This window comes from Cupressus sempervirens, chromosome 2, assembly GCF_028749045.1.
Source record: "Cupressus sempervirens isolate cs-2001-9-10 chromosome 2, ASM2874904v1, whole genome shotgun sequence".
In the NCBI taxonomy this organism is placed as follows: domain Eukaryota; kingdom Viridiplantae; phylum Streptophyta; class Pinopsida; order Cupressales; family Cupressaceae; genus Cupressus; species Cupressus sempervirens.
Genome location: NC_143119.1, coordinates 91,979,509 through 92,215,826, shown reverse-complemented (window position 1 = coordinate 92,215,826; position 236,318 = coordinate 91,979,509). Strand labels below are relative to the sequence as shown.

Here is a 236,318-nt window from a genome sequence, read left to right as displayed (position 1 = left end):
ACTTAGTGGGAACATGGGAGAAACACATATGACAACTCAAGATTCGAATTGATGGAAGAATGCATGGGTAAAGGAGCCCTCTAGACTGTCTAGGCACTCACACAGTCAAAATTAGGTCCCTAACTTGATATACTATCATATGGGTGACTTATTTTAACATAAAAGACATCTTGGGTCCACCAAATGGCCCCTCAAAACCCTAACCAAGTCCAAATTCCAATTTCTTATGATTGAGACCCATCCTTCCCCTTGTTAAGTGGGTTTACTTTCTTATTAATAGGGTAATTAGTTTTAAGGTAAATAGCCACCATGTTCAAAACCCTAAATGACATGTCAATTACACACAAAGTTCACAAGTGTCAAGTGATGACATGCTCCTAATCCATCTTTATGATTAAAAATTTCCACAAGAAAGCAACCTTACATTTATGAAGAAAAATACTTTCACAATGAGATTTTTTAATCTTCCAAATATTCGCCTTGGTTAAACTATGTTCACAAAGTTTGGAACTTGTTTCTCCCAAGAATTTCCATGGTTCCACTTCCTGCACATTAAACTCAAGCATTAGTAGTCCAAGGAGGTTGTATAAAATACATATAACATAAATGCATATAATTTCATAATTCTAATTCAATTTCCTTCCCTTGTTATTTTAATAGTTAATTCGAAACATTAGAATATCAACATCTGCATATCATAAGTCATCATAATCACATTAACATTTATCTGCATATCATAACCATTCATCTATATATCATGAATCATCAAAATAAAATTAACATATATGTGTACATCATGAATCATCATAATTAAATTAACTTTTCACATCACATCAAAATCGAATAGGATCATGTCATAAAAGTGCATCCATATGTGTTTAATCATTTCATACACAATATTAGCTTCTTAGTGCATATGATAATGTAAAACACTACTGTAGTATCAAAATCAATAGATAAAATAATCCACTGTCCATCTAAGTCTCAAATATTAAAATGTAAATCAAATGTCTATGCTATGATGGGTCAATGTGAGGCCCACATATTTAAGCTGACTTGACAATGTGTAATTTATAAATATAAGGTCAAGTTGAGGATTGAATGTGTGGAACATAATAAAAAGATTTTATGATGCTTAGAGGAAGAAAATTAGAAGGATAACCATAATATCCTTGTTGAGTTACAAAGATATATTCAATCAAGAAGGATTAAGTATTCAAGCTAGAATTGAGATTTGTAATTAGCAACTTAGTTGCATTAGAAATTAAGTCATCTTATTGTTACTTTTTAACCATTTTAGTAGTGATTTAAATCTCTTAATAGAGTTGTCTTAACAACTATTTTTAAATCCTCTAACAAGGTGGCATTCCTAGATTGAAGTGTCTAAAGATCTCTAACAAGGCCACTCCTAACAGGGTGATTAAATCCTTTAATAGGGTCACACCTAACAATGTGTTTTTTAACATTTAACAAGGTTGCCTCCTAATAGAGCTCACTTCAGAAGAGTGAAAATTAGTAACTGGTTGCAATTGGTGGTTTTCTCCAAATTGGGTTGCCACATTAAATCTTGGTGTCACTTATGTTCATGCTATTTCTTTTATGTGTATGCAACTAAGTTATTCTTAAGGTTAATCACATTAAGATTAGTATATTTAATCATTTTCAAGTTATAATATTTGCTAGAGTAAACCACACGCATGTGTGTTTGCCAAGTCACAAGAAAATATAGTTTAATCAGAGTTTTGATTTGTATTTATATCTAACGGATCTAGGATTTATTTTATAGTAACTGATTCATCCCTCCCCTCTTAGTTACTCCTCTTATATTTCTGACAATTGGTATCACAGCTTTTGATGCTTAGAGAAAAGGTTTTAAAGACCTAAGCTAAAGATTAGGATGTCTTATAAAAGGGAGATCCCAAAGTTGAACAATGATAACTTCAAGGCATGGCAAGAACTCATGAGGCTACACTTGGAAACCATTGGAGATTAAGGGTTAAAGAATCTTTATGCCAAATACAAGGCTCCTACTAGAATTGTGACCATTGAAGAAATTGCAGAGAAGAAGAGTCATAATATCATGATGATTCATATTGCTTCATCTCTCAATTATGTTGAATTTGATGAGGTCAAAGATTGTGAAACTTCTTATGAAATGTGGATCAAGCTAAAAGACATCTATGGAGGAGATGACAATGTAAGAAGAGAAAAAGCTAAAAGTCTTAGAGGATAGTTTAATCAAATGAAAATGAGAGAGGATGAAAACATTGCAAAATATGTTGAAAGAATCAAAGTCAGTGTCAATGCTATCAAATTCTTTGGAGGAAATATTGAAGATGTAATAGTGGTAGAAAGGGTACTTAGAACCCTTCTTTCTATCTATGCAATTAGAGTGTCTACTATTCAAGAGATGAGATGTGATCCAAATAACAATATAACTTTGGATGCTCTAGTGATGGGGTGGATGGATTGGAATGACAATGATAATTAAACACAAAATACACACTACATGCACTTATCAAAATTATGAAATCATTTCATTGCTTGTTTGATAAAAAACTATTACATTGTGCCTCTTTTATAAAGGTCTTTGATTGTTTTTGAAAACATCTAAATTAGCCGACATAGAACAAATAGACTTTTCTAGAATTATCTAAACATAAATAACTTCTAGAACTTTATAGAACTAAATATTAATTCTACCTAACCCTATTCGATAATCTAGCTAGAGTTTCTAGAATCCTCTAGTATTATTTTACATTTCATTCTAGGGGAAATTACACATTCCAACACTCCCCCCTAATTTCAACCTCAAATGTTATTGCATACAAATCCAAATCCTTTCTTCTCCCTGATGCCAAAAAGTTATTTTACAATAATCTTCATATCTATTAATACCTTCATGAATAGTTTCTTCCAAGGCTACGACCTTTAATTTCTACAAGCATTTTGTAATCAATTGGCTGAATCATTTACCAATGATTTCCTCTTTTCATAGGATCCACTAATAATCTTGACTCATCTGTCACAAATGTCAATGAAAGGGTTTACTAATAAACTTTTACCTCTTTGATTCCTTTCTCTAATTTGTTTCCTAATGCTACCACATTCCTTCTTACACTTGAAGATTTGTACCTGAATAAACCTCCGATCATTCTTGCAATTCTTTACCAATTTGATTCATAACTCTATCCACAATCCATTTTGATGCAACCTGCCATAAAATCCTTATTGCACTCTCTATTCCAACATGTCTTATAACAATGATTTTTCAAGCCACAAATATTACAAGGATGTATATCCAAACATCTCTCCTCTGTATGTCCTTTCCTATTATAGTGTGAACATTGCATAATCTTTATGCTTTCAATTGATTCTCTTGAACCTTTATTCATCTTTCCACTGCCTACATCATATCCAAGACCTACATATTTTGACCTAACTGTAGTCTCAATTGGATTCCTTAATCCCTATTTATCCTTTCCTAGACCTTTACCTTTAAAACCCATTCTTTCCATAATCTTTAAACCAAAATTTTCATTATAATAGCTAAAAGTTCTATCAATACAATTTTCATGTTCATCATTACACTCCCTTTTGAAAACAACTTCAGTAAAATCACATTTCTCAATCCCATTATCACTCAAATAATTTGTGTCATAAGATACATCACATACAAATGGTTTCACATTCAAACATTCTTTCTCTTGTTTCATAGTAGACAATTCTTTCTTTAACATACTATTTTCCTCTTCCAATTTCTTCACATTTTCTTCTACAACTTTTTTCTTTTTCTTAGCATCATCAAACAACTTTAACTTTTATTTTAATTATTTATTTTTCTCTCTAAGCTTGCATGTTTCCTTCACCTACCAATTATGTACTTCTTCAACAAATTTTAGTCTATCCTCTAGCTCTTCCATTCTTTCTTTATATTCACCAATTTCATTTAAAAGTCTACATTTTTCTTTTGACCTCTCTCTAATCATTACAATTTCTAGAATTCTCTATTATGCTCTGATACCAAACTGATGGAGGTGGACCAAGATCTTAAATCTGCTCTAATACCAATCTGATGGGGGTGGATGGATTGGATCCACAATGATAATTAAACACAAAATACACACTATTGGAACTTATAGAAATTATAAAATCATTTCATTGCCTAATTGATAAAAAAACATTACATTGTGCCTCTTTTATAGAGGTCTTTGATTGTTTCCAAAAACATCTAAATTAGTCAACATAGAACACATGAACTTTTTTAGAAGTATCTAAGCATAAATGACTTCTAGAACTATATAGAACTAAATATTAATTTTACCTAACCCTATTCAGTAATCCAACTGTAGTTTCTAGAATCCTCTAGTATTGTTTTACATTTCATTTGAGGGGAAATTGCACATTCCAACATCTAGTTGGAAGATTGATAACATTTGAACTAGATAACTATGAGAATTATACTCCTAGTTCTAGCAATCTTGAGTTTGCATTTGAGCCCAATGTATCACTCAAGAAGAAAGCTAAAAGATCTAAAAGAAAACAATTTGAAAGTGAAGCGGAAGACATGTTTGAAAATGATCTTGAAGCCATTGAAGCATTTCTTGCAAGAAGGTATCCCAAAGGAAAAGGAAAGTATAAAGGTAAGCTTCCTCTAATCTGCTTCTCTTGTGAAGAAGTTGGACACATTGCTGCAAGGTGCCCAAACAGAGAAGACAAAGATGAAAAGAAGCACAAGTACAAAGGCAAGATGGATTTTAAGAATTTCAAGGACTACAAGGAAATATGTAAGAAATCTTTTTTTATGGCTAAAGATTTAGATAATAGTGAAGATGAGTGAAATGATTTATATTGTTATAAAAGATGAATATGATGATGAAGGAGATAAAATGGCACTTATCTCTCCTGTTAGCAAAAATGATACATGGATTATTGATAGTGGCTACTCACATCATATGATCAATGATAAAACAAAATTTAGACACATGGAATATTATGACGTGGTAGTGTGATATTTGGAACAATGAAGCTTGTTGCATAAATGGGAATGATTGTGTCTCACTAACCAATGAACTTAGATGTGACAATGCTTATTGGGTTGAAGGACTAAAACATAATCTACTAAGTGTGGCACAATTGAATAACAGTGGATTCAAGGTGGAATTCATGAATGGGAAGGCCAAGTTGGGTTTGGCAAACAAACAAAAGGTAACCTATTCTACCTAGATTTTAGTGAAATTTCATATTTTATTGCTCAAGTAGAAGAAAATTGGTTATGGCATAAAAGGTTGTGTCATGTGAACTTTGATAATCTTGTGAAGATAAGAAAAAATAGAAGAGTAAGAGGTATTCCTAGTTTAAGCAAATCTAATATGGGTCTATGCAAAAATTGTCAAATTGGTAAGATGGGCAAGACAAGTTTCAAAAGCAAAGACTATTGTTCAGAAGAAGTCTTGGAGCTAGTTCATACAGATTTATGTGGACCTATTAGAATAGAGAGCTATAGTGGAGATAAGTATTTTATTCTATTTTTTGATGATTATTCTATAATAATGACTATAATGTATCTATAAAAAAAAAATTGAAGTTTTTCTAAAGTTTAAGTGGTATCTAACAAGAGTAGAGAAAGAAACTAGAAAGAAGCTAAAATGTTTGAGATCAGACAAAGGAGATGAATTCATTTTCAATGATTTCAATGAATTCTACATTGAAAAAGGAATTACGATACAAGTATTAGCCCCTAGTACACCTCAGCGGAATGATATAGCTGAAAGAAGAAATAGATCCATCATAGATTGTGCAAGAACTTTACTAATAGAAAAGAGTATTCCAATCAAATATTGGAATTAATCAAAAAGCACTGCAGTGCATACCTTGAATAGAGTATATTTGAAGAAAAACTCAAATCAAAATCTTTATGAAATATGGTATGGCTACAAACCTAATATAAGTTACTTGAAAGTATTTGGCAGCAAATGTTATATCTTGAAAGAATTTAGAAAAGGTAAATTTGATGTCAAAGATGATGAAGACATATTCCTAGGATACACTTGTAGAAGTAAAGCATACAAGTGTTTGAATCTAACTAGTCATAAGATCATAGAAAGTGCACATGTGAAAATTAATGAATTTGTAGAAAGAGTGAAGAGAAGAGCAATAAAGAACCTGAGGATTACAGAAGGTTTGTTTATTATAAATCTAATACTTTTACAAATCTATTTGGAAGTTAGGAGGCATCACCTCCTGAGTCCCCAAAATCTCCAAAGGCTACCAAGTTGTAACCAGTGCAACCTAAATCATAGTTTGAAAGATCTGAATCATAGTTAGAAGCTATCAAGCTAAATCCAGAACAAACTAAGTTAGATGGACCCGAGTCATAGATAGTGGGACCTGAGCTTGATATAGAAGATTATGAAGAGGTTAGTGGAACATATTCTAAATCCAAAGTACCGTTGTTAGCAAGATATGTCAGAAAGCACCATGCACCTAATCAGATCATTGGAGACAAGTTAGATGGAACAATGAAAAGAAAAAAATTGAAAGGTACATGTTTGCTTGCTACATTTGAACCTTAAAAAGTTAAAGATGCTTTGCATAATGAAAATTGGATTAAAGCTATGAATGAATAAATAGAACATATAGAGAAGAATAAGACTTGGACTCTTGTTCCTAGACCCAAGGATAAAAATGTAAATGGCACAAAGTCGGTATTCAAAAATAAGCTAAAGGAAGATGGAAAAGTTTCAGGAAACAAAGAAAGGTTAGTTTGTAAAGGTTATTCTCAAGAAAAAGGTATTGATTATGGTGAAATTTTTGCTCCTGTTGCAAGATTATAAGGTGTTATAACTTTAATAGCATATGAAGCACACATAGAATTTAAAGTTTATCAAATAGATGTAAAATCTAAATTCTTGAATGAAATTCTTGATGAGGAAGTCTACATAGAACAACTTGAAGGTTTTGTAGATCCTAGCAAAAGAGATATTGTCTATAAATTGCACAAAGCATTGTATGGTCTCAAGAAAGCTCCCAGAGCTTGATATGAAATACTTCATAACTACTTGATAAAGATGGGTATTTAAAGAAAAAATGATAACAACAGTATGCATATCAAGGAAGGAGTAGACAAGAAGATTGTGTTGGTAGAAATATTTGTGGATGACACTTTATTTGCAGGAAATGATGACTTATGCAAGGCATTTTGAGAAGAGATGAGTACAGAATTTGAGACATCCATGTTTGGAGAGATAAAATCATTTGTTGGATTGCAGATCCAACAAAAGAAAGATGTCATGTATATTACTCAATCCAAATATATCAAGGAGATACTAAAAATTTTTTGAATGGAAGACTCAAGACTAGTTGGAACACCTATGTCTACTAAGCATACGCTTTCCAAAAATGATGATTCCAATGAGGTAGATCAAACCACATATAGATCAATGAGGAAAATTGCAATATGGAGTGCACATATGGCTTGATGTTGCATTAGCAGTTGGTATGGTGGCAACATTCTCAACAAATCTCAAAGAAAATCACATGAAGGCAATCAAGAGAATCATGAGATATCTGAAAGGTACTAAAGACTATGGATTATGACCTACAAAAATGGAAGCAATTTGTATTTGAAAGAATTCATAGATATTGATTGGGCATGAAGTGTTGATGATAGAAAGAGCACAAGTGGTGGAGCATTCTTTCTTGGTAAAAGACTAGTATCTTGGACAAGCAAGAAGCATAATTATATTTCTTAGTCCACAACAAAAGCAAAATATGTGACACTAGTAGTTAATTGTTCCAATGTTGTTTGGTTCAAGCAACTGTTGGCAGGTATGAAGATAGAGATCAAGGATCTAGTGGTTATCTTTTGTGACAACATGAGTGTAATTAATATATCCAAGAATCCTACGATGTATACCAAAACCAAGCACATTGCTATAAAATATCATTTTTTGAGAGAATTGGTACAAGATAAAGAGGTAAGATTGGAATATGTGAATACTAAATAGAAAATTGTAGATATATTCACTAAGTCATTACCTAAGGATGCATTTTTGTATCTAAGAGGTTAGGGGTCATTCCCCTATTTGAAACTCACTAAATGCAGTTTAGTGATGCATCAACCAAAGCATGTTGAAGATCAGACAATTGATGCAGTATTGTCAAGGCACATTACAAATGAATCAGGACATGAGGTACATTGATATTCATTAAATATTTTCTTTGGCATGAGATGTCAAAGAGGGAGAATTTTTTTGTCATACTCACATAAATTTTATTACTTCAAAGATGTCAAAGAAGGAAAACTTGGTTTGATATCAAAGAAGGAAGTTTTCTATCAAAAGAAGATGTTGAAGATAGAGTTTTTTTGAAAGAGGGAGAAACTAAAGGTAGAGGGAGTTCACATTGATAGAGGGAGCTCTCATGGATGAGAATCAGAATGAAACTAAGGATATGTTCCTTATTTATTCTTAATCCAAAAATTTCATTGTGTTATGATATGGTGTGTTGTCATCAATGCTAAAGAGGGAGATTTTTGAAAATAATTGATTAATTGTGTATTATATTTAATGTTACAAAAAATCTCATATTATTTCTAGTCAGTGTATGCCAAGATCACTCAGGTGATGAAGATAGTTTCTTGTGTTTGATGAGCATTCTAGAGTTTGCCAAGTTCAGAAGATAGTGTCTACCTAGTTCACTTGGTCGTCAAAGGAAAGTTTGTATAAGTTGAGTGTTAGCTGAGCTCACTTGGTTCATGAAGAAAATGTTGGATGGAACCAGTGTTAACCCAGCTCACTTAGTTACCAAAGAAATTTTGTGAATATGCAATGTTAACCAAGTTCACTTGGTTAACATAGGAAAATCATTTATGAGTATTATCTACCAAGCATGGCTAGCTAACAAAGGATTTTCTTGTTTTGTCATATTAAGTTCAATTGATTTAATTGTTGGTTCCAGCCAATGAAGGAGATGAATATTAAGTATTCTAAGTTGTATTCAAGCTAACTTGACAATTTGTAAGATCTAAATATAAGGTCAAGTTGAGGATTGAATGTGTTGAACATAATAGAAGATTTGATGATGCTTAAAGGAAGTGAATTAGAAGGATAAGTAAAATATCCTTGTTGAGTTGCAAAGATACATTCAATTAGGAAGGATCAAGTATTCAAGCCAAAATTGAGATTTGTAATCAAAAATTTAGTTGCATCAAAAATTAGGTCATCTCATTGTTACTTTCTAACCATTGTAGCAGTGATCTAAATCTCTTAACATAGTTGGTTTAATAGCTATTTGTAAATCCTTTAACAAGGTGGCATTTCTAGATTGAAGTGTCTAAAAATATCTAAAAAGGCCACTCCTAATAGGTTGATTAAATCCTCTAATAGGGTCACACCTATCCATGTGTTTTGTAACCTTTAACAAATTTGGGTCCTAACAGGGCTCACTTTAGAAGAGTAAAAATTAGTAACTAGTTGCAATTGGTGGTTTTTTCAAAATTGGGTTTTCACATTAAATCTTGGTATCACTTGTGTTCATGCTATTTCTTTTATGTGTATTCAACTAAGTTAATCTTAAGATTAATCACATTAAGACCAATATATTCAGTCATTGCCAAGTTACAGTATTCACTAGAATAAATCGAATGTATGTGTCTTTGCCAAGTTATAGCAGAATACTGTTTAATTAGAGTTTTGATTTGTATTGACATTTAAAAAATTTAAGATTTATTTTTGTAGTAACTGATTCACCCCTCCCTTTTAGTTATTCCTCTTATATTTCTAATAATCTCCCTCTTTGTCAACAATGCCAAAGACTTGTAATCTCAACATGCAAATATGAACAATTTTAGTTTCTTCCTCTGTCACCTTATTTGTGACTGATCTTCTTTTTAATTCCTTCATTACTTTAGGTAGCTCCTAAAGTAATATATACTACATCAATTTGTAAGATACACCATTCAACTCTAGTTGATGTAGGGCACTTCTTATGCTTCTCAAGTATCTTTGGATAGGGGTATCACCCCTAGTTTACCTCTTAGATACTCATGAGCATCTTTAGGTAATGCTTTTATGAAGATATCATCTATCTATTCTTTTGTATTCACATATTCTATCTTCACCTCTTTATCTTGAACTAAATCTCTCAAGTAATGATACTTGATTGCAATATGCTTAGTCTTTGTGTGCATGAGGGGGTTCTTTGATATATTTATGGCACTTGTATTACCCCAATAAATTATTATGGGCTTAGTGATTTCTTCCTTCATACCTTTGAGTATTTTTTTCATCCATACAATGTTTATAAAATTTACTACAATAGCCACATATTCAGCTTCATCAATAGATTGAGATATGCAATTGGTGCAGGAGAACCTAAAGTACAAGAACATGAGAAGATTAAGACTCCTTATTTGAGATATTTAAATATATTTGAGTCATTTATGTTGTATTTGTGTCAATTTTTAAATGCTATAAAGCCATTTTTTCATAAATTGTAAATGTTGTCAATTTGCCCTAGTTGTCCTAGTAAGGTCATGAATTGGTCAGGAGGTCAAAATTTGTTTGTAAACCCAAGGAAGGGTAAAATTATTGTAAATTATTATTAATATTCAATTATGAATTTTTTTAAAGATTGGAACAAATTTGTGAGGTCAAAATTTCTAAAATGTAAAAGTTGCTTAAATGTTGCAAATTTAAAACTTTGCAAAAAGTGCAAAAAAATAGTTAAAGAATGTAACAAGTTGGTTCAAAAGTTGGTTGGGAAGTTCTCAACTATCAAAAATATTATAAAAGAATTTTAATAGTCATTACAAATCAATTTTAATGATAATAAGGAGAAGAAAGAATCATTTTGGAGAATTTTTAGTGTTTCCAACTATTGCTATTTTGATTGGATTTTTGGGATTCATGTTGGTTCTAGGTCTTGTATGACCATGAATATCCTGGAAGCCATATATAATCTATATATTTTGATAGTGGCATGAATTATCTTTCTTCTCTCTTTGGTTTGGAGTAATTTAATTCATTTTTTAGGAAGTTATGATCATTTTGGTGAAAGTTATTATTTTCAGATTTGAGAACTCTTTTAAACAGTCATGTTGCAGCATTTGGTATGGAAACATATGGATGGTTAAAGAACTCTAAATGGATTCATTGGAAATATATGTGAATTAGCTTCCATTTCTTTCTTTTTTTGAACTTTTTTATGCAGAATTGTGAAAGTTATGAAGATTTGAGTGAAAACTAGTTTTTAAATGCCTTCATTGGTGTTGCGGGCAAAGATTTGTGCTCATACAATGATTTATGGATTGAAAAAATTAATGGCTTATAGATTTAAAAACTAGACTCACAAATGGATAATTTGGAATTGATTTTGTGTTATTTTAATTTGTTTCTGAAATATATTTGATGCCCTAGGTAGGGTTACATGCTTTACTTTTAGTTTATGACAAAGAAAATGGTTCTCAGTGCAAACAACATAATTTATAATTGGTATAGTATATTGTAATCAAACTTGGATATGTTTTAATAGGTATAATTTTTAAAAATTTCAACAATTTTTTTTTCTAGAAGACATTTATAACAAAAGTTATGAATAATGGAATCAGATATAGAAATCAGGATATGCAAATGGAGAAGGGTTGATATTTTTGTATTAAAACATGTTTTGTTTTGCCTCATGAGATGCTTCTATATAATAAAATTATTTCATAGATTCTAAAGGGATCAAAATGTATCCCACTTATTGGATGATTTGTAAGATGCTTTGCATTAGCAATTTTGTTTCTTGCTGGTCTAGGTAACCAACCTCTTTCCTATGAAAAATGCCCCTCCACTAGTGTTCTTTCTATCATCAATTTTTTTAGCCCAATCAGCATCAGGGTGGGCTCTTAATTCAAACTTCTCATTTTTCTTGTAGTATAGAACATAGTCTTTTGTTCCTTTCAAATATCTCATTAATCTCTTAATAGCCATTAAATGATTCTCCTTAGTATTAGTCGAGAATCTTGCAACTATCCTTACAAATAATGCAATATCAAGTCTGCTATGTACTACATATTGTAATTTTTCAATCATAGACATGTTTAATATTTTTTTCACATCAACTAAATCATCATTCTTTAAAAACTTATATCCTATCACCATAGGTGTGCTAACTAGTTTTGAATCTTCCAATCCAAAAAAATTTAATATCTCCTTTACATATTTAGACTGAGTGATATATATACCATATTTCATCTAATATACTTGCAAGCCAACAAAGAGCTTGATCTCTCTAAACATAAACATCTCAAATTTTTTATTCATTTCATTTCCAACTACCTTATATAATCCATCTTTACCTCTAAATATGATATCATTAACAAAAATTTCACCTAGTAATATACCTTTACCTCCTTCTGCCTTCAAGGACATGTTGTTGTTATCATTAGTTCTTTCAAACCCAATTCTCACAAGATAATTGTGAAGCTTTTTGTACCATGTTCTTGGTGCTTGCTTCAAACCATATAAAATTTTGTGTAGTCTACTTACCATGTTCTTGATGTTAGAATCAAAAAATCCTTCTGGTTATTCTATATAGGCCTCTTCTTCTAATATGTCATTCAAAAATGTAGATTTCACATCCATAGGATAAAATTTGAAACCTTTGTATGTAGAGTAAGCAAGCAGAGTTCTTACTCCTTCCAATCTTGCAATAAGGTAAAATATTTCTCCAGAGTCTATCTCTTCTTCTTGTGCATACCCCTTGCAAACTAATCTTTTCTTATTTATTGTGACTTCACCATTCTCATCTAAATTTTTTCTATACACCCACTTGGTTCCAATCACATTTTTGTCTTTTGTTCTAAGAACTAGAGTTCGTGTCTTGTTTTCTCAATCTGTTCAATCTCTTCTTTCATGGCTTTACTCCAGCCCACATTTTCTAAGGTGTATTTCATAGTTTTATGTCCATTCATGCTCAACAAACATGTATCACTTCTTAGCTTGTTCCTTTTCATTGGTCTAACATTTATGTCTCCAATTTTTTTTTTCAGTAGGGTGATGTCTCATGACATACTTTGACAATCTTGGTTCTACTCTACTTTCCTCATTAGGTCTATCAACTTCTGAATCACTATGGACTTTTGTATTAGGTAATTCAACATTTCTTTCATGTACACTAATTTCAAAATTAGAATATGTCTTAGCTTTAGTCTGCAACTCGACATTTGACTGCAGCTCAATATTCATTGTATGTGACTCAATAGTCATTGAAACTTGTTTTTTATTTGCAACTTGATTTAAAAAAATTTCATCAGTAGACATACCTTCATAAAAGTATACAAAAGATTCATATTCCTCTGGTTCCTTCATAGGTTTAGCCTCGTGTGCCTTTGTATATTCATTAAACTTCACATTTGGATTTTCCACAAATTTGTTAGTGTTAGTATTTAAACACTTATAAGCTTTACTTCATGTAGAATAGTCAAAGAATATACCTTCTTCACTTTTAGCATCTAATTTACCATTCCTAAAATCTTTAAGAATATAGCACTTGCTTCCAAATATCTTAAAATATTTTACATTGGGTGAGTATCCATACCATAATTCAAAAGGTGTTGAATTGGTACCTTTCTTGACTTGCACACGGTTCAACATATAGAAAACTATACTCACAACCTCTCTCCAGTATTTTAAAGCAACATTCTTCTCCATCACGAGTGTTCTCGCACAGTCTATTATAGATCTATCCCTCCTTTTAGCAATTCCATTTTGTGGAGGGGTCCTAGGTGCAAATGTCTCTCTTTTGATTCCTCTATCATTACAAAACATCTCAAACTCATTTGATGTAAATTCTCCTGCTCTGTTAGATCTTAGATATTTCATGTTTTTACCTATTTTCTTCTCAACTCTTGCTAAGTACCACTTAAACATTTGAAAAATATCAGATTTCTATCTCAAATCATAATTGTCATCATTCTAGAATAATCATTGACAAATAGCATAATGTACTTGTCATCTTTGTAGATTTGCACATTAATTAGTCCACACAATTTAGTATGAACAATCTCCAAATTTCCTTTTGGGTATGTGAGTCTTACTCTTAAAACTAGATTTTGTCATCTTGCCTAACTGACATTGTTTGCAAATTATATCATCAAGTTTCTTCAATTTAGGAAACCTCTGATTCTTCTCATGTTACTGAAATTTACCAAGTTATCAAAATTAACATGACATAACCTCTTGTGCCATAACCACACAATATCAAATTCTACAACAAGACAAGAAGCATCATCCATATCAAGATAAAATAGATTACCTCTAGTTTGATCACCTTTCCCAATTAGTTTCCCATCAATGTCATATATCTTAGTGATCTTGTTCTCAAACTCAACATTGTAACCTGAACTATTCAGTTGTGACACACTTAATAAATTATAATTAATTCCTTCAACATAATAAGCATTGTCACATTAAAAAAATTTATGTGAGTTTGATAGATCCTTTTCCTTTTATTAAATAGGGTGCATCATTACCAAATCTCACACTATTTTCATCATAATAATTAAGGGTAATGAACTTACTTTTATCTCCAGTCATGTGATGTGAACACCCACTATCAATGATCCATCTATCATTTTTGTTCACACAAGACACTAGTGCATTTGTCTCATCCTCATCAAATTCATCATTCATTGCAACATACACCACTTCGTCATCATGATCATCATATCCATCTTTGGTTTCCTCTTTAGCAATGTAGCAAGACTTCTTGCCTTTGTATTTATAATCTTTGTTATCCTCATCTCTTCTACCTCTATATTTGTCACCACTTTATTGTTTTTCTTCTCTGGACATCTAGCAACAATATGACCAACCTCATTGCAATTAAAACACACGATAGGCAACTTTCCCTTAAATTCTCCTTTGCCTCTATGAAATCTCCTTGCTAGTACCACTTCATGTTGTTCTACATCCTCCTCATCTATATCACTATCACTAGAAACATATTTGAATTTTTTCTTCTTCTCTTTAGGTTCTTTTAATGACAACTTAGCTTTGAAAGTAGATTCAACATTGTTTGAAATTATCAAAAATAGAGAACTCAAAGGTAGCAAGCCTACCTACCAAACCTTCAAGAGTCATATTAGAACCTGGTATACATTTTAGTTCTTGTATGATAGAAACTCTAATAGAATAGATGGGTAGTAGTGTTCTCACTACTTTACTCAATATAGTATCATCATCAATAATACGAGTAGCTCCTCTTATAGCATTAACATATTTTAATCTAGAGCAATATTGAGCAACATTTTCACCTTCCATTCTCATATCATCAAACATACCTCTAAGACTTTCAGGTTTGGCTCTCAAAACATTTGTGTCTCCTCCATAAATGGTGTGAAGCACATCCGGCATATTATTTGCACTATCACAACCCTTGATATTATTAAACTTGGAATAACTTAGGATAGAGGAAATCTCCAACATTGCCTAATTGTGTTCTCTCTTTTTTTCAAATCTTTAGCAACTAGGCCTCCAACAAGATTGACATGCTCAATGATGATGGTTGATTGTACATGATCTCCAAGACCTACTAGGTGTAGCTTCATCAGACTTTACCATGTAGAAAAGTTGTCCTTGTTAAGCTTGGGTACCTCTCTTTTTGACATCTTGATCTTTTTCTTCTGGTACCTTCAAACTAGTCCTCTTAAGCAGATGGCTCTGATACCAATTATTGGAACTCTTTAGAATAAATGAGACGGGGGTGAATCAATTATCCAAGGTCTAGATGTGCAAATAAAAAATTTCACAACTTAGTGAACTCATATCCATAAAAACTTATTATGCATGCATCCATTAGATCATACAATGCTTAAACTTTGTAGGTTATTGTCCTAGGTCAAAATCCCTTCACAGAAATGTAAACGTGAAACATAATAGATTCAATAACATATTTGACATATGGATTTTATGTGAAAACCCAATATGAGAAAAACTACTAGTAACATGCTACGAATTCTCACTCTTCTGAAGTGATGCCTTGTGAAAGGCCAACCCTATTAAAGATTACAATACACACTGTTAAATATGACATAGTTAGAGGATTTCAATCAACCTTTTAGGAGTGAGATTTTTTAGAGGACTTTAGATCATTCAATTGGAATATCACTTGATTAAAGGATTTACAAATGCTTGTTAGGTCAATCTTAATCCAAAGGATTTACCCTAGACTGGTACAATGATTAGAAAGTAACAATAAGGCTTGATCTGATAAAAAATTACAACTCACTTGCAAATTATAGATCTTTGTTTTAGTCCTCCATTATGCTTGGCTTTCACACATTTCAACTCTGATAGCTTGTTCATCCTTCAAGTATCCATACTTAAGCCTTCTTGCTTTTCTTGCCAATAACAATTTCTTCTGTTCAGCCACTGAATGAAGCAATATTCTAGACTCCTTGTCCCCCTTAGGTTCTTGCACATGACAACCTTTACTTTTGACCAACTCTCTCTATAAATAGATATTTAATATCTTTTTTCATTCAATTTCAATCATTCATTTTAGGGTTAGGTGGGATTGGGTAGAATACAGTGAATCTACCCACTTTTCCATTTGGTTCCTCTAGAAACTTCTCATTCAATCCTCTTTGAATTTGCCTCAAAATAGTTTACCTTGAATTCTATGCCACCAATACATCATAGTTATCTTCCACACTCTTCACACAATTCAAGAAAACAAAATAGTCAGCTCAGATTTGTCAATTCTACAATTTAACATGAATATTGGCACTCGACATCAATATGTTGTTACTTAGCTTCCATATTGTTCTTCCACTCATTTTCAACTAGATAACTCAACAAACATAAAGTTTACTAGTTCTTAGCATCAACTAAACTTTACTTGGCTTATACTAAGTTCACTTTACTCAGCTCTAACTGATTTTCTATTCAGCTTGCACCAACTTTGCTTGACACCTATTGCCCACTCGGTTAAGCTTGGAAGACTAAATTTTCTTACTTTTTCTTCTGGACTTAATCAATGTATCTATCCTTTGTGGCCTTAAGTAGATAAATAATACACTATGACTATCTTAACTAAGCTTTGTACTCCTTTTACATATCATAACTCAACCTTTCCTCTAGGTTCTCTTATTAACATATTTGATCAAAACTCCCTTATCAATGAAACAAATGATAGTACCCAAATCATCAAAGCAATTGTCTTACTAGAAAGTAGTAGGTTTGAGATCAGTGACAAAATAATGATTGATACATCACATGTTATTCACTTCAAAACAATCTCATATCAACAATAAATCTTTAAAATGGTGATCCCAAAAGGTCTTGCACCACAAAAAACCTTAGTCCTTATCCATTTGATAAGAAAATATTCATGACATATTTTTTGGACAACTTTGAGACACCGAAATTTTACAGGTACAAGAAAAAGGGTGATTCTTTTGACCACATATAAAAGTTTCTCATGAGTTGCATTGAAGTATCCCATGATGACAAATATCTTATGAGACTTTTTCCATGTAGTCTTAGTGGGTCATCCATGGAATGGTTCTCAAGACTCCCTCCTAGGATAAGGTCATGAAATGAACTAGCTGAAAAGTTCATATCACATTATTCATAATTTTCATGAAAGTAACATTGATGGATCTTTGTGCCCCCTAGAAAAAGAATGGGGAAAGCTTTCTCACATTTATAAAACATTGGATAAATGTTTTCTTCAAGGAATCTTTCTATATAACCACAAAAGAAAATATCCACATGTTTAAAAAGAATTATCAATTGGACATGATGTATGAATTAAACTATTGGCACATTGAGTCCTTAAGGGAGCTAGTTGAACAAGGGCTAAAGGAAGAAAGGTTCCTCGCCTTGAAGGGAGTACTCAAGAAAGATATGATTAATTCAACACCCTATGCCACATCTAAATATTGGACAAGAAATAAGACTATGATAAATGACGACATTGTTGACACTAAAATTGCATAACCAGTCCTAAATATACAAGTGTCATCAATTGTCCAACAAACCCAACCATCACGGAATGTCAAAAATGTTAACAACACTTCTCTTAGGGATAATCACCTACCAATCCAGACATTCATAAATGTCTTTCAATAAAGTTTAGATAAAAGGAATTGTTGGAATAATTTCCAATGTTCTCCTTTAGGATTTTTGGCATGGCTTAATCACCTCATGTGCTCATTAAGTCTAGTGTTTGCACTAGGCATTAATAGGTTGATCTTCTACTGGAACAATAATCCTAGCTTTTAACAAGAGGTATTAGAGCTTGGTTATGGGTTCAATTATCATCATTAACACTAAGAGGGGGATTGTTGGACTAATCTCTAACATTCTCCTATGGTATTTGTGACATGGCTTAACCACCTCTTGTGTCTTATAAACATAGTGGTTATATCAAGCATATACAAGTAAATATTTTGTTGCAACAAGAACCCTAGCTTGTAAAAAGAATCCCCTCCATGTCGATACTTCATTTGTGTTGCACAACCTCTAGAGAATATTTTGAAGAAATTAATAGTTTGATTTAATCACTCTACCTGAGATAAGAGATTATGATGGTCCCAATAGACTACCATGGTGGAATGATGAAAAATTATATGATTATAAAAAAAACTAAAGGAGTATGTAATTGATAACACATCGTCCAAGCTTTCATCAAACATGGTAAAATCAAAGTTTTCACCAATCTTGGCACCACCAATGAAGACCATAAAATCTTCAAAAATATATTGATGGATCATGGAAAAGATAATTCCTTCACATTTAATCAAGATAATAAGGTTAACCTTACATATACAGGAACAAACCCCAATTTGACTATTAACATGATCACTAGTCAAGGTCTAGACACAAATTGTGTTGTTATGACTAGTCATTCCAAAATAAAAGTACGAGATGCCTTGTCAAACTGATGTACCAAATAAGTCATCCACTTTGTCATCAAGTTAGCATAACTTGTAGACTATCTCAAGAAGATCCCAACCCAAATCTCTATCTTCAAACCACTCTACATCTTGCAAAACTATAATGAAGTTATTGATAAAGCCCTATAGAAGTTATCTTTATCAAAAGATAGATATCGATGACTTACAAAACATGGTTAGATATCTTTAAACTCCACATCATGTCTCCATTTACAAAAATTGATTTACCATCCCACAAACAATCTCATAATGATACATTACACCCAAAAGCCTTTGTCTACCTTCATAAAATAAAATGAGTCTTGATAAATGGAGGAGTGAGCCTTAATATATGTACACTTAAATACCCTCCTTTCACATAAGTCACTAAAAAGAAAAAGACAAAAACCTTTGATAAACCATCTATATCATGTGGACAAAGGTCCACTTCTGAAAAGGATGGTGAAATCCTAGAGTGCTTTGATAGATTAGAAAAGAACCTAGAAAAAACATCTAAAGTTTATAAATGACTTTGCACCTAGAAAGTTAGAATGTAAGGGTCTTATAGATGAGGAATATCTAGAAAAAAAATGTTGTAAGAGAATGGTATAATAAATTAAGGGAAATAAAATGTTATCTATCTACAAGAAGTTCACTAGATACAAAGCTTTCACCACCCTTAACTTCATGTAGAATAAAGTCAAATTTATTGTCTTTAAACATGATAAAGGTAAAGTAGGAGTTTGTATCCTAGTTGGGCCCTCTTGGTTTGACTTTGTGATCAAATCTAAGATATCTGGAGCCTTATAAAAGAGAGTTTTGGATCAAAATGTACTATAAAGAAAAGATATTTGGCATTTGCAATATTCATCTCTCGAATGACTATAAAGGGATATGATGTGGGGATGGTTCACCTCTTCCCTCCCGAAGGAACATCAAATCCTCATCGATGACTTCAACATGATTTAGCATAGAGAAGATAAGGGTGAAATTAGACATGATTGGAAAGGTAATGAGCAATTCTTTTGGGAAAAATGTAAGAGATTCTTAAATCTTATTGATCCTTTGGAGAAGAGGAAATGTGTATTCAAAGGAATATGGTACAATAATAAAAGGATTTATTGTAGACTAGATAGAGTATATGTAGGTATTCCATTTTTCTATTTTGATGTTGTTAATGTTAATAGCCCTATTTATGTCATTCTTTCTACTATATCAAATCACTCCCTCAATCTCAGCAACTATAATTGTTGGTGGTACTTCTCAATCTACAAATAGGGGTAGAGGTATAATATTATTCAAACTAAAAACTTCCCTTCTAAAGAATGAGGGTAACATTTCTACTTTTACCATATCCACTTGCCTTGAAAATTTTTGCAATCATGGTAAGTTCTCCGTGGAAAAATGGGAGTGTCTTTGCTACTACGTGGAAGAAAATACTTCATCTCTTTCAAGAAAAGGAATCTAAAGATGTATGTAAATTAGAAGAGGCTCTATAGGCTAAGCTTAAAAATGTTGAATGTATTCTTCAAAATAATAATCTGAGTGACTCACCAAAGGTGGGATTGATCAAAACTCAAGTTGATCTGACAAATATTAAAAATTAAAAATTAAAGGCCAAACTATAAGGGCCAAGAAGAACTAGATCTAACAAGGTAAAAGCATAGTTTTTTTTGCAATCTTATCAAGAACAAATAGATAAGAGCAAGGATTGATGATATCAATCTAGATAAGTGTATAACCACTAATCCATAGGATATTTATAGAGAATTTTTTTACTTATATCCTAATTTGTTCACTTCAAAATTTACATTAGAAAACAATGGTGTTTTATAATAGTGCCAATAATTGACCCTTAAGAATCTATATGATAAAAATATCTATCAATTGTCAAGAGAAATCATAGTAGTTGAAATTAAAACCATTATCTAATTCTTAGAAAATGGTAAGGCTCCAAGATTGGATGGGCCTCTTGTCAAATTCTACATGTCTAGCTTAGACTCAATCTCATTTGAGCTCCATAAATTATATAATGAAGCCTTTAATGAAAGATATTTAGAAGTACATATTAATAAAGGAATGATCAAAATTTACCCAAGTAGTGCAAAAAGAGGGAAATGAAAAATTGGGGGCCTATTACATTGTTAAATGTCTCCTACAAAATCACTGCAAAAAAATTGGCTAATAGGATCTTTGGTCTGCTTAGGAATATTTTTTCAATGACCCAAAGTAGTTTCATATAGTGGATATATGTTCCTAAAAACCTAATTGCAATTTGGGAAGTTATGCATTGGGATAAAGAAGATGGGCAATCAAAATTAATAATCCTCTTGGATTTTGAAAAGGCCTATGACAAAGTAGAGTGACCATTTATAACTGGAATATAAAATCCCTTAATTTTACTCCATTTTGTGTAGGTGAGTTGACATTCTATTTAAGGACTTATTCACTATTATTGATGTCAATGGAAAATTTTTCAAGTCAAATGTGTTGGAAAGAGATATTAGACAAGGTTTTCCTATTTCCCCTTCTTTCTTTCTCCTAGTTGTGAATGCATTGTATTATATTTTGAGATCTATTGCCTTAGCTCAACTATTTAGAGGTATTATATTCCCTAATGAGGATAATCCAATCAATGCTCAATTTGTTGATGAGATTTCTCTATTGAATGAATTAGATGAGGAAACTTTTGATCATACTATTGATGTGATCCTTTTTTTTACAAAGCATCATGGGCTAAGATTGCTCCCTATATTTTTTTTTGTGATAGCATGGACCGATTCACCTTCTAGGTGGTTTTCTTCTTAATATTGGGGATGGGCAGATGTACAAACTATCAATAGCTACATAGGGATTTCCCTTAGTCCCTCCACAAAATATATGTGGAATCAACTATTTACCAAGATAGAAAAGAAACAATAGAAATGGAAGACTAATTTGACATCTTTGGATGGAAGTTGTCAAGTTGTATACAAATTTATCTCCTTACATGCTATTTATTTTAAATTTACATGGATCTTCTCTAACTACCAAGTTAATATATTAGAAAATATTCTTAGGGATTTTCTTTGGTTAGATGGTTAAGGTAACCAAAAAAGACACAATATTTCTTGGGATTGGTGTTGTGTCTTGAAGCAAATGGGTGGGCTTGATCTAAGATATTCCTAAGCGTATGGGGCCTGATAATGAATATATGAGGCTATTTCTAGGAATAGATTATGGAAAATACTTGTTAGAAATAATATATACTTATCAAAATATAAGAAAGGTATATATTTGATATGTAACATGTTGATGGGAAACTTAGAGGACAAAATGTTTTAGTCTCAAATTTTTGCATCACTCTAGAGAGCTTGGGTAAAGGTAATAGATTTATTGGATCATATAGATGCCATTGAGCATAATCCCACTTACTCTCTCTTTGTGATGTAGGAGCATCCTAGCCATCATGTTATCTCACTGATTCTATTGGTTGTTGCCAAGTTACAGAAATTGTCGAGTGCTAGTAAATTTTTAGTCATTGTTGAGTTGAAGTTTTCCACTGTCATGTTAACATACTAGTTAGCATGTTATCCCATTTATTTTGCCAATATCAACTAAGCGATCCTTCAAGTGTTGAGTTGGTCGGTTGCAGTGTTAGCTAAGCATGCATTTTTTGTCGAGTTGCAATGTTTGTCGAGTTATCTAGTATTGGCCAAGTGTTCCTATTGGTGCTGAGTGATCTTGTATGTGTCGAGTGCCATGATTTGTTTTCTGTGTCTAGTTCTAGTTTAGGTTGACCTGGCACGTATTTAATTTCATGATACATATTTAATATTTGTTGAGAGTCAACTTGTGGCTTGTAATGCATTTAATGTAAAGGTTTATTTAGTTTTTAATTTGTAATAGGCCAACTTGTAGCCATACAAGTATTTAAATGGGTCTTGGGTAGAGTCTTAGTCATTATTGTGCAAGCATAGAGATGTAGACAGAACCATGAAGAAGTCATTTTAGTTGAGGAGTCTTGGCATGGAGTAGCTTGAAGATAGAAGTTTGCATTTTAATCTAGAGATATGTTCTTTTGAAAGATGTATTCTTCTTTGTAATGGTCATAACCTGGAAGGCCATACAGTCAGGCATGTTGGATGTAAACTTCTTGATTTGAATATATGAATTATTGTCTCTCTAGATTTGAATCTCGTTCCTCTTGTTCATTTTTTGATGTGTGTTTGTTTGCTAGTTTCTAGATCACCTCATTTTGGGGTACATCTAGATTAGCACTGCATCAATTTGACATGTCAATTTGGTGGAGGCAATTCTCAATGACAAGCCCCTTGCACTTACATAGTGTTTCTCAATTAAAGCATGACACTTTTTGGGCATTATTTTAGTTGGTGATATTATGGTGAACAACCAAATTTGTTTTGGGAGGATTTGTGCTTTAAATATGATATCCCTCATTCTCACAAGAAAACTTATTCTTTTATTTTCAAGGTTGTTGATGAAGACAAACAACATACCTAAACAAAAGGTTGATCCTTACTGGGAAAGACAATTTTCTCTAGATATTCGACAACCATCGAGTACATTTCAAATAGATCAAGTTGAAAAAAAATAACAACATTAAAGGGGCATGGGATTAACAATGAGAAAATATTTCTTTTTATCTTGTTAAGATTAATAACTCGTTATTTTTAAGTTTTGATGTGATGTAATATGTATAGTTCTACTATAGTTATTTAAACTCTAATGGGACAGCTCATAGATTAAATTTTGTTTAGTACTAATGAATTGCTATACAATTGGACAACATGATGTAATTTGTGAACTATTCTTAATAGAAAATATACATATACTTTAATTGATACAAGCCCCACACTAATTGGAGAGTTGTGGTAATATATCTGTGACAATAAGATCTTAATTAGGGCTTGTTATGATGTAAAACCTCTTTCTAAGAGCATAATAATATTTCCTCTTAGACTAGGTCTAGTGACACAATAACTTGCATTCAAAGTATTGGACCTAGAGTTGGTCTATAATGCTCTTGTGAGGAGTGGGTGATGTAGAGCTATCAACACTAGAACTCCCCTTAAGGAACTAAACACTTAAGGGACTAAATAGTGGATTCATCTCTACATACTTTTGAACAAAGTCATTTCCAAATCTGCATATTGAACATTATGTTCTCTCATTGAAATGAAAAGGTAGAGGAAAATTTTATTAGTTTTATAGATCTCTAATAGATAAAACTATTACAACAAATATGAATAAGTACTCTTACTTATATAACTGCAGAATCAATTTGATCCTCAAATGGTGACTGTTCTATGATTGCTAATATGACAATGATCTTCAATGCCATTTGCTAATAACCCTTACTGTAGAGTGCAAATGATATTTATCTTTCAGCTAGTGTGGAGGAGAGAGATTAGAATAATCCTATGATGATAGTGCAGATTGTTGGGACTTATTATGTCATATATTGATATTGTCCTACAACAATCTTAGTATCCAAATTTATATAGTAGTGAAGGGTCATGACCCCCATAGAGTCATAGCTCTGCATGGCCTTTGGCCATGAATATTCATGCCTCTACGATGGCATGACCAATAACTACTTGTTAATAGAATGCAACATAAACACAAGGTAGTTAGTGTTTATAACCAATACTACTACTTCTTGCAATGTTCGATAATATCACATTGACAATATAATAACCTCCACTGATATATAATATAGTCTATAGATGTTGATAATGTCATAGTCTTTAAATTAATCCAAACAATACACACACACACACACACATGAGTAATGACAATGAAAATTTATTTGAGAATTTAAATATAGATTAGTATATCAGACAAGCATCATTACTTGTACTGGTGCTACACATTAACACTCTTTCTTAGCAAGGGAGAAGTAATACACCATTAGATTTTAGAATAAAATATATGTTCAGTTTATCCAATCTTAACACTTAAGAAGCAATGACTAGTTAGATAATAAAAAAATTATCAAGTTATGAACACTATCATAATGTATATTATGATTTCTAATTGTCTGAAACAATATCTAGAGTAATCATAATGTAAATGTTTTCTATGATCTCTAATTTTCAAAAATAATATCTAGAGATGTCCTTAGTAATAACATAAAATTTGTTACCCATGTTCTCTAATTGTCTGAAACAACATCTAGAGATGTCCATGGTAACAAATGAGTTCATTATCTATGATCTCTAACTGCTTGAAGCAAGAGATGTCCATGATAATAGGCCTATCATTTGCAAGATCGTCACCTTACAAACAATTACCTTCTAAATAAATATGTCCATGAAATATTGTCACCTTTCATTACATTTCTAATGCAACTAAACAAAAATAGAAGCATAAACTCACATGAATTGAAAAAAAAAAAATTTAATTCAATATTCAATATTACAAATTAATCATACCAAGTTTTTCTTTCAAGTATTTCAAGTTCATTTTAGCAAGAGGTTTGGTAAAGATATCAATTGTTTTCTCATTAGTACAGATGAATGATTCCTTGATTCGCCATATCTTGAATGTAGTGGCATGAAATTTCAATATGTTTGGAGTGATTGTGGAAAACTAGATTGTTTGGAAGCTTGATGCAACTTTGATTATCACAATGAAACACAGTGGGCTTCAAAGGTCTTTTGAACAAATCTGCTAACAACTTTTTTAGCCATACCACTTCTCTAGCACCCAAAGAAGATGCAATGTATTTTTCTTCTATGGAACTTAATGCAATTGAAATCTATTTTCTGTTGGACCAAGAAACCATACCAGATCCTAGACTGAAGAAATATCCAGAAATACTCTTACATTCAGAAGGACTACCTGCCCAATCAAAATAAAAATATCCATGAAGTTCAATGTTGACTTTATCCTATCTGATTCCCATTCCAATAGTACCCTTTAGACATCTCAAAATTTATTTAGCTACACGTAGATGTATCTTCTTTGGTGCACACATTAACTAACTCAAGGTGTTAGTAGCATAGCATATGTCAGGATGAGTATTCATCAAATACATTATAGATCCAATAATCTACCTGTAGTAAGTAGAATCTATAGGTTCTGACTTGATCATATCATCCTTCAACTTGGGTAGATTTACTTCCATAGGAGTAGCAGTTGGTTTACATTCCATCATTCCAAATTTTTTTAAAATGTTGACTATATATTTTCCTTGATTTAGAAGAATGTAGTTATCCCATTTGCCAGACTTCTAATCCAAGAAAGTAGTGAATTATACCTAAGTCTTTCATTTCAAACTCTATTGTGAGTTCTTGTTTGCATTTTTTATGAGATGTTCATCACCTATTATCAACAAATCATCAACATATAACACAAGAATAATCATATCATCACCATCTATTTTAAAATATAAGTTAGGATCAACTTCATTTTTAGAATATCCTAACTTCATTAGATAGTTGTCTATCCTTTTGTACCACACTCTGGGAGCCTATTTGAGACCATAAAGGGCTTTCTTTAATTTACAAACATGAGTGTTGAATCCTTCTAGTTTTTTGATATAAACTTCTTTAATTTTTCCATTAAGGAACACTATTTTGACATCCATTTGATGAACCTTCCATCCCTTGGATGCTGCAATAGCAAGGATGGTTCTGACAGAAGTATATTTGTCAACTGGAGCAAATGATCCTTCATAATTAATGCCTTCTTTCTGTGAGAAACCCTGTGCTACAAACTTGGCTTTATAATTTTCAATACTACCATCAGATCTATGCTTAATTTTAAACAACCATTTTGAAGAAATAACTGATTTGTTCTTAGGTGTTGGTACAACATCTCATACATCATTTTTTAATATAGAGTTATATTCTTCAATCATTTCTTCTTTCCAAGGCTGATTTGAAAGTGTTTCTATAACATTAGAAGGTTTAGTTTTTATAAGTTTAGTTAGTAATGCAACATAACATGATTGATTTCTTGTTCTTTTGCTTTCTCAAATCACTTCATTAGGTTCAACCTAATTTTTTTCTATCATTTTCCTAGCCCAAAGTGGCCTCTTTTTATTGTTGACATTTTCAAAATCTTCATGATTAGACAATGTGGAAGAGGATGGTTCAATATCATTCTCCCTTTCAATTTATGCTTGTTGATTTTCATCAACTTTATGAATAGATTCAATAATGGATTCATCACTCTTTCTAAAGATATTAAAGGTGATATCTTCTTCAAATTTCACATCTCTACTAATCTTAATTATTCTTTAACATAGAATGAAGTCCCTGTATCCTTTTGTTATTTCACTATATCCAATAAGTATCCCCTTCTTTTCGGAAGGTTCTAGTTTTGTTCTTTTCTCTTTAAGAATGTGGATATAAACAAGACATCCAAATATTCTTAGATGGCTTAGATCAGGTTTAATGCCCATGAATACTTCTTCTGAGTGGTGTTCTCTAATACTAAGTGTGGACATCTATTTTGAATGTAGATTTTAGTATTAGATGCTTCAACCTAGAAGCAAGTATGAAGGTTTTGATCGTGCATCATTGCTCTAGCAAATTCAATAATTGATCTATTTTTATGTTCAACAACTCCATTCTATTGGGGATTATATGGTACAAAAAACTCCCTCTTAATCCCAATAGCAATGCAATAATTCTTAAAAATATCATAGATGTGTTCACCTCCATTATCTGACCTTAGAGTTTTTATTTTCTATCCTAGTTGATTTTAAACTAAGGCTTTGAACTCTTTGAATTTTGATAAAACTTCAGTTGATTCTTTCTATTTTAGAAAATAGATCCAAGTTTTTCTAGAGTAATCATCAAGAAAAATTACAAAGAAGAAGCACCCATTAAGAGAAGGTATTGACATAGGACCACAAAGATCAATGTGGATCAGTTCAAGAATGGATTTTGATTTGTGAACACTTTTAGGAAATGATTGCTTAGTATTTTTACCTAAAGTACATCCTTTACAAATACTTGAGTAATCAATTTTTAGGCTAGGTAAACCTTTTACAAATTTTCCTATCGATGATAATGCATGATAGTGAAGGTGACCTAGCCTCCTATGCCAAATTTTGGTGGAATTTGAAGTTTCATGACCAAGAGCTAGGTTTTGATTATTATAAAGTTTATACAGACTTCCATCTCTAAATCTGATGGAAATGGCTTTCTCAATATTAGAGTTCTTGGGCCATTAAGATAGAACTTTTTCCTTTTGGAATGTGATTTTGAATCCTTGATCAACAAAACCAGAAATAGAGAATAGGTTTCTCTTTATTACTGGTACATATAAAATATTTTTTATTTTTAGGGTAATTCTTGAATTTAGGAAAATTGAATAGAAACCAATTGCTTTGATCAGATGAGTAGAGTTATCTCCAATGGTAAATTCTTCTAAGGATTGTTCAAAGAAGGTTTCAAATCTATCTTTAAAATTTGTGATGTGCCTAGATGCTCCACTGTCTATGATCCAAGTGTTATGGTTTGAGTTTAATTCACTTGAAAGGGCTAAGTAAAAAGCATAGTTTTCTCTTTCTTCTTTCTCTACATCCTCTCCTTTGATTTCTGCTAAGGCTGCTTGAATTTTCTTCTTTTCAGGGAAGAAGTTATGGGAGTGACCAATTTTATCACATTTGAAATATCTAACTTTGGACCAATCATGTTGCTTATATGATTTTTTAGATTCCCTTTTGTTGAATTTGAATTTTTTTTTCTTGTTTGATTTTACATGCAATTCTTGAATGTCTCCCTCTTGATGTGTACTTAGTCCTCTTGAGACTAATCTCCATTCTTCTTTTGTGCATTCATTCTTTAATAAATCAAATTTAAGGAGTTTGGGTCAAGAGCTTAAACCTTGAATAAATTTTTTCCATGATAGTGGAAGACCTCTTAGTGCTATCATGTTGAGTTCCTTGTCTTTAACTCAGTTATCCATTGTTGCAAGTTGATCTTTTAATTCAAAAATCCTCAAAAAGTAGGAAGTGATGGAATCTCCATTTTTCATCTTTATATATGGTAGATCTTGTTTTAGAGTTAATAATCAACAAGTATTGTTGATTTCAAATGTATCTCGTATAGTGGAAAACATCTCAAATGTAGTCTTGAGATTGGATATGGATGGAAGAATATGATCTTTTACATAACCTATTATAATTTTCATTTCTTTATTATTATGTCTTTTCCATGTTACTTTCTCTAGTTCATTTTTAGGCATGGATATGTTTGTTTCAATATATTTCTCTAATTTCATTTCTCTTAATATTATCATTACTCTAATTTTCCATGATGAGAAATTAGATGCACCCTCAAGCCTATCTTCTAGTCTCATGTGATTCACCATTGTAATAATATAATTTAGCTTTTAAAAAATTTGAGATTTTAGATTTTAATTCTAAGTATTAGTTTTTCTTATCAGAATGGCTCTAATACCATGTTAGTTTTATAGATTTTTGATAGATAAAACTATTACAACAAATATGAATAAGTACTCTTACTTGTATAACTATAGAATCGATTTGATCCTCAAATGGTGACTATTTTGTGATTGCTAAAATGATAATTGTTAGATTGTGGTGACTAATTAGGAAAGTACTGTACATACTTCATAAAAAAATTTGGCCTTATTTTATCAAAATTTTGGGCCGACATGTAATTATTAATTATAATCCTAAAGCAGTAAAAATACTTGTATAAAGGGCTTAGGGTTAGAGATTTTTTTATAGTGGTGATGTGAAAATTGGTTCTTGTGCCGATATTGAGATATAAGGGATTACAGATTATAATCAGGTTATAATCACTGGATCATAATAATATTAGACTTTTTGTTTGGTGGATGTAGCCCATGGATTAGGTGAACCATGTTAAATCTTGGTGTCTTGTGTTCTCTTCTATGTGATCTATTATTTTCTAATATTGGTTATATTTGCATGTAATTAATATTTATGTCTATGGTTTAATCCTAACAACAATGATCTTCAATGGAATTTGCTAATAACCTTTAGTGTAGAGTGCAAATGATATTTATCTTTCAACAAAAAATGTGGAGGAGAGAGATTAGAATAATCCTGTGATGATAGTGCATATCGCTGGGACTTATTATGTCATATATTAATATTGTCCTACATCGATCTGACTATCCAAATATATATAGTAGTGAGGGGTCATGACCCCCGTAGAGTCATGGATCTATGTGACATTTGGCCATGAAGAGTCATGCCTCTATGATGGCATGACCAATAACTACTTGTTAATATAATGCAACATAAACACAAGGTAGTTGGTGTTTATAACCAATACTATCATTGCTTGCAATGTTGAATAATATCATATTGAGAATACAATAACTTTCGCTGATATAGAATATAGTCTATAGATGTCAATAATGTCATAGTCTTTAAATTAATCCAAACAATATAAGAATACATACATACATATATATATATGAGTAATGACAATGAACATTTATCTAAGAATTAAATACAGATTATAGTATCAGACAAGCATCATTACTTCTATTGATGTTATACATTAACAAACGTTACACCATTGCATAATCTTTCATATATAAACAAGCATTCCTATGATTAGTCATTCACATTCCTATAGCATACTCATAAAGCCAAAGAATCCAAAATTTGTATTACAAATCTTTCATTAAAACTTCATTCAGAGCATTATATAGCAACACAAAATTTGCATCTTAAAACTGCCATTTTAAATATCATTTCAGCCTTTCATTCAACATCCTCTTCAATCTTAAAATAACTTGAAATAAGCACATACTTTGTAAGAGGAAACAATATCTTTTAAATAATCTCAACACTCAATTATGTAGAAGAGGTCCTCCTACACCAATAGAGGTGTAGAGGCCCTCCTGCACCAAGGATGGGGGCATGTATTCATGCCATGTAGGAAATTCTATCCACAAGTTATCAATGTCTTAAATTTCCCCATGGTAGAGTCAATATTACCATGTGAGGTGATATATATCCTTTATTATAATGCACCAACTCAAAAGGATTCATTTCCAACAAAGTCCCTAACAATCAAGAAGCACCTAATGCTTCCTTGTCATCATACATAGATTTCACCAATGTTACCAAGTCAATAAAGGAGCCCACATCTTAACTAAAGATATAAATCAAAGAAAAAGGTGTGGAAAACATAGCTATACAGACTACTATATAGGAAATTTACCTATCTCACCCAGTTCTTATTATGAAAATTAGATAACCACTTCAAAGAAAGAAAAAAATTCACAATTATTTATCAAATAATTATTTTTGTTTGATGGGGTGATAAACCTAAAAATATCATTGAAGATAATATATCTTCCTAGTTTTATATAGATGAAGAGCCCCATGGGGTTGTAATACTAGTTCACAAATATGGACAAGGGTATACCAAATTCCAAAAGCAAGGGCATAATGGACATGTATGCCTAAGAAAGAATGAATAAGGGATTATGGAACATATTGCATGAACCCAAAATCCAAAATGTTGTGGCTTAGGCTACAGACCACGTGCAAAAGTCATTTTAAATATTTTGTAACCCATTGGCATCAATGTTTTTGTTTGCAATGAAATTGAGACATTTGAATAGTCTCATTTAGACACTAACTTGAATGAATATGTTTTGGATTCTTCATAAACCAAAAGTACCCTCCATCTTTAACACTTCCATAGACTAATTATTTTTACAAGATAAAACCACAAATCAAAAAGCATGGATTGAAGAAATTCATAACATATTTGAATCATCATCCTTATCCTCATCAAAGATCCACAAATCACTATTTGATTCATACATCAACACCTTAATTGACCTTCACATTTCATCCTTTCAAACCAAGGATACCATAGTCTTGGTTCATTTTGAACTTATTGATTGGAACTAGCAAAGTCTACCAACCATAGATGTCTTTTACAAAAATGAAGTGTTGGGTGCTCATTTTGCACAAGGTCAACGGTAGGAATCCATAGTGTAATTCCTCTCTTGAAAAGAAAATCTTTTTAAGGATCGACTCCAAGGTTTAGTGATTGTCTTGTAACATACCAAAATTCGCTCAGTAGAAGATAAATGTGAATGTTCACAAGGAGGCTTTTTCTGGTTCTAAAAACCCTTTTATCTTGGAATTCAAGTAAAATCTATTCGTTGTCTCAAAATATCACACCAAAAGAACAATATATTTTCTATTTTTTTCAATGAATGCAATTCTAACAATGCAGCTACTATGAGGTCCTATTCTAAGAAGGGGTTAGCAAAGCAAATAACAAAACTAAAAGAAAATAACATAAAATCAAATGACTTGAAATTGGAATTCCTAAATGGACATAAGCTATAGAACACAACACGCTACGAAATAAACCTTCGAAGAAATTGATAGGAAACCAATGAAAATAGGAGCAACGCTTCCTAGAATCCACTGATGCAATTATTGGTGAGAATCTTTAACAAATCAAATGATGTTTCACTCTTCATCAAATCACAAGGCCACGGAAAGTGCGCTCATGCGAGACAAAAAGATATGTAGACACAATAGGGTGATCTCTTCTCAAGCTCGTTACATCAATGAAATTCATATATCTATAACAAACACTAGAACTAAAAGATTGCACAACCAAAATCAACACAATAAACCTTTGGCTCAATCACAATCTCATGAATAAAATACACAAAACAATGACACATCCAGGCAAGAATAACTACACTCCGAATGCTAGCACCAAAAGCATAACTTTATTGCATAATAATGGCAGCCCTTTTTTACATTTTATAATGGGGTATTTATAATAAATCCTCTCCTCAATTTGTGTTGAGAGTGAGAGATATCTTGATGCAATAAAAATGCTTTTAAAACATTAAAACAAACTAAATATATACAAACTAACAATCTAACTGGTCCTTTAGAGGGTCTTTGTCCATATTTTACTTGTTATTTGGATGCATGAGCCCTTTACATATCAAAAATAATGAAAGCATGAGAGAGAAAGTAAGAGGAAGCCACCAATCAAAGTAAAAGTGCATGAAGGCATCAAAAATAGAAATTGGCCCTTCACTAGACGTGTGTTAGAGTTAACTTGCCATTAGAATGTGCTCCCAATGCATGGAAAGTGCTATTTTTGGAACTAGTAGTCAATTTTTAGTGCACCTCTAAATTGTGGAGGTACATGAAAATGCAAAGCTATGGACCTGTGGAGTTGCAGACCTACGGACCTCGGAAGCTCAATTCGCCAAAAAATTGAAGTTCTCAATTTTGAAAATAGTTTTTGGGTTTTTCTCAAATGAGGTTTTAGATCACTTTTTGTATATGTTCCATGCCCCTTTCTGATGATTTACACCCTCTTTATAGCCAATTACTTTCATAAACTTGCACTCCCTCCACTTCTTCAATTGAAAATCTCAAGGCACCTACGTTGAATCTTGTCCCCAATAGCTACATAAGATGAGGAACCTGATTTGCTTTATGTGTCCAACCTCTGTATCTTTGACCTTTGTCTTCTCTCCACCTATCTAATCCTTCTCGGTGAGAAACCAAGTGATCCAGATTATCCAAGACAATCAAATGTTTGCAACCTTTTCATATTTTTTCGCAAATTTTTCTAGGCATTTTTAAATGACCTTTTTGGAGGTCTTTTGCTCAAAATTTTAAGTCAGAACCTTTGTTGGTCCCTAAAATTGGGCAACCAAAGGCTCACTATTTTAGGGACCGAAATTAGATTTTCAGTTCTTCTTTCCAAAAATGTAAACAGTTTTGATTTTCGAACTATAGGTCAAAAGTTATGACCTCGACAAGTTGAGGGTATCATTTTTACCTACAAAAGAAGCAAACATTAGTCTGTAGAGTTAACAATGCATAGTAAAGACACACTAGCTACTCAAAAAAAACTACAGGTGAATCCTAAAATCTGGCTGAGTCTAAAATCTTGAAGCCCTAAAATTTGGCTAAGTCTGGATTTATGAAGCCCTAAAATTTCTTAGAATCTTTACCCTATCTCGGGGAGGTCTGAAACCTATCTCAAAAGATTCGTCGCATATATTAAAATATATCTTAAGTATAAGGTCCTTATACTTAAATGATATATTTTAAACCCCTTTTATTTCATTTATCTGGACATGCGCACCAGGATGCACATGCAACACACCTTCATAGAGGGTGCGGGTGATGCCTCCAGGGAGGACGCGTGTGTGCGGTGCTGCATGGCACCTCCACAAGAGGTGCGCGATACGCACCTTCCATGGAGATGCGCGTGGTGTACTCTCCATGAGAGGCGTGCATGCGACACCAAATTTTTAATAATTAATTTTTTATTTTTTTATTTTTTTTTTAAATTTGACTCTAAAATTCTAACTTCTAACCAAATTTTCTTCTCCTGACTCCTGAACTACGAGCCCAGAAGTCAAAAAAAGTAGGGGGTCCCCATTCCTCACTATGAATGGGGTCTGTGTTGTGGACACCACAACATTTTTAAGCAATGATAAAATTCTTGGGATTAAGATAGATCACACTGATAGGAAAACAAAAATAAGATTTTAGTATCAGCTTGAACAGAATGAAATATTTTAGGGAGTTATATAAATCTTCTAGTAAAATAATTTAAAAATAAATGATAGGCACTTATATAAAAACTAAAAGGTGTCTTCTAGCTAAAATAATAATAAAAACAAAAGACTCAATTGAGGGTGAAAACCTCCCTAAGGTTCCTCAAGATGGAGAGAATAATATACTCCTTATTACTTAAGATTAGTCACCACTTATGGAAAATAAGGCATAAATTGGAAATATAGGCACTAAGGAAACAAAAGTATTGATTTAATTGGTAGATTTTTAGTATACGAAGAGATAGAAGAATTCATATGGTTTTTCAAAGATACACAAATTAACTTTCCTTGGTCATACTTTGACATGCTCAAATTAGATCTAAAGCTAGTGCCTTATCATCTACTACTAAAATTGAGGACAAAGTTGTACAAGCATGTGCAAAAGCATCACAAAATACATCCTGAGATAACACTACTCAATATATCTAAGAGAAATGATAACTATCTTTCATGATATGATGCACATCACAATATCTATAATGATGAAATACTAGCAAAATCATAAGAAAGGAATTTTTACATATGTATATAAGAGTTGATCCCTAACTGAGTTCAAGAATACAAGGTTAGATTGAATCTAAAAATTGCATCTTTGATATCACTTCAAGAAAGCTATTGGGATTCATACTCTCTCATAGAGGAACATATTGGTCCTAAAAATGTCCAAGCCATGATATAAATTCCTCCACCAACAATAATGAAGAATTTGAGAAGTCTACAAGGAATATTACAATCAATCTAAAGGTTAATATCACAACTAGTAAACAATTACCTAAAGGTTCATTGGTGTATCTACTTCATAAGGGATCCATTCCAAGATAGTCATTACTATTGTACATATCATCTACATAGAACTCACTAGGGGCACTACTATCACAACATAGTTTAGAAGGAAAGGAAGGGGCCATTTACTACTTTAGTTAGACACTTGTTGCTTATGAGCTAATTTTTTGTGTTATTAAAAGAGCATGTGTGGTTGTAGTTTTTTTGGATTTTAAATTAACCCATTTAATATATCTACCTTGAAAGGCAACATTAACAAGGTACCAAGGCAAATGGGTCATGATTTTTAGCTTGTTAAACATTGAATATGTAAACAAAAAAACTATAAATGGTAAAGCTATTGTTGAACAACTAGCAAACACACCCTTACCTTCAAATCATCCAATGTTGATAGAATTTCTTAATGAAGGTGTCTTTCTTATATAATAACATAAAATAGTGGAAGTTGTACTTTGATGGATCTTACACACAAAAAGGCCCGGGTGCTAGAATTTGTCTTTACCACACTATAGGTGATATATATATCTTGATCTTATAGGTTGAGTATTTATTACACCAACAACATAGCCAACTATAAAGCACTAATCATAGGTATCAAGATAGTTGTCTAGTGGATGATCCAACAACTATCGGTATACATGGATTCTCAATTAATTATCAATCACTTCCATTATCACTTCAATGGAAGTACAACACCAATGATGACAAAAAAGTGTTCTATAAGGCTTTGACTAAATATTACAATAGATACTTTGAGAAAATCCTCAAAATCATGAGGCAAGCATTTCATGCCATGGATATTGTAAGATCTTTTCTAGACACGTTTCCAAAGGTGACACATTGTAAATTCTTTTTTCAATATTCTGTCATCCCTTCTTTTTAAGTCTTTAAGTCTGAGGTTTTGTGTGAAATTTTTGGTCCTAATTCCCCATGGTACCAACAAATTTATGCTTTCCTAACTAGGAAAGTAATTCACCCAAATTTTCTTGCAACCCTAAAAAAGTCCTTAGTAACGCAAGCCTCTAGGTACATTATTATTTCCAACACCAGTTATAAAAAAAGTGATGATGGAACACTCCTAAGATGTCTCAACTCTAAAGAAGCACAAGCAACATTATTAGAAGTACATGAGGCTATTTGTGGTGTCCATTCAAATGAATGAGCCTTAGTCAAAAAGATTTTAAGGATTGGGTACAATTGGCCCATAATGGAAACATATGCCTACATGTTTGTACAAAAGTATAAAAAATATAATATTCATGGAAACCTCATCCATGTGCCAATTTGAGAGTTATTTCCACTCACCTCACCAAGGTTTTTCTCGTAGTGGGATTTTGACTCTGTTGGAAGGATCCATCCATTATCCACAAATAATCATAAATCCACAATCACAACCACTAAGTACTTTACAAAGTGGGACGAAGCCATTCCAATGGCCTACAACATCAATAAACAGATTTCCAAGTTATGTTTCAATTGTATCATAAGTCGCTACAAATTTCCATAGACGATTATCACAACTAATGGTTCTCCCCTTAAAAATAGACAAGTTTAAAGGCTTTGTAAAAAAATAATATATATCATAACTTTTCCTCACAATATTTTCCCCAAGATAATAGTTAGGTCAAAACTATGAAGAAAAATCTTATAAAAATCTTATAAAAGATTATCAATTAAGTTGGTTGAGATTGAAACCTTCAACTCAGCCTCACCCTATAGGCCCATTGCACCAATTTTTGTACTTTTATGGGAATGTCACCCCAAACATCTAGCCCATGAAGGTTAACACCCATCATTGTGAGTATCCCTTCAACACATCATTTAAAATGAGAAATATTGTGTATCACAATTGTAGGAGCTAGAGTCACTTGATGAAAAAATAAAGCTACACTAACACATTTGCAAGCATATCAAAAAAGTCTTGGGAGAGGTTTCAATGAAAATATCATATACCAATATTTTGAAGTTAGTGAGTTGGTTCCAATGGAAAAACACAAAATCAAAAGGAAAGAGACAAATCAAGGAACTTCAAACCAAATTGGTTGAGTCCCTACATCATCATGGTAGAATATGGATTTGGAGTATATGAGATATCTATATCAAAGGATAACCCTTTATTGGATCACATCAATAGATTACAACTGTGCTAGTGCTATACATAACTTTTAGAGTAGCCCTATTTCAAAAATGTCAAAAAAATGGTTTTTTTTAATGTTAAAATTGCAAAAACAAAAAAAATGAACTTGGTGAAAACATGGAAACTAGGAATCATTAATAGCACAAGAGTATAAATAAAATTTTCCTATGGTAAAAACTATTTCGTTAGTACCTTAGACAAGTACCATTGTGAAAACCAGACAATCTAGCACCATATGTAGATATTGTAGCTCCATCATCACTCATTGCTCCAACCTAATATCACTTTCCACACTACCTTACAATCCATAATATAATTATTGGTCATATATAGTTGTGGCTTAAAATTTGTGGGTTGACCTTTTCTTGTCACTACCCTTTCATGTCTCACACCAAATCTGCCCATCATGTTGAATCTATAATAGATTGTCCATCTTGTCTTACCAGGGTCAACCTAATGACATGATCCATTAATATTATGATAAAACCAAAAAACATTAGAATAAAATACCTCTAAAAAAACTCAATAACATTGAAAAATATCCCATGAATTTTTATTTTTTTTAAATTACAAGAGGTCCAAAAAAATTGTCAAAAATAGACAAGAATTTTTTTTTAAAAAACTAAAAATTATGAAATAAACTTCTCTGTACATAAACCCTTTTTTAAAATTTTAATAGACATTAAAAAACATTATACAAAAAGTCTTAGCTTCAATAGAACCAAGTTAAAACTTTCAAGTAGTCAATAACTCCTCAATCAATCAAGTCAAATATCAAGTCTTTTATCAAAACATCTTCTTGTCTTAGACAAGGGAGGATACATTGTAAAAAAAACAAGTTAGTCTTACATGGATTATCTTATCCTTGAAACAAGACAATGTTGACAAAATGTCATTGTCCAAACTGCCACAAAAATATAGTCACATAATCAATATGGTTATAGCTTGTTGAGTCAAGCCAGTCTTATTATGTCTTTATTTTTGCAAATCATGTTCTCATGCATCTTTGCGACATCCATGCACAATAATAGATGCCAATATGGTTCATGACTTATTTTTCTTTATCTATTGTCTATGGGGTGTTTAAGATCATTCACATCTACATACAATATCCAATTATAAAATTGTAATAGATACTTCAATTGTGATACATTATACTTACCTTGGCTCAAAATGCATGACCTAGATGGATTGGACCCCATTGATTTTCTACTATAAGTTCATTTTAAAGTACAAAATATTATCATACCTTTAACACTCATATCACAGTAGGATGGTATTCATTCTTTTTTCTATTATAGAGTGCTTTAATAATGAAATGTAAATTTCTCAAATAAGTTGGAATTTGAATGTGATTAGTAGAATTGAAAGGTTTCAATGAGAAATCATTTTAATTCTCTCATCTTTTAATTTTCTTTAATAAAAAATTTATCTGTTAGTCCTAACAAATCCTTGAGATAGAGTATCATTCATCCTCATTCTCTCATATTTTGACTTTCTTTATTAACTTTTTTATTAATTATCCCTAAGAAATCCTTGATATAAAGTGTCATGATACCAAAAAAATATGACATTATGCTTCTATCAACATGTTATAAATATCACTATAGCATTCAAAGCCTTTTTTTGACAAACAATTGTTGAAACTATGATGGATAGGTGTCAAGCATGTGATGAAAATATGACCTAATTTACATTGTTATAATTGTGTTTAAGACTTCAATGACTACTATGTCGACAAAATTTTGATACGTATTTTTATTAAAAGTCTAAATCGTCATCAATGCTTAAATGTGTCAGACTTCTTATTATGCTTGTCATTAGGCATGAAGACAACATCGATGTCTAAAAGGTGTTGGAACATCAATGAACACCACAATGGAGATGTTTCTTGTAGATACAACATGCACATTAAAACTTCTAGGTGGGTCATTTGAATTTTGATGGTTATACAACATCAAAAAATTAATGGTGTCATTTTTCTACCATAAGGCTCAGATAAAAATCTAGTACTTGTGATTGAAAAAAAATCACACATACAACATACTAATAAAATCTTGTTGGACATCTTATGGAATTTTTTACTAAATATACATTGGAGATTTCAAGGCTAAAGAGACTAAATTAATTGCTACCAAGATTCTATTCATTTAACCACAAAAACCATTTACACTTCTGCAACATGTAGGCTAATGGGGGAGATACTTCTTCATCACAACCTTATAGTCCACATAGATTTCCTTAAAATCATAAAAAATAGAATTTAAGAAGTGTGTTGAGCTTACCCAAATTTATCTATTTCACTCTCTTCTTAAATTTTATTTTTTTAGGCATGCCTTATGGACTACGAGGACAATGATCAAGCATCCCCTCCTTTGGCCTTCATTCTTCTTACATGAACAAGGTACAATAGTGTAAACCTTTTTGGAAGTTGAAGACTCAAAGAAATTATTTTGGTCTCTTGAGCATTGAAATATCCCTTTGTACAAACTTTATAGAGATAGTAATATTACACTTTTGAGAGCAAGAACAATCCTTATGTCCAAGTTGGTCAAAGATTAGTGTGGTTATTGGTATGGCATTCAAGGGAATAGGATATGACTTAAGACTTTTTGAACACACTTCTCAATTAGTCAAAGGAAGGAGACAAAGGATATCAAAACTAGAGCTACTAAGAAAATCATAACTAAAAAGACCAACTATACAGAAAGAGAGGGGGTTCCCATTTGTAATGGAGGAATGTGTGAAAAGGTCACAACATGTCTATTAATATAATTAGTATTGAGATAGATATGTAGTAGAAGAGTGAATGACATAAAAGAAGGAACCAATCTCGTACCCAATCCAAAATTTGCATAATTTCAGGAACAAGGAAACAAGGAGTCATAGTGGTGAGAAACTAGGTGATGCATGTAGCATGAAAGATCCCATAGCCATATGTTAACAATACCTTCATGGAACATACCTTTTCCATCTTTATAAAAGGTCAATTTTGGATTGTTTTGTAACAACACTCACCTTTCAACCTTTAAATGAGACATCAAAGCTTGCAATTAGGCCTTTCAAGGAACTCTAACATCCAAGTTAACTAGTCAATTTACCACAAATGAGTTATAGGAAGAAAGGAATCAACCAAGTCATCTTCTCAATTAGATTCACCAAACTAAATACATAAGGAAACCATATCTTCAACATATTCATAATTAATAAATAAGGTGGGAAAATTCCATAGTCATAACATCTCACAATCTTTGTCAATAGTGTATTTCAACTACTTTCATGTGTACTCTTAACTCATATCACAAAGTCAAGTAGCAAGGCACATTAGGCATTGGAAACAAATGAAAAGGCCCTTCTCCAATTAGTATTTACAATAACCTTTGTAACTTATAAATTACCTTTCATATTGAAGAACCCTTTATGTTGGTGTAAATAATTGTTCACTATTTACACTTTACTTAAGTTTACTTAGGTCAATGCATTACTTTATTATTTATTAGTTTGACACCTAGGATTTTGCATACTCTTATTATTTGTCATGTTGACAACACTAGAGTAAGCAACTCTAATTCAGCACATGGTGTCTACAATACTGGAGTTTACATAATTAACTAAGTTATCATGTAGACAACACAGTTATTCGCACTCCTATTTTAGTACATGGTGTCTACAACATAATTTTATGTGCAACACCTTTGTAGGCTTATCCTCTCATCATCACACTTACTCCTATGCTTAATGGAGGATAATCCACTCCTAGTGGACATGTGTTTGGTTGTAAGACATATCAGTGTGCTAACTCCTAGGCATTCTAGAAGTATTATAGAGGCCTTCATATTCAAGCACTCCTAGCATGTATATGACAGAACATTGAATGACAATAAATCAATTTTGGATATTGTTATTCTAATCATACCTTGTTGGTCTATTCCTATGCTTGTGCTTGAGTTCCTTGATCTTGGGTGATTTTTTCCTAAGACAAATTCTTACATGGTATTAGAGCTATACCAAATTCTTACATGGTATTAGCACTGAGGAAAATTCTCTTCAAATAGCCATTGAGAGTGTCTAGAGATAGAGCGAACCTTGCCATTGCATTCAAAACATCAATTCGGTGAAATTTGACTATAAATTTGCCTACCCTAGGCCATAGTCAAATTTGAGGCAAACAAATTTGCAAACTGACACCTAAAGACTAGATTTGCAGAATTGGTATGATCATTTCAGATCTCTAAATTTAATTTTTAGATTTGCATATTTAATTATTTTATTATCTCCAATTTCTCTACATTATTTTTCGAATCTACGTATTTTGTCTAGAAAATTTTGGCCATTAGGCCAGTAGGGGAGAATTTTTGTAGGTAAAGATTGGAGCTTGCTAGTGCTAATCAAATATTGGCATCATATTTAGAAGGTCAAAAAACTTCCAAATAAACTTTTGTTTCACAAAAATAGAACATCTGAGGTGAAATTTAGGGTCATTTGATTTTTGGAGGCACGGTGGCAGTAATTCAAAAAAAATAATTATAGAGGCTATTTTCAAACAATGATATCTTCCTCATACAGACTCTTTTTTTTGAGCAATTTGTTTTGTTTTGGGGTAGAATTTCATAATCTACACATTGGTGCAGGATGTTTGAGATCCCTAATCCTAATTTTTTTTGCAAATCACAAATCTAATTTTTGCAACCTTAAAGGCTTAGTACGGGCTCATCTAGACACATAAGCAGGTTCCATTTTTTTTTTAAAGTGCATTTTTTTTGTCTACTTTCCAAATCTGTAATCAAATTATAGGCTTGTGTGGATATAAACACTACTTTTAGAATTAGGTTCTTTTCTGCATTATATTGCTTTGATTACTTTTCAAAATTGTTGTACATATGAGCTATAGTGTTTAGTGACAGATTTGAACCTCATAAGGTAGTTGTAAACATCAAAACGAGAAGTCCACTTTGTACATTTTGACAAGTGGCCTATTGTACATGCACTGCATATAAAGTGCCAAATCATATTTTAGGGGGGGTTGATTTTTTTTTTTTTGCATTTTGGGGGATACATTGATTAGTACATCATGGATGAGGAAGATTTAATTACCTTGACAACACAAAACTATAAGTAGTGGATTCAATTTTTTCTCACTTATCTTAGTCAGCATAATGCATTGCCATATGCGAAAGGACTTTCATACAATGGTGACATTGGTTCCATCATTTATCGTGCCCTCTTTCTACATATGGATATGGAGGTTATGGATTCACTTGATGACATGAAGTCAAATAATTTATATGATATTTGGATCTATCTTTGGGAGATGTATGTAGATCCACATATTCCTTCATTCCCAAAAGATCTTTTACCTCCAGTTGTAGTTGAATCCTCTCTTGATGAGATCACACCTCCTAATGCTTTTGTTGCTACTACTAATCTAGTTCTAGCCACAAATGCTTTTGAATCAATGCAACAGGAAACACCATGTCTTCCTACTTAACCTTTATGGGACGACTTCCTTCTAGCCATTGCAGGGTTGTTTATGGAGTCTCACATTAAAGATGTGGGAGACATCATCAATGATATTTGTCTTCTCTTTGTTGAGGCAAATACTTCATCCATTGCCACAGTGATAGGTTCATGTACTTTAGCACAACAAGGTACATATTGTCTTCCAGCTCTAACATTAGTGGATGACTTCTTGATAGATATTTTAGATTTGTTCATGAAGTCATACATAGTAGATTTGGGAGACAACATTGATGATATATATCTTCTCTTTGCTGAAGAAGATCCTTCTCCAATTTTTGTGAGGGCTCACTTTGACCCTCCTATTCATTCTCTACATGATTAGTCTTCACAGGTTGATATTATTATGGATCCTTATGTACAATAGTTACAAGAGGTCTCTTTATCATTTGAGGAGATAGTTGGTTCTTAGGGATAGGTTCTACATCCATCCTTGCTAGATCTACACTTATTATTTTCAGCAAGATTGGAAGGGGCAATCGTCAGTATCAACACAGGGACAGTTGAGCAAGTTTCAAGGACACCATTCATCTTTGGGATTCTTTCTACACATAGGGGAAGCATCTCATTTGTACCTATGATCTTGTTTCCTCTAAAGGGGAGGAACATTATTCAATAGTCAAGGATTAGCTTCTACATTGGAGCAGCTATCATTGATTGGCACTCTACGTTTGTGGGGGGGGGGGGGGGGGGGCGGCGGGGGGCGCAGGGGTGGGGGGGGGGTGGGTACCTTGTCTCCTTTCTTGTTCTCTTTTATGGGGGGACTTTTTCCTGTTAGGGTTTTGCCCTTCTTCTACTTCTCTTTTGTATATACTTGATGTATGTTGTAATGGGGGGGTCTTGATTACTCCATCCATCCATGCATCTTGTTTTTTTCATCTCTCTTTTTGGGGGAGAGTTTTTTCCATGAGGTTTTCCCTCTTTCTCTACTTTATGAGAGATTGCATTGCATTTTGTACATGGGTACCTAACGCGGCCTAGTAGTAGGGACCCATCATGCATTTTCATCCTAGCTTTCATAAGCTTAAGTGCATTCCCCTAAGTTGCACTTAAGGGGGGTGTTGGTGTAAATAATTATTCACTATTTACACTTTGTTGGCGCTCAAAATCGCAGCCCTGATTTTGAGCACCATAGTAGATTTGAGCCCTATAAACGCTTTTATATGCCTATGTACCTGGCTGTCAGTATGAGGCCTAAGAGGTGTTTAATGTTTCTAACACCTTCCATTCAGCCTGTCTACCTGTTCCATATGGTCAAATCATCATTCTGAGCTATTTGGCGAAGTCCTATTTTAAACAATTGTCAATCTTGCTTTTTCACCCAAGTGTCAGACAACGATAAGAGGCCTTGTTGGTGAGTGAATATCTCGCACCCAGAAATGTGTAATGACTTGCCACTTTGAGATTATCTAGTGTCCATATCCAAGAACATATGTTTCAGATTTTGAGTCATTTCAAGTTTGTCTGACTAGGTTTTGAATCCCTCGAAGTTGGTTAGTTACTGTTTTCATGCTTTTGCACTTTGCACCTAATTCTAGAAAGCCCTGTTTGACGAGTAATAACTTTTGACCAGTTGATCCAAGTGTTGAAATTCATGTTGCATTACATTGTAGGCCTCAGAGACTTCTTATGTTTCAAATTTCATATCATGATGAATCTATTTGACTAGTTTTCAAACGCGATTCCAAATGCAATTTCTATCCTTTGACTGGTGTTAGCATTTGCAGATTGTTTGGTACCCCTGTTTGGGATGTCAAATCTTGAGATCTGTGATTGGTAAGATTGAATGGATTTTACCACCATGTTTTACTCCAAAAATACTTTAAGTGTGTCAGTTTGCAAGTCATGACGAATCTGTCTGCACACTTTTCTAGGTCGTTTCCATTTGTAAAAAATCATTTCTGTCATTGTCTCCAATCTACTAATTCCAAGTAGCCTACTGTGACTGATCGCCATTTGTGCCCTATTATTCATCATGAGCCCAAATCACAGATCCATATTCACCTCGTGACAGTGAACCAATGCCCCAATTTTCATTTCCCCATGTGCTCATTTGCCCAGTTTTTTGAGCCAAATCCGAACCCAGTTTACTACTTTCTAACGTGTTTACTTGCAGGCGGTTCTAAAAGGTCAACTTTGATGATGAATATCTTCTGACTGGGAATTCTTCATAAGATGAAATCTGACAGGGTGAAAGTGTGTAGAGCAAAGAGTCAATATGCCAGTTTTCAGAGCCCGATCAGGTGTTCTGGTCAGTTTTTAAGGCCAGTCAATAGACCTTCTGGCACTAATTTGACAGTTTGTAGATCAGTGATAAAGTGAGTTTGAATTCATGGTTCAATGCTCAATTTTGTTTCCAATCAGTCTGAGAAGGTCATTGGATTAGTTTGAGGATTCAACTCTCCGAGAACCAAAAAAAAAAAATTAGCCAGACCCACTCTGGGGCCTGGCTAAATGCATCAGAATTGTGACAATCACAGATCTATATGGTTATAAAATGATGGGTGGAGATAAAAGTGAGGACTACCAATGAAAATAGGTTTAATTGCTATCCAAATTGCATAAAGGATAAAATCAAATAAAATAAATGCCTTGGCAGAGTAGGAGGGGCTCAAATAAATTTTGTCCTTGAAGCCAATCAAAAGCTTTAAAAAATGAAAAGCCAATCAAGGTGCATTAAAGCAAAGAATCCACCATAGTCAACGCCTTCCAAGAGGGAGATGCCAAACATGAAAGAATTAATGCATAATAGAGCAAGACCACGCCATTGAAGCAGGAAAATGCTTCACACTGAGCTGTAAACAGGGGAGAATCTGTGCAATAAAGAGGAAGCCGCCCAAGATGGAGAGAGAGCAACATTTTTGAAACAAGCAAACAACGTAGCTAGTCTCTCAAGATTTCCACGCTCCAAAATAGAGACCCGTGCAAATAAGAAGATGCTCAATGTATGAAAAATAATAAAGGCAGCTCGCCTGTTATGTCAAACAAAACCATATGCATCATAAAGGAGTGCGTACACATTCATAAATCCGCTAGTATTCAATGGAACTCACGCATAGTGAAATGAGCATGGGATTTTCGTGTTACAGCTAAAAATCAATGCAATTGGAGAAGCAGCACAAGCCACTGTCAAAGGATTAGAAAGCCACCAATGAGCAGAAATGGAGTTCCCCACGTGCGGCATTTAGACAAAGAAACACCCGCAAATCCATGCATGAGAAATCCACAGTGAGAAGAAGTCACGCATAAAAGAGGAGGCGACATTTATATAAAGCAAAGCCATGCCAATGAGAGGCATCCACAGCGGCTTAAAGAAAAGGAGATTCACGCAAAACCAAAGCTCGACCCATGAGCAAGCTTGTAGAGAACAAGAAAAACCGCCAAGTTTTGTAGTAGTCAAAACATTCAGCATGCACATCAAATAGTTTCTCACGCAAACAAGGGAGCTCCCCACACCTTCTAAAAGGAAGCTTGCAGTAGCTTAAAGCAAGGAACTTCATGCCTGTACAGATCAAGAGGCAAAGTGAGCCAAAAGGATGAACAGGTATAAAACATGATTAATCCCAAATTGGGGACATGACGCCTTCCCAAATGTTTTAAATACAACTTTAAACATATTAAGTTGTGTCTGAAAGACTCGCGACTTTTGGAAAGCCAAGTGTTAATTGTGGGACCTGACCCTGTTGGAGGTTGAGATGTATAATTTTAAACGAAAAAGCATGCCTAGATGATGATGTCATCAATTTGAAGCCCGTCAGAAAAGTAAAAATTCGGCTAGTCGCTATGGTGCTAGCCAGAAAATTTAAGAAATTTTGGCTAGCGACATAGCGACTGGCTGAAAAATTCATGCAGGAGCAATAGCGAATTGGATGGTGACAAGTGGTAGCAACAGAGTGACTGGGTAATGATGTGGCGAGCGAATGTTAGGAGCACACCAGATTGCGGCATGTGGCACAATCAACGATCCTCGTTACCTCGCTAAGGTGAACTTGCTCACCGATTAATATAGCGAAGTAGTGAGTGTGACATGGCATCCATGTACTGTGCTGATGTGGCACCGACCGTGATGAGGTGGCATGTTGATGAGGCAAAATAGAGGGCCAATGAGATGATGCCACGTGGCAGTCAGTCAACCTTGAGTTGACCACAGATTAAAAGGGTTAGGTAAATATTGAAAAGTTAAAAATAATAATATTTTATTATTATTTTCTAAAGTTTATACTTTAGATTTTTTCAAATTTTATAAAAAATCAAATGGCAGACATGAGTTTCTAGCAGAGGACTATTTTTCAAACAGACTTTCAGGAGGTTTCCAAGAGGCCAGATAGGCGATGTTATATATTGCCGAAATTGGGAGAAGACGAAATTTTCAATTTTGGAGTCAGTTTTTGCACAAGTATCAGTCTGTTTAAGCTACAAGAGGATTTGTCTTAGGTACCTGAATTGCAACCATTTTCAGATATCGAAGTCCAGAATTATTTTCCAATGTGGTAATGACTTGAATATCAGTAGCATATAGTGAAAATGCAGTTGGGGTCACATTTAAGTTAGTTATTTGGGGAGTTCACTAGCTTTTCATAAGGTAAATTAGATATTTTAGTGACTCAGCAAGTTTTCATCATTCAGAAATAGACATTTGCAAATCAGTTGTAGATAATGATGAAACAAAATTAGATCAGATGGGATGAAAGAAGAAAGAGGTTACTCAGTTGCACAGGATTGAATTTCAAGTGGACACTTGTCATCTTCAGAACAGATCCGAGAATTCTTTCTCTTCTATATCTTTCTTTCTTTCTATCTTTGTAAGGGTTCCAGTTCCAGTTTTTTGTTACTGGGAGACCATTGTTGGTAGGAAAGTTGCAGTCATTCTGTGAGACCATTTCTTTGGATCCAAAACTGTAATTCAACCTTCATTCTTCAGCAAATTTCTCTGTTGTATTGAGCAGCATGTATGTTTTATGAAAATAGTTCTTTTCTATTAGGTGATCTATGAGTTGTTTTCTGTATGTCTTTCATGTATTTGTTTTCAAGGAGAATGAATAAAATACAACAAAGATTTCCAAATTCAATTTGAGTCTTGTCTCATGTTTATGGATCTTTTATTTCTTCTAATTTGTGATCAAAGAGCATGAATTAGGTTGCATTTCATTTTGAAATGTATGTGGTTAAAATGTCTTGCATATGGATCAAAGAGCCATGTAATTGCTTGGTATTTATCACAGGGTTTGCAGATTTCATGGTGGGACATTTTGAGTATGAGATTCAAATCTGAAGCAGATGTCTATTCACAAGGTGAAGGATAGATCAGGGATCTGGATGTAGTAATGTGTCTCAGATTTTATAAAATATGTATGGTTATAATTCATTTAATTGCCCAATAGATAAGGCATTGATCAGAAATAGGATCACTAGATTTTGTTGCTCATATTTGGGTCTTGCTGATATCAACATTATTAATCAAACGCTTTTCCCCTTTCATGTTGAAGAGCTATAATAGAATGCCCTCACTCAGCTTATGAGGTTCCTAGATCTGCATTTAGCTACTGTAGATTGATGTTACTTCATGAGTTATCAGGAGAAATAAGGGTTTTATCTTTTTCATAATAGATTTAGTGTATGCTTTAACAACTGGTACCATATAAGGAATCTATAAGTTCACCCACCTAGGTTTTGCAAAGCCTAAAGTGCAGAAGGAGTATAGCCTTATAGTTGGCCTGGTGTCTGAATGGATGAGTTGAAAATGGGAGTTAGCTGCCCCTAAATGCATCTTGTTCTCATCAGGGTAATTGGAAATGGGTAACATTTTCAAACACCAACACACTTTACTTAAGTTTACTTAGGTCAATGCATTATTTTATAATTTATTAGTTTGACACCTAGGATTTTGCATACTCTTATGAGTTTTCATGTTGACAACACTAGAGTAAGCAACTCTAATTCAGCACATGGTGTCTGTAATACCCCAAAATTGGTTCATTGCCATGATCACCAATTCTGGTCTATTTTCAATCAATCCTAAGTCTTATGTCACTAGGAAATTCTAGTTCTGATTATCGCTACTTGACTTAATTGTCAAATGCAAAAAACCCTAATCTGCATTAATCATGCTATTTAGTTAATTCTTAAAGTATTGACTCATATTAGTCACACTAAACCTATTGATTAAGATTTAATTTAACCTAAAGTATTTACACTTTAATTAAATTAAATTATCTCCTAAGGCTAATGTACTAAGGAATTAAAAATATTTAATTTAATAACTATGCTTATTTTAATTAATTGAATGTAATTATTCAATTAAATAGAAAAGGCATTTATGAGGTCATATCTCATTTTGTTAAATTGAATATCTTTCCCAAATTCTATTTCTCAGTTCAAAATGGAAATTCTCAGTTAACTACTTCTTGAATTAGAAGTAACTTAATTCACTCACTCTCACACTAAAGTGAATCTAAGTTAACTATTTCTTGCACTCAAGATCTGAGTCAGTTAATTGCATCTATATTGGGAACCTTCCACTTTGACTAAATCTTGGCTTCAATCCTGACCGTCGATCTGGGTTTATCTCAATCATTGATGGATTCTAGGAATTCTATTTAAGGGACTCATAATTCTTCATTACAGAGGTTGAATTGAATTTGCATCAAATCTCTGCTGAATTATGCACTCACTAACTCATTATTAGCATAAGCTTTCCATTTCTTAGATTTAAATATCATATAGTTTTAATATGCATACATATACTCTAATTTGTTTTATAGATTGTTAGATTAATTGCATATCACATAGACTAAAATGCATTCAAAACCCTTAATTCTAGAATGTTTTAGTTGCCTACATCTCAACTCTGAGAGCATAAATAGGCAAAATCCTTCTAGATAGAAGGCAATAGGTCACACTATCGGACCTCTTGGATGAACTATCTTATGTTCATTCTAGGATGAATCCGCAAGTAAGGACCATGTTGAAAAGTGTGTGTGATGTCTAAAGCCACATTCCACATATACATTTTTAGCGCCCACCATGGGGCTGAGAAAAATAGTTTTCTAGCCTCATTTTTTTCATTTTTTGTCATTTTTATTATTCTATCTGTACTGTTCTGTACAAATTCCCAAATTTTTGTGCGATAAATTTCATTTTCATGTGAAGATTTGAAGGGTTTAGCATGTGTCTATAAGAATTCTCATGCAAAAAAGTGCTCAATTGCACAAGTCTTTGCGTGACACCTCATTTTCTCATGCGGGTTGGTGAAAGATCCTACGCAAGATTTTGCGCAAATTTTTGAAACAGCAAGGTTAATTTTGTTATTTTTCAACATGATGTTCATTATCTTTTTTACTAATGTGTTTTTCTCTGAAACATTAATATTCTATTTTTCTAGTTTTTTGTAGCTTAATGGTTGTTTGCAAGACATTTGACGAAGATTCCTTATACAAACCATTCAAACATGAACTAACTATTTGTTTGTAGGATGATTGTCGAACATACGTTCATCAAAGAAAACATTAAAACCCACAAAACAATGTGTCTTCTTTCCTATTTTATAAACATAGTCTAAATAGGGCTTGTGAACTTCTTAGGGTGCAAGATAGAATAAAAAGGGATTATGCTCTTCACCACTTGGAGGTCATGACCAAGGTTGAATCAAAAACCCATATGCTTCTAAACGATGACATTCTGACAGAGGCAAGCAACTTAGTGGTTCTTTAGTGGTGATCCTTTTCTATGATGAGATGATGATTTCCTTTGAGGGAATCAAAATCTTTAGGAAGGATGAGTCTAGATTGATTAAGCTAAGTCGATAATTAACTTATTCTACTTGTTTGGGTGAGAAAGTAAGGTAGAGGAGTATGCTCTTTCCCCTTGAGGGAAATTAGAAACTTTGAGCCTTGCATTCGAACCACCAGCTTGAATCAATCCTTTGGAGGGCCTATCAAAGTGATCCAACCTTTGGGAATGGCCCAAGTGAGCACACTCCTTTCACCAAATATTCCAACTCACTATAATCAAGATGCTTTGTAGAGTGAAAGACTCCAAAGATGGATTAATTTCTTTCCCTTGATTCTTGATATCGCTTATCAAGGGGAAGCTATGTCTGTTGCACTGGCCAACACTAGCCCCAGTCTGGCTAAGCAAGTGTGTGCACTCTTAGATGTTGGTGTAGCCTGTTGGTCTCAACTCCACTTGCAGAGCCATTGAGGATTAATACAAATAGAAGCCAAGTAAAAACCTCTTAGTTAGAAGCTACCTGGTTCACCTCTGAAAGGAGGCATAATCTTTGTGCAAGGAAGGGGAAGAATCTCTCTTTTAGAACTCACCATAGGCATGCTACTAGATGTTTGAAGGTGGTATACATGCTTTTCCCCTACTGCAAGGGCACTTATTTAGCTGATTCTATTGAGTCCTCTGAATACACCAAAAACATGGGCACCCTCTAGGGGGTGACACGGCTGTGTGAGGTGCACACATGTGCATAATTTGTGGGACAAAGGTTTGGCCTTCTCTACCATTTCCTATTTCTAGGGATAAAGTGTGTTTGTTATTGAGTCCTAAACATGTCCAAACCTACTTAAACAAACTGAAATTCAAGACTCCCTTGTCCCTCTAAGTTGCTTTGCCCTCAGTCGGATTGTATTTGAATACTGCTTGCTTCCTGCATTCTATTAAAAACACTTTGTCTTGCTTGAAACCCAACATCACTTTCACAAATTTGGAAATCAACCCTGCAATCTATCTGTTATCAGTCAAACAAACCTACAACCTATCCAGAAACATCCAAAACTATTGAAAATCTCTTTGAAAATCCAACTCTATTGTTAGTTTGGACCTAAATTTTGTGCACAATCTTGCATTTCTTCACATGAGCCTATCCAGATTCTTGCACAAAGACTTCCATAGATCTGCATGAGATCTTTCTGTTGTCTTTTGCCAAACTGGTCATTTCTTTGCATGGCCTTGAGCACATCCTCGTGTGAGGTTATATTGTTGTTTTGAGATTTTGCATTCCCCAGTGTACTTTCTCACACGCCTCATAGAGAATCTTCGCATGAGACCTTGTTCTAAAACTGTCAAATTAGCTTATTCAAGCAATCTATAATCTATGTCTACTCAGTTTCCTACATTGAGTTGTCCCTTCTCTATCTATAAACAATCTCAAATAGTGGCATTTAGCTTAACTAAAGATTTGTGGTCTACACTTTGGCTAGTCTCGTCTCTCATTATCTTGTTTGTGTTTCTTAGTGTTTTTTATACTCTGTGTTGTGATAGTCATAACCCAAGGCTATTCTAGCCTTCACTCAGACTACTCATACCTTAGTATACAACACTCTTCCTTTTTGAGACTATGTTTAGTATGATTCCTATATTGGTTCTTGCTTCTTGTCCTTGTCTATGATTGTCGCAACAAGAAGTGGCAACGTATTTTATCCTCTTAGACTTAGGCAAGGTCATGTTAGGGGTTGTAATCATGGCAGAGATTGCATTTGTTTTGTTACACAGTCTACATCCAGTTCTTCTAGTGAGGCATCTTCATGATCTCCCTTACCTGTCAGGTCACCTCGAGTCTAGCAAACATTCTCCATAAATTTGTGACAAACTAGGAACCCTTTGTATCAAGACAATCTTGAGACTAGTAGAGGTCCCTTATCTCTGAATGAAATGTCAAACTTCCTTTTTAAAGGACCTTTTGAATCACAACATACTAAAATTGAACACATTCCTACAAGGACGGATCACGAACCTAAACATGGTAGTCATAGCAAACATCAATAACAACCTAGGAATGACAAAGAGAAAGACCATGACACCGATGAGGAACAGGAAGAGGTGGAAATACTTCCTAAACACATAGCAAAATGCCAAAAAGACAAAAAAATTCAAAAGGTCATGGAAATTCTACTCAGCAAAGAGAAAGAAAAGTACTTTCTCAAACTTTCTCAAGAGGGAGCTAAGCTACCCTCTCATTTTGATGTGGAAACCATAGTCACACCTGAAGAGGAAATTGGGACCTCCAAACTCCAAAAACAACTAAAAATCATGCAAGACTAACTGGCTCAGATGATGTATGAGAAAGAGAAACCTGCTAAGACATTCACCTTAGATGCTCTTTGTCCATTTCCATTTGACAAGAACATAGACATGCCTCCTTTCCCAAGAGGAGTAGAACTACCTAAGTATGACAAATACTTTGGAACCACCAATCCCCAAGATCACTTGTGAGAATTTGGTATCTTGTCTATGGAATTTATGCATTACCAAACATATCTCATGAATTTATTCCCCAGAAGTCTAGGTGGATAGGCTTTGGTGTGGTTCTCACACTTGCCTCCCAGTATCAAGATGTTTGATGAAATTGCCAACTTGTTTGTCTATCACTATTCCCATAACATTCAAAACCCTGTCAATATTCAAGATCTATGTAACCTTAAGAAGAAAGTTGGGGAGCCCTTCCTCACATTCCTCTAGCAGTGGAGACAACTATACACTAAATATTTACGCAAGATTCCAAAGACAGAAAAGCATGATATCTTCATTGACAATCTCCTACCTGATTTCGAGTATAGAGTCCAACTTCAAGGTCTGTGTACCTTTGAAGACATGATCACACAGGCCATCCACATAGAGGAATTTATGGTCAAAAAGGGTGAAATCACACTACAGAAGGACATAAAACAAGGCTACACCTCAAACAAGGACAAAACTAAGTATGTCAACAAGAACTGAGAAATTGTGCATGATGGGGTTGTTGACAATGTCACTCCTAAACTTACTAAGGCAACCTTTAATCTCACAGATGGCCTCAATGTGGCCAAAAATGTTGAGAAACCTATGCTTGACAATAAGACATATGTAAACAAATTGAGAAACTCATGGGCCACACGTCCTGAGCGAGATTATACACCCCTGGAAAAACCTTTGGATGTGGTTTACAAAAAATTGTTACAAAACAAGCTTATTTAACCACTGGACAACTCTCACCCTTATGATCTACAACCACGTCCACCATGGTGGAGTGAAATTGCATTCTATGAGTACCACTAGAATAAAGGGAACAAAACTAACAACTGCATGAACTTATGCCACAAAGTCCAGGACATGATACACACTGGTGACATTGTGGTAGATGGACATAACAAAAACTTGGATCACAAGGCATTCAAAGAGCCCTTCTCAGCCTACGAAAAGGGGGAAAGTTCAAAACCAAAACCTAACAATAAGGTCAACTATGCATACTCTAATGATGACAATGTGGTAAACATGGTTGAACCTATGGAATTTGAATATTGTGATGTCATTACCATCAAGGGCAAGCAAGATAATGATAAACCCAAGGCACCATTTTTCTTGAGGGTCCCTACTTCCAACATAACAAACAACACACCTTTACAAAATTGTGTTAATACTATCATCTGCTCTCATGTCAAGTTGGTGCTTAAAGGTCCTACACCTTCTACTCCCAATCCTCAACAACATAAAGACAAAACCCTTGCTGGTCCATCTGGCAAAGGTGAAAACTCGTGACAAATTTAGTAGCCACCAACTATAGTGTTCTCGATTAGTTGAAATGAACTAATTCTCAAATCTCCATCTTTGAGCTGCTTAAAATCTCACCTACTCACAAGAAGATTCTGGACAAAGCCCTCATTGAGGCAAATGTTCCTCAAGATCTTGATCTTGAGTGATTTCAATCCATGGTAGGTCACTTGACCTCACCTTATTTTATGTACTTCTCTAAGGAGGATGATAACTCACTAAGTCACCCACACAATCAACCTCTACACATCGAGATCATGATACATCAGACATGTTTTTGTAGGGTACTCATTGATAATGACACTGGCCTAAACATTGTCTTTGCTTCTTTGCTTAGACAATTGAATTATTCTGAGGACTCTATTGATCCTCAATGCATTATCACTATCAAAGTTTATGATGAAGTTGAATGAAAGTATCTAGGTCTTATGGTCTTACCCATTTGCATCAGTCCTGTAGAAAGGGATGTCACCTATCAAGTGCTTGACATTCCCTTCGCTTATAACATTCTACTAGGATTTCCCTAGATACATGAGATGTGCCATCCACATATCACCAATGCGTCAAATTCCCATTTCATGGCTCCAAAGTTACTATTCTTGCCACTACTTGCTATACCTACAATATGCTCAAAGCTACTGAAAATTTTGTCCTTGCTAATAAGGAATAAACTGATTATCATGACAACAAGCTAAAACAAATCGAGCAATCATTCAAACAAAAAGAAACTAGCATAGAGGAGTACCATATTGAACTAGTGTTGTCATTAACATCTCTTCCAAAGTTTCCTCATCGTTATGGGAGACCCTCAGAGGCAAAGAAGTCATTTGTGTTGACGCCTCAAACCAAGTATAATGGCACTTTTGTCAAGGCTACATTTCCCCTAGAGGATGAAAGTGAAAATAGAGCCATTTTTGCATGGGTTTACAGAGAGGAGACTCCAATAGATCTAACAGAGCAAGCTCGAGAGATCACTCTTGAGAAATATGGGTTTGGTCTTAGAGTCATGATGCATTTTGGCTACAAGAGAACTAGCCCTATTGGGTGCAATAATAATGGCCTAATTGATTCTATCAAGGCAATAGCTCAAAGAAATAGTGATACAACTGGTCTAGGTGTTGAGAAGGTTCCATTCCATTTGGGAGCTAATAAGTTCATATCAGAACCCAAGAGTTCATCTGAAAATGAGTCACAAGCTGAGTCCAATACTCAAGATGATCAATCTAATGAGGAGGATACCTATCCTTATCCTATTCCTCATGATCTTGCTAAATTCTTTGCTGAGCCAGATGACTTTGTGCCACATGCCAACACTGTGGATGATACTAGTGATTCTTCTAAGGACAATACTGGTCAACCCAAAGCTCATTCAGAAAAGGGAGAATCTAATCAATCATTGTGTATTGAGTACTTGTGTAAGAACCTAGATGATGAAGGAAATTATGTCCCTATCATTATTAGGGAGTTCTACAGTCTCTCGCCATGTAGCATCGATTCTAAGGAATATGAGTTTGACTCTCTTTCAAAAGCAACTACTGATAAAGATATTGACCAAGTTCATGTCTATGAAAACCAAATCGAAGTGGGTGAAATGTCTAGGGTTAGGTCAAATGGGTCTAATCCAACTAGTATCCTAGAGTCATCAATTGCTAATGTTAGTACTTAGAGGCATTTAAACACACTTGTGAATGAAGTCGTCATAGGTCTTGAATTGCTGATCCAAGCACTTAATGATTATACCATGAATGCAATCGAACCTGTTACTACTCTTTCACTCACACATCCTGAGCTTATAGACTAGAACCTTAATGCATCTAGTGAAGTCCCCATGTTCCAAAATGACTATGCTCTTGCCTACTACCTAAACATTGTCAAACTTGTAACATCTTCCACCAGTGAGCACAGTGTCAACATGACTGAAGCTGACATCAAATATCTGTCATACAATTAAAAAGAAAAAATGCAAAAGGTCTGATGGTGAAAACCACATTGTGGTAGTGTCGGAACCCAAAAAATTTAAAACAAAATATGTATCCAAGAGTGAAAACTTCTCTGAGGTGCCTGCAGATGAGATATTTGGTGCACTTTCGAGTCACTTCCATGAAAGATCATTAGTGTTGATAGAGCCAACATAGCCGATTAACCTGGGCATAGAAGAACATCCTCATATGATACATCTGGCATAGTCATTTTCTCATGAAGAAAGGGAGGAATTCATTTCCTTCTTCTGAGAGAAGAAGATAAATTTTTCTTGGACATATTCTGACATGCCAGGACTAGATCCTAATATTATTATGCATCATTTTTCCATTGCACTAGGCATCAAACCAGTTAAACAAAAACTTCAAAAAATGCAGCCTTATGTTGCATTGCTCATCAAAGCAGAACTAGAGAAACTTCTGAAAGTAGGATTCATTTGTGCAATTGATTATGCTAAGTGGATATCCAACATTGTCCCAGTCTCCAAGCACGATAAATCTATCAGAGTTTGTAATGACTTCCATAATCTCAACTTAGCATGTCCAAAGGATGATTTTCCACTTCCAAACATTGAAATGATAGTGGATATGACAGTAGGATATGAGATGCACTCACTCATGGATGGGTTTTCTTATTATAATCAGATAAATATTGTGACAGAAGATCAGGAGAAGAGTACTTTTACATGTACATGGGGAACTTTCTGCTAGAATGTAATGCCATTTGGCTTGAAAAATGCTGGGGCAACCTATCAAAGATCAGTTTCTACAATTTTCCATGACATGATGCATAAGACCATGGAGGTCTACATGGATGATACCTTGGTCAAAAGTGCAAAATGCAATACTCATCTGCAAGATTTGGGACCCATCCTAGACCGCATGGAAAAATTTAGTCTTCAGCTCAATCCTAAGAAATGTGCATTTGGCATCACATTAGAAAGTTACTAGGATACATCATGTCTACAAAGGAATTGAGGTGGATCTGAAGAAAGTTCAAGAAATTATGGATATGCCTTCACCTCAAAACATCAACCTGATGAGAGGTCTACAAGGAAGACTCCAATCTATTTGCAGGTTCATCTCACAGTTGGCAAATAGATCACAACCCTTCACAAAGACTTTACATAAGGGTGTCAAATTCAACTAGATTCAGGATTGTGACCAAAGCTTAACATAGATCAAACAACATCTTGCCAATCCACTAATCCTAATGCCTCCTATCTATGGGAAGCCTTTGATTTTATATATTTCAGCAATTGAAACATCTGTAGGTATCTTATGAGCTCAAGAGGACAATGACAACAAGGAGAGAGCTATTTTCTACTTAAGTTGTACATTGATCTCTTATGAGAGGAACTATAGCATCATTGAGAAAGCTTGCTTGATAGTTGTCTTTGCTTCCCAGAAGTTGAGACACTACATGCTTGCTCACACTATGTGGCTAGTAGCTAAAATAGATCAACTGAAGTACTTTCTAAGTAAGGCAGCTCTTATAGGAAGATTGGCTAAGTGGGTTATGATACTCAGCAAGTTTAACATTCAATATGTTGAATGCAAAGCTATCAAGGGATAGGAAATTGCGGATCAGCTAGCAGATGTACCTATGCAGAGTCTCCTACCAATGAACATTGATTTCCCTAATGAGTCAATTCTGACACTCACACACCAAACATGGGTCATGTTCTTCAATGGTTCCTTCACACAATAAGGATCTAGTGTTGGATTACTCTTCATAACACCATAGAGATATTCATTTCCCAAAGAATACAAGATTATGTTTCCTTTTACAAACAACATTGCTGAATATGAGGCTTTGATCAATGGCATGAAGATCACTGCTGAATGGAGAGAGGATCAATTAGATATCTTTAGAGACTCTTAGCTTATAATCAACTAGGTTAATGATGTGTGTCAAACAAAGGATGAGAAATTAGTTCCTTACAAACACATGGTTGATGACTTAAAGAATTATTTTGCACACATCACCTTCCAGGAAATTCCTCATGCAGACAATAAAGAAGCTGATGCAATGGCTACTTTGGCCTCCTTGCTATAGATGCCTAAAAATGATCATCGACATGAGTTCTTGGTGGAAACATTACACTACCCAACCTATGACACCCCTAATTTTAGGATGATCTATTCTATTGTAAGAGAAGACTCATCCCGCTACCATCACATCTATTCTTACCTCTATAATCAAACCATTCTGGAAGGTCTAACCTGGAATGAGAAACATTATCTAATCTACAATGCTTCATGATATGTCATTATTATTGATGATCTTTTTAGGAGAGGCCTTGATGGAACACTCCTTAGGTGTTTAGAACTTGAAGAGTCCAAACACGCATCAATTGACATTCACGAGAGCATTTGCAAATCCCACTCAAATGGCTTGACACTAGCTCGCAAACTCATTAGAGTTGGTTACTATTGGCCTAAAATAGAGCAAGAAACTATCGAGTACACTAAATCCTGCAAGCAGTGCCAACTCCATGTGAATCTAATCCACCTTCTAGCTAGGGAGCTGATTCCATCTACTACAACATGGCCATTTCAACAATGGGCCTTTGACTTGGTGGGTGAAATTCACCCAACCTCTTCTAATGGACATAAGTTCATTATCATAGCTACAGACTACTTCATGAAGTGGATAGAGGCAGTACCTCTCACAATAGCAAATGGAAAAATTGTAGCTCTTTTTATTACAAACTACATCATCTATAGGTATGGTGTACCGTCCTCAATCATTACTAACAATGGAGGATAGCTCAAAAATAAAGACCTCAAGGAACTATGCAAGAAATTCAAAATCACACAACATTAGTCTTCTATTTATTACCCCTAGGGTAATGGCTAGGCTAAGGCATCCAATAAGGTGATTCTTAAGATCCTTCATCACACAGTCAGCAAATCTAGGAGAAACTAGCACCTCCAGATTAATCCAGCCTTGTGGGTATATAGAACAAGCATTAGGAATCCAATGGGTATGACGCCCTTTGCTTTGGTTTATGGATTAGATGTTGTGCTTCCAATAGAGGTTGAGATTCCTACCTTGAGAATCTCTATGAAAGGCCTTATTACTGATGAAGATTATAGGATAGCGCAGCTTCAAGAGCTAGTGCTACTAGATGAATGTCGATAAGTGGTGTGTGATCATCTATGAGCTTATCAATAGTGAATGTCAAGAAGCTACAATCGGAAAGTCAGGCCATCTGACTTCCAACTTGGTGATCTTGTCCTTAGAGAGAACCCTAAGAATCAACAACAATGAGTCCAAAAAAGAAAAGTTTGAACCAAACTAGCTTGGTCCCTACATCATTATTGCAGTGTATGGATCTGGTGCTTACCAGCTTTCCACAGCTGAGGGAGAAATGCTTAAGGAACCAGTTAACACTCTCTACTTGAAGTGGTTTTACAGTTGATCTGATCTCGTCAGCTCTTTGTACATATCTAAATATCCTAAAAAATTCTTAAAAATCAGAAAAAGTCTTGAAAAAAATTGTTACCCTAGTGAAAACCTAGCAATAGGTACCTTGGTAACACCAAAAAAATTGAAAAATCCAAAAAAAAAACTAAAGCTCTACCAAGAAGGTAAAAACCTAGTAAATAGGCACCTCTTGTTCCCAATGCACCATCTTGCAATGCATCTTCTAGCTATTTGTATAGTTACTTTATTGCTTTTCCCACTTTCCACTCATGTATCCATGGATTGATCTTGTCACAACTTGGGGGCATTCCCCTTCAATGTCATAAAATCTCTTTTGCGATAGTCGCCAATGGTCCTCACTGCGTCTACCTACTGTCACTAGTGTCACTATTTTTTAGATTCTCCTCACAGAATCTCTTTCACGATAGTCACCAGTAGTCTTCACTGTGTTTTCCTACTATCACTAGTGTCACTCTTTTTGAGATTCTCCTCACAGAATATCTTGCACGATAGTCAGCAGTGGTCCTCACTACATCTACCTATTGTTGCTAGTGTCACTTTTTCTCAAGATTCTCCTCATAGAATATCTTTCACAACAGTCACAAGTTGTTTTAGCTGTGTCTACCTACTATTTCTCAAGTTAAATTTTGAGATTCCTTTATGGAAGATCTCTCTTACATAAATCACCAGTCATTCTAGTTGTGTCTATCTACTATTGCTCAGTTCTCTTTAAGTTCTTCATCTTGAAGATACCTCCTTGACCTCAATCACTAGTCATTCTAATTGCATCTATCTACTATTTTCACCCTACTAAAGAGATTTCTTTCATCCATGTTCTGAACACTAACACTTGACATCAATCCTATAACACAAAAATGAACTCAAAATGATGAACTTGTTTGCGTATGCTGAGCATTTTTCTTTGGTTTTTTCCTTTTGCTTTTATCATGTCTCCCTTAGCAACTAGATGATCTCATTTCGGACTAGAAAAGTGATGACTGGGGGCATGGTCTTTTCTTTGTTTTGTGTTTGCGGTTTAGTTCCAATAAGTTGACATATTCCTATAAGAGGGGTGTCCACTATAAGAGCCTCCATATTGTATTGGATGGCCGGGTGTAACTTGACTCCTTTTATACAAATACATCAATAATGTTGGTTCTTCTCCTTGTCTATTGGAGTGAACTCTTCATGCTATAGTATATTTTGATACTCATCTTGCTAAGTGAACGTATGGGTCACTACACATATATCTAGCACACTTTTGTCCCAGGTTACGAATGCAAGGGTCATTGTGGACAGAATAAATACTAAGTACTTAGCATAAGATGGATCTCTTGTGTGTTTGGTGTGTCTGCCATGCAAGCAACATTCTAGTCATCCTAACATTTATGCTCTGATGCTTATGTTAACTTGCTACATCAAAAGGGATGAATGTTTTGGTCATTCTTGCTTCTTCTGCCTCGAATTCTTACATTTAATCCCAACAAACTTATAATATATGTCCTATTCATATTCCCATGATTGCAATGTCAGTGGGAATTGTATGACATAGAGGATTTTTTCCTATGGTTAGTGATGATAAATTCTCAAGGCTTGGTAACCAGACCTAGGGTTGCATTTAGCATAGTCTTGCATTATCATGTGATTCAATTGAAACTCTGTTTCCATCCTTTGTGATGGGGGATTGTGGATCTCTTCAACCATATTAGGATTCTCCATAGCTACACAAGCATTTGGTTCTTTGGTTCATATTCACGCGCTCCTCGAGGGGATACCTGTCACTATCAAACAAAAATATGAACACTTCATGAGATGTCAGTTCATTTCCATATGCATTACATCCATACACTCATGTCATTTACATTACATAATCAAATCACATCACATCAAATATGCATCCATTACATCACATTTTGCATCTCATAATCATCATATAAACATCTCATGTACATCAAAGGAAAAGATAGACAATGACAATAACATGTACACAATACTACTCCACTCAAAATCTCATATATATATCAATGATTATCTGTTAGTACAAAAAATGAGTGCTACTCAAGCACTATCAATCAAAAATGATACAAAATGGTGCTACCACACTAATCCATACATAGCTAGAATCAAAATTAGAGGTAAGAATATCATATATCTAGCTGTGGCCTACACCATCACCTCCTGAAGGAGGAGGAGGAGGAGGCAGCATGTCTAGTCTCACTAGCGAGCGTGCACCTCCAAAATCTCATGCATACTATGAGAAGCGAGGCACTTGTTGAGCCTCATCTGGCAGAACTGCAGGGTAAGATGCAAAGTAATAGGCCACTCATGCCATCTATAATCTCACCTCATCTAGGAGTATCTCTGCCCTTCGCTCACCTGCCTAAACCCACTCTCACAATCTCTAGATCTCCTAATCCCGCTTGATGATTCGTGCATCTCTCATTGCCACCTATATCTGCAACTCTCTAATCTGCCAAGAGGCCTAGTGTATCCACTCTCTCTATCACTGTAGTGCATCCTAAGGTCCTATAACAGGCTTCTCCTTTATCTCCTTGTCTAGCATCTCAGGTGCCTGCTCTACATGTGCCTACTCCTCCATCCTTGGCCTTTGTCGTCGGCTTTGCTCCCCACCGCTACTACTGGCACTTGGATCCAACTCCATCTAATGTGGGAGAATCTACACCTATCTGAGCCTTTATCACACCTATGGTAGTGGACCCTGTGGGGCCTACTGGGGAGTCTGTGCTGCTATCCCTAGGGGATCTATGAAATGTGGAAAGGGGTGAGTAATGAAATACACCTGATATGCTGATGTCACCCCTACATCTAATACCTCAGGGGGGTAATCCCACTATGCTACAACAAGGTTGTGCACATCAATCATGGATCGCCCAGGATCTAATCTCGTTGGTCATCCTCATGTTAGGTCTCGAGCTATCCTCGCATAGGCACAATACTCCTAGGAGACATCCTATGGCCACCCATACTGCCTCCACACCCGTGTGATAGCAAACCTTTCAATAATTTGTGTGGTCCTGCCCACCAGTGGCTACAAGAAGAACATCTAACCTAGCTCTCTAGGAGTGTCATCCCAATCTGCTATCTCTTGCCAAGGCCTCCATACAATGGAGACTAGGTCATCAAGATAGGTCCTCCAATGATCTATCTTCCCCAGGCCTGCCTAGGTAATCTGTCCCCTGTATCTGCATATATACGACTCCATAGGCTCACAAGCATCCTCAAAAATGGGCCTCGTCACTGGCAGGTGCTCCCATACCTAGATTTGCAAAACATAAACTCTAGCGGCCATGCTCTTCTGCTCATGATATACAATCTTGTGCATCTCATAGAACATGTGTGCCAGTATGCATTGGCCCCATCCAAATCACTCGAGAGAATCAAGCATATGTTGTAGCATGATCCCCCATCTACACTCTAGCCCATGTTATCCTCTGTCCAACACCAAGAAGTAGCTGATGAATATAGCCAAAACTGAAGCCAACTTTTTCGTCTGCCCATATGTATGGACGAGCTCATCCCAGGTGATGACTCGCCCTATTGCTAGCTCTCTTTGAAAAATAGCCCATAGCGCCTCTGTCCCTGCTTGAGACACTGTGTCGTAGACTACTCTTGGCCCATGGAAGGGGATCTACAGTATCCTGTATATGTCCTCAGGAGTAATCATCATCTCTCCCTACGACAAGTGAAATGTGTTCGTTTTCGAATGGAAATGCTCAACCAAGGTAGTCAGCAAGTCATGATTCACCAGCACTATTGGGATCCGACATAGAGAGGTGAGACCCAATTTTTCAATATGGGCCATGTCTGCAAGATCAAGGCTCCACAACAGAGCTCCATATAGTGGATAATGATATCTAAACGCAACATCACCGAAGACCTCCTGCACACACAAACAACAACAATGCGCAAATAGTCAGTACTCACTCAAAAAGTCAAAACGACGAAAAAATAAATAAAAAATTGAAGCTAAAACATAAAAAATACAAGTTTTAATTCACATGTGTCAGATTTTCGTGCAAAGATGTATTTCCTAGCATGAGAATTCATTTCTTTATACAAGATTGTGCACCTTCGCACAAGAAATGAAGTCCTCACATAAAGAAACAAGATCTCATGCGAGAAGCGACAACAACATAAGTGACAAGCACCCAAATTCCACACATCTCACATCAGAGGTGGGTATCTCTCGTGCGAGGATCCCCACTGGCACGCATGAAGAAACACCGAGTTGGTGGATCTTCGCGCAAAGAGAGATTGGCTTCGTGCGAGAAAGGATAGACTCACACGAAAATTGATTGATGACCTCCTAAAACATGCTAAAAACACACTAAAATAACCTTGAAATGCATGAAAATGAAAGTATGAAGTAAGGTTATCAACCACTCACCGGTGGTCCATAGTTTGTTGGCCGACTGTGTCATCAGGAGTACTCAAAACAATGAAATCTCACATTGACTACCATCTTCCTCTCAGAGCTCCTATTTACTAAAGACAAAATTCACAAATGATTTGAAAATGACCCTTGGGGCCCTTATATAGGTTTTGACCTCATTTTTCAAAGTGCTCTAATTTGCGCAAAAATCACCCCCACGACTAATTTGACCATTTTGAATCCATTTTTTGGATTGATTTTGAAATCTGACACACTTAAGTGGCTAAAACATGCATTTTAAAATTTTGGGACCGACACGATTGAATGCTTGTGTAGTCCAAAATTTTTTGATACTTTGTGCTTCTTGAAATCTTTTCAACTCAAAGTTCTTTATGTTTTCAAAATTTATTTTAGAAAAAGTCAACTCAATTCAATTATGGTCAATTTAGGTCAACTCTTGGTCAAACTAGGTCTTTTGGACATCGAAATCATGTTGAATTGACTTTGACTTTTCTTCTAATCATTCTAATCTCTTCTACACTCTGCTACATCTCATATTTCTTCTACATCTCTCAACATAATGCTTTATATCATATTTCTGGTGTGTCGTCTTTCAATTCACTCTCGAGGGGGCAGGATGATTACATCATTGAACTTGAATTTCAAATCAATCTGAATCTTTATTGCTCGAGGCATTTTGTTCCCATCTTATGTCCTCATTACTTGGGACATCTCATCACTCGGGGCTTCTTATTCCCTTCTTTTCTGGCATCTTTTCCATCTATCACATCTTATAAAGAGTTCGATGGATAGGTATAAGGACAATCTAAACCCCAACTCCTGAGGATCAAGCCTCATTTTGGGGATGATTCTATGACTCATAATTTGATCTGGCTATCTTTTATCAATTTCAGGTATCTAGATGTTCTATCTGGATCCTTAAAGGTTAAGCTCTGTTCTAGAGATAATCTTTTAAATGCTATCAATTTCAGGTATCTAGATGTTCTATCTGGATCCTTAAAGGTTAAGCTCTGTTTTGGAGATAATCTTTTAAATGCTATCAATTTTAGGTATCTAGGTGTTCTATCTGAATCCTTAAAGATTAAGCTCCATTCTAGAGATAATCTTTTAAAAGCTTATTGATTTAGGTATCTAGGTTTTCTACTTGGATTCCTTAGGATTAAGCTCTATTATGGAGATGGTCCTTAAAAGCTTATCAATTGGTCTCTGTGACATCAACTTCAAAATCTTATTTATTGATCTTCGCATCATGCTTTCTAATTTTCTTTGAATCGAACGTGTTGATCGCACATTCATTCAAAGAGGGGCAAAATGTAATACCCCAAAATTAGCTCATTGCCATGATCACCAATTTTGGTCTATTTTCAATCAATCCTAAGTCCTATGTCACTAGGCAATTTTAGTTTTGATTATAGCTACTTGACTTAATTGTCAAATGCAGAAAACCCTAATCTGCATTAATCATGCTATTTAGTTAATTCCTAAAGTATTGACTCATATTAGTCACACTAAACCTATTGTTTAAGATTTAATTTAACTTAAAGTATTTACACTTTAATTAAATTAAATTATCTCCTAAGGCTAATGTACTAAGGAATTAAAAATATTTAATTTAATAACTATGATTATTTTAATTAATTGAATGTAATTATTCAATTAAATAGAAAAGGCATTCATGAGGTCATATCTCATTTTGTTAAATTGAATATCTTTCCCAAATTCTATTTCACAGTTCAAAATGGAAATTCAAAGTTGACTACTTCTTGAATTAGAAGTAACTTAATTCACTCACTCTCACACTAAAGTGAATCTGAGTTAACTATTTATTGCACTTAGGATCTAAGTCAGTTAACTGCGTCTATATTAGGAACCTTCCATTTTTACTAAATCTTGGCTTCAATCCTGACCATCGATCTGAATTGATCTCAACCGTTGATGGATTCCAGGAATTCTATTTAAGACACTCATAATTCTTCATTACAAAGGTTGAATTGAATTTGCATCAAATCTTTGCTGAATTATGCACTCGCTCACTCATTAGCATAAGCTTTCCATTTCTTAGATTTAAATATCATAATATACATACATATAGTCTAATTTGTTTTAAAGGTTGTTAGATTAATTGCATCTTTCATATAGACTAATTGCATATCACATAGACTTAATTGCATTCAAAATCCTTCATTCTAGAATGGTCTGGTTGCCTGCATCTCAATTCTGAGAGCATAAATAGGAAAAATCCTTCTAGATAGAAGGCAATGGGTAGCACTATCGGACCTCTTGGATGAACTATCTCATGTTCATTCCAAGATGAATCCACAAGTAAGGACCATGTTGAAATGTGTGTGTGAAGTCTGAGGCCACATTCCACATATAAATTGTCTACAACACTAGAGTTTGCATAATTAACTGAGTTGTCATGTAGAAAACACAATTATTCACACTCCTATTTTAGCACATGGTGTCTACAATATAATTTTACATGTAACATCTTTGTAGGCTTATCCTCTCATCATCGCACTTACTCCTGTGCTTAATGGAGGATAATCCACTCCTGATGGACATGTACTTGGTTGTAACACTTATCAGTGTGTTGACTCTTAGATATTCTAGAAGCATTCTAGAGGCCTCTATATTCAGGCACTCCTAGTTTGTATATGACAGAACATTGAATGACAAAAAATCAATTTTGAATATTGTCATTCTGATCATACCTTGTTGGTCTATTCTCTTGCTTGTACTTGAGTTCCTTAATCTTGGGTGATTTTTTCTAAGGAAAATTCTTACATGGTATCAAAGCTATACCAAATTCTTACACTTTATTTGGATCATTTCATCATAACTCCTCAATTGCCTTGCATGTAATTCATGTAGAGAAAAATTACTATCCACGTTCATAATTAGTATGGACAATACTAACATTGGTCATAATCCAATCAACAATACTAAACCAAGCAAGTAACCTCCATTTTGGTGCAAAAGAACCTAGTACCACAGGTACACTAGGAGGTCAAAGGATAATGTCATGCTTAGTTTGTTGATATTTGGGTAAATGATTGTCTTAAGGTTGTTTGGGTGTATTTCAAATAATAATAAGTCTCCGTGTGAGGCTATGCAAGCCATTTTGTATCAAGTTGTTCAAAGTGTCCCTTAAGGTCCTAGTAGGTCAATTGGGTCAACATGGTCAAAGTAAGCGACTATGTTCAAGGAAGTGAAATAATGTCATAAAAGGTTGTTTTTAGTTAGGTTTAATATGTTTAAAGTGTTAATGCAAAGTTATTAGTTAGTCATGTCAAAAATAGTTTTAAAACCCTCATTCAAAAGGTTTAATAATTATTTTATTCATTTAGCTTCTTTAAACCATCCAAACTCTCTCTTTTTGTTTGATCAATAAATAGTTGAAGCCTTTGAAGTATATATAAATAAATTGGGAAAATTACAAAAGCTGAGTATCTTCATTAAAATAGGCATTGGTAGGAAAGAACAAAGAAGAAAACCTTCAATCTTTCCCATAACCATAGTCCTATACATGATGCAAGGAGGAATAGGGAAAACTAGGGCCAATGGCACACCTAGCTCTCTGAACCACCCTGCAAGAGTTAACACAGCGAAAATCAAACACATAGAAACAAAAACCAAAGGAGGAAGAAAAAACACTTTCATTGATTCTTCAAATATTCAACATACCTTCCCAGCTATAAGGCCTTCTAGGTTATGGCTAGATACAAATACATTCATGATCTGAGATCCAACTTCAAATTTGCACTTTTCAATTTTGCTCTCTAATCATCTCTTAAAAACTTCCTTAGCTATAAGCCTAAACATTCTATTTATACTATCTAAAATGACTTATATATCATTATAAAACATAGAGAAGCCACAAGTCAAATCTCAGCAAATATTAAATGAAAATAAACCTAACATTGAATTTTTGAAGAGCCACACAGCCTGCATCAGCAATCAAATGTTCACAAATTGATGTCTGAGAAAAATTGTGATATCTCCTAGCTCTGATTGAATTATAACTTGCACTTTGAACTGTGGGTATGATTTTAGTTCCTCTACAACCCCTTAAGTGCACAAAGGTTGATTCACCAAGGAAAAGTGTGCATCCAACTTGAAAGTCAAGCACATAAAACTATTGTGCAGAACTGCTAGAAATTGATACTCCGATAAAATTTCCATATCTCCTAACTTATAAGGAGTTAGAACTTGTTCATTGGACCATAGATAGTAATCTAGGCCCTCTTCAATACTTAAAGTATGAATTCTCTAATTCATTATGAAAAATTACTTACACAGTCTATAATAGGCACCCAAAAACCAGAAAACATAGTTTCAGCAGAACACAATTTCAATAGCAAGATAAAAATTGAAAACATGTAGGATATTAGAGCAACCCAGGATGCTCCTACATCATAAAACTAGGGTTGGAAGAAATGATTCTCCTGAATCATTAAGATGTCACAACCTGAGCTAAATCCAACTCAAATTGAGAAATCCATGAAGCATCTATCATAGGTCTATTCTTCCACTTCACCAAATATTCATAATAATCTTTTCCTCTCGAGCTCTTACCAATTCTCTAATTTAGTATCTATTCAACTTCTTCAATCTTCTTCTTAGGATAGTTCTCTAATACAATAACTTCATCATTTTACTCTTGATACTTGTATAAGTCAAAAACAATGAATATAGGAGATATATCCATATCATCAGATAACTCAATTTCATAAGTGTTTCCACTATCAAATTTCTTCAACATCTGACAAGGTCCAAACTTCTTCATCTTTAACTTACTATATGTTCCAATAGGAAATCTTCATTTATTCAGATGAACCATCACCTCATCACCAACTTGAAAATCATGATGTCTCCTAGACTAATCAGCATTCTCCTTATACTTCTTATTACTTTATTTTATCCTCAACTTCACTTCCTTATATAAAGACTCTATATAATCAGTAAATTCTTCTCCTACAACACTTCTCTTTTCTTCACCAGCAATATCTCTCAAAACTGATACTCCTCTAGGCCTCATTCCAGTAACTATCTCAAAAAGTGTCTTCCCTATACTCCTATTCACAAAATTATTATATGCAAATTCAGCTTGTGCCAATACCATTTCCCAATTACTTGGCTTATTCCCAACTAAACATCTCAACAAATTACCCAAGATTCTATTCACAACCTCTATCTTTCCATCTATTTGCAAATGGAATGTAAAACTAAACTTCAACTCAGTACCCATCTTCTTCCACAAAGTCTTCAAAAAATAAATAACAAACTTACTATCTCTATTAGAAATAATACTTCTTGGTAATCCATCCAATCTTACAAAATCTTTAAAGAAAATTTTATCAACATGCTTAGCATCTAATGTCTTCTTACATGGTATGAAATGAGCCATCTTAGAAAATTTTTCCACAACAACAAATATAGAATCATACCCTTTCACTCTTTTAGAAAATTCAAAAACAAAATCCATACTAATGTCACTCCAAGGTTTCTCAAGAACAATAATAGGTGTATACAAACTAGTATTTTGACTTACTCCTTTTACAACTTGACAAACTCCACAACTCTTTACAAATTTATGAACATCCTTATACATTTGTGGCCAATAGTATTTCTCTTTCAGCAAACTCAATGTCTTATCAATTCCAAAATATCCAACCAATCCACCACTATGCTTTTCCTTAATCAAATTCAACATCACAGAGCTTATAGGAATACACAACTAAATACCTTTGAAAAACATACATTCTTGATTGAAATACTCATCATACTTATTGATGTGATCTATCAGATTTGGTGCTCTACATTGTCTCCATGTCTTATAAAAATCAGGATCAATATCGTACAACTCTTTCATTTCATCAAAACCAAGAACTTCAACTTTCATTATAGTCAACAAAGAATGTCTTCTACTCAATGTATCAACAACTCTGTTATTAACTCCACTCTTGTGCTTAATGACAAATGTAAAATTTTGTAAATACTCAACCCACTTCATATGTATCTAATTCAATTTATGTTGACTTCCCAAGTATTGTAAAGCTTTATGACTAGTATACAACACAAACTCCTTGGAATCAAATAATGTCTCCAGTTCTTAAAAGCTTGAACAATAGCATAAAACTCTTGATCATACACAAAATACTTCATTTTAGCATCATTCAACTTCTCACTAAAGAAAGTAATAGGTTTACCTTCTTGACTTAATACAACTCCTATTGAATTACCACGCGCATCACATTCAACTTGAAATACTTTGTTGAAGTCAAGTAAAGCCAATACATGTAATTCAACAACCTTTTGTTTTAAAGTCTCAAAACTCTTATCAGCTCCATGTGTCCACTTGAATTCTTTTTATCTCCCCTCATTGTCTTAGTCATAGTATTACAAACAACACTAAAATATTTTATAAACTTTCTATAAAAACTAGCCAAACCATGAAATGATCTTACCTCACCCACATTCTCAGGTGTAGGCCACTCCAATATTGCTTTAACCTTCTTTGGATCCATTTTCAAACCATCACCTAAAATAACAAATCCCAAATGCACAATCTCCTCTTGCATAAAAGAACACTTTTTTAGATTAATCAACAACTTTTCCTCTTTCAACTTGTTGGCGCTCAAAATTGCCTTCCTGATTTTGAGCACCATTGAGAAATTTCAAGCCTATAAATGCCTTATGAAGCTTATGTACCCCTCTATTGAGTTAATGCATAAATGGCGTTTAATGTTTCTAACACCTTTCATTTAGTGTGTCTATGTGTTCTATGAAGTTAAACTGACATTTTGAACCATTTTGCGAAGTCTCATTTTGAGCTAGTGTCAAAATTTGCAATTCTGCCCTAGTGTCAAATAGTGACCAGAGGTCCAGTTTGCATTTGAATATCTTTTACCCAGGAATGTTTCATGACCTACCACTTTGGAGATGTTTAGTGTTCATAATAGAGAACCTATGTTTCAGTTTTCAAGTCATTTCAAATCCGTTTGACTAGGTTTTGCACCCCACAAAGTTGGTCATTTATTATTTTGTGCATTTGACTAGTTCACAATTCTGGAAGCCCTGTTCGACCAATCATATTTTTGACCCAGTTGACCCAAATGAAAAAATTATTTTTGCATTGTTTTCTAGTGGTAAGACACTTCATATGTTCCAATTTTGAGATCATGTCGAATCCATTTGATCAGTTTGCTAACATGATTAAAAACCCAATTTGCATTGTTTTGTTACAGCTAAGGTATCCAGATTGATTCGGAACTCGTGTTCGAGATGATATAACTCCTAATCTGTAACTGGTGAGATTGAATAGATTATACCCCTGTGTCGTCTACTAAAAACACTTCAAGTGTGTCAGTTTGCAAGTCTTGATGAATCCATATGCACACTTTTCCAAGTCGATTCCAGAGCCATTTTGTTGTTTCCTGACGTGTTTGCTTGTAGGTAATTCTGAGAAGGCAACTTTGACGGTCAATATCTTTTGACCTGGAATTCGTCATGAGATGAGATCTGACAAGGTGAAAGTATGCAGAACAAAGAATCAGTGGTCCAGTTTTTAGAGCATGGTCAAAGGTTTGGGATAGTTTTTAAGGGCAGTCAATAGACCTCTTGACACCAGTTTCACAGTCGCAGAAAAGAGGTGAAATGAGTTTAAAAAGGTTTAAAAAAAATGATGCAAACTGATTGATTCTTCGTCAAGTCAGTATCAAATGTTGAATGAGTCAGTTTTACAGTTCAGTTGTTCGAAAGCGAAAAAAATTTAGTCAGACTAGGGCCCGACTCGTATCAGACTGATAAGGACATTGGGATTTTAAAATGTTTAAAATGGAAGGAGAATATTATTACAGTAAGGTTTCTTGTGCCATCAAACCAAATAGGCTGCTTCTTGGGTAAAGGTGGTAATATTATCTCAAAATGGGGAAGAGAACAAGAGCAAACATTTGCATAATGTCGAAAGACAATCTTTCTAAATATGCCACTGAAAATGATGAGCTTGTTTAGATTGTTGGAGAATTTCATGTTGTAAGAGAAGCTTTAGTTCATATTGCGTCTAGGTTAAAGGGGCAACATTTTAAAGATAATTACAGTGGAGCATGCGTCAGTTTTGTTGTTCTTGGGTCTTTATCATTTCTTAAACGTGCCTAGTGGAGCTCCTACTTCTGGTTTAGGAGGGGCGGCTTGTGAAAGAAGAGTGTTCCATGTTGAAATATTAGATTTGATTGTTTCTAATGTTGAAACATCCCCATGTTTAAAAGAAGGACCTGAACCAACCTAAGGAGCAGCTGGCTAGCAAAGAAAGTTCAGAACAGAATCATACTTTTAAAGAGGGAAGAGCAGATATGGGAGGAAGCTACGCCATTAAAAGGATGAACCTGCAGTTTTTAAAGGAAGATGCCATTTTCAAAAGAGAAAACCTTCTAGCAATGTCAAAGCATGCAAAGAGTCATCTCATGTCAAGAACAAGGGACACCATCAAGCATCCATGTGCACATCAGGAAAATGGAAAGCGTGTGGGTTTTGGGAAGACCACAATGTGGGATCTTGAGTTTTTAATAATTTATATTATGTTTGAACTCTCTATCGTCTATTTTTAAGCTGCAAAGTACAAGAAAGAATGGACACAAAGTACACCCCAAGGATCTTAACGTTCATCTACATTAGTGTTCTTTCTTCGTTCATTGGAGGCGCCTTATCTTGAGGGGCATGGCAATTAAGAGGAAAGCGCTACATTAATAAAAGAAGACCCACCTGTGCAAGGAGCCAGCACTGCAGCAAAGGTAGAGGAATGCACATAAAAAGGTGAAGAACATGCAACTCCAGCAAATCAAGAACACTCACACAAGAAAGATCCACATTGTGTTAATGAGGTCCAAGTCACATCTTGGAGGGATGAGATCACAGTCAAAGAAAGAGTCATCGCATTAGGAAAAAGACACCTCCAGTCAAACAATTAATCCCACATTCGCAGTAGGGATGGAGTCTTTTGTTTTTAAATAGTAAAGCATGATCCATGTAAAGTGAATTGAAGGAAGGGCCTTTTAAAAGGAAAGGGCGCATAACAAGGTGGGTCTGACCTGAACATTGGAGGTTTAATTTTGAACAGTCACGCAAGTCAAAGCCGATGACATTAGTGGAATAAGGTGATCAGAAACTCAAAATTCTGACTAGTCGCCACTTCGCTAGCCAGAAAAATTTGGAAACTCCGGTTGGCGAAGTGGCGAGGTCACCGGAGAACTCAAAAATTCAGCGATGACGAACAAGATCCAATGGGTTTCGCTACTTCGCTAAAGCAGAAGAGGCATGAGAATCAACATGGCAAAGTAGCAAGAGGATGACACATGGCACATCCAGAGGTTCTCGTTATCTCGCTAACCAAAGTTGCTTATTGGTTAAGCATGGCGAAGTAGCAAGGAGACGACATGTGGTGGATGATGCAAATCAGGTGTCCAATCATGGAGCGCCATGTGGCACTGGTCAAACATAGAGTTGACCACAGTTTCAAAAGGCAGTGAAATTAAAGAATAAAAAATAATAATATTTTATTATTATTTTTATAAAACATGCACATTCAATCATCCAAGAGATATTTTTTCTAAAGTTTTGACTTTAGAATTTTTTAAATTTTTCAAATTTAAAGAAAAAAATCAAATGTGCAGACATGAGTTTCTAGCGAAGGGGACTGTTTTTCAAACAAAGATTTCAGGCATTTCCCAGAGGCTAGATATGCCTTATCATATACCGTTGGAATTGTGAGAATTCAAATTTTCCATTTCTGAAGTCAGTTTTTGCACAGGTGCTTCCTAGTTTGAGCTATAGCCAGAAATGTGAATTTTGGTGCTTCCTCAATGGAATGGGTAAAAATTTGAAAATCCAGTTAGGGGATTAGTAAAACTTGGTAAGAATGCAGTTGGAGTTCAAGTTTCTCACATTCACTCAATTTAACCCAATTTTGCCAAACATTTCAATGGGTAAATCAGATATTGTGGTGACTCAGCAATGTTTCATCATTTCATCAGAGATATTGTGCAAATCAGTTGCAGATAATGATGAAACAAGATCATATCAGAATGGAGATGGAAGAAAGAAGTTTTTCAGTTATAGAGGATTGCATTTCAAATGGACACTTGTCACGTGAAGATTAGATCCGAGATTCTTTCCTTTGCTATATCTTTCTATCTTTCATTGTTTCAAGGGTTCCAGTTTTTGGGGGGTTCCAGTCTTTGGAGAAAAAGCAGTCACTACTGAGATACCAGATTTTGGATCCAGTTTTGATCTATTCCCATACTGTGATACCACATATTTCTTCAGCAATTTCTCTCATGTGAGCAGCAGTAGGAAGATAAACACAGATAGTTCATATCTGTTAGGTTGTTTCATGTCTTTCATTTCATGCATATGATTGTATATTTTCAAGGAAATAATGCAAAGAGCAGTAGATAATTAAGTTTCAGTTCAATCTTGTCTCCATTCTCATTGAATTTCAATGTTTTACGATCTTTGAACAAAGAGTTTAGGTCGTAGTTGCAGTCCCCTAAGACTGTATGTTGTTTCATTGTTGCTGATAGTTCAAGGAATTGTGTAAATGCTTCATAGAAATCAACAGCGTTGCAGATTTATTGAGGAGGATATCAGGTAAGAATGAGATTTTAAACTAAACATAGATGTCTATTTACAAGTTAAATAGATAGATCTATATCTGAAGATACACACATGTCTCAGATATTCATATGTATGTTTGTGATCCATGAATTTGCCCAATGGACTAGGCACTAATCAGCTACAGGGTCATTACTTTCTCACTGCTGCATATCTGAGGGTTGTTGAAATCAACATCAAAAATCAAATGCTTTTCCTCTTTCATGTTGAAGAGCTATCATAGAATACCCTCACTTAGCTTATGAGGTTCCCAAATCTGCATTTAGCTACTGTAGATTGATGTTATTTCATGAGTTATCAGGAGAAATAAGGGTTTTATCTGCTTCATAATAGATTCAGTGTATGCTTTGACAACTGGTACCATATAAAGAATCTATAGGTCTACCTGCCTAGGTTTTGCAGAGCCTGAAGAAGAAGAAGGGTCATGCCTTATAGTTGGCCTATTGTCTGAATGGATGTGTTGATAACGGGAGTTAGCTGCCCCTAGATGCATCTTGTTTCTCATCAAGGTAATTGGAAATTGGTAACATTTTCAACACCAACACAACCTCTACAATACTTTTCTAATATGCTCAAGATGTTCTTCCTTAGTCTTATTGAATATCAGAATTTCATCCAAATAAACAATCACAAACTTACCCAAGAATCTTTTCAAAACTTCATTCATCAACCTCATGAATGTACTAGGTGCATTTGTCAAACCAAAAGTCATAACCAACCATTCATACAAACTATCTTTTGTCTTGAAAGCAATCTTCCATTCATCACCTTCTTTGATTCTAATCTGATGATAGCCACTCTTCAAATCAATCTTGGTAAAATACTTTTCTCCACTCAAACAATCCATTATGTCATCCATCCTCGACATAGGAAACCTATATTTCATTGTGATCTTATTAATAGCTCTAGAATCAGTACACATTCTTCAATCTCCATTCTTCTTAGGTGTTAATACAACAGGTACAACACATGGACTCAAATTTTCTCTGATCAAACATTTTTGCAACAATACATGCACTCGTCTATTAAGTTCTTCATTCTCTGGAGGTGCAATCTATATGGTGTTTTGTTTGGAAAACTAGCTCCAGGAATCAGATCCATTCAATGACTTATGCTTCTTACTAAAGGTAAACCATCAAGAATATCATCAACAACAATATCTTTATACTCATTCAAAAAAAATTTAATTTATGTTGTCACTCTGTCATTACCAACTTCTGTTGCTTGATCATTACTACCAACACTCTATCCTCTAGGAACTATAGAAAAACAAACTTGATTCTTCTTTACTTCCTTTTCAAATTGCTTTCCATTAACCATGCAAACTTTTATTGTAGTACAACTGACCTCATCTAGATTTTCAATCAAAGGCAATAATGTTTGTTTCTTCCCATTTACCCAAAGAGTATATTGATTCAATTTTCAATCATGTACAACATATCTATAATATTGCAAAGGTCTACCCAATAAAACATGACAACAATCCATGGGCATAATATCACACCAAACTTCATCAATGTAATGTCCAACTTTGAACTTCACAATCCATTGCTCACTTACCAATATCTCATGCTCATCTTTGATCCATGAAACATGATAAGGTTTGGGATGTTTCAGCCTCTACAACTATAAGTTTGGAACCAGCTCTTTTGATGCCAAATTTGTTGAACTTCCACTATCAATGATCACCTTGTAGCATTTTCAATCATTTTACATCCGGTCTTGAAAAGACTTCTTCTAAGGACAAGTTCCTCATTACTTCCTTTATTACATAAGGTTCTTCTCACCATCATATTTTCTCTAGCCTTAGGTCCACTTGGTGAACTCTTAATGTCTCCTTGAATCACAACATTTCTATTATTGTACCCACTTTTAGAAGATCTATGTCCTTCTTTACCAAATCTGAAACAATTACCATGGAAACCACCTCTAGGATAAGAATTACCTCTTCCTTGGTAAGATCTAGTACCTCCTTGGTATGAACTACCACCTTTCCACTTGTTCTTGTCTTTGTCATCATTTTTTCATTCAATTTTTCCTTTATCCTGCACAAAATTGTTAGATCTACCACCTTCACCATAAGATTTACCTCTGCCTTTTTGAAATCTACCACCTCTACCTATTTGTCTTTGTTCATTCTTCTTTGTCAAGACCTCCTTAGCTTTCAAGGCATATTGATATGCTTCTTCCACACTTTTCAACTTCGCAAAAATTATTTCATCTTGAATTCTAGATCTCAATCCATTTATGTACCTTGCAATTTTCTCAACATCATCATCCACATGTCCAGATCTAATGTCCAATCTATAGAATTCCTCAATATACTCTTTCACAGTCATGTCCTTTTGTCTCAAATTTTGCATCTTTCTCAACAAGCTATCTTGGTAATCAGCAGGAAGGAATTTGTTCTTCACCTTGTTTATCATCTTCAACCAAGTTTTGATTTTCTCCTTTCCTCTCCTTTGTCTATCAATTTGCAAATGCTCCCACCATAGTGAAGCATAACCTTTTAACCTAGTAACTATAATCTTCACCCTTCTATTATGAGGAGTGTTTTCATACTCAAAGAACTTCTCCATATCTGAGATCTAATCCAACATAGCATTGGTATCCAATTTTCCATCATAAGGAACAACTTCTATAGCAGGCTTTAAATTTTCCCTAGATAATACTCAACAATCTTTCCTCATCTTGATCTTCTTCAGGTTTCTAATTATGGTTTGGTGTTGCTGCTTTATTCTGACTATCTCCTCTGGGCTATCTCCACAGCATTTATTCTAACTACAATTTGTCTCAATTGATCCAATATAGCATTATCAACATTTCCTCTACCATGAACCATCTATACAAATTAGGTTCCTACAAGATTGTAACCCTCTACAAGTCATAGGTCAAATTCATAGATCTGCAACCCTACAACCAGTATCCAAAATAAGGTTTTACATGATCCAATTACCATAAGGATGAATCACAAGCTCTAATACCACCTGACACAAGGAGGGATAGGGAAAACTAGGGCCAATGACACACCCAACTCTCTGAACCACCCTGCAAGAGTTAACACTGTAGAAATATAACACATAGAAACAACAACCAAAGGAGGAATAGAAAACACTTTCATTGATTCTTCAAATATTCAACATACATGCCCAGCTATAAGGCCTTCTAGGTTATGGCCAGATACAAATATATTCATGATTTGAGATCCAGCTTCAAAATCACATTTTTCAATTCTACTCTCTAATCATCTCTTAAAAATTACCCTAGCTCTAAGCCTAAACACTCTATTTATACTAGCCAAAATGGCTTATATATCATTATAAAACATAAAGAAGCCACAAGTTGGATCTTAGCAAATATTAAATGAAAATAAATCTAACATTAAATTCTTGAAGAGCCACAAGTTGGCCTGCATCAACAATTAAATGTCTAGAAATCGATGTCCGAGCAAAATTGCAATATCTCTTAGATCTAATTGAATTAGAACTTTTGCTTCAAAATATGGGTATTATTTTAGGTCCTCTACAACCACTTAAGTTTGAAAAGGCTGATTCACAACAAAAATTTTGCATCCAACCTAAAAGTCAAGCACAGAAAACTGTCACACACAACTGCCAAAAATTGATACTCTGGGAGAATTGCCATATCTCCCAACTTATAAGGAGTTAGAACTTATGCATTGGACCATAGATATTAGTCTAGGCCCTCTTAACTTTATGAAATAAACAGCCTCTCATGCATTATATAAAATTAGTTACATGGTCTGAAATAGGCACCCAAAAATCAAAAAATACAGTTTCGACAACAAGATAAAAATTGAAAACATGTAGGATAATAGAGCAACCCAAGATGCTCCTGCATCAATAAAAAATAAAAACATTAAAGGGGCATTCCTCAGTTTCTTAATACATTTCTAAGCTCTATATTACTTTATCTATATTTATTCTTTATAATTTGATACATTTGTTACTAGGGAGCCATATTTAAAAATTCTTGATCAAAGCTAGATTCATCCACTCATCTTCAAATATGCTTACTATCTAGGTTAGATTAAATTTGTTGAAGCTCTACAATCACATCCATTACAAACTTGTTTTGGACGTTAGAACAAGATTAAATTTAAATATGGACTTCTAGTAGATACTAAATTTAATTGAAATACAACAAAAACAAGAAGAGGTGAAATGATAGTTTTAGATTTTTAGTTCTAACTACCTATTAAATTAAAATATTAATAGGTTCCTAACAAGGATTAGTTATACTTATTAGATTTCATAATTGATGTGTTTAAAGGGCTTTATTATATTGAATTTAGTTCTACTTAATGATTAGATTGTAAGTTGTGACTGTATTGAATACAATTTAACTTAAAAGAAGCCTATTGCAATTAATATTTATACGTATTGAAGTTTTTCTTTATTGTGATATGAAATTCTACTAACTTAACCTGTATTTATCTTAAATTCATATCTATTCAAAATCAAAATGAAACTTGAAATAACTCTTAATTCAATACAACTAACCTTCCTAAATCCTATGGGCATGCTCTCAACTCTCCATACCAAGGACACAAGAGGAAAAATAAAATAAAAGAAGAACCAAGGAAAAATGACCAAACCAAACTAAGTGACCAAGCCTTAATAAATAAACATGAAAACAACCACCCAGAGAACAAAAGATGGAAAAGGATAGAGAAAGGGGAGACCGAGTAAAAGAAATGGGAGCAGAAGAACAAGGCATGAAGGGTTCAAACCATACCCTTAGATCAAAAAAAAACTTAAGAACATAATAAATAGTAGAAAAAAATTCTAGACCTAATCTAAATACAAAGGGCTGGAAGGACTAAAATACATCCCATTCTAGCAATCTAAATATTTATGTGATCTTTGTAACTATAATTGTCTTACTTCCCTATAGAGTAAAATATCATTTTGACAATATAATTACTAAGATATTGATTATTTATTATTAATTCCAAAACTTTAAATGTAGGCAATAAAGGGATGATAGCTACAAAAATCATAGAAAACTAGATTTCAAGCTGAAACAATGAGTCAACACTATATGAGAACCAAGATTTGAACAACAATAAGCACCAAAAGACATATTATTTATGATTATATATATATATATATACACACACACATAGGTATCTATATGTAAGAAAGTAAAACCACCAAAAATCAAACCAATTATATCACTAAGGAAAGACCAAAAGGATCTACAAAAGGCAACCAAAACATCATAGATGGAGATAGATGAAACCCTAAAGCAGATAGAGAAAACCTAGTTGAACACAAAAACATAGAGCCTCCAATAGAAGATGAGGGCTAAACCTCCTCTGCTTTTTTTTCTAGAAAACCATTATGATGTCTGTAGTTTTATCCAAATCATCTACCTTAGATCCTAGAGGAAACACATATGCCAGTTGCTCTTTGTTGGATTTAATCATATTGGGAAAAATGAACTCTAGATTGTCAAGATCATCAAAAGACACTCCAGGCTCAATGTAGGCCTCAAACACCTAGAGAAAATGGACTAACCATTCCTTACCATAGTCTTCTATAATTCCCCTCCAATGAAGTAGGAAATTAATGCTAGACTCCATTTTTGGCCAAGTTGAGAAGAATTGGACGTTATCTTGAATATACAAAGAACTCCTAACCAAAATGGCAAGCCTGAGACTACTCAAAGGATGAGCCATATAAACTTCTAGAAGCAAGATTTTAAGATTTTGATCAATGTTGAGCACTACATTCTCTAGGCCTTCTAACCAAGTCGAGTCAAAAATATTATGACAGAGTTGAATAATCTCCCCACTGCCTATGTTTTCCCTGGCAAGAAAACATATCAAGGAGTCAATAATAGAATATTGGTGTGCCATGTGAAATTCTAGTTGAAAGCCTTTTCTCTTATGACCTAGCTAATCGTAAACCTCAACAAATTGTGAAGAGGGTTGAGAATCCTATGCCATCTTTCAGGCTTAATAGACCCCCTAAAATCCATGGTTGTGACATCCATCAGATGAAGTAGTGAAATAGTTGACTCCATCAAAACTCAAAAGGGAAGCTAAAGAAAAGACAAAGACACCACTACAACAAAGCCAAAGAGACCCTTATAAATAGACATCAAAGCTGTAGAAGGATCTAGAGACAAAATAGAGGGGAAGGGTTAAGCATGCCTCCCAACAAATAATCATGACCTGGTGAAATAGTAAGCTTAACAACTCATAATTACCGAGTCACTAGTTAATAATTATTATAGTACTTCAAAGTTAGGGAGCTCCTTGTAATGTTAATTCATTAAATAATTAAAAGTTTTATTAGGAAAGATAAAACAACTGATAAGTAGAAGGATACAAAAAAAGATAAAGCCACCCAAAGAAAACCTAGGATCTTATAATGAAGATTGGAGGATAAAATCCTCACCTTCAACTCCTTTATTTTCTAACTTATTTGCCTCAGTATTCTCGATATATATGTTGAAATTTGGTTTCTTCAAATTGGTCTATTAATCTAAGAATATATTCAAATTTAGAGTTCATCACCCAATTCAGAGTTTGACGTTTTCAAATAGCATTAATAATAATTTGGAAGTGTCCTTCTATAATTAGTCTTGTTATCTTGTTTTTTAAACTTAATTGTAGTCCTTCCCGAAGTGCTTTTAATTCTACTATGTTATTTTGTAGCAATACCTAGAGGTTTGGATCTTTTGATAATTCACTCTCCAGTTTCTCACCTAATTATACATCCTATTCATAGTTTTCCTGGATTACCTCTTGATGCTCCGTCGAAGTTTAGTTTCATCCATCCTATTGGTGGTGCTTCCCATTTACATTGTTTCCTATCTTTTTTATCTTTTTTCTCATACATTAGCAAGGGGTTAATGAAATAAGCCCAATTATTTTTCAACACCCATCCCATTCAAAGAAAGTTCGTTCAGTTCTAACTATTTTCCTTAAATAGTTGTTCATAACTTGTGTAATAAATGCTTCAACCTTGTTTAAAAGAGAGTTCATTCTTAGTTCTATATTACTAAAGATACATATATTTATCTCTTTCCAAATTTCCCACATTAGTATGGTTGGATATGTTCCATGGTTTATCATATATATGAAATTTGTTCTTATAAGAAAACCTAGTAGGTGACTAGATAAATCCTTAGGGAGAGGAGAAGACCATATGAATTTATGTCAAAGCCAATTCCAACATTCTTGAGTGACTGAACAATCATAAAGGAGGTGTTCCATATTCCCAGAGTTTTCTTTACAGAGGCAACATCTTGATAGTTCTTCAAATCTCATTTTTGTGAATCTATCCATTATTAGGATTCTATTTTGAATCGCATCCCATAGGAAGATGCTTGCCTTGGGTAAGCATGTTGCATCCCAACATAACTTCAAAGTGAGGTTAATATTTTCCCATCTTTGTGAGTTAATAATTAGATTATATCCTAGCTTAACTTTGTATGTTCCATATTTGGAAGCTCCCCATATAAGTTTCTCTTCCCTACTTTTATGATTCACCTGTCGATCCTTGAGGATGTTTTCAAAAAAAAATTTGTCTATAGGATAAATGTCTACATTCTCTAGGGTTTTCCAAGCCCAAATATTTACACTTTTTAGGTGATTGTAGTCTGAGAACTTTGAACCCCATTAATTAACTAGCACATTCTTGACATCTTTAGAGATATTAGTATTAGTCAAAAGGGGTTGTAAATCCAAGGAACCTTCCCAGAAGAGAGCCTCATCTCCTCTTCCAAGGTCCCATGTGACAAATTTTCTAATCATTGATCAACATCTTACCATGAAATTCCAAGTTTTTGACCCTACTGGTGGGTTCCTAATTTTGAATAAAGATGTTGGATCATTCAAATTTAAATATTTATTATACAAAATTTTAGTCCATTTTTGTTCCCTTTCTTGATACATTCTCTATACTAGTTTTTCTCCCAACGCCTCATTTCTCCAGCTAAAGTTCTTAATACCTAATCCCCTTTGATCTTTTGGATGACATATTTTCCCATGTTATTAATGCTAGTTTCTTTTCATCTTTGGTACCACTCCAAAAGAAATTTCTAAGTTTTCCTTCCAATTTTTTGTTTTCCTTCTTAGGCAAACGAAGGTAGGACAATTGATAAGTAGGGATTGTTGATAGAACCAATTTAATTTTAGTTGCTCTACCTACTTTTTTTAGTCATTTTCCTTTCCATGTATCTGTTTGTTTATCAATTTTGTCTGAGATATTATCCCATCCATTATTCTTCCTTACACCTTTCTTTAAATGAATCTCAAGGTATTTGTAGGGGAAAGTGCCTTTCATATATCACATTTGACTACATATATGCCCTTCCATTTCTCCTAATGTGTTTAGGAAGAAAATTTTGGATTTCTTCGCATTTACTTTTTGTCTAGAGGTTACAGTATATTCTAGTATGATTTGTTTGAAGATTTGTGTTTCTTCATTAGTAATGACACCGGGAAAAATGGTATCATCTACAAATTATTGATGAGTTATCTTTGGAATGTTATCTACCACTGTGATTCCTCCAGTTTTACCTTCTTCTTAAGCCTTTTTTATTGATCTCCCAAAGGCTTCAGCCATGATTATGAAGAGGAAGGGCAAAATTGGATCACCTTGTCAGATACCCCTTGAAATACTAAAGTATCCTTCTGGGGTTCCATTGATTAAAAGAGAAATCTTGGATGTTGATATGCAATTGAAAATTATATTAATCCAATGGTGAGAAAAACCAAAAGCTTCTAGAGAATTACATAGGAATCTCCAATCCACTACATCATATGCTTTCTGGATATTTAGTTTCATGAACATGCATGCTTCCTTGTTGCTAACTACTAAATGAATGGTTTCCTAAATTATTGATATCTCATCCATGATGGATCTTCCTGGCACAAAACTAGTTTGTTCTTCGAAGATCATTCTTGGAAGAATAGTTTTAGTCTAATTTGCTAATGTTTTTCAATAGATTTTATAGATACTGTTACATAGTGCAATAGGTCTAAAGTCACATGGTGAATCTGCTACTAATTTTTTGGGGATCAAAGCAAGAAAAGTATGATAGATTTCAGTTAACATTGATCCTCCATTTCTGGAAGCCTCAATTTCCCTCCATAGTTCTTCTCTTAGAATATCCCCACATTTTTGAAAGAAAAGGCCTAAAACCCATCTAGCCCCAAAGATTTTTCTGAGTTAAGATTAAAGAGGGCTAACCTAATTTCCTATTTTGTGAAGGTTTTATTAAGTACTATGTTGTTAGCTTCTATTACCATTTTGGGGATAGCCCTTAGCACCTTTTCCTGAATAGTTTGATTGGAGAAATCAAAACTATTCACTAAGTTTTCATAATAAGTTACAAATATTTTTGCTATTTTTGAAGTGTTATCTTCCATATTTCCATCCCCATCTTTGGTTTTAGTTATTGTGTTGATAGTTTTTTTATATATAGTGCTATTATGAAAAAAATTGGTATTTCATCTCCTTCTGCAAGCCATTTTTCCCTTGATTTTTGTCGTCAAAATATCTCTTATTTTGTTAATATTTCTTCCTATTTAGCTAGCAGTTATTTTTCTTTGATGAATTTTCCATTGTCCATACCATTTTTAATGACTTCTTCATTTAGGTTTTCGAGTTCTTCAATTTTCAATTTTTCTTTGAAAATGTTATTGAAGTGTTTTTTGTTCCATTTTAATATTTTTTCTTTGATCATTTTCAATTTTGAAATAAAGCAATACATCTTTGATCCTATAAAATGTTATGCCCAAAATTCAACAAGGTAAAAAGCACAACTATTTTTTTTTTTGAAATGTAAAAAATTGAAGGTAAGAAACTTAATCTATCCTTAAACTAGGAGGTGATGAAGTTAGAAGGTGGAATGAAGTTTGCTCCAATCAAAATCTAGATCTCGAGTTCACTATGAGGAGGTCACCTAGTTGCTAGTTACTTAAGACAAAGCTACATTAAGATGATATGGTTATGAACCCTCATTCTTCTACACCCAATATGAGACACCCTAATGTGCAAGTGAGATTTAATTTGTGTTATTGTAGTGGTAAGAGTTCTAAGGTTGTAACAAGAAGGAGCTTTATCAATTTATCATTTTATTTCTATTAATATTAGGTTTACCCTTATTTTTAATATTTTCATTTTTATTATTATTCAATTACTATTATAATTATTATTTGAAAACACCTATACTTCTATTTTAATATACATCTTTTATTTTTGTTTCTAACATTATTATTATTTAATACTAAACTAAAATTATTACATTGCAAATAATGTCCAATTAATTATCAGGTAAAAACTACCATCTAACCCTATACTATCTTTATCAATAATCTAAATTATATATATATATATATATATATAACACTTCTAAAATATCTATAATCAAATATACTAAAATCAATATCTTAAGTTTTATATATATATATATATATATATATATATATATATATATATATATATATATATAATCCTTTAAATTTATGTAATATACTATAATCAAGATATAATTAAACAACTATGACCATGATTATACAAATCCCTGAACTCAAATTATAATAAAAATGAATTTAAACCAAAATATATACAATCCCTTTATATATATATATAATACACTAATCTTTACATCTTAAAACAAAATAAAATACACAAATTCTTATATTTAAAAAAAAAAAAAATACACTAATCTTTACATTTTAAAACAAAATACAATACTCTAATCTTTACATTTTAAACAAAATAAAATATACTAATCTTTACATTTAAAAATAAAATAAAATATACTAATCTTTAAATTTTAAAACAAATTAAAATGTACTAATCTTTACATTTTAAAACAAATTAAAGACATATCAAAATATACTTAACTTTACATTTTAAAACAAATTAAAAACAAATCAAAATATACTAAACTTTACATTATAAAACTAATTAAAAACAAATCAAAATATACTAAACTTTACATTTTAAAACTAATTAAAAACAAATCAAAATATACTAAACTTTACATTTTAAAACTAATTAAAAACAAATCAAAACATACTAAACTTTACATTTTAAAGCAAATTAAAAACAAATCAAAATATACTAAACTTTACATTTTAAAGCAAATTAAAAACAAATCAAAATGTACCAAACTTTACACCCTACCCCATCTACCCCACCAATTTAATTTACACCCCCCTTCACCATAACCGCCGCCCCCCTTTTCTCTCTCTCCCCATGTGAGAAGGAGGAGAGGCGGGCGGCCTACCAACTTCGGTGTCCATTTTAAATTTAACGCCCACCTTGCTTAATAAAGCCACCATGTATAGAAGGAAGGTTTGGGGGGGTGGGGTTTGACTTTAACCCCAAACTTGTTTTTTTTTTTTTCTTTTGATTTCCAACATATAGGATGGATGTCAAGTCATCCTCCATGATGGGGGACTTAAGTACTTTTTTTATTTATTCTTGTAATTATTTTATTATTATTTGATTTGCTTAGTACATCCTGCAACCTTATAGCATTTAAATTTTTTTTTTTTGTGTTCTCTCTTGGATAGCTATCATAACGATGTTAGTTGACATTTATTTATTTATTTATTTTATTTTGCTAGGGCTAAATATGTGTATTTTATTATGATATCAATATTTTAATGACTGTATCTTGGGAGAGGTCTTTTTTTTCATTGTCATACATTTTCCAGCAAGCAAATTTGCACCTACAGGTTACTTATGAAGTTAAATTTTTTTTTGGCTAGTTTTCTTCATGGATTCCTATATTTGGTTCAAGATCAACATGAAATAGTAGAACAATTCTTCCTACCAATGTTTTTTTTTTTCATTGAACATATTGAAATATAATTGCATGGAAACCTCAAAGAACATCATTTATGTTAAATCCATTATCACAACACAATATGGTTCTCATTCTTAATTCTCTCATTACTTCCATACAACAATCTTCACAAGAATGAACATAGGGTGGTGGATTCCCCATTTGAACTACACCTGGAGAAACTTGCTACAACACATAAGTAACTTTTTCTTACAATATGGTATACAACACAATAGTGATCTTTCCACCACTCAAACATACATGAATACAAGAAGGGGATTACTTTCTTCATCACATCACAAAATAACATATTGTCTTCTTCTTCAATGCAAGCAAGGTTCTATTAGCTCCATGAATCCAAGAGCACAACCTGAAATAAAAATGACAAAGAATCATGGAAGCTCACCTCCCAACCTAGGCCTCAAGGAGGCCACCCACTGAGCTTGGGGAAACAAGGCACAAACTGTTTCATACTACACATTCACATATCATGCATGATCACAACAATATAGCAACCACTACACAATGCATTACAAGACAACCCAACCCAAGACTTGCACAAAGATTCAACAATTGAATCAAGCTATAGGCTAAAGGTGGGCTCTCTCCATGACAAGGATTTCCAAACTATGATCCAGAAATATGCACATATTCTCATCATCAACATGCTCTTTCAAGGCTTAAAATAACTTCCCTTTTCACATACCTCCTTCTACCTCCCAAAATGCAAGTAAACAAGAAGTTCCATATTCCATTGAACACATAAAAATCATCTCCACACATGGGAGAGTTTCTCAAGTACATGAGTGAGCCCAACTAACCCCTTCACCCAAGCATCTCTTCCCTCCAAAGGGTGAGTGATGCTTCACACCCATTAAAAAACACACCACATGCAACAAAACAAGATTCAATGAGGAAAATCACATAAACTTCTCACATGAAACACTCAAACAAAAGATCTTTTTTCACAAACCACATCTACAATACACCAAATTTACCATGAAATGAAGACAACATATCAATCCTACATGCAAATGAAGAACACCATGGATCATGGATACCAACCTCACTCCAAGCAATAGCAAATGAAAAGTTGTAGTAGAGCTCCTTATCTTCTTCCTCTAAACCCTAATTGTCTCTAAAGATAGAGAGTGGCCAAGTGAGTTTCTAATTTGGCCATGCCCCTATATATCACTCTCAGTTTCGGATTAATAAAAAATACATTATTTTTGGGGTCTCCTAGGTCTTCTAGGCACCCTAGTGGTCATTATTAGCCTCTTAACTTAAAGTACTAACATGGATAGGGTTTAATTTTGTCACAAATTCACCTTAGAGTTACTTTATGGCCCTCACAATGCTAGATAAGTTTAAATTCCAAATTTCCCATGGTGGTAATCTTGTTATCTTTACTAATTTAAGGCAATAAGTCAAATTTCTCAATTAAAGGTATTTAACTCAGAATAAGGTGGCCACATGATCCATCATCGAAGAACATGTCATTTTCACATAACGAGTACAAGTGTCAAGTGACACAAATTCACTATATATCACACATGGCATGTTCATAATCAACACATGAAATACATACTACACACATACATCTCATGTTTACAAAATAAACACATCACAATGAGGTTTACAAATATTATAAAGATTCACCTTGGTAGTGTCATATTAACATGTGTTTATACCTTGTTTTCCCATTTGTTTCCATGGTTCCTTTCTTACACACTCAATTCGAGCATCAGTAGTCCAATGAAAAGCCACATATAAAATACATATGAAAGTAAAAGTACATGTTAACTTCATTATTCTACCATTCACATACAACACATTCTATAATTAACTTCCTATTCTCCATCAATTACATATTAAGCATTTAATCACTAACCTTCAAAAACAAGTTGCATATTACTAACTTTCCTAACAAGATCAAATTAAGCATTGAATCAAATCATAATTCCATTCCTTATCATAATAGTGAAATATTGAATAAATATCCATTAATTCATCGACTAAGCCAATCAAGTCCTAATCCATACCATAATGAAAGATCACAAGGTAAATATCATCAGTTAAGTAGCAAAATTTATTGTCCATCAAGTATCAATTATATATGTCAAGATATCCAGTCCTAAATAACAAAATAGAAATATTGTATCTATGCTATGATGGGTCTGGGTGAGGCCTCACATAAAATTACCTTCTTGCCACCATTATTTGATGTTATCCATGATTTTTTTATCTAGAAACCACATTTTTTCGCACTTACAAGGATCCTTATTTGGTTTTTTAGGTTCTTTAAATTCTATTCTTACTGGATAATGATCAAAACCCACTATAGGGTGTATGTTTGTTGTGTCTGTTTAATATAGCTTTTCTAAATCTCTTTTAAAGAAAAATCTGTCTAGTTTCTCTAATATGTAATTGAAATATTTCCTTCTATTGTTCCAAGTAAAAACTCTATTACTGGTTGGGATTTCTCATAGGTTATTGTCCCCAACCCAGTTCCTTAAATCCATAGTTACTTTAGAGATCATTAAAGTTCCTCTATATTTTTTCATCAAGGCCCGGAATGGCATTAAAATCTCCTCGAATGACTATGTTTTCATTGGAGTACTTTTCCATAAATGTGTTGATTTAATCCCATAAGTTTTTCTGATCTGTTATTTGTATAGGTCCATATACATTAATTATTACTAATTGGAGATTATGTTTGTAGCTGAAAACTCTACTTCCCATCCAATTGTTATTGGACTCTATAGTTTTGATGTCTACTATTTGCATGTTCCAAATGATTCCCAATCCTCCTGAAGCCCCATTTGATTCTCTGATTTATGTTTTACATCTGCCTAGTCTCTTTCCTAATTTGTTTCCTTTATTCAATTTAGTTTCTTGTATTAATATTATATTTGATTCGAATAAATTTAGATTGCATTTTAGCAACCATTTCTTTCTAGGAGAATTTAGGCCCCTAGCATTCCATGTTGTAATCCTCATTAATCACTAGGAAGGCTCTTCCACTTCCCTGCATTTAGGACTTCAAAAATCTAGTTCTACTTCTTTGCTTGTCCATCTACCTCTCTTAGTTCTTTTAGTGATTTTCTTCCTCTATTCAATTTTTGTTTGCCACATTTCAAATTTCTAAAACCTTCCTAGTTTATAGATATTCCTAGATTATCCATTAAATATTGATTGTTATTTGTATCTATTTATTCTTTCTTGTCTTCACCCTCATCTATTAAATCTTTGATTATCCGCTCTTCTAATACCTTATCTTCTACATTATTCATTTGTTTCTCTACTTCATTGACCTTCTTTATTTCCTTTGATCTATGTATATCATCTAGTACCCCAAATTCTTCCCATTTTTGGCTATACCCAATGTTCTTTGCTTCTATGTTGTCCTCCTCATGTGTCAATATGTTTTTCAGTTCTTGTACCTCTATGAATGTTGCTACTTCTGAGGGAATTAAATATTCCTCTGTATTGATTTGTTCTTTGCTTTTTTCTCCTTCAAAGATATATTTCCCATCTATCAATGTCTGCCAGAATTTGTAACTCTTTTTCTTTGCTTTTTTTTGAATAGTTATGTTGCTTCATTAGGTTGAGGCAATTGATGGGATTGAGCTTCCATATTTTTTATTCTCTCTTATCTCTTCCATTCTTGTGAAGTCTTTAGTTCTAGTTTCTGACACTATGTTTTGATCAATAAAATGATCTTGATTAGTTCCTATTGTACCTTGTTTTAATATAATTTCTCCTTCACTTGAATTCCCTTTATTTATTACTTCCTGAATCTAGGTTTCTTCTATTCTAATTTCTTCTGATGCTTCTTCTCTGATATTGTTCCCTAGTTTCCTCCCCTTTAATTTTGTGTCGATAGATTCTTTCTTTTTTCCTTTCTTCTCATCTTGTTGTTATATGTACCCATGTTCAATGTGAAAGTGTTCTCCTATTATAATTTAATCTTCAATATCATTTTGTAGTAAAAGGATATCATGAGTCATTCTATTTAACTCTTGTAGACTCCTCCTTGTCTCCTCCAGTGTTCTATTCTCCTTTTGAAAAAACTTACATTCCTTAATGACATTCAAATTGAGATGACTCTCATGAAATTCGTCTACTCTATTTTATGAATCCCCCTTTCTTCCTAATTCTATTTGTACTATACTTTGTCCTTATGTTACTCTTTCTTTTGATTGACTTTTTTGACATGTGACTTCCCTTTCTGGTGTTTTCCCATCTTATTCTTTTTATCCTTACTTTCCTCTACTTTCTTTTCCTTCCAATTTATTGATTCCTTTGTTCTTTCCTTCCTTTTCTTATTACTTATGTTGATAAGTGCTTCTTTTATGTTTGATATATTATAATCTATGTTCAAATTAGGTTTAATGATTCCTTTAATTTCTCCTTCATACTTTGTAAAGTCAAGTTTATATATGGATTTGTTTGTAATTAGCTTTTTAGTATTCAATTCTTTCTGACCTATGTCTATTTCTATTAAAATTTGGATATTGCTAGATTGATAAACCATCCAAAGCTTTTGAAACTCAATAATCTATTAGCATTTAGTAAGCTATTTCTATAAATTTCAACCTTAACTTTAAAGGTTTTGTCTATCAAGAGAAACAAGAAGTCCTAAGTATACTTCCATGGATTTTTCGATAACTGTAACATCAAATTCAAATGATTTGACCGATTTTGCTTAAGTTTGAGGATCCTAAGTGTTGGAAGGGGTGAAATAAAGATTATTTAGTGTTGTGTATGTGTGATAAAATTATTTTGTCAAATGGTGGGTACCAATAAAGCCTTGAGTGTCTATGAGGTTTAAGAAAGGTGCATTGGGGACCTAGTAACTCATTCTAATCAATCCTAAATGAATATGATTGGCTTATTCTTGTTTGGAAGGGATATAGATCTGACCGTTAGACTATGAAAATAAATTGGAATGGGTAAATGATTACCTTGGTAGCCTCGAAGCATTGAAAGTTGAAGAGGGAGAATGTAACAATGAGTATGGAATTCTTAAATGGCAAGGAAGTGGGAATTTAGTACCATTAATTCCTATTATTGAAGGTAATTATTATACTACCCAAGAATATTTTTACTTGCAATCACAATTCATTAAGGTTGAAGCTTGGGTTCATGTTATTTTGTAGTCATTGTGTTGACCTTGAAAGGTATTTAGTAGTATCCCCAACCAATGGTAAACGATATATAGTGATCTTAAATCTTGATCACATAGTCATTGGTAATTATTAGGACCATGGTAGTGACAGTTGGGATTGTAAAAATGATAGTCTAAAAACACTCTCTATTTAAATTCCATTTTCTATCATTTTTGTTTATTTTGAGGCCAAAAAGTATCATGGTTGAAGAGGAAAAGTAATTTTCTTCACTAGAGTGCCCCAAGAGAATGTGTCTTGCCCTTATATCAGTCAAAAGGAGTATTGATTAGAAAGTGGTTTATGAGAATAAAAAATTGAGGCTAGGTCTCTTGTTATGGTTGGAGTTTATTTTATGTTTTTGTCAATGAAAGTCTTGAAATAAATTGTGTATAAACCAATGCAAAACAGAGTTGTAATGGTTTGTTCATGGTAGGAAGAATGGTTGATGTAATGGCATTGTCAAATTTGGTGTGAATAGTCATTGTGTCATGCCCAAAATATAGGAGCAAAAAAAACATTATATATATATATATATATAATTATTATTTTTATAATAATGATTAAATTCCCTAAGTTTGATAAGTTTCTTTCATAGCTAAACCATAGGTACACCATAAGATGGATACAAGATCTCCTATCAATATTTTAAGATTACAACTTAGTTTTAAAAACATCATGTAGGAATAGATTGTTAAGCTTAAACATTCATTATTAAATTTATTAATTAAATTAATTAAACTAAATTCAATTAATTAAGAGACCTAACACTCTATTATTTTTAATTACCCTTAAAATATTACATCATTAGAACAATCGTACTAAGCTTACTAGTAGACATATTTTACAATTAATTTAAATCATATTAACATTAATCAATAAAATATCTATTAAGCAAAATATCAATAACTAATTGATTCGAATGTCCATTTAAATAATATAAATCTAATTATTCAAAAGCATTAAATAAAAGAAACTCACTAACTAAAATAATGTCTCACCTATAAGTAAATAAACTTTATTCTATTAACAATTTGTTTAAAGCAATAATCTATTTTAAAAAAACATTTCTAATATATATATATATAAAACTAAAATTAAATTAAATAAATAATTAAGTAAAAACATTAACACCACTGACTCAAATAATAATCTACTATAATTAATAACTAAACTTTTAACTATCTATACTTTTTCTAATCTAAAGACAATTACTCATTACAATATTAAAACAATATAATCATTTAATAATAAAATATACTAATACTAAAACATATATATATATATATATATATATATATATATATATATATATATATATATATATATATATATATATATATATATATATATATATATATATATATATATATATATATGTATATAACTAAAATTAAATTAAATAAATAATTAAGTAAAAACATTAACACCACTGACTCAAATAATAATCTACTATAATTAATAACTAAACTTTTAACTATCTGTACTTGTTCTAATCTAAAGACAATTACTCATTACAATATTAAAACAATATAATCATTTAATAATAAAATATACTAATACTAAAACATATTAATTAAGTTTCTAAGAAATTAAAACTAACACACACCTAGAATTATCACACTAATTTCAATTAAAGCTAAATTCTAAACAACAAATTTATTAACTTAAAACATCAATTACTAACCCAAAAGTAAATTTACCTAACCATCCTACTTTCTAACCCCCCTACACCTACTAACATTCTAACCTAACCCCTTAACCACCTATCTCATCCACTAACTCCCAACCCACATGGCACAAGGCGCAACATAGCCCCCTCACACTGCCAAAGATTGCCATACACAGTAAAGAAGAAAGCTAGAGGCCAAAACAAAAAGGGGAGGCAAGGTAAAAAGGTTTTAAACTTTCAAACTTTAATAAATTTTTAGCCCCCGCCCCCCCATCAACTTATTTCCAAGGACAAAACAGACTGACCAAAGGGCACATGATCTCAAGCCACCCCAAAAATTTTGTTGGGCAGAAACATTCGCATGGGAGTAGGGAAAAATTAAGATTAGACCCCTGTCAAATCAAGGGATGATAGCAAGGTTTAGCTTTGCAAAGTCATTTTGACTTTAAAACTTGTAAACTTTTCCCCCATCCACTTGCATGCTACACCCAGGATGAAGGGCAGGGGGGTGACATCAACCACATCATAGGTGGCTTTCTTTCTAATCGCTACACCTAGGGTAGAGGCATGATGTGAGTGGAGTGTTTTAGATAGGATTTAGGGTATTTATTACAAAAGTTTTATTGTTGAGACTAGGATATTAGGAATGTATTTAGGTTATTTAGATTTATTAATAAGTATTTTCTTTCTCTATTTTTTTTTTTTGAATTTAAATTTTAAGATAAAGAATCCATAGAGAATATTCTATGTTACAACATGGAAGAATAAATCATTTTGCCCATATAAAATCTAGAGGGATTTTTACTCCTAGGAAGCAATTTTTTTCTAAGTGTTTTTTTTTTTGTCTAAGTATGGAAATTTTCAAATTTATAAATTAGTCAAGGGGGGGTATTTTTTTTTTCTCTAAATGGGTTTATAACTTAGAGTTCAATAGTTTGTCTTCACAATAATGTAAGATAACTTTTATCTCCTAATAAGCATGAAATTGAATTGACATTTCAACCAAGAAATTTTTTTTAAAAATTCCTTACCATTATTGAACTCAAAATTGCATAACTTGCATGTCATCATTTTATTTATTTTTCCATATACACATGCAGAAACTAAAATACTATAAGACTCAAATGCAAGAATATTTCTCAACCTCTTTTTCTATTAAACCACCTGATTCAAAGGCTCCACCGGGAAAGAACCAGTAAAAAACTCGACATTGTTGCCACTTCAACAATAAGTTTAAATGTATCATTTTTACACAGGATATTATCCCGAGGGAAAACTCCCAACATTATTTAAATCCAATACAATTTTGAATTTCCTTCCTGGCCCTCAACAAGGGATCCATTCTGAATTCTGCAATACATCACGGTGATCATGGAGAGAACGAAAATTGATTGGGAGACAACTAATCATAACATGAAGACAAAAGTAGACATGCATTCCCATTCTGGGTTTACACAATAGGTTCAATATTTGAACCAGACTAGGGAGAAGGTGGATTTTTTCAACAGAAGACGTCAGACACAACACCATAACAAGTGCCCTTTCGGAGCTAAAACTCAAGAACTTTTGTTCTTCCATTCTTACATACCAAAACTCAAACGTGGTTTGTGTTGACTTGTAGGGGCCCATAACACCCTACCCTCTCTCCCTCTTCTCATCCTGAGAAGAGAATCTACATTTTTGGAGTCCAACTAAAGACCTTCCCCAGTACATGGCCACTTTTTCCCTATCTGAAGGTGAGTAATGCCAATACGCCCATACAATCCTTTCGAAAATTCAAAACAAAATACAAGAAAACTAGTTTCCCATCTCTCCCAAACATACTCAACACACACAACATACATACATATGTAATAAAATTGAAACATGAAATACAACATGAACAAAATGAGGTGAAGTATTCCTACCTTCAAAATTGGGTTATGGCAATTGAACAAGTTTGAGATGAGCATTCCCTTCCTTCTCCTTCTCTTTCAATCCTGATTTTCACTCTAAAACTAGAGGTTGGGTGAACACTCAAAACCCTCTCAAAATTGCCTCTAAATAAAATACTAAACTCAACTACTCCAAAAAGAAATAACTTCTCCACCTGCCTAAAGTTCTAGAAGCTTCTAACCCAACTAGACCTAAGGCTAACCTCAAGGTGGAGTTAAAGTTATCCAACTCATGATGAAAATAATCAATTTTCGTAATATAGCAAAAATGGCATTTTTGAGTAACCATAAAAGTCAACAACAGGGGCTAGGGGGGTGGAAAATGCCCCCAACCCATACCCATACCCCTTGGGTACTTAGATTTCATGATTTTAAGCTTTTAAGATTAATTAGGGTCCTATAAAAAGCTAGAAATTTTTAAGACTTTCTAACAACCTTAAAAATGCAGATTAAACACTAATTCGAATTAGGGGTAATTAATCTTGATTACTAATTGATTAGCAAAGAGGTCACTAACCTAGTCTGACTAGATCTTTAGTTACTTTTTTAACCCTAACTATCATGCTAGAATGCATATACAATTCACAAGTGTCAAGCGACACTATAAAAATATTGTTACAAAACATTAACATTTATTGATTACAAAATGATACATTCATTCAACCCACGATACAAATAAAATATGAACAATGGAGTTTGCATCTTTCATTAGATTTAACCCTAGTTTCCATAAATGGTACATAGGGTTCAGTTTCGTTTCTCCGTTAGATTTCTCAGCTAAACTATCCTGCACACTAATTGCACACATCAAGAGCTCAAGAAAATCACATGCATATATGTATATAACGTATCAAGGAAATCACATAAATTAAAACATCCATCTTTCAAATAATTAGTTGTTTATCTCATTGTACTCATATTCTCAATCATTAAAATTGCATAATTAAAGTGTTAATTTTGCATTCACTTACTTCATCAATATACATGTTCATAAAGCATTAAATGATAAAATCAAATATCTGAAAGTAAAACATCACACAACATGAAATAACATAATATGTTCAGTGTATCTGATAGTGTCTCAACATATCGAGTCATGAGTATCAAAATAATAATGTATCAACTATGCTACAATGGGTCGGGGCAAGGTCTCACACATTGAAAGTGATGTTTTAATGTTCTCAATTTTTTTTGAGTTGGTTGAGATAGAAGAAACATGGATAGTCTATGTGATACAAGATAAGACAAAGTCATTGGAGTTTAGTTTGTGGTTATTCCTTGAGTATACTTTCCTTATTTTGTCTGAGGTTTTTGAGAAATTGGATGAATGCTTATCTAGTTTCAAGTTGACAAGATATTTTGGTAAATATTTAGGGTCAATGAGATACCTAAGTGACAAGAATAGTTTCTACTTGAGAGTTTGGATGGACATTGTTACAAAACTAGAATGATAATGGTTAGTTTCCAAGTGGATCTGTAAGAATCCTGCAATAATGGTTAGTATCCAAGTGTTTAGTTACAATAAAAAGTCTTGCCTTCTCTCCCAAAGAAATCACAATGTAATAATTACTAGCCACTACTTCAAAGCATCTTTGTGTCAATTTGAAGGTTTAAAAATGTCATTCAAACTCTTAAATAATGAAACATTATGAAAAGAGAAAGAAAGCCAACTCTTACAACCAATACCCATTCATAAAGAAATCAATAAGCATTACCTTCTATGTTTCAAGAATACTTCACTTCACCAATTCACCATAACACTACAGTACCTTGATTTGTTGTCTATACACAAACCATGAGGTTATTGACAAAATCAATAATCCTTAGTCTGATCTCAATAAGATTATCAACCAAACCATAATATGAATTTGGATTTTAAAAAATCATAATCAAGGACTTTGTCTATGATGGTCTCCACTAAGTAACTTGTAGTGTTGTTCGTGTTGGCTCTATTGGACCATGCAATTAACATTCAATACAAATTATTCAATAAGATTAACAATGAAGAATAATGAGATATTGAAAAATGTGGTAGCTTATTGAGATTCTCAAAGCTAAGATTAATTATTATTATGTGTTCTAATAATTATCAATATTGTTATTATTAAGCTTGAATAGACTTAAACCCAAGACTTCCCAAAGAAAGAGGCTCACAATTTTATCATTGTGTTATAGGCTCTTTCCTTTGATAAGTTGTTTTTATTATGATTACAAGTACTTCATTAATTAAAATAATGTTACATGGGTGTTCTTTACTTTACGAGTCCACGTCAACTTCATGATCATGTCATCTAGCCTCATCCTCAACACATTTGTTAAAAAAAATAAAATCGAAATGAACTAAAAATAAAGAATTATAATTTAATCCAAGAGAGTTTGTGATGAACATATTTATAATACTTCATAAGAGCTTTCCAAGATCAACATAAAGGAGGAGACAATGATTTTGAAAAGGGAAAGCAAAGAAAACCCCTTGTGAATTATATGAATGAGGCAAATGCCTAAGAATGAAGAAAGAGAAAGAAGGAGATAATGTGGAGTCATAGGGCTCATTACATGAACTACATCGTGATTGTGTGTTTACAATGAGAGAGAAGCATCTCTTATAAAGAGATGAGAGAAGGAGTTATTTGTAACTCCCATGTGAATGATTGCCACATTCATAAGTGTGTGCATAAAAAGTGTCATAATCCTCTTAAGGAGGAATAACTATTTTCCTTAATAAAGGAATTACAAAATGGACTTGTCCTTACATGTGGACTAGAGGACAAACAATATAAGGGATACTTTGGTTTATCCCATTTAATAAATACAACCAAGGAAAGATTACCAATTCTAACACCCCCCTTTAATCTTTACTTGGGGAAATTACATCAAAAGGTATTAAACTCAACATTTTACAATGAAATTCTAAATAGCAGCAACTTGATCTTTTAGAATGTCTTCAATTATGCAAAAGGTCTCTTGTGAGTGTATGTGGATCTTCGTAGAGTCAAGAGAGAAGTGGATAGGTCATAATACTATCTTGTATGTGCTTGGAAGAATTACCTAAATAGCATAGACACAAGAATCAAGACAACTATCCACAAAGAGTAATTCATTTTATATTCAAATTAGAAATCCTTTTGAATAAGGATTATAAAATTTTCATAGAGAAATAGAGAGGAAAATAAAACATGTTACCTCAAAGAAATGGAGTTAACCTGATATTATATGCTCAAAATATTATCAACAAGGACAAAAAAGCTCGATTAGTGTTCTCAAGAAAAGTATATTATACTAATGTACTAATGACCACAGACAAGGCCAACTAATGATACGTGCATCAACATTGCATCAATCACGTGGATATAGGCAGTCCACTTAATGAATCATCCCACTGCAAATTAATGGGTGATCAATTCATAACATGCATGATTCATGATCTAAGCATGCAAATCATTATCACATTAATATATGAAAGGAGAGACATGTTGATCAAATTAGTATTATCATGATTTTTGTTAAGATACTAAAAGGAATGGATTATGAGGATTTAACAACATATTGCCTTCAAATTGGATTAAATCATTTGAATTTGGAGGAAAAACTCCAATAATAATATCCTCTTTATTGAGGAACAAAATGGAACAACATGGAGGGAAACTCCATAAATATCAACCTTTCAAAGTAGAGCATATAGAATCAAATGGAGGGAAACTCCATATAAATATCAATTTTTCAAAGTGGAACCAATAAAACCAAATGGAGGGAAACTCCATTAAGATATTATCCTATCAAAGTGGAACAGATAGGATCAAATGGAGGGATACTCCATGGGCCAGATAAGGAAACTATGTATCAGTTATACTGAGGGGACCTACATAGTTAACCTTGAAAAAATGGCTCCCTATGCAACTCAAAAAAAAAAATCATATAAATCATGTAGATCAATGGTATTAAACCATAAAGTTCCAACATGGGCATAGAATGATGCTATAAAAGCATAAAAGTGCAACCAAGTGCATATCAAAATATCACAATGAAGGCAAATGTGTAAGATAACTCATAATCCATTTAAGGTAAATGCAAGTATCCAAGGAAGATCAATGGAAAAATAAACAAAGTATGGATATCATGTATGGTTATATATCAATTTCTGAATCATAAGTCATAAATAAAATTATATATTTATCTGGGTATATATGTGTGCACACATATATAATTAAATAAATATATCATAAGTAACAATATTTATCTTTAAAAAGCATTGATAGGATCCTTCTATAAAAATATATCAAATAGAATGAATATTTTGAATAAAGAGAAAATGTCTTAAATAGTAATTTTTGATAAATTGAAATACCAAAATCTATCACAATCAAAGAAATGCATGATCATTAGGAATGACTACCAAAGCAAATAGTGTAACTTTTTTTTGTTAAAAAATAACATAACCAAAATTTTAAAATGATGAAAGCCAAAAAAGCATATTACATGAACAAAAAAAACCTAATTTTTGTGCATACATGAACAGAGATGTTAAAGAAATGATAGAAGTTTAGCAATTACAAAGGAATATAACTAGAATAGATAGTTGCAAGTAAGACAAAAAGAAATCCCCTAACATGCATTGGGAAGTCAATAGTGTAATCGAATAGAAAAGGGAAAAAACTTATATAAATTGCAAACAAAGAGAATGAAGTTGAGAGAACCATTTAGAGTCTTACTCAAAAACTTTAGTCGAGCTAGTTCTAGGAGAAGGTAAAGCATATGAAAGAAGAGTATGAAAAAGTATCCTTTTTGTCATAAAAAAACTTATATTTCGTATGAATTTTGAATGCAGCTTTTAGAGAGGAAATGGATCACAAAGTGTTGAATCTTTGAGTGATGATTCCCATTTTAACATGGGAATTTCCATTGGATTCAACATACTTGAGGAGAGATTTTGATGAACTATTTTAGGAAATGCCTAGAGAGGTGGAGCATGCAATAAGGAGCATAACAGGAGATGGGGTGTTGAGGCCAAGGGCACCATGAGCTATCTATCAGACTCAAGTATTGTCCATATTGTACTCAAACATATATGATATGTTACCTGAGTACAAAACATTGATGAAGATTCAAGAGATTTGTATTAATCCATCTTTTGTGAATGTAGTTGTATTAGATGAAGTAATCAGCGGTTATATGTTGCATGGTTCAAAGGCGTAGGTGGGAGGAATTATTCCCATCAAGAAGTTTGATGAGGATATGGTACGAATGACCCTTTTGGATACTATGAGGATAGGGTTGCAGCTAAGGAATCCCATGTATTTTGAAAGGGAAATGATTCATATTGCAGGGCTCCTACCAAAAGATATGGTGGCTAGGGCATATGCATTATTTGATGCAATCTTAGTGGTGGTCCAATACTATGAAAGTTGAAGGGTACGTATTCAAATGAGGGCCTCTTCTGGGGATGACAACATAGGGATTATAGTGGAGTTGGTGGGTTCTACTAATCAAGTGTACGGGTTTGGGTCTAAAGGAGAGGGTTACAAAGGTTAGGCATGCAATAGGTTTAGGTTTAATTATGATAGGAGAGAGACAAAAAAGACATTTATGTACTGATTTTATTTCAAATAGACTTACTAAATTCATTTTAACATAGGAAAAAATGTTTTAATGTTGTTAACAACTTTCTTGTTAGCTATGATTTCTCTTTATCTAAGGCAACACTGCCAATGAAAGTATTGGTAATGATAATTATTCTCCCCTTTGAAAGAATCAATCTAGAGTTAAAAAAATGTCAGAGAATAACTTAAAATAGAAGTTGATATAGATGAATAATAATGCAGACCTACAATAAAACGTTAGAGGAATGATTCTTCTACAATGCAAAGAAAAAAAAATTGGTATAGAACAGTTATTATAATTAAGGGATCTGCAAATATCTTTTGAAGGAAACTTTTCTAAAAAAATTAAAAGACTTGAAGTCAGCCATATCTGACTAAGTATGATTTCAAATTCAAATTAAATGAAACTAAGTAGCTAATACTAAAAAACAATTTTATAAGTTATAACATAATACTTTATAACCAAAGTAAATAACCAAACAATAAGTTATAAATTAATTGTATAACTTATAACTGAATTCTATGACTTGTGGGTTTGAAACAATATAAACAAATTAAAATATGAGAATTTAAAATGTAAAGTTATAAATCAATTTTATAACTTACGTTATGATCATTCTAAAGACTTATAAATGAATTATTGATAAAAAGGGTTTGATGAATGACAAACCAAAAATAAAGCTTTATTAATAAAGCAATAATTAAAATGTAATACTAAACCTAGTGTGCTACGCTAAGTGTGCCCTAAGCTAGGATTGACCAAGTTTGACAAATATTAATTCAACAAGTAAAAGATCAAGCAATAGATAGGAACAACTAGATAGAAGTTTTTGATTCTCAGAATGTGATACGTGCACCAAGGAGTGTGTATATTCTACAAATGTTTCGATCAATCACTTCAAACACATTAACATCCTAGATGGTTGTCTACAAGGCTAACAATTAGTTTAGCTAGGGAGTCCTCGATATACCCAAGGTATGTGAGGCCCAAATCCATAGGTGAAACCAAAACAATGTCACACAGCGGAGAGGAGTGGTAACCCACTTCTCCTCTTTCACTTCTCAAGGGTATAAATTTCCTTGAGGCTTAGCCCGAGTGACAAAATTTTGATCCCAAGAGAGGCGTCTTTGGATTCACCTCTCAATATTTATACTCCGTCAGAACACTGGAGTTGAGGTTGTCCCAAGGGGTGATGAAATCCCCAAGTAGGCCTCTTAAAAGCTAAGACAAGATTTTGGATCCTAATCTTATGCACCCAAAATGGCCTCGAAAGACGACAAGGGGAGAGAAAACTTGGATGATCTTGGGCTAAAAGATAGAGTTCTTTTCCAACTGACGCTTAAGTTTTTCAGATCTAGACCTTGCAAACACACATGTTTAGGATGCAAATGTTCAATTCCAACTTGAAGCGTTAACAAAAGTAAAATCGATCGAAGAATGAATACATCAAGAAGATTTAGGGTCAACAAAAGTAAACTTGCCTGCCCAGAGGCCCTCCACGTCAAGTATCAACTGATTTTTATTTAAGGCATTCAAGATTGAGTGTGAGTTTGTTTTAAGCCCAAAATAAAGATGTGTAAAACTCAGTTTCAAGCACGCACCCGAAGGCCCTCCACGTCAAGATTTGTTGAATTTTTATGCCCAAATGAAGTGTTAGCGAGACTAATGTGCATTCAAGAAATTTTCTATCTTAGAAAAACTAATAAAAACTCAAGTGAGTGGAATTTGATTTTTTTGGAGCACTTAACACCTTCTTAGGTAGACCCATCCCCATATATGGCACTGATATTGCAACCAATGGTTAGAATGATGGGTGATTAAAGAGGGTGAGTCCAACAACAAATTCACTCAAAGTGTCTTTATTTGTTTTTATAACTTAGAAAGTTTCTAAAATGTAGATTCTTTTTATGCCTCAAAAGATGAAGTGTGAGATATTGTAATGATTAATTAACCTTTTGCATTCAAGATTGGATTTTTTGTTTTAATCATGCATTCATAAAAAAAATTTAAAAATTGATTTTAATCCATGGCACTCAAGAGTGATTTTAGCAACATGCATTCAAAGACAAGTGATTAAACATTCAAATTTTTTCGCTTGAGCATTCAAGATTGAGATTTTGTGTGTTGTTTTAAGAACTTTGAAGTGTTTTGTTTTAACCTTAGAGCATTCAAGATTGTTTTGGACTCAAAAGTGAAAATGACTCTTTGGACTTTGGTTTTTATTCAAGATTTTGTGTTCTAGTTTGCATATTTTAAGCCCAAAAATGATATTCCTAGATTGTTTTGATGCATGAAAAACTTAAGAAACATTCAAAATTTTGCAACAAGACATTTGTTTGGAACACATAACAAAGCTTTTAGGACAATTTTGGCAACCATTTAGGACTCTTAGTTTTTATGAGATTTTTAAAAGAAATTTAAAATATTTGCAAATGAGGTTCATTTTATCTTTGATTGATGCTTTGAGTTTGATTTAGATTTTAGTGTGCACTTAGTGTTGATTTTGAACCTTTTGAAATGAAAACTTGAAGTTCTTTTTAAATTCTCAAAAATGAAGTGTTCCTAACTTTGCATGAATGCATCTAAAACCTTGATGTTGCAAGGATGCAAATGATTGAATTGGTTTAGTTTCACTTGTTAAAAGATTTTTTTTTTTGCAAATTTTTAGTTTTTAATGGATTTAATTATGATTTGGGGGTTCATTTTAAGCACTTAAAAAAAAGTGTGTATGATTTTGCTTCCTTAAAAAAAAAAGGCCAAGATCCCTCAAGAAGAAGAAGAAGTAGACAGAATAGAAGAAGAATATAGACAAGAAGAGGAAGAAGAATTTCAAGTGCTTTGTCCACCTATAAGCTTGAAAAATTTGCAAACACTATGAGATAGACTATGAGTTCCTTTGTCTTCTTCATGCTCATGTGGACTTACAAAACCAATTTATACAATCCTACCAATCACAAAAATAAGCAAAATTAGCCAAAATCAGCAAATGACATACACAACTTGACTAAAAAAGCTAATAAAGATGACCCATGCGGGATCCCACTAGGCGTGCCAAAATGTATACGAGCAATGTTAGTATGCTAATAGAAACAAAATTTAAGTAAAGTTTCTACAAACTAAACAAAATTCATAAACTTCAAGATAGACTAAGATGAGCTCTCAATTGAGAATATGAGCCATTAATGGGCTCTCTCAATGAGAAGCTCTCTTGTTGAGTGGCTTTGTCTAAATAGATAGGATGTATGCTCAAGCTTATGCTTCAAAAAGGGCTTCAAATGGAGTTGGAATTTGGGTGTGAGTGTATGATTTTGATGTAAAATGACTTCTTAAAATGGAATTATGACTTTACTTAATGGATTGTGTTGTTTTGCAAAGGGGAAGGATCCAATTTATAGGCAAGAGGCTTGAGGGATTGAGGGCTAAGATGCAAGGATGGGAAAAAGCTCATGGAGGGCTCAGATTGCATGAGAGGAGAGCACATGGATTGTGCTTCCTTACAGCCAATCAAGGAGTGACACATGTCATAGGGTGAGAGGATAGAGGAAAGGGGAAGGATGAGTCAAAAAAAGAGGCTCAAGGGATAAAATCTTCATAAAGACCCTCATAATGGCTTCTAAGAGCAATGAAAGGGCTTGGAAGAGTCATTTATGGCCTGGTGGGCTTCATAAAGTTTTATGGTTGGGACATTTTGAGGGAGATGAGAGGAATTTTGACTTGGACTTGATTAGGAAGGTTTTAAGCTTGCTTAGGATTGTGCAAATGATTAGAGGATGGATTAGGATGGTTTAGGATTAGCTTAGGGATAGGCAAGTGGATGGCATTTAATGAGGGTGGGTGAAGGAGGAGATATTTGTTAACTTTGGCTTGGGTTAGTAAGTCTTAACCCATTTTTAGGGAATGTGACAAGGTTAGGAGGGGATTAGGATTAGGTTTAAAGACATCTTCTAGAAGAGTCTAGACATTGGATGAGGATAAAGACTTTCTAGAATAGTCTAGAACTTCTTAGGATGAGGATGAAGACTTTCTAGAAGAGTCTAGAACTTCTTAGGATGAGGATAAATTAGATTTTTAATAAATAAATAAAGTTTTATTTATTTCAAAGGTTTGGGTTGAGGAGATATTTATTTAAATTTTTTTAATAAACATGAGGATTAATATTTAATCTTAATTAAATATTTTGAGTTGGGATTAGGGGTAGGAAATGATGGGATTAGCCTTTAATCAAAATTAAAGAAGGATTAGAAGATTTTGGAAGAGGTTAGTGGTCTTAAGGAAATTGGCCAAGTTTTAGGCAAAAAATAAATTTTTTATTTATTTTGGGTTTTTTGGTCAATTTATTAATTAAATAATTAATAAATAAGGAAATAATGTTTAAATAAGATTTAAACATTTTTGGGAGGGATTTCTTAATTAAATATTTTTAACTAAGATAAAGGGATTTAATGGCATAAAAATAAATTAATTAATGATGATGTCATCAGAAATTTTTTCAGAAAATAAAAATACTTTATTTTCTAAAGGATTTAGGTGTCTACACACACCACATCTCATTTTCGCACCGAATTTGATGCAATTAAATCAAATGCTGATAAATATGGTTGTGAAAATGTTTGGATCACTGAGCATTCTCTGGGTGCCGCCATTGGAATGTTAGCACAACAAAAGCGAAGGGTCATTTTTTGCAAGCCCATTTTTTCAAACCCCTTTTATTTCGGTGCCCCTGGAGAGAATCCATGGTGAGGGCATGATGCAAGAGATGCAGGGAGTAACCTACAATAATGGCTAAACAATAAAATCTTAGAAAAAGAAACTTTTGTGCAAAAGCACTCAACAAATTAAAGCAACGCAGCCACTAAAAATAAAAAAGAACCCCCATTACTGCCTCATTCAAATGGCCAATCCTTGCAACTTATACGACTATGTTTGATAAAAAACCTCAAAAACCTTCAATGGAAAACACAAGCTAGAAAGGCAACAAGAACAGTTGCTACAGAAGGCAACACTATCATGGAAGCAGCGCCTTTGATCAGAGATGGATTGGGCCCCTCTGCTTCAAGGTCATAGCGACCAAACGAGAGCAAACAAAAAAAATTGAAGATCAAGGAAGCATAAAAAAATTGCAAACCAAGAGAACTTAAACTTTATCCTAAAACAAGAACATGAAATTTAAAAAACATGCAATGAAGGAAATTAGCAGTATAAATAGTTGAAAAGAAAGAGAGATAATTCAAGAGATTAAAGGAAAGATTCTAGAAAAAGAGAACATATTAAAGAAATTTCTAAAAAAAATTAGAAAGCCAACAGATCAAATTAGAAATTGTCCATAATTTCTATAAGAACTAGAATATTTGGATTAAATATTTAAAAAAGAGATAAATATTATATTTTTTTTAAATGTAGGGACAATATTATATATAAAAAAAAAACAAAAAACTGAATAGGTGTGACATAGAAATTGAAGTTGAATAAGATTTTAAAATTCATAAGTTCTAAAAAAAATAGGTATAAAATATTACAAAAGAAATAGATGAGAGAAATAAAATATATAATATGAATAGAACTAAATCTAATTGACTATAATGTATAAATAACATTAATTATCATTATTTAAGTAATCCCCAAAATGTTAGGGAAATAATAATGTAACTTTTTATCTTAAATATTTAATAATAAAAATAATAATAAATACTATTGAACTAAAATTGATAAATGCTACTTGTTAAAACAAGAGCAAAAAAAATTAATAATTTTATTAATAGAGAAACCTAGGTAGAGATTATTTAATACAATGTGCTTCCAATGAATGACAACCTTCATCACATAAAACTCAAAACAAGGATTAGTAGCTCTGATACCATGTTAGAAATAATGAAATCAAAATGAACTAAAAATAAAGAATTATAATTTAATCCAAGAGAGTTTGTGATGAAAATATTTATAATACTTCATAAGAGCTTTCCAAGATCAACATAAAGGGGGAGACAATGATTTTGAAAGGGGAAAGCAAAGAAAACCCCTTGTGAATTATATGAATGAGGCAAATGCCTAAGAATGAAGAAAGAGAGAGAGGGAGATAATGTGGAGCCATAGGGCTCATTACATGAACTACATCGTGATTGTGTGTTTACAATGAGAGAGAAGCATCTCTTATAAAGAGATGAGAGAAGGAGTTATTTGTAACTCCCATGTGAATGACTGCCACATTCATAAGTGTGTGCATAACAAGTGTCATAATCCTCTTAAGGAGGAATAACTATTTTCCTTAATAAAGGAATTACAAAATGGACTTGTCCTCACATGTGGACTAGAGGACAAATAATATAAGAGATACTTTTGTTTATCTCATTTAATAAATACAGCTAAGGAAAGATTACCAATTCTAACAACATTGAACACTCTTAGGATCCTTTGGAGCAAAAATATGAAAGCTTACATTAATCAGATACACCAATTGAAATTGAAATTATTTAAAAGAATAACAGTGGTACTCTTTACCTGATAGGGGCACATCATGTTTTTGATGTACTTTTCTATACTAATCATGCTCAACATGTTCATCATGCTCTATATGCTCTAAAGTAAAAATAGCAAATGTTGCATTAATTACTTCACAAACTACAATTAAAGATATACAATTATCTTAATAATTTCATTAAAATAATTATTAAAACCTCCAATAGTGGTATCCCCACCATCCCAATTCATGTCCAAGTCATTATCTACCCTCAAAAGGTTGCATTCCAATGTCATGTACATTATTATCATTGCTTTCCCATAAAACAAACATAGTCACTTTGAGGTGGAAATTAATATCAAATATATTATTGCATATGTATTAAATTTTTAATTATCTTCATTTAGGTTATTTACCTACATGTTGGATGCAATAGAGGCTTGTGCTTTCCCACTCAAAACTCTCAAACATTCAACCGTGACTCCATAGCTTTTTTGGAAGGAAATCTTCATGTCATCTTGTGTGGGAGCTCTATTAAAATTAGAGCCTTACATTTTTGCACAATACTATAATTTTGTTCTAAAATAAAACCATATAACATTGTACATGTCATAATGCATGTATCCATCATATCAATACATCATTAAACTCATTTAGCATAGTCTATCATCTAAACTACATCACATTTTATCACATCACATGAAGTATATGCATAATACATCAACATCACATCACATCATATAGGAAATGTATACATCCATCACATAGAATCATATCATAGCATTTTGCATCTAATAGATATTAAATATATCATCATGAAAAAGTATAATGAAACATATGCATCATTATCAACAAAGTAAGCATCATAAGGATAAATAAGGCAGTTATATATTTGTGTGTGTGTGTGTGTGTGCGCATGTGTGTGGGTGGGTGAGCATGTGTGTGTGTGTGTGTGTGTGTGTGTGTGTGTGTGTGTGTGTGTGTGTGTGTGTGTGTGTGTGTGTGTGTTGCTGTGTGTGTGTGTGTGTGTGTGTGTGTGTGTGTGTGAGAGAGAGAGAGAGAGAGATATAGAATACCATAAGGAGAGCTACGTCTATAATGATCATCTAGTATTACCTCTTCCCTCGTGTATGTGAGGCTTAGGTGGTACAGAAGTTGACAGTCCATTGCTATTCTATCTTTGATATGCATTTGTACTTTCCTTGGATGCTCTAAGAGGTTGTACAATTTACCCACTACTTTGAGATCTATGAGGTCTTTGTGATCTCCATGAATTTGTGTAGCTTGGAACCCTCTTCTCAATAAGCACAACATGCTCATAAGCCACTCACCAATAATTCCTCAATGAGCTCCTTTATTTTTCTTCAAATGATCATTCCAATGATTCTTTAGTTGGTGAATGAATTCTTCAACATTCTTGAGCTTTTCTTTTAGCCTCATAATTTCATCTTTTATTGTGTCAAGATCTTCAAGTGCAATTTCCAAAAGTCTATATATTTTCCATTGAACCATCTCTCCAGATCTTCCTCAAGATGTTAGTCTCAATCTAAGGCACTAGACCTTGATACCAATGGTTAGAATTAATGAACACTAAGGATAGGGTGTGTGTGTTTGAGAGGGGGGAGTGGGGTGCAAGGGGTGAATCAATGTTCTACAGTTTTTTTCTTCAACCAATTGATTATGCCACCATAAACAAACCAAAAAAAAGTGAACAAATAAAGCATCTAACAAGTATTCACAATTGATGCAGAAAAATCAAATTTCAAATTCTACTCCTATGTTTTGTTATGAAGACTTGGCCAAAACAATAGGTATGAAGGTTGAAACCCTATTGAAAACTTTCAATGGTGACTTGTAGCCTTGGTTTTGATCTCCAATCCTCCTAAACACAATGTTCCAATCACTAGATTTCACTTCTCAACTCAAACCACTAGACTTCCTTCATTAAGTGGCCTTTCTCCTAGAAGCCCTGTTTCAACAATTTTCTTCAATTTTCTCTAAAATCTTCCATTGAACCTACCCACCCAATGGGATTTCCAAATACCTGTTTGGGAGTTGTAAAGATCCCCAAGTTTTTCTATTCCACTCAATCAAAGACCTGCCTAAATCTTCACAAGTACAACAACCTAAGAGGCCTAATTTGGCCACATTAATGAAGCAAGCACCATAAATCAAATAGATTTCATCAAAACAATAATTTGACCAGCTAGGGAATCCAAAAAATATCCAAATCCCTAGTATCAACCTATGGCTTATTGTTGCCTACAAGTTGCAAGTGTTTTTATGGTTGTACTCCTTGAAAATAAGAGAAATAAATTGCTTAGGACCTGCTAGCATAAACCTAAATAAATTGTGAAATCCTTAAATATACTCTTTAAAACTCAAATACAATGGTTTTTTGAGTTTGTCTGGTGGCATGAGGAGGAAAATGAATTTCTTTTCAAAACCCTTAATTTAGATGCAATTTCAAACCCCCTTTCAAAGATTTTAGCATTTCTCACCCATATCGGCATCTCAAGACTTCAAACCTAATTCATTTGAAAGCTATTTTGACCCTTTAAACATGAATGAAGGTTTCAGACCTTGCTACTTCCATACATGCATGAGAGAAGACTAGAAAAAAGAGAAAATAATGAAAAATTAAAGTTTCTATTTGTTTTCATATGTCAGTCGACCCAAATCTTATTATAAAATTCTTGATAGTTGTTTACACTACATTTTTACATTATTTTAAACAGTATTAGATGCTTATTATTCCAAGTAAGGCACCAAGTCCATTTATTTTCCATAATGCATATCAAAACTTTCTATTTTACAACTTTGTACAAAATTGTCAAGTTGCACTTTTGCAACTTCAACAATATTTGATACATACAAACAAATATGGCTTCCTATCATTATGACTATCCTAAAAATATTTAAATTCCCTTGAAAATGAATCAAATGAACTAAATACATGCATATAGTCCAACTTGTAAATCTTTGACATGTTGGCTTATAGGTGTACCTTACAAAAATGGATGTTTATTACACTAAATGGAATCAAAAAAACTTGAAAATGTAAACTAACATATCCCAGTATACATGATGGACCTATGTACGTGTGGAAATGACGTGATTATCTTAATGTGGGTGCCCTGCACCATACACCCCATGCAAATTTATTTCAAGTCCACTTGAGATGAGCTCTTGTAGAGGGATATCTTGCTTGTTGATGTCCTCTATCATCCATACAACATCCACATCTGAATATCCTATGATTTTTATCAAATATTGTTTATACTCCTTTCATCTTGTCTTCTTCACAACTTTTTTGTCAAGTATTCTCTCTATTTTGGTTCTGCCTTCAATGGTATATATTTGATGTCTTCCACCTTTGCAATTTTCCATGTATCAACTCCTTCATTGGCTACTTTGAATGGTGTGAGGTTTTCTATAGTGAAGATGGGAGAGATTCCAATATCAGGTGGAAATTGAATCTCATATGCATTAGTTCTAAACTTCTTCACTATTTGGCAATGATGTAGTACTACTCTGCTACCACTAATAAAGGTATGCTCTAATACCATTGATGAAGGACCAACACCACCCTTACAAACTCTCAAGGTGAAGCTCTTCGAATGTAATCTCTTGTAAGAAATCTTGGGAAGTAGAAGTCTTCAAGAAGAAGCTCTTTTGTTGTAAGCTCTTCTAGTTTGAAGCTCTTAGTGAGAAATCTCTCTTATATTGTAAGAATTTGGAGTTTTCCATGTGGAGAATATTGTAATGAATTTCAAGTATTAATGGATGTTTAATGAAGCATTTTTTTCATCTCTTTGTCTCCATCATGTTGCATTTTTTGTTGTGAGGTGGTAGGGTGGTGTTTCCCTTCATCAGTGGTATCAGAGCATACCTTTGTTAGTGATAGTAGAGTGTACCTAGGACCTACTTTTCTCAACATGAGCTTGGTATGTTTATCTTTTGGTATCCTCTCCTTCTTGAGATTAGCCCACACTAAATCTCCAACTTCAAATTCCAAGTGTCTCCATTTCTAATATGCGTGCTTCTTATACTTTTCAGAGGTTTGTGGGAGTTGTGTTTTGACTTCATCATGGGTCTCTTTGATGGTTGTAGAAATCTTATCTCCTTGTACACTAACTTGCTCTTGTGAACTCATGTCTCTCAATTCTAGAATCCCTCTATAATGAATCAGATACACCACTTGAAATGACAAATTTCTTGTACTCCTATTGATGGAGTAATTATATGAAAATGCATATTAGGGTATGATTGCAACCCACTTTTCTCCATGTTTCCTTGGGAGCGACCTTGACAAATTTCCTAATGTTCTATAAAATAACTATGCTTTTCCATTAGTTTGATGGTGATAGGATGATGAGAAGGATAAATTGGTGCCAAGTCTCCTCCACAAAGTCCTCCCAAAGTGTTCCACAAACTTCACATCCCTGTCAAAAACTATGTTGAGAGTTAGCCCATGAATCCTTATCACTTCTTTGAAAAACAAATCTATTATATGTGAAGAATCATTGGTTGATTTTCATCACAAGAAATGAGCCATTATGTTGAACCTATCAACTACAACAAACACACTGTCATGTCCTTTTGGTTTTTTTGGAAGCCCCATCAAAAAATCCATTTTTATGATTTCACATAGCCTAAGATGGTATTGGAAAAGGTTAATATAGCCTTGCATTTGTAATCTTCCCTTTGGCTCTTTGACAAATCATAGATGTTTCCAAAAAGTGTCTAACATTAGTCTAAATTTTAGACCAATAGTAATATCTTCTAACCAACTCTAAGGTCATATCCAAACCAAAGTGTCCACCCATGGTTCCACTATGGTTTTCTTTGATAATATTTGACCTCATAGAACACCTAGGCACACATAGTTGTGCCCCTTTGAAGAGAAATATGTCATGCATCAAAAAATCAAAAAATTCAACATGATATCTATAATAAAATTCCATACATACTTTGTAGATTTCACCAAAATTAGGATTTGTTGCATACATGTCTTTTAATGCTTTGATTCCCACACTTTCTAGTTGAACTTGTAAGACTATCATGTTCCTCCTGCTAAGTACATCAACTACCTTGTTGGCTATGCCTTTCGTTCCTATGATGGTGAAGGTATAGGTCTGCAAGGCCTCCACCCATTTCATATGCCTATGACTTAGCTTGTATTGTCTATTGAGAAAACTAAGTGCTTGGTTGTCCGTACATAGAACAAATTTGTTTAGTAATAAGTAATGTCTCCACCTTAAACCAATGAAGAGTACTTCTTCTTGGACTAATTGTGTTTTTTTACTTGAGAAATCCAATGGTTTGCCTTCTTAACTAAGAACAACCCCTATAGCAACCTTGCTAGCATCACACTCCACTTGGAAAATTTTGTTAAAATAAGGTAAAGAAGGAATTGGTTGCTCACTAATATTTTTCTAAAGAAAATCAAAGGCTTCATTAGTTGATTGAATCCACACAAACTTACACCTCTTTCCACATTTAATAGTTTCTAACATAGGAGCACATAAATGACTAAAATTTCTTATGAATTTCCTATAAAATGAAGCAAGACCATGAAAACTTCTAACATCTCCAATTTTTTTAGGAGGTGGCCAAGATATTATAGAACTTATCATGTCATTATCCATCTTCAAGTTTCCTTAGGAGATCACAAAACCAAGATAGGCTAGCTCCTCTTACATGAATAAGCACTTTTCCAAGTTTATCACCAACTTCTCCTCATGAAGTCTTCTCAAAACCATGTCAATGTATTTGAGGTGTTCCTCCTTTGTCTTGTTGAAAATCAATATGCAATCTAAGTAAACTATGATGAACTTGACATTGAAGTCCTTGAGAACTTCAATCATAAGCCTCATGAAAGTACTAGGGGCATTAGAGTGCCCAAATTTCATTACCTTCAAATCATACAAACCATCATTGGTTTTAAAAGTTGTTTTCCATTCACCTCCAACCCTCATCCTAATTTAATGATAGCCACTCTTCATGTCAATCTTGGAGAAAAACTTTGCATCCCCTAAGAAATCAAGGAAATCTTTAATTCTTGGCATTGGAGACCTGTATCTCATTGTAATCTTGTTAATGATCCTTGAATCAATGCACAACCTCCATGTTCCTTCCTTATTTTGTGCCAAAATAGGAGGTACAACCATAGACTAAACTTGTTGCAATTAGATGAGAATCTAGTAACTCCTTCACTTCTCTAACGGTCTCCTCATTTTTTTGAGGAGTCATCTTGTATGCAGCCTTATTTGGCAAGGTAGCCCAAGGAATGAAGTCAATACAGTGACTAATATCTCTTATAGGTGGTAAATACTTTAGCATACCTTTGGAAATCAAACCTTTATACTTATCCATAAGTAATTTCACCTCACTAGGAATTGCCTTCTTTAGTTTAGCCTTCTTTTCATCTTCAACTACTTCTTGTGCTTGTGGTTTCGGTATCAAAAGAAAACAAGGCTTAAGTTCATCCTTCATGTCTTATAAGAAAACCTGCCTATCAACCATCATGATTTTGGCTTCCCTCTCTTTATTCTCTTCCACTTCTTCATGATCACCAAATGGAATCAATATAATTATCTTTCCATCCTTCTTGATGGTATACACATTAAACATTCCATTATGTTGTGTCTGCAAGTCAAATTTCCAAGGCCTACCAAAAAAAGGTGGCGTGCATCCATATAAACAATATCAAACAATATTTTTTCCTTATATTTTCCAATCTAAAAATCAACCCAACTCATGCTAGGTCATTTAGAAGAGTTTGTTAACCCTTTGTTAGCCATGGAACCTTATAGGTAAAAGCATGAGGTGCTCTTTAACTTCTAAATCATATCAAGAGAAACTAAATTTTCAATAGATCCAGAATCAATAATCACTTTACATACCTTAACTACTTATTTGCAAGTAGACCTAAAGATTATTTTTCTTTGTGTAGGCTACATGATTGTAGGCACCTTCAAAAGTGTTCTCCTTATCATCAAATTTTCTCCTCTTTGAAGAAAACTATCTGAATCGGGTATCTCCTTCTCTTTTGTATTCATCATCTTGTACTAAATGTGTTATTATTTTACCTTGTGATCTTGTGCTAGCTCTATTTGGGCACCTAGATGCATAGTGTTCTTTGTTGAAATTGAAGCATGTCATTGGGTCTGCCCTTCTACCACCAAATATGCCTTTTGAATTACCTCTCCTACCTCTAAAATTACCTAACTTCTTTCATTCTAACAAGTTTCTTGCTTGGCCTTCTTGTTCTCTTCATGGTTGTGTCCTCTTCCTTGGAAATTTCCTCTTCTGCTTTGGTTTCTACCTCATCCCCTATTGTTTTGCTATTGTCTTCTCTTTAATTTAGCTTCCGCCTTCAAGGCTAATTGATAACATTTTTTAGTTGTAACAAGGCACAACAAATTTAGTTCTTCTTGAATGGGAAACCTCAATCCATTGAGGTATCTAGCAACTTCACACTGTCAATTTCACTTTCACTTTGCAATACAACATTTGGGGTCAAATTGCGATGACAATTTGCGACAACGATGTAATTTGTGGTCACCTTCATGTTTTTTTTTGTAGTTGTCCCCAACGTTGTCGCAATATCGACATTTTCATCATAATTGAGATGCACCCTTCAATATAAACCTAAAAAAAACACAACATAAATCATTTCATATTTGTTTTGATTGTGGTGAAGAGATGCACATGAAAGAGGGTGGAGAGCTCCGAACATTCTCCTGCCCTTGTAATTGGTGCATTTCATTGTTGTGATCTATGCATTTCATTTCTGTGCCTTTCTCTGTGATTGTGTTGTTGTGTATCTCTGCATTTCATTGTCATGCCCTTGCTCTACAATTTGGTTGTCATGCCCTTGTGATCTTTGCATTTCATTTGCATTCCCTTGCTTTGCAATTTCATTAATGTGTCCTTTCTCTATGATTTTGTTTCCATGTCATGCCCTTGTAATCTTTGTGCCCTTACTCTTTGATTTCATTTTTGTGCTCTAGCTCTGCGATTTTCTTCAAAGGAGCTATGCAAATGTTCATTTGTTTTCCTTCTAAACAGGTATCTGCTTGTATTTCCTTCTAAACATGTATATTTAGAGATCTTTTTTAAGGTGTTGATTACATCTTACCACAATAGAAAAATTCATCCAATTGTATACATATTCTAGAATCCAAATAATAAAACAATAAAACTCACTCAACCCATGCTAAGTGACTTACCTTAAGATTCTCTACAAAAATAATGCAGACTAGGAAAAATGGGCAAAGTTCACAAGAAATTTTACAAAAACACATCATAGCAAATATTTTTAGAAAGAAACTAGACATAACCCAATTAAATGGGTTTAGTTGGTGATTGGTTGGATTGATTACAAATTCTTGTAGAATTGTCATCAAATTAGGTACAATAAAATGAACAATCAGTTGTTCCCAGCTAGCAGAATCAAATACAGTTTTCCAAGGTGATAAAATTGCATATGCAAGAAATTGAAGAATAACTTCAGTAAAGATTTGAGTGTAAGGAGTTGAAGAAGCAAGTTCTTCTTTTGTGTAAATGTCATAATCATGAAGCTCATTCCCTTGCAAAAAGCCTTTGCCACAATGAATCTACCTCTAAACCATGCATAGGATGTTGAAGTGGTTCCCAAACTTGAAACACTCTTACAAGCATTTGATACTTGGGATCATCACAGGAAGACTGTGCCAATACTTGAAACACTCTTATAAGCATTTGATATTGGACTGTAAATTCTCAAAGACACTTGCAAGTGATTCCAATGTCATAGTACCTACCACAACACTTGTCTGGATTCTATCCAGTGGCTCCCATAATATCCTCTATGTTGTCTAGTCGTTGTTTCTATCATGCAATCTCTTTCTAAAGTCGTTCCTTTTCCTTCACTCCTGTGCCTTACATTTTGATTATCAAACTTCTGAATATCTGCCTCTACCTTATCTAAAGTCAACTTTACATTGTGTTGTAACTCTGGCATAGGTGTTTGATCATCAACAAATTTCATTTCAGCATTCAAGTTTTCAAGATTAGTCAACACCCTCACTTGCAGACCTCTCATGTCAAGCACTTTCTATACTTTTTCAACACCATGTTCTTGCTTCTAATCTAATAGTTCTTTAGGTGCATTTTCTTGTAAAACATTAATTTTGTTGAACAATTATAAACTCTTAGAAAGTGCATTGTTTTTTTCATGTTTGTATGTTTATATAATAATGAATAATAATAATATTTTCATGTATGTCAAAATAATAACTAAATTTACCATTGGATCATATAGTAATTAAGTAATCAACCCAGCTAATCAGCAACTAGACCAATTTAACTAGTGTTTCCAATGTCATAGTACCTATTTCAACACTTTCCTAGATTCTATCCAATGGCTCCCATAACATTCTCTATGTTGTCTACTTGTTTTTCTCATGCAGTTTATTTCTAAAGCTACTCCTCATTCTCTTTGTAAATTTGCTCCTTCTCCTTATCTCTCGTGCCTTAAATTTTTATTATCAAACTTTTTAATATCTACCTCTACCTTATCTAAAATCAACTTCATAGTGCATTGTAACTCTAGCAACTAGACCAATTTAACTGGTGTTTCTAATGTCATAGTACCTACTACAACACTTTCCTGGAATCTATCTAGTGGCTCCCATAATATTCTCTATGTTGTCTACTTTTTTCTGTCATGCAGTCTCTTTCTAAAGCTGCTCTTCCTTCTCTTTCTAAAGCTGCTCCTTCTTCTTCTCTCTTGTGCCTTAAATTTTTATTGTCAAACTTTTGAATATTTTTGTTGTAACTCTAGCATAGGTGTTTGATCATCGATAGTTTTCATTTTAGCATTCAATTTTTCAAGATTGGTCAACACCCTCACTTGTGGACCTCTCATTTCAAGCACTTTTTGTGCTATTTCAACACCATGTTCTTGCTTCTGAGCTAATAGTTCTTCAAGTGCATTATCTTGTAAAATATTAATTTTGTTGAACAATTGTAAACTCTTAGAAAGTGCATTTTTGTTTTCATGTATGTATGTATATATGTATGTATGTGTGTATATATAGAGAGAGATCTTGTGGATTGTGGATTATGGATTATGGATTATGGATTATTAAAAAAAAAAAAAGACAACATTAATCATTCCCCATTTGTTTTGATTGATTGTGGAGAGCTACGCGTGAAAGAGGGTGGAGAGCTCTGAAAAAAAGTGGAGAGCTGTGAATGTTGGTGGAGATTAGTGGAGATCTACGATTTTCTTGTTGTTCCCTTTTGATCATTGCATTTTGTTGTTGTGTTGTGCCCTTATGATCTTCGTGCCCTTGCTTTGCAATTTTCTTCAAGGGGAGAAGAAGTACCTATGTAAATGTTTTTTTTTTCCTTCTAAACATGTATCTCTTGTTCATATATAATAGCTTTGGTTTTCCATATCTCTTGTAACTTTTACATACACACTTGCATAGTACTTGTGCTAAATTAAATTAGTCATTCAATGTCTTGAATTCACACAAGCAATTATCCTTGCATTCAATTGAAACTATTCATACCAAACTAAGTATGTAGAAATCTATAGTTATAGATTATATTATCTCTTGGTGATTGAGTAAAGATCATGTGTATAATATTATCCAGGTAATGTTCGAATGCATTCACATTAAGTCATAATAGGATCAAGTAGATGATCCATTTATGTTACATCGTACTTATTTTATTAAACATTTTGTTTAACATAATCAATAATACTAGAATTATATAACTACAACTAGTACTCTTGTTTGTTTTAATTTAATCATATACATTTAAGACTATTATTTTTCTTAAAATTAGATTGTATATTTTTTATCACTAAAACACAAATATAGATCTCTAATAGTAATCTTTTTCAATTTCAAGATCTTCATGTTTAATGTGAAGAGTTTCCACTACTAGAAAATGGAATAGCCACAATGTGGAGCCACATAGCTCATGGCTTTTTCCACCAAATTACATTTTGGTCTTTCAAAAATATTATAGGTGAATGTTCTTCTAATTTTACATACATTTAATATTTGTTACTTGTCATTTGAGGTAATTTTCTATTTTAAGATAGAGACATCTATCATAAGGATGGACATGCCAATTTTGATCATCTTGTTTTCAAAGTTGATTCCCTTATCAAATTAATGAAACTACTTGCAACTGACACCTATATTTTCTTCAACTTTCCCAATTAGTCATTCACAAAACCATCTTCCTTGTACCCCACCATAGCACGCAACCCTTGTTTGAGGTTTATATCTTAGTCCCTCTTGGGTTTTGAACGTTATTGAACCTATTTCAAAATGGTCCCATTGGTTCAAGGTGGAAGTTCATATATTTGATAAGTTTAGTTTCCTAGGTAGTTTAGTGGTTTCAATGTTCAGAAGGCTCTTGGCTTGGATCAGAGTATTGAGAATCAAAGACTCTGTGATTTATATTGAATGGTTCATATCAATGTGTGCAGATGCTTTTAGATGTCTCCAAGAACATTTAGGTGTATTTTGGTTCATAATAGTCCATGAACCACAAATAAAAATCAAAGCACATTTCAAAGGCCAAAGGTTTTGAACATGAAACTAGTGATTCAAACTATTGGTTCATCAATCTGAATGTACAATTCAATGGTTCAAGTTTGACAATTCCAAGTAGCCCATAGCATTTTAGAAGACCAAGTCAAGTGATTTGTATCTAGCAATTTTATGATATAGAAATTCAATATGGAGGAGGATATATTGGCATCACAAATGAATCATCCCATATCCATGAACAAAATCTAATCTTCTGTAAGACTTTTTCCTCTAAAGACCCAATACATGGAGCCATTATCATCATGAGTAAACTCGCTCTCCTCAAACGAATTCAATTGAAACTATTCATACCAAACTAAGTATACAAAAATCTATACTTACAGATTATATTATCTCTTGGTGATTGAGTAAAGATCAAATAAAATGTTCTAAGGTGATAAAATTGCATATACAGATGTATGTATGTATGTATATATGTATGTATGTATATATATTTATCTCTTCATCTCATTGTCATGCCCTCATGAACTCACATTCCCTTGCAGAAGCCTCTACAACAATGAAATTACCTCTCAACCATGCAAAGGATGTTGAAGTGGTTCCCAACCTTGAAACACTCTTATAAGCAATGGCAAAGAAAATGCAGATGTAATACATATATTACTATTATATGTGTGTGTGTGTGTGTGTATTACTATTGTGTGTGTGTGTGTGTGTGTGTGTGTGTACACAAAGAGATCTTGGAACAACAGAAAATTTGATCCAACTACATACATATTCCAGAATCCAAATAATCGTTGACTTATGATAAAAACTTTTTGCAACACTAAAACTCTCCTTTCTTTCATTTTCGTTATCCATAGTCAATGTCCTATCTTTGAAACCCTTTGTCACACCTTGTAGAACATCTCTGGAGCAGCATATTCAAGAGTTTCACATGTTGTATTTTGTAATAATTTTCTCTTCATTTCTTCTTTTGTTTGTAATTCACATAGGAAAAAGTTAGAGACCTTTAGATTGCCATCACTATCTATTAACAAACTGTCTATTTTCAAGTCTTTGTGAAACACTTCTTTCTTGTGATGGTATTGCAGTGCACAAAGAAATTGTTGGAAATATAATCTTGCTTTATTTTCTTTGAGCCTTCCACCTTCATATTTAAGGAGGTAATATTCAAATTTTGAAAAATGAAACCTATATTTTATACGATTTTCTACTTATATAGGAAATCCAATGACTCAAATCTTTTTTAAACTAATTATTCTAGTTTTCCTGATATAGAAATTGATTTATGTTCTAATATTAATGTATGATTGTAATTGAAAACATAAACACTAAAATGGGGGGAAAAGAGAGAGAATAGAATGATACCTTTAGAATAGAGGAGATCGGTCAATGTACCACCACCTACATATTCCATTGCCCGATAAACATATTTTTAGTGGAGATTGTGTCATGCAAATGCACTATGTTTGGATTCTTCAAACATTGCATGGCTTTTATTTCTTTATCTATACTCTTCGGTATTCCTCTTTTCTTTTTCTCCAAGCACTTTATTGCATAGATTTTATCACTTTTGAAATCACTTGCCCTATATACATTTTCATACACACCTTTCCCTATTAGGATTTTCAATTTATTATCTCCAATCATAGTTGACATTTCCATGGCCACAATATATTTAATATTGATTACAATGTTCATCTAGTCGAGTAATCATAGTAGTAAATATTTCTCTTCCTTGACCGAAGAGGTGCAATAGTGTAGCCAATGGCGATTGGTCATGTCATTTTGATTTTATTTTCAAAAAATAGAGGATGTTTTTTATTATTAACTTATATAAAATAATGTTTTAGAGATTAATTACACTTTTATATTTTATTTCACAATGATATGTTAAGTTTAGACTAACTGTACATACACAGTTTGAATATTTTTTACATAATGCTTTACAGTCTAAATGCAATATAACTTTTAGTCTTACTTTGGTTACATAATATTTTTTTCCTTTATATGTTTCTTTTTAAATAAAGTGTATGAGGAAAAAATAAAAGCTTAATAAGAAATTGCAGATGCAATACATGACAAATTGCACAACTTATAGTCCTCTAGATATTTGGATATATTGCCACAAATTGTCACAAAGTGCATAACACTTTCTTGGATATATTGCCACAGACTCTCTTTCATGCCTTAAAGTCTGATCAAACTTTTGAATACCTATTTCTACCATATCTAAAATTAACTTCACATTTGGTTGTAACTCTAGCATAGGTGTTTGATCCTCAAACTTTCATTTCAGCATTCAAGTTTTCTCTTCATTATATGTTTGGTTTATCAATGATTTCCTCCAGTTTGATTATGGTGCATCTCAACTACCTAATCCAATGATGCAATCACCCATCTATCTCTAGATTTTGCAAGCACTTGTTGTTTTACAGAATCTAGATAGATATTAATAGTTCCAAAGCCATAAACTTGAAGACCATCATGTGTGCATCCCACTTTAGGGAAAAATTGGATGTCATGTTCTTGTGCATATGTTTTGATTGTTAGCATGAATTCTGATGATACTACATTGGGGGAGTATCCTAAGTATTGGAAAGTATTGATTGTTGTATTCATGACTGTATTTGTCATTGATGTCAACATAGCAATAATTTTGTAAAGATTGGAAGAATAGCAGTCAGTAATATTATGATGTGCAAAAGTTGAGGAAGAGTTAGATTATGCACAATCGAGGACATGTTCCTGAGGTTGTCCTTATGACATGGTTAAGAGGACTAAGTTTGAATCAAAGTTTTATGGAAGTTACAATTGATTTACCGAGAGTAACACAAAAATAGAGCATTTGTTTGGTAGTTTCTAATGTTTTCATTATATCTTTTAGCCAAGATATAATGAGGTGATGTGCAGATAGCCAGAGACAAAAGACAGTCAAGTGATGACATCAACAAGTGCGCAACACTTGGAGTCACAGATGTGAAGTTTTGTATAGATAGTGAGATGAAAGTGCTATTGTAATTGTGATTTAATTACTTATCTTATTTTAATTAATTGGGAAAGCCCTAAGGCCCACTCAAGGAATTATTATGAAGATTTGGTATAAAGGAAAGCTATTTTCTTGTTTGTCATGCAACTTGGATTAGAGGACCAAGTGGGATGTGAAGTATCAGTGTGCAGTGCAAGGAGTAGAATGCTTACTAAATTCGTGTAAGAGATCCAAGGGATCATTGGATGCACAGTATGAGATCTAGTTACAAGATCTGAAAAAGTAGAAGTCTGGTTAGTAGGGCAAAGAAAAAGGAAGGAAATACATTTTATTTCTATTATTCTACAAGGAATAATATAGAGATCATTTGGATAGTGGGTTCTTTGATCTTAGCCTTGAAGTTTTTTTGGGCAGTGAGTCCACCTATATTCTTTCACAACTCCTAACAGAGTTGGAATCTCCTAACAAGGATTCAAAGTCTCTTAACAGGAACTCATATGTATTGAATGTTATAAAAAACTCCTAATAAGGTCTATCCTCTAACAAATAATATTTATATTAGTACATCATCTTGTGGGTACCATCCCCACCAGAGTTTTCCCTCTGATCAAGGGTTTCCCTAGTTAACATATCTGGTGTTAATTGTGTATGAGTATCTTGTTGTGGTTTTAGTTAACATTACTCATATGGTTAGGATTATTTAAAGTTAATGATTGTGCAAATAGTTGTATAACTGATTCCCCCCCTATCTTAGTTATATCAGTTGACTATATATTCTAACATCAATCACTTCATTAAAACTACATTGTTGTGCACCCATGGAATTATTCAAGTGAATCCCACTTCCCATGGAAGCTAAGGCTTGCTATTGTGCCTCAAATTGGCATTGCTCAATCACCTTAACATAGCTTACATTCTCTCTAGCCCCAAGTTGTTCCACAGTCATACCCTCTACAGCTTGATTCATCATTTCAAGGAATACATTTAGCTTACTTCTTATCCTCTCATTAGCAAGAAGCTCGGGGAAAAATAGTCCTTTCCACCCTAAAAACTAGTGTGTTACTTGATTAAAATCAGGATTTGAACCAAGCCAATTATACAAAACCTACTACCACTTCGAAAAAAATTGTGCCTCCAACATTGATACCATATTATAAATGGGAACAACAGATGTCCAAGCCATAACCCAATTAAATTGGTCTAGTTGTTGATTATCTGGGTTGACTACAAATTCTTGTAGAACTGTCATCAAATTAGGTACAATAAAATGAACAATCACTTGTTCCTACCTAGCAGGATCAAATACAATTTTGCAAGATGATAAAATTGCATATGCAGATGCATCACTTGAATGCCACATATGAAGCACATTCCCCAACTTATAACAAATGGTTGGATATAAAGGCTCCATATGCTAGCCCAATAATGGAAGCCAAGGATGTAACTATGCATGTATTGGCATGCTCTCCTTGCGAGGATCCCAAGTATCTACTGATGTTGTTAATTTGAGCATCACTATATGATCCAAAATGTTATGAAGTACTAAAGTCAATAGTAACTTCTCCCATGTCTTCAAAAAATGTAGGATAGGTTCAGGGTCCCTTGACTCCCAAGAATTTGTAACAGCTATTCTCATTTTCAGAAGAATAACTTCAGTGAAGAGTTGAGTGTAAGGAGTTGAAGAGACAAGTTATGCATCTATGTAAATGTCATAATCACGAGGCTCATTCCTTTGTAGAAGCCTCTGCCACAATGGCAATACCTCTAAACCATGCAAAGGATGTATGTATGTGTGTGTGTATGTATGTATGTATGTATACAGAGAGATCTTATGGATTGTGGAGATCAATGGAGATCTAGGATTTCATTTTTGTGCCCTTGTATGTATGTATGTATGTATGTAAACAAAGATATTTTGGCACAATAAAAAAACAATAAAGCTCACTCAACACGTAGCATGGCCATAGATGTGATGACAATGCCTATTGGTAAGTATATTCCTATTTTTCTCTCTCATTTTTCATGTGTTTATTTCACTTGAACTATTGTTTCTTAGGGAGTATTTTGTAATATTGGATTCATTCTATGTAGGAGGTAATGAGGACATTCCTAGATGGACCTATCTAGTTTATTTTCTCATTAGCAATGAAGATGGACTTCCCCTGAGAATAGCAGGAGGCGATGAGGACATTTTAGGTACTTTAAAGATTGATCATTTCTTAAATATTTTAGATGTTAACAGGGAATTTAGATGTTGGCAAGCGGGGGGGGGGAATGAGCTTCCACCTTCATGTGGTTAGCCTTGATTAGTAGAGAATATTAAACTATTCTCAAAACCAAGTGAAGCTCAACCTTAACCTATGATTGCATGACAACTAATTGTGTGAATCTCTTGGTTTCACGCAATGCAGAAGAATGGCATAGTTCAATATGCAATCTCAATTCATATGCATATGACATCAAGTGGAGTTGAAAAATGCAACAGGTTTACATATTTGTTAGAGGTTTTTAATTAGGTAATTTAAGTTATAGACCATCACGAACATTGTTCATTATCGTCTATAATTTTAAAAACTTAATAGACCTATTAAATAAATGTAATCGTGTTGTATTTTTTCAGCTTCATATGTTGTCCATGCATTTCAACGCAGTTGCACATGCATTCTTGATTCAGAGTGGCAGAATCTTATTTTGGATTCGACAAATAAATGACATGCACTAGAATATGGGAAAATTATGTCACTTTTGCAAGTATGGAACCTTTTTTTTTACTTTAAATATTCATCCTTTCTTAAAGATTCTAGTTCAATATACAATCTCAATTCATATACATACGACATTAGGTGGAGCTGAAAAAACCCAACAGGTTAGCATAGACCTATTAGATAAATGTAAACATGTTGGGGTTTTTCAGCTCTACCTATTGTCCATGCATACAGAACACAGTTGCACGTGCATTTTTGATTTAGAGTGGCAGAATATTATTTTGGATGTGACAAAAAATGACATGCACCAAAAGATGGGAAAATGATGTCACTTTTGCAGGTCTAGAACCTTTTCTTGTACTTTAAAGATTGATTATTTCTTAAAAATTTTAGATGTTAATGAGGAATTTAGATGTTGTGGGGGCCGGGGGGGGCAAATGAGCTTCCACCTTCATGTGGTTGTTGGCCCTAATTAGTAGAGAATATTACACTATTCTTGAAACCAAGTGAAGCTCAATATTAATCTATGATTGCATGGCAACTAACTCTGTGAATCTACTGTGACCTATGAGAGCATCATAGCTCCCACAAAATTTCTATTACATGCCCATTGCTATGATGATGGATAGTGCCTATGGCTAGCCGTTGCTCCCATGACATTTTTGTCACTTTGACACCTCACGTGCAACGATGGCCCCAATAGTTAGTCGTTGCAATTGTGACGATGTAAGGATGAACTCTTGTTGTGGTCTTGCTCAAAGTCACGACAACTTTATCCATGGCAATTGCAATGAACTCCCCTATCATCACAATTTGTGATAGAAAAAGTCTGACACCCATCTAATGGGAGCTTAATCATGATGGTGTCGCTTGGGTAAAGGGTGGTCGTTGCAATTCAGGCCCAAATGTAGCTGTGTTATTTTTCTCTTAGAACCAATTTCTGAATTCTTCAACATAAGCTGTGACATCTAGCTCCTTTTGTTTTAAACATTGTCTCCTACTATATAGTTCAACTCCATAGTCCTCTAGTACATAAGTTTCACTTACCTTGGCACTCATTTTGCCCCATGAATTTATCATATTCTTACCCTCTTTGACTCTCTCTCCTTGGATGAAATTCCACCAACTTAGAGTTGCTCCTTTCAATTCTAACTTAGAAATGTTTATCTTGTCTTTCTCTTCCACATTCTCACATTCAAAGTATTTTTTTAGGGATTCTATCCATCTACAATAACATCAACATCCATCTTGCTTGAAAAGATGGGTAGGTCACCTTTGGCATCCATTTTCCCTACTCTTTCAAGGGCCTCTATGAAGTATCTCTAGTTTGCAAGTAAGTTCACCACCTCCTTCTCAAGAATATTTTTGTCTTCCCCTTGTTCTGCTTGTGCTACAAAAACCTTAACTCTAGTCTCCATCTAGCCCATCAAGTTTTCAAGTTCACCCATTAACCATTGATAAGTTTTCTCTTGTTATGATATCTTCTTTGCTAGTTCAACATTGGTGACCATGTTTGATGTCTCACCTTCAAACTCTAACCCTAACATAAAATCAAACAATTTCACAAGCTTTCCCCAAGCTCTGATACCAATTATGATGCAAAGGAATCAAATTTCAAACTCTACTCCTATGTTTCCTTATGAAAACCTTTCCAAGTCAATAAGTACAATGGTTGAAAACCTATTACAACATCAAATAAGGACTTGTGGCCTTATTTTTCATCTCAAATCCTCCTAAATACAATGTTCCAATCATTGGATTTCACTTATCAAATCAAACCACTAGATTTCCTTCACTGAGTAGCATTTTTTCCTAGTAACATGTGTTGTAGTTCCACAACACATGCCACATTTTCATCTTCAGAAATGGGGACCCCCTTTTTTTTGGGTCATAGAAGCTCATTCATCAGAATAGGGTATCTTCCAAGGTGTCCCAAGAAGTGGAAATGTTATAGTTTAGGTTTTGGAGTCTAGTCAATGAGCATTTTTTTTCAAAACCCTAGCACTAGTACATTGATGTTTATCTTTTGTGTAGGTCATCATGACATCCTCATCATCTATAACACACAAAAAAAACATGGTATTGCATGTGCATTTTCAAAACAGGTGCCTTGGAATTTCAGATAGAAGAAGTAGAAGGAGTTCAAGTATATGACAATGTTGGGCTATAAAGAGGGCATAAATTATTAGAAATATCAAGAATGAGTACACTAGAGTGCTCCCAGACCCTGTCTGAGAAAAATCCAAAAAAAAATTTCAAAACTGAGAGCTTTGATTTTTAGGTGAATTGAGCACCTTGCACACTTCCCTGAAGGTGTGCAAGTGCACAATTTGAAGATTTGGTGAAGAAATTGTCTCTAGAAGGTGCAGAGGTGTACATGTGTGCAAGTGTGCAATTTGAAGATTTGGTGAATGAATTGTCTCTAAATGTGCATAGGTGCACAGGTGCACTTTTTGAAGGTTGTTTTCTCAAGGTGTGCATGTGTGCATGCGCTTTTCTTAGAGGTGCGTCGATAGTTTTGAAGAAGCAGTGCACCAATAGTTAACTATCACTTGCTATTTAAGAGCATTCCATGCATCAGAAATGCATTTTGATGGTAGTTTAACTCCTAGAAACACGTAGAGAAGGCCAAGCTTGCATTTTTAGAAGTCTCGGTGACTCCCAGATCTTCTCATGGCTTCTATCTTATTATCTTCTCATTATTTTATTGTTTTAAGTTAGGTAAACGCTCATGCACCCATTAATTGATATAAATAAGGGTGGAGACCTACTTAGCACCATTTAGAGAGTTGTTTTGTATATAATTAGATTTGTTTTATTAGTTTTTAGCATGAGTTTTCATTTTAAGAGCTCTCACTCCTACCACAAAGTGAGGAGATGATTTCTTATAAATACATGGATGTATTATGTACTCTAGACCATTATTTTGATGCATTAATATATGTTATTAGTGCTCTCATTCTATTATTTTTGTCGTAGTGTGTTATTTCTGTGAATGCATGTTCATGAATAATAATGGACCCAATGATTTTATTGTATTGTTATGATTGTTCAACCTTTTAGTTCTAGTGCTTGCCTCATGTTAACGAATTCTGCTAACATATCAAGTTGGAGAAAAGGTCACCTATTATTCCTGCATAGCTTATTGTCTCACATGAGTGCACTTTTTGTGGCCTTGTGATTTGATGAGAAGTGAAACATATTTCGATTTATATTGTGATACATTACTCTTATTTTTGTTATCTGCGACTCGAGATGTCGAGACATTATCTGATGCTTAGAACATATTTTATTATTTCATGTTGTGTGATGTTATTTCCAGATATATTTGATGATTGTCATTTAATGATCATGTATATGTATGTTGACGAAATCAGTAAAATTGAGATTTGATTTAAGATATTTCAATGGTTAAGAATTATGTAGGATGAAGAAACTCTTATTTGATGCATATTTTAATTTATGAAAATTTTTGATACATATACGTTTATATACATGTAATTTTTGGGACTACTGATGTGTGTAATGAGTGTGCAGATATTTAGCCGAGAAACCCTATGGAGGAACAAAACTGATCTCCATGTGCTAAAATTTGGAAACCCTATTGTTCGTAATTATGTTCTTTCAATGTCGCTTGACACTCGTAAAATGTTATGTGCTTCGGTATGCTGGTTAGGGTTAATTGTTTAACCTTTGGTTTCAAGTTAGTGTCAATTTTCTATTAGATTCTTAATGAGGGTTAGTCATCCCTAATTCGATTTAGTGCTAGATTGCAAGTTAGAGTTGTTAGATAGACCTATTTTATCTCTAGATTTTTATTTGACTCTAACCTCTTCCCTAAGGCTTTAAAACATTTTTTTATTCTAACCTAAGGGTATGGGTATGGGTTAGGGGTCTTTTCCAACCCCTAAGACCCTAGCTTTGACTTTTGAGGGCACTCAAAAAGTCCCTTTTTGCCTTTGTGCGAAAATTGCAAGTGGTTGTCATGAGTTGTCTTACCCCACCTCCTTTTAGGGTTTAACCAAGGTGTAGGTTGAGTTAGGAGTTTCTAGTGTGGCTAGTGGGTGGAAATAGTTATTTCTCCTTTTGGGTGGTTGAGTTGGAGGCTTATTTAGAGGCCTTCCTTGGTCTAGTGGTGGGGTTACCCAATCTCTACATTTAGAGAATATTTCTTGAAGCTTGAAGGAAGGAGGGATACTCTACTCAAATTTGTTCATTGCCATTACCTCCTTGAGAAGGTAGGAAACTCCCATCTCCCTTATTCAGTTTTTGTGTTTTGTTTCATGTTCTTCTTACCTTGTTGTTGTTTTACTGTTGTATGGTTGTGGGTATGTTGGGAAGATTTGTAAACCTTGTTTCTTTTGGTTGTTTCCTTTCTTGTTTATGTTTGCAATTTTGAGTTCCTTGCATTGGTGTTTTGGTATTACTCACCCTAGGAGAGGGCAGAAGTGACCAATTTTGGGAGAGGTATGTTTAGTTGGACTCCAACCTGTGTAGAGTCTCTTCTCAGGATGAGAAGAGGGATAAAGGGTAGGGTGTTATGGGCCCCTACCCGTCAGCACAAACCTGGTATGAGTATGGCAAGTTTAAATGGAAGAACAGAAGTTCTTGGTGATTGGCCCCAATTGGGCATTTGAATTGGTGTTGTGATTGACTTCTCCAGTTGGAAGAATCCACCTCTCCCTAGTCTTGATTCACTGTGAATCTTATTGTGTAAACCATGTATGACTATGCATGCTTGATGTTCTTTTGGTTCTGCTTGGTTGTCACCCGATCAGTTATTGGTTTCCTCCATGGTTCTTGAAATGAGATTTAGAAGACATTACAAACTCCTTGATTTGGATCATGAAGAAAATTTGATAAAATTATTGAAAATTGGGATTGAGATCCTATTGTAAATTGTATTGTTTAAACCTTATAATATATGGCAACGAAGCCGAGTTTTCTTCCTGATTCTTTCCCAGCTGAGCCTTGAATCAAGTTGATAATAAAATAAGTGATTGAGTAAATTTACTTCTCTTAAAATTTTCGTATTCTATGTTGTCATATGAATGTGTATCAAAGATAAGATGCAACAATGATGTTCAATTATACATGATTCAATTTCTGATGTATGGTGATGCCTCATTTCATATGGGCGGTAGAGAGAGATGTTGCTAATCCATGTAAATGTATGGTGTCTTTATCAAGTTTGAAATGATTTAGTTCATGGTTGATTGTGTTGAAAATAAATTTGCAAGAACATGTAGGAAGAATTATATCAAGAGATCCAAGCTAAAATTGAAACATGATAGAGAAATAATTTTGTGTATTTTGATACTCCTTCCAAAAGGAATGGAGCATTATCATTTTGATCTCTCTTATTTTCTCAAATGCCTTAAGACTAGTTTAGTCATTATGTTGATCCATCAGTTTTATTAGATAGTTAAATGAATACGTAGATGGTTATTTCATGTGATGTGGTATTATTGAAATGCATGGCCATTTGAGGTTCATGGAAATAATGAATTAGAAATTCATAAGAGAATGCATACACCTATTGTGGTAATATAATTGCAAAAGAAAAATATACATTGAGTTTCAAGAGAGAGTAGAGAAATTATCAAATAACCCACCTACAGGATGCTGGAGTTTGTATGAGAGAATGTGATAATCTTTGGTTTGCAACAGAGAATATTCTAAGAATCTATTAGTGTGTAAAAATTAGAAATAAAACAATATATATATATATATATAAATGATATCTAATAAAATGCATAAGTTATTAAACCTTTATAACTTTAATATTTTTTTAAATATCATTTCTTACCATAAAAACTTTATGCCATCAATGCCCAGCTTTCTCTCCTTGGGCGTCAATCTTAGAAATGTATATTTTAAAGGGGTTTCTTAAAAAAAAATTTGGATTGCAAGTCTTGGGTCATCACATGGGATGACATCATTCTGACCTTGTCCCATCCCTCCCCCTCATCATTTGGAAATGGACACAGGTGTTGGGGAAAGGCATTTAAGTTTAGTTGGTTTAGCACGCTAGCAAGCATACCCTCGCTTATGCCCAACCTTGAGCCATGAGTAGTGTTGACCTCCCACTTGGGCCAGACTCAGGCCTGGGACAGTATGTGCCGAGTCAGACTCGGGCAGCGCGCGGCCTGGAGATGTGAGGGCCTCGTGGGGTGGGGCAGGCCTAGGAGTAGGGTGGGCTTAGGGGGGTTGGTAGAGTTAGTAGGTATGTAAGGGGGGGAAAAGCTTAGAATAGGGGGGGGGGGCTAGTTGTAGGTGGTTTCTTATGTAAGTTTTCTTTTAGTGTGTTATTAGTATGTTTAATTAGTTATTAATTATGTTAAGTTGTGTTTTTTTATATTTTATTAAATATGATAGAATGTTAAGAGTATAGTTTAGTTGTAGTTAGATTAGGAGATAGTGTTAGGTTGGTTTTAAACTTCAAGTTTAGTCTTAGATTAGTTAGTTATTTAATTATTGGATCTTAGTTTCATTATTAACATTATTTATATATATATATATATCTAGTTAGTTTAAAATGAAATCTTAATTGTTAAAGAATAATTAGTTGAATTAATAAAGTTTAAGGTTATCTTATGTTTGTCTAAGGGCGTTGTTCGTAATCGTTAATATTTCTGTTGTTACTTAGTTATGTTTAAATACTAATTAGCTAGTTTTAATTTAAATGTACTCCATTTGTTTGACCATTAAGTAGATTAAATTATCGATTAATTGGCTATTTAAATAAATTTTAAGGTAGTTTTGACTGATTTGTTATTGCAAGAAATTTTAGATCCGTATTCATGTACATTGTTATGTAAGTAAATTTGATTGCATATCATTGCAAATTAATGTAAATGTTAAAACCAATAGAAAATGTTGGATTGTTTCCTTTATCCTTTGGTCAAAGTTAAGTGTAACTTACATCTCTAATATCTTTTGATAGGTTTAATTCTTAAAGGGCATAACTTAAGATTGATACCAATCTAGTAACAAAAGTTTCAAAATCTTAACAATATAATTACCGTCATGTTTATAACCTTAAGACGTAAAGTAAAGAACCTGTACTAAAACTAATATCAATCATTTCAAACCTAGGGCATTTTTAATTATTAATTCAAAATAATTGTGTGTGTGTGTTTTTGCCTTCAAGTTTTGGGCATGACATTTTGGTATTAGAGCCAGGTTGTTTCAACACTAGGAACCTTAAACCATTATGCTTCCTAAACTTAACTCAAACTTTTAATGGTGTAGATGCCACCTGTTACTCGCAACCGGCGAGGCAGAGGTCATAAGACTGGGGGTGGTAGAGCGGGACAAGAGGGTGGACCACCTCCACCACCACCTCCCCCACCACTGAACCCTAACCAGGACATAATTGATGCACTCCAAACTTTGATCGGTGTAGTTCAGCAGAGAGTGGTACCTATAGTTTAGCCAGTCCAGCAGATTCTAGTAGTGGAAGCAGAGGGACCCGGAGGCAGCGGGCTCAGAGTCAAAGAGAGGACTAGGAGTCCCCCACTAAGGCAGATAGAGGGTCAGGGTGATCACGAGGAAGAGTCCATACACCAGAGAGAACCCCCTTTTGACAGACCTCCTAGGCATGTAGGGGATGACATCAGGGAATTGATTCGACTCGGACCACCATTGTTTATCGGTACCACTGAGGGTTCAGTAGCAGAGGCATGGTTGCAGAGCTTACAGCGGTGCTTTGGGTTACGCCCTTATGGGAGTAATCTAAAAGCACGACTTGCAGTTCATCAGTTGAGAGGGGATGCCTCCAACTGGTGGCATCAGAAGGAGATCATTGGTGGAGTGAGGATGGACACCCTCACATGGGAATCTTTCCTAGAAAGATTCTGAGAGAGATACTTGTCAGAGCATTTCTGACAGAAGCAGATAGAGGAGTTCCATTCTCTTTATCAGAGAGGCCTTACAGTGGCTCAGTACGAGAGTAGGTTTCTCGAGCTCCTTCCCTATGTGGAATACATGAAGGACGAGAAACTACAGGTGCATCGCTTTATCATGGGTCTGAATTTCTCTCTTCAGGGCCCAGTTAGGATGGCCTTCCCTACCACTTTCAGACAGGCAGTGGAGATAGCACTAGTTGCTGAGGATACTCGAGGGAGGCAGGAGTCACGGGATCGGCCTCAGAACTGAAAATCCTTCTAGCAGAAACCCCCTTGGAAAGGGAATCAGAATTATACAACAGGGTTCTCTAGGGGCCAATAGTCTCAGCAGCCAAAACCCCAGCAGCAACAACAGTAGAAACCTTCTCATGGTTATCAGGGCTCTAGGCCCAAGCAGTGGTAGTCACAGGGTCCTAGGCAGGAGCAGAAAGTACAGGCCCCACAGTCTCAATCAGTGAAGACTCAGCAGTCTTCTAGGGGAGGTTTCAGTAGATCTAGCAGATCAGAAGGCCCACAGCAATCTGGGTCACAGGGTGCACGATCATATTCTCGTGGACCATGCTACACTTGTGGTGGCATGGGTCATATAGCTAGGGAGTGTCCACAGGGACAGGCATCCAGTGGTCAGAGCAGGGCTTTTTCAGAGCCGACAGTTGGTGACATGGGTAGATCCCATAGAGTTTTTGCAGCGGTTGACAACCGCCAGGCTGAGCATCAGGCCACAGTTATCGAGGCTACAGGTATTATATAGGGCCATATGGTTGCAGTTTTATTTGATTCCGGAGCTACTGACTCTTTTATATCTCCATTTGTGGTGGAGCGTTGTGGGCTAGTGGCAGTTAGACAGGATGTTAGTTGGGAGGTAGAGTTAGCCTCAGGAGTTAGAGTGTCAGTTAGTTCCATGGTGCGGAGTTGTCAGATGCAGATTGGAGACATGTCCACTAGGACTGACCTGCGCATTACCCCTCTAGGTTCTTATGATGTTGTCCTTGGCATGGATTGGCTTTGTGCCCACAGCGCCAAGGTGGATTGTCGACAGAAGAGGGTGGAATGTGTGGATAATGATGGTATCTCTAGGGAGATCTTCAGAGTGAAGAGGCCAGTGTCCCTTCGTATGATTTCCGCTATGCAGCTTAGACGGTGCATGCGAAAGGGTTGTCAGTTATTTGCTATCACTATCAGTGACTGATAGGAAGAATCAGAAAGGGAGCCATCCCTTGATTTTCCAATCCTTCAGGAGTTTGCAGATGTGTTTCCCTCAGAGCTTCTTGGTATGCCTCCACCGCGGGCAGTGGATTTCCACATAGACCTAGTGCCAGGAGCTGAGCCAGTTTTGAGAGCACCTTATAGGATGACTACTCATGAGCTTAGTGAGCTAAAGGCTCAGTTAGAAGAACTCTTGGAGAAGGGGCATATACGACCTAGCGTGTCACCTTGGGGTGCACCAATGATTTTCGTCAAGAAGAAGGATGGATCACTAAGGTTGTGTATTGATTATCGACAATTGAACAAGGTGACCATCAAGAACCGATATCCTCTTCCCAGAATTGATGATCTCTTTGACCAGTTATAGGGTACCCGAGTATTTTCAAAGATTGGCCTAAAGTCGGGTTACCATCAGTTGAGGATTGTGGATGGTGATATCCCCAAAATAGCTTTTCGTACTAGGTATGGCCACTATGAGTTCATCGTGGTACCTTTCGGCCTTACGAATGCTCCAGCTGTATTCATGAGCCTCATGAATGGAGTATTTCGTACCTTTTTGGATAAGTTTGTGGTTGTGTTTCTTGATGACATTTTGATTTATTCTCATGATGAGAGAGAGCATGAAGAGCACCTGAGACAGGTATTGCACAGGCTGAGAGAGAATCAGTTGTTTGGCAGCTTGTCAAAGTGTGCATTCTTCAGACCTAAGATACATTATCTGGGTCATGTCATATCAGGTGATGGTGTCTCAGTAGACCCATCAAAGATCAGGGCTATCATGGATTGGCCAGCACCCACCAGTGTTACCGAAGTGAGGAGCTTTATGGGGCTAGCAGGTTACTACCGACGCTTCATTTCAAGATTCTCTAGGTTGGCACACCCCATCACTTCTCTTCAGAGGAAGGGAAAGAAGTACGAGTGGACGGAGAAGTGTGGTAGATCTTCTGAAGAGCTCAAGAGAGCCCTCACGAGTGCACCGATTCTCGTAGTACCAGATCTTGTTGCAGATTTTGTGGTGTGCACCGATGCATCTTTAGATGGTTTAGGAGCAGTCCTTATGCAGGAAGGACGGCCTATTTCCTTTGAGTCTAGGAAGTTGAAGACTCATGAACTCAATTATCCTACTCATGACCTAGAACTAGCAGCAGTGGTTCATGCCTTCGTGAGATGGCGACATTTCCTTCTGGGTCATAGGTTCGAACTTCATTCCGATCACCAGAGCTTGCAGTACATATTTTCTCAGCCGAACCTTAATGCTAGGAAAAGAAGGTGGATGGAGTTCCTTTGTGAGTATGATTTTGATGTTCATTACATCAAGAGAAAGGAGAATGTGGTTGCAGATGCCCTAAGTAGAAGGCGCCATGAACTTTCATCTGTGACTACTTGCACTGACTTGAGAGAGCGGATTTTGCAGCACTTATCAGCTGATGAGCTTTATGCAGAAGTAAGTCAGTTAGAACATTCTCAAAGACCCTTGGAAGGGAAGTTTGTAGAGTATTCCTTGGATTCTGATGGACTTTTGCGACATAGGGGACGTATGTATGTACCTTCCATTGGGGGTTTGCGCGAGCTCATTGTACTTGAGGCTCACAAAGCACCTTATGCAGCACACCCCGGTGTTAAGAAGTTACATGCAAATTTGAGGCAGTTGTATCATTGGCCAGGCATGAGAGTGTAGATTGCTAGCATATTTGCGAGATGCCTCGAGTGCCAGAGGGTGAAGGCGGAGCACCATCATCCTGGCGGGCTTCTCCAACCCCATGAGATTGCAGTGTGGAAATGGGACACTATATCTATGGATTTTATTGTTGGTCTTCCTATGTCATCTCGTCGCCATGATGCCATTTTGGTGATAGTCGACACATTGACCAAGGTTTCCCATTTCTCACCCGTGCGTACTACATTTACAGCACGAGACATAGCTCAGGTGTTCTTGCGGGACATTGTTAGACTTCATGGTGTTCCCCGTAAGATCATATCTGACAGAGACTCCTTGTTCACTTCTTCATTTTGGAGAGAGTTGCAGTTGGCTTTGGGCACTAGGCTCAATTTTAGTACAGCGTACCATCCTCAAACCGATGGCCAGACTAAGCGAGTGAATCAAGTTTTGGAGGACATGCTACGTATGTACGTGATGGACCATCAGGTCAAATTGGAGGAATACCTTCATCTTGTTGAGTTTTCCTATAACAATGGGCATCATTCTTCCATAGGTATGCCGCCGTATGAGGCTTTGTATGGGAGACCGTGCAGGACACCCTTGAGTTGGGATAGGATCGAGGATCGAGTATCCATTGGTCCCCAGTTAGTAAAAGAGATTGAGCAGCAGGTGACCCTGATTAGACAGCGCCTGAAAGAGGCACAGGATAGGCAGAGAAAGTATGCAGATGTGAAGAGGACAGATCGAGAGTATCAGGTTGGTGATCTAGTGTTCTTGAGGGTACGACCACACAAGAGTCCGATTCGTTTCGGAAAGGGCTCTAAGTTGCCACCCCAATTTGTTGGGCCATTCGAGATCCTTGAGAGGATAGGACCTGTTGCATACTGTTTAGCTTTGCCACCTAGCCTGTCACGCATCCACGATGTGTTTCATATTTCAGTACTTAGAGGATACATTTATGATGAGTCTCATATTATTGATTGGAATACTTTACAGGTAGAGTCAGACGGGCAGCTAGCACTGGAGCCTATCTGCATTATTGCTCTACGGACCCTAGCACTTCGAGGCCGAGAGTTGGACCAGGTTAGGGTCCAATGGGATTGTTACGATGAGGTCACAGCTTCATGGGAGGATGCAGTGCAGATGCAATCTCAATACCCGTACCTTTTTGATGAACTCCAGGAAGAAGTTCATGCCTAGTGGGGGAGGATGTGAGGCCTCGCCCCGACCCATCGTAGCATAGTAATACATTACTCTTATTTTTGTTATCCGCGACTTGAGATGTCGAGACATTATCTGATGCTTAGAACATATTTTATTATTTCATGTTGTGTGATGTTATTTCCAGATATATTTGATGATTGTCATTTAATGATCATGTATATGTATGTTGACGAAATCAGTAAAATTGAGATTTGATTTAAGATATTTCAATGGTTAAGAATTATGTAGGATGAAGAAACTCTTATTTGATGCATGTTTTAATTTATGAAAATTTTTGATACATATACGTTTATATACATGTAATTTTTGGGACTACTGATGTGTGCAATGAGTGTGCAGATATTTAGCCGAGAAACCCTACGGAGGAACAAAACTGATCTCCATGTGCTAAAATTTGGAAACCCTATTGTTCGTAATTATGTTCTTTCAGTATCACTTGACACTCGTAAAATGTTATGTGCTTCGGTATGCTGGTTAGGGTTAATTGTTTAACCTTTGGTTTCAAGTTAGTGTCAATTTTCTATTAGATTCTTAATGAGGGTTAGTCATCCCTAATTCGATTTAGTGCTAGATTGCAAGTTAGAGTTGTTAGATAGACCTATTTTATCTCTAGATTTTTATTTGACTCTAACCTCTTCCCTAAGGCTTTAAAACATGTTTTTATTCTAACCTAAGGGTATGGGTATGGGTTAGGGGTCTTTTCCAACCCCTAAGACCCTAGCTTTGACTTTTGAGGGCACTCAAAAAGTCCCTTTTTGCCTTTGTGCGAAAATTGCAAGTGGTTGTCATGAGTTGTCTTACCCCACCTCCTTTTAGGGTTTAACCAAGGTGTAGGTTGAGTTAGGAGTTTCTAGTGTGGCTAGTGGGTGGAAATAGTTATTGCTCCTTTTGGGTGGTTGAGTTGGAGGCTTATTTAGAGGCCTTCCTTGGTCTAGTGGTGGGGTTACCCAATCTCTACATTTAGAGAATATTTCTTGAAGCTTGAAGGAAGGAGGGATACTCTACTCAAATTTGTTCATTGCCATTACCTCCTTGAGAAGGTAGGAAACTCCCATCTCCCTTATTCAGTTTTTGTGTTTTGTTTCATGTTCTTCTTACCTTGTTGTTTTTTTACTGTTGTATGGTTGTGGGTATGTTGGGAAGATTTGTAAACCTTGTTTCTTTTGGTTATTTCCTTTCTTGTTTATGTTTGCAATTTTGAGTTCCTTGCATGGGTGTTTTGGTATTACTCACCCTAGGAGAGGGCAGAAGTGACCAATTTTGGGAGAGGTATGTTTAGTTGGACTCCAACCTGTGTAGAGTCTCTTCTCAGGATGAGAAGAGGGATAAAGGGTAGGGTGTTATGGGCCCCTACCCGTCAGCACAAACCTGGTATGAGTATGGAAAGTTTAAATGGAAGAACGGAAGTTCTTGGTGATTGGCCCCGATTGGGCATTTGAATTGGTGTTGTGCTTGACTTCTCCAGTTGGAAGAATCCACCTCTCCCTAGTCTTGATTCACTGTGAATCTTATTGTGTAAACCATGTATGACTATGCATGCTTGATGTTCTTTTGGTTCTGCTTGGTTGTCACCCGATCAATTATTGGTTTCCTCCATGGTTCTTGAAATGAGATTTAGAAGACATTACAAACTCCTTGATTTGGATCATGAAGAAAATTTGATAAAATTATTGAAAATTGGGATTGAGATCCTATTGTAAATTGTATTGTTTAAACCTTATTATATATGGCAACGAAGCCGAGTTTTCTTCCTGATTCTTTCCCGGCTGAGCCTTGAATCAGGTTGATAATAAAATAAGTGATTGAGTAAATTTACTTCTCTTAAAATTTTCGTATTCTATGTTGTCATATGAATGTGTATCAAAGATAAGATGCAACAATGATGTTCAATTATACATGATTCAATTTGTGATGTATGGTGATGCCTCATTTCATATGGGCGGTAAAGAGAGATGTTGCTAATCCATGTAAATGTATGGTGTCTTTATCAAGTTTGAAATGATTTAGTTCATGGTTGATTGTGTTGAAAATAAATTTGCAAGAACATGTAGGAAGAATTATGTCAAGAGATCCAAGCTAAAATTGAAACACAATAGAGAAATAACTTTGTGTATTTTGATACTCCTTCCAAAAGGAATGGAGCATTATCATTTTGATCTCTCTTATTTTCTCAAATGCCTTAAGACTAGTTTAGTCATTATGTTGATCCATCAGTTTTATTAGATAGTTAAATGAATACGTAGATGGTTATTTCATGTGATGTGGTATTATTGAAATGCATGGCCATTTGAGGTTCATGGAAATAATGAATTAGAAATTCATAAGAGAATGCATACACCTATTGTGGTAATATAATTGCAAAAGAAAAATATACATTGAGTTTCAAGAGAGAGTAGAGAAATTATCAAATAACCCACCTACAGGATGCTGGAGTTTGTATGAGAGAATGTGATAATCTTTGGTTTGCAACAGAGAATATTCTAAGAATCTATTAGTGTGTAAAAATTAGAAATAAAACTATATATATATATATATAAATGATATCTAATAAAATGCATAAGTTATTAAACCTTTATAACTTTAATATTTTTTATAATATCCTTTGTTACCATAAAAACTTTATGCCATCAATGCCCAGCTTTCTCTCCTTGGGCGTCAGTCTTAGAAATGTATATTTTAAAGGGGTTTCTTAAAAAAAAATTTGGATTGCAAGTCTTGGGTCATCACATGGGATGATGTCATTCTGACCTTGTCCCATCCCTCCCCCTCATCATTTGGAAATGGACGCAGGCATTGGGGAAAGGCATTTAAGTTTAGTTGGTTTAGCACGCTAACAAGCATACCCTCGCTTATGTCCAACCTTGAGCCATGAGTAGCGCTGACCTCCCACTTGGGCCAGACTCAGGCCTGGGACAGTACGTGCCGAGTCAGACTCGGGCAGCGCGCGGCCTGGAGATGTGAGGGCCTCGTGGGGTGGGGTAGGCCTAGGAGTAGGGTGGGCTTAGGGGGGTTGGTAGAGTTAGTAGGTATGTAAGGGGGGGGAAAGCTTAGACTAGGGGGGGGGGGCTGGTTGTAGGTGGTTTCTTATGTAAGTTTTCTTTTAGTGTGTTATTAGTATGTTTAATTAGTTATTAATTATGTTAAGTTGTGTTTTTTTATATGTTATTAAATATGATAGAATGTTAAGAGTATAGTTTAGTTGTAGTTAGATTAGGAGATAGTGTTAGGTTAGTTTTAAACTTCAAGTTTAGTCTTAGATTAGTTAGTTATTTAATTATTGGATCTTAGTTTCATTATTAACATTATTTATATATATATATATATATATATATATATATATATATATATATCTAGTTAGTTTAAAATGAAATCTTAATTGTTAAAGAATAATTAGTTGAATTAATAAAGTTTAAGGTTATCTTATGTTTGTCTAAGGGCGTTGTTTGTAATCGTTAATATTTCTTTTGTTACTTAGTTATGTTTGAATACTAATTAGCTAGTTTTAATTTAAATGTTCTCTATTTGTTTGACCATTAAGTAGATTAAATTATCGATTAATTGGCTATTTAAATAAATTTTAAGGTAGTTTTGATTGATTTGTTGTTGCAAGAAATTTTAGATCCGTATTCATGTACATTGTTATGTAAGTAAATTTGATTGCATATCATTGCAAATTAATGTAAATGTTAAAACCAATAGAAAATGTTGGATTGTTTCCTTTTTCCTTTGGTCAAAGTTAAGTGTAACTTACATCTCTAATATCTTTTGATAGGTTTAATTCTTAAAGGGCATAACTTAAGATTGATACCAATCTAGTAACAAAAGTTTCAAAATCTTAACAATATAATCGCCCTCATGTTTATAACCTTAAGATGTAAAGTAAAGAACCTGTACTAAAACTAATATCAATCATTTCAAACCTAGGGCATGTTTAATTATTAATTCAAAAAAATTGTGTGTGTGTGTTTTTGCCTTCAAGTTTTGGGCATGACAACTATCGACATATAAGGTGGAAATACTATAAATTTGGTTGTTTACACCATATATTATTAATATGATTTCTATAAAGACATTACCGAAAACCAACGAAAAAACCAATTCCAAAAACAACACCCCTGGAAAGGCAACAACATTTCTCACCATGACTTTCCCACTTGGTCATCTTCTTCAACATCCTCTGTTGCAAGATTGTCAGAAGCATGAATGTTGATGATATTCCTATGGGGGAGTATAGTAGATATGTTACTATGGTGATATGTTACATTCATGATTGAGTTTTTCAGTGATGTCAACATAGCAATTTTTTGTGGTATCTAACAAAAGAACAATGGAAAGATCAGTTGGTATGGACGACTAGTTGAGTATTCTAACTATCCAAGGTTATGGGAGATACTTCTGAGTATCTAATATATGCAATTCATGTCGGAAGAAGAAATGATAAGTCAGGAAGAAGTTATGTAAGTTTTGGTGATGTCTATTCTGAGATAGAGTTTACAGAGGCATTTTCTAGTAAACTTGTTATATCTCTTAGCAGAATTGTTATTCTAGGAATTGAGGTTTAGGATATGAAGAAGACATATTGGTGATGGCGTGGCTAAGATTGTGCATCATAACATTGGATGTACATAAAGTTATTCAAGTTTCAAAGCAAAAGATTAATGTTATCACTACGTGTAATGTGTTCTTAATGTATTCCTATAATGATTAATTAAGAAGGTCTAACAGATGACTCAAGGAATTATTTTGAGGACTCGATATAAAGGAAGGACATTTTCCTTTATCAAGCATGACATAAATTGTACTGATACGAAGTGATTGTAAGTAGAGAGAGTTGAATAAGAAGTTAAGCAAAGTTGAGCGAAAGTGAAGGAAATTTCATTGCCAAGGTTTTGCTAAGTGATCTGAGGTTTGATATTTAGATCTAAGGTTCGTGACCTGGTCTACAAGGTCTAAGTGATTGGTTCAATTGATAGAACAAAGGAAAGAAGAACATAATAGTAAATTACTTGTTTGAGCAATGAGCTCTTATTGTAGTTGAAATTGCATGTTTGGAAAGTGGGCTCATCTTGCATACATTGTACCTCAACTCCTAATAGGGTTGGAATCTCCTAATAGGGATTCAAAGTCTCCTAACGAGGACTCGATGTACTAAATGTTGTAATAGAATCCTAACAGGGTCCATCCTCTAACAAGGAATATTTATATTAGTACTTCATCTTGTGGGCATCATTCCAACTAGGGTTTCCCCTCTGATCAAGGGTTTCCCTAATCAACAAATTGATGCAGGAGCATCCAGTAGTGTAAGGACAATCCTATATCACCCAAAGATATGTTTAGTGTTAGTTTTTGTTTAAAGTATTTTCATTTTTGGATACCCGTTTGGATCAAATAAAGGTTCCAACTCTCATAGCTCAACTATCAGTTTTTTGGGTTAGAGTTTTTGAGCATCTTGGGATACGTGCCAATGTAGAAAATAGGTTATTTTGTAATTGAGTCATAATTATAATGACTTAGAGGGTGTAATTTGGAGGGATGATTATACTTGTAATTTAAAGCACTCCAGAAAAAGAATCAGTTCAAAAGGCTTTATGGTTTGAAAGTTATTGGAGTTTTAAGTTGCCTGTAGACCTCCTAAGAGCACTTCAAAGTCAAATTTGAGGCACTAAACAGCTTCATTTGGGCTCAAAAAATGGGGATGAGAAAAGCTGGTCCATAAGGCTATAGAGTGCTTGGAGAGCTTTTTGAAATGTAAAAAATTCATTAATCGAAGTCTCGGATTAAAAGTTATGCCTCCCAGAAGTTGGACTACCATTTCTAGATTCTTCTAATTTTACATCGAATTCTGACGTGTTTTCTAGAACCATCTATTTTGGATGTGGATGCCAAATGGCATATTCTAAAATTTATTCCTAACCCTAAACCTAATTTGGTTTACTTAAGGACATTTCTAGCATTGTAAAGGTTGGTTTTGGTGGAGTTTGGGAGAAGGTACTGAAGGAGGGTTTTTCTCTAGGATCATACAACATTGTAAGCCTATAGGGAACATCTTTGGTTCTATTTTCATTGTACTGAATCTAGTAGCAGATCACTTCTGATAATAATATTCCCCTTTTCTTGGTGCATTCATTTTTGTCTTGGGTTGTGTTTTCATCAAGTGGTATCAGTTCGGGTTTTTCTAAGTGTGTAGATAGAGTGCCGACTGAGAGGCAGTTTGCACCAGGACTTTGTGGTTGTCAATTTTGGTACAAGAATATGTCTCCATGAAGGGAGTGTGGTGGAAGGGTTAGAGTTGTTACTCCTCAAGTTAGAGCCCTCCAAAGACAAGTTCAAGCATTGCAAGAGGAGATTCGTAGAGGGATGAAGAGGAAGAAAATGAAGAAGAAAAAAATATTGGGAAGGAAGGTGAAGGATACAGAGAAGTCCTAAACCTGACAGAGGAGAAGCTTTTTAGGGCCATTGCCAAGCTTGGAAAAAGACCTAAAATTGACAGACATGTTTTCAGGAAATCTAAACCTGGATGAGTTGATCGAATAGATCAATGAGCTAGAGGAATATTTTGACTATGAGGATATCAGGGACCCTGATAGGGTTAAGTTTGTGAAGGAAAAAATCAAATGTCATGCCAAAATCTGGTGGCAAGAGATTTAGTTGGAATGAAATAGAAGAGGAAAGGAGAAAATCACAAGATGGGATCACATTGTGCACAAACTAAAGAAGCAGTTCATTCATGTTGATTACGAGCTTGATTTGTTCAAAAAGATGCAAGGATTAAAGCAAGAGGAAAAATCTATCTAGGAATACACAAAGGAATTTTATCGAATCCTTATTAGGGTGGGGCATGCAGAAGCAAACAAGGAGAAGGTTTCCCATTACCTTAGTGGGTTAAGACCTAGCATTAAGGAGGAGTTAAGTCTAATAAGAATGACTAGCATTGAAGAGGCATAACAGTTTTCCTTGTGAGTTGAGGAGAAGTTAAACAAAAAGTTTGATGGAAGGCAAAGAGGGTGTAGTCAAGGAGGAAGAAGTGGTGGTAGGTCATTTCGAGGATGAAATGAGAACTAGAAGAAAAATGAAGATATGGGGTACTAGCCAAAATCAGAGGAACAAGGGTTTCAACCGCTTCCATGATAAAAACTTTGGAGATCAAAGAAGAAGAGGTAGAGGATGTGGACAACATTTAGGAAGAGGAGGCTTCTGTGGTACCTATTTTCATTGTAATGAAGAAGGTCATCATGCCTTCGAATACCCTCAATGCCAAGGAAGGAAAGATAGGAGAGTTAATGGTCAAGAAAGGGTTGCTCATGTGGATAACAATGCACAGTTCTCACATTCAAAGGATGCAAAAGGAGGAGAGGTTCTAGTTAATGAAAGGGTTTTATTGAGTGGTGAGACTAAACCCAGATAAAGGAGGAGTTTATTTCGTACCAGGTGCAAGTACAAGTGCAAGGGTAAATGTTGTGATTTGATTGTTGATGATGGAAGCACCAACAACTTGGTATCAGAGGAGATTGTCTCAAAGCTAAAGCTCAAGAGGGAGAAACACCCCCAACCTTATTGGATTGCTTGGGTGCAGGATGATCATAAGGTCTTGGTTAGTGAGCAATGTTTGGTAAAGTTCAAGATTGGGAGTTACCGTGACGAGGCTTTCTATGACATCATTCCCATGGATGTCTTCAATTTATTGTTGACAAGGTTGTGGCAGTTTGATAGGCATGCTATACATGATGGTCATACAAATACATACTCTCTAACAAAGGATAAAGTTCGCCAGAAATTTAAGCCCTTGATAAAGGAGGGTAAAAAGGTATGCATTAGTGCTAGGGTATGTCTTGTTGATGGAAAAAAAATTTAGATGGCATGAAACATTAGCATATGTGTTATGCTTTAATTCCTAAAAAAGATAAGGAAGGTAGTACTGAAATTCCACTTGAAGTTTCAGGTCTATTAAGTGAGTATGGAGATGACATCTCTAATAATGTTCTAGAAGGGTTTCTTCCAATAAGTAAAATCAATCATCAAATAGATTTACTCCCTAGAGCTAGTTTTCCTAAGGCTACTCATAAGATGACTCCAAATGAGACTGAGGAGCTAAATAGACAAGTTCAGGAGTTGTTTAGGAAATGTTTGATTCAAGAGAGCCTGAGTCCATGTGCAGTGCTTGCAGTATTGGCACCAAAGAAGGATGGAGAGTGGAGAATGCGTACAGACTCTCGAGCCATAAATAGAATAACCATCAAGTATCAGTTTCCTTTTCCAAGAATGGATGATCTTATGGACTGTTTAAGTGGAGCTCAGCACTTCACAAAGATAGATCTCAAGAGTGGTTATCACCAAATACAAATATGAGAGGGAGATGAGTGGAAGACTACATTCAAGACTAAGGATGGTCTATATGAGTGGTTCTTCATGCCTTTTGAACTAACCAATGCACCAAGCACCTTCATGTGCCTTATGAATGAGGTACTAAAGAAATTTTTCGGAAAAATTGTTATTGTCTATCTAGATGATATTTTGATTTTCAGTAAGTCTTTGGATGAACATTTATTTCACATTCATAGTATCCTTGAAAGGTTGAGGGAAAAGAAATTTTTGATTAATTTGAAGAAGTGTAGCTTTGTCAAAAGGGAGTTAGTCTATTTGGGGTTTGTTGTATCAGTTGAGGGTCTCAAAATGGACCCAGGGAAGGTGAAGGTCATCCTGGAATAGCCTACTCCAAGGTTGTCTACCGAGGTGAGGTCATTCCATCATCTAGCTAGATTTTATAGGAAGTTAATTAGAAATTTTAGTAGTATATGTGCACCTCTAACTGAAATAGTGAGGGGGGATAGAAAAGAGTTCAAGTGGACTATAGGAGCTGCAAGGAGTTTTGAGCTGCTAAAGAAGGTGATAGAGCAACCTGTGTTGGCACTTCCTGATTTCAACAAAGTATTCCAGGTGGATTATGATGCTAGTGGCAGTGCTATTAGGGTTGTGTTGAGCCAAGAAGGTAAACCTATTGTCTATTTTAGTGAAAAATTGAATGATACAAAGAAGCATTATGTTAATGATCAGGAGTTTTATGCAATAGTTCAAGCCTTAATGAAATGGAGGCATTATTTGTTACCAAAAGAATTTGTTTTCTGTACTAATCACTAGGCATTGTAATACCTAAATAGCCAAGATAAATTGAATTAGAGATAGTTAAAATGGGAAGAATTCATACAAATCTATACATTTGTATTAAAACATAGAAGTGGAAGGTCTAATAGTGTTATAGATGCATTAAGTAGGAGACAGTTATTGTTAACAGTAATGCAGGTTCAAGTGGTTGGGTTTGATGAACTCAAGAATCTATACCCTGAGGATCCTAACTTTGTAGAGGCTTAGAAGGCTTGTAAAGACCCTGTTACTCTAGAAAGCACCAGGTGGCTAGATTACTTGATTCAAGAGGGTATGCAATTCAAGGGAAGTCAATTGTGTATCCCAAGAAGTTCCATGAGGGAGAACTTGATCAAGGAGAAGCACAATGGAGGGATGGAAGGATACTTTGGTCAAGATAAGACCATTGCTATTATTAGAGAACATTATTTTTGCCCTCAATAGTCACAAGATGTGAAGAAGTTTGCACAGAGTTGTCAAGTATGTCAAACAACCAAAGGATTTAGTCAAAATACTAGACTCTATTAGCCATTGCTTGTTCCATCAAAGCCTTGGGAGGACATAAGTATGGATTTTGTTCATGGATTGCCAAGGACACAAAGGGGTAATGACTCGGTATTGTGGTGCTTGATAGGTTCTCCAAGATGGCACATTTCATTCCATGCCACAAGACTCATGATGCAGTGCATATTGCAGATTTGTTTTTCAGAGAGGTGGTAAGGCTACATGGTCACCCAAAAAGTATTGTTTTTAACAGAGATACTAAATTTGTGAGGAATTTCTAAAAGACTTTGTGGAAGAAGTTTAAGACAGAATTGAAGTTTAGTTCTACACATCATCTGTAGACTGATGGAAAAACAGAAGTAGTAAATAGAAGTCTGGGCAATTTGTCGAGGTGCTTAGTAGGAGATAAACCCAAGGGATTGGATTTGATTCTATCAGAAAAAGAATTTGCTTCCAATAATGTTGTAAATAGGAGTACTAGTAGATCATCATTCCAAATTGTGTATGGGAGTAGTCCAAGGACTGCACCAGAATTGACGAAGATGGAGCAAGGGGAGAGGACAAGTGTTGAGGCAGAAGACTTTGTTGAACATGTCAAGAACCTACATGAGGAGGTGCGAGCACATATTACCAAGATGAACCTACAGTATAAGGCTAGGGTAGATCAAAAGAGGAGACATAAGGAGTTCCAAGTTGGAGATCAAGTTATGGTATATTTGAGGAAGGAACAATTTCTAGTGGGTACCTACAAAAAGCTGGAGATGAAGAAATTTGGCCCTGTCATGCCCAAAATCTAGGGAAAAACATACACACAATTTATTTATTTATTACTAAGATTTAATAAGGTAAAATGGTTGACAAAGACCTAGATGTTTAATCTATGATGGAACTAATTGTTCAAGTAGTTCAAAATTTAGATAGCCATAGGTTCTCCGAGACTAGATGCAAGTTCACCATCGATGATAAAGGTTACAACTCGATTTGAACATTTCGTAAAAAGGATAATTTGAGTGAACTGAAAGTTTCTAGTATGTCAATTAATTAAAGTAGATGACTAATCCATTTAACTAAAGTCCTAATCCATCAATTGTTTTAATGATTCATTAATATATTACCCCCTAATGATGACAAGAGATTAACACAACAACTTATTCAATATGTCAAAATGACCTACTAACTAAAATAACCTCTAACCGTTAATTACATAACTTGCTTAGCATCAACTTAATAATAATCAAAGTACCACTAACTTTATAATGAGCTAATTAACTAGTCCATTTTATTAACTTATTAACTTGATCGATATTACATTTTTTTATCATTTAACATTAAAAGAATTTGGAATTCTAGAAGATCAATTAAATTTAACTATTCTACCATGCTAACTACGCTTACCACATTAATCAAAAATCTAACTAGTCTTTAATAAACATACCATAGAGATAACATTATTATCGATTATACTATCTACATTTTAATTCCAAATTATCTCAAACGTTCTCATAACAATCTAATTAATTACTTTATCGATTACAATTCAAATTGAAGACTAGACTTATTTCAATTAAATCGTTAAGTGAATCTAAACTTTATTCTAGAATATTATAAAATTCAAGTTCAACGTTAAAATGCCAATATTTCAACAAACTTACAAATGTTTAACTCAAAACTATTGATTAATCTAAGAACACTTTTAATGAATTAATACTAACTACAATTTAAAAACAAATATAAATGTTTGCATAAAAAAAATTCCTAATTAACTTCCTAAACATAAAACTTACCTAACTTTAAACAACTAACACATACTACTTACTAATTAACTTAAAACCCCAAACTAAAATAAATACTAATATAAAAAAAAAAAAAAAACCAACTAAATTCATTTAGGGCCCATTTGGTGAGTGGAATAGGAATACGTATTCTAGAATAGAACGTATTCCTGATCTCCATTTGGTTCAGCCAATATTTGATGGGAATTCGCGGACCCAAAAATTTATGTTTTCTAAAATAAAATAAAATGGAATAGGAATACGTATTCCAATAACACCTATTTGGGTGGAATTGCAAAACCACATTTTTGAGCCAAAATTGGAATACGTATTCCTATTTTACTTCGTATTCCAATCCCGTTTTGGTGCATCCAAACAAGGAATTCAAAAATTTTGGAATACGTATTCCTATTCCGCTCACCAAATGGGCCCTTAGTTAAATTAACTAACCCACCCTAAAACCTTTTAAATAACAATACTAAAACTAACTCACAAAACTAATTAAGAACTATCTTATATAATACTAACTTAGCAACACCCACTCACTACTTTCTAATATCTTAAAGAAAATAACTACTGATCTAATCATAAATCAATGCTAATCTTATTTAAACTAACAATGAATCTAATCTCTAATCAAACATCCTCTAAACTAACCTAGACTACCTACTACATCCTAAACCTAACTTATATAACAACCTAGCCAAGTGGTCTTGCCACCACTAGGCTTCCCTACCCCTTAACTCACGCTGCCCCATGTCCTTGCGCTAACACAGGCCTATCAACGCAAACTTGCCCACTTTCCTTTCCATGAGTGATGCTCATGCCCAAAGTCAAGCGCATGGGGGAGAGGAGCATGTTGGTGGAGGGGGGGGGGGGGGTGGGTTTAGTTTTTAGCAAGGGAAAAAAAAAAAAGTTCTAAAACACCCTTCTCCATCCCATCGATAGGACATGGGTCTTCACACAGTCGGGTACAGTATGGGCAGTGGTAGGTGAGAACATAGTTCCAGTGCCAAGAAAGATATATGTGTAGGGTGCGTTGGTCAAGAAGGTGGATTGTAAGTTTTAGAGTAACCAATGAGACTCTTATTTTAATATGGTAGAGACATGCGATAAGGGGTGGTGGCATAAGATATTTATCCTATAAATTACTATTTTTATTGCTTGTTACCCTTTTTGTTTAGCTTACACTCCAACTCTCAAACAAATCAAACGGACACCTAGGAAGATGTAGTCATGAGGAGAGGAGAGTAGAGTGACTAGATACGATATTCTAGGGTAGTTATTACTAAAGTTTTATAGTTGAGGTTTAATATTTGTCATATGTAATCTATTTACTTTTGCAATTAAGTTATTGCATTTGTTTAAAAGAAACAATGATTATTAAAGGGCATCTAGAAGAATATTCTCTATGACTTGGGGGGGGCTAAAAATTTTCCCCATACATTTTTCAGAGAGGCTTTTAACTCCTGGAGGTGTACTTTTTTTTTTTTAAGCCAATTTTGTCAAAGTGATGATATATCTTGTTTTTTGCCATATATATATATATATATATATATATATATATATATATATATATATATATATATATATATATATATATATATATATATATATATATAAAGAGTGAACTCTAACCCATTGACAACATAGATTTTCCTATGAACAATATATTGATACAAGGATTGAATAGGGTTATACTTTTCTTTTCTCCTATAATTTACATTTTATCAATTATCATATAAAAGGTGTATGTTCCTTTATTTCAGTTATGTTCCTTTATTTCAGCATTCAAGGTGATGCATAATTCCTAATCAAATTTGATTGTGTAAATTATGAAATTTAACAAGGAGAGAGATAAGTTTGTGGTCACAATGTAAGATTTTTATTTCATCTTAACACTTAAACATTGAATTGGAAACCTCAACATATCAAATTGTTTTTCATTAACATAATTGGAAACTTGAAAATTCATAATTCAAAGACAGTATCTATCATTCTATTTTCTCACATACATATGCAAAATTTGAAATCACATGAGGGCAATACAAGGAGGTTTTCATAACCTTTTTCTTTCTCTATTATTCATCCTGGTTCAAGGCTCCATTGGGAAAGAACCAATAAGAAAACCTAATGTCTTTGCCAATACATCAAAATTCAAATACATTTTACATAATATTACAATTCAAATGAAATCTCTTCAAAATCCTTCACAAGTGCTCTCTTCCAATACCTTCAAAACTTCAAGGAAATACAAAGAGAAGACAAGAGCTGACCTGGGTGAAACATCACAACATCAAGAACACAACAAGCATACACCCCAACCTAGTTTTACACAATAGATCCAAATATAGGACCTGAATAGGGGAAAGGTGGATTTTTCCAATGGGAGATGTCAATCATCATGCCATAACATAGCCCTTTTGGGGCTAAAACTTCAAGAACTTCCGTTCTTCTACAAGGCCCTTTCAAGGCTAATACCCCAAAGATTTTCATTCCTTTCTATATTCAAGAATTCACAATATCAAACAAGGCATGTGATGACAAGTAGAGGCCCATACACCCTACCCTCTTTCCCTCCTCTCACCATGAGAGGAGACTCTACACCATTGAGGTCCAACTAAGGTCCTTCCCCTGTACATGGCCACTTCTTCCCCATCCAAGGGTGAGTAATGCCAAAACAATCCCCATGAAATCTCTTCAAAACACAAAACATCAAAGCAGGCATGAGAAGAACATCAAAAGAAAAAAAGTTAAGATCCCTCCCAATCAACCCCAACACACAAGCAAGCAATACAAAAATAACAAAATGCCTTATGCATGATTCAAGAAAGATTCAAGCATGAACAAATGAAGAAAACAATTCAAAAAAGTGAAGAACTCCTACCTTCACCAAAAGAGTTATGGCAAAAATGTTGGGTTGAGAAGAGCTTTTCCTTTTCTTCTTTCAATCTTCCAACTTTCTCCAAATCTAGAGATTGGGTAACAACCCCAAAACTACCCTCAAAATCCTCTAAGTATGGTCCTTAACTCAACTAGACTTCAAGAAAACTCAAGATGGAGTTTGAGTCACCAACACATGGAGGAAACAATCAATTTTCGCAATCAACCAAAAATAGGGTTTTTGAGTGACCCTAAAAGTCAAACAAGAAGGCTAAGGGGGTGGAAAGTGCTCCCCACCCACATCCTCACCCCTAGGGTACTTAAATTTAATATTTTTAGGTCTTAAAGACTTAATAGAACCCAAAAAAAGCTAGGAGAATTTTAAGACCAATTACCACCTTCCAAAGAGGACAATGCAAGATAGCACAAAATTAACAAGTGGTTTAGTTTCGTCTTTCTATTGAGTTTTTCAGGCTAAATTCCATGCACACTCATTGCACACATCGGTAGGTTCAAGAAATCACATGCATTATGTAATTTACGTATTAGGAAAATCATATAAATTAAAACATCTATTTTTCTAATAATCAATTGTTTATCTAATTCTACTCATATTTCCGACCATTAGAATTGCATAATCAAGGTGTTAGTTTTGCATTCATTTACTTCATCATTATACATGTTCATAAAGCATTAAATGACGAAATCAAATAACTAAAATAAAGCATCACACCTCGTAAAATAGCATAATAATGTTCAGTGCATCAAATAATGTTCTGATATATCGAGTCATGAGTATCAAGATAATAATGTATCATCGATGCTAAGATGGGTCGAGGTGAGGCCTCATAGGCCCCTACAAAAGTTTGAAGAAACATGATTCAAGGAATGCATGAGGTGGAGTTACCAAATGGGATTCACATTTCTCCTATTTTCAATATTGCAGACTTAATAGAATATCATGATGATAGTGCAGATGAGGAGCTGATGTTGGAGCCATGTCCAATTCCTACTTTTGTGAAGGAAGAAATCAAAGAAATTCTGGATAGTCATGTGGGTTGGAGTACTAGAAATAGGTAGTATGAAGAATACCTAGTGAAGTGAAAAGGATGACCAATAGAAGACTCAACTTGGATATCCACAATGGAGGTTGCCCATTTGGGTTTTCCTCGACCAGCTATAAAGTGGCAGGGTCACTTTTCAATCTACCATGGGTGTCTGATGCATGAGCACCCAGTGGTGTAAGGGCAATCATATATCACCCAAAAATATGCTTAGTATTTATTTATGTTTAAAGTGTTTTCATTTCTGGATACCCATTTAGGTCAACTAAAAGTTCTAACTCTCATAGCTCCACTATTGGTTTTTTGGGTTAGAGTTCTTGAGCACCTTGGGATGCGAATGTTGAAAAAGGATTTATAGATTGAAAGTTATTACAATTTTAAGTTGCTTGGAGACCTCCTAAGAGCACTTCAAAGTCATACTTGAGGCACTAAACGGTCTTGTACGGGACCAAAAAATGGGGGATGAGCGAAGCTGGTCCATAGGGATATAGAGCAATTGGAGAGCTTTCCAAAAATGTAAACAATTCATCAATCGAAGCCCCCAATCAAAACTTGTGCCTCCCAGAAGTTGGATTACCTTTTCTGGATTCTTCTAATTTTACACCGACTCCTGACGTGTTCTCTAAAACCTTCTATTTTGGAGGTGGATGCCAAATGGAATATTCTAAAATGTATTCCTAACCCTAAACTTAATTTGGTTTACTTAAGGACATTTCTAGCATTGTGAAGGCAATTTTTGGTGGAGTTTGGGAGAAAGTACTAGAGGAAGTTTTTCACTAGGATCATTAAATATTGTAAGCCTCTAGGGCATGTCTTTGGGTCTATTTTCATTGTAATGAATGTAGTAGCAGAAAACTTCTGATAATAATATTCACCTTTTCCTGTTGCGTTCATTTTTGTCTTGGGTTGTGTCTCCATCACATATCTAGTGTAATTGTTTATGTGCATCTTTGTATGATTGTTGTTTACTTTGGCTGAATGGTTAAGTTTGTTTAATGAAAATAAATGGTTTAATTTTTGGATAACTAATTCACCACCCCCCACCCCCAGTTATCTTGGTGGACTATTGTTTCTAACAATTGGTATCAGAGCATCAGGTCCTTAAAGATAAAGTTTAACAACTTTACGAGATCTGTGATAAACATGTTCAGGAAAGATAACCTGAAGTTCAATGGAACAAATTATGACAGCTGGAAAGAAAATATAAAAACACATTTGTTATATATGGGTCTAGGATATTGGATCTTGACAAAATCAGTGAAGAAAATCATTGCTGAAAAGGATTTGGAAAATTGTATCGAAGATGAAAGAGATCTTTTTATGTGTGACATGAGAGCTAGAGAAGCAATATTGACTACACTTCCTAAAATTGAATACAATCAGGTAAAATTAGTTGTTACGTCACATTTGATTTGGAAAGCTTTGGAAAATAGTTTTGAAGGTGATGCACATTCTAAGAAGTTGAGGCCACAAACTTGGATTTGTGATGCAGGAGCATCCAGAGGTATAAGGGCAATCCTGTGTCACCCAAAAAAAAATGTACTTAGACTTAGTTTCTGTTTCATGTGTTTTCATTTTTGGATACCCATTTGGGCCAAATAAAAGTTCCAACTCTCACAGTTCCACTATTAGTGAGCTAGAAAATCTTTAAAAAATAGGAGCATGCAATTTGGCCATCATTTTGGTGACCTAGAAGGTGTGAATTGGCCAGATGAATGTAATTGTGATTTAGAGCATTCTAGAAAAAGAATCAGGTCAAAAGGCCCCACGGTTTGAAAGTTATCGCAATTTTTCGAGTTTTGGAGACCTCCTAAGAATGCTTCAAAGCCAGGTTAGGGGCATTAAATGACCTCAAAAAGGGCTAAAAAATGAGGGACAAGCAAAGCTGGTCCATAGGGCTATAGAGCGCTTCGAGATCTTTTCAAAAATGTAAACGGTTTGTCAATCGGAGCTATAGTTCAAAAGTTATGCCTCTCGAAAGTTCGGTTACCGTTTCTGAATTCTTCTAGATTTGCATCGACTTCTAACGCAGCTTTTGGAACCTTCTATTTGGTCGGTGGATGCCTACTAGCACTTTCTAGAATGTACTCCTAGTCCTTAACCCTTCGAGGTCTATTTAAGGAGATTTCTGGCATTGTAAAAGGCAGTTCGGAGTGGAGTTTGAGAGGAGGTACTGAAAGGAGAAATTATCTCCAGATTTATGCTATTGTAAGCCCTTAGGGCATGTTTTGAAGTTTATTTTCTCTGTACTATTTGTACTAGATTATTTTCTCAGTTAATAAAAATTTTCTTTTCTGTTGTGTCCATTCTGTTCTTGGGTTGTGTCCCCATCAAGTGGTATCAGAGCTGGTTTTCCTGAGTGTGTAGAAAGAGTGCCGACTGTGAGGCAGTTTGCACCAGGACTGTGTGGTTGTGGGTTCGAGTTAGAAGATTTCTCCATGAAGAGAGCATGGTGGAAGGGCCATAGCTATTAATTTTGAGGAGGTTAGAGCCCTCCATAGGCAGGTACAGGCATTGCAAGAGGAGCTTCGTAGAGGAGCAAATGTTGTCGCAGGTGACAACAGTGAGGATGAAAATGAAGAAGAAGTAATGGGACCAGAAGAGGAATTTGATGGGGAAGTTCTGAATTATGCAAAGGAAAGGCTTTTTAGAGCCATTACTAAGTTTGAGAAAAGACCCACAATTGAAGTGGGTGTATTTTTAGGAAATCTGAAACCAGATGAGTTGATTGATTGGATCAAAGAACTGGAAGAATACTTTGAGTATGAGGATATTAGGGACCCAGATAGGGTTAAGTTTGCAAAGGCCAAACTGAAAGGCCATGCCAAAATCTGGTGGCAAGAGGTTCAACTGGAAAGAAATAGAAGAGGAAAGGAGAAGATCACAAGATGGGATCGCATGGTGGACAAATTGAAGAAGCAATTCATTCCTGTGGACTATGAGCTTGATTTGTTTAAGAAGATGCATGGGTTAAAGCAAGCAGGAAGATCTGTACAAGAATATACAGAGGAATTTTACCGACTCTTGATTAGAGTGGGACATGCAGAAGCAAATAAGGAGAAGGTTGCTCGTTATATCAGTGGGTTGCGACCTAGCATCCAGGAGGAATTAAGTCTAGTAAGAATGACCAGCGTTGAAGAGGCATACCAGTTTGCCCTACGAGTTGAAGAGAAGTTGAATAAAAGGTTTGAAGGAAGACAAAGAGGGTGCGGTCAAGGAGGTAGGAGAAGCGGTAGATCATCTGGAGGCCGCAATGAAACCCAAAAGAAAAATGAAGACGTGGGTACTAGCAGGAACCAGAGGAATGAGGGTTTCAATCACTCCCATGATCAAGACTTTGGAAATCAAAGAGGAAGAGGTAGAGGACATGGACAAGGAAGAGGAGGCTTTTGTGGTACCTGTTTCTATTGCAATGAAGAAGGTCATCGTGCCTTTGAATGCCCTCAACGACAAGGAAGGACAGATAGGAGAGCTGAGGGTCAAGCTAGGGTTGCTCATGTGGATGAGGATGCACAATCATCACATTCAGAGGATGCAGAAAGAGGAGAGACCTTGGTAAATGAAAGAGTCCTACTAAGTGGTGAGATTGAACCAGGACAACAGAGGAGTTTGTTTCGTACCAGATGCAAGTGTGAGGATAAATGTTGTGACGTGATCATTGATGGTGGTAGCACTGATAACTTGGTATCAGAAGAGATGGTCTCTAAGCTGAAGTTCAAGAGGGAGAAACATCCCCAGCCCTATCGGATTGCTTGGGTAAAAGATGATCATAAGGTCCTGGTAAGTGAACAATGTTTAGTAAAATTCAAAATTGGGAGTTACCATGATGAAGTTCTCTGTGATGTTATTTCGATGGATGTTTGCCATCTATTGTTGGGTAGACCATGGCAGTTTGATAGACATGCAGTGCATGATGGACATGCAAACACATACTCTCTGACAAAGGATGGAGTTCGCCAAAAATTGAAGCCCATGAAAAAGGAAGGTGAAAAGGTATGTAGCAGTGCTAGGATTTGTCTTGTTGATGGAAGGAAGTTTTTAGATGGCATGAAACATCAGCATATGTGTTATGCTTTGATTCCTAGGAAAGATAAAGAAGGTAGTAGTGAAATACCATTTGAAGTTTCAGATTTACTAGGGGAGTTTGGAGATATTATCTCTGATAATGTTCCAGATAGATTGCCACCAGTAAGGCAAATCAGTCATCAGATAGATCTGATTCCAGGAGCTAGTTTTCCTAACAAGGCTGCTCACAAGATGAATCCTACTGAAATAGAGGAGCTAAATAGATAGGTTCAGGAGTTGATTCGAGAGAGCCTGAGTCCATGTGCAGTACCTGCAGTACTTGCACCAAAGAAGGATGGAGAGTGGAGGATGTGTACAGATTCTCGAGCTATAAATAGGATCACCATCAAGTACCGGTTTCCTTTGCCAAGGATGGATGATCTTATGGATTGCTTGAGTGGAGCTCAGTACTTCACAAAGATAGATCTGAAGAGTGGTTATCATCAGATACGGATTCGAGAAGGAGATGAGTGGAAAACAGCCTTCAAGACCAAGGAGGGTCTTTATGAGTGGTTAGTCATGCCCTTTGGATTGACGAACGCCCCAAGCACCTTCATGCGGCTCATAAATGAGGTACTTAAGAAGTTCTTGAGAAAATTTGTTATTGTCTATTTGGATGATATTTTAATTTTCAGCAAGACTTTGGAAGAACATTTATTGAATATTCGTAGTGTCCTTGAAAGGCTAAGGGAAGAGAAACTATTAATTAATCTGAAGAAGTGTAACTTTGCAAAAAGGGAGTTAGTCTATTTGGGGTTTGTTATATCACCTGAAGGTCTCAAAATGGATCCGGAGAAGGTAAATGCCATCTTGGAATGGCCTACTCCAAGGTCTGCTACTGAGGTAAGATCATTTCATTGTCTGGTTAGTTTTTACAGGAAGTTTATTAGGAATTTTAGTGGCATATGTGCACCCCTAACTGATATAATAAGAGGGGATAGAAAAGAGTTCAAATGGACTGCAGCAGCTGCGAGAAGTTTTGAATTGCTGAAGAAGAAGGTAACAGAACAACCTGTGTTGGCACTTCCAGATTTTAGAAAAGTGTTCCAAGTGGATTGTGATGCCAGTGGCAGCGCTATTGGGGTTGTATTAAGCCAAGAAGGTAAGCGTATTGCATATTTTAGTGAAAAATTGAATGATGCAAAGAAGAAGTATTATGTTTATGATCAAGAGTTCTATGCAATAGTTCAGGCCTTAAAGAAATGGAGGCATTATTTATTGCCAAAGAAATTTGTTTTGTATACTGATCATCAGGCATTACAGTACCTAAATAGTCAAGGTAAATTGAATCAGAGGCATATGAAGTGGGTAAAGTTCTTGCAGAGCTATACATTTGTGTTGAAGCATAGAAGTGGAAAATCTAACAGGGTTGTAGATGCACTAAGTAGGAGACAGTTGTTACTTACAGTAATGCAGGTTGAAGTAGTTGGGTTTGATGAACTCAAGAATTTGTACCCCGAGGATCCTGATTTTGCTGAAGCATGGAAAGCTTGTAAAGAGCCTGATGCTGTAGATAGAACCAAGTGGTTAGACTATTTGATTTAGGATGGCATGTTGTTCAAGGGTAGTCAATTGTGCATTCCAAGGAGTTCCATGAGGGAAAATCTTATTAAGGAGAAACATAGTGGAGGGATGGCAGGACATTTTGGTCGAGATAAGACCATTGCCATTCTTAGAGAAGATTATTTTTGGCCTCAAATTTCATAGGATGTGAAGAAGTTCATACAGAGTTGCCAAGTTTGTCAAGTTGCCAAGGGGTTTAGTCACAATACTGGCCTATATCAGCCATTGCCTGTTCCATCAAGGCCATGGGAGGACATAAGTATGGATTTTGTTCTTGGATTGCCAAGGACACAAAGGGGTAATGACTCAGTATCTGTGGTGGTTGATAGGTTCTCCAAAATGGCACATTTCATTCCATGCCACAAAACTCATGATGTTGTCCATATTGCAGACTTTTTTTTCAAAGAGATGGTAAGACTACATGGTCTTCCAAGGAGTATAGTTTATGATAGAGATACTAAGTTTGTGGGGTATTTCTGGAGGACATTGTGGAAAAAGTTGAGAACAGACTTGAAATTCAGTTCCACACATCACCCACAAACCGATGGCCAAACAGAAGTGGTAAATAGAAGTCTGGGCAATTTGCTAAGATGTTTAGTTGGGGATAAGCCCAAGGGATGGGATTTGATTCTACCACAAGCAGAGTTTGCTTACAATAATTCTATAAATAGGAGTACTAGAAAATCACTATTCGAAATTGTATATGGGAATAGCCCAAGGACTGCACCAGAATTGAGGAAGATAGAACAAGGGGAGAGGACAAGTGCTGAAGCTGAGAAATTTGCTGAACATATCAAGCGTCTACATGAGGAGGTTCAAGCACACATTACCAAGATGAATCAAGAGTATAAAGCTAGGGCTGATTAAAGGAGAAGACATAAGGAATTCCAAGTAGGGGATCTAGTCATGGTGCACTTACGAAAAGAAATATTTCCAGCCGGTACTTACAACAAGCTAAAAATGAAGAAATTTGGCCCCTGCAAAATTTTGAAGAAACATGACTCAGGAAATGCATATGAGGTGGAGCTGCTAGATGGTATTCACATTTCTCCCATTTTTAACATTGCAGATTTAACAAAGTATCATGATGATGGTGCAGATGAGGAGCTGGTGTTAGAGCCATGTCCAATTCCTGCTTCTAAGAAGGAGGAGATAGAAGACATTCTAGATCATCGTGTGGGTAGGAGTACCAGAAATAGGTAGTATGAAGAGTAGTTGGTCAAATGGAAAGGACGGCCGATCGAGGACTCAACTTGGATTTCAACAGCTGAGGTTTCCCATTTGGGATTTCTCTACCATCCATAAAGTGATAGGGTCACTTTTCAATCTACCCTGGGTGTCTGATGCAGGAGCATCCAGAGGTATAAGGGCAATCCTGTGTCACCCAAAAAAAAATGTACTTAGACTTAGTTTCTTTTTCATGTGTTTTCATTTTTGGATACCCATTTGGGCCAAATAAAGGTTCCAACTCTCACAGTTCCACTATCAGTGAGCTAGAAAATCCTGAAAAAATAGGAGCATGCAATTTGGCCATCATTTTGGTGACCTAGAAGGTGTGAATTGGCCAGATGAATGTAATTGTGATTTAGAGCATTCCAAAAAAAGAATCAGGTCAAAAGGCCCCACGGTTTGAAAGTTATCGCAGTTTTTCGAGTTTTGGAGACCTCCTAAGAATGCTTCAAAGTCAGGTTAGGGGCATTAAATGACCTCGAAAAGGGCCAAAAAATGGGAGACAAGCTAAGCTTTTCCATAGGGCTATAGAGCGCTTCGAGAGCTTTCTGAAAATGTAAATGGTTCGTCAATCGGAGCTACGGTTCAAAAGTTATGCTTCCTAAGAGTTCGGTTACCATTTTTGGATCCTTCTAGATTTGCACCGACTTCTAACGCAGCTTCTGGAATCTTCTATTTGGTCGGTGGATGCCTACTAGCACTTTCTAGAATATACTCCTAGTCCTTAACCCTCCGGGGTCTATTTAAGGAGATTTCTGGCATTGTAAAAGGCAGTTCGGAGTGGAGTTTGAGAGGAGGTACTGAAAGGAGAAATTATCTCTAGATTTATGCTATTGTAACCCTTTAGGGCATGTTTTGAAGTTTATTTTCTCTGTACTGTTTGTACTAGCTTATTTTCTCATTTAATACAAATTCTCTTTTTTGTTGTGTCCATTCTGTTCTTGGGTTGTGTCCCCATCAATTTGTGCATTTCAAGATGTTAAAATGATGGAAGATGAATCTATAAGAACATATATAGGCAGGATATCAAAAATTACTATAGGTATTAAATCTCAAGGAGGAACCAAAGAAGATGATGAGGTTATATGGAAGATATTGAAGACTTTAATACCACCATTTAAGTCAGTAGTTTAGATGATACAGTTTTTGATATCTTGTACCAAAGATTTCACAAAGGGAAAACTTGAAGCAGTTGAGAATGAGCCTAGACAATCTAGAGAGTTGACTAGAACAGAGACAACTTTCAGTGCCTTGAACATTCGATCTAATTTATCAAGGAGCACAAGTGTTAGAGGAGATTTTGCTAGCAGGAGCAGATCTGAGGAGGACAAAAAGATTGAAAGAGTAGCCCTTCTGGTAAAAAGAGAAAAAGAAGGTAAGAAAATCTTTAAATGTTGGACTTGTAATGAATATGGTCATTATGCATCAGGTGTCCTAAAACAGAGAATAAAGTATAAAGGAAATTGCAAACCTATAAAAGATAGAGAGTGTTTGTATCCAAATGAAGATAATGATTCTGATGAACAAGCAGTAAGTGCTAGTGATGATGAAATTGGATTTGTGGCAATTAAAGAAGAAAGTCCAGAAAAAGTAGCTTTGGTGTCACAGGTTGAGAAGAAATATGATTGGATAATTGATAGTGGTTGTTCACATCATATGACTGGTGATATGAAGAAGTTTGTTGACTTCAAAAGTTAGGATGGAGGCATTGTTAGAGTTGAAAAGAATGTAGCATGCCAAGTTAAAGGTATTGGATCTATAACTCTTGATGGTAAAACTAACACTAAGGATGAATATTTTGTTGATGGTTTAAATCACAATCTTTTAAATGTTGGAAAACTAGTGGAAAAAGGTTATCAGTTGCAGTTCACAAAGAAAACATGCATGACTGGTGATATGAAGAAGTTTGTTGACTTCAAAAGTTAGGATGGAGGCATTGTCAGAGTTGGAAAGAATGCAGCATACCAAGTTAAAGGTATTGGATCTATAACTCTTGATGGTAAAACTAACACTGAGGATATATATTTTGTTGATGATTTAAATCACAATCTTTTAAATGTTGGACAACTAGTGGACAAAGGTTATCAGTTGTAGTTCACAGAGAAAACATGCATGACCAAAGATAAATATGAAAAGGTAATTGCAACAGGAACCAGATCTAGAGGTAATGTATTTCAGTTAAATCCTACTAAAATGAAATGTTTAGTTGCAAAGGTACATGATAGTTGGCTATGGCATAAGAGATTTTGTCATATAAACTTTAATAGTATTGTGAAGACTAGTAGTATGTTTGCAGTTAAAGATTTGCCTAGGATTGTAAAGCCTACTAACACAATTTACAAGGAATGTGTGTTGGTAGAGCATTATAGAACATCTTTTCCTTGCATGAAGTTTACTACTACAACAAAGGTAGAGATTTTACATAAAAATCTTAGTGGTACTACAAAGAATAAAGGATTCTATGGTGAAATGTATTTTATGATTCTAGTTGATGACTTTTCTAGAATGATGTGGGTTGCATTTCCTAAAGAGAAATTAGAAGCATTTGATAAGTTTAAAATATTCAAGAATAGAGTTGAGAATGAATCTAGTATGAAGATTAATAGTGATATGATAATGGTTGTTCACATCATATGACTAGTGATATGAAGAAGTTTGTTGACTTCAAAATTTAGGATGGAGGCATTATCAGAGTTGGAAAGAATGCAACATGCCAAGTTAAAGGTATTGGATCTATAACTCTTGATGGTAAAACTAACACTGAGGATGTATATTTTGTTGATGGTTTAAATCACAATCTTTTAAATGTTGGACAAATAGTGGACAAAGGTTATCAATTGTAGTTCACAGAGAAAACATGCAAGACTAAAGCTAAATATGAAAAGGTAATTGGAACAAGAACCAGATCTAGAGATAATGTATTTTAATTAAATCCTACTAAAATGAAATGTTTAGTTGAAAAGGTACATGATAGTTGGCTATGGCATAAGAGATTTTGTCATATAAACTTTAACAGTATTGTGAAGATTAGTAGTATATTTGCAGTTAAAGATTTGCCTAAGATTGTAAAGCCTACTATCATAATTTGCAATGAATGTGTGTTGGTAAAGCATTATAGAACTTCTTTTCCTTGCACGAAGTTTACTACTACAGCAAAGCTAGAGATTGTACACAAAAATCTTAGTGGTCCTACAAAGAGTAAAGGATTCTATGGTGAAAGGTATTTTATGATTCTAGTTGATGACTTTTCTAGAATGATGTGGGTTGCATTTCTTAAAGAGAAATCAAAAGCATTTGATAAGTTTTTAAAATTATAGAATAGAGTTGAGAATGAATCTGGTATGAAGATTAAATGTTTAAGATCAGATAAAGGAGGAGAATTTACTTCAAATGAGTTTAACATGTTTTGTGAAGAAAATGGAATCAAAAGATAGTTATCAGCTCCGAGAACCCCTAAACAAAATGGTATTGCAAAAAGGAGCATGTCAGTTACAAAAGCTACAAGAGCTATGTTTGTTGAGAATGAGGTATCCAAGACATTTTAGAGAGAAGTTGTGAATACAACAGTCTACACTAAGAATAGAGTACAAGTCAGTAAAGACACAAACAAGACCCCTTATAAACTGTGGTTTGGTCACTCACCTATAGTTAAGTATTTCAGAATTTTGGTTAGTAAGTGTTATATCAAAAGAGATGATGATATTGGTAAGTTTGATGCTAGAAGTGATGAAGGTATGTTTCTTGGTCATTCATTGAAAAGCAAGGCTTGTAGATGTTATAGTCAAAGAAATAAGACTATTATGGAAAGTGCAAATGTAAGAATTGATAAGAAATTCAGAATACAAGAGAGAATAGTTGATTACAATTTAGATGATGATGTTGTTACTAAGCCAATGAATGATGAGGCATTTCTTGACACTAATAATGATTTGCAGAATGAAAGAGAGCCAAGGCAAGAACAAAGCTCGGAACCTTCAATAGAGCCAAGAGTTGAGATAGAAACTCCTACTTCAGGAAAGAACATGATAAAGAATCACCCATCTGAATAGATCATCAAAATCAAAGATAAAGGTGTGATGACAAGAAGTAAATTCAATGAAGAACTATGTTTGATATCTCAAGTTGAACCTAAGAATGTAGATGAAGCATGTAAAGATGATTATTGGAAACAAGCTATGAAAGAGGAATTGTGTCAAATAGTAAAGAATGAGACATAGGAATTGGTCCCCAGACCAGCAGACAAGAATGTGTAGGAACTAAATGGGTATTCAGGAACAAGATGAATGAACAAGGTGAAGTTGTAAGGAACAAAGCTAGATTGGTATGTAAAGGTTACTCACAGTAAGAAGGAATAGACTATATGAGGAGACCTATGCTCTAGTGGCTAGAACAGAAGCAATAAGATTATTTTTAGCCTATGCAGCACAAAAGAAATTCAAAGTGTATCAAATGGATGTTAGGTTAGCATTTTTGAATGGAGAATTTGAAGAAGAAGTGTACATTGAGTAGCTTGGAGGTTATTCTTTGAAAGATGACAAGGACATGGTATGCAAATTGAGGAAAGCATTGTATGACTTGAAGCAAGCACCAAGAACCTGGTATGCAAGGTTGGACAAGCATTTGACAAAGCTTGGATATAGCAAAGGTATGGCAAATAGTCATCTGTATTGGAAATAAACTCATGATGGTTTGATGATTTTAATAATATTTTATCATATTTAGAGGAAATGATGAGGAAAGTAAGAAGTTTGCAGAAGAGATGAAGAAAGAATTTGAAATGAGTATGATAGGAGAGATGAAATATTTTATAGGATTACAAATTGTACAGAATAAAGAAGGAATCTTTATTTCTCAGACTAAGTACTTGAAGGATTTCTCGAAAAGGTATGGTTTGGAAACATGCAAACCTGTTGGAACACCTATGGTAACTAGACACAAGTTATCTAAAAAATATGAGATACCTACTGTTGAGTAGAACAAGTATAGATCTATGATTGGAGGATTACAATATCTGACTCACACAAGGCGAGATATAGCAAATGCAGTTGGAATTGTTGCAAGATTCCAAATTGATCCCAAAGAAGCACATTATGCAGCAATTAAAAGGATATTTAGATATCTGAAGGGAACATCTAAGTTTGGATTGTGGTATGACAGAGAAAATGATTTTACTCTAAGTGCTTGTACTGATGCAAATTGGGCAGGCAGTATGGATGATAGAAAGAGCACCAGTGGTGGAGCCTTCTTTCTTGGAGGAAGATTGGTTTCATAGTTAAGCAAGAAGTAGGACTACACATCACAAAGTATAGCGGAAGCAGAATATGTTGCAGAGCAAACAATTGTAATCAAGTTATTTGGATGAAGAAGATGTTCAAGGATATAAGGATAGAAATCAATGAACCTATTGTTATACATTGTGACAACACAAGCACAGTAAATATGTCTAAGAATCCAGTGTTGCATTAAAGGACAAAGCACATTTCTATTAAGTATCATATGATGAGAGAAAGTTACAAAAAAGGAAATCAAATTGGAGTATGTGACCACTAAAGGGCATATTGCAGATATATTCGCTAAGCCTCTTCCTAAAGAGACTTTTGAGTATTTGCGAGGTATGCTTGGGGTTATGCCCCTTCCTACATCCGAGTAAAAGATGCAGAGTGCATCACTCCAATGTAACAGAGCACCATTGTTGTCTAGACTGGATGTTGATGCTTCTTGTATGGGGGAGTATCGCTAATGGACAGAGTCATCTGGGACTCTTGTTGGATATTGTTTTGAACAGTGTCTTTTGACACTTGAGCTAAGCAAGTATCAGTTGTTGCAAAGTTTGATGTAGTAAAGTTGGTTATTGAAACCTTTGACATTGATGTCAATGGGGAAGAAGTTCGGCATGAAAAACAACATGTAAAGATAGCATGTACATCATGACAGTTAGAGAAGTTCGACATGAGAACAATAAGTTCAAAAGAGGCACAACATGGAATGACAGTTTGGCAGTAAGCACATTGAGGTATATCAATGGGGGAGAATGATTGATGAAGAGAATTTGAAAAATAAGATGAACAGTCATTTTGTTGGTATTCTTGGAACTAGATGTTTTTCATCTATGTTGTCATCAATGCCAAAGGGGGAGATTGTTGAAAGCATGAATGTTGATGATATTCCTATGGGGGAGTATTGTAGATATGTTACTATGATGATATGTTACATTCATGAATGATTTTGTCATTGATGTCCACATAGCAATTTTTTGTGATATCTGACAAAAAAACAATGAAAAGATCAAGTTGATATGGACGGCTAGTTGAGTATTCTAACTATTTGAGGTTATGAGAGATAATTTTGAGTATCTAGCATATGCAGTTATCGTTGAAGAAGAAATGATAAGTCTAGAAGAAGTTATCTAAATTTTGGTGATGTATGTTCTGAGATAGAGTTTATAGAGGCATGTTCTGGTAAACTTGTTATATCTCTTACCAAAATTGTTATTATGAGAATCGAGGTTGAGGATATGAAGAAGAAATATTGGTGATGACGTGGCTAAGATCGCTTGTCATAATATTGTGTGTATAGAAAGTTATTCAAGTTGAAAGGAAGAAGATTAATGTTATCGCTAAGTGTAACGTGTTCTTAATGTGCTCCTATAATGCTTAATTGAGAAGGCCTAACAGGAAGGACATTTTCCTTTATCAAGCATGACATGAATTGTATTGATGCAAAGTGATTGTAAGCAAAGAGAGAGTAGAATGTGAAGTTAAGCAGAGCTAAGCAAAAGTGAAGGAAACTTCATTGCCGAGATTTTGCTGAGTGATCCAAGGTTTGATATTTGGATCCGAGGTTCGTGACCTGGTCTATAAGGTCTAACAGTGATTGGTTTGGTTGACAGAACAAAGGAAAGAAGAATCTAAAAGTAAATTACTTGTTTGAGCAGTGAGCTCTTCTTGTAGTTGAAATTGCATGTTTGGGCAGTGGGCTCATCTTGCATACATTGTACCTCAACTCGTAATAGGGTTTGCACAACACCTAACAGGGTTGGAATCTCCTAACAGGTATTCAAAGCCTCCTAACAAGGGCTCTATGTACTAAATGTTGTAATAGACTCCTAATAAGGTCAATCATCTAACAAGGAATATTTATATTAGTACATCATCTTGTGGGTATCATTCCCACTGGGGTTTTCCCTCTGATCAAGGGTTTTCCTAGTCAAAAAATCTGGTGTAATTGTTTATGTGCATCTTTGTATGGTTGATTTTTACTTTGGTTGAATGGTTAAGTTTGTTTAATGAAGATAAATGGTTTAAATGTTGGATAATTGATTCAACCCCGCGCCCACCCCCCCCCCCCCCCCCCCCCCAGTTATCTTGGTGGACTATTGTTTCTAACATCCTCAACCAACATAAACACCCAATTTCAATCTCGCACCACCAACCCTTCAACATAGCCTTTGAGAAAATTTATCCCTACACTCACTTAAATCCTTTTGGCCGCCCTTATTCACACTACCCACACAACTAGAACTTGTGTTGGGATCTCATCCTCGTTACCGACTTTAGGTTACCTCCAATCATCTCCAAATAGGGTGTGTCTAAGGAACTCTATCTCCAAACAATCCTTGAACCCACATCCACATTTTGACCAAACCAACATTTCCATCAAATTATCTATTATTAACTTTAGTTTTTCAGTGTCTAATAACATCCCTAAGAACATTGCAGAAAATTCCAAATCTACACAACACCACTTGTTTTAGTTCAAGTAATTGTCCCCAAACACCATTCTTACTACATGCAAAATATACTTTTTTCTAATTTTAAACACCTCATTCAACCTATGTCCAAACGTGCCTTCAAAAAAATCTATTTTATGTTTTCTTTCCCTAAGACAAGGGTCAAGTCTATGGTTTGATATACTTGTGATGCAATTAAGGTCAAAGAAAACCACAAAAGGAGATGTCCAATCTTGTCATGCCTCTAAATTTAATACGAAAAAGTACGACTAATAATTTTTTTTATTTTTTTTATTTTTTTTGAACTACTTATGCACTCGCATCAGGGTTTAGTTGATAAGATGTTAGATCTAATCCAGTTTCGCATAAACACTAGGTTTGAATCGTCCACATTGATTAACAGTTGTAACTTAGTGCTCTTGAGTTGTAATCTAGAATTGTGCATTATAAGGCAAATCGAGATTGATCCATAGTTACTTAAGATTCACTACATCTGCTAAGTCTAAATTGAAGAGAAGGAAATCGATAAGGTTCTTTTCACTAGTTTCTATAGGTGCAGTTCGTTCACATTGTTAGATAATTACTAAAGAGAATATGGTTACAGATATTTATTTATTTATTTATTTATCATTATTATTATTTTATAATCAAAAAGGTGAATAGACATTTATGTTTAATGTTTACCCGTGCATTAAATTGAATATGTCTATTAAAATATACACCAATGTTTACATATGATCCCCTTCATTTCGTTTACTAAGCAAACTCAAATGCCACAGTTCTAACTCTAATCTTAATTATTCATTCCTTAAATTTAAATTTAAATAAATAGACTAGACAAAAAAAATTATTTTGCTAATATAAAATTTGTTCCTATATTAAAAACAATAGTCATAGTGATTATCAACCCAAACTACCTATTAAACTTTTGATGGTTATTTAAGCACTATATTTCTTTCTTAAAAATAAATAAAATAAATAAAATATTTAAATATTTTTATCCAAAAATTAGGAAATGCTGCTAATTACTTATCATGACATTAAAATTAAATTACTTGTCAACTTACTTATTCTAAACTTCACAAAAAACCTATTTCATTAATATTCCTATTACCTAAGCCCCCCCCCCCCCAAACCATAACTTAGTATTCAAGGCATCTTTAAAATCTGCAATTTCAAATATTGCTGCTGCATGTAGGGGCCTTCTTTCTTCCATACGTGAGAGGAAAGAGTCAAATATTTAATCTATGCCTTAGGCTAGATGCCTAGAAGGGGGAGCTAGTCTTATCCAAGGGAAAGAGTTTATTAAAGATCTCTCTTTTTTTTTTTTTGCATTAAAAAACTTACAACTTATAGACGTCTGGGGAAGGATGAAGATGGTTGAAAAGACCACCCCTCCACCATATTTATTGCTTCACCAAGTTGGGCGGCTTTAGGCCCAAGGAGGATGCAGATAAAGTGTTAGTTTATTTAATGTTTTAATCCCATCATTGCCTCTTTTTCTACAAGTCGAAGACTAGGGTATCTGGGGGATGTGACTCACCCTCTTGACTAATGAAAATATGTTTATTATTATTATTTTTTAATTCTTGCAATTCTGACACAATATTAATGCACCTGGTCGCCTCTTTAGGAGGAAATATTTAAGTTAATATACATGCAAACAAGTTTGAGTGTCTTATTAAATTTTATGATTGGACCCCTACTTATTTTCATATATTTTTAAAAAAATTATGCTATTCTAATATTAATATCTTATTGACTGTATTTGCAAAAAGCATTACTTGAAGTTCCTCATACATTTTCCAGAGACTAAAATTGCACCTACAGGTCTCATTTTAACTATGAAGCTAACTGTTGTTTTTCTTTTTCTTTTTAGAGAAACCAAATTCAGAATAAAACTCAAGAAGTTGTCAACTAAAATTTCATTGTAGTAAGTGCTCAATTATTTTACTGCAATTCAAGTCCATAAATTGTAACTATCTACATTCATTCTATCAATGCATATCTTGCATCTAATTCATCCTCAATTATAACATAAAACTTCTACCTTGTCATGCAAGAAAGGAGATAAAATAAACCACAAGATGACAATTGCTCCACTCATGCTTGTAGTATACCATGTCAGAAATTCTTTCCTCCAACACGTTCTAATTTTTACATATAAGTAAGACAACATCACTACAACATAACCTTCCTTACATAATCTTTTCTAATTACTTTCCACACCATTCAAGCATGAACTATATCAATCTAAACATAATGAACAGACCATGTATTATATAATTGTGACAACTTCATGCTCTATGGACATATGAAATGGAAGCAACACTACACTTGCAATACAATTTTCTTCTCATAACTAGTGGAGTTTTTCTCTCCATATCAACAAAATAACAATTAATCTCCTCCTTAGCAAGAAATAGACTTCCTGACATCAAGCTTCCAATACTCTTCAAATGATTACCTGCACAAGGAACAAATGGGAAACCATGGAGGCTCACCTCCCAACCTAGGCCTCAAGGAGGCCACCCACCGAGCTCGGGGAAACAAGACATAAACGGTTGCATTCCTCATAGTCCCATGCCATGCAAATACACCACAATAAAATCAGATTTAACACAAGACATCACAACACATCCCTTCCAAGGTTATGCACTAAGATTCAACAAATGAATCAAGAAACAGGTGAAGGTGGGCTCTCATCATGAGGAAGATTGCATAACCTTTCATTCACAATTTGCACATCTTTTCAATATCAAACTGCCCTTTCGAGGCAATCAACATCTTCCCTTCTTCATACCACCTTGTACCTCCCAAGATGCAAGAGAGCTAGATAATTTGCATGCCATAAAACATATTCAATCATCTCCACACAAGGGAGAACTCCTCAACTCATGTGTGAGCCCAACTAACCCCTTCACCCCTGGCATCTCTTCCCTCCCAAGGGTGAGTGATGCCTCACACCCAATTCACAAGAAATATAACATGAAACAACAAATTCAAGAAAGACTCCCACAACACTACCCACATGCAGCATACAACAAGATCTACTCACAAATACACCACAAGACACCACAATCCTATCATGAAATGAAAACACCATTCTAACCTACATGCAAAAAAATGAAGAAACTTCATGGATCATGTTACCAACCTTCCTCCAAGCAAGGCAATGAATACTTGCAGTAGAGCTCCCTTCTCTTTCTTCAACCTTATTAGTCTCTAAAAGTAGAGAGTTGCCAAGTGAGTTTCAATTTAACCATGTCTCTATTTATAACCCTCTTATTTTCGGATTTAATGGAAAATGTCATTTTCATGGGGTCTCCTAGGTCCACTAGACACCATAGAGGTCATAAATAACCCCCTAACCTATAGTACTAACATGGGTAAGGTTAGTTTTAATCACAATTGGCCTTAGAGTTACTTTATGACCCTCCTAAAGCTAGGCAATTCAAATTTCAAATTTCTTTTCCTAAGGTAATAACCTTGTCCCCTTCTAACTAAGACAATAATCAAGTTTCCCAATGGAGGCATATAACACGGAGCAAGGTGGCCACATGATCCATTAATGAACAACATGTCATTTCCCCATAACTAGTACAAGTGTCAAGTGACACACACAAATGCACTAAAACGTTACCCGTAACACATTCAAATCTATGCATGAAGACCATACCACACACACACATCACACATTCACAAAATAAGCACATCATAATGAGGTTTACGAATCTTACAAAAATTCACCTTGGCAGAGTCATTAAACATGTGTCTATGGCTTGTTTCCTCGTAAAATTTCCATGGTTCCACTTCCTGCACATCAAACTTGAGCATCAGCAGTCCAAGGAATCAAATAAGCATATGTAATGTAAATGAAGATAACAATAATATCTATATTAACATAATTCAAATTAAATATCCTTTCCTATCATCATAAGCATCATAATCAAACTAATATTCATCCATACACAAGCATCATAATCAAACTAATATTCATCCATACACTGAAAATTAACATTTTGCCTTGCATCAAAATCTGATAATATTATATCATAGAACTGCTCCCAAAGAGGTCCAAATACTTCCTATATAATAACAGGTTCTTTAAACACATACAATGTACAACACTGCAAAAGTATCAAATCTATAGATAAGGCAAATCCACTATCTATCTAAATCTATCAAAATATCAAAGTCTCGAATTATCAAAATGTACACAAAACATCTAAGCTATAACGGGTCAGGGGGAGGCCTTACAAATCTTGCATCTAGAAACACCACAATAGAATAAACCAACTCAAATACCAAACGAACAAATTGATTGGGATAAAATGATAATCTCATTGACAAAGAAACAAGAATTTAGATCCAACTGGCCTATCGATATGTAGTCTTACATTCCATTCATAGAGGCCTAATTATTTACAAAATCGTATGCTTACTTCAAGTTGTCCTTCTACAACTAGAACTCCTAAAATAACAAAAACTACCCTACCTATATACAAGATTGTCAACCACAAGTTGACTTATCCAATCATAAACAAATCTCAATGAGAAGAAAACATATTACAACCAGATTATAAAGACACCCTCAAATAGATCCATCATGACATGCAAACATACAAGATTGTTGGAAAAATGTATTAGAACATAGAAAAATGCTTCAATTAGATTTGTTCATCATAAAATACCATCATAAGTTGAATCAAGTCAACCTAGTCATTGGAGTAGGAAAATAGGATATAGGACTAAACCAATGTTATGATAACTTCTTCGAGAAGGAATAGAACATGATGTGAAGCTAGAAAAAGATACACCAATATTTCTAGAAAACACCATAAAGACCGCATAAGATAATAATCCCATTGAATCGATCACTACCTAGACCATCAAAATTTGTCCAAATAGAATAGAAAATAGATAAACTAAAAGAAAACATTTTTTGAGTGATGCAATATTGCCAATAACCCAAGATGTTCAACATCAGACACTCAAGGTTGATGAAAAAAGAGAGCCCCTCATTTTGATGATGCAAAAGAATTTCACATCAGATCTCCAATCTCCATTTTGACCTTCAATTTCCAACCCTCGTGGCTAAGAACACAAACTTGCACACCACAACTCTCTGCTTTCTTCAATTTGATTCACACAACCTCTGTATAGAAATAGACCAGACAAAAAATCTATCGACAAGGCCAAATTGATTAGAAACACAATCAAGCACTAGATATGTACTCTACTCCACAAATTCTCTTGATGTCTTCAACCACTTATCATCATTTATGTCAGACAATTTATCATACTTTATAATCAATGCATTCACAAAAATGAACTCATAAGATCCTCTAAATCCACCATTCTGATCCTTTTTATAAATTAATGTCATCAAGGTCACTATCTTTGTCTGGCACTACTACTACAACACTATCTAGTTCTTATTGACCTTCAAAACTTCACTGCTTCAAATCCATCCATCAAACCCTTCTTCAACTCCTCAGGTTCATAAATATGATCACAAGTGTTGACTAAACAATCACGAAATATGCTTACACCAAAAATATGCCTCTAGAATCTAGCCAGATTCTTCTCTAATTGTACACCCTTAGTAACACTCTTAACCACCTTCTGCAAAATACTTTTTATTCCCTAATCTTTAGTCGCTTGATCTTCTAGATGATAGTCCTCAAATCTATATTCATCCTCACTCTCAGGTATGTTCATCCTTATCATCCACACATATCTTTTCCTACCAAAAAATGTTGCTCATATTTCCATACTTACATTAACACACATGTAACAATAATATCTCCCACAAAAGCAACTTGATTAGTACCAACATCAATCAAGTAACAAATATTTTCTCTCACATCTACTAAATGATCCGTACAAAAAATCACTATTCAACTGAAATAAAGCAATCTATAACTCTTTAGCTATAATAGGATCATCATCGTAAGTGAAAATCGTATCCACAACATCCTTGTTCTTATCAAATATTCCATCAACATTCATACTCTCACACTTGCCAATCACAATAATATTTTTTTATTAAGGGTAAAAGTAAGTTTTGAGAGGACATGAAACCCCGTACAAATAGATTTTAAAGAAGATATAGAACTCCACAAATAAGAAATTTTTCCACCAAGTAAACAAACAAAGGTATGGTTGTCCTCTATAGATCGACGAGAAGTGGCAAACAAAGATAGATCAAAGAAAGACCAATTGCAAAAAGGAAAAGAAGTCCTAATCTTCCTTTAGGGAGAGAAACCCTCAACCCACTTAAACAAGGAAAACACTAGGATTTTCCTTTACCTCCCTTCTTATGGCAGCGAGGATTCACTTTGAAGTGAGGAGAGGACTTCTTATGGTATTTTCCAATAACTGAGATCTACCCTTTCTCAACCAACGAGACCGCAACCAGCGAGTCTAGAATAAGAAAATTTGCCTTAGAAGAACTAACAAAAGAGAGATGGGAAGATCCAACAACAATAGTTCTAGCAGAGGGAAAAAGGACAACAAAACTAACACTAATAGGAACCACAACCTGAACAACCAAACGAGCCATCTCACTACCCACAAAAACACAAGTAGCAACAATCATAACAAGAACAAGGGAAGCCTGAGAAAGCTTCTTAGCAATAGTATAATGATCAAAAGAAACCCCCTTCCACCAAGAAGAACCCTTATTAGTTTTTGGCCTTTGAAGACTGCAATGACCTATCAAAGTCCATGTGTTGTAGCATTTTCTACATCCAAACGGAATCCCTTCATAATCTAGTGTTTGAATTCAGTTGTCTCCATTAGGAAGCCCAACTTTATATTTCTACAGTAAACCCTTTGAAATGTTCACCTCAACAAGGATTCCCACATAAGTGGAATGCAAAATATTTGACAAATCTTCATCAACCATCGAGAAGTTACTAATAGCCTCACCTACAGCTTCCAATAGGGAATCAAACCAGAGATGAAGAGGAAGGTTATGGAGGCGAACCCAAATCAGAAACTTAGAAAATGATTTAGTAGCAAGGGAGAAATCGTGATGTCATGGTTTTACCATCAATGGAAATTGATTCGATTGGGTAAAAGAATGGCTACAAAGGATCAAATTTTGATCCCATGTATCATCAAAATTAGCAATGAAGAACCCCTTATCCATGGGGAAAAGGTGCACAAGACTAGATAACATTGGTTCTCATACTCTTAAAATCCAATCATGCAACTTTGCTAGACTCGTCCCAAAACCCTAAAAGTGATAGACCACAACATGATCATAAAGGGTGTCAATATCCTCTTAATATCTTGCACTACGTCCTTCTCTAGCTTGAGAAAGAAAGGGGAACAAACATGACAGGGAACCTTCCCCTATGAGGGAACCGATGACACAATTGCAACCTTAGCAACATAAGAAAGCTTACCAAAAGCTCTAGTGTTGCCCTGAATAGATGTACTTAGACTCACAAGCGCAACAAAAACCACCAAACCCTTGTCTACCTCAATAACCATCATCACAGCTGTAGAGGAAGGAAATAAGGAGGAACTCTTAATCTTGAAGGTACCCTTTAGGATAGAAGCAAAAAATCCATCGATAGCAGCTAGAAAACCAAGGGAGGAAGAAGCATTACCACCCAAAGTAATGCCTCCCATGCTAGCCAGCAATGGAGACACTGCAGCAGGAGCCCTAATGCATCTAGAAATGGTAGGAGACATCATTTGCATGCACATACTAGATGACCCCAAGAATAACTATCATTATCCCTTCAACTAATCTCAATAGTGTTGAACTCTTCAAAGAACCTTACTAGGTTATCATTTCAACCAAAGGAGATTCAATTCCACCCTCAACTAGGTCAACCTCCTCAACATGAGAAATGACATTGCATATATTAATAATAAGACAATCCTCAACTAACTCATTGGATCCAATCAGCTACATTGACATCCATGTTAAGCTCTAAAAATTTTGAGGTCTAAGTATCTACAAGCTTCTTTACCTCAAGAATTTTTACCTCAACCATAGCAACAACCTCAATTTGCATCATTTTCCTTCAGGTCATCCTTCCAATAGACCAAACAAGTTTTTCCTTAACCAGTGAATACCAACTAGACATTTGCAACTTCAACTTCTCCATCATTACTAAACTCCTTTTTAGAAAGTGCATCTGCAATAGCTTCATCTCTTCAACAGGCATTCCTCCCAATGCATCTCTAATTTTATTTCTCACCTTACCTATGGAATCAGACATCATCTACCCTAATTGACTATAGTTCATTCTTTTTTTTAGTGACATCTCTCCTGACCCATAGTGCAATTGTCTAACCTCAATGATCTAGTTGCAAGAATTAAATTGTCCTTCCTTTGATGATATTTTGAACATACCTTCAAGCTACCTCCATTTAGTTATCTATCTACCCATGAGATGCCTACTTAACTCACAAACAAGTTCACAACCTTCAACATCTTTCTTTTAATTTGTTCTTATGAAAATATTCTACACTTGTAGGTCATATCTACCTTCCATCATCCCACAACAAGTCCTCCAAGATTTCCCAACATCAAGAAAAACAATTAGTAACTTAGGTTCATCAACCACAGTTGATAACTCATACAAGCCAACAATTCATTTGTTGTTCTCTTCTGCAAGTCTTTTGCAATTATACACTCTGACACCCCACAACCAATAGATCTAGGGATTCACAATGTCAAAGTTCCAATTGATTAGCTTTCATCAACTTTCACATTCGACATTTGGCAAAAAATCCCTTCTTAACTACCTTGTGAAAGTTATTTGATAATGTAGGTCAAATCCTGATGTAGGAGCATCCTAAGGTACTCAGCAATCCTATATGCAGGAGCATCAAGCATAGATTTTTGGACTTAGGGTTCATACAGTTGAGGATGTTCTCAAGGAACATTTGGGAACCTTTTCCTAAGAGCACATAAAGTTTGGAGTAATTTTCTTGGAGTTAGAGCCTTTTTGGTGGTGGGTGGTAATGTGTTCCTGATTTATTGGCAGACTTTGGATATTCTTTCCATGAGCTTATGTTCGAGGGAGTTGGCATTTGTTCTCTTGGATTTGGACACTTGGATGCGGCGTTGACCTATGCCTAATAGTGTGTATTCTTATTTGGTCATATGAGTTAGTTATGATTGTAAACTTGGGGCATGTCCTAAGCATTTAGTTATTTCAGGTATCTAATGTTTGTTTCCAAGTTGATTGTGGCTTGAAGCTATATTTAATGTGATTGTTTATTTAATATAACTTTCTAGGCTGACTTGTGGCTTGGTTTAGTATAAGTAGGGCGGTCTTGTGAAGTCTAGAGTCATAATTCAACATGGAGACCAACATGGAGTCACTGAAAGGAACGAAGTTTAGCAGAGCTAGTAGTTAAGTGTGGGCTTGAAAAATAAGAAGTTTGTTTGATGGCGTTCTCTACTAGATTGTGGGTCTAGGCTACCGAGAGTTTGGATCTGGCAAGGTCTTTTAAAACTATTATTGTAATTGCATTGTATTTGGCCACAACCCAAAAGCCCTTATAGTCGAACATATTGGATGTAAATCTTATAATTATGTTATAAGAATTATGTTGTTTTGGATCTAAATCTCTATTATTGTTTATATTTCATTGCGTGGTTATTTGTTGGGGGCTAGGACATTTCCTTTGGGGATTCTCCTACCTTGCATTGCATCAAGTGGTATTAGAGCGAATTGATCTTGTGAAGCTAGTTGATCTTGTGGATTTGTTGCTTTGTTTTGCGAAGATCTTGGAAGATGTCTCTGAGAAGATTGGACCCTTGGAAAATTGCAAGTCTCTATGATGTTGTGGAGACTAAGATTATAGAGAAATTTAAAGAAAATTTTAGATCTGAGATGGAGTTGATGAAGAATGACATGATCGTTGAGATCATGAGAGCTATAGTTGGTGTACCAAGGAATGTGGGTACTAAAGATGGTTATGAAGAAATTGTTGAAGACTTTGAAGCTCTTGGATCTATTTGTGAAGACATAACTTGTTGCATGGAGAGACGTGTGGAAGATAGAATTGGTCAGTTGGATAGATGTGGAAATGAGTTGAAGTTGAAGCATAAGATGGATGTTTCTAATTTCTTAGATACTCTGAGTACTGAAGACCTGATAGATTTGATTGGTGTGTTGGAAGACTACTTTGAGTTAGAGGATATTAGAGACCCACTCAAAGTGAGGTTGGCACAAAATAAGTTGAAACGGGATGTTTTATGGTGGAAATAATTACAAAGAGATAGAGAAGAGGAAGGTAAAATGGAGATCACTAGATGGAGATTGATGGTGACAAAATTGAAGGCTAAGTTCATTCCCTCTAATTAAGAACTTTAGTTTCTTAAGAGGTTACAGAATCTAGAGAAGAAGCATTTGTCTATGAAAGATTATACTGAGGAGTTCTACAAGTTAACTATTTGGTTTGGACATAGAGAATTTTCTAAAGAAAAAGGTGGCTAGATATATTAATGGCTTGAGATTCAATATTTACGATGAGATTGATATGTTGAATATTGCTTCAGTTAAGGCTACTTATGTGTATGCTCTAAGAGAAGAAGAAAAGTTGAAGAGAAGACATCAAGGTAATTGTAGAGGGCAGGAGAAGAAGGAACACTCTGAGAAGGATAAACAGATTGTGGAGGATGAACCAAAACCTGTTGAGAAGAAGAGAAGAAAAGGAAAGCTTGTGTGTAAAGGTATGTCCTAAAAATGTGGTGAAAAAGGTCATAGATCTTTTGAATGTCCCAATACTGATAGGAATAGAAGAATTGTTGTGGTACAAAAGAATGTGGATTCATTGAATGAGCTTGAGACAGAGGGGGATAATTTCTTGGTTCAGTGAGTGTTACTTGTTAAAAAGGTATAAGAACCTTGTCAAAGGAAGAATTTGTTAAGGACTACTATGTCTGAAGTTAAATGTCAGAATGTAATTGTAGATGGTTGTAGTATTGATAACCCAGTTGGTGAGGAGATGGTTCAAAAACTTGGTTTGAAGAGTGTAACATCTTTGTACTTATAGGATCAGTTGGTTGCAAGATAAACATTCTTTGGAGGTGAGGGAGCAATGTCTTATTAGTTTTTAGATTGGACAAGATCAAGTATTGGGTGATATTGTGGATACAAGTAGTTGTCACGTATTATTTCGTAGACCTTGGCAATATGATTGTAGGGTGGGGCATGATTGTGTCAAGAATGTGTTTATTGTTGAGAAGTGAGGTACAAAGCATTCCCTGATTCCTTTAAAGAACGCACAACTTGGTAGGAGGAACCTAAGTTTTTGTAGCCAAGTTGCATTTAGATATTCTTGAAGGGTAAGAGATCGGCATTGAAAACAGACATGTTGCACACCAAAGAAACATGTGAAAATGGCAGTTGCAGGAAAAGATTCACAAAAGTGGAACAAAGGCAAGAGTGTACAAGCTGTTGTGATGGAAAATATGCATGAGAAGAACTATTTTGAGGTTTGCGTGTTGAACCCTGAAATTTTTTCTTTCAATTGTTAAGAACATCATTTCTTTGCACTTGGGGTGTTTGATGTAGGAGCATCCTACGATAGTTAGCAATCCTGTATGTAGGAGCATCAGACTCAGATTTGTGGACTTGAGGTTTGTGCAATTGGGAATGTGTTTGCGGCACATTTGGGAACCTTGTCCTAAGTGTGCATAAATTTTGGAGTAATCATCTTGGAGTTAATGCCTTTTTTGTGGTGACTAGTAACATGTTATTGATTTACTGGCAAAGTTTGGAGATTATTTCTGAAAGCTTCAATTTGAGGGAGTTGGTGTTCGTACTCTTGGATTTGGATCTTTGAATGACACGTGGACCTATGCCTAAGTGCACCTATTCTTATTTGGTCATATGAGTTAGTTATGATTGTAAACTTGGGGCTTGTCCTCAGTATTTAGTTATCTCAAGTATTTAAGATTTATTGCTAAGCTGACTTGTGGCTTGAGGATGTATTTAATGTGTGTTTATTTAATGTAACATGTTAGGCCGACTTGGGGCTTTGTTTAGTATAAGTAGGGAGTCTTGTGAAGTCTAGAGTCATGATTCAACATGGAGACTAGCATGGAGTAGCCAAAAGGAGTGAAGTTTAGAAGAGCTAGTAGCTAAATATGGGCTTGGAAGACAAGAAGTTTGCTTGTGACTTACGAGCACAAGTTTAGATTCTTCTAGGTGTTCTCTAGGAGAATGTGTGTTTGGGCTAGCTAGAGTCTGGATCTTGCACTCTACCAAATTGTGTGTCTGGGCTAGCTAGAGTTTGGATCTTGCGAGGTCTTGGAGAACTATAATTGTAATTGCATTGTATTTGGCCACAACCCAAAAGGCCTTACAATCGGGCATGTTGGATGTAAATTTTATGATTTTGTTATGAGAATTGATGTTGTTTTGGATCTAAATCTTTGTGTTATTGATTATATTCCAATGTGTGGCTATTTGTTGGGGACTAGGACATCTCCTTAGGGATTCTCCTACCTTGCACTACATCAAATCCTCGGCACTACCACCCCAAAAACAATAAATCTGCAACTCCAAAATATTGCAACTAGAAACACCATAGTGAATAAACCAACTCAATTACAAAAGAAATGGATCATATATTCTAAACCAATAATCTCATTGACGTAGAACTAAGATTTTTAATCCATTTCGGCCTACCAATATGCAGTCTTACATTCCAAGCATGCAACCCTAAATAAATTTACAAAATCAAATGCTAGCCTTCAAGCTATACTTCATTTTCTATCACTCCTAAACTAACAACTATCCTATCTATATATAAGATGGTCAACCAGAAGTTGACTTATCTGATCACAAATCTCAATGAGAAGGAAACATATTACAACCAATAGGTTAGGACCCAAATTATAAGAATGTGCTCAATTAGATGCATCATGACATACAAGCACACAAGAAGGTTGACCACATTTATAAGAACATAGAACAGTGTGCCAATCAGCTTTGTTAATAACAAAACATCTTCACAATCCAAATCAAGTCAACCTGGTTGTTAGAAAAGGAAAGCAATATAAGACTAGACCAATCTTATAATAACTTCTCTCAAAAGGAATAAAACATAATGTAGAGCTAGACAAAGGTTCATCAGGATGTCTAGAACACACCATAAGGACCACATAAGACAAAGAGATCACTAGATCAATCACTATCTAGAACACTAAAAACCCACCCTAAAGGAACAATTAATAGAAAAATTGAAAGAAAGCTTTTTTGGGTGACACAAGATTGCAAGAAACCCAAGATGTTCTTGTATCAACCTATTAGATCTCTACACTCGGGACTTTTCATTCTTTAAAAGACCATGTGCAATATTTTCCCAATATGTTGATTCTTCCAATCAATAAATGAATGCTTTACATTGGTGTCATCCATTCTATCACTAAATTATTAGAGTACAACATACTTCAACTTGCATAATTGTAATTTCATTCTATTTGAAGATTGAAATGACCTACGGCCCATGTCTATAAGATTGATTAAGTTTTTTCCACCTTGTATGTCACACCATTTCTTTTTCCAAACATATGTAAGATAATAAATTTACTAAAAGAAGCCAAGATTATCAAAATTTGGTTGAGCCAATCATATTTTTCTAGTTTAGATGTATTCCTGCCAAGGTTGAATTAACAACTATATGTGAGTCCCCTTCTAAGTGGCCTTTTAAAAGCCTATTCTTCTAATGATCTTCACTCCCATTAAGGCCTCTTGATTTTTATTTTTATTTACTTACCAACTATTCCTGACTTCTTTGATAATACATCATGTAATTAACATGCCTAGTTTACCTTTGGTTTCCTGTTTAAATTCATCTTTACTTAGTACTCATTGCTAAATAGGAGATTTATTATTATGACTATTTCTTTCAGTGTTGAAGTACAAAGACTTTTAGCTTGGCCCTTGTTCTATATGAGGCCATAAATGGGGACATCCTTCTTGACATTACAACTTGATTGGCCTAGAGGCATTGACACACTACCATCTTTCTCATCCTCCAACTATGTCCTCCACAATTTCTCTTGTCTTCCTCTCCTATCCTTTGTCTTCTTCACATTCTCTTCCTCTTCATTAATGTATTTCATCCTTTTTATGATAACCATTAATACATTCACATTGGCAACCCACCCTCAACATGAACACCATGTGATCTTAATGACGATTTGATTCTTTGTTGTCGTCATCAATAATGTAACCACTTAATTATCACACTGCATGATGACAACATTATATTATTATAATCTTTAATTTTTGTGTGTGTGTGTGTGTGTGTGTTGTTTATATGAGGCCATAAATGGGGACATCCTCCTTGACATTACAACTTGACTGGCCTAAAGGCATTGACACACTACCATCTTTCTCATCCTCCAACTATGTCCTCCACAATTTCTTTTGTCTTCCTCTCCTATCCTTTGTCTTCTTCACATTCTCTTCCTCTTCATTAATGTATTTCATCCTTTTTATGATAACCATTAATACATTCACATTGGCAACCCACCCTCAACATGAACACCATGTGATCTTAATGACGATTTAATTCTTGGTTGTCATCATCAATAATGTAACCACTTAATTATCACACTACATGATCACAACATTATATTATTATAATCTTTATTTGTGTGTGTGTGTGCGTGTGTGTGTGTGTGTGTGTGTGTGTGTGTGTGCGTGTGTGCATGTGTGTGTGTGTGTGTGCACATGTGTGTGTGTGTGTGTGCGTGTATGTGTGTGTGTGTGTGTGTGTGTTTGTGTGTGTGTGTGTGTGTGTGTGTGTGTGTGTGTGTGTGTGTGTGTGTGTGGAAATAAAACAAAAAAAATTGCTATTGTGTAATAGTGATGCTATACTTAAACCACTATTCAATGACAAAGTTGAACATTTAAATAAATGTAGATAAAATCCTACACTGTGCTAATTAAACTATATAGTTCTATTATACCATTTTTTTAGTTCATTAATAGTTGGTAGGCTAGCTCCCATTTATATTAATCAGCAATTGAATGAGTGCAAAGTGGTCCATTCATTTTTATGTGAGATGAGTTCTTGTGAACCACTATTGATCATGAAACATAGATGAATAAATTTGACTCAAGCTACACATTTGAATCATGGTAGCAATATCACAACAAGATAATACTCTGACCAAAAATAACCCTTGTCCTCAAGATATAACCCCTCAACAAAGCACACAACTCTCATTGACTCTTTACTTGATCAAGGTAATTATGCCCCTCAAGGAATGTTTACCATCTCACTTTGATCTTTTGTCTTCCCAACAAACCTCAATTTTGGTGAGACATAAGGAATGTCTCACTGACATCATAATTTTGCATCTTGATGAATCCATTGGTCTTTTGACATGACTTGACTTGAAATATGGCTCGTCAAGGCGAGCCTACCTCTTGAGCTGGTAATTTAAATATGTTGTGATCTACCATGATCAATGGTTATTTTAGCAACCAAATATTGTCTTGATGAATTTCTCTCTCTTTGTTATTCCATGTAGCTTTATCTCTCCTCTCTACATTCCTACAAAGATTAACACTAATATTATGATATAATAGATTCTTCCTATATGGGCAAAGTAGTTACGAAGATGGCCCTCTTCATTGTTAGGATTAACCTCAGACAAAAATAATAGTTACATGCAAATATAACCAATATCAAAAAATAATAGATTGCATAGAAGAGAACACAAGACACCAAGATTTAACGTGGTTCACCCAATCCCTAGGCTACATCCACCAATAGCAAGTCCAATATTATTATTATCCAATGATTACAACCTAATTACAATCTGTAATCCCTTACAGCTCAATACCAACGTAAGAACCAATTTTCACATCACACATTATGAAAATCCCTAACCCTAAGCCTTTTTATACAAGCTTTTTGCTGCTTACAAAATTAGGGCTAGAATAATAGAAAAATAGTAGCTGACACCTTATACAATATAAGGTCATTTTTGGCTTCGGGAGCGTTGCCCCTTGACCCCACCCTATACTGTGACAGGGAATGCACTTGGGGCGTTGCCCTAGGACCTCGCAAGGGCACTACCCGTTGACCCCATCTTGGGGGCGTTGCCTCCAAACCCTCGTAGAAATAATATGGAGAGAAAATCGTGTTGAATAAACCTCTGAGTTTGATTAGGCTCCACATCACAACAATCTCCCACTTGGAGACTGATCAGACTCCACAATAATAACCTCCCACTTAAAGACTGATCATAGCACTACTAAACCTATAGCTCCTACTAGAATATCAAACCACCCTAGACGTTTCTATCATTTTATTCTGTTCAGTCTAGAAGACCAACCGAAGCTGATGCGGAGTTCAACTTCTCCTTTGTTATGACCTTTCTAAACATATCTGCTAGATTATCATCTATATGTATCTTCTCCATCTTTAACTATCCATCTTCCAAAACTAATCAAATGAAATGGTACCGCAACTATATGTGTTTTGTCTTTGAATGCAAAGCTGAATTCTTTGCAAGATGAATGGCACTCTGGCTATCTATGAGAAAATAATTATCCGTTTGTGGATGTCTCAACTCTTCCATGAAGAACTGAAGCCATATCATCTCCTTGGTTGTCTCTATAGTAGCAACATACTCTACCTCTATAATGGATAAAGTATTAACCTTCTGCAACCTAGAAACCCAGCTCACTACTACCCAACCATCAGTAAATACATAACCTATAGTACTCTGCCTAGTATCAATATCTCCTACCAAATCTAAGTCAACATAGCCCTGTAAATTAGTAGTAGAGCCCCCAAAGTGTAAACACTTACTAGATGTTCCTCTCAGATATATGAGAATCCGTTTAATTGCATTCCAATGCTCAATTCCTAAATGACTCATATGCCTACTAACAACTCTCACTGCATGTGCAATATCTAGCCTTGTACATACCATAGCACACATCAAGCTTCCTACAGCTGAAGCATAAGGTACCTTGGACATCTTATCCTCCTCTTCTTGTGTCTTGGGACACATCACCTTAGTCAACTTCAAATGACCAAGTAAAGTTGTGCTGACAACTTTAGCATTCTCCATAAAGAAACATTACAACACCTCAATATTATCAGCTTGAAATAAAGTCAATTTCATGTTCCTCCTATATCTGCAAATCTTCAAACCAAGGATTTGTCTTGCTGCCCCCAAATCCTTCATATCAAATGCACATGCTAACTGGTATTTCAGCCCCTTAATGTGTTCCATGTTAGATCCAGCTACAAGCATATCACCAACATATAAACATAAAATAATGTAGTTGTCATCATCCAACCTCTTAAAATAAACACAATGATCTGAATGACACCTACTGTATCCACGCTCATGCATAAACCTGTCAAATTTTAGAGACCATCGCCGAGGTGCTTGCTTCAAGCCATATAAACTTTTCTTTAATCTGTACACTAAGTCCTCCTTACCTTTGACCTCAAATCCCTATGGTTATGCTTTATATATCTCTTCATCCAAATCAACATGAAGAAATGTTGTTTTAACATCAAGTTGCTCCAAATGCAAATCTTCAATAGCCACAATACTTAAAACAATGTGAATAGAAGTCATTTTAACAACATGAGAAAATATCTCATCAAAATCAATGCCCTTTTTTTTGTGCAAATCCTTTTACAACTAACCTGGCTTTAAATCTTTTCTTACCTCCATCCTCTTCTTTTAACCTGTAAACCCATTTATTATGTAAAGCCTTTTTACTTGCATAAATCTTATGTCTTATTTTTCAGCAAAGAATTCATTTCTTCTTTCATTGCAGACTCCCACTGAATCTTTGTATCCACTTGCACAGCTTCATCATAACATTCAGGTTCACTAGCTACCCCAAGACCCCGCAAGGGCACTTCCCCTTGACCTCGTCTAGGAGGCACTACCCCCAAACCCCCATAGAAATAATATGGGGAGAAAACTGTGCCGAATAAACCTCTAAGTCTGATTGGGCTCCACATCACAACAATCTCCCACTTGGAGACAAATTAGACATCACAACATTTATTAATGGACTACATAGGGTAACGTATGATGAATGCATTGTCAGCAATCATACATATGATGGCCTTTCTCCTACACCTACGGGGTCTAGTACTTTGTTAGCCATGAAGGGCCAAAGGTAGTTTCATCTACATTTGTTGTTACCCTTGAGTCTAACCTATTTCGAGTGAATCTAAGTATTCTCCAGTCAATCTTATTAGATGTAATCCCCTCAATGGCACAAAATTGGTTGATTATTTAAGAATATTTATTTTGGTGGTAACAAGTCTCTTGTCTCATGACATACTACTTAATTATTTTGCATCACAGCACCACCTATGCATGTATAAAATCTAGAATACCAAGAACAAGTGTAGATATTGGTAGTGCCTTCATTTCAAAATCCTATTCACATTTAGGGGCCCATTTATAATAATAAAAATTTCCCTGGTTAAATTGATTAAATATGCAACACATTTTGCTAATAAATTGATGGTAGAAACCAGATAATCCTAGTAAACTATTTATCTCATGAGCATGTTTGAGAATCAGATAGACCAATCTTGAACTTATTTAATTTTACCAAAATTAGATGAAATGCCCTTTTTTAATATATGTTTTGATCACTTACATGTTTTTACATTAAGTTCATTGATGATCAATTGTTAATTATTGTATTGTATGTTGATTGCATGTTTATTGATAGCAACAAGGTGATAATTAAAGAGCTTAGAACTCAACTTTCTAGCACATTAGTAATTGTATCAAAACGTTTGTGAATTTTAGAAAGGTTGACAATATAACTTACCCCTTCATTGGTGTAACTATATATCAAGTCACTAAATGTTTTGGACACAACCCTATCACTTTGGATTTGGACCAGAAGTTTTTGGTTCACAAAGGACTTGACATCTACACTTGTAGGGACTTCTATCAAGGGCAAGGAATTTGGATATTATATGGCATGAATATACTCTGCCATTCACTTCAAAGACTGCTTCAACTCCCCCTTTTGTCTTTCCAATCCTTCCAAAACCTATAGGATATTCTTTTGTTGTTGGAGTCAAAGACATTCATATCAAATGTCTTAATGGCTAGGCCCAAATCATCTATTTCAACTTTGAACTCTTGCAAGGGTACTTCGTCACGACCCTTATCAATAATGGCCTTAAATGTGTCTTCCACCCAGTGCCTAGTGTCCTCATCAACCTCCATCATAGCATCTACCTTACGCATTTTTCTTTTGGTTGTTTTTCCTAGATAGTTACCATATCTTTGAATGGTATTGTAACATGGACAATATTGTGCTTCTTATTAATAGAGAGCTCAAGCCACTTGTGGGACCTTTGCTTTGGGGGGTTTGGAATAAAAAAATGTTTCCCAATGCCACTAAATGAGGAGCACTTGAGTCTATTGTTGTTTTTCTATCTCCTTCCACTACTCCAATTGAACCTTCCATATTTGGGTCTTTTACAGGTCCATGGGTGTCTTCCACATAGCCTAGGTCTACCACAATTAGGGTATCCTTTGCATGTTTATTCTTCTTCAGGCTCCTACAGTGACTAACCCATATTGTCAACTGAAGTTGGATTGGAACTTGTTCCAATGTATGGGTGTCAACTGTTCAAGTTCACCTACAAAGGGACATTGAACAACTTCATCAGTAAAAAATGGTGGAGATCATGAACATGAGGTCATCACCTCTCCCTGAGGCACTATTTCAGCTTCATTTAAATTCTTAGTTTTCCTTAGCCATTTTTCAGTTATTCTTATGACATTGAAAGTTATTTTCCTCAATCATTGTCGTATCTCCTTACTCTGGGAGAAAATTAGTTAAACAAGTGGTTTTCTTCACCTTCATAATCTCGAGTCTAGATTGTTACCCACATCTTTTACTTGTAAAAATTAAATAGCTGCAAAAATTAAAACTCATTTTTGAGTCGTTAAACTATGAACTTAAACTCATGAAGGTCAAGGTTCAAGTTCATAATTGTATCAAGTATTGAGTCGGCCTTGTCATTATCTTTGGTTTTCTTGCACTAGTATTAAGTCCTAGTCATTGAACACGATCTGCTAAACCTCAACATTCAAGATTCAAAGTTTCATATATGCAACAAGAACCCAATCCACTGTATGTAAGGTCTTTCTAATATCCAGTTTTCCCGAATCTAAATTAACATCCAACATACTCAAAGAATACAGTTACTACTTCGTTTCATAGCAAAACAGTTATATCATTCAGGTACATGTCAATAATATTTACTCTTAAAAATCAGTTAGACAAAATTTCTTAACTAAAAACTTAAAAACGCCATCAAATGAAATTACAACATAAATTAAAATCACATACCTCAGAAAATTGAGATTGAAATCAAAACTACGGATGCTTCTGCAACCACCTGGGTTAGTCCACTATACCAATTTAACAATATCACATGACGACTATCACCTAAAAACTGCTATCTCAAAATCAAATGATAATTACAATTAAATACCACCAAATTAATAATTAGGCATCACATACCACTGTATCAACTAGGGCATCATTTACCAACGGTTCATTTAGGGCTTTTGATACTACTATTACAAATAGGGCTTCTAATACCACTTATTCAAATTAGGGCTTCCACTACCATAGATTCAAATTAGGGCTTCTGCTACCACGGATTCAATTAGAGCTTTCGCTACCACAAATTCAATTAGGTCTTCTAATACCATTGTATCCTCTAAGGTTCCAGCTGTCACTCAATCAATTAGGGCTTCAAATTCTTTTCCTTCTGATTACTTAACTCTGACAATAACTCAAGATTAGAAAATATACTTATATTCGTTATTTATATATATGAAAGTAAAATGACAGTAACAATAAAATAATTCAATTTAATCTTACCTCCTCATAAATAAAAATGATAATACATGTTTCCAATAAACAATTGATGGCATGGCTTATCTTTGTCTGACGCATGTCTAACATCTTGAGAGAGGTGAAACATTGTCAGGAGCTTAACCACCCAACCTCGAACCACAACATATCGCCACACGATCTCTAATGAGAAAGGCCCTCCCTACCCAGAATCTTGTCATCCACTAGGCATCATGGTATATATCACACCTCATGACTTGGTAGCAGGAGATCACAATAACAGGAATATGCATGAGCTATTAATTAATTCATATTAAATGATAAATATTAAAATGACATAATTGATACTGATTCATATTATTACAAATTCCTTTCTCACACCTCATCACCCATCTTCTTGGCTACACAGTTGGGTGAGTCCCAGGTATTCAAAATTCTCGGAGAAGATGGCTCTATCAATTATTCAAAAAGATTACATACAATCATCATTTCACATTCTATGATTACATGATTATGTTCTTTTAAGATTCTAGAATTGAATGTTTAACTCTAATAACCTTCAGCATAATGATCTATGGATCCATACTATGATTCCTAGCTATCACTTACCTTAAGCAAGCCAAAATTAGAAAGAAAATCAAATCTATAGTATCAACAATTCATCAACGTAGCGATAAATGTACATACACATTATGTTTATATTTTTAATAATGACTAGGACAACATATACGTTGCTATGTAAAAAGTTCATTTACAATCAAACAATACCCACAACGTAATCTTTGGCTTATATTCCTTGTTGAAGTCTGTGATTATATTAGTTCCAGTACGTTGGATTTTTCATGATATCATATTCATCTCTAGATTGAGTATAAATGGAAGAATTTAGATTCTAAACTTCATTGCATTTCCATTCTTCATATTGAGACAGTTTATGGTTAAAAAACAATCAACGGTATGAACATACTCGGTGAACTAATATCTTGTAATGTCAATCTTAATTCAGTCTATATAATGATGGCTACAATATAGGGTTATATTCATTGAAATAAAGATATAATGTGACCTAAACATTTTTTTCCTTGTGGCCGAAAACAACGATCTCCTGCACTTCTCTTGCTGTGATCGAAGGAAGGTCATATAGTTGCACACTGTTGTTATTACAAGAACAAAGTATAACCAGCTTTTCCTATTCATCATGCATTCCACATAACGCCAAGATATTGTGACTTCTCTAAATGACTTGAAATACTTTTTTTTGGATAATTCCTTAAATTGTGACATGTGGCAAGAGTGATATGAAGGTTCAAGCATATATAATTTTGAATTTTGATCTCTGCTACTTGGGGTTTCGGCGATAATGGGTATTGAAAGGTTAAATCTTATTATTTGAAAAGCAATAGCAGGTGATTGGAAGGGTCACAAAAATGCAGAGAGGAAAGAGTTATTCCCAAAACGATCATCTATACTCTAATTTAATGGTCAACTTGACTATTTCGCTACCTTCAGTTATAAAGAAAGCTATTCGAATTCCCAAGATGACCATTCAAATAGATAAAAAAATAAAAAGGTTGGAGAAAGATTGTAAAAAAATTTGAATTGCCAAAATATTAATCCATTAGCTATGCCAAGTGTTATCATTTAAGAGCTAAGAATATTAAATTGAAAAGAATAAAGTTGGAAGGTGGTAATTCGAGAATTATAATAATTCTAAAGTTATTATAATTTGAATATTATTAAAATCTTATATGTACTTATAAACATCACTTTATTAAATTATTTAATTTTAATGGTGCCAAATCATTTAATATTATATGCACGTTTATAAATATTTATTAAAATAATATGATGAAAGATAAATTAAAATTCTTTGAGATATGTTTTACATTTTAACTCAATTATTTTAATTAAATTAATTATTAATAACTCATGTGATTCCAGAGATGTATCATGTTTCAAGTCGCTACATCTTCTACCCATCTGCCCAATGATGGTGATGCTCCTGCCTAATTCTTTTTTTACAATGCTTCCACCCCTTCGACATGCTTCCTGCAAGGAATTTCTCCGTAATCAACTTATAAATTATTTAATCATAAATAATCATAACAGTTAACCTTCATCTCAATTCTATGAATTCGTGATCAACGATCAACTAATATGTCATCTTCACTTGAAATCAAAATGACTAACTATCTTACCATTTCACCAGATTATAACAAATTAAATTGCCAACTGACTTCATGCGAACCTCAACGGCTATATTTCAAGCTAGGTCAAAAATTGGGATGTAACAGTCTTTTTAATTTTTGGTGGCAAAAGCATTCATGGAGTTGTAGTGGTATTCAAGCCACTAAGTGCTTCGTGCCAAAATCTCTAGGTGCATAAACTTGAACTTTTGAACCTCTTATTTTATGGTTCAAGGTTAAAGATTCTTAAGCAAAAAAGACTACCCATACACACTTAGAAGTCAATCATCATGAATTGATATGTGCAAAAGGTGAAAAGACATATATTTAATGATTTTTGGAAAAGGTGACGATGGAATATGGATGATACGTACGAAGAGTAAATCGCCTATAAAACTTGCAACTTGATGAAGCACATCGCACAAGTGAGTCCTTATAAAAAAAATTACAATTTTTCCATAATCACTTGTCTTGCATAATCGTTTTGCTAAATCTTGGAAGCGATGGAGCAAAGGTGAAGTACCTACTACTTCCCAAGAAAGTGGAGTTGAATTTACGAGTGAGTTCAAAGAATCCCTTCCTGCATTTTATGGTTTCAAGTTTCCTGCTCTATAATTAAGGAAAGTGGAGTTGAATTTACGAGTGAGTTCGAAGAATCCCTTCCTGCATTTTATGGTTTCAAGTTTCCTACTCTATAATTAAGGATTTTCTTATTTTTCCCTTTCTATCTAATGTAAATTTCAAGTAATCCTTTGCTAAGTGTTCCAAATGTCTTCATCTAGACCTAAACTTCCCAAGGAAAAGAAAACCACTCCTTCAATCAATTTTCTTCTGAAATTGGGGGATACAACATTAACTGATGAAAATATAGAAAAGGTAGTAGATAGATTTGAGAATGTAGAGCCTGGGTCTATGACAAACAAAGTGTCCAAAAGTAGTCTAATTCAAGTTGCAATGTTTCTTGAGGCAACGCCATGTCCATAGGTAGTACTTAACTATAGAAATATGTATGAAATAACATACAGATGCATTTGAACCTTTACTAGTGAACCGCTTGACAAGATGAGTCAATATATTCTAATGGCCAACATGAGGATTCCTCCCATGGAGACCTATGAGGAACGTAACATCAGTCTTTCCCATAACCATTTTTTCAAAAAGAAGAAGCATTATAGTAGCATCATTACTAAGAATTGGCTATTGAAACCAAAAAAGGGAGATTCTCATTTGCCCCAACCTCTGACAAGGTGATGGGGACACAACCCAAGAATAGAATGGACACCACAGAAAAAGGGAAAATTGTATTAACTGAAAAATAGGCTAGTACATTTAGTATAGAGAAAATAAACTTCAAAACATTCCCTAAGGGCTTACAATAGCATAAATGTGGAGATAATTTCTCCTTTCAGTACCTCCTCTCAAACTCCACTCAGAACTGCCTTTTACAATGCCAGAAATCTCCTTAAATAGACCCCGGAGGGTTAAGTACTAGGAGTACATTCTAAAAAGTGCTAGTAGGCATCCACCGACCAAATAGAAGGTTCTAGAAGCTGCGTTAGAAGTCGATGCAAATCTAGAAAAATCCAAAAACAGTAACCGAACTTTCGGGAGGCATAACTTTTGAACCGTAGCTCCGATTGACGAACCATTTACATTTTTGGAAATCTCTCGAAGCACTCTATAGCCCTATGGACCAGCTTCACTCGTTCCTCATTTTTTGACCCTTTTTGAGGTCATTTAATGCCCCTAACCTGACTTTGAAGCATTCTTAGGAGGTCTCCACAACCCGAAAAACTACAATAACTCTCAAACCGTGGGGCCTTTTGACCTAATTCTTTTTTTGGAATGCTCTAAATTACAATTACATTTATATAGCCAATTTACACCTCCTAGTTCACCAAAATGATGGCTCAATTACATACTCCTATTTTTTCGGGATTTACACGAACGCTGATAGTGGAACTGTGAGAGTTGGAACCTTTATTTGACCCAAATGGGTATCCAAAAATGAAAACACATGAAACAGAAGCTAAGTCTAAGTATATTTTTTTGGGTGACACAGGATTGCCCTTATACCTCTGGATGCTCCTGCATCAGAAGGGAATACTTAATCAAGGATGTGATAGGTAATGCCATTCTCTTGAGGACCATGAAAGGCAACCAAGATTCCATTTTGTGGAATGATTGGATGTACTTTTTCGCCCAAGTGATACTCAAAGAGAATATATACATAGACTAGGTTGAAGTGATTGCTGACAAGCTTCATGAAAAACTCTCCCAAGCTTCTAAGATAGCTGGATTTTAATGACTTCTTACATGTTTTATATCCTAGTGTGTTACAGAGAATGGGAAGGCTTACCACATGAACATTTGGTCAAAGATATGACAATTTATGAGTATCACTCTTTGTTTCAATAGAAAAGAAATCCAAAGAACTTTAGAAGGTTTCAAGATATGTTCTAGCAGGCTTAGTGTTTGAAGTGTAGGGGAAAGAGAATCAAAGGTTTTTTGAAGAGGCGGTACAACTAATTATGATCTATGGAAATTACTTCATGCAGTTTGTGAAGTTTACATAATTGAGGGTGGGAGGATTCAAAGGGGAACCATTAAAACTACCTATATATTATTTAGATAAATATGTGCTAGTTGAGATTTGAAACCAACTTGCTTATGTAAACAAAAAGCTCAAGCCTAAGAAGGGTTCGAGTTATGTCTTTCCTATTAAACTTGGCCATTATCATTTTAAATCACCTCAAGATGCCATGAACCTCGGCCCTAAACTAGAACTCGTGAACTTGAAGCCTTAACAAGTCAAGTCAAAGTTTGACAACAAGGGTTTTGCAAAAACACATTTTGAAGTGAATCTGTGATTCATACATGAACCTCAATTAGAGAATTATTGGGCTGATTTGTCATATGAGTTTGAAGTCAAAAGAAAACTTTGTTTGAGATTTACCCTAAGGCAAATGATTGCAGATGAATATTGAAGGAGTTGAAGTGGTGGATTTAAAACACCTAGAACAAATTGAAGGCCTTCCCATACATGAGATAGACTATAGTAAGAAAGAAGAGGAAAACATACAATCCAAAACCTTGAATGTCAAAAGAATGACCGAAAAATGGTTAAGGGAAAGAAAAGTTGAGAGATTAGATGAAGTTGAAACAATGTCTTTGGGGGGGGGGGTGTCGGGTAATAACTTCTATTTCATAGTCTCCACCAATTTAGATGATGAAGTGTTTCAATGTCCCTCAGCAAGTGAACCCGAACTAGAAGTCGAACCTCCTATGCAAAAGCAAGCCCCAACCCAAGTTCAACCCACAACATGGGTTACTTTCTCTAAAGCCTCCTCTGGTTGCTGGAATTGGGCAGGAATAGGAAAATCCAAATACTCGCATTCACCAATTTGTCATTTGTTTGCAAAATACAAAATTGGAATTAGAATTTGCTTATCCTAATTTGACCCCAAAATGAGCATAGCGGAATTCCTGAAAAATGATGGAATAAAAAAAGCTTATTCTTATTCCAGTTTTTAATAAACCCAATTTGATGGGTTGTCAAGTATGTGACTTTTTCGTTTGATTGTATTTTGCCACTCAAATGCATTTTTGGACTATTTTCTCTCTTCATCATAAGATATAAACTAGATTAGCATTATTTAATATTCAATATGTTTTTTTTTTTAAACAACAAAAAGAACTAATATCATATTTGATATCTTTTCTATACTTTCATCAAATTATCTTCACAAATAAATCTTGTGTTTAGTTTTATAATTAAAAAGTATGTTGAAAGATCATTTAAATAGATCATATTAATGATCTCGAATTTTTTGAACTTTTTAATTTTCTTTAATATATTTAGAAATAAAATTATTTTAGTTTTGATCTTATATTCATTAAAATAATTTGATTTGATTTAGAATTAAATTTATAATATACAATATAATATGTCCTTTGAATTTTGATGAACTTCAAAGGTTGTGTGGCATGCCTTTCAATTATAAAATCAATTTAAAAAATAAAATAAAAGTTAATTTAGCTTTTTAAAAATTAATAAAAAAGTCAATTTTTATAAATAAAAATCTTGTCTATTTAAAATATTACCAAACTAAAAATAATAATTTAATTATTAAAATTTTAAAACAAAACATATTCCAATTCTTGTTTCAATTATTGCAACCAAACATAGAATATGCATCTTTCGACTCCTCTTCCAGGTCAACCAAACAGGTCCAAATGATATTCTAGAACTTATTTTAAGAATGCACGAATACCATAAGAGAGCTTATTCCAGCATAGATAAATGTCGCATTTGGCAATTCTTGCAGCCAGATGAGCCCTAAGTGTCAAAAGAAGAATAAGATAAGATAAGATAAGATAAGATAATATTATTAATGTCCAACAAAAGACCACAACAAGGGTCTATGGGACTGGAAGCTTACACCAAGAATATAGCAAACAAACGGAGCATCAAACGGTGTCCACAAAAGAACAAGTACAACAAAAGAAGAAGAAAGCAAGAGACATCACGAAAAGGATTACATATCCGTCCTCGCAGGGAAAAAGTCCAATAGTGACTGATTAGTGCGGCTACCAGAGTCCCTACGATGAAGCCTAGTGCTATGAATGCTACAAGAGGAGTTTCACTGGCGAAGAGGTCCCTTACAGGGTCTTAGATCTGGAATGGCCTATACTAGGGAAACTGTACAAATGCTTCACACCCCAAACTAAAATTAAGGGCAAAAAGAAGGTCGTAATAAGCTGTGTTTGGGCTTAACTCCTGAGAAATGAAAGTTGTAAAGTATGATCACGAAGTTGTAAGGACTCACAGAGATAGAGCGCAATACAACGTTGATTGGTGTACCTGAAAAAATTTGAGAGGGATCTGCAATCTCTAAACAGATAGTAAAATCTCCCTCTAATCTCGTAGCATATGGGGCATCTGAAAAGAAAATGAGTCTCAAAATCTGCCTCAGCTAAGGTACAAAGTGTGCACACCTGATCCTCTCTAGCAATATGGTGATCGACCTAGACCTGAAGTCTATGCGAGCCCACCCTAAAGAAGCCTAGGGAGATACACAGGGCGTGTGTCCAGTATCTATGTAAGTACTTAGGGAAAACAATAATCCCATCCCAAATATCTATGAAGTGCTCAACGTAGAAAGCCATCCTCGGACGTAGTCCCCCTAGAGGATCCACGCAGGTTCGTAAGATATACTACTTGTAAATGTCAAGTTTGACATGCCCGTTCAACTCCTACCGAGAGGGGAGTAGATGAGCAACTTGCATCTAATGAGAACTGGTATGGAGGGAGACGGTCGATGTCGATCCCAACTAAACTCAGCAGGATAGTAGCCTAAGCATACCAACAGCGGGCTCTAGTAGCTGGATCAGAGTCTGCAATAGCAACTGAGGAGTAGTAGGCTAAGTAAGGGTATCTATGTTGGCCTTCAACTGAGTATGCAAAACCACGAAGACGGTGGAGAAACCAGATGAGGTCAAAAGTGGCTGCAAGCTTGAATGGGTGAGCTCCAAACTCAGCCAAAATAATACTGTGGGGGGTAGATCTGCGACATCTGATAATCCGACGGAGGAGCATAGTCTGGATACACTCGATCATGGCCCAATCCAAGTCTAAAAGGGAAGGACCCCAAACCACTGCACCATAGAACACTGTGGATCTTACTAAGGAAAAGTATACTTCGATCGTGTTAGACCTAGAAACACTGTAGAAACCCGCAAATCTGTAAAGAATCTAGATATCGAAGGTTCAATTGGATCTATGGAAGGACAAGATAAACAAACAAACGTAGTTTTCAACATCCATAATTAATTTCCATTAGGAAACCCAATTGATTTCCAAACATCCCATATTAAAGGTCCTTCATGGGCACCCAACTAGTCTAATCTTTGAGTCAATAGGAAACATACTATTATCCTCATTACAATACCAATTGAGGACAGGGCAAGCATGTGTCTAGGAAGGACACCAAAGAGCAAAAGGCCTGAGCTAGAAGCTATGAAGGAGGTTGATGAGGACATTGGGCATTGGGTTGAGGACATATACAAGTTGATTGTTGATAAAGACTGTGATGAGATAAGTCTACAAGATTTTAAAGTGGAAAAGGAAAATTTGGGGCCTAGCCATAAGAGCAACTGATATGAACATCTTCGACTCCAGTAACAAAAGAATTTCCTATAGGATTTGGAAGGATTGGAAAGAAAAAAGGGAGTTGAAGCAATCCTTGAAGCCAATGGCAAAACACATCCACGCCTTACAGCATCCAGATTCCTTGTCCTTAACAGAAGTCTCATCGACTATAGATGTCAAATCCCCTACAAACTAGAAGTTTCTAGATCAAATCCAAAGAGATAGACAGTGTAACAAATGATGGGGTGAGTTATATTCTTAGCCTTGTTGAAACTCACCAAAGTGTTGATGCAGTCACTCTATTCCTAGAGGAAGAAGAAAATGAAGTGGGACACTGAAATTGCATGCATGGAAGAGGTTCAAGCATATGGTATCATAAAGTTATTAACAGAGAAACATGTGTCACGCTTGGATGACAATTTTTTGTATGTCGCCAGAGTTAATGTCAAATGGACAAATATTGTCACAAAATAGGAGATGGATGAATTGGTAGAACTAGTCAAGTAATTGGACTACATTAAAGGCATAATGAGCAATGATATCCAATTTATTGACATAAGGTCCAAGCTAAAAGCATGGCACATAATTAAATCTTTCAAAAAAAAGATGAATAATATGAAGGAGATTAAAAACATCCTAGTAAAGGATTTTTCAAGGACATCTAGGATGGATTCAATGCTAATTATATATAGGGATCACCTTGAAACACATGAAAAGAAGGTGGAGCAAATCCGCAAGGACAAAGAAATGTAGAAGCAGCATATAGAGCAAATCATGGTATCAAATCAAGAGGTACTAGTGGATTTCATTGTTTCTTATAAGGAATGGAAAGAAGTAGGTGGAGCTGCTAAACTCAAGGACAGGGTGTTGAATCCTCTACTCCAAGTGTCAATTAGGTCGCATCTCCTAAGACACAATAGCCAATCGAAGCTAATTTCAATATAGTTTTTGGTTAAGTTATGTTAAAAACTTTTCTTTTGATAGGGACACCAATGTGAGTCAATTTTAGAAACTTAACAAGACCTGCGTGGCTAAAGAAGTTTAATTTTAAGACTGTGAGTGTTGATACTTTGATTTTTAATAAGACATCTATTAAGTTATTTATCATATTGTTATTATCATTGTTTAAGACTTAATAGCAAGAATTAGGAATCAATTAGTTTCGTATATTAGATTATTGTGGTTCTTGAATCAGTTCATTTTTTAATGCATGTGTTAATTTTAGTGTGAATTGAACTATATGTTATAGTAATATGAGCTTTGTGGTTAGTGTTATCTATATTTTAATAAATATTTGTGATTGATCAAGTGATTATGCTTTTATCAGTGATTAGTTGTAATGCCCCGTCAAGGGATCCAAAGAATTAACCTAGTATTTCACTAAGTTTGGTAGCATTTTTTTTTAAAAAGTAACTACCACATACAACTTATGCACAATAACGGAAGCAATAGCAATGTCCATCTAAAGAGTAAACTTAACATATACAACAGATTACATTCTTTAAGATCCCCTTAATGTGAATTACTTACATGAATCCATCTAGTACAACATCCACATGAAATAATATGATAAGTCCAATGTTCAATTATTACATATCCAACTGCTCATTCATCCACTGTACATGTCACAGGGTATGAAGGCTTAAAAGAATATACACATGTAGAATAAGGTACATCATCCTATTTCAATCCATGATACATCAAAGTAAAGATAATCACATGATACTCATGATACATCATCATAAAAGCTATTTACATCTATCAGAAAGATTAAATAAATAAACTAAGTGCACGGTTCCTCCCAACCGTTAATAGCATTATTAGACCATCGTGGATCCTAGCCATCCCTCCGTGCGTAACATTCCAAGCACTGAAGAGATCATCGGTATTATCATAGTAGGAATGTCACTCCTAAACATCCTACTAACATAAAAAGTAAAGCATAAGATATCATCATCTAACATATGTTAATCATCAATCAAAGGATACATATCCACCATCACGAAGGACGCATTAACCACAAAGTCTCAATGAATCTCAAATGATAAGAGTGGAAAAATACACTACCACCCGACCGCGTGGTACCTAAGTGGTCCACTCCCACCGTGCTGAGGAGATAATCTCAAGTCCCAAACAAGTTATCAAAACCACATAGCACACGACTCTAAAGTCCAGGAATCCTAAAAGTATACTAAACTCAAAGGTTCCAATCACAAAACAAACATCTACTTCCCAAAGGCACACAATGACATGTAGGAACCTACTATGCAAGCGGGAAAGTGTCATCGCATTTATCTCGTACAAGTTACCCTGGCAGTTAGCTAAACTCCACGGGTCCATACAGATCTCATGCGGCCACTAGTATCCTTTCATACTGACAAGGCATACTATGGAATGCAAGGTCGCAACCATGCGTTCTCTCTACTCCCATCCTAGCCTATACAAACACTCAAGGCATGGGCGAGAACCAAAACTCTTATCTTTTTAGGTTCATTCAGTTAGTATTAAGTGTGTGAATGTTATCACTTATTAACCAACTTACAATGAGTTACCCTGGCAGCCTCTTAGGGCCCCGGCCCCCATTGCAAGCCACTTCCCGACACTACATGCAGATATCCTACCCTAATGCTCATGGTATCATAAACATAAAGAAAGTCCACAAAATCACCATAATAAGGATCAACAAATATCCATGATTAAAAATCATTAAATATGCATAAAAGCATCAAATCACCATGAGCAACATCCATAGAAAATCATGAATACAACAGCTCTCTATTGGCAACTGAAGTATCACTGATAATCAAAATATCCATTGGTTCTCAATAACCAAAATATATCTCAAAATCATACTGATCGAAGACTCCAAAATGGTTGAGTCAAAACATGTCACATCATGACATCATCAATAATAAATCCACATATTAGTCCCATCATGGTGACTAGAATATATCCAAGGATAACTGATCGATGACCAAAATAATGATTAAGTCAAGGCTTCCAGACATAAGAAATCTCAACTATAACAATCAGTATTCACAATCAATTCATAGAGCATTCCATCACATAATCATGGTTGGATTTATAAAGATCGAATTAAAACATCATCAAGACATCACATTCACATAACCCCCAAGCCTCTGGTAGACGTCCTATACCGGTCAACACTAGTCAACCCAAAACCCAAAACATTAGCATAATGAATACACAATGTAAACACATGTTTTGGTTTGCTAAGTTTTCAAATTTGAATTCATATGCAAAATCTCAGTTTTTGTAATCCAAGTTTAGAGAAAGAACATTTTCCTACGTTTTTCCATGTATTAATTTTTGGATGGATTAAAAATTCCCTCTAAACTTCAGTTTCCAATCATAACATTTAAAAGACGTTTCCACTAACTTAACTTTCATATGCTTCATATATCTTATAATCTTAAACTATTAATTCATAATAGTTTAAACTATAAAATTACAAAACTATTCATCATTAAAAAGAGATGAATTTATAAATCTTTTATTAACAACTTTAAATCTTTTAATATCTATATATATTACATACATATATATATATATATATATATATATATATATATATATATATATATATATATATATATATATATATATATATATATATATATATATATATATATATATATATATATATATATATATATATATATATTTAAACATATACATACGTACATATATAATATAATATTTAATATTTTTTTTTGCATTTTATAAAAAATGAAACCGAATTTTATTAAATTTCAATTCATAAAGGAAATCGATTAACAAAGTTTCCATAGGACAAAGCCGAATCGATTATGCCGTCGACTGTCACTGTGGTGACTATTGCCGCGGGTACCCTGCTGTCGCAGGTACCTTGTGACCATTGCAGTCGCGAGTACACTACACAGCAGGTACCGCGCGCCCCTTAAATACACGGGTATGGGGTGCGAATTCCGCCCCCACCCAACATGCATTAGTTTTTATTAAATCAAACAATCGCAGCGCGATTTAATAAGTTGCGATTCCGCCATAATAAGGGTGCAATTATATAAATACATATTATATATATATATAACAAGGTTTATGTATATATATATATATATATATATATATATATATAATATACAAAATCTCAGATTGTTTATAAAATTACAAGCTTTCATTTTCAGAACCTCTCTATGAACTTGTTCTTTTAAGAATTTCTCTGATGACTAATTCTAATGGGTTTGTCCATGAAATTGCACCCCTAGTCCATATTATTTTCAGATCTAAACATATAGAATCCTTAAATAAAACTTAATTGCCCCAAATTGAAAATGCACAATGAAGACATATGGAAAATACGAAGAAGACAGGGGAAAGCAAGATGCAGAAGTATCATAATGATATCACAAGAATCTACCCGGATTCTGATGCTAAACTTGCTTATCCTCAAACAACCCACAGAGCAAGCTTCCCTTCTTCAGAATTTTCCCGAATCCTCCAATGCCTCAACTATTCTCCACACTAACCATACTATCCACGCTATGTCCCCGCTATCCCATGCTATTAAAGAATGCCCGAATATAAAGAGCTTTCGGATAACCCTAGAATGCTTCTAGAATCAGCTGGAAGATATCGCCAACTAAGCATGGACCTATTTCCAGCCTTTTAGATAAGCCCTAGGGTTGTAGACACCATGTGCTTAATTGATGCACTAACCCCCGTGTTGTTGACACATGAAAAATAGGGAACTGCATTATTTCCCATGCAAACTTATAACTCCAATAACTTTTAAATTAATTTCCATTTAAATATTTATAACTCCCACTTTAATCTTCATAACTTTTATTTCAATTTTTTTATAACTTTTATTATTAATATTTGTTTATTAATTAATTAATATTTTATAATTTATTATTTATTTTAATTTCTAATTTTCTTTTAATTTAATTCTCCTTTAATTAATAATCAAAATATCAAAATCATGATATTTAATCTCTCAAATAATTAATTTGTTAATTAAATCTATTTATTAAAACTTAGTTAATAGAAAATTCACCATGGACCTTCATGATAAAATATGAAAACCCATCATAGAACAATTCATACCAAATCAGTCTAAAAGATTAAAAATTACAAAATATGTCATCCGACACATTCAGTGGGTACTCAACTCAGATACTTGTCCTAACTCACTAGGACAAATGGTTTTAGGGTTTGGGACTTGGACTTGAGAATTTATCTCCCCTCTCTTATCATTGAGATAGTATAATAGGGTACGCTCATCCTGGTAATTCAGGGAAGTCGATACCCGGTACCTGCAACCTGCAGAAAAGCCATGCATGTACATAAAAAATATATAGTGCTAAGCTAAACAGGCAATGGCAGGAAGTGGTGCATCATGTAGATCCCGACTAAGCAGGTGACTACGACTCCCTTCCTTAACCACATCAGAAACGCCATACAATAAGAAAACACGCACACCATACACATGCAAGTATGGGGTAAGTATCCATAATTAAGCACATAAGATAATCAACCATCTAACTAATCATCAGCAGTAACTGAAAAGAATATAGTGATCATCATACATACATGAAATGTGAAGTCTAAATGATCTCATCACATGATAACTGAATCCATAATATAATGTCTGATAGTGTCGAAACAATACCACTAATCCATCTACATAAACTAGTCCATCAAAGTCTGATAACAATAGCAATAATATGTCCAAAGAAGATGTGAACGAGGGTAGGCACTACATCCACCCCCCCTTGGGTTAGGCTTACTCCTGGAAGCCTACAAACAAATAGGGATATAACTCCCTCAATCTAGCTGCATCCTCCCAAGTAGCTGAAGAATCATCAGTAGGGTCCCATTGGACCCTTACCTGCTTGATGGTTCGACCCCTGAGGGTCAACCCCCACTGCTCCAGAATACGAACCGGCTCCAAAGCCAGCTGCCCGTCCTCTACCTACAACGCATTCCAATCAAGAACATGTACAATATCAGGAATATACTGCCTAAGCACTAAAACATGGAAAACATCATGAATGCGAGCTAGGCTAGGCGGTAGAGCAAGGCGGTAAGCAACCAGGCCAATCCTCTCCAAAATCTTGAATGGTCCTACAAAACGAGGTGCTAACTTAGAACCCTTTCCATATCGGATCGGACTCTTTCGCGGTCGCACTCTCAAGAAAACTTTATCTCCTACTGCAAATTGCTTATCAGACCTGTGAGCATCAGCATACTTCTTCTGTCTATCCTGCGTCGTAGTTAAATGCTCACGGATACACACTACCTGTTGCTCCATATCACGAAGCATCTCAGGACCCAACAGAATGCGATCCTCAAGGTTTTCCCAACTCAAGGGTGTACGACAAGGATGACCATATAATGCCTGAAAAGGTGTCATGCCAATAGAACTATGATATCCATTGTTGTAAGCAAACTCCACTAGATAGAGATAGTCCTCCCACTGTGTCTGCCTATCCATCACATACATTCGTAACATATCCTCCAACACCCGATTCACTCTCTCCGTCTGACCATCAGTTTCAGGATGATATGCCGAGCTGAAGTTTAATTGCGTTCCAAGCTCATGTTGCAACGATGTCCAGAATGCAGATGTGAATACAGGATCCCTGTCAGAAATAATCTTTCTAGGAATACCATGTAATCTCACAATGTCACGCATGAAGACACTAGCTACAGAAGTTGTTGTATAAGAAGACCTGATAGGTGAAAATGTGCCACCTTAGTCAACCGATCAACCGTGACCATGATAGCATCATAACGACGAACTGTCAAAGGTAATCCTACAATGAAATCCATGGAAATAATATCCCACTTCCAAGAAGGAATGAGATTTGGCTACAAAAGTCCAGCCGGGTGCTGATGTTCTGCCTTGACTCTCTGACACTCAAGACACCTAGCCACAAAATCAGTAATATCTCACTTCATTCCGGACCAAAAGAACGAATGTCTCAAATCAGCATGCATCTTTTTAACACCTGGGTGTGCTGAGTATGGTGTACGATGGGCTTCTGCTAGAATCCAGTTGCGAAGCTCATCCATTAAAGGCACATAAATCCTCCCCAAATGTCTCAAAAGACCATCTGATTCCCGAACATAGCCTGCAAACTTTCCTTCCAAGGGTCTTCCTGAATCTATCTCTCTACACACTTCTTGATACCATGAATCCGTGGGAAGTGCCTGAAGAATTCGACCCCTCAAATCAACACTAAGAGTCATAGATGATACCACATGTCTCCTGCGACTCAAAGCATCTGCCACCACGTTCTCCTTACCTTGAATTTAATTAACCTCAAAATCGTACTCGCATAAAAACTCCATCCATCGTCTCTGGCGAGCATTCAAATTAGGCTGAGTAAAAATATACTGAAGACTGCGATGATCACTGTGTAGCTCAAATTTGTGCCCCAACAAGAAGTGTCTCCATCTTGTCAAAGCATGAACTACTGCCGCTAACTCAAGATCATGCGTAGGATAATTTAACTCATGATCCTTGAGCTTGCATGATTCATACGCTATCACTCGCCCATTCTGCATTAACACTGCCCCAATACCTTCAAGAGAAGCATCTGTACACACCATGAAATCTCCCTCTGGATCAGGTACTGCTAAAATGGGTGCACTCGTTAAAAGTTCCTTGAGCTTCTGAAATGCTTCCTTACATTTCTCTGTCCACACAAACTTCTTTCCTTTCCTCTGAAGAGAAGTGATAGGATGTACTATCCTAGAGAAGTTCTGGAAAAATCTACGATAATAACCAGCTAAACCCATGAAACTACGAATCTCTGACACGTTAGTCGGTGTTGGCCAATCTATTATCGCCTGAATCTTTGCAGGATCCACTGATATACCATCACCTGAGATAACATGCCCTAAATATTGAATCTCTGATTTGAAGAATTCGCACTTGGCTGCATTACCATAAAGCTGGTTGTCTTTCAAACACTGCAATACCAACCGCAAGTGTTCCTCATGCTCCTTCTGATTCTTGGAATATATCAATATATCATCAAGAAACACAAGTACGAATCTGTCCAGATATGATCGAAAAACACCATTCATCAAACTCATGAATACTGATGGAGCGTTAGTCAACCCAAAAGGTACCACTGTGAACTCATAATGGCCATAGCGAGTTCGAAAAGCGGTCTTGTGAATGTCAGTTTCCTTAATTCGAAGCTGGTGGTATCCTGACGTAAGGTCAATCTTGGAGAAAACTATAGCCCCCTTGATTTGATCGAATAGATCATCAATCCTAGGCAAAGGATACCTATTCTTAATAGTCACCTTGTTCAACTGTCTATAATCGATACAAAGGCGCAAAGAACCGTCTTTCTTCTTCACAAAGAGCACTGGAGCTCCCCATGGTGATACACTAGGTCGAATGCTCCCTTTGGCTAGAAGTTCCTCTAACTGAAGACGTAACTCTCCCAGTTCCTGTGTAGTCATGCGATAAGGAGCTTTAGAAATAGGTTCTGCTCCAGGAACTAGATCAATGCTAAAGTCGATATCCCTCTTTGGAGGCATGCCTGGAATCTCACTTGGAAAAACATCTGCGTACTCTTGCAAAATCGGGTGATCTAAAGTCTTGCATAGCGAAAATCCTGTCGAGAGAAATAAGCCACTGCTCAGCCACATAACCAGACCCTTGCCCATTGAAAGGCTTAACCTTGGATCTTGAAAGATCCTTCATCTGAGTGGACACAATGGACCTCTGACGATCCTTCCGAGGGCTTCTAGATCTAGGTCTATGCTCTTGTTCTGTCTGATGCACTTTAGGTTGTTCTTGAACAGGAGGTAGACGTTCTAGAATAGTCTACATCAACTGTCTTAGACCAACTTCTTCAGAATCAGCTTGGTCCTCTCTTTGGTTCTCTTCCTGCTGCCTATTAGAGTGCTCTACCCTGCTCTCTATACGAACCGATCCCTCATTGGCAGACTCATGGGCGCTGACGGTTCTACCACGACCACGGCCTCTTCCATGGCCCCTACCTCGGCCTCTAACAGAAGACCTAGTCCCAGATACCATCCTGCAACAGTACAGAGTACTATTACAATCAAGAGCCACATGTTACAATAGACTAAGTTCAGTTCTATGTTTAGGTCTAAGTAAATTTTCTGTTTTGACAACTAAGTGTTAAAGTATGAGAACCATACAAGTACAGTTCAAGTTCTGTTTTCAGTTTACCTAGTTCAAGTTGAAGAGGTACACCTGATAGTTCAAGTTCTAGTTGTTCTAAAATACCCAGAGTTCCCAATGTAGAAACTTGCACTCTGATACCAAATGTAATGCCCCATCAAGGGATCCAAAGAATTAACCTAGTATTTCACTAAGTTTGGTAGCATTTTTTTTTAAAAAGTAACTACCACATACAACTTATGCACAATAACGGAAGCAATAGCAATGTCCATCTAAAGAGTAAACTTAACATATACAACAAATTACATTCTTTAAGATCCCCTTAACGTGAATTACTTACATGAATCCATCTAGTACAACATCCACATGAAATAATATGATAAGTCCAATGTTCAATTATTACATATCCAACTGCTCATTCATCCACTGTACATGTCACAGGGTATGAAGGCTTAAAAGAATATACACATGTAGAATAAGGTACATCATCCTATTTCAATCCATGATACATCAAAGTAAAGATAATCACATGATACTCATGATACATCATCGTAAAAGCTATTTACATCTATCAGAAAGATTAAATAAATAAACTAAGTGCACGGTTCCTCCCAACCGTTAATAGCATCATTAGAGCATCGTGGATCCTAGCCATCCCTCCGTGCGTAACTAGTAAATGGTATGATAACCATAAAATACAATTGTCTAAAGTGACAACCCCATATAAGGATATTCCTCAGAAGTATCCCAATCAAGGAGTAGGGACTTCTGGGAGACAATTCAATCTGCCTCTTACTTAGTAGAGATTGTTGATTGAACCTCAAACTAGAAATAAAAATAATGTGTACATTTTATTTGACACATGAACATGATGGCACTACCTACCTCGAAATGATGTGGTATAGGCAAATGGAAGCAATCAAGGAAACAATAGAATAATTGTTGATAAATGAAGAATCATTTAAAGGACTTAGCAACTTCGTGAGTTAGTACCTAGAATATGAATCAAACTCTGAACGTGGTGGTGACATCTTAATCACTTAGGAGGAGCCTTCTTGTGCAGTGCTCACAAGAAGTAAGCTTGGGGGAAAAGCCTTTGGAAGCACAACATCTCCTACACCTACTCAAAAGGGTAAAGAACCATTGGACCAAACTGGTAGCAGTTCAAAGGCACAAGCTACTTAAGCACCTAAAATTCAAATATTGAAAAGGTCATTACCCGAGCTTGTCTTTGATATTTGATTTTTCTAAATCATCAAAAATTCAAACATCATCTATTGAGTACCTAAAATTCAATCCTAGTGAGTTGGATAATTTGGTATATTATGTTAATGGTTCAACCTCTAGAAATGAGTCTCACCAAGTAAACAATGTATCATCCCCCGAAGTGCCTATAGCCTTAAGAACAAGTCAATCAAGTAAGGATGAACTAGAGATTCAATTGGAGACCTTGACACCCTACTAAAGATAAACCTGAACCATTCTATGTGTCATTGTTCATTCATGATCATAAGTTGAATAACTTTATCATTGATTCTATGGCTTCATACAATATAACACCATCGTCTGTAGCTAAATCACTTCATCTTCAATTGACAAAAACCTTTGGCAAATGTTATTCTATGGACCTAAAACAAGTCCCTTTAATCAAACAGATTAAAGATTCTTAGGTTTTGTTGGTTGCTTTTGTTCACAAGAGACTAAAATTGATCATCCTTGTAGCTTATATACCTGCTAGCTATGGTATGCTATTAAGCAAGACTTTCTGCAGAGACCTAGGGGGTGAAATCAAGATGGATTGGTAAAAGCCACGATCCCAATTGGTAATCAAAATGTCATCCTAAAAAATGAAACTAAATCCAAATACAGAGTACTCTTGTCCGAAGACTGTAGGTCCTATATCTTATACCAAGAGTTTGACTTTAGCAACTATGTAACTATACCTGAAGATAATATTGCATATTCAAACCTTCATGACAGATGGATTGTGGATCATGGACTTCGATTGTAGTTGTTCAACAGTTTGTTCATGAGCAATAGTATTGATATCCTAGTGAACTAAAATCACCTTTCGCCTTCGAGTTGGAGTTTGAAAACATCAACAATATGATTGAGTATGAAGCATTGTTACTTAGATAAGAAACAAAAAGAAAGGGTATCAAGATACTGAAGGCTCGAGGGGATGCGGAGCTCATTCTAAAACAAGTCAAAACATTTTTACAATAAAGAACGAGAGATTGAAACACTACAGAATAGAGTGTGGGATCAACTTGAAGGGTTCAAACCTGTAATACCTACCCCTAGTTGACTTTTCTCTTGTATTGTTGAATTCTTTTAGACCTGTTTTATGATTATGTTTTATGATTAGCGATACTTGGTTACCGGATTTGATTAAATGTATTTCATATTCAGTTGATATTTGTGTTAAATTACTTAGTTATTTCATGTGGTCATGATTAGCTCAATTATGATATATGTATGTTCATATAGTGATTTCAATTATTTCATGATGTTAGTTAGATGAATGATTTATATGCAGCTTCTATGGTTACTTACCCCATACTTGCATGTGTATCGTGTACGTGTATGTTTTACTTTATGTATGGTGTTTATGATGTTGTTGAGAAAGGGAGTCGTAGTCACCTGCTAGTCGAGATCTACACGATGCACCACTCCCCGCCATTGCCAGTTTATTTTAGAATATATGAGTATGTACATGCGTGGATTTTATGCAGATTGCAAGTACTGGGTAACAACTTCCCTGAATTGCCAAGATGAGCATACCCTATCGCAGTATCTCAATGGTAAAAGTGGGGGGATAATTCTTCAATCCAAATCCTAACCTAAGCCAATTGTCCTAGAAAGTAGGACAAGTATCTAAGTTGTTTACCTGTCTGAATTTGTTAAGTGTCGTGAATTCATGATTTGACCCTGGAGTTTGATTATGTTCTTTGTCTTTGATTGAGTTGTCATATTTAGTCTTGTGGGTCTGTGATGATTTTCTGTTATAATTAAATAAAATTAAAAGAGTATTTAATGATTTCATTTAATGTAAATTTTATTTTAAAAATTCAATATTTAATTAATTAAGAATGTAATTAAATAAAAGAATTAAATTTAAAAGATTTTATTAAAGTTCTGATTTTGACGTAGTTATATTTATTTAATTTAATAATTATTATTTAGGAGCTTCATTTTAATAATAAACTCTAAATAATATTATTAATTAAATTAATAAATATATTATTAAAAACCTCTCATGATTTAATAAGAGAGAGAGCATAAATTTATTAAAGTTTATTTTAATTAAATTGCATAAAGTTGGTGTGTGAAATTAAAATATAATAAAGTAATTAAGAAAAGGGGTTTTGCATAATCGTACAATCGAAGCCCTAATTTGGGAAAAAACTCTTTATTGTGAAATTAGAGTTCATTTCTCAATACACAAGTTTGGAGGAGTCGATTTTCGAGAAGAGGGTTTCGAAAGAAAAAGAAAATTCTTGCATATTTTGTGTCTTCGTTGTTTAGCATCAGATCCAGGTAGGATCTCATGAGTTTTGTGTGGTAGTTCATTTGAGAATTTATTTATTTTCTTCGTGTCCGATTGAAAACGTTACATATTATATTCAAGTTGAAACCCTTGTTTGTGTCTTTATTGTTCTTTGTTTTCAAAGACTATAAATGAATGATAACTTTGAAACACTTGTTTGAGAAAAAAATTGATTTTTGTTATTGAATTGTCTATGATTTAATCTAAAATCCTTGTTCTAAATTTTTTTTTTTCGTTTCGAAAATGTCTATAAACAAGCTTGAGATTGGAAACCTTGTTTGATGAATTTGGAGAATTTTTGTATTTGAGTTTATTAAAAATTGGGATATGGGTTTAGAAGAGAAAACCTGATTTGTTTATAAGTTTGATTGTTTTATCCGGGTTGCTATATCAGGTTCATATATATATATATATATATATATATATATATATATATATATATATATATTGGTACTTACTGTGGTAATTACATTATTAAATAATAAAAGAAACACAATTTTTTTGCAAAGGCTTTTGCTTTGGTTTTAAATGATGCAAGAGAAAAAATTCTAAAAAAAATTATTAGTTTTTGGGTGGGCGGGGGCCACCACCAACCCAACCTCCTATCTCCTCTCATTTTTCTCCAACATTCGACGGCGTTTGAAGCTACCTATGCAACAGTACTACTGTGGCAGTAGCAGATACTACTAACACAGCAATACTCTGATGCAGCCGCAACAGACTGTTGCGGCAAGCCGGCACACCTTTAAAAACGCTTCTCAATTTTTTTTATTTTTTTTTATATTTTTTAAAGAGTATTTTTAATTTACTAAAAAAAATTATAATGTAATAAATATTAAATATATTGTTGGAGATTGTTGTTATTTAATTTAAATAATATTGTTTTAATTATTATTAAATTAATTAATATTAAATATTATTAATAATTTCAAAATGATTTTTATTATATTATTAATTAGTAATTATAGTTATTAATAAATTGGTATACTTTTATTAATAATTTTATAGTTATTATAATGTAATAATTATTTTTGATAAAAGCATTAGTTTTATAAAGATAGTTGTAAGTTGTTCAGTTGATTTAAAAGGGAAATGATTTTAGTTATAAGGAGATGATTTATAATACTATGGAAATTTTATAATTCGAATATCTTTGTAATTATAATACTTTGAGAAGACAAATACTAGAACCCTAACTGTACATCCAATCTTGTATTTTGAAAACGAGTTGAACTATGAAAACAATTCTTAAAATTGTGATGAGATGTATGTTGGGTTTCATGTTGAGTTTTGAATTGACCTAGTACTTTGACCAAACCAAGATGTTTACCAGAGGCTTGGGGGTTTTGTTCTATGATGTTGTTATGTATACGATCTTTTATACCTGGTCATTATGATATAGTCACGTGTCTTCTATGATGAGTTTGTTCAAATGTTTATGATGCTTTCCAGTTTCTTGTGTAGAACTAAGGTGAATAGTGTGACTTTTTTGGTATAACCTTTGAGTCTTCGATCAGTTATCTTCTAATGCTTTTTAGTTGCTTGTATAGGACTGAAGTGATTATTGTGTTTTATCTTTGGATGCATTCCAATTACTTGTATAGGATTGAGGTAAATATTGTGTTTTGTCTTTTGGTGCTTTCCAGATGTTTGAATAGGACTGAGGTGATATTGAGATTGGTCTTTAGGTGCTTTCCAGTTGCTTTTAAAGGACTGAGGTGAACTCTATGTTGAATCTATAGGTGCTTTCCAATCACTTGAAAAGGGCTGAAGTGAAAATTGTGATTTTATGATTTGTACTTTTATGAGCCTAGAATAGGTAATCTTTGTGTACGTTGGGAAGTGGCTTGCAATGGAGGCCAAATCCCAGAGTGGCTTCCTGGGTAACCCATTCTAAGTTGTTTTTACAAGAAATAACATTTCATTAAATGGGTTTTAAATGAATTAATAAGAGTATGTGTTTTTCCTCACCCATGCCCCGAGTGTCAGTGCAAGATAGGATGGGAGTAGAGAGGATGTTTGGTTGCAACCTTGCTTCATTAGTATGCCTTGTCTGTACAAAAGGATAATGGTGTCGCATAGAGACACTAGGGAGCCGGAGTCTAGAGTGGATGCCAGGTAACCTTAGAGTTGGCTCATGCGATGACACTCGCCCACTTACAAAGTATATTTCCTATGTGTCTTTGTTGCCTCTCGGATTAGATGATACTTGTGTCTCAGTACCCTTTGAGATAGTTTTCTTTCAGGTGTTTTCCTTGACCAAGATGTTGGTTATGACTTATGTTTTGATATATTTATTTGACTTGAGTTTATCTCATCGACGTGGTGGGAGTGCACATTTAAGTTCCACGAAGTTAGGTGGTAGTGCATTTTTCTTATACCATTGAGATCCGACAACTAGTTGTCGTTGTTGGAGGTGCTTGTGTAGATGTTCCTTTCTATCTGATCTTATACTTTTGTTAGATGGTTATACTCTGTCCTATGTATCAGAGATCTTATGAGATGATGTGTTATATTCATGATGTATATTCTTTGAGTTGTCCATACCCTTTGACTTGTACAATGGATGATTATGCATTCTAGTTATGCCAAATGGCATCCTTTGTAATTGTATATTATTTAATTGGATTCATACTTGTAGTTATTCTTTGATGTGGATTTGTTATATATTGGATTTAGTATTAATTAAACTTAAATGTGATTCAACGTCATAGGACTCTTAAGAGATATAATATGCTTTATGGTTTGTGTTTATGTATGTCAGTTAATGCTTCCACTATATTTTATTTTTTGTTGTTAAGTTGTGATCTTTTTTATAGAAAAATGTTTGACAAACTTAGTTAAACTTTAGGTTAATTTCTTTTGGGTTCCCTAGCGGAGCATTACAGAAGCACTCTCAATTGAGGTTATGTCCAAGGAGCTCAATTCAACAGAAAAACACATTAGTGGGGTCAACCTCTTTACTCACTCCTCATCCTGAATTTGGGAATGACCTCTACACCATTGAACTTGTTCACCAAGTGGGTCAAATAATTCCAAGTTGTGGCAAGCATTTAGTGATGATGCTCATATAAACTCATTCTTGCATATGTGAAGGAGTTTGCTTCTACTTTCTTTGAAGGTTCAAATTCAAAATGTTATGAGTTTTTCCTAGATAAGGGAGATTAAAAATGTTGAAAAGTTCATGCAACTAATAAAAGGAAATCATATCCCTAAGGGTCCAATAGCCTCTTGAAAATCTTTTTCACTAAAGAAACCGCTTCATTGGCCAAGTCATTGAACAAGAGAAAAGTCAATCTAGTGAGTATGAAAAGGTGAATATTGGTGATGAGAAGGACCCGAAGTTTGAGAACTTGGGTGTTTGTTGTAGTTCAAAGGAGAAAGCGAGATTCCTGAAGCTGATGAAAGAATTTAAAAATATTTTTTTCTGGTATTATAAAGAACTAAAGAACTTTAGACAGGGCCAACTTCAGCACCACATACCATTAAAGCAAGGAGCTACTCATTTTAGGCAAAAATTAAGGAATTACAACCCGAAGGTGGTCAATGTGGTTTTTCAAGAAGTAGACAAAATGCTTAAAGCACATGTAATTTATCGCGTACATCATTCCACCTAGGTAGCAAACATTGTACCTGTCTAGAAGAAGAATGAGGAGATTTGTATATGTCAATCTAGAAGAGAACCATGCATTGCTCATGATGAATCATATCCTACAGACAATAGTCGACTCTGAAATGATGCCCTTGCTCAATGGGTTATTAGGCTACAACCAAATCAACATAGCATCTGACAATCAGAACAAAATGACCTTTACTACTTCACAGGGCATGTTTGCATACAAAAGAACAGCATTTGGTTTGATAAACGCAAGGTCTACCTTCCAATGCGCAATGAACTCCTTATTACGCCATCTAATCAACAAGATAATTGTAATCGATCTAGATGGCATGACCGTGATTTCAAAAAGAAGAAACAAACATTTGCAAGATTTGAGAGCAGAGCAGTCGTCTAGAGGTGCAGAGACCATAGAATATCACTCAACCCTAAGAAGTTTGTGTTTTGTATGACTGATGGAAATTGTTCAAGCACTTGGTGTCTAGAGAAGTAATTAAAATTGACCCAAAGAAAGCAAGACTTGTCGATTTTCTATCATCAAATAAAAGTGAGATACAATCCTATTTTAGTCAAATAAACTTTTTACGGAGATTTGTCCCTAGCTTCTCAGAGACTACAAGGCCTATGGTAGATCTGTTAAGTGAAAAATAAACCTTCTGATGCAACAATAAATCAATTAAGTCCTCTGATGATGAAAAGAAGGCGACAGCACAAGCACCAACTCTAGCATATCCAAATTTCTGTAAGGACTTTGTCATATAATATTATGCCTCTGAACATACAATGTCTGGAGTGTTGTTGCAATAGAATTAGAAGGATGAAGAAATCTCGATTGCCTTTATGAGTATACCCTTTAAAAACTGCGACTTGAAGTATTCCCTTACAGAAAAACAAGCATATTCAAGTATGACATCATCCATTCCCACTTAGTTGTCTATGTACCCAACACTGCAATTAAAAGCATATTGACTTGGCAAGAAGTGGCAATGAACAATAGAGCTACATTGGTGGCAAAGGTTCAAGAATTTGATTCAGAAATAAAGCCTACAAAGTTAGTACATGGCCACAGGCTATGTAAACTGATAGCTGAAAACAAAGAGGAAGAAGACAAGGCACTACTATTCTTATTCATAGGCCTTAATGTTAGAAATAGTAGTCCACCAACATAACTAAGAGGGGGGGTGAATCGGTTATCTAACAAATAAACCATTTATCTTCATTAAACAAACTTAACCATTCAACCAAAGTAAACAACAACCATATAAAGATGCACATAAACAATTACACCAGATTTGTTGACTAGGGAAGACCTTGATTAGAGGGAAAACCCCGGTGGGAATGATGCCCACAAGATGATGTACTAATATAAATATTCCTTGTTAGAGGATGGACCCTTATTACAACATTTAGTACATATGAGTCCCTATTAGGAGACTTTGAATCCCTATTAGGAGTTGTAGTAAAATGTATGCAAGATGAGCCCACTACACAAACATGCAATTTCAACTACAAGAAGAGCTCACTGCTCAAACAAGTATTGTTATGTTCTTCTTTCCTTTGTTCTGTCAACCAAACCAATCACTGTTAGACCTTATAGACCAGGTCACGAACCTTGGATCCAAATATCAAACCTCGGATCACTTAGCAAAACCTCGGCAATGAAGTTTCCTCCACTTCCGCTCTGCTCTGCTCAACTTCACATTTCGCTCTTGTGTTGCTTACCATCAATCAAAAACATACATTACGATAAAGGAAAACATCCTTCCTTTATACTAATGACATTGATTAAGCAAGAAGCTTATAAAAGGTTTCAAACACCATAGTTCAAGGATACGTGGTTCAAACATACATATACGTGGAATTATATTGAGTTTTGAATCAATAAACTTTATTCATTTGTAACTTATATGTGGTTTAAACCACATTGAAATATACTTGCAAAATTATAAGACAAAGCTATGATCTAGCTATATTGAACTTATACCAAGGAGTCACCTAAACTTTCCATAATAGTAACATATCTACAATACTCCCCCATAGGAATATCATCAGTGTTCATGCTTCCAACAATCTCCCCCTCTGGCATTGATGGCAACATAGATGAAAAACATCTAGTTCTAGGAATACCAACAAAAGACTGGTTATCTTCTTTTCAAATCCTCCTCATCAATCATTCTCCCCCATTGATATACCTCAATGTGCTTTCTGTCAAACTATCATTCCATGTTGTTCTTTTTTCGAACATACTATATTCATGCCAAACTTCCCCAACTGTCATGTTGTACATGTTTTTCATGTCGAACTTCTCCCCATTGACATCAATGACAATGATTAAGTAAGAAGCTTATAAAAGGTTTCAAACACCATAGTTCAAGGATACGTGGTTCAAAGATACATATACATGGAATTATATTGAGTTTTGAATCAATAAAATTTATTCATTTGTAACTTATATGTGGTTTAAACCACATTGAAATATACTTGCAAAATTATAAGACAAAGCTATGATCTAGCTATATTGAACTTATACCAAGGAGTCACCTAAACTTTCCATAATACTCATAAAGAAAATTTTTGTTTGAACAATTAGAATTTAGTAAAAACAATGACTTTGATTTTGTTTGATCAATCATAATCAAAAAATAATTTTTTTGTAATAAAACACCCTTCTAATTTAAATTTAAAAAAATACTATTAAATTTCTAAATTAATGATAATTACAAATATTTAAAAGTAATAAAAAGTAAACTAAAAAAAATGGCATTACAAAAGACTGTGAAAACAGACAGATGGACGCATCAAGAACAAAGGTTTTAAAAAAACTAAAGCATCTCCAATAATATAATCCAAGTGCCATTTTCCAACAGGCGAGATAAGGTTATGATTTAAAGCTATGGAAACAAGCAAAATCCTCACATAGAATTATGAACTCAGATTGATAGAACAGAACAAAAAATAGTGCCTTTGACAAAGGAATCAAAAGTAATATTCTAGACAAAGATGTGGCAGACGTTATACGACAACTGTAGGTGATGTGCAGAGAATAATGTCCTCCAAAGCATGATAAATGAAAACATCGGTCAACCACAAACTTGAAATAACAAAATTAGAACTCTTCTAATGCAAAGCGGAAGCCAAATCATACAGTGAAATAAGCCAGTAAATACATGGCAATCAATGACAAATTAGAAGAGATAAAAAAATTCAAAGCAGACGAGTTAAATGTAATCCTGCCCGATGTAAATAGGTGTAAGGGATATGCACAGCATAGCGAGTGAGGAGGCCATAGATATAGACGACAAGCTTTCTGAGATGCACAAAATAAACTGTATTTGTATCTAGTAACAAATTCTTGATAACTCTAAATTCTTGAAACAATGGCAGAGTGGTACAGATATGCAAACAATCGAAAGAAAGTAACTAGATTTTGCTCCTATATTGCTCGGGGGTCTCTTGCAAAGCTATATACTGCCAAGTATAAGCTTCGCTCTCGAGCCAAAGTTTTTAAGATTGCCTCCCGCAATCTCAATTATCCCTTGAAAAGGTGAGAAGGGCAAGTGCCAGACTACAATGATCTTTTAAGAATGGGGCTTGTAGATGCCATCACTGGCATCGAATTTTCTAACAGTGCTTTAATACCCACAACTGACTATACTCCCTTTCCTACAAACTGGATACCAGACCATGAGAAAGTTTTGCATGAATATATAAATGTATTAACTCCCAAAACATTTCGAGAACAATGAGCTTTACTGAAGCAAAAGGGACTCATTATACCACAGGATTACATTTCAATTATGGTATGGAACTTCAAAATGAATGGTGTATTTGTTGATGGCTTGCCTATTTCAGAAAAACAGTTCAAACAGCATGGAGAGGTAGCCGAATCTAGAGACAAAGGTGAACAAGATAAGATAGCACCATAAAGAGGCCAAGCCAAATGTTAAATATGATTCCTTTTGTCCAGTCAAAGGCCATAATCTCGAAGTAATAGAAAAGTGAATCTTAAAATGTGCATTATATATATCTCACATCTAAGTGAACCAGGCACAAAAGCAACGCAGAAGAACTTATCGTGTACATGGAAGAATCAATCCTTACATGTCACATCCTTGCCACATTGAATTAATACTCTCTGAAAAGGAGGCACCTGTTAAAAAAAGATAATCCCTGTAGGAGCGATTTTGCTTCCTGCAAATTGCCTATCTAAATCTTTGAGACAAAAAAGAGACAACAGGATACAGACAACGATAGAGGCTGGATGAGTGCACCAAAAGCTCACAAAGCAGGGTCGAGCAAGCAAGCTTGAAGAAGGAGATAAAACAAGAGTATTGAAGGAAATTTCTGAGAGGATAAGATAGGAGGTTCAGATCAGATATGGCAACCACAAGAGTTAGTAAAAAAAATTGAATAAGATAGAGATTCAATATTAAAACCCAAAAGATATGGATAAGAGATAGAGTTTAAATTTTTTTTTTAAATGAATAGTTTTTAACCTAATAATGTAAGTTGAAATAAAAAAAGGTAATCATAAATATGATTTTGAAGTGTTCCCTACAATGAAATATTAGGGAAATAATTTTTTTATTTTAAATACTGAATAAAAATTATACACTAAATAATAAACAATATTTATGATAATATGAATGATAAATGCTTCTTGTGAAAAACAAGAGCAAAACAAAATTTGATTTTTTTTTTAAGACAAAATAAATACCCTTTGGCGGCAAGCCTTTCAAAGAGGGTTAGTACAAATTAGAGCAAATACGAGTTAATCGGGTTTGGTGGTAAACCAGCCAAATCCAAAAAAAAATCAATTCTTCCAACTTAAGAAGATTAAAAAAGAAATTAGTGAAATCTCTCTCAAGAGTCTCCTTCAAATCGTACGTTCATGCAAGCACTCAAAAACAAAGATTAAACTACTCTGATACCATGTTAGAAATGAAAAAGAAATATGTAAATAAGCAATACCAGGAAAGAATCTAAGTGAGTTAATGCATGAAAAGATATTACCATAAGATAGGAGAGAGAAAGCTTAAATATCCAACACCATGAGACAAGATATTTGGAAAGGGGAAAGCAAAGAAAACCCCTTGTGACATTATGAATGAGGCATGAAAAGCCTGAGGAGAGAGAGAGAGAGAGAGAGAGAGAGAGAGAGAGTGAGTGAGAGAGAGAGAGAGAGAGAGAGCAATCGCTCATACAATAATTGAGAAGAGGAAGAAACCTCATTAGAAATGAGAGAGGAGGGTCATCTCTTAAATAGAGATGAGAGAGAGGAGTTAGAATGTAACTCCCATGTCTATGAATGCCACCATTCATAAGTGTGTGAGGCCAAGTGTGAGATTCCTCTTAAGGAGGAATAATCTAAATTACAAATTACAATATATATTTGTCCTCACATATTCCACTAGATGACAAAATAAGATGTAGTGGAAAAAGGACAAAAAAGAAATATATTAAGATACCTTGGCTTATATCCTAATATATTAGAACAATAAATAAAGGAGGTCTAACCTTGGTTTATAAACACACCAAGGAAAGATTACAACTTCTAACAATCAAGCTCTTCAACAATTGATTCTTACTAGCTCAAGTGTCCAAAGACATTGTTCAAAACAACATTCAACAAGAGTCCTGGATGACTCTGTCCATCTTAGACACTCCCCCATACAAGAAGCATCAGCATTCAGTCCAAACAACAATGGTGCTCTGTTACACTAGACTAATGCACTCTTGCATCTTCTACTCTGATTTAGGAAGCAGCATAACCCCAAACATACCTCACAAATACTCAAAAGTCTCTTTAGTAAGAGGCTTAGTGAATATATCTGCAATCTACTCTTTAGTGCTCACATACTCCAATCTAATTTCTTGCTCTGCAACTTTCTCTCTCAACATGTGATACTTAATAGAAATGTGCTTAGTCTTTGAATGCAACACTGAATTCTTAGACATATTTACCATGATTGTGTTGTCACAATGTATGACAACATGTTCACTAATTTCTATGCTTATATCCTTCAGCATCTGCTTCATCCAAACAACTTGATTGCAATTGTTTGCAACTGCAACATATTTTGCTTCTGTTGTACTTTGTGAGGTACAATCTTGCTTCCTAATTAGCCAAGAAACCAATCTTCCTCCAAGAAATAAGGCTCCACCACTGGTGCTCTTTCTGTCATGCATATTGCTTGCCCAATCAACATCAGTATAAGCACTTAGAGTAAAATCATTAGATCTGTCATACCTCAAACTGAACTCAGATTTTCCTTTCAAATATCTAAATATCATTTTCACTGTTGCATAATGTGCTTCTCTGGGATCAGCTTGGAATCTTGCAACAATTCCAACTACATTCGTTATATCCGGCTTTGTTGAGTTAGATATTGCAATCCTCCGATCATAGATCTGTACTTTTTCTGCTCAAAATTAGATGTCTCATCCTTCGTAGATAACTTGTGTCTAGTTACCATAGGTGTTCCAATGAGTTCACATGTTTCCAAACCAAACCTTTTCAGTAAATCCTTCAAGTACTTAGTCTAAGAAATAAAAATTCATTCTTTATTCTGTACATTTTGCAATCCTAGAAAATATTGCATTTCTCCTATCATACTCATCTCAAATTCTTTCTTCATTTTTTCTGCAAACATCTTACTTTCTTCATCATTTCCTCCAAATATGATATCATCAACAAATATTACCAAAATCATCAAACCATCATCAATTTCATTCCAATATAGATTACTATCTACCATACCTTTGCTACATCCAAGCTTTGTCAAATGTTTGTCCAACCATGCATACCAAGTTCTTGGTGCTTGCTTCAAGCCATGCAATGCTTTCTTCGTCTTTGCATACTATGTCCTTATCATCTGTCAAAGGACAACCTTCAGGTTACTCTATGCACGCTTCTTCAAGTTCTTCATTCAGAAATGATGACTTGACATCCATCTGATACACTTTGAATTTATTTTGTGCTGCATAGGCTAAAAATAATCTTACTGCTTCTATTCTAGCCACTGGGGCATAGGTCTCCTCATAATCTATTCCTTCTTGTTGTGAGTAACCTTTATATACCAATCTCGCCTTGTTCCTTACAACTTCGCCTTGTTCATTCATCTTGTTCCTGAATACCCATTTAGTTCTTATCACATTCTTGTCTACTAGTCTGGGAACCAATTCCCATGTCTCATTCTTTACTATCTGATCCAATTCGTCTTTCATAGCTTGTTTCCAATAATCATCTTTACATGCTTCATCTGCATTCTTGGATTCAACTTGAGATATCAAACATAGTTCTTCATTGACTCTACTTCTTGTCATCACACCTTTATCTTTGCTTCCAATGATCTGCTCGGATGGATGATTCTTTCTCATATTCTTTCCCAAAGTAGGAGTTGTTATCTCAACTCTTGGTTGTACTAAAGGTTTGGAGCTTTGTTCTTGCCTTGGCTCTCCTTCATTCTACAAATCATTGTTAGTCTCAAGAAATACTTCATCATTCCTTGGCTTAGTAACAACATCATCATCTGAATTGTAATCAACTATTCAATCTTGTATCTTAAATTTCTCATAAATTCTCGCATTTGCACTTTCCATAATAATCTTAGTTCTCTGATTATAACATCTGTAAGATTTGTTTTCCAGTGAATAACCAAGAAACATACCTTCATCACTTCTAACATCGAACTTACCAATATCATCATCTCTATTGATATAACACTTACTTCCAAAAATTCTGAAATATTTAACTGTAGGTGAATGACCAAACCATAATTCATAAGGGGTTTCGTTTGTGTCTTTCCTGGCTTGCACTCTGTTCATGGTGTAGATTGTTGTATTCATAGTTTCTCTCCAAAACATCTTGGATACTTCATTCTCAACTAACATAGCTATTGCAGCTTCTATAACTAATATATTCCTTCTCTTTGCAATGTCATTCTGTTCAGGGGTTCTCGGAGCTAATAATTGTCTTTTGATTCCATTTTCTTCACAAAACATGTTAAACTCGTTTGAAGTGAATTCTCCTCCTCTATCTGATCTTAAACATTTAATCTTCATACCAGATTCATTCTCAACTCTATTCTTGAATATCTTAAACTTACCAAATGCCTTAGATTTCTCTTCAAGAAATGCAACCCACATCATTCTAGAAAAGTCATCAACTAGAACCATAAAATACTTTTCACCGTAGAATTTTTTAGTCTTTGTAGGACCGTTGAGATCTGTGTGTACAATCTCCAAGTTTGCTGTAGTAAACTTCTTGCAGAGAAAATAAAATATATTATGCTTTGCCAACACACATTCCTTGCAAATTGTGTTACTAGGCTTCACAATCTTAGGCAAATCTCTAACTGCAAACATACTGCTAGTCTTCACAATACTATCAAAGTTTATATGAAAAAATCTCTTATACCATAACCAACTATCATCTACCTTTGCAACCAAACATGTCATTTCAGTAGGATTCAACTGAAATACATTACCTCTATATCTGATCCCTGTTCCAATTATCTTTCCATCTTTGTCTCTTATCATGCTTGTCTTCTATGTGAACTGCAACTAATAACCTTTGTCCACTAGTTATCCAACACTCAGAAGATTGTGCTTTAAACCATCAACAAAATATACATCCTCGATGTTTGTTTTACCATCAAGAGTTATAGATCCAATACCTTTAACTTGGCATGTTGAATTGTTTCCAACTCTGACAATGCCTTTATCCTAACTTTTGAAGTCAACAAACTTGTTCATATCACCAGTCATATGATGTGAACAACCACGGCCAATTATCCAATCGGATTTCTTTTCAACCTATGACACCAATGCTACTTTTTTTGGACTTTCTTCTTTAACTGCCACAAATCCAATTTCATCATCACTAGCACTTAATGCTTGTCCATCAGAATCATTATCTTCATTTGCATGCAAACACTCTCTATCTTTTCTAGGTTTCTAATTTCCCTTGTACATTTTCTCTCTTTTAGGACACCTAGATGCATAATGACCATATTCATCACAAGTCCAACATTTAAAGATTTTTTTTACCTCCTTTTTCTATTCTTACCAGAAGGACTACTCCTTCAATCTTTTTGTCTTCCTCACATATGTTGTTGCTATCAAAATCTCCTCTAGCACTTGTGCTTCTTGATAAATTAGGTCAAATATTCAAGGCACTGAAAGTTATCTCTGTTCTGGTCAACTCTCCAGACTGTCTAAGCTCATTCTAAACTGCTTCAAGTCTTCCAAGCAATGACTCCTTTGTGAAATCTTTGGTACAAGATATCAAGAACTGTATCACTTGAACTGCTGGCTTAAATGGTGGTGTTAAGCTCTTCAATATCTTTCATATCACTTCATCATCTTCTTTGGTTCCTCTTTGAGATCTAATACATGCAGTAATTTCTGATATTTTGCCCACAAATGTTCTTACAGATTCATCTTCCATCATTTTAGCATCTTCAAATGCACAAATCCAACTTTGTAGCCTCAACTTCTTAGAATGTTAATCACCTTCAAAACTATTTTCCAAAGCTTGCCAAATCAAATGTGAAGTAGCAAGTGATTTTACCTGATTGTATTCAATTTCAGGAAGCGCAGTCAACAATGCTTCTCTAGCTCTCATGTCGCACATAAAAAGATCTCTTTCTGCCTTGGTACAAGTTTCCAAATCCTTTTTCAGTGATGATTGTCTTTGCTGATTTTGTCAAGATCCAATATCCTGGACCCATACACAATAGATGTGTCTTCATCTTTTCTTTCCAACTGGCATTATTTGTTCCATTGAACTTTGGACTATCTTTCCTGAACATGTTTGCCACAGATCTCCCAGAGTTGTTAAACTTTATCTTCGAGTACTTGATGCTCTGATACCAATTGTTAGAAACAACAGTTCACCGAGATAACTGGGTGGGGGGTGAATCAATAATCTAACAAATAAACCATTTATCTTCCTTAAACAAACTTAACCATTCAACCAAAGTAAACAACAACCATACAAAGATGCACGTAAACAATTACACTAGACTTGTTGACTAGGGAAACCCTTGATCAGAGGGAAAACCCCTGTGGGAATGATGCCCACAAGATGATGTACTAATATAAATATTCCTTGTTAGAGGATGGACCCTGTTAGGAGTCTATTACAACATTTAGTACATGAGTCCCTATTAGGAGACTTTGAATCCCTATTACGAGATTCCAACCCTGTTAGGAGTTGTAGTACAATGTATGCAAGATGAGTCCATTGCCCAAACATGCAATTTCAACTACAAGAAGAGCTCACCACTCAAACAAGTAATTTACTATTATGTTCTTCCTTCCTTTGTTCTATCAATAGAACCAATCACTGTCAGACCTTGTTGACCAAGTCACGAGCCTCAGATCTAAATATCAAACCTCGGATCACTCAGCAAAACCTCAGCAATGAAGTTTCCTTCACTTTCTTTCTACTCTCTGCTCAACTTCGCATTCCGCTCTTGTGTTGCTCATCATCAATCAAAAACATACATTATGATAAAGGAAAATGTCCTTCCTTTATACCGAGTCCATAATACAATTCCTTGGCTTGGCTATTAGACCTTCTAAATTAATTATTATAGGGCCACATTAAGAACACGTTACACTTAGCAATAACATTAATCTTTCACCTTGTAACTTGAATAATTTTCCGTACATCCAATATTATGATGAGCGAACTTAGCGACATCATTACCAACATGTCTACTTCACATCCTCAACCTCGATTCTTAGAATAACAACTCTACTAAGAGATATAACAAGTTTACCAGAACATGCCTTTGTAAACTCTATCTCAGAACAGACATTATCAAAACTTACATAACTCTTCCAGACTTATCATTTCTTCATCCGACGTTAACTGCATATACTAGATACTCAAAAGTATCTCCCATAACCTCGGATAGTTAGAATACTCAACTAGTCGTCCGTACCAATTTAATATTTATGTTGTTCTTCTAGCAGAAACCACAGAAAATTGTTATGTTGACATCAATGAAAAACTCAGTCATGAGTGTAACATATCATCATAGTAACATATTTACAATACTCCCCCATAGGAATATCATCAGCATTCATGCTTCCAACAATCTCTCAACACTTAAAGATCCCTAGTTTTCGAACACTGCTTACTATCTAACCTATGGAGAATGCCCTTAGCACATGTCTGCTAAGGAGGAGAGAAATCTAAGACTTAAAGCGGCAAAGTATATAAATGTTGATGGCATTCTTTCTAATAAAGGTCTAGAAGGGATGTTCCTTCATTGTGTAGATTAAGAGCAGCAAGAGCAACTTTTGAAATTGTTTTATAATGAGGTGTGTGGAGGAAATTATTCTTCAATTGTTACTACTTTTAAAATAATTTGAAACTATTGTTATTGGCCAAGCGTGTTCAAGGATGCATATAAGTGGGTGGCTAGGTATGAAAAGTGTAAATTGTTCACAATCAATTGGCAACTCTTCCCCTGAAACAATTAGTTATTGAAGAACCTCTCATGCAATGGTGACTGGATTTCATTGGCCCTCTTGATCCTTCATCCAACGTAGGTCACACTTATATCTTAACAACCATAGACTACTTTACGAAGTGGGTGGAAGCGAAATAGATTAAAAATACAAGTTTTAAAGTAGTTTTTCACTTTTTAAAGGAAAATATATTTGTTAGATTTGGGGTACCAACAAAGATAGTGACAGGCAAGGCTCAGAGTTTCTCTTCAAAGTAAATACAAATGTTCTACTATGACAACAAAACAAACTTGTCTCACTCTTCTAACATCTTCCCTTAACGAAACAAGCAAGACTAATCCACTAACAAAAAACTTGATTGCAATTATTAAGAAGCTAGTTGATCAACGAGCAAGAGACTGGCATAAGAAGTTGTATGAAGGTCTATGCGCAAATAAAACATCACCAAAAAGAGTTATAGGTATGACCCCGTTCAAATTGGTGTATGAAGCACAGTTGTCTCTTCCCTTAGAGCTAGTGTCTGCTAAACTGCAGAAGGTGGTTGAGGATCTATTTACAAATGATAAACTTTAAGATCGTGCCCCTTAAAGGGTAGAGGAAGTTAAACACCATTTGTGTACCTCAACTTGAAAGAGTTGGGACCAAGAACTTGACTAATTTCAAAAGGTCTTTTCCACATGGACTCAAACTTTCCATATGCACCTCTAGGTTTTCTCCTTTTATCCTAGAGCAATAATCTGTCACCCTCCATGAATTTTCTCAGTCTACCATTGCACTCAAATATTTGCTTTACTCTAGCCTAATGATTGGTTATGTGATCAACAATGCTTTCATGTTCTTCCTCAATCTTAGATAAGTACGCAATCATTTTCTCTAGGGCACTCTAGAAGACTTCATCCTCACAAACTTTCTATAGTTTATCAAATGCTAGCTCTAAGGGAAGGGACAACTCTGCTTCAACTCCATACACTAATTCAAATGAAGTCATGTTGATAGCTCGTTTTGGTGATGTTTTTTCTGCACATAGAGCTTATACAACTTCTTATGCCAATCTCCTGCTTTTTCATCAACCAGCTCCATCATAATTCCAATCAACTTTTTGTTAGTGGATTTGGCATGCCCATTTTCTTAAGGGAAATAATCATAAGAGTGTGACAAGTTTATTCTATTGTCATAGAAAAACATTTGTATTTCTCTTGAATAGAAATTTTGGGTGGTGTTTGTCACTAATTTTGTTGGTACCCAAAACCTAACAAATATATTTTCCTTTAAAAACGTACAAACTACTTAAAGATTTATCTTTTTAACTGATATTGCTTCGACCCACTTCCTGAAGTAGTCTGTGGTTATTGAGATATGAGTGTAATTCGCGTTGGATTGAGGATCAAGGAGGCCAATGAAATATAATCCCTATTAGCTGAAAGGTTCTTCAATAACTATAGGCTTTAGAGGAAAGGTTGCCAGTTGAGGCTTGTCGGTGAACAATTTAAACTTTTCGCACTTAGCCACCCACTTATACGCATCCTTGAACATTCCCAACCAGTAATAGCAGTTCCAGAGCATTTTAACAACAGTAATAATTAAAGAGTAGTATCCTCCACATCCCTCATTACGAAAAGATCTCAAAAGTTGTTCTTGTTAATCTCTATCCACGCAATGGAGCAACATCCCATCCAAAACCTCCTTGTAAAGCATGTGGTCAACTATTGCATACTTTGTCACTTTGATTCTTAGATTCCTCTTCTCTTTATCAGGCTTGTGCTTAGGACGTTCCTTGTAGGTTAGGTAGTAAGCAATATTTGAAAACAAAGGGTTTGTTAGACCTACAAATAAGGATAGTGGTGCCTCCTCTTCTTCCTCTTTATTCTCGACTATTAATCTACACAACCCTTGTCCACGTACTAACTCGGTAGGATTTATTTCTAAATTGAACTCTTGTACCCTCGCCACCCAAGTATCTCTATTAGTCACTACCACTTCTTGTTGAGTAATATGTGCTTTTTAAGCAATGTTAGGCACACAGACAACAAAATGGGAATGAAGGATGTAGTGGCCAATTGCTTCATAGCTTTGACCACACCATATACTTGTTTTTCTGCAAGGAAATACTTCAATTTGTGCTTTTTCAAGGGTACACTCATAAAGGCAATCAAGACTTCCTTATCCTTCTATATCTTCTACAACAACACCATGTTCAAAAGCATAAAATATATGACGAAGTCCTTTCTAAAGGTTGGATGTATCAGAGTTGGCACTTGGGCTATTGCCTTCTCAACACCATCATATGAATTAATTGTTTCTTCGTTCCATTTGAAGGTTTGTCTTTCACTTAAGAGATCTACTATAGGCCTCGTAGTCTTTGAGAAGTCAAGAATAAATCTTCTTAAAAAGTTTATTTGGTCAAAAAAGGATCATAGCCCACTCCTATTTGATGACAAACATAATTGTTATATTGCTCTTACTCTCTTCAGGTCAATTCTAATTCCTTCACTAGGCACCAAGTGCCCCAGCAATTAACCTTTGAACACACAAAATACATAATTCTTAGGGTTAAGCGATATCATGGTCTCTGCACCTCTAAAGGATTGCCCTTAAATTTTGCAAATGTTTATTTCTCCTTTTCGAAAACAAGGTCATGTCATCCTGATAGATTAAATTTATCTTGTTAATCAAATGGGCAAATGAGGATTTCATTATGCACTTGAAAGTAGACTTGCATTTATCAAACCAAATGGCATTATGTTGTAAGCAAATGTGCCCCATGGAGTAATAAAGGTTGTTTTATGTTGATCTGTGGATGCTACATTGATTTGATTGTAACCTAAGAACCCATCGACCAAAGACATCATTTCAGACCCAGAAATTATCTCGAGAATATGGTCCATCATGGGCAATGCATGGTTATCTTTCAGATAGACTGGTTCAAATTCCAAAACACATATACAAATCTCTCCATTCTTCTTTGGAATAGTGCAATGTTTGCTACCCATGTGGAATGTTGTATGGGATGGATTATGCGAGTTTTAAGCACTTTGTCTACTTCTAGAAATATAGCATTTGCCACCTTAATGTTGTAATTCCTTGATTTTTGAGTAAAAGAAGTAACTCTAAGCTTTAGTGGTATGTGGTGTTGAAATTGGCCTTCTCTAGAATTCTTTAAGTCTTCAAGAGAGAAAGCGAAAACATCTTTAAGTTATTTCAACAACTTTAAGAACCTCATTTTTTCCTCCGAACTACAAAAAAGATCCAAGTTCATAAACTTTGGGTCTTTCTCATCACCAATATTCACCTTTTTCATAATCACAAGACTGGTTTTTCTCCTCTTCAACCAATTGAGCGCTGAAGCAGTCTCTTCAATCAAAAAGATTTTCAAGAATTACTAACCCTTTAGGGATACGATTTCCTTTTAATTGAATGGTTTTTTTAGCATTTCCAGTTTCCTTGTCTCGGCAATATTCATAACATTCAGAATTTGAACCTTTGAGGAAAATTGAAGCGAACTTCTCCTGATCTTGAAAAAACACATTTGTATGGGCATCATCACTAAAAACTTGCCATGACTTGGAATTGTAAAGAAGTTGAGGAATGAGTAAAGAAGTTGCCCACAACAATGCGTCAACCCTTGAATTCAATTCCTTGGACACTTCTTCATTTGAAGATATTTCAACCCCTTTAAACAATGACTTCTGCATCCCCTTGAGCCTTCAGCATCTTGATACCTTTTCTCTTTGTTTCTTCTAATCCAAGTAACAACTCTTCACAATAGGTCATATTATTGTCTCAAAATCTAACTTTAAGGAAAAGAATATTTTCTCCCTACTAGGAGATGTCAAGACTAAACCTACCCCTAAACCAATTGTTGAATAGCTACCATCAAACTCCATGGCCAACAGTCCATCTTTACATAAAATTTATAAATCTACAACATCATCCTCAAGCATAATTACATAGTTAGCAAAGTCAGATTCTTTCTATAGGATATGTGACCTAGGGTCTTTGGATGGGAATATCGCATATTCAAACTTAGGTTCAAGTTGTAAAGTGACCTTTTGATTACCAATTGGGATCGTGGCTTGGGACCAATCCATTTTTATTTCACCATGTAGGTCTCTGCACAAGGTTTGATTTAGCAGCATGTCATAACTTACAGGTATATCAACAACCAATTTAGTGAGCTTTAGACTTTTGTTAGGGAAAGCCACTTTTGCCTGATTAAAGGGACTTGTTTTGAGTCCATGGAATAGCATTTACCAAAAGTTTTTGTCACAGGCAAGTCCAAGGCTTTGGCTATGGAGGAAGGCATTATGTTATCACAAACCCCAAAGTCTATAATACAATTATTTAACCTATGACCATGAATGAGCAATGATATTAGAGTAAATAATTATTTATTAATTATTTATTCTTGTACTTAAGTTTACTTAGGTTAATGCATTTAGTTAATAGTTGTAGTCTAGGAGTTGTTGACAACACGGGAGTTTGTTCCTATCTAGTCATACTTATCCTCTCATATTGATCGAGGATATTCCACCTTTTGTGGACGTATGCTTAGTTGTCAACCTTATCTTCCAGCACTTTTCAGCTTGTTCTACAAGCTTCCTTGAGGCCTTTATATTTGGGCTCTCTCATTGTAAATTCACATCATTCACATAGCAATTTCATTTTCTTATTTTGAAATATATTTTCTCACTTTGTTGAATTGCTTCAAGCTCTTGCTCCTTCTTCTTCGGTTTCTCTTCAGCAAGCTATTTGCATGCAGGTGATCTTGGCACACTATGAAGTTGGCTTTCATCAACTTCTACATGGTATCAGAGCCTCCCTGTTGCTTCTTGGTTGAAGGATTTTTGAAGCCGTGATTCGGAGACACAAACCCTAGTTTCTTTGTGCATTTTTCTTCAATTGGGAGGGAAAAGCGATTTTTCAGAGCACTTTGGGCCTAAACGAACACTTCCATTGAGTTTAGAAGGCCGGTTACAGTCAAAATTCATATAAAACTTTTCACTTTTGGCTTATGTGGCATCTGGAGATTCTTTTTAGCCCCCTACAAGCCAGTCGTAAAGACTGTACAGAATTTTTGAGCAAAAAAAAAAAAATTTAAACAGTGCCGCCACAACAATGCCCCCACGCCACCTACGCTCAGCCCCGATGCCACCACAGCTGGCAGTGCCGCCAGGTTCTCCTCCCGAGTGCCACCACCGCTAGCAGCACCATCGCCTATTTTCTCTGTCGTATTGATGTCACTTAGCGGTCTAGCCACATCATCTTCCCAGCCAATGACGTCACCTTCTCGTCCACCACATCAATTTTTTTCGGTACACAAGTAAGATTTTTCGGCCTGACGTCAACCTTGCCCAGCCTACTGACGTCATTTTCTGGTCTGCTAACATCAGCAAACCGATGGCCAATTTTATATTTATTTATTTTTAGGCAATGTCCTCCTGACGGCCATACAACTATCAAATTTTTTCCAATGAGCTAGTCTTTTGGAGCAGCAATTGGTTTTTTTGCCATAACTTGAGCATACGAAGGTCTTTTTCTTATCCGAAAGAAGCGTCGAAAAGTTGACTCAAAGACTAAGACAATGGTGTTGGTTTCATCACATTCTGAGTTCGTTTGAGCTCCCATTTTTGGCATCAAAGTAAAGGCTTTTGTTTCCTCCTTCTCTGCATCCGAAATCCAAGTTCTTTTTCAATTTTCGTGCTTTCTATAGTTGTTTTTTTTTTGGTACTTGAGGGATACCTTTATACGTTGTGGTGGTGGGGGGGACTTCAAAATAAGACCCTTCTGCTTTCGTCTTCTTCTCTCAATGTCGGATCCATCTGTGACTCGACTCACGCCACATAACTATCACACTTGGAAGGCACAAATGACTAGGCTTCTCATGTCAAGAGGCTTATAGTCATGTCTGGATGAGAACCAACATGTTCTAAAGTGGCCTTTTGAGGTTCTTCAACGCAGGAATAAAATGGATGAGGCCATGGGATTGATTGCACTGAACATCTCAAATAGTCTTCTGTTTCACTTGGATGGTTTGACCACTCCACGGGCTATTTGGATGAAGTTCCAGACTTTGTTTGGCACAATGAATGAGTTTTGGGCACTTCAACTCGATGCAAAGTTGACCTCTTCGACACCTAATAGCTTTCCCACCATTGAAGACTTCTTGATGAAGTTCAAATCTTTGCGTGCAGTTTTGCAAGGATGTGGGAAAAACAAAATAGATGATAAGTGTATCTTTTTGATACTCTCAAAGCTGCGAGGACTATGGATGCCTTGGGTACCAGACATCAGATGCCCACATTTTGTGATCAATTGACACGGGAACAGTCCAAGATCACTCAGATGGATTCGTTTACAGGTTCACAGTCACAAGCATTGCTTATCAAGGATACACGGGAGCAGAAGCCGAAGCAGATACTTGATTCCTCCTCTCAGCACACTACTGGTACATCCTCTTCTTCTAAGAATAAGGAGAAAAAGAAGACTGAGACTCCTACCTATTCCTATTGTCAAAAAGGATCTCATGATGAGTCACGTTGTTTTCAGAAGAGATTTGATGGCTATGAGAAACAGATTGCAGATTTGCAAGCTCTCCTTCAGAAGAGCATTGTTTCCTCTCCATCCTCTTCTACCTCACAAGGGTCTTCTTTTCAAGCTTCTTTCACCTCTTCGACATCTACACTAGATCTTGGAAAGGGTCATGCATTATAGGCTTCCATTGCACCCCCTTCACATGTCCCTTGGATACTGGATTTAGGTGCTTCTCACCATATGACGTCTTCTCAAGGTGTCTTCTCCACTATTGAGGCTTCTCCCATTCCTGATATTCTCATGGGGAATAACACTACCCTACTAGTCTATGGAAAAGGTTTAATTCACATCCAAGATGGTATATTCAATGATGTATTGTATGTTCCATCTATGTCTGCAAACCTTCTCTCAATTTCTTAGATTACACACAGTGGATTAGGGAAGACAGTTGAGTTCACTGTTGATTCAGTCTTCATTCAAGATCGTGCAACAAGAGGTCCTATTGCTACAAGGGCAGTTGATCCTTCCACTCGTCTCTACACTTTCTCGCACTTTGGTCCACCATCTCCATTGTCAAAGCACACTACTTCTCTTTTGCAAGAGCATCATGTGGTGCAATCAGGATACTTGAACCTTTGTATTGTTCCTGAGATCCTTGTTTTGACTACCACACCACATCCAGTTGAGGTCTTTTCTCTTCAGCAGGATTCTTCTTCTGCTCTACCTGATCCTCCAGCTCCATTCATCAAGCCTCCAGGTGCACCTGTTGCAGATTCTACAGTGGACATTCATGACAGTATCGTCACACCTGCCTTGGGGATTCCCTTTCACGATCCTCATATTCTCTCCTTTGAGCATCAGCTAGGCCTTCCAATTTTCCCTCATTCAGGGGTTCCCTTGTTTTGTTCCCTTGTTTACTCCGCATTAGAGTTTCATTGGTTCAATTCTTTCTCCAGGGGCTCCATTATTCTGGGGGGGGCTTTGGCGTCTCTTCTATCTCTCATGGGGGGGTTGGTTGTACTTATGGTTTTGAGAGAGTCTCTTGAAACATTTCCTGTGGAAGTTGTCCATTAGGGGTCCTATTGAGGCCTTCATTTTTTCAGCATGTTTGTACTTAACTCTTTTTGGGGGAGGGTTTTTCCAATGAGGTTTTCCCTCTTTCCCCATTTTCAAAGGTTGCATTTCTTTACATTGTACATGGGTACCTAACATGGCCTTGTTGTCGAGAATCATTCTGCATTTCATCTTAGTTTTTGTGAGCGTAAGGCATTCCCCTAAGTTGCACTTAAGGGGGGTGTTAGAGTAAATAATTATTTATTAATTATTTATTCTTTTACTTAAGTTTACTTAGGTTGATGCATTTAGTTAATAGTTGTAGTCTAGGAGTTGTTGAGAACATGAAAGTTTGTTCCTATCTAGTCATATTTATCCTCTCATCTTGATCGAGGATATTCCACCTTTTGTGGATGTATGTTTAGTTGTCAACCTTATCTTCTAGCACTTTCTAGCTTGTTCCACAAGCTTCCTTGAGGCCTTTATATTCGGGCTCTCTCATTGTAAATTCACATCATTCACATAGCAATTTCATTTTCTTATTGTGAAATATCTTTTCTCACTTTGTTGAATTGCTTCAAGCTCTTGCTCCTCCTTCTTCGGTTTCTCTTCAGCAAGCTATTTGCATGCAGGTGATCTTGGCACACTGTGAAGTTGGCTTTCATCAACTTCTACAAATGATATATAGAAAGGATCCAAATTATCTTTAGCGGGGATGGTGGATACCAAAGTCTCCAAGTGAATTATTGGTACATCATCTTCTAGTTGGTTTATCTCTTGATTTGATGGCAGATCAAGAGCATACACAATATTTACTAGACGAGACTCAATCCTAGGAGAGGAACCTTTAACATACTCAACATGTTTATCTAGCTCGCTTAGGTTGAGTTTTAAATACTCAGCAAGGGGTATTTGTATTTTTGAATATTTACAAAATTCAAAAATGTCAAAAATAGGTTCAAGTTAAGAGCTTTTCAATATTTGAACTTCAGGTGCTGAGGTAGCCTAGGATCTTGAACTATTGTCATTTTGGTTCAATGGTTCTTTACACTTTTGAGTGGGTGCAGGAGATGATGTGCGGCAAATGAAGTTTCCTCCATGTTGACTTCTTGTGAGGACTAAACAACAAGGTTCCTCCAAAGTAATCAAAATGCCACTACTATGTTCTAAATTAGATTAATATTCTATGTAGTAAATCGTGGAGTCACAAGGTCCTCTGGAGGGTTCTTTATTTATAGGCAATTCCTCTTATGTTTCCTTATTTACTTCCATTTGCCTATAACACACCATTTCAGGTTAGGTAGTGTCATCATGCTCATCCATCAAATACAATACACAATTGTTATTTATATTCTTAGTCGCAAGTTTAGTCAATAGTCTCGGTTGAGCGAGAGGTAGATTGAACTATGAGCGGGAGGTAGATTTGAACTATCTCCCATAAGTCCCTGCTCCTTGATTGGGATACTTCAGAGGAATATCTTGGCATGGTGTTGTTGCCTTAGGAAACTGTCTATTTACCATTATCATGTCATTTACAAGTCTTTGAACAAATGGTTCTATGGAGTTGGAAGCATATGCCTAAGCATATGGAGTCTCCACTTCCTTTTTCCATTTCTTGATTGTTATGAGAGAATCTTCTAATTCAATAGCTAGTCGTTGGACTACATATAAGTTTGCTACTCTTCCACACCTGAGGTGAAATATTATGTTAGGTGGCATAATGTTTAAGAAGAATCCTTTCCTGTTTTCAGCATTAGGTCTTTGAGTATCGGAGAGCTTGTGTAGGATTTTGTTGAGTTGGGTGACAAACTCCCTCATGTATTCCTAGATTTCTTTCTTCAGTTTAAATAATTGAAGGAGAGAGTGTTCATTGTCTACGGCTTTGAAGTGAGGCTCAAAAGATGTCATCGTACTATTCCAATCCGTTATTGAAGCATTTGGAAGATGGTGGAACCAGTCGGTGACAACATCAGTCAAGGTTTGAACAAATAACCAAACTGCTACTTTGATGGTGATTGCAATTTCATCACAAACAGTGTTGAAAGCATTTAAATGATCATATGCGAAAGTTTTACCATCACCATTGAACTTGGGAAGAAGTTCTTAGGCGCCTTTAGGCAAAGGGTTTGGATTCAACCCCAAATTAACATGACCTTGGGCACCCCATGTTTGGTGTTGGGCCATTACTGGTACTACAATGTTCAAAGGTTGAACGTTAATATAAGAGAGGATCAAGGTTCCTGGCAAGATCAACGCTTGAAAAATAGCAGGGAAAGGTGCTTTTTCTTGGGGGTGAGGGGAGTCTGGTTCTAGACTTAGTCTTCCTTCTCCTCGTTGGGATTTCCAAGGAAAACCACAACTTATTAGGTGCTTCAAAGTGTTCGTCCACTAGGCCTTTTTCCATATCACCTCTGGTGTATCTCCTCTCAGTCAATTTATTAGTCGTGGTTCCTAAGATTTGGTTATTGGCCTACGTATTGTTCGCTTTCCTTAAGCAACTAAGCAATTCTTTCAACCATTGTGATCTCTTGTCTGATAGGCAATCCTCCTAGCAACTCACTAAATTATTCTTTAGCTTCCAACACTTGGTTCACTTGTTGGTATTGTTGATGGTGTGCCCTGCACTTCCATGCCAAAGTATTTAGATCAAAGATTATGTGCGCTTGGGTATCTTGGAACTCCAAATTAGGTTGCAGTACAAGAAATAATCCCTCATGTAGTAACACCACTGCATCCTATCACACAATACCTAGTGAATAGATTTTCACTCACTCCCAGTAGAGTCGCCAAAAATCTATTAGTAAACATATTTTTCTTGGTTTAAATAATTCGTAGTTTGAAGAAAATCTATCACTTATAGCTGAGTTGATTTCCCAACACTAAGCTCTCTGCATTTAAAGGTGCAAATTCCTCTAAAAAGGTTATTCAATCAACACTTATTATGCTGAAAATACTAATAGCAAAAGAACAAATTACTACCAAATGTAGTTCAAGTCTAACTGAAACAAAATGAATGTATTCAAAAACCAACTGATTCAGGAACCACAATAATTTGATATATGAAACCAATCGATTCTAGAATTATGTTATTAACTCTTTAACAATGATTAAAAAAAACTGTACTAAAAATAACTTGAAATGTCTTTTTCGAACACCATCATACCGACCCTCACAGAGTCTTAAAATTAAACTTGTATAGCAACACAGGACTCATTATGTTTTTAGAACTAACACATACTAGAGACCTTATCAAAAGAAAATGTCTTTTAAAATAACAAAACAAAAAATATGTCAAAATTAGCCCTCATTGGCCACTGCATCTCCAAAGTTGTGATTAAATTGACATCTGGAGCAGAGGATTCTACAAGATGTCCTTTGAATCTAAGTTCAAAACCTCCACTAGGTTTTACTGATGAAGTTGTTCAATGCCCCTCTGTAGATGAACCTGAACTAGAAGCTAATGCTCTTGCACAGGAACAACCTTGAGCCCAAGTTTAGTCCATTGTTCAGGTTACTCGCTCTAAGAGATGGAAGAAGAATAAACAAGCAAAGGATACCCTGATCGCAATAGACCTAGGCTCTGTGGAAGACACCCACAAACTAGTAACCGAACCAAATATAAAGGTTCAATTGAAGCGGTGAAAGGAGGCAAACAAATAGCGGTAGACAATACACAAACCGATCAGCACAAATTGATGGATTCACAACATGTGCTTAACTGCCTCCTGTGGATCCTTGACTCTGGTTGTTGTGGCATTCATTGATAGCGTGAGGTTTTGGAGTAACGACAACGGTGATTCCAACAATTGGTATCAGAACAAGTTCCTTCTATAAAGTCTAACCGCTTGAAGGTAGATCTATTGATCACACATGAGAAAAAGGAAAGGAAATAAGGAAAAAGCAACTTCGATTAAGAGTAATAACAATGCACCAACTACTAGAGATGAAGAAATTGATATTGAAATCTTTGAAAGAGGATCTGACTCTATATGCAATTATGATTGTATTGACATTATTGAATCATATACAAGTGATAATATGGAAGTGAATATATGTGATGAGGTGTCCCTTGAAATACAAATGGAAATAGGCAATGATGATGTAACAAATCAAGATGACCTTGTGAATGATGGAAATGTGATGGTAGAAAAGAAAGACAATAAAAGCACTGAATCATATACTAAAGAAGTCGAATGATGGAAAAATCCATGAAGGATCCACTACATATACAAAAGATGAAAAAGAAACCTACACTAAGGAAGAGGATGTTGATATCGTGGAAGAACATCATTATGCTTACAAAGAAAATGAAAACCTTAAGAAGAATGCAAAACATAGAGCTCAAATTCAAGAAATATTTGAAGCCCAAAAGCAATCAACCAAAATCATTGAGACTTTGAAAGAACAATTAAAAGAAGCCAAACAGTTTCAAGATGAGACGATAAGAAAGTTAAACACAAAAGAAGCAAATAAAATGCCAAATTAGAGAAAGAAGTTACGATGCTGAAAAATGAATTAAATACTAGTCTTAAGTTTGAAAAGAGCTCTAAAATTCTAACTAGCATCATTTACAGCCAAAGGTTGTCTTCAAGCAAGATAGGAGTAGGCTATGAAAGAGGTTCGAAGAATCATGAAATCACATTTAAAGGCTTCATCAAAGAAAGTAGTGTATGGCAGATTCATCTAAGAAAGAGGAAGAATGTGAAAGATATGTTGAAGTATTGATAAGCCCTATCAAAGACAAATATGGAAAGACGGATCAAGTTCAACAAAATTCAAGCATAAATTCAAAAGAAAAGGACAGAATGAGA

General features: G+C 34.8%; 1 pseudogene; it reads right to left on the bottom strand.

Moving 5' to 3' along the window:
• Window positions 1–63,351: 63,351 nt before the first annotated feature.
• Window positions 63,352–186,131, bottom strand: LOC149571185 (septin and tuftelin-interacting protein 1 homolog 1-like; annotated as a pseudogene).
• Between the last annotated feature and the right edge of the window lie 50,187 nt (window positions 186,132–236,318).